This window comes from Gorilla gorilla, chromosome 20, assembly GCF_029281585.2.
Source record: "Gorilla gorilla gorilla isolate KB3781 chromosome 20, NHGRI_mGorGor1-v2.1_pri, whole genome shotgun sequence".
Lineage (NCBI taxonomy): Eukaryota > Metazoa > Chordata > Mammalia > Primates > Hominidae > Gorilla > Gorilla gorilla.
The window spans coordinates 57165783-57441430 of NC_073244.2; the positions used below are offsets into that span (position 1 = coordinate 57165783).

General features: G+C 52.9%; 14 protein-coding genes and 1 long non-coding RNA gene across 33 annotated transcripts; 5 read left to right on the forward strand and 10 right to left on the reverse strand.

The window, feature by feature from the left end:
• The first annotated feature begins 15783 nt into the window (after positions 1 to 15783).
• GIPR (gastric inhibitory polypeptide receptor) lies at positions 15784 to 28877 on the forward strand. The gene is made up of 13 exons (XM_019016233.4): positions 15784 to 15932; positions 16979 to 17078; positions 17627 to 17734; positions 19186 to 19289; positions 20410 to 20513; positions 21020 to 21164; positions 23278 to 23437; positions 23652 to 23712; positions 24038 to 24107; positions 24234 to 24322; positions 24416 to 24554; positions 27921 to 27962; positions 28046 to 28877. Exons 1-13 carry the CDS (start codon positions 15861 to 15863, stop codon positions 28250 to 28252), a joined length of 1401 nt encoding a protein of 466 aa, XP_018871778.1. The 5' UTR covers positions 15784 to 15860; the 3' UTR covers positions 28253 to 28877.
• A 4901-nt stretch (positions 28878 to 33778) lies between these two features.
• On the reverse strand, positions 33779 to 38058 carry SNRPD2 (small nuclear ribonucleoprotein D2 polypeptide). Of its 2 annotated transcripts, none has more exons than XM_004060972.5 (3): positions 37901 to 38058; positions 34706 to 34885; positions 33779 to 34046 (listed from the first exon to the last, which is right to left on the reverse strand). In XM_004060972.5, coding segments are annotated over exons 1-3 (357 nt in total). In that variant the 5' UTR covers positions 37903 to 38058; the 3' UTR covers positions 33779 to 33871. The 2 variants fall into 2 exon arrangements, with proteins under 2 accessions (XP_004061020.1, XP_018871779.1); XM_019016234.3 differs by lacking the exon at positions 37901 to 38058 and adding an exon at positions 35554 to 35665.
• Positions 38059 to 38597: 539 nt separating this feature from the next.
• QPCTL (glutaminyl-peptide cyclotransferase like) lies at positions 38598 to 49350 on the forward strand. Of its 2 annotated transcripts, XM_004060978.5 has the most exons (7): positions 38607 to 38925; positions 39427 to 39570; positions 41443 to 41724; positions 44556 to 44708; positions 44810 to 44909; positions 47822 to 47938; positions 48938 to 49350. In XM_004060978.5, the coding sequence occupies exons 1-7, from the start codon at positions 38719 to 38721 to the stop codon at positions 49081 to 49083; spliced, it is 1149 nt and encodes a 382-aa protein (XP_004061026.1). In that variant the 5' UTR covers positions 38607 to 38718; the 3' UTR covers positions 49084 to 49350. The 2 variants fall into 2 exon arrangements, with proteins under 2 accessions (XP_030860331.1, XP_004061026.1); XM_031004471.3 differs by lacking the exon at positions 41443 to 41724 and having other exon boundaries at positions 38598 to 38925.
• Positions 49351 to 56500: 7150 nt separating this feature from the next.
• On the reverse strand, positions 56501 to 79055 carry FBXO46 (F-box protein 46). 2 transcript variants are annotated; one of them, XM_019016600.4, is made up of 2 exons: positions 78813 to 79055; positions 56501 to 59448 (listed from the first exon to the last, which is right to left on the reverse strand). In XM_019016600.4, the coding sequence occupies exon 2, from the start codon at positions 59368 to 59370 to the stop codon at positions 57559 to 57561; it is 1812 nt and encodes a 603-aa protein (XP_018872145.1). In that variant the 5' UTR covers positions 59371 to 59448; positions 78813 to 79055; the 3' UTR covers positions 56501 to 57558. The 2 variants fall into 2 exon arrangements, with proteins under 2 accessions (XP_018872145.1, XP_004061028.1); XM_004060980.5 differs by lacking the exon at positions 78813 to 79055 and adding an exon at positions 76721 to 76772.
• Positions 79056 to 79299: 244 nt separating this feature from the next.
• MEIOSIN (meiosis initiator) lies at positions 79300 to 109371 on the forward strand. 2 transcript variants are annotated; one of them, XM_055369761.2, is made up of 14 exons: positions 79300 to 79548; positions 81258 to 81328; positions 85537 to 85641; positions 90107 to 90236; positions 95754 to 95865; positions 99267 to 99512; positions 100761 to 100869; positions 101981 to 102081; positions 103697 to 103852; positions 104233 to 104309; positions 106494 to 106700; positions 106772 to 107016; positions 108172 to 108261; positions 108805 to 109371. In XM_055369761.2, the coding sequence occupies exons 2-14, from the start codon at positions 81258 to 81260 to the stop codon at positions 108950 to 108952; spliced, it is 1797 nt and encodes a 598-aa protein (XP_055225736.1). In that variant the 5' UTR covers positions 79300 to 79548; the 3' UTR covers positions 108953 to 109371. The 2 variants fall into 2 exon arrangements, with proteins under 2 accessions (XP_055225736.1, XP_018871572.2); XM_019016027.4 differs by lacking the exon at positions 79300 to 79548 and adding an exon at positions 98431 to 98568 and having other exon boundaries at positions 108805 to 109304.
• Positions 109372 to 109620: 249 nt separating this feature from the next.
• SIX5 (SIX homeobox 5) lies at positions 109621 to 114472 on the reverse strand. Its single transcript, XM_004060997.5, has 3 exons — positions 112876 to 114472; positions 111185 to 111990; positions 109621 to 110946 (listed from the first exon to the last, which is right to left on the reverse strand). Exons 1-3 carry the CDS (start codon positions 113673 to 113675, stop codon positions 110336 to 110338), a joined length of 2217 nt encoding a protein of 738 aa, XP_004061045.4. The 5' UTR covers positions 113676 to 114472; the 3' UTR covers positions 109621 to 110335.
• A 72-nt stretch (positions 114473 to 114544) lies between these two features.
• On the reverse strand, positions 114545 to 127792 carry DMPK (DM1 protein kinase). Of its 9 annotated transcripts, none has more exons than XM_063701463.1 (16): positions 126977 to 127792; positions 125108 to 125166; positions 124561 to 124652; positions 124222 to 124305; positions 124047 to 124142; positions 123276 to 123424; positions 122898 to 122991; positions 122439 to 122645; positions 122099 to 122362; positions 119724 to 119809; positions 117417 to 117528; positions 116552 to 116709; positions 116355 to 116452; positions 116137 to 116183; positions 115758 to 115843; positions 114545 to 115427 (listed from the first exon to the last, which is right to left on the reverse strand). In XM_063701463.1, exons 1-16 carry the CDS (start codon positions 127153 to 127155, stop codon positions 115268 to 115270), a joined length of 1971 nt encoding a protein of 656 aa, XP_063557533.1. In that variant the 5' UTR covers positions 127156 to 127792; the 3' UTR covers positions 114545 to 115267. The 9 variants fall into 9 exon arrangements, with proteins under 9 accessions (XP_063557533.1, XP_055225748.1, XP_055225742.1 ...); XM_055369773.2 differs by having other exon boundaries at positions 115758 to 115847; XM_055369767.2 differs by lacking the exon at positions 125108 to 125166 and having other exon boundaries at positions 122114 to 122362.
• Positions 127793 to 128558: 766 nt separating this feature from the next.
• On the reverse strand, positions 128559 to 137638 carry DMWD (DM1 locus, WD repeat containing). Of its 2 annotated transcripts, XM_055369763.2 has the most exons (5): positions 137108 to 137638; positions 135693 to 135875; positions 130373 to 131650; positions 129418 to 129492; positions 128559 to 129067 (listed from the first exon to the last, which is right to left on the reverse strand). In XM_055369763.2, the coding sequence occupies exons 1-5, from the start codon at positions 137546 to 137548 to the stop codon at positions 129020 to 129022; spliced, it is 2025 nt and encodes a 674-aa protein (XP_055225738.1). In that variant the 5' UTR covers positions 137549 to 137638; the 3' UTR covers positions 128559 to 129019. The 2 variants fall into 2 exon arrangements, with proteins under 2 accessions (XP_055225738.1, XP_055225739.1); XM_055369764.2 differs by lacking the exon at positions 129418 to 129492 and having other exon boundaries at positions 137108 to 137634.
• Positions 137639 to 140513: 2875 nt separating this feature from the next.
• Positions 140514 to 160274, reverse strand: RSPH6A (radial spoke head 6 homolog A). Of its 2 annotated transcripts, XM_055369774.2 has the most exons (6): positions 159396 to 160274; positions 155494 to 155731; positions 149090 to 149854; positions 146933 to 147077; positions 145275 to 145392; positions 140514 to 140907 (listed from the first exon to the last, which is right to left on the reverse strand). In XM_055369774.2, exons 1-6 carry the CDS (start codon positions 160043 to 160045, stop codon positions 140670 to 140672), a joined length of 2154 nt encoding a protein of 717 aa, XP_055225749.1. In that variant the 5' UTR covers positions 160046 to 160274; the 3' UTR covers positions 140514 to 140669. The 2 variants fall into 2 exon arrangements, with proteins under 2 accessions (XP_055225749.1, XP_055225750.1); XM_055369775.2 differs by lacking the exon at positions 146933 to 147077 and having other exon boundaries at positions 140675 to 140907.
• Positions 160275 to 160318: 44 nt separating this feature from the next.
• SYMPK (symplekin scaffold protein) lies at positions 160319 to 208361 on the reverse strand. 2 transcript variants are annotated; one of them, XM_019016087.4, is made up of 27 exons: positions 208135 to 208361; positions 199452 to 199575; positions 199236 to 199301; positions 197561 to 197614; positions 197391 to 197464; positions 193763 to 193889; positions 192764 to 193013; positions 189042 to 189212; positions 187276 to 187515; positions 183499 to 183653; positions 180114 to 180264; positions 176241 to 176445; positions 174905 to 175055; positions 173821 to 174056; positions 172691 to 172772; positions 172364 to 172477; positions 171084 to 171231; positions 170028 to 170188; positions 168628 to 168736; positions 168233 to 168333; positions 167616 to 167706; positions 166247 to 166348; positions 162795 to 162982; positions 161647 to 161823; positions 161351 to 161446; positions 160720 to 161052; positions 160319 to 160566 (listed from the first exon to the last, which is right to left on the reverse strand). In XM_019016087.4, exons 1-27 carry the CDS (start codon positions 208338 to 208340, stop codon positions 160429 to 160431), a joined length of 4050 nt encoding a protein of 1349 aa, XP_018871632.2. In that variant the 5' UTR covers positions 208341 to 208361; the 3' UTR covers positions 160319 to 160428. The 2 variants fall into 2 exon arrangements, with proteins under 2 accessions (XP_018871632.2, XP_063557534.1); XM_063701464.1 differs by lacking the exon at positions 208135 to 208361 and adding an exon at positions 207569 to 207700.
• A 993-nt stretch (positions 208362 to 209354) lies between these two features.
• Positions 209355 to 218894, forward strand: FOXA3 (forkhead box A3). The gene is made up of 2 exons (XM_004061000.3): positions 209355 to 209601; positions 217175 to 218894. The coding sequence occupies exons 1-2, from the start codon at positions 209533 to 209535 to the stop codon at positions 218153 to 218155; spliced, it is 1050 nt and encodes a 349-aa protein (XP_004061048.1). The 5' UTR covers positions 209355 to 209532; the 3' UTR covers positions 218156 to 218894.
• A 9830-nt stretch (positions 218895 to 228724) lies between these two features.
• On the reverse strand, positions 228725 to 231657 carry IRF2BP1 (interferon regulatory factor 2 binding protein 1). Its single transcript, XM_004061001.5, has one exon. It carries the CDS (start codon positions 230890 to 230892, stop codon positions 229138 to 229140), a length of 1755 nt encoding a protein of 584 aa, XP_004061049.1. The 5' UTR covers positions 230893 to 231657; the 3' UTR covers positions 228725 to 229137.
• A 3473-nt stretch (positions 231658 to 235130) lies between these two features.
• MYPOP (Myb related transcription factor, partner of profilin) lies at positions 235131 to 247527 on the reverse strand. 3 transcript variants are annotated; one of them, XM_055369778.2, is made up of 4 exons: positions 247324 to 247492; positions 246028 to 246578; positions 237277 to 237386; positions 235929 to 236432 (listed from the first exon to the last, which is right to left on the reverse strand). In XM_055369778.2, exons 2-4 carry the CDS (start codon positions 246524 to 246526, stop codon positions 236070 to 236072), a joined length of 972 nt encoding a protein of 323 aa, XP_055225753.1. In that variant the 5' UTR covers positions 246527 to 246578; positions 247324 to 247492; the 3' UTR covers positions 235929 to 236069. The 3 variants fall into 3 exon arrangements, with proteins under 3 accessions (XP_055225752.1, XP_004061050.2, XP_055225753.1); XM_055369777.2 differs by lacking the exons at positions 237277 to 237386; positions 247324 to 247492 and adding an exon at positions 247504 to 247527 and having other exon boundaries at positions 235131 to 236432; XM_004061002.4 differs by lacking the exon at positions 237277 to 237386 and having other exon boundaries at positions 235131 to 236432; positions 247324 to 247489.
• A 159-nt stretch (positions 247528 to 247686) lies between these two features.
• On the forward strand, positions 247687 to 257110 carry LOC129528576 (uncharacterized). Of its 2 annotated transcripts, none has more exons than XR_008673843.1 (3): positions 247687 to 248179; positions 253461 to 253585; positions 256882 to 257110. It is a non-coding gene; the product is annotated as an uncharacterized lncRNA (long non-coding RNA). The 2 variants fall into 2 exon arrangements; XR_008673842.1 differs by having other exon boundaries at positions 253464 to 253585.
• Positions 257111 to 257957: 847 nt separating this feature from the next.
• Positions 257958 to 259513, reverse strand: NANOS2 (nanos C2HC-type zinc finger 2). The gene has a single exon (XM_004061003.3). The coding sequence runs from the start codon at positions 259426 to 259428 to the stop codon at positions 259012 to 259014; it is 417 nt and encodes a 138-aa protein (XP_004061051.1). The 5' UTR covers positions 259429 to 259513; the 3' UTR covers positions 257958 to 259011.
• Between the last annotated feature and the right edge of the window lie 16135 nt (positions 259514 to 275648).

The window sequence follows — 275648 nt, forward strand, 5'->3', positions numbered from 1 at the left end:
TCCTGACCTCGTGATCCGCCCGCCTCGGCCTCCCAAAGTGCTGGGATTACAGGCGTGAGCCCCAGCGCCCGGCCGTGAGACCCCCATCTCTTAAAAAATAATAAATAAATAGGCCGGGTGCGGTGGCTCACGCCTGTAATCCCAGCACTTTGGGAGGCCGAGGCGGGCGGATCACGAGGTCAGGAGATTGAGACTATCCTGGCTAACACGGCGAAACCCCGTCTTTACTGAAAAAAAAAAAAAAAAATACAAAAAATTAGCCGGGTGTGGTGGCGCCTGTAGTCCCAGCTACTCGGGAGGCTGAGGCAGGAGAACGGCGTGAACCCAGGAGGCGGAGCTTGCGGTGAGCCGAGATTGCGCCACTGCACTCCAGCCTGGGCGATACAGCGAGACTCTGTCTCAAATAAATAAATAAATAAATAAATAAATAAATAAATAAATAAATAAAATAAACAAATAAAAAATCAATGATGGGTTCAAAGTGATGACCAAAATAGCCGTGGGTCCTTATCCTCCCACGATCACCGCTAATTGTGTTACTGATAGAAACAACGCGGGAGGTTTTCTGCCGCCCAAATCACGCTTCTCCCACCCGCCAATCCTCTTGAGCTCAGATTCTAGGAGAGGGGAAGTCAGACACCCAGATGCAGAATTCTGAAGCAGGCTGCAAAGTATTAAGGGCTGTTACTGGGGTGTCCCGAGAGGACCGCGGAGGCCCAGGGGAGTTCAGATCCATGGGCTCCATATGGTGCGGGAGGAGGAGGGAGGAGAGCCAGGCACAGGGATTTAGCTTGATGAGTTATGAGGTGGGAGATGACACACAAAGATGAGTCAGACCCAGTCCTTGCCCTTGAGGGGCTCCCAGCCTCAGTGCAGGGACCACTGTCAGGGTCCATGCGAGCTAAGTGATCTTGGCTTGGTTTTTCCTCCTCTGCAAAACGGGAGTCATCCCAGCCCCCACTTCCCAGGGGAGCAGAGCAGGTTGAATGGGCTCATGCTGATAAAGTGCCCGGCACAGTGGTTTGGGGGTACAGGTAATGGAGCTGGTTTGATGACAAGTGCTTTCGCAGGGAGGTGTCAAGGATGTGGGAGATAGGCGTGGGGAGAGGGCGGCTCTGTCTGAGGAGGGGGTGGGGGCAGGCAGGGCTCACAGTCTCTGTCTTTCTGCCTCCAGGTTTCCTTCTCCCTGAGGCTTTTCGCTCTCATCCCTATCTCTGTTTTTCTTCATGTTTCTGTATAGATTTCATCCTACTACTTTGGGAGGCCGAGGCAGGCGGATCACCTGAGGTCGGGAGTTCGAGACCAGCCTGATCAACATGCAGAAACCCCGTCTCTACTAAAAATACAAAATTGCCGGGCGTGGTGGCTCAAGCCTGTAATCCCAGCTACTTGGGAGGCTGAGGCAGGAGAATTTCTTGAACCCAGGAGGCGGATGGTGAGCTGAGATCGCACCATTGCACTCCAGCCTGGGCAACAGAGTGAGACTCTGTCTTAAAAAAAAAAAGAAAAGAAAAAGAAATTGGATTTCAAAGTTAACTGGCCGAGTGTGGTGGCTCATGCATGTAATCCCAGCACTTTGGGAGGCCGAGGCAGGCAGATCACCTGAGGTCAGGAGTTCGAGACCAGCCTGGCCAACATGGTGAAACCCCGTCTCTACTAAAAATACAAAAATTAGCCTGGTGTGGTGGTGGGCACCTGTAATCCTTGCTACTGGGGAGGATGAGGCAAGAGAATTCCTTGAACCCAGGAGGTGGAGGTTGTAGTAAGCCAAGATTGCACCACTGCATTCAGTGAGCCAAGATCGTGCCGATGCACTCCAGCCAGGGCAATAGAATGAGACTCCTTCTCAAAAGACAACCTGGGTCCTGATTTCAACACCTATGAGACATGTCACCCTGAGCAAGTTACTTCCCTTCTCTGGGCCTCAGTTTCCCTATCCAGAAAATGGGGATAATATAACATCTCTGCTATAGGTCTGTTATGAGAAGGGAGATATAGATGTGTAAAATATCCAATATGGTGGCCATTATTTTTATTATTACTGATAGTAATCTCGGACTCTGTTTTTCTCTCAGCATCTCTTTTTTACATTTATTTATTTATTTATTTATTTATTTTGAGATGGAGTCTCACTCTGTCGTCCAGGCTGGAGTGCAGTGGTGTGATCTCGGCTCACTACAAACTCTGCCTCCCAGGTTCAAGCAATTCTCTGGCCTCAGGCTTCCCGCCACCACGCCCGGCTAATTTTTTGTATTTTTAGTAGAGACAGGGTTTTACCATCTTGGCCAGGCTGGTCTTAAACTCCTGACCTCGTGATCCACCAGCCTCGGCCTCCCAAAGTGCTGGGATTACAGGCGTGAGCCACCGCACCTGGCCACTTTCTTTCATTCTTTCATGTTTTGTTTGTTTGTTTGTTTGTTTGTTTTTTGAGACAGAATCTCGCTCCATTGCCTAGGTTGGAGTGCAGTGGTGCAATCATGGCCCACAGCAGCCTCAACCTCTTAGGCTCAAGTGATCCTCCTGCCTCACCCTTCTGAGTATCTGGGACTACACGAACGAGCAGCCGTGCCTTGCTAATTTTTAAAAATTTTTTTTGTAGAGACAGGGTCTCACTATGTTGCCCAGGCTGGTCTCGAACTCCGGGGCTCAAGCGATCCTCCCATCCCAGCCTCCCAAAGTGCTGGGATTACAGGTGTGAGCCACCATGCCTGGCCTCTTTCTTTGTGTTTCTCTCTCTACGTCTCATTCTGTCAGCTCGTCCCCCTACTTGGGGTTATGTTTGAGCTGGGAGCTTCACAAAGCCAGAGCAAGAGCTGTCCCAGTCACCAGGGTCCCCAGCATTGCCAAGCTCATAGTCTGGCATGTAACAAACGTCCAGTAAAATGCATTGAACTCTGACCTCTGCTGAACCAATGTTGGGCAATGCTGGAGACACAGCAGTGACTGAGACAGCCCCAGTCCTGCCCTCATAGGGCACATAGTGCTGGGCACGGTGGCTCACGCCTATAATCCCAGCACTTTGGGAAACTGAGGCGGTGGATGTCTTTTTTTGAGATGGAGTTTTGCTCTTGTTGCCCAGGCTGGAGTGCAGTGGCGTGATCTCGGCTCACCACAACCTCCGCCTCCTGGGTTCAAGCGATTCTCCTGTCTCAGCCTCCTGAGTAGCTGGGATTGTAGGCGCACGCCACCACACCCAGCTAATTTTTTGTATTTTTATTAGAGACAGGGTTTCATCATCTTGGCCAGGCTGGTCTCGAACTCCTCATCTCAGGTGATCCACCCACCTCGGCCTCCCAAAGCGCTAGGATTACAGGTGTGAGCCACTGCAGCCAGACTGGATCTCTCTCTCTCTTTTTTTTTTTTTTTTGAGATAGAGTCTGGCACTATCGTCCAGGCTGGAGTGCAGTGGTGCGATCTCGGCTCACTGCAAGCTCTGCCTCCTGGGTTCATGCCATTCTCCTGCCTCAGCCTCCCCAGCAGGTGGGACTACAGGCGCCCGCCACCATGCCTGGCTAATTTTTTCGTATTTTTAGTAGAGACAGGGTTTCACTGTGTTAGCCAGGATGGTCTCAATCTCCTGACCTCGTGATCCGCCCACCTCGGCCTCCCAAAGTGCTGGGTGGGATTACAGGCGTCAGCCACTGCGCCCAGCCAACTGGATCTCTTTTTTATGTTTTGTTTTGTTTTGTTTTGAGACAGGGTCTCACTGTCACCCAGGCTGGAGTGCAGTGGCATCATCTTGGCTCACTGTAGCCTGGACCTCCGGGGCTCAAGCAATCCTCCCATCTCAGCCTCCCAACTAGCTGGGACTACAGGCGTGCACCACCACGCCATTAATTTTTCGTATTTTTTGTAGAGATAGGGTTTCACGATGTTGCCCAGGCTGGTCTCCAACTCCTGGGCTCAAGCAATCCACCCACCTTGGCCTCCCAAAGTGCTGGGATTACAGCTGTGATCTATAACTCCTAGCCAAGAGGCTTTCTTTAGGACAGGAGTTCAAGACCAGCCTGGGCAACAGAGTGAGACCCCATCTCTAAAAAAAAATAAAAATATAGCCGAGCGTGGTGGAGGGCACCTGTAAACCCAGCCACTCAGCAGGCTGAGGCATGAGAATCGCGTGAACCCAGGAAGCAGAGGTTGCAGTAAGCCGAGATCGTGCACTCTAGCCTGGGTGACAGAGCAAAATCCCATCTCAAAAAATCATAATAATTAAACAAACAAATAAATAAATTAGCTGCACTTTGTGGCCTGTGCCTGTAGTCCTAGCTACTGGGGAGGCTGAGGTGGGAGGATCATTGAGCCCATGAGGTCAAAGCTGCAGTGAGCCATGATTGTATCACTCCACTCCAGTCTGGACGACAGACTGGCTGCTCCAAAAAAAAAAAAAGCCTAGAGGGAAAGGCCTAGGTTTGCCTGCTCTCCCTGAGGCTTGAAAAGGGGCTTAGGGGCTTGCTGAGCACACTGCCAGGGAGCAATCAGGGACCCCTACAAGTTTGAATCTTTCAACTGATCCTTCCCAGGGCTGGCGGTTTACACTGGGTTTTGGAGCCGTCTCTAGGGCCCCAGCTGAGAGCCCCTCTGCTGGCCTCTGAGGCCCTGGAGCCCCCACCCCCGCCTCCCGCATGAGATTATGTCAACACAGCCCAGACGCTTCTGGCCAGGACAATATTTGCCCTCAGGATCTGGGGAGGTCGCTATGGAGATGCGCCCTCCCAGACTAGGCTGGAAGACGCCGAGGGGAGCCATGTGTCTCTGTCTCATGGAGTCTGACTTAATCCCTGTTCTCTTCTGGGGTATAAGTCCCTCTCTCTGTTTTCGTCCCTCTCTGTTCCCCTCCTTTCCCTTTCCTTCCCCTCTCCTCCCCTTCCCTCTCCCTGTCTCTCTCTCCTTTTTTTTTTTTTTTTTTTTTTTGAGACAGGGTCTCACTCTGTCACCCAGGCTGGAGTGTAGTGGCGTAACCTCCGCCTCCTGGGCTCAAGCCATCCTCCCACCTCAGCCTCCCCAGCAGCTGGGACCACAGGTGCGTGCCACCATGCCCAGCTAATATTTTTTTGTAGAGATGAAGTTTTGCCACATTGTTCAGGCTGGTCTCTAACTCCTGAGCTCAAGCGATCTGTCTGCCTCATCCTGCGATCTCGGATCAGTGCAACCTCCGCCTCCTGGGTTCAAGTGATTCTCCTGTCTCAGCCTCCCAAGTAGCTGGGATTACAGGTGCCCGCCACCACACCTGGCTAATTTTTTAATTTTTAGTAGAGACAAGGTTTCACCATGTTGGCCAGGCTGGTCTCGAACTCCTGACCTCAGGTGATCCACCTGCCTCGGCCTCCCAAAGTGCTGGTATTACACGTGTGAGCCACCACGCCCAGCCTTGTTTCTTAGGTCTTATCTCTCTGGGTGTCCTCTCTGTCCCTCTTTCTCTGGGTCCCCATCTCTGTGTTTCTGTCTCTCCATGTCTCTGTCTCTCCCTGTCTCTGTCTCTCCCTGGGTTTCATGTCTGTGTCTCTCTTTGGGTCTCTATATTTTTTGTTTGTTTCTCCAGGCCTCTGTCTCGGGATCTCTGTCTCTTCCCATCTCTGGACTCCCCTCTCTCTGGTTCACATCCTGGACCCACATCTCTCACCAGGTCTCTGTCTCAGCTCTGCTGTCTCTCTCACTCTCTGTATCTCTTCTCTTTCTGTGTATGTGTGTGTCTCTGCGTATCTGTCATTCAGGCCTCATCTCTCTGCAGTCCTGAATCTCTGAGATGGAGAGGGGGCTGTCACAGCTTCCCATTCCTGGTCTCTGTCCCCACGGGGTGCCCCCTCTCCCCATCTCTCTCTGCCTCATTTCTCCGGCACCATCTGCCAGCACCCCAGGCCCCCGCCTGCTCCCCGCAGGGTCTGCTTAGCCAGGCAGCCCCATGTGGGGAGACACAGGCCTTCCAGCTTCCACCCCACCCTTGCATCCTGGACAGGGGCACTGCCTGGTCATTGCTGGAGGGCCGGGGGAGGCAGGAGTGCAGGAGACCAGAGCCAGGAGACCAGGGACCAGGGGCAATGGATAGAAACAGACGCAATCCCAGAGAGGAGATGGAAAAAGGGGAAGAGAAAGGAGAAACTTTAAAGACTGGCAAAAAGAGGCTAATCCAGAGGGAGAGAGAGAGAGTGAAAGAACCCAGCAGAGAGGCAGAATGAAACATGGAAAAAGAGAAGAGAAAAGACTTCCCAACAGACAGGAGAGGAAGACAGAGGCAAACTGAGTGTGGGCTCAGAGAAAAGGAGTAAAGAGGCAGGGCACAGTAGTGCACACCTGTAATCCCAGCACTTTGGGAGGCTGAGGCAGATGAATCACTTGAGCCCAGAAGTTCAAGACCAGCCTGGACAACATAGCGAGACACCACCTCTACAAAGAGTACAAAAATTGGCTGGGCACCATGGTTCACACCTGTAATCCCAGCACTTTGAGAGGCCAAGGCAGGTGAATCACCTGAGGCCGGGAGTTCGAGACCAGCCTGGCCAACATGGTGAAATCCCATCTCTACGAAAAATACAAAATTAGTTGGGCATGGTAGGCACATGCTGTAATCCCAGATACCTGGGAGGCTGAGGCACAAGAATCTCTTGAACCCGGGAAGTGGAGGTTGCAGTGAGCCGAGATGGCACCACTACACTCCAGCCTGGGTGACAGAGACAAACTCCATCTCAAAAAAACAAAAACAAACAAACAAAAAGGCTGGACACGTAATCCTAGCACTTTGGGAAGCCGAGGCGGGCTGATCATGAGGTCAGGAGTTTGAGACCAGCCTGGCCAACACAGCGAAACGCCGTCTCTACTAAAAAAAATACAAAGAATTAGCTAGGCATGGTGGCAGGCGCCTGTAATCCCAGCTACTTGGGAGGCTGAGGCAGGAGAATCGCTTGAACCTGGGAGGCGGAGGTTGCAGTGAGCTGAGATCGCACCAGGGAACTCCAGCCCGGGCGACAGTGTGAGACTCCGTCTCAAACAACAACAACAACAAAAATCAGCCAGGTATGGTGGCATGCGTCTGTGGTCCCAACTACTCAGGAGGCTGAGGTGGGAGGATTGCTTGAGCCCAGGTAGGGGGTCGAGGCTGCGGTAAGCTTTGATCACTCCACTGCGCTCCAGCCTAGGCAACAGAGGGAGACCCTGTCTCAAAAGAAAAGAAGAGGAGTGAGGAGATATTTGGATGAAAGAGAGAAACAAGGTAGGATGGACAGAGAGAGAGAGAGACATTGGGTCAGGGAAGGTGGGAGAGAGATGGGAGAGGCAGAGGGGTTGTAGGAGAGAGTTTGCTAAACATGGAGACAAGACTAGAGAAGGAAAATGGAGATCCACCGGGGTGGGTGCGGAAAGGCTGGGGAATGAGGCTCCTCTGGTTCTGAGACCCCTGTTGCGGGAGTGGGGCGTGGAACTCAGCTGTCTGGGAGGGGCTGAGTTGGGATGGTGCATGCTGTTTCTCGGCCTGAAGCTTTCAGAAGCCATGAGCAACGCAGCTGGAGGGGGCCTGGGCAGCCAGCCCCTTTGCAGACCCTGGGAGACAACAGAGGACCCCAGGAGGGCTGAGGTGGGCAGAAGACCAGGCATCTACCCACCCCTGACTCCTCATCCTGTCTTCAGAAGTCTCACTCTGATGCCCAGTGCTGTGGTGCGGTCTCAGCTCACTGCAATCTCTGCCTCCCAGGTTCAAGTGATTCTCCCACCTCAATCTCCCGAGCAGCTGGGATTACAGGCACGCACCACTACACCCAGCTAACTTTTGTATTTTAGTAGAGATGGAGTTTCACCATGTTGGTCAGGCTGGTCTCGAACTCCTGACCTCGGTCTCCCAAAGTGCTGGGATTACAGGCGTGAGCCACTGCACCTAGCCTCTCCTCTTTTCTTTTCCCTTCCCTCCCCTTCCCTCCCCTGCCCTTCTTTTCTTTTGAGACAGGGTCTCCCTCTGTTGCCCAGGCTGGAGTATAGTGGCATGATCACAGCTCACTGCAGCCTTGACCCCCTCCCCGGGCTCAAGCAATTTTCACTCAGTCTTTCCATCTCGCAGTTTCTTTTCTGGACTTTTTTTTTTTTTTTTTTTTTTTTTAGATGGAGTCCTGCTCTGTCGCCCAGGCTGGAGTGCAGTGGCGCGATCTCAGCTCACTGCAAGCTCCACCTCCCAGGTTCACGCCATTCTCCTGCCTCAGCCTCCTGAGTAGCTGGGACTACGGGCGCCCGCCACCACGCCCGGCTAATTTTTTGTATTTTTAGTAGAGATGGGGTTTCATCGTGTTAGCCAGGATTGTCTCGATCTCCTGACCTCATGATCCACCCGCCTCGGCCTCCCAAAGTACTGGGATTACAGGCGTGAGCCACCGCGCCGGCCCTGGTTATTTTTTTGAGACAGAGTCTGGCTCTGTCGCCCAGGCTGGAGTGCAGAGGCACGATCTCAGCTCACTGCTACCTCCGCCTCCCGGGTTCAAGCGATTCTCCTGCCTCAGCCTCCCGAGTAGCTAGGACTACAGGCGCCCACCACCACGCCCGGCTAATTTTTGTATTTTTAGTAGAGCCGGGGTTTCGTCACGTTGGCCAGGCTGGTCTCCAACTTGTGACCTCAGGTGATCCACCCACCTCAGCCTCCCAGGGCTCTGGAATTACAGGCGTGACCCACCGCGCCACTCTGTCTCTCTCCGGCTCTTCGTCCCTGTTTTCTCTTTCTTGGCTTCTCTCCCCCACCCCCTCTTACCTGTGTCCGTGTTGTCTGTTTGTCTCTGTGTGTGTTTCTCTCTGTCGCTGTCTCTCTCTGTCTCTCTCTCCCTCTCTCTCTCTCTGTTTCTTCTAGTCTCTCTCTCTTGGTCTTTCTCTTCTTGTTTTTTTTTTTTTTGAGACAGAGTCTTGCTCTGTCGCCCAGGCTGGAGCTTAGTGGCACAATCTCAGTTCACTGCAACCTCCGCCTCCTAGGTTCAAGCAATTATCCTGCCTCAGTCTCCCCAACAGCTGGGATTACAGGTGTGCACCACCACACCCAGTTAATTTTTGTATTTTAGTAGAAACATGGTTTCACTATGTTGTCCAGGCTGGTCTCAAACTCTTGACCTCAGGTGATCCGCCCGCCTCGGCCTCCCAAAGTGTTGGGATTACAGGCATGAGCCACTGCGTCTGGCCTCTCTTCTTGTCTTTATCTGCCTCCCACTCTGGATCTTTCTTGGTCCTTGATTTCTTTTTTTTTTTTTTTTTTTTGAGACAGGATCTCACTCTGTCACCCAGGCTGGAGTGCAGTTACGCGATCATCACAGCTCACTGCAGCCTCAATTTCCTGAGCTCAAGCAAATCCTCCTGCCTCAGCCATCCAAGTAGCTGGGACCACAGGCGCACCACCACCATGCCTGGCTAATTTAAAAAAAAAATTTTGAGAGGCCGGGCACGGTGGCTCACGCCTGTAATCCCAGCACTTTGGAAGGCCGAGATGGGCAGATCGCCTGCAGTAAGGAGTTCAAAACCAGCCATGGCTAACATGGTGAAACCCCGTTTCTACTAAGAATACAAAAAATTAGCTGGGCATGGTGGTGCGCGCCCGTAATCCCAGCTACTTGGGAGGCTGAGGCAGGAGAATCACTTGAACCCGGGAGGTGGATGTTGCCGTGAGCTGAGATCATGCCATTGCACTCCAGCTTGGGCAACAAGAGCAAAACTCCATCTCAAAAAAAAAAAAATTGGCCAGGTACGGTGGCTCATGCCTATAATCCCAGCATTGTGGGAGGCTGAGGTAGGCCGATCACCTGAGGTCAGGAGTTCAAGACCAGCCTGACCAACTTGGTGAAAACCCAACTCTGCTAAAAGTACAAAAAAAAATAGCCACGCATGGTGGCAGGTGCTTGTAATCCCAGCCGCTCGGGAGGCTGAGGCAGGAGAATCACTTGAACCTGGCTCACTGCAATCTCTGCCCTAGCCTGGGCGACAGAGTGAAACTCTGTCTCAAAAAAAAAAAAAAAAATTTTGTTTTTAATTCTAGATGACGTGTTGATAGGTGCAGCAAACCACCATGGCATATGCATACCTATGTAACAAACCTGTACGTTCAGCACATGTATCCCAGAACTTAAGGTAAATTTTTTTTTTTTAATTGGAAAACTGAAAAAAAAAATATTTTTTTTAGAGACGGGGTCTGGCTATGTTGCCCAGGCTGGTCTCCAACTCCTGGGCTTAAGTGATCCTCCCATGTTGGCCTCCCAAAGTGCTGGGATTACAGGTGTGAGCCACCACACTAGGCTCTTAGCTCCTTTTCCTGTCTCACACCACCAGCTCATTTCCTCTCCACTGCTTCCCCCTCCCTGCCAGCCTCTCCCTTCCCCCTCTACAGCCTCCCCACCCCTCACTGTCTTCCTCTGTGGAGTGACCTCAGGCCCTCAATGGGGCCAAGGAGAGACTCCCTTCCAACCCCAACTTCTCCCAAGGTGTTGGGCAATCTCAGACCCCCTTCCCTCTCCACTCCAGGACAGGAGCCTTTCCCAGGACCCAGAGGGCGCCAGGAATGTGGGGCAGAGAGCGGGGAGGCAGCCTAAGTCTGGGAAGCGAGGACCCTCGCCTCCCCCGAGACCTGTCTCCTTCCAGCCTCTGGTGCAGACCTCATGCCGCCCCTTACTCCCTGTCCCTCCTGGGGCCTCTGGGCCTTAATTTCTCCTCTACAAAATGGGCAGACTCGCCTCTGTCCCACTTAGAGTCCCAGGGGAGTGCATGCTCACAAATGTTCATTGTATGATTAATGTGCAGGAATTGGTAGTTTGTATTAGCAGGAGATGAGAGCTGGGAGCCGGGACTGGGCTCTGAGCCTGTCCCCCACCCCCAGTCACGTACAGATGTTCCCCATATTTAGGGCAAAGGAACAGACTGGAAGTAGAGACAGCAGAGAATGTGTGTGATTCACTGGCGACTGTGATGATGAGACCATGTGAGGTTATGGGTTAGTGTGCAATTGTGACATGATGGTGTGTGTGACCCTGTGTGCACCTGTGTGACTGTGCGTGACTGTGGGAGGTGGGATTGCAGGGTGTGACAAGTCACTGTGACGTGCACAGCTATGGGATAGTGAGGTTGTGTGTGTGACACGTATATGACTGTATGTGACTTGTGAATGTGGGTGAGACTAAAGGAGAGTTGTGAGTCTGTATGACCATGTCACTCAGTGTGACCGTGGGGGTGAGGGTGACGGTGTGAGAGGGTTTGCCTCATGACAGTTGGGGAATCTGTGTTGTTGGAATGTGACTGAGGACTCTGTGGGTGACTGTGAAGTGTGTGAGTGTGTGACGGTGTTAATGGGTGTGGTTGCATGACATTGTGTGTGACTTTCAGCTTGTGTCATAAAAAGATTGTATGATAAGACATTAAAAAAAAAAAAAAAAGGCCAGGCGCGGTGGCTTATGCGTGTAATCCCAGCACTTTGGGAGGCCGAGGCGGGTGGATCACGAGATCAGGAGATCGAGACCATCCTGGCTAACACGGTGAAACCCCGTCTCTACTAAAAATACAAAAAATTAGCCGGGCATGGTAGCGGACACCTGTAGTCCCAGCTACTCGGGAGGCTGAAGCAGGAGAATGGCGTGAACCTGGGAGGCGAGGCTTGCAGTGAGCTGAGATCACGCCACTGCACTCCAGCCTGAGTGACACAGCAAGACTCTGTCTCAAAAAAAAAAAAAAAAAAAAAAAGAGTTGGGTACAGTGGCTCATGCCTGTGATTCCAGCACTTTGGGAGGCCGAGGCAGGCAGATCACCTGAAGTCAGGACTTTGAGACCAGCCTGGCCAACATAGTGAAACCCCATCTCTACTAAAAAAAAAAAAAAAAAAAAAAAATAGCCAGCCACAGTGGCTCACGCCTGTAATCCCAGCACTTTGGGAGACTGAGGCAGGAGGATCACGAGGTCAGGAGTTCAAGACCAGCCTGGCCAACATGGTGAAAACTTGTCTCTACTAAAAATACAAAAATTAGCTGGGCATGGTGGCGCGTGCCTGTAATCCCAGCTACCCGGGAGGCTGAGGCAGGATAATTGCTTGAACCAGGACCCGGGAGGTGGAGATTGCAGTGAGCCAAGATCACGCCACTGTACTCCAGCCTGGGCTACAGAGGGAGACTCAGCCAAAAAAAAAAAAAAAAAATTATTAGCCGGGCATGGTTGCGGGCGCCTGTAATCCCAGCTACTTGGGAGGCTAAGACAGGAGAACTGCTTGAACCTGGGAAGCAGAGGTTCCAATGAGCTGAGATCGTGCCACTGCACTCCAGCCTGGGCGACAGAGTGAGACTCCATCCCAAGAAAGAAAGAGAGGAAGGGAGGAAGGGAGGAAGGGAGGAAGGGAGGGGAGAGGGGAGAGGAGAGAGGGGAGAGGGGAGAGGGGAGAGGGGAGAGGGGAGAGGGGAGAGGGGAGAGGGGAGAGGGGAAAGGAAAGGAAAGTCCTTTGCAGCAACATAGATGCAGCTGGAGGCCATTATCCTAAGTGAATTAACAAAGGAACAGAAATCCAAACACCAGATGCTCTTACTTACAAGTGGGAGCTAAGCACTGGGTACACATGGACACAAACATGCGAACAACGGACACTGGGGACTCCTAGAGGGGGCAGGGAAGGAGACAAGGGCTAAAAAACTACCCGTTGGGTGCCATGCTCACTACCTGGATGATGGGATCATTTATACCCCAAACCTCAGCATCGTGCAATACACCCCCGTGACAAACCTGCACATGTGCCCCCTGAATCTAAAATAAAAGTTAAGGCCAGGCGCGGTGGTTCATACCTGTAATCCCAGCACTTTGGGAGGCCAAGGCGGGAGGATCACTTGAGGCCAGGAGTTGGAGAACAATATGGCCAACATGGTGAAACCTCATCTCTACTAAAAATACAAAAATTAGCCAGGCGTGGTGGCATACACCTGTAGTCCCAGCTACTCTGGTGGTTGAGGCATGAGAATCGCTTGAACCCAAGAGGCAGAGGTTGCCAAGTTGGCGCCACTGCACTCCAGCCTGGGTGACAGAGTGAGACCTTGTCTAGAAAAAATAAATAAATAAAATGAATTAAAATAAATAAATAAAATAAAAATTGAGGCTGGGTGTGATGGCACATCCCTGTAGTCACAGCACTTTGGGAGGCCGAGGCAGGAGGATTGCTTGAGGCCAAGAGTTGGAGACCAGCATGGCCAACATGGTGAAACCCCATCTCTACTAAAAATACAAAAATTTTAGCTGGGTGTGGTGGCACACACCTGTAGTGCCAGCTACTCGGGAGGCTGAGGCAGGAGAATCTCCTGAACCCTGGAGGCGGAGGTTGAAGTGAGCCAAGATGGCGCCACTGCACTCCATCCTGGGTGACAGAGTGAGACCCTGTCTCAAAAAAAAAAAAAAAAGTTGAAATTATTTTTTAATAAAATGGTGGGGCATGGTGGCTCATGCCCGTAGTCCCGGCTAGTCGAGAGGCTGAGGTAAGAGGATCCCTTGAGCCCAGGAAGTGGAGGCTGCAGTGAGCTATAATTGTTCCAGTGCACTCCGCTCTCATAAATAAATAAATAAATAAAATGTAAAAAGGATTGTATGGGCCGGGTGTGGTGGCTGTCGCCTGTAATCCCACCACTTTGGAAGGCCAAGACATGTGGATCACTTGAGGTCAGGAGTTTGAGACCAGCCTGGGCAACATGGTGAAACACTGTCTCTACTAAAAATACAAAAATTAGTCGGTTGTGGTGGTGTGTGCCTGGAATCCCAGCTACTTGGGAGGCTGAGGTGGGAGAATTGCTTGAACCCAGGAGGCAGAGGTTGCAGTGAGCTGAGATCATGCTACTGTACTCCAGCCTCGGCAACAGAGGAAGACTCTGTCTCAAAAAAAAAAATTCTATGTCTGCGAGTAACCGCACAACTGCATACTGCATATATTTATTTCATGACAATCCTTCCTTGAACCCCTGCTCTTAACGATTTTGGGGACCCAGTGGTGACCCAGATGTCCTGGCTCTACCCTCCCGGGCCACACAGGCTAGCAGGGCAACAGTGTTTGTGATGAAACCCGGTGATTGCGTGAATGTGTGGGTGATTGACAGTGTTGTTGGAACTGTGAGACACTATGAGCGTTACTGTGTGTGTGCAGGAATCCATAGCCCTGGGTACGTGACTGTGTGTCACAGTGGATGACTGTCCACCTGTGAGTGAGAGACTGGCTGTCTGGGTGTGACCATGGGACTGTATGGGTGTGACTGAATGTGTGACTGTGTGAGTAACAGCTTGTGAGGTTCTGTGACTGTGCCTTTCCATGGCTCAGCCTATGGGATTGTGTGTGACGCTGCATGTTTGATTGAGTGACTGAGGCTCTGGGAATGAGTGGCGGTGGGGGCGGGTACCTGTGGGTGGGACAGCATGAGAGATTGTGCACACTTGGTGCAGGGGTCCTCAGGACGATAAGGACAATTCAGTAACTGCCCTCCCTCATGACCTTGATGACTGCCCCCTGCTCGGCTCTCTGCCCCAGAGCTCCCCGCTTCCGTTCCCTGTCCCGCCTTGGCCCCGCCCCCTCCCACCACCCCGGGCTGCCAGCGCCTGTCACCTCTCCCAGAGCCGAGACAAGGCAGTGGAGGCAGCGGTGACAGGGGCTGCAGGAGCAAGTGACCAGGAGCAGGACTGGGGACAGGTGAAGGCTCCCCAATCCCAGCCCATTCTCCCTGCCCCCCTTGACCCCTCAAGTCTCTGGCACTTTCCCTCTCTGCTTCTCTGCCCTGCCTTTGTCTCTCTGTCTCTGTGCCCACCACCATCTCTGCTCATCTCTGTCTCTTGATGTCTCTGTCTGTGTGTTTCCATCTCTGGTTAGCTGCTAGATAACCTCTTTCCCCTGCTCTGTCTCCCTCCACGTCTCTGCCTCTTCTTTGTCTCCTAGCTCACTTTCTCTGTGTTTTTCTCTGTGTCTCTTCCTCTGTTTGTTTTTCTCTGGTCTCTGGCTGGGGGTCTCATTCTGCCCCTCCGTCTCCGCGCCTCTCAGTCTTTACATTTCTGTCTCTTGTGTCTGTGACGCCGTTGTCTGTCCTTCTGAGGCTCGACCTGAGATCCTCTCTGCTTCCCTCTTTCTCTACGTGGAGCCGCGGGGGCGCGGGTGAGTGGGTGTCGGGCGTTAGACGGATTTCCAGGCATCTACACATCTAATCCCGGATCTGTCGCTTCTCTAGTCCCGAAGTATTTGGATGCTGGGAAAGGGTTGTTCCACTTACTCTGGGCTTTATCTACCCGCAGCGGGGAAAGTTTTGTAAGGTCAGGTGTGCTAGAAAACCCCTTGGGCTTGGAGAGTGGGAGCTCGGATGGGCGTTTGAAGTTCTCCACCAGGCTGTGGGAACTCAGATGGGCGTTTCAAGTACCCCACTAAGGGGTACTGAAAACCTTCAAGTTTTTCAGTTCCCCATAGAAAAGGGGTCTAGGCTGACGGTTTCTACTCCCTCCTCTCCAAGGCAGTCCCCGGGTTCCCAGGAATCTGTAGGTCCAGACTCGCGGTGACACTGACACTTCCGCCCAGCGTAGCTCTAGGGCAACCGCCCGCTCAGCAAACACCCCCCTTCCACCTTTGCTGCCCCAGCAACAGTCAGGGGCGGCCGGGGACTCACTTAAGGGGCCCCGCCCACCACTGGAGTTCCACCCACTCCGCGTGCCTCTCCCTCCCCCCAGATCATCACGCCTGGGAGTTGCGGGAGCGGGTGCTCTGCCTCGGAGTCCCGCGTGTATACGGCTCCCTTGCCGTCTGCCCCTGTGTGTGAATCCCTGAGGCGGGGTGACGCTGGGGTTGGAGTAGGAGGGCAGAGGTGCTGACCTTGCCCTGGGACCCTCCAGGCCTGATCGCCCCTGCACGAACCAGACCCTTCGCCGCCCTCACGATGACTACCTCTCCGATCCTGCAGCTGCTGCTGCGGCTCTCACTGTGGGGGCTGCTGCTCCGGAGAGCGGAGGTGAGGAAGCGAGGAGCCAGAGGAGCTCCAGGCTTGGAGGGAGGTATGGGGACGGTTTTAGGGCTTCCGTCGTCAGGGCGCTGTCGCTCACGCCTGTAATCCCAGCACTTTGGGAGGCCGAGGCGGGTGAATCACCTGAGGTCAGGAGTTCGAGACCAGCCTGGCCAATATGGTGAAACTCCCTCTCTACTAAAAAAATACAAAAATTAGCCGGGCGTGGTGGCGGCCGCCTGTAATCCCAGCTACTCGGAAGGCTGAGGCAGGAGAATCGCTTGAGCCCGGGAGGCAGAGGTTGCGGTGAGCCGAGATCGCGCCACCGCACTCTAACTTGGGTGACAGAGTGAGACTCTGTCTCGGGGGGGAAAAAAAAGGCTTCCCTCAGCGCAAAGAGAGTTTCAAGACTGTCCCGCTTGCCCAGATTCAAGTTGTTGGGTGGTGGTTTGTTTGTTTGTTTCGAGACGGAGTCTCACTCTGTCACCCAGGCTGGGATGCAGTGGCATGATCTCGGCTCACTACAACCTCCGTCTCCCGGGTTCAAGCGATTCTCCCGCCTCAGCCTCTCGAGTAGCTGGGACTACAGGCGCACTCCACCACGCCTGGCTAATTTTTGGATTTTTAGTAGAGACGGGGATTTCACCATGTTGGTCAGGCTGGTCTCGAACTCCTGGCCTCAAGTGATCCGCCCGCTTCGGCCTCCCAAAGTGCTGGGATTACAGGCGTGAGCCACCGCGCCCGGGCCCAGATTCGAGTTTTGATTATCGTTTCCACTCCCTTTTCTTCCCCCAACAAGTCCTCCTGATAATTTCCAGCCACCCCCTCCCCAATTTTCTTGAAGGTTTTCAGTGTCCTATAGCAACTCCAGTGGGTGGCTTCCAGGCACCCCACCCCAAGACTTGGAACTGGTTTCCAAGCTACCCAAGACTCCCGAACAACACGCAACAGACCCTCGAAGTCTCTCTGGGGCGCTTCTGGGCCACATGGACCTAGCAGCCTAGGGAGCGGGGGTCGGTCTGGGTGGGGGGGTCCTCCCTTCTTTCTTTTCCTAGACAGGCTCTAAGGGGCAGACGGCGGGGGAGCTGTACCAGCGCTGGGAACGGTACCGCAGGGAGTGCCAGGAGACCTTGGCAGCCGCGGAACCGCCTTCAGGTGTGACCAGGAGAGCTGGGGACGCGGGGAGGACCTGAGGCTGAGAGGGGTGGGCTTGGGGTGGGCCTTGGGCTGACGGGCGGGGAAGAAATCTCGGGCGCTGTGGGCTGGAGAGGCCCGGGGACTGACCTGAGCGTGGTGGGAACTGACCTGAGCGTGGTGGGAACTGGGGCGGGACCACGGTTCCTGGGGGAGGCCTGGGAAGAAACTTGAAATGGGAGGAGCCTTGGGCGGGGCCTGCACAGAAATAAACCTTGAAGGGGGCGGGGTTTGGGATGGAGACTGGGAAGGGCCCCTCCGGGTGGGACGATCTGGGGCGGGGACTTGTTTGGTGGGAGGAGCCCAGAGTGGGGCCGGGAGGAGGGGCGGAGCTTTGAGGCTGGTGGGAGGAGCTTGTGGCCGAGCCGGGACGGAACGCCCTCCGAGTGGGCGGGGCTAGAGGTGGGCTTGGTGTGGCCCGCGGAGAAGCACTTGGCCCACTGCGCAGTAGCACTTGGCCCACTGCGCAGTAGGTCCACTGGGCACCTGGTCCCCGTGCCCACCCCCAGGCCTCGCCTGTAACGGGTCCTTCGATATGTACGTCTGCTGGGACTATGCTGCACCCAACGCCACTGCCCGTGCGTCCTGCCCCTGGTACCTGCCCTGGCACCACCATGGTGAGGTGCTCCCTGGGCCCGGAGCCCTCCCCAGACACAAACAACTGCTAACCTTTGCCCCCAGACACCTACATCCGAGTCCCACAGCTCACCTGCACCCCTCTCCTGCTCCTCTTTGCCCTCTACTCCTTTCCGGCAGGCTGGATTTCTCCTGTCTGTCCAACCCTGCCTATCTCACATAACGCAGCTTCTCTGTCTCCGTATCTCTTTCTATTTATTTATTTGGAGACGGAGTCTCGCTCTATCGCCCAGGCTGGAGTGCAGTGGGATGAACTCGGCTCACTGCAACTTCCGCCTCCCGGGTTCAAGCGATTCTCCAGCCTCAGCCTCCCGAGAAGCTGGGATTACAGGCGCGCGCCACCACACCCGGCTTTTTTTTTTTTTTTTTTTTTTTTTTGTATTTTTAGTACAGACAGGGTTTCACCATGTTGGCCAGGCTGGTCTCGAACTCTTAACCTCAAGTGATCCACTGGCCTTGGCTTCCCAAAGTTCTGGGATTACAGGCATGAGCCACCGTGCCCGGCCACCACAGGATTCTTATTTTGTCTCCTTTTCCTGAGTCTGTCAGTCTCTGGGCATCTTAACCTAACTAGCTATGTCGCCTCAGACACTTTATTTATTTAACCTATTTTTTTCTTTCTGAGACAGAGTCTGGCTCTGTCACCCACGTGGTGGCAGCATCATAGTTCACTGCAGCCTGGGAACTCCTGGGTTCAAGCGATCCTCCCGCCTCAGCCTCCCAAATAGCAGGGACTACAGGCGCACGCTAACACACCCAGCTAATTTTTTTTAAAAAATTGGCAGTGACAGAGTCTTGCCATGTTACCCAGGCTGGTCTTAAACTCCTGGCCTCAAGGGATCCTCTCACCTCAGCCTCCCAAAGCGCTGGGATTACAGGCCTATTTAACTTTTGTTGTTTTTGTTGTTGTTGAGACGGAGTCTCGCTTTGTTGCAAGGCTGGAATGCAGTGGCGTGATCTCGGCTCACTGTAACCTCACCTTCCGGGTTCAAGCGATTCTCCTGCCTCAGCCTCCTGAGTAGCTGGGAGTACAGGCGCACGCCACCACACCCAGCTAATTTTTGTATTTTTAGTAGAGACAGGGTTTCACCATGTTGGCCAGGATGGTCTCGATCTCTTGACCTTGTGATCCACCTGTCTTGGCCTCCCAAAGTGCTGGGATTACAGGTGTGAGCCACCGCACCCAGCCTTAACATTTTGTACCTCAATTTTCCCATATGTAGAACTAAGTTAAGGATATTACGAATTCCATGGGCTAGTATGAATATTAAATTAATACAAATAACATGCCATATAAGGGTTTATCATTATCATCATCATCATCGTCACCACCACTTCGGCTCTCTCCCTCTCTGTTATTGTCTCACAGTTTGTCTTTCTGTATTTATCTCTTTCTCTGTGTGCCTTAATTCCCTCTCTTCTTTCCCCACAGTGGCTGCAGGTTTCGTCCTCCGCCAGTGTGGCAGTGATGGCCAATGGGGACTTTGGAGAGACCATACACAATGTGAGAACCCAGAGAAGAATGAGGCCTTTCTGGTAAGAAGAGGTGAGGGCTTCAGGTTAGGAGTCCAGGGAGAGATGGAAAGGCAGTAGATACAGGCAGGGCCTGAAACCCCTTGGACTGTTCAGATCTCTGGGTTGTAAGTGAGAGAAACTCAACTCAGACTTGCTTCAAAGAGAGAAAGATGTACTGCCTTCTGTGATGGAAAAGAATAAGATGACCGGGTGCTGTGGCTCACGCCTGTAATCCCAGCACTTTGGGAGGCTAAGGAGGGTGGATCACTTGAGGTCAGGAGTTTGAGACCAGCCTGGCCAACATGTCAAAACCCCGTCTCTACTAAAAATACAAAAATTAGCCAGGCATGGTGGTGTGCACCTGTAGTCCCAGCTACTCAGGGGGCTGAGACATGAGAATTGCTTGAACCCAGGAGGCAGAGGTTGCAGTGAGCCAAGATCGTGCCACTGCACTCCAGCCTGAGTAACAGAGCGAGACTCCATCTCAAAAAAAAAAAAAAAAAAAAAAAAAGAATGCTCTAGTTGGGCCAAGCTCAATGGCTCATGCCTATAATTCCAACACTTTGAGAAGATGATTGCTTGAACGCAGGATTTTGAGACCAGCCTGGGTAACATAGTGAAACTCCATCTCTACAAAAAATATAAAAATTTGTCCAGGAGTGGTGGCTCATGCCTGTAATCCCAGCACTTTGGGAGGCCAAGGCGGGCGGATCACGAGGTCAAGAGATTGAGACCATTCTGGCCAACATGGTGAAACCCCGTCTCTACTAAAAATACAAAAATTAGCTGGGCATGGTGGCGCGCACCTGTAGTTCCAGCTACTCTGGAGGCTGGGGTGGGAAGATCGCTTGGGCCCTGGGGGGCGAGGCTGCAGGGAACCATGATCCTGCTAGAGCACTCCAGCCCGGGCAACAAAGCAAGACCATGTCTCAAAAAAAAAAAAATCTCTGGTTGGCTGGTCACATGCCTCGTGCCCTGGAGCTGAAGGGTGGAGTCGGCCCTTCTCAAATAAGGGTAAGCAGTTCCCCAAGATAAAATAGGGTATTTGGGCAGAAACAAAGAGCAGAGGTCCTTCCAGTCTCTCTCTGGGCCTGGGGCTTCAAGCCAAGCCTTGTTCCCTTCCCCTTCTTGCCCCGACCAGGACCAAAGGCTCATCTTGGAGCGGTTGCAGGTCATGTACACTGTCGGCTACTCCCTGTCTTTCGCCACACTGCTGCTAGCCCTGCTCATCTTGAGTTTGTTCAGGTGGGACCTTAACCCTGAGTGGTGGCGCCAGAGATGTGAGCTCGGCCTCAGTTTGTCCAGTAAGATGGGGTGGTCTGTTTCCACCAGGTCCAGCTATCCACTGGTGGTTCTATGGGGAGCAGTGGGGGTGGTTAAAGGAGCTCTGTGTGGCCGGGAGTGGTGGCTGATGCCTGTAATCCCAGCTCTTTGGGATGCCAAGGCAGGAGGATCGCTTGAGCCCAGGAGTTGGAGATCAGGCTGGGCAACATAGTGAAACCTTGTCTCTACGACAAATAAAATTAGCTAGGCATACTGGTGGTGCACCTGTGGTACCAGCTATAGGGGGGCGCTGAGACAGGAGGATTGCTTGAGCTCAGGAGGTTGAGGCTGCAGTGAGCCCTGATTGTGTCACTGCATTCTAGCCTGGGTGACAGAGTGAGACCCTGTTTAAAAAAAAAAAAATAGAGCTCTGTGTGGCTGAGGACAGCTCTCCAGGGGCCCCCACACTGCCTTCCAAATTCCCCTAGGCGGCTACATTGCACTAGAAACTATATCCACATCAACCTGTTCACGTCTTTCATGCTGCGAGCCGCGGCCATTCTCAGCCGAGACCGTCTGCTACCTCGACCTGGCCCCTACCTTGGGGACCAGGCCCCTGCGCTGTGGAACCAGGTGGGCATCCTCCTTCCGTTCCTCCAAATGGGAATCTTGCTTCTCTGGTGGGACCAGGAAGTTTTCAGTCCATTTCCTATCTCCTACACTCTCCACAGTTTATATGAGTTGGGAGGGTCCCTCTCCAAATGTGTCTTGGGGTGGGGGATCAAGACACATTTGGAGAGGGAACCTCCCAACTCGGCCTCTGCCATCATTTAACTCTCCCAGCCTATCACTCCCATACTGGAATTTTCCATTCCTCTCCCTCATTATTTCACCCATCATTGAACTTTTTCGCCAATGAGAGAATCCACTTGCTGGAGGTGAGGCATGGCAGGATACAAGAAAGTAAGTGGGGGTGGGGACGTGGTAGGTGCCAGTTTGTTACTAGGAGACAGGGTGGGAGAGACTAGAGTCTGGGAGCAGACATGGTAAGAACTAACTTGTTGAAAGTTGGACCATACCAATTGTTAAGAAGCTGCACGCACCGAGGCACAGTGGCTCACATCTGTAATCCCAGCACTTTGGGAGGCCAAGACGGGCAGATCACGAGGCCAGGAGTTCAAGATCAGCCTGGCCAATATGGTGAAACCCCGTCTCTACTAAAAACACAAAAATTAGCCGGGTGTGGTGGCGGACGCCTGTAATCCCAGCTACTCAGGAGGCTGAGGCAGAAGAATTGCTTGAACCCGGGAGACAGAGGTTGCAGTGAGCTGAGATTGCGCCACTGCACTCCAGCCTGGGTGACAGAGCAAGACTCCGTTGCACAAAAAAAAAAAAAAAAAGCCATAGCGTGGCCCAGCAGTGGCTCATGCCTGTAATCCCAGCACTTTGGGAGGCTGAGGTGGGCAGATCGCTTTTTGCCCAGGAGTTCAAGACCAGCCTGGGTAACATAGCAAAACCCCATCTCTATAAAAACGTACAAAAATTAGCCAGGCATGGCGGCCCTTGCCTGTACTCCCAGCTACTTGGGAGGCTGAGATGGTAGGATCACTTGAGTCCAGCAGGTCGAGGCTGCAGTGAGCTGTGATGCTGTGATAGCGCCAGTGCAATCTGGCGAAAGATTGAGACCCTGTTTCAAAAAAATAAAATGAAATAAAATAAAATAAGAGGGGCCAGGCACGGTGGCTCATGCCTGTAATCCAAGCACTTTGGGAGGACGAGGCAGGCAGGACACAAGGTCAGGAGTTCGAGACCAGCCTGACCAACATAGTGAAACCCCGTCTCTACTAAAAATACAAAAATTAGTTGGGCATGGGGCACATGCCTGTAGTCCCAGCTACTCAGGAGGCTGAGGTAGGAGAATCACTTGAACCTGGGAGGCAGAGATTGCAGTGAGCCGAGATCGTGCCATTGCGCTCCAGCCTGGGCAACAGAGCAAGGCTCCGTCTTAAAAAAAAAAAAAAAAAAAAAAAGAGGAAGCCATAGGGCAGGAGAGTCCATAATGTGGGTACTGGCGGAGAGTTCAGTTCTTAGAAGGAGCTGGGGTGACCAGTGACAGAGGTCACATTTTGGGGATCTAGGGGGAACTGACGGCAATGATGGAAGATACCAATTATTTTTTGTTTTGTTTTTGTTTGTTTCTTTGAGACGGAGTCTCAAAAAAGAAGCTGATTCTTTTTTTTTTTTTTTTTGAGACGGAGTCTCCCTCTGTCGCCCAGGCTGGAATGCAGTGGCGCAATCTCGTCTCACCGCAACCTCCGCCTCCTGGGTTCAAGCGATTCTCCTGCCTCAGCTTCCCAAGTAGCTGGGATTACAGACGCCTGCCGCCACGCCTGGCTAATTTTTGTATTTTTAGCAGAGACAAGGTTTCACCATGTTGGCCAGGCTGGTCACCAACTCCTGACTTCAGGTGATCCGCCCACCTCGGCCTCCTAAAGTGCTGGGATTACAGGCGTGAGCCACCGCGCCCAACCAGATACCAATTATTAAGGGATTCAGAGTGGGAGAGTCCATACGGGGAAAGGGAATAGGGTGAGAGAAACCAATCACAGATACCATTCACTGGGGACACAGAGTGGAAGAACCTTTGATGGCAAGAGACGGGGCGGAAGGGCGATCAAAGTTGGGGGAGACTGGGAGACACCCGGGCAGCGCTGACTACCCCTCTACCGGTCTGGCCCCTCCCTAGGCCCTCGCTGCCTGCCGCACGGCCCAGATCGTGACCCAGTACTGCGTGGGTGCCAACTACACGTGGCTGCTGGTGGAGGGCGTGTACCTGCACAGTCTCCTGGTGCTCGTGGGAGGCTCCGAGGAGGGCCACTTCCGCTACTACCTGCTCCTCGGCTGGGGTGAGCTCCGATCCCGTCCCCCGCCCAACCCAGCGCGCCTCTCCTCGGCTCCCCCAGCTGCCCTGCTGGTTGGCCTCTGCGGGTCTCCTCCGGTCTCTAGGCTTCTGCCTCCCCCACCCCGACAGAGGAATTCCGCGGGTCTTGGGCCTGGCGGGGCCCGTGAGCGCGCTGACAGCTGCGGCGGGGTGGGGGGGCGGGATCGGGGTCTGCACAGGGGCCCCCGCGCTTTTCGTCATTCCCTGGGTGATCGTCAGGTACCTGTACGAGAACACGCAGTGAGTTGCAGGGTCTGGGGCGGGGCGTGGGAGGTGGGCGGGGCTTTGAGGGACTGTGGCGGGTTGTGATGGACACGTGGGCAGGGTCGGAAGGCTATTCGGTGCTGGGGATACGTGGGCGGGATCCGAAGTAATGGGGAGCTAGGAGAGGTTGTGTTCCAGGGTCATCGGCAAGGGGAGGGGGTGGGGCCTGGATCGTAATGGGCGGGACCGTAGAGAATGTGTGTGGTCTCAAGTGCGGTGGGCGGGGCCTAGCGACAAATGAGCTTGGTGATCGGTGAGTCTAGAGTTTTTCTATCTCTTAGCTCTACTCCGCCTTCCCCAGGTGCTGGGAGCGCAACGAAGTCAAGGCCATTTGGTGGATTATACGGACCCCCATCCTCATGACCATCTTGGTAGGATCGGTCCCGCCTCCACCAGGCCGCCCTCAGGGATTTCCCATTCTGGGAAGTGGGGTGCCACCTCCTCCTGCCCCTTCAGAATGGGATCGCGGCTGGCTCAGCCCTTATCTCTCCCCACAGATTAATTTCCTCATTTTTATCCGCATTCTTGGCATTCTCCTGTCCAAGCTGAGGACACGGCAAATGCGCTGCCGGGATTACCGGCTGAGGTGAGGGCATGCGTTGGGGACCGAGGGGAAGGGGCCGGGTGCGAGATGGGGAACAAGGGCTGCGGGATCACTGCTGCCGCCCTCTCTCCCCAGGCTGGCTCGCTCCACGCTGACGCTGGTGCCCCTGCTGGGTGTCCACGAGGTGGTGTTTGCTCCCGTGACAGAGGAACAGGCCCGGGGCGCCCTGCGCTTCGCCAAGCTCGGCTTTGAGATCTTCCTCAGCTCCTTCCAGGTGCTCAGGCAGGGTGCAGGGGCTCCATCCTTCCACCCAGGGCCTCCTCCTCAGAGGGGCACGAAAGCTACAGTCGTTCTCTGGTGCAGCCACTGAATGGGGTGGGAAGATGGGATTTAGTTCGTTCATTAATTCATTCATTCTTTTTTTTTTTCTGAGACGGATTCTCGCCCTGTCGCCCAGGCTGGGGTACAGTGGCGCGATCTCGGTTCATTGCAGCCTCTGACTCCCGGGTTCAAGCGATTCTCCTGCCTCAGCCTCTGGAGTAGCTGGGATTACAGGAATGTGCGACAACACCTGGCAAATTTGGATTTTTAGTAGAGACGGGGTTTCACCATGTTGGCCAGGCTGGTCTCCAACTCCTAACCTCGGGTAGTCCACCCGCCTCGGCCTCCCAAAGTGCTGGGAGTACAGGCGTGAGCCATGGCGCCCCGCCCGTTCATTCATTCAATACAAAATACTGAGCTAGGACTGTCCTGGGCTGTGGGGAGCAGCAGGGACCGGGACAGGAGATTGGCGGCCCCAGCAGTGCTGCCTGCTAGTGAAGAGTGAGGGCTTCGAAGCTGGACACAGCTGGGGCCAAATTCAGGTTCTGTCACTTTCTAGCTGTTTGCCAGCTGTGTGGCCTTCACCTCAGGGTTGAGGGTAGGGAGAGGTAAGTGAGGTGCCAACGTGCAGAATCTAAGGAAAGATTCATTCCAAAATTGAAGGCCCACCTTACACTTGCTTGGTTTACCTGAGTCCCCAACCTGCTTCACCTCATTCGGCCTGTTTTCTCATCTCTAAAGTGGGGAAAATACCAGTCTCAGTGGACAAGGCTGTTCATTCATTAAATTCAGCAAAAAATTACTGAGCATGTGTATATGCTAAGCACTCCTCCAGGCTTATCACAGGAATACAGCCAAGAACCAAATGGTCCCTACCCTCCAGTGGGAAAGACACACTAAACACACTATAGAAGTAAGGCATACAGCTGGGCGCAGTGGCTCACACCTGTAATCCCAGCATTTTGGGAGGCCAAGGCAGGTGGATCACCTGAGGTCAAGAGTTCAAGACCAGCCTGACCAATATGGTGAAACCCTGTCTCTATTAAAAAAATAGAAAAATTAGCTGGATGTGGTGGCGGCCGCCTGTAATCCCAGCTACTCAGGAGGCTGAGGTGGGAGAACTGATTGAACCCGGGAGGTGGAGGTTGCAGTGAGCCGAGATCACGCCACTGCACTCCAGCCTGGCCACAGAGGGAGATCATGTCTCAAAAAAAAAAAAAAAAAAAAAAAAGGAAAGCATATAGAATGTCAGATGGTGAGATGTGCCTAGAGGGAGAATAAAGCAAGAAAAGAGATGAGGAGTGTCCACTGAGGGATGGGGTTACTGTTTTATTTATTTTTATTTTTTTAGAGATGAGGTCTCCCTCTGTTGTCCAGGCTGGATCCAGTGCAGGGGTGTGATCCTAGCTCACTGCAGCCTTGGACTCCTGGTCCAAAGCAATCCTCCTGCTTCAGCCTCCTAAGTGGTTGGGAGCACAGGAGCAAGCCATCACACCTAATTTTTTTTTTTTTTGAGACAGAGTTTCACTCTTGTTGCCCAGGCTGCAGTGCAATGGTGCCATCTCAGCTCACTGAAACCTCCACTTCCCAGATTCGAGCGATTCTCTTGCCTCAGCCTCCCAAGTAGCTGGGATTACAGGTGCCCACCACCACGCCTGGCTAAGTTTTGTATTTTTAGTAGAGATGGGGTTTCACCATGTTGGCCAGACTGGTCTCGAACTCCTGACCTCAGGTGATCCACCCGCTTCAGCCTCCCAAAGTGCCGGGATTACAGGTGTGAGCCACCGTGCCTGTCAGAGATCCCCATCTCTACCAAAAATAAAAAATTAGCTGCCGGGCGCGGTGCCTCATGTCTGTAATCTCAGCACTTTGGAGGCCAAGGAGGCCAGTCCAGCGTGACCAACATGGAGAAACCCTGTCTCTACTTAAAATACAAAAATTAGCCAGGCTAGGTGGCACGTGCCTGTAATCCCAGCTATTCAGGAGGCTGAGGCAGGAACATCGCTTGAACCCGGGAGGCAGAGGTTGCACTGAGCTGAGATTTTGCCACTGCACTCCAGCCTGGGAAACGGAACAAGGCCCTGTCTCAAAAAAAAAAAAAAAATTAACTTGGTGTGGTGGTGCATGCCTGAAGTCTTAGCCACTCTGGAGGCTGAAGTGGGAGGATCCCTCTAGCTCAGGAGTTGAGGTTGAAGTGAGCCATGATCACTCCACTGCACTCCAGCCTGGGTGACAGAGCCAGACCCTGTCTCAAAAAACAAAAACAGGCTGGGTACGTTGGCTCACGTCTGTAATCCTAGCACTTTGGGAGGCTGAGGCGGGCGTATTGCCTGAGCTCAGGAGTTTGAGACAGCCTGGGCAACATGGCAGAAATTCTGTCTCTACTAAAAATACAAAAAATTAGCTAGGCGTGGTGGTGCATCCCTGTAATCCCAGGTACTTGGGAGGCTGATTCAGGAGAATCGCTTGAACCTGGGAGGCCGAGTTTGCAGTGAGCTGAGATCGCGCCACTGCACTCCAGCCTGGGCGACAGAGCAAGACTCTGTCTCCCTGTCTCCAAAAAAAAAAAAAAAAAAAAAAAAAGCAAAAAACAAAACGGCAACACAATCACCCTAAATTCTCACAACTACTACTATATTACTGCTCCATTTTCCAGATGAAGAAACTGAGGCACAGTGTGGTTAAGCAGCTTGCCCAAATGGGAAAGAAAGTGGAAAGGTGGTTTTTGAGTCCATGGAGCCCACCTCCAGGGTCTGCAGTTCTTAACCCCCAGCCAGCAGTGCTCAGCTAACCTTCTGGAGCAAGCAGTGGGGTTGGTGTGGGGGAAGCCAGGAACCAGTGAAAAGATGACCCTAATAGTTTAGGACCACGGTGGCAGTAGCTGAGGTGCTTCAGGGCCTGGCATGGGCTCGAGCTTATTAAGAGAACAAAGGCCAGGCGCGGTGGCTCATGCCTGTAATCTCAGCACTTTGAGAGGCTGAGATGGGTGGATCTCCAGAGGTCAGGAGTTCGAGACCAGTCTGGACAACAGGATGAAACCCCGTCTCTACTAAAAATACAAAAATTAGCTGGGCGTGGTGGAGGGCGCCTGTAATCCCAGCTACTCAGGAGCCTGAAGCAGGATAATCACTTGAACCCGGGAGGTAGAGGTTGCCGTTTGCCGAGATCGTGCCACTGCACTCCCGCCTGGGCAACAAGAGCAATATTCCGACTCTTAAAAAACAAACAAACAAACAAACAAAAAACGGGGAGGGAGGCGCGGAGGCGGTTACAGTCCTGCCCCCACCAGCGATGTAACCTCCGCGCCTCCTCTGGGCAGGGATTCCTGGTCAGCGTCCTCTACTGCTTCATCAACAAGGAGGTAGGCAGAGCCCCGGCCGCCGCCCCCGCCCTCTGGCGGCAGCGCGGGGTACGGCGCCGCCTCTGAGCGCCATCGTGTCACAGGTGCAGTCGGAGATCCGCCGTGGCTGGCACCACTGCCGCCTGCGCCGCAGCCTGGGCGAGGAGCAACGCCAGCTCCCGGAGCTCGCCTTCCGGGCCCTGCCCTCCGGCTCCGGCCCGGGCGAGGTCCCCACCAGCCGCGGCTTGTCCTCGGGGACCCTCCCAGGGCCTGGGAATGAGGCCAGCCGGGAGTTGGAAAATTACTGCTAGGGGGCGGGATCCCCGTGTCTGTTCAGTTAGCATGGATTTATTGAGTGCCAACTGCGTGCCAGGCCCAGTATGGAGGACGCTGGGGAAATGGTGAAGGAAACAGAAAAAAGGTCCCTGCCCTTCTGGAGATGACAACTGAGTGGGGAAAACAGACCGTGAACACAAAACATCAAGTTCCACACACGCTATGGAATGGTTATGAAGGGAATCGAGAAGGGGGCCTAGGGTGGTCTGGGAGGCGTCTCCAAGGAGGTGACACTTAAGCCATCCCCGAAAGAGGTGAAAGAGATCACTCTGGGGAGAGCTGGAGAACAGGATTCTAGGCGGAAGCGATAGCATAGGCAAAGGCCCTTGGGCAGGAAGGCGCTCAGCCTTGGCTGGAGTAGAATTAAGTCAGAGCCAACAGGTGGGGAGAGACAGAGAAGTGGGCAGGGGCACCCAAGTTGGGATTTCATTTCAGGTGCATTGGAGATTCTTAGGAGTGTCTCTTGGGGGTAATATTTTATTTTTTAAAAAATGAGATAGGATGTCACTCTTACCCAGGTTGGTCTTGAACTCCTGGGCTCAAGCAATCCTCCCACCACGGGTCTCTCAAAGTGCTGGGATTACAGGCGTGAGCCACCGCACCCGGCTTTTTTTTTTTTTTTTTTTTTTCAAACGGAGTCTCACTCTGTCACCCAGGCTGGAGTGCAGTGGTGCAATTTCAGCTCACTGCACCCTCCACCTCCCAAGTTCAAGCCTCCCGGGTAGCTGGGATTACAGGCACCGCCACCATGCCCGGCTAATTTTTGTATTTTCAGTAGAGATAGGGTTTCCCCATGTTGGCCAGGCTGGTCTCGAACTCCTGACCTCAAGTGATCCACCCACCTCAGCCTCCCAAAGTGCTGGGATTACAGGCATGAGCCACCATGCCTGGCCCAAATGGGCTAATGTTTTAAACAGATCCTTCTTGTCTGCCCTGTAGGAGGACAAATTATCAGGGGCAGGGGTGGAAGCTGGAGCCCAGAAAGGAGGGGACTGCAGGTGGGAAGTGACGGTGGCTGGACCAGGATGGAGGCCACTGAGGGGTATGAAGCAGTCGGATTTGAAGCTGTTTAAAAGGTGGAGGTGAGAGGATTTCATGAAGGAGCACATGAGGACACAGCAGCAGAGAGGATTCCTTGCTTTGGATGGTGGAGAGACGAAAGAGAGATTGGGTTCGGGCAGGGGGAGAACCACGTGTGCTCTTTGGAAAGGTTAGGCTGGCAGTGTTTGTAGGACATGACAGGACACTGAGTGTAAGGGTCTGGAGCTCTCAGGAGAGGGGCGAGCTGGAGATAGTAATGTGAGAGGCACTGGGTCCTGAGAGGGTGATTTGGTGTGGGCCGGAGCACAGGTGAGGCAAGGCAGGCCTCGCAGCTGAAACTTTATATCCAGAGCAGCCAGGGCCACTGCTGGCTGCGGAGTGAGGATGCATATCCCCACTGTCCTTACATGGGTGGCCCCTGGGACCTGGGAGAATGAGGGGGCATGCTGACAGTCTCATTGTGGCTGGACCACCTGTACGTACACCCACAAGACCCTCACCCCTAAATCCTCCCCCTACACATATGCACACTTAAGTTACCGTATGGGTGTTGTCGAGTGTTTTCCCTGGGGTCTGTGGCTCCCTGGACCGACATGCCCCAAAGCTGAACTCGGCCTTTTCAAGCTTGCGGCCCTGCTGCCCAATTCCCCTACGCCCTGCCTTGTGGGTTCTCGTGGGGTGGGGGCCTTAGGGCAGGGCTCTTGTAAATAAAGTATAAGAAACAGTTGCTTTTTTTCTTTCTTGGGTAGAAGCATCTTCTTGGCAGTGTCACAAAGGGAAATGACCGAGGCAGGCTGCCTGGTGGAGTGGGGGCCTGTGGTGGCTTTACTCAAATTTATCCACGTGTTGCTACAAGAAAACGGGACACCTGCTGCCACTGTCCCTCCTAAGAGTCCCCAAGTGGCCATGTTACATGTGATCTGTGACATATACGATCAGATGTTACCTGCATCCTAGGGTCGCCTGGCATGCCCATGAGTGACGCTTAGGACCGTGCCTGGTGCTGGTGTGTGGACAATGCTGGGCCAGTTTGCCCAGAGCTATGCCTGCCACCTCTACTTTTATTTCACCCTCTGGAGGCGGACGCATTGGAAAGCATGTGGGGCAGGAGGTGAGGAAGGAAATTCAGACAAGCTGAGCAGAGCGGCCAGGAGTGGAATCTTGGGTGCCAACCCGCAAGGTGGGGAAACTGATTTCCATTTCCCAGTAAGTACAGGTCAATACCACACCCGAGAAGGCAGGCAGGAATGGAACCCAGACTGACTCCAGGGCTGTGTTGCTTCCTGTATCGGAACCAAACCCCGGGTGACCTCCTGTTGCATGCCCCTTGTCCCAACTTTATAGATTAGGACACTGCAGCTCCATCTTGCTACCCAAGAGTTAAGACTTTTTCTGGAGGACCTGGCTCCCCGGGTTTGGAAATAGTACCATTGTTTCCTAACTGGGTGACCCCGAGCAAGTTGCTTACCCTCTCTTGGCTTCAACGATCTCATCTATAAAATGGGATCACTTAGGTCGGGCGTGGTGGCTCACGCCTGTAATCCTAGCACTTTGGGAGGCCGAGGCGGGTGGATCACAAGGTCAGGAGTTTGAGACTAGCCTGGCCAACATGGTGAAATCCTGTCTCTACTAAAAATACAAAAATTAGCTGGGCGTGGTGGCGGGCGCCTGTAATCCCAGCTACTTGGGAGGCTGAGGAAGAATTGTTTGAACCCGGGAGGTGAAGGTTGCAGTGAGCAGAGATGGTGCCACTGCACTCCAGCCTGTGGGCAACAGGGTGAGACTCCTTCTCAAAAAAAAAAAAAAAAAAAAAAAAAAAGCTCTAGTATCCACCCCACAGATGGTTGTTTCCAATTAGATGTAGTAAATGCACGCCTTTATAACCCCATAACCCATTGCCTTCTGTGTATCAGGCCTCTCTCTGCTGCAGGGTCCCAGCTCTGCCACAATGCTCACAGTGTATCTCAGGCTGTGCCTTTCTTTTTTTTGTTTTCTTTTTCTTTTTTTTTTTTGAGACGGAGTCTCACTCTGTTGCCAGGCTGGAGTGCAGTGGTGCGATCTCGGCTCACTGCAACCTTCACCTCCCAGGTTCAAGCGATTCTCCTGCCTCAGCCTTCCGAGTAGCTGTGACTACAGGCGTGCACCACCACACCCAGCTAATGTTTGTATTTTTAGTAGAGACACGGTTTCACCATGTTAGCCAGGATGGTCTTGATCTCTTGATCTCGTGATCCGCCTGTCTTGGCCTCCCAAAGTGTTGGGATTACAGGGCGTGAGGCACCGTGCCCGGCCCCAGGCTGTGCCTTTCACAGCTCAGAGCAGGGCACACATCTCACTGAGTGTGCACTGACCTCAGGCCTGCAAACTCTTGCACCTTTCAGGTGTTTGCCTATATCCAGAGGACAGAGACATAGGCAGAGACAAAGATATGGGGGGAGGGCCCAGCACAGTGGCTCACACCTGTAATTCCAGCATTTTGGGAGGCCGAGGCAGGAGGATCACTTGAGCCCAGGAGTTCAAGATCAGCCTGGGTAACACAGTGAAATCCCATCTCTACAAAAAGCCGGCAGGAGGATCACTTGAGCCTGGGCAGTCAAGGCTACAGTGAGCCATGATGGTGCTGCTGCACTCCAGCTTGGCAGACAGAATGAGACCCTGTCTCAAAAAAAAACAACAACAAAAAACAAAGATATGGGGAGCACACGATGTGTGTGTCAGAGCAACACAGGGAATTTCCTTAATCCCCCCCAATACATACCACCTCCCTTTCCCACCTCCATCTATCTCCCCACATTTGTCAGAGAATTCCTCTCAAGGGTAATGCAGTTGAATTTGAGGGGCAGCAGAGCTCAGGGGTGAAGCCACAGGCTCTGGAGGTGAGTTTAAATCACAGCACCACCACTTCCTGGCTGGTTGTCCCCGCAAAGTGACATTGCCTCTCTGTGTCTCAGTTCCTTCTTCTGGAAAAGGGGGATAATAAATTAACAGGCCCACGCCAGAGCTGTTGGGAGGATGTTTGAAAAGTGCTGAGCCTGGCCTGGCACCTAAACAGCTCAGCAAGCGTTAGCCAGGATCACTAGCAGTAATATTTAGCTACTGACTGCTTTCTTTTCTTTTCTTTCTTTCTTTTTTTTTTTTTGAGAGGTAGTCTTAGAATCTGTTGCCCAGGCTGGAGTGCAGTGGCGCGATCTCAGCTCAGTGCAACATTCGTCTCTTGGTTCAAGCTATTCTCCTGCTTCAGCCTCCCAAGTAGCTGGGACCACAGGCGTGCACCACCATGCCTGGCTAATTTTGTATTTTTAGTAGAGACAGGGTTTCACCACGTTGGCCAGGCTGGTCTCAAACTCCTGAGCTCAGGTGATCCACCCGCCTCAGCCTCCCAAAGTGCTGGGATTACAGGTGTGAGCCACTGCATCCGGCCCTTTTTTCTGTTTCTTATCTATTTAGTTTAGAGATAGTATCACACTGTCTATAAAACTCACAACCATTCTCCCAGGCTAGTCCCAAACTTCTGGGCTTAAGCAATGCTCTCACCTCAGCCGCTGTGCTGGTGGCACTGACTGCGTTCGTCACCTGTCTCATCCTCCTGTCTTTCAGGGCAGATCAGAGGCTCCTGGGTACCTGGTGCCCCTGCACTGCAACACAGGGCTGGACACACAGGGGGCATTTGGGGGATGTTTGCTGAAGGAACAAATGTAAAGAAAGGCTGAAAGATACACATATATAATTTTTGAGATGGAGTCTCACTCTGTCACCCAGGCTACAGTACAGTGGGGCCATCTCAGCTCACTGCAACCTCCATCTCCGGGGTTCAAGCAATTCTCCTGCCCCAGCCTCCTGAGTAGCTGGGATTACAGGTGCCTGCCACCATGCCCTGCTAATTTTTGTATTTTTAGTAGAGACAGGGTTTCACCATGTTGGCCAGGCTGATCTCAAACTCCTGACCTCAGGTGATCCACCCGCCTTGGCCTCCCAAAGTGTTGGGATTACAGGTGTGAGACACCACGCCCGGCCAATTTTTGTATTTTTAGTAGAGATAGCGTTTCACCATGTTGGCCAGGCTGGTCTCGAATTCCTGACCTCAGGTGATCTGCCCGCCTCCACCTCCCAAAGTACTGGGATTACAGGCATGAGCCACCATGCCTGGCCCCAAAAGATATTTTGGTCAAGCGAGGCCAATTCATTATAAGAGGTAGAGAAGAGAGCAACAGAGTGACAAGGAGAAGCTCAGGAAGATCAAAGCAGGAGAGCTAAAACGTTCTCCAGTGCCACAACTGGGCGCTCATTTCCATGCAAACTGTTTGCTTTGCAGATGGGGAAAGTGAGGCCTCGATGGGGCAGAGCCAGGGCCTCTCCACTTGCTCAGGGGTCCTGCTCCCACCATTCAGTCCGATACCAGCTGCCTCCCCCAAGCCCTCCTGAATCCACCCCACTCGCAAGGCTCTGGGAACAGATACCACTAGAAAAAAACACAGAGCTTTATTATTCTCAACACCAATGGCAGCGGTCTTCATAGGACAGAGGAGTGAGTTCTGTCAACAGACAGGCGGCCCCTACTTGCCGGCGATGAGCGGGTTCCGCAGGACCACGATGACCGAGTCCCCACGCAGGAACATCTTGGAGATGTAGCGGTCTTTGTTGACTGGCTTGGACTTCTTCTTGCCCTTGCCGCTCTTGGGTACCTCAGTCCACATCTCCTTCACGTTCTCTAGCACCATGTTGCAGTGCCTGGTGGGGAACAGGGAGGGGAGGCTCTGGGCGTGAGGGGCGTGCCTCTGACAGTGCCCCCTACTGCCTGCTGCTGGCCCCCTCCAGCAGCATGGCTTGGGGAAGGGTGCAGGTGCTAGGCCGGGATGACCAAGCTGCCAAAGCAACTCTGCCAGTCCTTAGGTTGAGGCTGAGGCAAAGGACTGCACCTCTCTGTGCCAGTTTGCTCCTTTTTAAGAGGGAAGATAATCATGTTACCTTCCTCACAGGGCCATTGAAAATTATCATTTTCTTTTTTGAGACAGAATCTCACTCTGTTGCCCAGGCTGCAATGCAGTGGTGCGATTTCAGCTCACCACAACCTCCGCCTCCTGGGTTCAGGCTATTCTTGTGCCTCGGCCACCTGAGTAGCTGTGAATACAGGCGTGCACCACCACGCCTGGCTTTTATATTTTTAGTAGAGATGGGGTTTCGCCATTTTAGCTAGGCTGGTCTTGAACTCCTGACCTCAGGTGATCTACCCACCTTGCCTTCCCAAAGTGCTGGGATTACAGGCATGAGCCACCACGCCTGGCCATACACCCCAGGCTTCTGAGACAGCTGTCTTTGAGCTCTTCAGACTGGAGCTGGAGCGGCCTCTCCAGGCCTGCAGAGAACACCTCCCAGGACCCAGCACTCACCTATCGAAGGCCTTCACGCGGCCCAGGAGTTTCTTATTGTTGCGGCAGTTGATGAGCACTTGGGTATTGTTCTTGACTGACTGTGTGAGCACAGAGAGTGGACCGGTGTTAAATTCCTCCTCCTCTCGCTTCTGCAGCTCCTCTGGGGTCATCTCGCTCTTGGGCTTGTTGAGGAGGCTCCTGCATGGACAAACATGGAACCAATAAGTGAGAGAGGCTGGAGTAGAGAGGCTGGAGCTGTGAGGGTGGGTGATCAGGGCCTTGGCCTCAGTGTCTCCCCAACCTTGTCCCACCACATCTGTCCTCCTGTTCAGCCTTCTGAGTATCATCAGCTAGATGCCTAACAGACATTTTTTTTTTTTTTTTGAGACGGAGTCTTGCTCTGTTGCCCAGGCTGGAGTGCAGTGGTGTGATCTCGGCTCACTGCAACCTCTGCCTCCTGGGTTCAAGCGATTCTCCTGCCTCAGCCTCCTGAGTAGCTGGGACTACAGGCGTGCACCACCTCCACGCCCAGCTAATTTTTGTATTTTTAGTAGATAGGGGGTTTCACCATGTTGGCCAGGACGGTCTTGATTTCTTGACCTTGTGATCCACCCGCCTCAACCTCCCAAAGTGCTAAGATTATAGGCATGAGCCACCGTGCCCAGCCAGACATTTTCAACTCTGCATGTCTCAGGTTGGGATCCAGATCACCCAACCACCCAAGCCTACCCTATCTACAGCGTTCCCCATCTGCTTTGATGGTAACTCCATCCTTCTCGTTCTCTGGGCAAAAACTCTTTGTCAACTTGATTCCTCTTTTTCCCTCACATCCTACATGAAATCTGTAGGAAATGGCCGTTTCTTACCATGGCCTAAGCCTCTGTCATCTCTGTCCTGGAATCTTTCTGGTCTCTCTGCCTCCACCCACGTTCCCTGACAGTCTGTTCTGCACAGAGTGGTCTGAGGGGGTTGTGCTAAAACCTAAATCATAACATGTCACTCTTCAAAACCCTCCCAGGGGCTGGGTACAGGGGCTCATGCCTGTAATCCTAGCACTTTAGGAGGTCAAGGTGGATTGATCACTTGACGTGAGGAGTTCGAGACCAGCCTGGCCAACATGGTGAAACCCCATCTCTACTAAAAATACAAAACAAAACAAAACAAAACAACAATAAAAAAAAACAACCAACAGAAAATTAGCCAGGCGTGGTGGTGCACACCTGTAATCTCAGCTACTCGGGAGGTTAAGGTAGAAGAATTGCTTGAACTCAGGAGTTGGAGGTTGCAGTGAAGTGAGATCATGCCACTGCACTCCAGCCTGGGTGACAGAGCGAGACTCTGCCTCAAAAAATAAATAAATACAAATTAGAAAATACAAAAATTAGGCCGGATGCGATGGCTCACGCCTGTAATCCGAGCACTTTGGGAGGCCGACGCGAGGTGGATTGCCTGAGCTCAGCAGTTCGAGACCACCCAGGGCAAGATGGTGAAACCCTGTCTCTTTTAAAAATGCAAACAAATTAACCAGGTGTGGTGGTGCATCCCTCTAGTCCCAGCTACTTGGGAGGCTGAGGCAGCAGAAATGCTTGAGCCCCAGCAGCGAAGGTTGCAGTGAGCCAAGATCGCGCCACTGCACTCCAGCTTGGGCTACAGAGTGAGACTCCATCTCAAAAAAAAAAATTAGCTGGGCATGGTGGCACATGCTTGTAATCCTAGCTACTTTGAAGGCTGAGGCAGGAAGATCGCTTGAACCCAGGAGACAGAGATCGTGCTACTACACTCCAGTCTGGGTGACAGAGTGAGACTCCATCTCAAACAAACAAAACAAAAGAAAACCCTCCCATCCTCCCCCCATCTCAGTGTAGAAAGTAAAACCCCGACCAGACACGGTGGCTCACACCTATAATCCCAGCACTTTGGAAGGTCGAGGCGGGTGGATCATTTGAGGTCAGGAGTTTGAGACCAGCTTGGCCAACATGGTGAAACCTGGTCTCTACTAAAAATACGAAAGTTAGCTGGGCATGGTGGTGGGTGCCTGTAATCCTAGCTACTCGGGAGGCTGAGGCAGGAGAATCGCTAACTCAGGCGGCGGAGGTTGCAGTGAGCTGAGATCGCACCATTGCACTACAGCCTGAGCAACAGAGCAAGGCTTCGTCTCAAAAAAAAAAAAAAAGAAAAAGAGAAAAAGATTTTTCTTTTCCCTTGGGGACTAGAGGTTTCGTTCACTGATGTATCCTATGTAGCTTAAGCAGTGTCTGATACATAAGCATTCAATGTAATATTTGCTGCACTAATAAATGCGCAAAATCATGTCAATGACTCGTTCGTTATCCGTATAAGTTGTGAATCAAGTCGAAAACGCACCCGTCTCCAGCTCAAATGATCAAGATAAGTCCCTTATTTCAAATCATTATTTCTAAAAGTCCTAACTTCCCTCCCCCATTATTCGTTTTATTTCTTTTGTTTCGTTTTGAGATGGAGTCTTACTCTGTCGCTCAGGCTGGAAGTGCAGTGGCGCAATCTCGGCTCACTGCAACCTCCGCCTCCTGGGTTCAAGCGATTCTCCGGCCTCAGCCTCCCGAGTAGCTGCAATTACAGGCGCCCGCCACTACGGCAGGCTAATTTTTGTATTTTTGGTAGAGACGGGGTTTCACCACAATGGCCAGGCTGGTCTCAAACTCCTGACCTCAGGTGATCCGCCCGCCTCGGCCTCCCAAAGTGCTGGGATTTACAAACCTGAGCCACCGCGCTCGGCCTCCCCCAGTATTCGTAAAATCGCTGCCCCTTAACATTCATTTCAATAGGGCTAATTATCTAGGACCACCCCCGTTATCGTTTAAAACATGTTTTTCATAATTAAATTTGTTTCTTTTTTTTTGTAGAGACGGGGGTCTCGCTATGTTGCCTAGGCTAGTCTCGAACTCCTGTGTTCCAGCGATGCTCCGCCTTGGCCTACTAAAGTGCTGGGATCACAGGCATGAGCCCCCGCGCCCAGCCCAGGGCGTTATCTGATAAAGCTGTCCCCTCTCCCGAAGTCACGATGCGTCAAAGGCCCCACGCCCGTTCTCGAACTCATCAGGAGAAAAGCAGGACGCTGCATCCCTAAAACATCTGCCCCTGCCCCCCCCGCTCTGCTCAACCCTTCCCACACTCAATCGGTCAAATATCCACCCTCAACCTCATTCCCGCCGCCTAAGCCTAGCCCGGCCTCACATGATGGTCACTACGCTCTCCGTTCACTCCCGTTTCCTCCGCGTTGCTGCTGCCTGAGGAGAGAGAGGCGGGACTTCCTCTTCCTGCGACCCACTTCCGTTGGCGCCTGCGCAAAGCCAACCAGTAAGTGGAGGCGTGGCCTGTTGCCATAGCATTCCCCACCAACGGTGCACAATGATGGAATAAAAGCCTCGGGTAGGGGTTCGAGGCCAGTCAGAACCACACGGGGGCAGATGTTTATGACAATGAAGACAAAAGGAAAGGCGGTCTGATTCAAACCGTTTCTTGAAGAATGGTACAGGTTGAAGGAGGGAAATGACAAGCTATTTCCAAATGCCCGCCGGCCGTGACTTCGGGGGCGCGGCCTCCGTGAAGCCAATCCGCTCCTCGCTTCGGAGACAGGCACCGCCCCTCTTCCCTCTGGGACGCGTTACTGACGTATCTACTGATCTTTCCGACCCTGCGCCACCAATCCCCTGCCTACATCCGGAAGGGGCATGGATCTGCGCCCGGGAGAGCTAATATTTTCCATGATCAAACGCTGCTCATTGGCTTTCCCTCCTCCGCTAAGGCGGAGCCTACTTCTCTTGCGCTCCCATTTGGGTCGTGCCATTCTCAGGGGAACCAACCCCAATGCCTAAGGGGAGGCTGGGAGGCGTGTCCTCAGGACCGTAGTTCTTATTGGTTTCGCTGCTCGCTGTGGGGTGGGCTGGTGCAGCCGCAGCTGTTGCTTATTGGCCCACCGATTCCATGGGGTGGAACTTGGCTGGGCCTAAACTCAATCCGTGGTCTGGTACAGGTTTCAGGGCAAAGCGGCCATGCGTTCCGGGGGCCGCGGGCGGCCCCGCCTGCGGCTGGGGGAACGTGGCCTCATGGAGCCACTCTTGCCGCCGAAGCGCCGCCTGCTACCGCGGGTTCGGCTCTTGCCTCTGTTGCTGGCGCTGGCCGTGGGCTCGGCGTTCTACACCATTTGGAGCGGCTGGCACCGCAGGACTGAGGAGCTGCCGCTGGGCCGGGAGCTGCGGGTGAGGCTGGGCGGGGACCTGGGCACTGCGGGGACCCTCATTCCCTCCCCGCTGTTACCCAGGGTTGACGTGGCTTTAGCGTACGGCCCTAACCGCAGATGCCACCGTCTTCGTCATCTGAGCGCATGACCCTTACCAAAGGAATAAGGCTTCGGGCTGGTTCTGCAACAGTAGCTTCCTTTTAAGAGGAAAGGTCTCAAATAGTAAGACGGGGGGGTTCAGGGTTCTACGCCTTTAGTCAACTATTTGGAAGAGTCCCTTCCTCCATCTCCCCTCTCTCTCACTGGGCCTCGATTTCCCCATCAAGTTTGAGGTAGGGTGGAACGGATGGTCTTGGAAGGACTTTTCCTGAGCCTTGGGTTTAGCCTAGAAGTCTCCGATGCTGGAGGCGGCAGATTAGGAAGAGGACCCGGGGCTCCTCGCGGGTGACGGCGCCCGGGGTAGGGTTGAAATGGGGGTTTGCTCTCATTCTTCCCTTCCCTATGCCACCTCCTTCCCAAGGTCCCGTTGATCGGAAGCCTCCCCGAAGCCCGGCTGCGGAGGGTGGTGGGACAACTGGATCCACAGCGTCTCTGGAGCACTTATCTGCGCCCCCTGCTGGTTGTGCGAACCCCGGGCAGCCCGGGAAATCTCCAAGTCAGAAAGGTAAAGGGACCCACCGCCAGTCCCTGACCCCCAGCCCTCCAGGGAATGGGAAATAAGAATCCTGTTCAAGATCCCGAAGAAGCTAAGAGGAGGAACTGGGGCTCTGACTGGAGTTAATCGGACTCTAGACTCCATGCTGGTAACAAACCACCAGGCTGTACTGCCTCCCTTAATGCCCCCACCAAAAGCTTACTGTGTGCTAGGCATAGGCAACAGACAGCCCTATAAGGTGGGTACCAATATGATCTTCATTATGCAGATGGGGAAACTGAGGCTCAGAGAGGTTATACACCTTGCACAAATCCTACAGATAATAAGTAGTAGACCTTAGCCGGGTGCAGTGGCTCATGCCTGTAATCCCAGCACTTTGGGAAGCCAAGGTGGAAGAATCACCTGAGAAGTTTGAGACTAGCCTAGTCAACCTAGTGAGACCGAATGTTTAGAAAATCATAGACCTAGAGTTGAACCCAAACAGGTTGGCTCCGAGCTGGTGCTGTAATGTATCTGTTGTCTTCCAGAAAGCATGAAGAGTCATTTAAAGGCCAGGCGCAGTGGCTCACACCTGTAATCCCAGCACTTTGGGAGGCTGAGACAGGCAGACCCATGAGATCAGGAGTTTGAGACCAGCCTGGCCAACATGGTGAAACCTCATCTCTACTAAAAATACAAAATTAGCCGGGCGTGGTGGTGGGTACCCGTAGTCCCAGCTACTTGGGAGGCTGAGGCACGAGAATCACTTGAACCCAGGAGGCAGAGACTGCAGTGAGCTGAGATTGCGCCACTGCACCCCAGCATGGGTGACAGAGCGAGACTCCATCTCAAAAAGTCACTTAAATACTGCCTGAGTCCCAATGCTACCTCATCCACTTAGATTGTGACCTTGGACTTGTTTCTTTTTTATTTTATTTTATTTTATTTTATTTTGAGATGGAGTCTCACACTGTCGCCTGGGTTGGAGTGCAGTGGCGCGATCTCGACTCACTGCAACCTCCACCTCCCAGGTTCAAGCAAATCTCCTGCCTCAGCCTCCTGAGTAGCTGGGATTACAGGTGTGCACCACCATGCCTGGCTAATTTTTTGTATTTTTAGTGAGACGGGGTTTCACCATATTGGCCAGGCTGGTCTCAAACTCCTGACCTTATGATCCACCCACCTCAGCCTCCCAAAGTGCTGGGATTACAGGCGTGAGCCACCGTGCCCGGTCTGGACTAGTTTCTTAACCTCTCTGAGCCCATTTCCTCATCTGTAAAATGGGGTCATGTATTGGCAGTCCCTCCCCTAAGTGGTTCCTAGAAGAGGGCTTAGCACACAGTGAGAGCTATTTAAGGGTAAGCTGTGATGAGTCTTGTTGGCTTCAAGAGGTGGGGTCTCCCCAGCATCTGGCACCCAGTAGGTACTCACCAGGACTGTCAAGGGAATGATTTTAATCAGAGTAGGGGGCTGGGCACAGTGGCTCACATCTGTAATCCCAACACTTTGGGATGCTGAAGCAGGCATCCCACTTGAGGTCAGGAGTTCGAATACCAGGCTGGCCAACATTGTGAAACCCCATCTCTACTAAAAATACAAAAAGTAGCCAGGCGTTGTGGGGGGCGCCTGTAACCCCAGCTACTCAGGAGGCTGAGTCAGGAGAATCACTTGAAGACAGGAGGCGGAGGTTGCAGTGAGCCAAGATCAAGCCACTGCACTCCAGCCCGGGTGACAGAGCAAGACTCCATCTCAAAAAAAAAAAAAAAGAAAGAAAGAAATCCATTAAATCAGAGTGGGGCTTTAGAGTCAACCCATCTGCTCTGCATGGCTCAGGTCACGTGGCCCTTCTCCCCACCTCCTCCCCAGTCCCCGTCCACCCTCCCACCTCTCTCTTGCCGCTAGTTCCTGGAGGCCACGCTGCGGTCCCTGACAGCAGGTTGGCACGTGGAGCTGGATCCCTTCACAGCCTCAACACCCCTGGGGCCAGTGGACTTTGGCAATGTGGTGGCCACACTGGACCCGAGGGCGGCCCGTCACCTCACCCTTGCCTGCCATTATGACTCGAAGCTCTTCCCACCCGGATCGACCCCCTTTGTAGGGGCCACGGATTCGGCTGTACCCTGTGCCCTGCTGCTGGAGCTGGCCCAAGCACTTGACCTGGAGCTGAGCAGGGCCAAAAAACAGGTGAGGAGCAGGAGTTGGGGAGGGTAGTGGGCTACCTCCACCTTTTCCCAAGCCCCCACCCTCCCTTGCCTGGACATTTGTCATCCCTCTCGTCTTCCCACTCTACTCCACGCACAGAGCCACAGGGATCTTTTTTTTTTTTTTTTTGAGACGGAGTTTCGCTCTTGTTCCCCAGGATGGAGTGCACATGGCAAGATCTTGGCTCCCCGCAACCTCTGCCTACTGGGTTCAAGCAATTCTCCTCCCAACCTCAGGTGATCTGCCCACCTCGGCCTCCCAAAGTGCTGGGATTACAGGCGTGAGCCACCGCGCCTGGTCATCACAGGGATCTTTTTACCTTCTAGATGTCAGATTCTCTTTCCTCTCCCCCAAACCCTCCCAGGGCTCCCGCCTCATTCCAGCCATAATCCAGAGTCCTTATATTGGCCCACGAGCTGTGCCCTGTTACCTCTCCAGCCTCATCTCCCACCCCTCACCTCTTGCTCACTCTGCTGTAGCCACCCCCACCTCCTCTGGGTTCCTCAAACCCGCAGAGCTTGCTCCCGTCTCAGGGCATCTGCACTTGCTGTTTGCTTTGGATAGAATGTGCTTTTCTGGCCAGGCTCCGTGGCTCACACTTGGAATCCCAGCACTTTGGGAGGTTGAGGTGGGTGGATCACAAGGTCAGGAGTTCAAGACCAGCCTGGCCAACATGATGAAACCCCATCTCTACCAAAAATACAAAAATTAGCCAGGCTTGGTGGTGCACACCTGTAACCCCAGCTACTCGGGAGGCTGAAGCAGAGAATTGCTTGAACCCGGGAGGCGGAGGTTGCAGTGAGCCAAAGTTGCACCACTGCACTCCAGCCTGGGCAACAGAACGAGACTCCATCTCAAAAAAAAAAAAATTATCTGGGAGTAGTGGCATGCTACTTGGGAGGCTGAGAGGGGAGGATGGCTTGAGTCTAGGAGTTTGAGACTGCAGTGAGCCATGATCGTGCCACTGTATTCTAGCCTGGGTGACAGAGACCTTGTCTCTTAAAAAAAAAAAAAAAAAAGAATATGCTTTTCATAGATATCTTCCTGGCTGGCTCCCACTCTTCACTCAGGTGTCCACTCCAATGTCACCCCTTCAAAGAGGCCTTCCCGGCCGGGCGTGGTAACTCGCACCTGTAATCCCAGCACTTTGGGAGGCTGAGGCAGGCAGATCATTTGAGGTCAGAAATTTGAGCCCAGCTTGTCCAACAGGGAAACCCCATCTCTACTAAAAATACAAAAATTAGCTGGGTATGGTGGTACATACCTGTAATCCTACTACTTGGGAGGTTGAGACAGAAGGATCACTTGAAACCGAGAGGCAGAGGTTGCAGTGAGCTGAGATCGCACCACTGCACTCCAGCCTGGACGACAGAGCGAGAGTCTGTCTCAAAACAAACAGAAAAGAAAAACACAGGCCGGGTGCGGTGGCTTACACCTGTAATCCCAGCACTTTGGGAGGCCGAGGCAGGTGGATCGTGAGGTCAGGAGATTGAGACCATCCTGGCTAACACAGTGAAACCCCGTCTCTACTAAAAATACAAAAAGTTAGCTGGGCGTGGTGGCGGGCGCCTGTAGTCCCAGCTACTCAGGAGGCTGAGGCAGGAGAATGGCGTGAACTCGGGAGGCAGAGCTTGCAGTGAGCCGAGATCGCGCCACTGTACGCCAGCCAGCCTGGGCGATACAGCGAGACTCCGTCTCAAAAAAAAAAAAAAAAAGAAAGAAAAAAAGAAAAGAAAAGAAAAACACAGATTTCATCATGCTCCTGCCCTGCTCAACCCCTCTCTGTGCCTCCCCAGTGTCCCTATAACAAAGCCCACACTCCTTGGCCCTTGCTAAACCTTCCGGACTCCTCTCAAACCTCTGTGACCCCTTCCCTGGCCACAGCCTTGCCCTGTGTTGCTCCCTTGGCTGGGAATACTCTTCCTCCTGCTCCATTTTTCCAGGCCAGTTCCTACCCACTCTCATGGCAAACATCCCTTCCCAAAAGACCCAACGCCCTCTCCAGGCCAGGTCATCCCCCAGCCTCCTTCCTATGCCCTCTCAGGACTCTATAGTTCTTAGAAGCATTTGTCTCAACTGCATTTCACTGTTTGCATAATTATTCATTTGTGGATCTATCTGTTTCACCAAACTGAGCTTGAGGAATAATAATCAGAGATAACCCTTATTTAGTTATATGCCAGGCACTGTTCTAAGACCCGGATTCAAACCTTACCCTTTGAAAAGAACTGTTATTGCCGGGCGCAGTGGCTCACGTCTGTAATCCCAGCACTTTGGGAGGCTGAGGTAGGTGGATCATTTGAGGTCAGGAGTTCGAGACCAGCCTGGCCAACATGGTGAAAGCTTGTCTCTACTAAAAATACAAAAATTAGCCAGGCATGATAGCGGGCACCTGTGGTCACAGCTGTATGGGAGGCTGAGGCAGGAGAATCTCTTGAACCTGGGAGGTAGAGGGTGGAGGTTGCAGTGAGTCAAGATTGCATCATTCCACTCCAGCCTGGGTGACAGAGCAAAACTTATTCTAAAAAAAAAAAAAACAAAACAAAACCTCTTATTAACCCCATTTATAGATGAAGAAACTGATCCTTCCAGAAGTTAGTAACTTCCCCATGCCTGCTTTGTTATGAAGCAGCCAAGTATGGATTTGATCCCAGACAACTGACTCGGAATCTGTGCTCTTGGCTACCACGTTCTATGAGTGAGGACACCTTATGTGTTCTGTTAAGCATGCAAGCGGGCAAGAAGTGTGGGTGTGTTGAGGCTGAGGGCTAGTCCTGAGCTGGCTCTGGCCACCCCCCTCGCTGCTCCCACAGGCAGCCCCGGTGACCCTGCAACTGCTCTTCTTGGACGGTGAAGAGGCGCTGAAGGAGTGGGGACCCAAGGACTCCCTTTACGGTTCCCGGCACCTGGCCCAGCTCATGGAGTCTATACCTCACAGCCCTGGCCCCACCAGGATCCAGGCTATTGTAAGACCAGGGTCCCCTGGCTTCTGGCGAGGGAGGGAGAAGGTTAAGCGGGGCTGGCGTCATCCTGCACGGGCCCCTCCAGTCCTAGCCTTTCTCCTTAGGAGCTCTTTATGCTTCTTGATCTCCTGGGAGCCCCCAATCCCACCTTCTACAGCCACTTCCCTCGCACGGTCCGCTGGTTCCATCGGCTGAGGAGCATTGGTAAGGGTGAATGCGGAGGTGGGCCCCAGCCCACCTGGGGTATGGGGTACAGGGCGGCGGGCTGGGGTAGGACAGGCACCTACACTATAAAGGCTCATCCACCAGTCTGGGCCACATAGGGAGACCCCATCTTTTTTTTTTTTTTTTTTTTTTGAGATGGAGTCTCGCTCTGTCACCGAGACTGGAGTGCAGTGGCATGATCTTGGCTCACTGCAACCTCCACCTCCCAGGTTCAAGCCATTCTCCTGCCTCAGCCTCCTGAGTAGCTGGGACTACAGGCGCATGCCACCATGCCTGGCTAATTTTTGTATTTTAGTAGAGACAGAGTTTCACTATGTTGGCCAAGCTGGCCTTGAACTCCTGACCTCGTGATCCGTCCACCTCAGCCTCCCAAAGTGCTGGGATTACAGGCGTGAGCCACCGTGCCTGGTGACCCCATCTCTTAAAAAAAAATTAGCTGGGTGCAGTGGCATGCACCTGTCATCCCAGCTACTGGGGAGTATCCTTAGAGCCTGGGAGGTCAAGGCTGTAGTGAGCCAAGATTGCGCAACTGCACTCCAGCCTGGGCAACAGAATGAGATCCTGTCTCAAAAAAAATAAAAAGAAAAATAAAATAAAGGCTGGGCTTGGTGGCTCACACCTGTAATCCCAGCACTTTGAGAGGCGGGTGGATCACTTGAGCTCAGGAGTTTCAGACCAGCCTGGGCAATATGGCGAAACCCTGTCTCTACAAAATAAAAACAAACATTAGGCCAGGCGCGATGGCTCACGCCTGTAATCCCAGCACTTTGGGAGGCCAAAGCGGGTGGATCACCTGAGGTTAGAAGTTTGAGACCATCCTGGCCAACAGGGTGAAACCCCATCTCTACTAAAAATACAAAAAGTTAGCTGGGCGTGGTGACATGTGCCTGTAATCCTAGCTATTCGGGAGGCTGAGGCAGGAGAATGGCTTGAACCTGGGAGGCAGAGGTTGCAGTGAGCCGAGATCACGCCACTGCACTCCAGCCTGGGCAACAGAGCGAGACTCCATCTAAAAAAAAAAAAAAAAAAAACATTAGCCAGGCATGGTGGCACCTGCCTGCAGTCCCAGTGACTTGGGAGGCTGAAGTGGTAGGATCATTTGAGTCTGGGAGGTCGAGGCTGCAGTAAGCTGTGATCGCACCACTGCACTCCAGCCTGGGGACAGAGTGAGACTCTGTCTCAAAAAAAAAAGTGATAATAAAAATTAAAATTAAAAAAATTAAAAATTGTTTTTAAAAATAAAGGCTTGGCTGGGCACAATGGCTCACGCCTGTAATCCCAATACTTTGGGAGGCTAAGGTAGGTGGATCACAAGGTCAGGAGTTTGAGACCAGCCTGGCGAATATGGTAAAACCCTATCTCTACTAAAAATACAAAAATTAGCCAGGTGTGGTAGCGTGTGCCTGTAGTCCTAGCTACTCCGGAGGCTCAGGCAGAAGAATCACTTGTACCTGGGAGCACAGGTTGCAGTGAGCTGAAATTGTGCCACTGCACTCCAGCCTGGGTGACAGAGCGAGACTCTGTCACTAAATAAATAAATAAATAAATAAATAAATAAGAAAATAAAATAAAGGCTCATCCAGCCTTTCCTCTACCTCCCTAGTCTTTCTAAGGAACTAGAGATTAGTAATAGTGATTACCAGACGGGGGCTCTAAGGTGAGACAGCCGTGGTTTCCAATCTTACCAGCTGGATGAACTTGGACAAGTGGCTTCATTTCTTTGAGCCTCAGTTTCCTATCTGTAAAACGGCCAGTGGGGGCCGGGCCTGGTGGCTCATGCCTGTAATCCCAGCACTTTGGGAGGCCGAGGTGGGTGAATCACAAGGTCAGCAGTTCAAGACCAGCCTGGCCAATATGGTGAAACCCCATCTCTACTAATAATACACAAATTAGCTGGGTGTGGTGGCAAGTGCCTATACTCCCAGCTACTCAGGAGGCTGAGGCAGGAGAATTGCTTGAACCCGGGAGGCGGAGGTTGCAGTGAGCCGAGATTGTGCTACTGCACTCCAGCCTGGCGACAGAGCAAGACTCTGTCTCAAAAAAAAAAAAAAAAAGGCCGGAGGGCCCAGACATAGTGGCTCATGCCTGTAGTCCCAGAAATTTGAGTGACCAAGGCAGGAAGATCACATGAACCCAGAAGTTTGAGGCCAGCCCGGGCAACATAGGAAGATCCCATTTCTACACACACGCGCGCGCACACACACACACACACACACACACACACACAATTACCCAGGCATGGGGGCATGCACCTGAAGTCCTAGCTATTTGGGAGGCTGAGACTGAAGGATCACTTAGGCCAGCAAGATTAAGGCTGCACTGAGCTGGGATTGTCCCACTGCACTCCAGTGTGGGTGAGAGAGCAAGATCTTTTTTTTTTTTTTTTGGAGACAGACTCTTATTCTGTCACCCAGGCTGGAGTGCAGTGGTGCAATCTCAGCTCACTGCAACCTCCACCTCCCAGGTTCAAGCAATTCTCGTGCCTCAGCCTCCCAAGTAGCTGGGATTACAGGCGCCCACCACCACACCCAGCTAATTTTTGTATTTTTAGTAGAGACAGGGTTTCACCATGTTGGCCAAGCTGGTTTCGAACTCCTGACCTCAGGTGATCCACCTGCCTTGGCCTCCCTAAGTGCTGGGATTACAGGCGTGAGCCACCGCACCAGGCCACAAGATCTTGTCTCAAAAAAAAGAATGTCTATGTCTTAGACTCAGAGGGATTGAATGAGACCAGGAACATAGTGAGCCCACAGGAAGGAGTAACTGGCATTCATTCTTGTTGGGATGACCAGGGTTTTGTCTCTGGGTGCTCTGCCTTCCTCTGATTTGTGGACTGGGGACCTTCGACTACTAAGGACTAACCCTTCCTCTCTAACCGCCCCCACCTCCAGAGAAGCGTCTGCACCGTTTGAACCTGCTGCAGTCTCATCCCCAGGAAGTGATGTACTTCCAACCCGGGGAGCCCTTTGGCTCTGTGGAAGACGACCACATCCCCTTCCTCCGCAGAGGTACCTGCTGCAGGGAGGGATGGAGGGTGGGTGTCCAAGGAAGCCACAAATTGGAACTGGCCAAGTCCCCTTCCCAGGGCTGGGGAATGGTGCTAAGTGGCCTTAACCTCTTTGTGCTTTGATTTATTCATCTGTAAAATGGGGATAATACTCCCTATCTTAGAGTATCGTTGAGGGGGTTGAACATGCTAACACTGGTAAAGACCTTACTTGGACCAGCACCCAGCACATAGCAAGCATTCCAGAAATGTCTGCAGCTGGGCACGGTGGTTCACACCTGTAATCCCAGCACTTTGGGAGGCTGAGCGGGGGGGCGGAGGGGGGGTCCTTGAGCCCAGGAGTTTGAAACCAGCCTGGGCAACATGGCATAAATCTTGTCTTTACTAAAAATACAAAAAAATCAGCCAGGCATGGTGGTTCGCACCTACAGTCCCAGCTACTCGAGAGGCTGAAGTGGGAGGAGCACTTGGGCCTGGGAAGTCAGGGCTGCAGTAAGCCTTGATTGAGCCACTGCACTCTAGCCTGGACAACAGAGGGTGATGATATCTCAAAAAAAAAAAAAAAAAAAAAGTGCCGGGCTGGGCTTGGTGGCTCACACCTGTAATCCTAGCACTTTGGGAGGCTGAGGCGGGCAGATCACCTGAGGTCAGGAGTTTGAGACCAGCCTGGCCAACATGATGAAACCCCATCTCTACTAAAAATACAAAAATTAGACAGGTGTCGTGGTGCCTGCCTATAATCCCAGCTACCCGGGAGGCTAAGACGGTAGAATCGCTGGAACCCGGGAGGCAGAGGCTGCAGTGAGCCGAGATCACGCCACTGCACTCCAGCCTGGGCGATAGAGTGAGGCTCTGTCTCAAAAAAAAAAAAAAAAGTGCCAGAACATAGTATCTTTCACCAGTGTGTGGTGGCAAGGCAAGGTTACCTAGAGGTTGGGCTTGGCCTCCTGGGTCGTGGTGGGCTGCAGTGGACCTGACAAAGTCTCCTCTGTCACTTCAGGGGTCCCCGTGCTCCATCTCATCTCCACGCCCTTCCCTGCTGTCTGGCACACCCCTGCGGACACCGAGGCCAATCTCCACCCACCCACGGTACACAACTTGTGCCGCATTCTCGCTGTGTTCCTGGCTGAATACCTGGGGCTCTAGCGTGCTTGGCCAATGACTGTGGAGAGGACTGTGAGAGAGAAGGTCCCAGCGGGGGCCAGTGAAGCTCAGGCAGGATCTGCCTAGGGTGTGCTGGTTTGTCCTTTTCATACCTTTGTCTCCTAATTGTGCTACAACTGGAAGACCTTCTTTCTTTTGATTGTCTCAAGCTGCCACCCTTCAAGGACAGGGAAGAGACCACTGTGGGATGACAGCCAGAGGAATAAGAACTTGCTCCCTCCCCAGAGGTAAACACTTGGTCCAAAGGTTTGCAGGGACCAAATGCTGTTCTTTTTTTTTTTTTTGAGACGGAGTCTCACTGTGTTGCCCAGGCTGGAGTGCAGTGGCGCGATCTCGGCTCACTGCAAACTCCGCCTCCTGGGTTCACGCCATTCTCCTGCCTCAGCCTCCCAAGTAGCTGGGACTACAGGTGCCCACCACCATGCTGGCTAATTTTTTGTATTTTTAGTAGAGACGGGGTTTCACCGTGTTAGCCAGGATGGTCTCGATCTCCTGACCTTGTAATCCGCCAGCTTCGGCCTCCCAAAGTGCTGGGATTACAGGCGTGAGCCACTGCACCTGGCAAAATGCTGTTCTTTAAGTCAGCGAACTGAAAAAGTAAAAGACTGCTGGGTGTGGTGGCTCACACCTGTAATCCCAACACTTTGAGAGGCTGAGGGGGAAGGATCACCCGAGGCCAGGAGTTTGAGACCAGCCTGGTCAACATGGCGAAACCCTGTCTCTACTAAAAATACAATAATTAGCTGGGCATGGTGGTGGGCGCCTGTAATCTCAGCTGCTTGGGAGGCTGAGGCAGGAGAATCACTTGTACCCAGGAGGCGGAGGTTGCAGTGAGCCAAGATCACACCACTGCACTCCAGCCTGGGCAACAGAGCGAGACTCCATCTCAATAAATAAATAAATAAATAAATAAATATTTTTTAAAAAGAGTAAAAGACTAAAAGACTATTACTGGTCTGGCCCAGTGATGCCACCCAGCTAGATGAATTCTCTGTGGTTTGTGTTGTGTCAGTTCATTCTCCAGAACAGCAGCCTTGCTACTGCACCAGTCCTAACCTAACTCCCACACGGGGCACACAGAGGATGTCCTCATAACCAGGCACAGAGGAGACAGAAGCTCATATTTTGGAAGTCCAGATTCTTCCAGACCCAGTGGGTAATAAGCCATTGTTTCTGGCTGGGCATGGTGGTTCACACCTGTAATCCCAGCTCTTTGGGAGGCAGAGGCAGAGGGATAGCTTGAGCTCAGGAGTTTGAGACCAGCCTGGGCAATAGAGCGTGACCCCATTCTCCAGAAAAAAGAAAAAAAAAAAAAAAGCGTAACCAATGTTTCTGCAAAACACCACCTGCATAAGCCAGGTGTGGTGGTGCACACCCTGTAGTCTCAGCTATTCAGGAGGCTGAGGTGAGAGAATCCCATGAACCCAAGAGTTCAAGACCAGCCTGGGCAACACAGTGACACCCTGTCTCAAAACAAACACCACCACCAACAACAACAAAAAAAAAAACGCCAAACATTCTGTAGAACTTGTGTAAATAGACATTGCATGACAAAGGGGATCTGAAATCCAAGAAGAGGGTGAGACAACATAAAATGAGTTTCCTCACTGCATCATGTGAATTTTTAAGACAGAACCCAGAGGCTCACAAAGTATTTCACTATGGAACCCTTTTTATTGGGAAGCACTTCATAGAACTAGGATACTTCGGCCGGGCATGGTGGGTCACACCTGAAATCCCAGCACTTTGGGAGGCCGAGGCCAGCAGTTCAGCTGAGCTCAGGAGTTCGAGAGCAGCCTGGACAACATGATGAAACCCCATCTCTACTAAAAATACAAAAATTAGCCAGGTGTGGTGGCATGAGCCTGTAATCCCAGCTACTTGGGAGGCTGAAACAGGAGAATCATTGGAACCTGGTGGCAGAGGCTACAGTGAGCCAAAATCACGCCACTGCACTCCAGCCTGGGTGATAGAGCGAGGCTGTCTCAACAAACAAACAAAATACAACAACAACAAAAAGAACTAGGATACCTCAGAAGGTACTTTGGAAAACATGGGGTTTTGAAAGTCTGAGAGCATCTATGAGAGGAATGGGTAAGACAGATCTAGATTTACTGCAGAGTAGTTAGGGCACACTGTCTTTCCCCTTCAGCTGTTGGTACAGCACTGTGAGATGGCAGTGTAACTGCAAACTCCAATGAGCAAGTATTTCCCAACCCTACCTAATTTTCAGGCTCAGCTGGAGTGCTCATTAAAAAATGCAGACTGGGTGCGGTGGCTCATGGCTGCAATCTCAGCACTTTGAGAGGTTGAAGTGGGAGGATCACTTGAGCCCAGGAGGTTTTTCTTTTTGAGGCGGAGTCTCGCTCTGTCACCCAGGCTGGAGCGCAGTGGTGCGATGTTGGCTCACTGCAACCTCCACCTCCTGGGTACGAGCGATTCTCCCGCCTCAGTCTCCCAAATAGCTAGGACTACAGGTGTATGCCACCACGCCTGGCTAATTTTTGTATTTTTAGTAGAGACAGGGTTTCACCGTGTTAGCCAAGATGGTCTTGATCTCCTGACCTCGTGATCCGCCTGTCTCGGCCTCCCAAAATGCTGGGATTACAGGCGTGAGCCACCGTGCCTGGCCCATGCTGTCCTTAAGGAGACACTTTGGTGCACATACAGCTGCTCAGCAAACCGACTCAAAAGAAAAACCTGAGACAGATGGCACCTGGAAGCAGTCCTACGCTGTGTAGGTGAGCATCTGCCCTCCAAATCAACTCCAGGGCTGAAACTCGGGGTATCAAATGAGAGGATAAACATAGGTCCTCAATTTAGGTTCTTCCACATTCGCTGACATTTATTGAGCATCTACTATGTGCCAGGCATCATGAGAACTTTTTTTTTTTTTTTTAAGATGGAGTTTCGCTCTTGTCACCCAGGCTGGAGTTGCAGTGGCACAATCTCGGCTCACTGCAACCTCCACCTCCTGGGTTCAAGCGATTCTTCTTCATCAGCCTCTGGAGTAGCTGATTACAGGCATGTGCCACCACGCCCAGCTAATTTTTGTATTTTCTTGGTTGGGGGGAGAGAGTCTTACTCTGTCGCCCAGGCTGGAGTACAATGGCGAGATCTCAGCTCACTACAAACTCCACCTCCTGGGTTCAAGCGATTCTCCTGCCTCACTCTCCCAAGTAGCTGGGAATACAGGCACCTGCCACCATGCCCTGCTAATTTTTGTATTTTTTAGTAGAGATAGGACCATGTTCATCAGGTTGGTCTTGAACTCCTAACCTCAGGTGATCCACCTGCCTCGGCCTCCCAAAGTGCTGAGATTACAGGCATTGAGCCACCATGCCTGGCCAATTTTTGCATATTTAGTAGAGATGAGTTTTGCCATGTTGGCCAGGCTGGTCTTGAACTCCTGACCTCAGGTGTCCACCCGCCTTGGCCTCCCAAAGTGCTGAGATTACAGGCGTGAGCCACTGTGCCCAGCCCATGAGAACTTTTTTTTACATATACCAAACTATGTAGTCTCCCTGACTACAAATCCTGAAATAGGTACAATTTCAGTTCTCATTTTGCAGGTGAGGTGGCTGAGACTGAGAATTGCAAACCAGTTGTGTATGGTGTGCAAATTTTCACTCACAGCTGTGCTCGCAACCCCCATGTCCTATCTCCCTTCCAAAAAGTACCTGTGGCTGGGTGCAGTCACTCACCCCTGTAATCCCAGTCCTTTGGAAGGTTGAGGCAGGAGGACTGTTTGAGCCCAGAAGTTCCCGACTAGCCTGGGCAACAAAGACCCTGTCTCTACAAAAAAAATTAAAATTAGCTAGTATGGTGCCTGTGGTCCCAGCTACTTGGGAGGCTGAGACAGGAGGATCTCCTGAGCCCAGGAGTTTGAGGTTACAGTCAGCTATGATTGTGTCACTGCACTCCGGCCTGGGTGACAGAATGAGAGACCCTGTCTCAAAAAAATAAAAATAAAAATACCCCAAATCCACCCCCACCACTACCAAAAAAAAAAAAAATACACTTGTGCCAGATGAAATTTGTTAAGAAAAAGTATCCAGAGAATTTTAACTTTAATCTGCTTTATGCAGATTTTTGGCTTGAATCTGGGGTAAGAACTGTTAGCCCTGTTGTACAGATGAGGCTGCTGGTGCCTGGCAAGTTCCCACAGCCAGCAAACCCTTTTATCTTTTTTTTTTTTTTTTCTAGACAGAGTCTCGCTCTGTTGCTCAGGCTGGAGTGCAGTGGCACGACCTCAGTTCAGTGCAACCTCCGGCTCCCGGGCTCAAGCAATTCTTCTGCCTCAGCCTCCCGAGTAGCTGGGACTACAGCCGCACGCCACCACGCCCGGCTGATTTTTGTATTTTTAGTAGAGACAGGGTTTCACCGTATTGGCCAGGCTGGTCTCAAATTTCTGATGTCACAATCCACCGCCTCGGCCTCCCGAAGTGCTGAGATTACAGGCGTGAGCCACTGTGCCCGGCCTTGCATTTTTCATTTGTAAAAGTTATGTCAGTGGGTTTTTTTTCCCTTTCCTACCTACTAGGCCATTTTGATTTTTTTTTTTTTTTTTTTTTTTTTTTTTTTTTTTTTAGTTTTGGCTTCCTTGCTGATAATTCCAAGCTTTTAAAATTTTTAAACATAGTTTAAAATAAATTTTGTATTATAATCTGTGATTGACAGTTTCATCATGTGAAGCCTATGTGGGTGTTTTTGTTGTTTCTGCTGGTTCTTGTTCATATTATTTCCATTTGTTTGGTTATTTGTGTACTACTCATTACCTGAAAAATTATTTGTGGTGGGCTGGGTGCGGTGGCTCACACCTGTAATCCCAACACTTTGGGAGACCAAGGCGGGCAGACTGCTTGAGGTCAAGAGTTCAAGACCAGCCTGGCCAACATGGTGAAACCCCATCTCTACAAAAAAAAAAAAAAAAAAAAAAATGCTGGGCGTGGTGGTGGGTCCCTGTAATCCCAGCTACTTGGGAAGCCTAGGCAGTAGAATCGCTTGAACCAGGGAGGCGGAGGTTGCAGTGAGCTGAGATTGTGCCACTGCACTGTAGCCTAGGCAACAGTGAGACTCCATATCCAAAAAAAAAAAAAAAAAGCCAGGCGTGGTGGCTCACACCTGTAATCCCAGCACTTTGGGAGGCCAAGGTGGGTCAGGAGTTCAAGACCAGACTGGCCAACATGGTGAAACCTTGTCTCTACTAAAAATACAAAAAATTAGCCGGGTGTGGTGGCGTGCACCTGTAGTTCCAGCTACTTGGCAGGTGAGGCAGGAGAATCACTTGAACCCAGGAAGCGGAGGTTGCAGTGTGCCGAGATCGCGCCACTGCGCTCCAGCCTGGGCAACAAGAGCGAAACTGCATCTCAAAACAAACAAACAAAAATATTTGTGGGGCTTCTAGATGACAGTTCCTTCCACAGGTGGACTTGTGTTTGTTTCTGCCAGACATGTCAGCTAGAAGTACCCTGTATCACACAGAGGACGTGAACCTGGCTGCGAACCTGTGCCGAGGGCCAGTCTGTGACCACAGATTATCAGGATCTTTCTCTTTTTTTCATTTGATTTCTGCCTCTTGAATACCTCTTCAGTCTTCCGGGTCATCCTTACCTGAGCTTGTAGCTCTCTGGAATCCCAGTTCCTGCAGTTGCTCACCATGGGCTGGGTTTGGCCTTGACTTCTGCCTGCTCCTTCCAGTAAGGCTGCCAAGTAGGAAACCCCAGTGTGTCCACATCAGCAAACACCCTGAGAGCAAATGTGGCTTCAGAGCCTCACATATCATTCATATTTTTTTTTTTTTTTTGAGGCGTCTTCTTGCTCTGTCTCCCAGGCTGGAGTGCAGTGGCGCAATCTCGGCTCACTGTAAGCTCCGCTCCCCGGGTTCACGCCATTCCCCTGCCTCAGCCTCCCGAGTAGCTGGGACTACAGGCACCCACCACAACACCCGGCTGATTTTTTGTATTTTTAGTAGAGATGGGGTTTCACTGTGTTAGCCAGGATGATCTCGAACCGCCCGCCTTGGCCTCCCAAAGTGCTGGGATTACAGGAGTGAGCCACCGCGCCCGGCTCCCACATATCATTCCCTTAACTATTTGGCGTGGTGGGTCTTTACTGTATTTTATTGGCTATTTGATCCTTTGAAGGGCATTTTTTTTTTTCAATTGTTCTCAACAGGAAGGTCCAAATAATCTAACTCACCCTCCCCACAAGATTCAAACCCAGGTCTTTTTGATTCTAAAATCTAAGCATTGAATCACTACCATAATGTATCCTAGTCCTCTGGAAATTCTGATTTCCGGAGAAGAATGTCAGAGACTTAGCTGCCTCTCAATATCCATTTTTTCCCTTCCTTTAAACTGAAAATTTAAGATATCCAGCTGGGCGTGGTGGCTCACCCCTGTAATCCCAGCGCTTTGGGAAACTGAGGTGGGTGGATTACTGGAGGCCAAGAGTTCGAGAGCAGCCTAGACAACGTGGTGAAACCCCGTCTCTACTAAAATACAAAAATTAGCCAGCTGTGGTGGCGAGTACCTGTAATCCCAGCTACTCAGGAGGCTGAGGCAGGAGAATCATTTGAGCCCGGGAGGCAGAGGTTGCAGTGAGCCGAGATCACACCACTGCACCCCAGCCTGGGCGACAGATCGAGACTGTCTCAAATAAATAAATAAAAAATTAAGTGGCTATTTAAAAACTTTAATTACAGGGATTTTTAGTAAAGAGTGTTTTGTTGGGCATATTGCACCCAGCTAAAAGACTGCATTTCCTAGACTCTCATGCAGCCCTTCTGTGGCTAAGTCTGACGGGTGAGATGTATATAGAAGCATAGTGTAGTGCTTCTGGGAGGAAGGGGGCCTCCCTTCCGGCAAAATGGTGATAGTAAAAGCAATATAATCTTGGCTGGGCACGGTGGCTCACTCCTGTAATCCCAGCACTTTGGGAGGCTGAGGAAGGAGGATTGCTTGAGCCCAGGAGTTTGAGACCAACCTGGGCAACTCAGTGACCCCATCTGTACCAAAAAAATTTAAAAATTAGCTAGGTATGTGGCGTACACCTGTAGAAAACCCAGCTGCTTGGCAGGTTGAGGTGGGAGGTTTCCTTGAGCCCAGGAGGTTGCTGCAGTGAGCTGTGATGATACCACTGCACTCCAGCCTGGGTGAGAGAGAGAGACCCTGTCTCTAGGGGGAAAAAAAAAAAAAAAATCTTGTTCAAGCTACTACTATTTTGAGATTTTTCAAATCCAAATTGACACAGATGAGAAGAGTAAAAAATAATCTCAGGCTAAGGGACTTGGCTAGGGATCCCTTCTCTCTCCACTTTTTCCATCCCCCATGCACAGGCCTACAACTCCCCTCTCTTCCCAAACCCTCCCTTCACAACACACAAACCAGTCTGCACACAGCCTTATAAATATTGATTTTATAGAAAGGACCAATTCAAAATTGGTCAGATGCCACACGCTAGAAGCTTCCAGAACCACAATGATGGAAAGAAAAAAAAGAAAACAAAAAACAGAACAAACAAAAATACCCCAGACCAAAATGCCTGAAAAATCAAGGTCCTGGTTGACCAAAGGATTCTTAAAGAAACATGTGGCTGGGGTGAGGAGACCCCAATGCCTGAACGAGAGCCCAGAGTGGAAGGAAAAACAACCCAGAAATGCAAATCCGAAGTCCCTGCCCACGGGGCCCCCCCACGCTGTCAAAAGCGAGGCAAAGGGCTTCACAGCTTTATGGGGGTGGGGTTGATGGCAGTAGCTTAAATAATAACGGGAGGAGGAGGATTTTTATACTTCAGCTTTTTTTTTTTCTGCCCCCCTCTTCCGCGTAGAGGAAGAGGAGAGACTGGTAGCTTGAGGTTAAGGAGAAAACAGTATTTCCCCCCCACTTCTTTAATAGGCAAACCATCTAGAAATGGACTGTCATAAAAAAAATGCCAGATCCCACCTGTGACCTGACAGCCCCCAATTCCTGGAGAGGTGAGAGCTGTGGTGTGGCAGGTTAGGAGAGGTGCCAACCTTGGGCGATGCGGCTTCTTGGGAAATAACAGCTCCAGCGAGAAAGAATTGGGGCGAGGGAGAGGATGGGGGCCAGAATGGGGGGACCCTTAAGTGGTACCAAAATTAGCTGCCGTCTGCTCCCTGCTGGTGGGTCCTTGGGGTGGAAAGCATGGCAGGGAGGGGGTTGGGGCTGAATGGAGAAGAAAGTGAGATGCTGATTAAAAAAAAAAACACCCTTCTCAGAGGGTCCACGGCCCTGGTTCTGAAGAGTAGAAAATCAACAGGATCAAGCAGAGTGCTTTCCTGGGTCACCCCTGCTGAACCCCAGCTCAGTTCCGGTGAGGGAATCAATGCTGCCTGGAGTAGGGGAATAGGCAGGCGGCCCAGTCCGGACCCTCGGCTCCCGGGGGAGAGGGGAGGGGTGGGCGTGGTGGGCTCTCCCCTCCCCTCCCCCGGCTTCACCTCCCCTCCTCCCGGCCGGCCCGGCCCCCGCCTGGCCCATTGCAGGGCAGCACCCAGTTGTTATCGTGGAGGCCCAGGCGGCAGCCGGGAGTCTCGCGGTCGGCTCGGCGGCAGCACATCCAGTAGGAACGTCCGTAAGGCAGGTCATGGTGGTAGGGCTTGGGGTGCCAGCGGCAGAGCGACACGTCGCCCTTCTCGTATCTCTTGCGGCACTGTTTGCACGGATCATCGCGGTAGAGCGGGTCTCGGCTCCAGCGCGAGTCTGTGGCCCGCACGCCAAACGCCTCGATGATGCCCTTGAAGTGGTGGCAGGTGCACTTGAGGGCGGCCAGCGCGCGCGTGGGCAGGAAGCTGAAGATCTTGACCAGCACGTGCTCGGGCAGCAGCAGCATGTACTGTCGCGGCTCCAGCAGCCGCTGAATCTTGAAGCGGATCTCTAGGAAGTCGTGCGACACGTGCCGGTACAAGCGGCACAGGGAGGTGTCCGCCGTGCCCTCGGCATCGTCTGGGCCGGGCGCAGTGGCCGGGGAGTCGGCCGGGGGTGGCTCCGGGGGCCCGTCCGGCCCGCGGTTCTGGAGAAAGAAGAGCTGGCCCGGAGGCGGCGGTTCCTCCGGGCTGACTGTCAGGCACACAGTCTCCTCCTTCACGTTCTTGGTGCCGTCCTTGCCAAAGAAGATGCACTCATCTACCACGCCCGTCACCACCACGTCCACGTGGAAGCCTGACGCTCCGCAGTCCCGGGCAGGGGGCGGAGGGGGCGCCGGGGGAGTGTCCTCAGGCCTGGCGGGTGCCGGGCTGTCACCCTCACTGGCCTCATCCGCCCTGGCCAGCAGGAACTCCACGTTGCTGGGGAGGGCATCCCGCGAGGGGCTGATGAGCTGGTATAAGTCACATGTGATCTTGTCCTTGGCTCGGGCCCCAGGACCTGGGCTGCCAGGGTAGGCACAACCAGGCCTGCCCCCGCCCCCACTGGGCAGGCCGCTGTCTGGTGCACGGGGCTCCCGGCCGTTGGAGATGCGGAAGGCGATGCGCACCTCCCCAGGGCCTGGCCCGGGCCGCTCTTCCTTGCGGAGGCCCTTGGTGGGAGGGCTGTCCCTCTGCGCTTCAAAGTGGGCCACGGCCTCGGCTACACGGCTGCAGTCCCCACCACCGGACCGCCGTTCAGATCCCACCCCCTTGGCCGGTCCACCTTGCTCCGCGGACACAAAGACTACAGGCGCTGGGGTGGTCGGTCGTGGGTAGCTCTGCAGGGCCAGGGCTGCCCGCTGTTCCACCAGGGCCACCATCTCGGCCACAGAGAGCAGGTCCACGTCGTCACCGGCTGAGGCGGGGCCCTCCTCAGCAGCAGGGGGGCCCTCCCGGCCCCCTGGGTCAGGAGGAGCCTTGGTGGGGTCAAGACAGCGCCTCCGCCGCTTGGCCTTGGAGCTATCGCTGCCCCAGTGCCCCTTGACCTTCATGGAGCTGGCCCGGCTGCCCCCACCACACTGGTGGGCCACAAAGAAGGCCACCTTCTCCTTTGTATTCCCGGGCTTGATGACATACCACGTGTCCAGGAGGACTCGACCCTCATCACCAGCAGCTGCTGCTGAGAGGAGCGGAGCCGGCTGGGAGGCAGGGACCTCAGCGGCCAAGGCGGGTGGTGTGTTCTCTGAGTGGGCAGGCCCATGGTCTGGCTCGGCCCCGCCACCAGGCTCAGGGCAGGCTGATGGCTTGAGGGCCGCAGAAGGCGGGCGCGGCTGGTTCTGTGAGTAGGTGCCAAAGGGCCGGGGGCACCATAGCTGGAAGGGCAGGAGGCTCCCGCGGTCCATGCTGGGGGATGATGGCAGACAGGCTGGGCTTCACCGCATCTCAGGACCTAGGTGGTGGTGGGAGGCTCCACATGCCACCTGGAGACAGGAAGAGGAGGTTGGGGAGCTAGGGGGACAGCCTTTCTTCCCAGGACCACCCCAACCTCCACCTCTCCTTAGACCAAACCAGACCATCAAGAACTCTATTCCTGGCTGGGCGCGGTGGCTCACGCCTGTAATCCCAGCACTTTGGGAGGCTGAGGCGGGCAGATCACCTGAGGTCAGGAGTTTGAGACCAGCCTGGCCAACATGGTGAAACCCCATCTCTACTAAAAATACAAAAATGTGCTGGGCGTGATGGTCCACGCCTGTAATCCAAGCTACTTGGGAGGCTGAGGCACGAGAATCGCTTGAACCTGGGAGATGGAGGTTGCAGCGAGACCAGATGGCACCATTACACTCCAACCTGGGCGACAAGAGCGAAACTCCGTCTCAAAAAAAAAAAAAAAAAAAAAGAACTCTGTTCCCACTGCCATGCTCAGGTGAGCAGAGACAGAGGTTGCAGAGGGGATGAGAGACGCCCTTTTAACTTGCAGAGTGGGACCCTAACTGGCAGCATGCTCCAACCCCATAGATCCTACCCCACTGTCCAACTGCCTTTGCCCACAATCCAGAGGCCTTTAAACTGCCATAACTTTTACACTTAAGTGAAAGGACCACTGACAGACAAGGTCCTTTTTCTATTTGCTCACTCAGTAGCTCGTTCCTGAAAAGACAGAAATTCCCAGCCCCACCCACAGCTATGGCTGCTTAAACCCACAGAGAGAGGAACGAAATGCGCTGGGATGGGGATGAAAATCTGAGGTCAGATTCAGACAAGCACTTAAGAAATCGGCTTTTGTTTTTTTTTTCAGGTCGTGGGGCTTAATGAGAATTTATTAAAGCTGTGTGTCCTCAGTCAGAAAAATGCACACCCTTGCAAAGACAGTACAGGGGATTCCCTAAAGCACAGCCGTGGACCCGCGGAGTAAGAGGGCCTGTTCTAGAGCCTAGGAGGAGTTCCAGGCTGCAGGGAGCAATGATGGCACCACTGCACTCCAACCCGGGTGACAGAGTGAGACCCTCTAAAAAACAGAGAACAAAGCCGGGTGTGGTGGCTTGTGCCTGTAATCTTAGCACTTTGGGAGGCTGAGGTGGGCAGACTGCTTGAGCCCAGGAGTTTGAGACCAGCCTGGGCAAAATCCATCTCTACGAAAAAAGATACAAAAATTAGCCGGGTGGGGTGGGGCACACCTGTAGTCCCAGCTACTTGGGAGGCTGAGGTGGGAGTATCGCTTGAGCCCAGGAGGTGGAGGCTGCAGTGAGCTGTGATGCTGTGATCATACACTGCACTCCAGCCTGGGTGACTGAGACAGAACCCATCCTGGGAAAAAAAAAAGAAAGAAAACACAAGGGGGCCTGTTCTAGCCTAGCTTTCTCCTCAAGCTGCACACAGATAAACAGAGGCTCAGAGTGGGGAAGGGTGACATAGCTAAGATTACAGCGGGTCCGGAGCAAAAAGAGGCTCTCAACTTGATTTCTGGACTCTTCAATTTAGGGTTCTGTTAATGACTATTTTATTTTGGAATGACTTGATGTGAATGACCTAATCTGGAGGCAGTCTTGCGCATGAGTCCGATATGATCACTTTCACTGCAGTTTGAACCTACTAAGTAACATATGCCTCAATCTTTCTCTGGCTGATCTCCCTCCAGACAGCTCAAAACCAAAATGACCCTTTAAACCTTGAAACTTCCACATGCCTACAGGCCAGAGAGGTGAGCAAACTATGGCCCAGAAGCCTAATCCAGCTCGCTGTCTTTGTAAATAAAGTTTTATTGAAACATGCTCATTTGTTTATGGATGCTTTCATCTTCAACAGCAGAGCTGAATAGCAGAACAAAGACCACATGGCCTGCAAAGCTTAAAATACCCATTATCTGGCTCTTTATGGAAAAAGTTTGCCAACTCCTGCAGTACAGACCATCCCTCTAAATTCAAGCAATTCCAGGCCTGGCGCAGTGACTCACACCTGTAATCCCAGCACTTTGGGAGGCCGAGGCAGGCGGATCATCTGATGTCAGGAATTCGAGATCAGCCTGGCTAACATGGCAAAACCCCGTCTCTACTAAAAATACAAAAATTAGCCAGGCGTGGTGGTGCGCGCCTGTAGTCCCATCTACTCAGGAGGCTGAGGCAGGAGAATAGCTTGAACCGGGAGGCGGAGGTTGCAGTGAACTGAGATCTTGCCATTGCACTCCAGCCTGGGCGACAAGAGCTAAACTCCATCTCAAAAAAAAAAAAAAAAAAAAAAAAAAGAAAACAAAACAAAATCCAGACAGTCTCCAAGCACTCACAGGTAACAGTAAACACAGAGAATCCCCATGTCAAGAATCTTTATCTCCACTCCATAATCCCCAATCCCACCTACCCCTCAAATACTTACAGTCCCTGCTGTAATCTCAGCTCAGTGTTAAAAATATCACTCCACAGCCTCCAAAACCTATAGAGGTTCACATATATGTTGAGTATCTCAAATCTGAAAATCCAAAATGCTCCCAAATTCAGAACTTTTTGAGTGCCAAGATGACACTGATAGGATATGCTCATTAGAGCATTTCAGATTTTTCAGACTTGGCATACTCAACTGATAAGTATAATGCAAATACTCAAAATCCAAAGAAATCCAAAATCCGAAACACTTTTGGTCCCAAGATTTTCGGGTAAGGGATACTTGACCTGTATAACCAACTGCCCAGGGAGGTAGGCTAACACAGCAAAAGCCAGTCTCTACAGATGCCATCCTGCTACAACCTGGCCACCCCCTCAAGTCCCCTAATCAGTTCCAACCTTACCCCCAGCATCTCAATGTCCTCCCCCAAATATCGAAAAGCTTTCAAATACTACTTTAAACCACCGAACCTAAAAATATCCTCTCCAGCACTGAAGGGCCGAATCTCAGTCAACCTCTCACAGATCCCAACACAGCAATTCCCCAAACTATGTCATAAACAACCACTCTCCCGGAATCCTATACTCCCCCCAACCCTCCTCCATTATCTCCCAATTCCACTAGAAGCCTCCAACAGCAGACGAACTCTTTGAAAACACAAAAGCTCCCTAACACTTTAAGATGAATCTTAAACCATAAAAATGTTTCACAAAGCCAAAAAAAAAAAAAAACCAAAGAAACCTCACAAATGTTACAATAGCAGACATGTGCTTACTGCACGCTCGCTGCGAGCTTACTAGGTACTGCGCTAACAATTCCTAATCCTCCTCGGTCCCTAGGAAGCAGGTAGTGTTATTAATGTCTAGTTCCCGATGAGACACAGGTGAAATCTCCTGTCCGGGTTAAGACAGGTAGGAAGTCAAGACGCGAGCCCAGACATTCCAGCTCCAGGACTGGTACTCTCGGGCTCTTTGCTTCTGTCTCTCCGGGAGCTCCCCAGATCCTATGCCCAACAAACACTCCAAAACACAAAGGGAACCCGATCCCGAAAACACAACCGAACCTTCCGCATTACAAACGAACCCAAACTCCAAGGTGCCCCTTAAGCGCAAGAGAACCCCAAAAGCATCCCCACGTTAAAACTTCCCCAAGCCCCAGAACATTTTGCAAATGGAAAAGGAACCCCCAGGTCTTGGAACCGCCCCCCCCAAAGAAGCCTTCCAAACCCCTCAGGTGACCCTCGAAACCTACACACGCCCCCAAAGAGCCCTCACCCGCAGCCCCCCCAGGCGGCGGGAGAAGGCTGCAGCCCACACGCATGCGCGCGAAAGGTAAAAGGGCCCGCCCCCTCGCTCCTTCCCTCCGGCCACCGCGCGGGCAGACTAGCAACTAGCTTCCCTCCGCCCCTTTGTTGACAGACGCGCGCGTGACGCTCTCAGCCAATGAGCGGCCGCCATTCGGGGCCGTGCCCATATAAGGCAGGCCTTGGCGAAGGGGCCCAACTTCGAAATAGGGAGGAGTAGGCGAGAGGTGACGGGAGTGGGTGGTGGGGTAGACACAGCCGGATGCAAGGGAGCGTGGAATAACTCCCAACGTCCAGCTAAACGGAACAAGGTCAGGGCAAAGGCCACGACACTCCAGAAGAGGCTTATTACACCACGTTCCCTCGAACAGAAGCCCTGATTGACGCTTGAGACTTAAAGGGCCAGGCAGCCCGGGGATTAAGAACACCAAGGCGGAAGGAAGCAGGCGGAGAGATCAGAGTATCCAGCTTTGGTTGGGAACTATGGGGGCGGGGGGCGGGCTGAGGATTTCCGCGGGGGGAATTGGGCATCGGGATAACCCCACCCTGAAAAACAAATGGACAGAGCCCTACGAAGGTTCCCACGGCAACTGAAAACAAGCCTCTAGGCCTGGCGTTCAAGGCTCAAGCCGTGTAGCCATTCGGAGCTGCCAGTTCAGCCTTTCCAAACAGGCGCCCCAAACCTGCCTCACTTAGTACAAAAGAGCAGCCAGAAAAGTCCTGTTAAAGCACAGTCCTGTAAACCTGAACCCGTCCCTATCCTGGTGAGAACCTGCCATGGCTCCCCAGTGCCCTCTGGAAAACACCCAGGTACCCCACCTGTCCAGTCGCATCCCTCCCCACTCCTCCGCCCCGCAGGCAATACCCCAGTGCACCCTGGTGGGCACCTGATCTGGCATACATAGAATACTCAGGACCCATCTGATCCCCGGTAGGAGTGATCGTCTCCACGGTATGGATGAAGAAACTGACGCAGGGCAGGTCTCCTGACCACAAGGTCACACAGAGCTGGAGTGTGAGCTGGAGCAGGGATATGAAACCAGGGAATCTGATTTCCTAGTCACTGTGCCCTACTGTTTCACTATATATTCCCTGGGGTTTCAGCTCGACCACCCCTCCTCTAAGAAGCTGACACCCCCAATCCCCCTAGGCCAGGTCAGGCTTCACCCAGGGCGTCCATGCGGTGGGCTCATTGCTATCTATTCCTCAAAGTTACCGGGCTCTTGCCTTCCCTGGTCTCTGCATTTGCTGTTCCCACCAACTGCAATACATTCCCCCTCTGCAAGGCTCAATTCCTTACTTCATTCAGGTCCGTGTTCAAATGCAGTTTTATTAGAGAGGCCTTCTCCAACTCCCTTCCTGGAAATCACCCACCTGCCCAGAGGGGACCTCTGGGTTCCCTCTTCCCTGCCTACTCTGGGTCATCATTGTCTGGGGTGGGTCTCTCTCCAGGCCTGAGACAGGATCTTCTAACTCCCCCACACTGAGCCCAGCATAAGGCCCTACACTAGGTCAGCCTTCAGCAACTACTCCATGAAAATCTATTCATTGTAAAACATTGTGAACCAAAAATATGGAAAATCAAAAGATGGCAAAAAACTGGCTGGGAAAACACGAACCAAGAGACAAGTAGAGGAGTAACATTACCCCTTAAAAAAAAAAAAAAAAAAAAAAAAAAACTTGGCCAGGCACGGTGGCTCACACCTGTAATCCCAGCACTTTGGGAGGCAGAGTGGGGAAGATCCCTTGAGCTCAGGAGTCTGCGACCAGCCTGGGCAACATGGTGAAACCCCATCGCTACAAAAAATACACAAATTAGCAGGGTGTGGTGGCACGTGCCTGTAGTCCCAAGTACTCAGGAGGCTGAAGTGGGAGGATTGCTTGAGCCCAGGAGGTAGAGGCTGCAGTGAGCTCAGATCGGGCCACTGCACTCCACTCTGGGTGACAGCACAAGACTGTCTTAAATTAAATTAAAAATAAATTAATTAAATAAATAAAAAATAAATAAACTGACAAAAGCAATGGATGATGACAAAACAAAATGACCAATTATTTACTTCTCTACATGAGTCCCTAGGGCTGGGGGAGGGAGGTGGAAGTGACCCATTATACACAAAAGTTCTCAACATACATGATCCAAATACTATGGCTTCCAAAAAATAAAGCAAAAAACGACCATCTCTACACATGACAGCCATAAACTTACAAATGACAAGGGAAAGTTTGTTAAATCCACAATTGATATGGGAAAACTTAACATATTTCTAAGAAAAGACTGCTTGGGAAAATTAGTAAGGACCTGAACCACGCAATCTACACCCTTGGTTGAATGCCCCCAACAATTAAATAATCCACATATTTACATCCCTAGCATACATACATGGTGCATTTGCAAAAACTTGTCTCTGACATTCACTGTGGTCCTGCATGCTGGCCATTGTTGGGCGCTGGAACACACAGGTGACACTGAGCTCCCCAGGAATGGCTCATGGGAAGGGGGTCAGACATCCAAACAAACAGTCAGAACCAACATGAATATATTAGAAAATGATAATCACAACAGCAGTCAATACTCGAGCACTCTACAAATATGAACTTGTTTGATTCTTCCATCTCCTATTTTTAATTTCGTGTTGAAGATAAGGAAACTGAGGGAGAGGATGGCTAAGTAATTGCCCTCATTTATAGCTTTGTGGCAGAACTCTGTTTTTGTGAGTGTGTGTTTTGTTTTTTGTTGTTTTCTGAGATGGTCTCACTGTCACCCAGGCTGGAGTGCAATCTCGCCTCAACACAGCCTCAATCTCCTGGGCTCAAGTGATCCTCCCATCTCAGCTGCCTTCTTTTTTTTTTTTTTTTTTTTTAAGACAGAGTCTTGCTCTGTTGCCCAGGCTGGAGTGTAATGGTGCGATCTCAGCTCACTGCGATCACTGCAACCTCTGCCTCCCGGTTCAAGCGATTTGCTTGCCTAAGCCTCCCAAGTAGCTGGGACTACAGGTGTGTGCCACCATGTCCAGATAATTTTTTCATTTTTAGTAGAGATGGAGTTTCACCATGTTGGCCAGACTGGTCTCGAACTCCTGACCTCAGGTGATCCACCCCACCTTGGCCTCCCAAAGTGTTGAGATTACAGGCGTGAGCCACTGCACCTGGCCTAATATTTGTATTTTTAGTAGAGACAGGGTTTCACCATGTTGATCAGGCTGGTCTTAAACTCCTTACCTCAAGTGATCCACACGCCTCAGCCTCCCAAAGTGCTAGGATTACAGGTGTGAGCCACTGCACCCAGCCTATCGAGGAGCTGAAACCACAGGTGTATACCACCACGCCCAGCTAATTTTTACATTTTTTTGTACTGATGAGGTCTCACTATGTTGCCTAGGCCAGTCTTGAACTCTTGAACTCAAGCAATCCTCCACCTTGGCCTCCCCAAGTGCTGGGACTACAGGCAGGAGCAACCACACCAAGTCAGAACTTAGAATCAAAGATCAGCTGACTCCAGAGCTCAAGGTCTAAACTACAATATAAACATCATCCTGGCTGGGCGCAGTGGCTCACACCTGTAATGTGGTGGCAGGCTCCTGTAATCCCAGCTACTCAGGAGCTTGAGGCAGGAGAATTGCTTGAACCCAGGAGGCGTGGCTGCAATGAGCCGAGATTGCACCACTGCACTCCAGCCTGGGTGACAGAGCAAGACTCTCAGCCAAAAAAAAAAAAAAAAAAGAAGTGAAGGGGGGAAAAAAACAACAGAATAAACCAAACAAATAAGGAAAAATAGGCCAGGTGTGGTGGCTCGTGCCTGTAATCCCAGCACTTTGGGAAGCTGAGGCAGACAGATTGCTTAAGCCAATGAATTTGAGACCAGCCTGGGCAACATGGCAAAACCCTGTCTCTACTAAAAATACAAAAATTAGCCAGCATGTGCCTGCAGTCACAGCTACTCGGGAGGCTGAAGTGGGAGGATCGCTTGAGCCCGGAAGTGGAGGGTGCAGTGAGCTGAGATTGTGCCACTGCACTCCAGCCTGGGTGACAAAGCGAGACCCTGGCTCAAAAACACCAAAACAGAAAGAAAGAATGGAAAAATAATGATAAATGGTAAAGCGTAGATGTCTGACCCCACCCCACTTCCCCATCCCCACCCCTAGTCAGATGACCCCGCTCCCCATCACAGGGCCAGGGTCACACCCAGCACAAGGTACTTGCCCAGTTACATGGGAATTGGTGGCAGGACACCAGGGTTTTGTTCCTGGTCCTGTTTCTTTTTTTTTTTTTTTTTTTTGACAGGGTCTTGTTCTGTCACCCAGGCTGGAATGCAGTGGCACGATCTCGGCTCACTCGAACCTCTGCCTTGTGGGTTCAAGCAATTCTCCTGCCTCAGCCTCCCAAGTAGCTGAGACTACAGGCGCCCGCCACCACACCCGGCTAATTTTTTATATTTTTAGTAGAGACAGAGTTTCACCATGTTAGCCAGGATGGTCTCGGTCTCCTGACCTCGTGATCCACCCAAAGTGCTGGGACTATAGGCGTGAGCCACCACGCCCAGCACCACCCCACCCTTTTTTTTTCTTTTTTTGAGATGGAGTCGTGCTGTTGCCCAAGCTGGAGTGCAGTAACACGATCTCGTCTCACTGTAACCTCCACCTCCCCTGCCTCAGCCTCCTGAGTAGCTGGGATTATAGGCACCTGCCACCATGCCCGGCTAATTTTCGTATTTTTAGTAGAGACAGGGTTTCACCATGTTGGCCAGGCTGGTCTTGAACTCCTGATCTCAGATGATCCACCCACTTCCCGTAGTGCTGGGATTACAGGCATGATGCACCGCGCCCGGTCCCTATTCCTTCTATGCCCTACCCTGCTGCTCCTTTGTCCAGAATCCTGACTCATCTATACCTCACCCATGGCTTTTTGGCCTTAGAGTCCACTGGGTCCCCTCCCTTTTAAGTTTTCCTTTCTGACTAATGCTCCCTGAAGGCAGGAATCATCCAAGCCCTGAGATCCTGGAAGCAGACAGGAACCAGACAGGGCCTGCTGGATCCCAGCTTTCCCACCTCTGGCAGTATGACCTCAGGCAGGTTTTACAGCCCCATGTGCCTCAGTTTCCCCCACTGTAAAATGGCAATAATGACAGCATCCACCCATGGGCTGGCTGACCATCCGCTGAAACAAACCCAGCAGAGCACCTGGTACCAGTTTGGCACTGAGGCGTAGCTCACACCTGTAATCCCAGCACTTTGGGAGGCCCAGGCAGGCGGATCACAAGGTCAGGAGATCGAGACCATCCTGGCTAACACGGTGAAACCCCGTTTCTACTAAAAATACAAAAAATTAGCTGGGTGTGGTGGCGGGCACCTGTAGTCCCAGCTACTCAGGAGGCTGAGGCAGGAGAATGGCGTGAACCCGGGAGGCGGAGCTTGCAGTGAGCCGAGATTGCGCCACTGCACTCCAGCCTGGGCAACAGAGCCAGACTCTGTCTCAAAAAAAAAAAAAAAGTGGGCTGGGTGTGGTGACTCATGCTTGTAATCCCAGCACCTTGGGAGGCTGAAGCGGGCACTTGAGGTCAGGATGAGACCAGCCTGGCCAACATAGTGACACCTTGTCTCTACTAAAAATACAAAAAATTAGTTGGGCATAGTGACAGGCGCCTATAATCCCTGCTACTTGGGAGGCAAAGGCAGGAGAATCGCTTGAACCTGGGAGGTGGAGGTTGCAGTGAGCTGAGATTGTGCCACTGCACTCTAGACTGGGCTACAGAGGGAGACTCCATCTCAAAAAAATAAATAATTTTACATAAAAATTGAAAGTGAAGGCTGTGGGTGGTGACTCATGCCTTAATCCCAGCACTTTGGGGGGCCAGGGCAGAAGGATCGCTTGAGCCTTGGAGATCAAGACCAGCCTGGGAAACAAAGTGAGACCACACCTCTAAAATAATTTTTTAAATTGGCTGAGCATGGTGGCATGAGCCTGTAGTTCCAGCTACTTGGGGAGGATGAGACAGGAGAATCCGCTGGGCCCAGGAGTGTGAGGCTGCAGTGAGCTATGATCATGCCACTGCACTCCAGCCTGGGCAACAGAGGTGGGCCCTGTCTCTAAGTAAATAAATGAATGAAACACTTGTGGATTACTTAGGGAATGAACGCTAATTTTCCAGAGGAGGAAACTGACGTCCAACGGGATCAAATGACTTACCCTAGATCACACAGCTGATGAGAGATGAAGCCAGGACTCAAAGCTGGGCACTCTGGCTTTTTCATTTTATTTTTGTTTTGTTTTGTTTTTTGTTTGAGATGATCTCACGCTGTCACCCAGGCTGGAGTGCAGTGGTTCTGTCACAGCTCAATGTAGCTTCAACCTCCTTGGCCGCCAAGCCCAACTAATTCTTCTTTTTTTTTCTTAGACGCAGTCTCACTCTGTCACCCAGGCTAGAGTGCAGTGGCATGATCTCAGCTCACTGCAACCTCTGCCTCCCAGGTTCAAGCAATTCTTCTGCTTCAGCCTCCCGAGTAGCTGGGACTACAGGCGTGCGCCACCACGCCCAGCTAATTTTTGTATTTTTAGTAGAGACAGGGTTTCACCATGTTGGCCAGGCTGGTCTTGAACTCCTGATCTCAGGAGTTCAAGAAAAAAAAAAAGAAAACTTGTGCTTTTAGGAGTAAGAGAGCTTTACCATAGCAGTTAGAAATACATCATTAAACGCGGTAAAAAATACAATTTTTTTCTTCGTTTCCTAGTACATGTCACAGGTTTTGAAATAAAGATGGTAAAAATACCATTTTGTATGAGTAAGCTTCAGACAAGCACAGGCTGAAAACAAATTTAAGATTTTAAGAAAAGGCAAAATAACTTGGAAAGCAGACAAATGCTCTAAGACAAATAAATGAAGGCAACGGAAAACAAAAAAGTGTCAGATCACCCCAGGGTGGCCAGATGTGACACATAGGATCGGGGACAAGTGAGAGACTGGCAACTTTTCCCCAAACCAATAGGTTTTCAGATAATTCAATGAGGGCCGGAGACAGAATGTTAAAAAATCCATGAAAGCAGTGACAAGCAGGCCAAGCTGGCATAAGGGGCTGAAAATGAATTGGGAATAGAGAAACCCAAACTTGAAAATGAGCACAAATGCTCGCATACTTGCAGAACTGCCCTACCATTATGACAACAGCAAGTTCCCCAATGGCAGGGTCGAGTCTGCACCCAATACAGGCGCTGGCACATGGTAAGTGCTCTATTAACACTTGTGGGCTGGGCTCTGTGGCTCATGCCTGTAATCCCAGCACTTTGGGAGGCCGAAGTGGGAGGATCACTTGAGTCCAGGAGTTTGAGACCAGCCTGGGCAATATAGCAAGACCCTGTCTCTACAAAAAAAAAATTCTTTTTTTTTTTCTGTTCGAGACGGAGGCTTGCTCGTTACCCAGGCTGGAGTGCAGTGGTGCAATCTCAGCTCACTGCAACCTCCGCCTCCTCGGGTTCAAGTGATTCTTGTGCCTCAGCCTCCCGAGTAGCTGGGACTACAAGCACACGCCACCACGCCTGGCTAATTTGTATTTTTAGTAGAGATGGGGTTTCACCATGTTGGCCAGGCTGGTCACAAGCTTCTGACCTCAAGAGATCCGCCCATGTAGGCCTCCCAAAGTGCTGGGATTACAGGCATGAGGCCACTGTGCCCCATCAACAACAAAAATTTTTTTTTAATTAGCTGGGCATGGTGGCAAGCACCTGCAGTCCCAGATACTCTGGAGGCTGAAGCAGGAGGATCACTTGAGGCCAGGAGGTTGAGGCTGCAGTAAGCTGTGACTGCACCACTGTACTCCAGCCTGGGCAACAGAGACAGGCCCTGTCTCTAAATAAATAAATAGGCTGGGCTCGGTGGCTCAACCCTGTAATTCTAGCACTTTGGAAGGCTGAAGTGGGTAGATTACTTGAGCTCAGGAGATCGAGACCAGCCTTGGCAGCATGTATTATTCATCTCTACAAAAATTACAAAAATTAGCCAGGTGTGGTGGCATGCCCCTGTAGTCCCAGCTATTTTGGAGGCTGAGGTGAGAGGATGGCTTAAGATCAGGAGGTGGAAGTCACAGTGAGCCAAGATAGTGCCACTGCATTCCAGCCCGGGCAACAGAGCCAGACCCTGTCTCAAAAAATAAATGAACAAATAAATAAATAACTAAAACACTTGTGGGCCAGGTGCGGTGGCTCACACCTGTAATCCCAGCAGTTTGGGCAGGTCGACAGCTTGAGTCTCATTGTTCAGGACTAGCCTAGGCAACATGGCAAAACCCTTTCTCTACAAAAATTTTTTTAAAAATTAGCCGGGCATGGTGGTGTGCACCTGCAGTCCCAGCTACTTGGAAGGCTGAGGTGGGAGGATGGCTTGAGCCTGGGAGGTAGAGGTTGCAGGGAGCCGAGACTGTACCACTGCACTCCAACCTGGGCAATAGAGCCAGACTTTGTCTCAAAAATTTAAATAAAAATGAATAAACAAACAAACACATGGACTACTTAAGGAATGAACCCCATTTTCCAGATTCAAAGTTGGGCACTCTGACTCCAGAGTGCATTTTTCTCTCTGTTTTCTTTTTGTTTTGTTGTTGCTTTGATTTTTTTGTTTGTTTGTTTGAGATGGTCTCGCTCTATCACCCAGGCTATAGTGCAATGGGGCAATCAGAGCTCACTGCAGCTTCCACCTCCTGGGCCCAAGTGATCCTCCCGCCTCAACCTCCAGAGGTGCTGGGACTATAGGCTCATGCCACCAAGCCTGACTAATTTTTTAAAAAATTTATTTGAGGCTGGGTGCAGTGGCTCATGCCTGTAATTTCAACACTTTGGAAGGCCAAGACGGGCGGATCATTTGAGCATAGGAGTTCAAGACCAGCCTGGGCAACATAGTGAGAACCCGTCTCTACAAAAAAGATACAAAAATTAGCTGTGTATAGTGGCATGCAACTGTAGTCCCAGCTATACTCAAGAGGCTGAGGTGAGAGGATCACTTGAGCCCGGGAAGTTGAGGCTGCAGGGAGCTGAGATCGCACCACCGCACTCCAGCCTAGGAGACAGAGCAAGACTCCATCTAAAAAAAATGGCTGGGCACGGTGGCTCACACCTGTAATTCTAGCACTTTGGAAGGTTGAGGCGGGTGGATCACTTGAGGCCAGGAGTTTGGCACCAGCCTGGCCAACACAACGAAATCTCGTCTCTACTAAAAATATAAAAATTAGCAGGGCATAGAGGTGTACACCTGTAATCCCAGCTACTTGGGAGGCTGAGGCAGGAGAATTGCTTGAACCCAAGAGGCGGAGGTTGCAGTGAGCCAAGATCATGCCACTGCACTCCAGCCTGGGCAACAAAACAAGACTGTCTAAAAAAAAAAAAATTGTTTGTAGAGATGAATTTTTCCTGTGTTGCCCAGGCTGATTTCAAACTCCTGAGTTCCACTGATCCTGCTACCCTGTTAATCCCAGCCTCCCACCTTGGCCTCCCAAAGTGCTAAGATTATAAGCATGAGCCACCTTGCCCAGCCTCAGTACCTTTTCTTGAAAGAATAAAAATCATAGAAAGACCTCACACTTATTGAGAGCATAATACACCCCAGGCATTTTATATATGCCACCTCATCAGTTACCACGTCAACTCCTTACCAGAAGCTCGGAGTTTAAATGTGGTCCCATTTTTACATGAGAATACTGAGGCTGGCTGGGGACTGGGGCTCATGCCTGTAACCCCAGCACTTTGGGAGGCCTAGGCGGGTGGATCACTTGAGGTCAGGAGTTCAAGATCAGCCTGGGCAACGTGGTGAAACGCTGACTCTACAAAAATTAGGCAGGTGTGGTGACACATGCTTGTAGTCCCAGCTACTCAGGAGGCTGAGGTGGGAGGATCCCTTGATCCTGGGAGGTGGAAGTTGCAGTGAGCCAAGATGAGGCCCCTGCATGTCAGCCAGGGCAACAAAGTGAGACCCTGGTTCAAAACAAAATAAAGGAAAAAAAAAGAGGTCGGAGCAGTGGCTCACGCCTGTAATCCCAACACTTAGGGAAGTCAAGGAGGGTGGATCACCTGAGGTCAGGAGTTCGAGACCAGCCTGGCCAAGATGGTGAAACCTCATCTCTACTAAAAATACAAAAATTAGCTGGGCGTGGTGACACAAGCCTGTAATCTCAGCTACGCAGGAGGCTGAGGCAGAAGACATCATTTGAACCCGGGAGGCGGAGATTGCAGTGAGCCAAGATCACACCACTGGCCTCCAGCCTGGACAAGAGTGAGACTCTGTCTCAAAAAAAAAAAAAAAAAAGGGAAAAGAAAACTGAGGCCCAGAGTGGGAATACAGCTTGGCCAAGGTCACACAGCAACAGAAGCAGGGTTTTGACCCTGGGCCTCTCTGAAGCCAGTGTTTTCAACCATAAGCTTACTACCACAGCCAATGAATTAAGCCCAGAAAGCTCACAATAAACCAAACTGTTTCAAGGTGAATTTACAAAGTTGTCAAACTGCCCAATGAGGCCTTAATGACCCAAAAGTTAAACGAACAAAAGCAAACTAACAACAACAACAACAAGAAAAACCTAGTTAGAAATATTTTCTCTTCACTGAAACACCTGGAGTAAGGCCAGACTGGGTATTTGGCGGGGACAGGAATGGGAATGGGGACACACTGAGTTTCCTTGTTCTTTTTTTTTGAGACAGTCTCACTCTGTCGCCCAGGCTGGAGGTGCAGTGGCACAATCTTGGCTCACTGCAACCTCCACCTCCTGGGTTCAAGAGATTCTCCTGCCTCAGCCTCCTGAGTAGCTGGGACTACAGGCGCCCACCACCACACCCAGCTAATAGAGATGGGGTTTTGCCATGTTGGCCAGGCTGGTCTTGATCAAACTCTTGGCCTCGGGCAATCTGCCCGCAACGGCCTCCCAAAGTGTTGGGATTACAGGCATGAGCCACCATGCCCAGCCCACAGATTGAGTTTGTAAGCACCCTCTCCAGAAGTCGTAATTGGATTTAGGAGCCCAGAGGTGGAGGGCAGGGACATGGTGACAACATGAGAGAGAAAGGAGACAGCCTGACATCTTCCCTCTCGGTTCCTCTCTACTGCCTTCTCTTTCCCACTGACATTCAAAAACAACAACTCACAGGTACTGAGCCCTTCCATAAGTATTGGAGTAAGGGCTCATAAAGTAAGTTCCACTATACTGCATTATCTTCCCAAAACTTCTCACCTTCCTAGGGTTACTGATCCCATTTTATAGGTGAGAAGAACCCAAAAGAAGAACGCTTGCCCAGGGCCAGGCATGGTGGCTCATGCCTGCAATCCCAACACTTTTGGAGGTTGAAGCAGGAAGACCCCTTAAGCCTAGGAATTTGAGACCAGCCTGAGCAACAAAGTAAGACCCGCGTCTGTACAAAAATAAAAATAAAAAATTAGCCGTGTGTAATAAAAAATTAGTCCCAGCTACTTGGGAGGCTGAGGTGGGAAGATCGCCTGAGCCCAGGAGGTTGAGGCTGCAGTGAGTCATGATTGCGCCACTGCATTCCAGCCTGTCTGGGCAACAGAGCGAGACCCTGTCTTTAAAAAAATAAAAAGGCCGCGCACGGTGGCTCACGCCTGTCATCCCAGCACTTTGGGATGCTGGGGCGGGCAGATCACCTGAGGTCGGGAGTTCAAGACCTGTCTCTACTAAAAATACAAAATTAACCAGACGTGGTGGCGCATGCCTGCAATCTCAGCTACTCGGGAGGCTGAGGCGGAGAACTGCTTGAACCCAGGAGGCGGAGATTGCGGTGAGCCGAGATTGCACCACTGCACTCCGCCTGGGCAACAAGAGCGAAACTCCGCCTCAAAAACAAAACAAAACAAAACAAAAAACCATAAAAATAAAAATAAAAATAGGGCCAGGCGCAGTGGCTCACGCCTGTTAATCCCAGCACTTTGGGAGGCCGAGGCAGGTGGATCACCTGAGGCCAGGAGTTCAAGACCAGCCTGACCAACATGCAGAAACCCTGTCTCTACTAAAACTACAAAAATTAGCCAGGGCGTGGTGGCACATGCTTGTAATCCCAACTACTCAGGAGGCTGAGGCAGGAGAATCGCTTGAACCCGGGAGGCAGAGGCTACAGTTAGCCATACCACTGCACTCCAGCCTGGGTGACAGAGGGAGACTGTCTCTAAATAAATAAATAAAAATAAATAAAAGACTTGCCTAAGGTCATATAGCAAGTAAACGGCAGAACTAATATTCTAGACTGCTTTGTTCTCTGTCTCTACTCATCACATTGTATATTTCAGTATGGAGAGGGGACTAAATTATAGTGCTGAAAGCACAGATTCTGAGCCAGGCTGCCAAGATCGGAATCCTGAGTCTAGCAATTAATGCTGGATAGCCTTGGGAAAGTTGCTTAATTTCTCTGTACTTCTGCTTCCTTTCCGTAAAATGGAGAAAATAACAGCACCTACCCCTCAGGGGTGTTATCAGAATTAAATGAGTTAATGTGTACAAACAGCTAAGGACAGGGCCAGGCATTTTGTAAAACAATAAGCGTTAGCTGTAATCCACAGTGGGGAGCCCCTACATGCTTCTGAGCTGGGGTGTGTGCCCAGATCAGTGCCAGCTTTTGAGAAAACGCCTCTGGGACTGGACTGGAAAGGAGGAAATCCATTAGCACCTGTAACCCAGTCACATTCCGGGGGCGGAGAACTTCCCACCAACAGCTCTGAGACTGAAACTTCACAGCCCAGCTCTCCCACTAATAGTAACGATTTTAATGACTCCCTTTAATCCTGTTCTCAGAGGCAAGCTTGCTGTTCCCATACTACAGATAAGGGCACTGAGGCTCACAGATTTGTCCATGGCACAAAGGGGTGGAAGAATAGGGGATGTGAATGCTGTACTTCTTCTCATAGGGATAAACCATTATACTCTTCTAAATTCCACCGGGGAAGTGAGGGTGCGAAAGGCTGTCTCGATGGCCCTTTCTGGCCATATTATCCTACAGTTCTGTGCCTGTCCAGCTTACCGGGAGTCTCTGGCGGGACTAGGGAAATTATCACTACATCCAGGCCCCTAATTTCACGCTCCTTACCCCACCCTCAGTCCTGGAGCCTAAACCCACACTCTATCCTACCACTGATTTCTCCCTCCTACCTCCTCAACTTGCCTTCCTGCCCCCAATCCGATCCAGAGGCCCCAACCCACTGCGTCCACCGTTCGCCTGTCCCTTGGAGCTTCCAGAACCCCTCACTCATCCTAACCCTGATCCTCATACCCTCGCCGCAGGTTAACCCCCCATCGAAATCGACCCCTTCAGGGCCTCTACCTGGATGTCCAGCCCCGTCTCCAACTCGGGGCCCACTTCCCCAGCTCTGAGCCCCTTTACAATCAATTCCAAAGCTCCACTCCCACCCCACCTCCAAGACCCCTCCCCAAGCCACCATTCTTCTACTACTACCTCCGGCTCCCATTCCTCCCAGTCCTCTCCCCCAGGCAATCTCCCCTCACCCAGCCCCTTCTTTCGCCCCTGCCTCTTCCCCCTCGTCACCCGGTCCCGAACCCCCGTCCTGACTCTCCAGCGCCCCCGGCCCGCGCCTGGGCTCTCACCATCGCCGCGCGCTGCATCTCCCTCGGCTACGCGGGTTTCCCCCACTCGCTCCTCTCCAGCCTCCCCTTCCGGGTTCTCGTCCCGAAGCCCGCTGGGAATTGAAGTCCGGGCAGCCACGGACTACATCCCCCAGAAGGCAGCACGGTCAAGCTTGGAGGTGGGGTAGGAAGCAAATTAGGCGGGCGGAGGAAAAGAACGACTCGAACTCCCGGGAGACAAAGCCGGGGAGGACTTGGCAGCGCAAGCGCAGGGTGCTTCCCCGCTGGGCGCGCTGGGAGATGGAGTCTAGCCAGGAGGGCTCCATTTTTGCCCGAGGCCCTTGGGAAGGGAATTGAGAATATTGCAATAGGGTGTTGGTGAGGGGTGGAGAGTTGGGGAAGAGCAAATTTATTGATTCATTTGTGCCGATCAACACAATAGCTAACAGCTCCTTGTGCTTTTCCAAACTCCTTCCCATCCATCCCCTTCCTTTTTTTTTTTTTTTTTTTGAGACGGAGTCTTGCTCTGTCACCCAGGCTGGAGTGCAGTGGCGCAATTTCGGCTCACTGCAACCTCCGCCTCCTGGGTTCAAGCGATTCTCCTGCCTGAGCCTCCTGAGTAGCTGGGATTACAGGAGCCCGCCACCACGCCCGGCTAGTTTTTGTATTTTTAGTAAAAACGGAGTTTCACCATGTTGGTCAGGCTGGTCTTGAACTCCTGACCTCATGATCCACCCGCCTCGGCCTCCCAAAGTGCTGGGATTACAGGCGTGAGCCACCGCGCCCGGCCCGTCCCCTCCTTTCTTACCTCCTGATTTACAAATGAAAAAATTAAGCCTTAGGAGGAAGGAAAGTCCCATACATTAGGAGTTAGTCCACATCATAGAATAGCAGCTCCACATCGCTCGAGCCCAGGAGTTCGAGGCAGTGAGCTAGTGTTACACCACCGCCCTCCATGCAGTTCAGCCTGGGCGACAGAATGAGACCCTGCTGCCTCTTAAAATAAAAGAAGGCCGGGCGCGGTGGCTCACACCTGTAGTCACAGCACTTTGGGAGGCCGAGGCGGGCTGATCACAAGGTCAGGAGATCAAGACCATCCTGGCTAACACACTGAAACCCCATCTCTACTAAAAATACAAAAAATTAGCCGGGCTGGGTGGCGGGTGCCTGTAGTCCCAGCTACTGGGGAGGCTAAGGCAAGAGAATGGCGTGAACCCAGGAGGCGGAGCTTGCAGTGAGCCGAGATCGCGCCACTGCACTCCAGCCTGGGGGACAGAGCGAGATTCCGTCTCAAAAAAAAAAAAAAAAAAAGAAGAAGAAGAAGAAGAAGCTCCACGAGGGCAGAGATCTTTGTGTACCTTGTTCAAGCACCTAGAACAGCGTAAACATGTGTTCAGTAAATATTTATTGCATCGGAACTATATGCCAGACACCCTACAGACAACCCTGGTAATAATTACAATCCCAAATTTATAAGGCAGAAAGAGATTAAGCCTCTTGTCGCTGGCAACACAGCCAAGAAAACGATTTGAACTGAAATGTATTGGATTTCAGGGTTTCTACTCTTGACTAGGTCGTTAGTTCATCTCCCCTTAAGACGTATTTTCCAGGCTGGGTGCGGTGGCTCATGCTTATAATCTCAGCCGGGAGACTGGCTTTAGTCCAGAAGTTTAAGACCAAACTAGGCAGCAAAGTGAGACCCTCGTCTCTACCAAAAAAAAAAAAAAAAAAAGCCCAAATCTTTTATTCTTTTTCTTTTTCTTTCTTTTCTTTTTTTTTTTTTTTTTTTTTAGACAGAGTCTTGCTCTGTCGCCCAGGCTGGAGTGCAGTGGCGATACCAGCTCATTCAACCTCCACCTCCCGGGTTCAAGTGATTCTCCTGCCTCAGCCTCTGGAGTAGTTGGGACTACAGGCGCGCCCCACCATGCCCGGCTAATTTTTGTATTTTTAGCCGAGACAGGGTTTCACCATTGTTGGCCAGGCTGGTCTGGAACTCCTGACCTCAAGTGATCCGCCCGCCTCGTCCTCCCAAGAAGGCCCAATTCAAATGGCCGTCCTCTTTGAATCCTTTCCCAACGTATTGTTCTCTGCATTAACCGAGTTCCCGTCTCACCGGATTCTCATGGTCTCGGGGGTTCTCACGGTCTTCTCGATTGCACTGGGAAGACAGTGGCTAAGTTCCCACCATCTAGCCTGGTGCTTGGCACACAGGAGGCCCTCATGAATCACGAACTGAAGGGAAAAGGTGGAAATGGGACATCATAGGGCCAGAAGGGACACAGGCGAGCTCGCTCTCTCTCTCTTCCTGAGAGTTGGCAGTTGAGGAAACCCAGCCTACTTGGGATGCAACGGCCCTGGACCACGCGGGTCGTGCAGGGGCGTGACCGCTTAAAAAGGCGGGTGGCTGAGCGGGCGCTGATTGGTCACCTAGCGGCTCACGCCGACCAAGGCTTTGTCAGAAGGCTCGAGGCCGAGCTCACGCTGTGCAAGACGACAGGGCCCTTCCCGAGGCGCGCGTGCGCACGGCCACTTGCACCCTGCCCTTTCAACCCCGTCGTCTCGTGCCCAGCACACCTTGGCTGGAACTGGTAGGGGCGTGGCCTGGCCTCAGGAACGCACTCTTGCTCTGCTCCTCACGCCTCGCGCAGGATCCTCGCGCCGGGAGGATTCGCACCCAACCCCAAGCCCGGTTGGGAACGTGGTGTCCGAGACCGTCTGGGATCCCCGCGCGCACGGCCGGCTTCCCGGGACCCGCGCGAGACGCTGTCTGATCGGGCTCCCTAAAGTGGGGCCCGGAGAAACCAGAACGGCGGGGGCAGCCTCACGCCATTTTGCACGCCCTGAGGCGGGTGCTGGAGGCCAAGGGAAATGGGGCGCGGGGCAGGGGGCCTGCCCCAGCACTAGCTGGGCTTAGGGGAACCCGGGATCCCCACAGGAGCCTCCCTCGGGGGGGCTCAGGGGAATAGAACATGCTCTGGGTGCAGGGCCACGGGCGACGGAGTTTGGGTTTGAAGCCGGGGGTCCAGGTTCAAGTTTGAGGAACGGAAGACTCTGTTTGTGTTGGGAATCCGGGCTCTCGAGTTCTGATCTGGGATCTCGCGATTTGTGTCTAGGGGTGACTAGTTCTGGAATCTGAAGAGCTTGAGTTTTGTGACTGGAAGCTTTCTCCTTGGAATCCAGAGATCCCAATTTGGGGATCTGGAAGTCTTAGTTCTGAGTTATGATGTAACATTTTGAGAGTCTGGAGCCTGATTTGGGGCAACTGAAGCCTCAGTATACATTTAGGGCCTAAATCCCAATGTAGAGTATGAAGCTTTAGGATCTGGAGTCGCAGTTTGAGTCTTTAGAAGCACGTTTTAGGGCCTGGAGTGCCCACATTGAGTATGAGAGCTCCAGTTTTAGGGTCTGGGGTTTCAGAGTAGGACCCACATTCGAGATCTCAGTTTTAGGGTTGGGGCCACAATTTGAGGGACAGTTTGGACGTCTAAGAGGTCAATCTGGAGGAGTGAGATTTGTTTCATAGGGGCCTGGATTTCTTATCTTAGGATATAGGTTCATAGTGTTACAGCTTGCAGTCTGTAATCTTAGTATTAGGATCATATTTGAAGATCAGAAGTTGACAGTTTGAGGGTCTGGGGTATCTCAGTATTAGAATTTAGGGTTTGTAGGTTTGGGAGGGCTCCTTTTTTTTTTGTTTTTGAGACAAGGTCTCACTTTGTCACCCAGGCTGGAGTGCAGTAGTGCGATTTTAGCTCACTGCAGCCTTGACCTCCTGGGCTCAAACCATCCCCCCACCTCAGCCTCCCAAGTAGCTGGGACTACAAGCATGTGCCACTATGCCCAGGTAATTTTTTTTTTTTTTTTTTTTGTAGAGGTGGAGTTTTGTCATATTGCCATGCTGGTCTCAAACTCCTGAGATCAAGCAATCCTCCTGCCTTGGCCTCCCAAAGTGCTAGGATTACAGGCGTGAGCCACTGTGCCTGGCTTTGGGAGGGCTCCAAAGTGAGGATTTAGGTCCTCATTTTGGGACTCTAAAGTGTTAGTTTGAGTGCCTTTTTAGAGGTTTAGGGGTTTGTTTTTGTTTTTGTTTTTTGAGACACAGTCTCACTCTGTTGTCCAGGCTGGAGTGCAGTGGCTTAATCCTGGCTCAGTGCAACCTCCGCCTCCCAGGTTCAAGTGATTCTCCTGCCTCAGCCTCCCAAGTAGCTGGGATTACAGTCGTGCACCACCACACCCGGCTAATTTTTGTATTTTTAGTAGAGATGGGGTTTCACCATGTTGGCCAGGCTGGTCTCAAACTCCTGACCTCGAGTGATTTGCCTGCCTCGGCCTCCCAGAATGCTGGGATTACAGGTGTGAGCTACCACTTCTGGCCAAGGTTTAGCTGTTTAATTTGGGTCTTTGGGCCCATAATTTGTTGGGGCTAGGGACTCTTATTTTGGGATCTCTGGGTGCTCAAAGGAGCATCATAGGGAAGATGAAGGGTGCCCATCAGGGTTCCTGCCCATCCTTCCTGCAATCCCAGAGGTCACTAATCATTCTTTTTCCCTCTTTGCAGATGTTTGGTTCCAGCAGATACTTGGGTTCCTCTGAACAGCCCAGAGATAATTCACTGGGTCCCAATGACAGGTAAGGGCTTGCCCCATCTCCCTTATAGCCCCAGCCACTCTCATTGAATAATAATAACAAAAACATTTGCTGAGCATTTACCGTTTGCTAGATTCTTTGCCAAACCTTTTGTTTGTATGATAACTGTTAATCCATACAACAATCTCATGAGGAAGTTGTGTACAAAGATGCCTACCATTTTCCAGATGAGAGTACTCTGAGGTGATCGGCAAAGATCATTTCTTATTTATTTATTTATTTATTTTTGAGACAGGGTTTCACTCCTGTTGCCCAGGCTGGAGTGCAGTGTTGTGATGCCAGCTCACTGCAACCTCCGCCTCCTGAACTCAAGTGATTCTCCTGCCTCAGCCTCCCCAGTAGCTGGGACTACAGGCGCATGCCTCCATGCCTGGCTAATTTTTGTATTTTTTGTAAAGATAGGGTTTTGCCATTTTCCCCAGGCTAGTCTTCAACTCCTGGCTTCAAGTGATCTGCCTGTCTCAGCCTCCCAAAGTGCTGGTATTACAGGTGTAAGCCACCATGCCCAGCCCATTTCTTTTTTTATTTTTAGGGCAAAGATAACTTCTAAGGTCCTTGCAGCCTGTGACATTCTGAGTTTGTTTGTTTTCAGAGTTAGGGTATCACTCTGTTGCCCACGCTAGAGTGCAGTGGTGGCATCATAGCTCACTATAGCCTCGGACTCCTGGGTTTGAGCCTGGGCTTGATCCTCCTGCTTCAGCCTTCCAAACAGCTAAGATTACAGGCACATGCCACCACACCCAGCCAGTTTTTCTATTTGTTGTAGTGACAGGGTCTTGCTATGTTGCATAGGCCTGTCTTGAACTTCTGGCCTCAAGTGATCCTCCTGTCTTATCTTCCCAAAGTGCTGGAATTACTAAGCCACCACGCCCAACTGACATTCTGAGTGTCTTTCTTTCTTTCCTTTTCTTTTTTTTTTTTTTTTTTTTAAGACAGAGTCTAACTCTGATGCCCAGGCTGTGGAGTGCAGTGGCGCAATGTTGGTTCACTGCAACCTCTGCCTCCCAGGCTCAAGCGATTCTCCTGCCTCAGCCTCCCAAGTAGCTGGGATTACAGGTGCCCGCCACTATGCTCAGCTAATTTTTTTGTGTGTATTTTTAGTAGAGACAGGGTTTCACTATGTTGGCCAAGCTGGTCTTGGACTCCTGACCTTGCGATCCGCCCGCTGGAGTGCAGTGGCGTCATCTGAGCTCACTGCAAGCTCAACCTCCCGGATTCACGCTATTCTCCTGCCTCAGCCTCCTGAGTAGCTGGGACTACAGGCGCCCGCCACCATGCCTGGCTAATTTTTTATATTTTTTTTAGTAGAGATGGGGTTTCACCATGTTAGCCAGGATGGTCTCGATCTCCTGACCTCGTGATCTGCCCGCCTCAGCCTCCCAAAGTGATGGGATTACAGGTGTGAGCCACTGCGCCCAGCCTTTTTTTTTTTTTTTTTTTTTTTTTTTTTGAGATGGAGTTTCACTCTTGCTGCCCAGGCTGGAGTGCAATGGCATGATCTCGGCTCTCTGCAACCTCCGCCTCCCGGGTTCAAGCGATTCTCCTGCCTCAGCCTCCCGAGTAGCTGAGACTACAGGCGCATGCCACCACGCCCAGCGAATTTTTGTATTTTTAGTAGAGATAGGGTTTCACCATGTTGTTCAGGCTGGTCTCATACTCCTGATCTCAGGTGATTCACCCGCCTCGGCCTCCCAAAGTGCTAGGATTGCAGGTGTGAGTCAGCAAGCCTGGCCTCTTTCCTTTTTTTTTTTTGAAACAAGGTCTTGCTCTGTCACCTAGGCTGGAATGTGGAATGCAGTGGTGCAATCCCAGCTGACTGCAGCCTCGACCCTCTGGGCTCAAACAATCTTCCCATCTCAGCCCCCTGAGTAGCTGGGACCATAGGCGTGCACCACCACGCCTGGCTAATTTTTGTATTTTTCGTAGAAATGGGTTTTTGCCGTGTTGCCGAGGCTGGTCTCAAACTCCTGGGATCCGGTGATCCACCCAGCCTCCCAAAGTGCTGGGGTTACAGGCATGAGCCACCATGCCTGGCTCTTTCTTTTTCGACAGGGTCTTGCTCTGTTCCCCAGGCTGGAGTGCAGTGATACGATCACAGTTTACTGCAGCTTTGACCTCCCAGACTGAAGCAGTCCTCCCACATCAGCCTCCCAAGTATGCAGGACCACAGGCACACGCCACTATGCCCAACTAATTAAAAAAAAAAAATTGGCCAGGTGTGGTGGCTCACACCTATAATCTCAGCACTTTGGGAGGCCAAGGTGGGTTGATCACTTGAGGTCAGGAGTTTGAGTCCAGCCTGGCCAACATGGTGAAACTCCATCTCTACTAAAAATACAAAAATTAGGTGGGCATGATATAATCCCAGCTACTTGGGAGGCTGAGACAGGAGAATCGCTTGAACCCAGGAGGCAGAGGTTGCAGTGAGCCGAGATCGCGCCATTGCACTCCAGCCTGGGCAACGAGTGAAACTCTGTCTCAAAAAAAAAAAAAAAAAAAAATTGTGGACAGGGTCTCACTATGCTGCCTACACTGGTCTGAAACTCCTAGGCTCAAGTGATCTTCCTGCCTCAGCCTCCAAAAGTGCTGGGATTACAGGCGTGAGCCACCATGTCTTTACTTCCTTTCTTTTATTCACACATTCATTCATCCATCAAGCACTTACCAAGTGTAATGAATCTTATAGAGGGAATTTTCACAGCAGATTGGAGGTTGGATCAGATTTCTCCCTCCCTCCAAAGTCTGGATAAAGAAAAAATAAGGCCAAAGTTCATATTAACCCCTACCATCTCCCCCAGTGACTTTCCATCCAACTATCTCTTCATTAACTCCAAAATTAAGTATCTACGGGGTTATGTCCTGATAAACCCATCATAAACTGAAAATATTGTATGTCAAAAATGCATGGTTGATGGCTCAGGCCTGTAATTCCAACACTTGGCGAAGCCAAGGTGGGCTGATCACTTGAAGTCAGGAGTTTGAGACCAGCCTGGCCAACAGGGCAAAACCCCATCTCTACTAAAGATACAAAATTTAGCCAGGCATGGTGGTGTGTGCTGGTAATCCCAGCTACTCAGGTGGCTGAAGCAGGAGAATCACTTGAACCTGGGAGGCGGAGGTTGCAGTGAGCCAAGATCGCGCCGCTGCACTCCAGCAACAGAGCAAGACTCAGTCTAAAAAAAGAAAAAAAAGCATAGCTGATTGGGAGCTGTGGCCCAGTGTTGCTGCCCAGCACAGTAAGAGAAGTATGGCTTCTACTGAATTTGTATGGCTTTCACACCATCATAAAGTCGAAAAATGTTAAGTCCGACCGTTGTAAGACAAGGACTGTGTGCTTTGTTTAGGTTCTCTACCTAGATACTATGCTCAGAAGAAGCACCATGAAGAAAATGAAGAATGCCTATCCTGCTGCCCATTCCTCCTGGAATTTTAGAGTTGCCCACAATTCATACTTTCATCCCCCTTTCTAGATGTGGGGGTCCTTGTATTGATAAAGACTGTTAGTTGTGAAGAACAGAAACCTAGCAAAAACTGGCTTAAGCATAAAAAGGGATTTATTGGATCATTTAAACAAAAAATTCAGGGATGTCGGCCTTGGCTGGTTCCAGGATGGAGGTTAAATGAGGTTGCCGGGAATCTGCGTCTCTTGGCTCTGGTATTGTCTGTGTTGGCTTCTGTCTCAAGCAGGTTCTCCCTTTGCTTTATTTATATATTTTATCTTATTGTTTGTTTGTTTGAGATGGAGTCTCGCTCTGTCGCCCAGACTGGAGTGCAGTGGCGTGATAGCTCAGCGCAACCTCCGCCTCCTGGGTTCAAGGGATTCTCCTGCCTCAGCCTCCCGAGTAGCTGAGATTACAGACATGTGCTACCAGGCCTGGCTAATTTTCTCATAGTTTTAGTGAAAACGGGGTTTCACCATGTTGGTCAGGCTGGTCTCGAACTCCTGACCTCAAATGATCTGCCTGCCTCAACCTCCCAAAGTGCTGGGATTACAGGCGTGAGTCATTGTGCCCAGCTGCAGGTTGTCCCTTTGGAAGGGCAAGATGGTTCCCAGCAGTTCCAGGTCTATGTCTTGCCAACTCCATATACCCAGAAGAGAAAACATCTTTCTAAGATTGATTGACTCTGATTGGCCAAACCTAGGATTACCACTCCAACCCTGAACCAATCACTGTGACTATTCTTGGCAGGACCTTGGTTTTGTGCTCCCTAGTGGAAGGGGAAGATAAGGTCAACCCCTCCGAACCACATGGACTGAGAATGGAGGAGAAATGGTTGCTCAAAGGAAAACTGAGGTACTGTTAACAGAAAAGGGGGGATTGCATGTTGGCCAAGCAAAAACATAGCCCATTGTTCAACACCTCTTACCCCTAAAATCATTCTGACAAATGACTGTACACACATGCTTTCTTTCTTCCTTTTTTTTTTTTTTTTTTTGAGACAGAGCTTTGCTCTTGTTGCCCAAGCTGGAGTGCAATGGCGCAACCTCGGCTCACTGTAACCTCTGCCTCTAGGGTTTAAGTGATTCTCCTGCCTCAACCTCCCGAGTAGCTGGGATTACAGGCACGTGCCACCACGGCCAGCTAATTTTTTGTATTTTTAGTAGAAACGGGGTTTCACCATGTTAGTCAGGCTGGTCTTGAACTCCTGACCTCAGGTGATCTGCCTGCCTTGGCCTCCCAAGGTGCTGGGATACAGGCGTGAGCCACTGCACCCGGCCCCACATGCTTTCTTGAACTAACATTTCATGAACACTCCCTATGTACCAGGCACTATACGAAACACCTTCCAGATAAGATCAAGGTTTTCCTAGCCACCTCCATTTTGTAAAGGAGGAAGAAACAGGCACAGAGAAGTGAAAGCAGTTGCCCAAAGTCACACAGCAAGTGGAGGAACTAGGATTTGAATCCCAGTCTTTCTGCTTCAAAAACTGGAGCTTATGTATCAACCTTTATGCCACCTCCTGGGACTGTCTCCTGCTTTGTCCCATTTTGGGGCAGCTCTTACTCTTACATCCCTACACACTATTAAAACAAATGAAGGCCAGGCACGGAGGCTCACGCCTGTAATCCCAAAACTTTGGGAGGCCAAGGTGGATAGATCACGAGGTCAGGAGATTGAGACCATCCTGGCCAACATGGTGAAACCCCGTCTCTACTAAAAATACAAAACATTAGCCAGGTGTGGTGGCACATGCCTGTAATCTCAGCTACTCAGGAGGCTGAGGCAGGAGAATCGCTTGAACCCAGGAGACGGAGGTTGCAGTGAGCCGAGATCGTGCCACTGTACTCCAGCCTGGGCAACAAGGCGAGACTCCATCTCAATAATAATAATAATAATAATAATAACAATGATAATAAAGTAACTAGGGTATGTTCAGGTTGATTAGTTCAGGGAAAAGGAAACTTGAGAATTAGGTTCATATGCCACTTTAGAAGTCTGAGCAGCTATCCCAAGACCTCTCAGTATTCACTAATTCAATAATTCTTTATTGAGCACCCACTAAGTGTTAGGCATTATTCCAGGACTTAAGGGATATAACCAGCACAGCATTATGGCTTCTGTGGGCCCTATACAATTTTACCTTCTTGATCCCCTTCTTCCATAGAAAAATATTAACGTTGGGTGCGGTGGCTCACGCCTGTAATCCCAGCACTTTAGGAGGCCAAGGCGGGCAGATCACGAGGTCAGGAGTTCGAGACCAGTCTGGCCAACATGGTGAAACACCGTCTCTACTAAAAATACAAAAATTGGGAGGCATGGTGGCGGGCACCTGCAATCCCAGCTACTTGGGTTGCTGATGCAGAAGAATCGCTTGAATCTGGGAGGCGGAGGTTTCAGTGAGCCAAGATCGCACCACTGTACTCCAGCCTGGACAAGAGCGAGACTTTGTCTCAGGGGGAAAAAAAAAGAAAAATTTTAACAATTGTGGTTTATGATAGTATTGATATGAAGACAAGTATACTACAGATGGGGTGATATTTATTTTTTGTTCTAATTTAAAAGGAATTAGAATATTTTCATGAGCCCCTAAAAGTATCATGGGTTCCAAGCACTGTGCTTTCTGCATTTTATGGATAAATCAGCCTGGGATATAGCAATAAATAAGACAAAAATTCTTGCCCTGTGGCATGTGCCTGTAATCCCAGCTACTTGGGAGGCTGAGGTAGGAAAATCACTCTAGCCCAGGAGGTGGAGGTTGCGGTGAGCCAAGAGCCTGCCACTGCACTCCAGCCTGGGCAACAGAGCAAAACTCTGCCTCAAAAACCAACCAACCAACCAACCAATTCTTGCCCTCATGGAGTTCATATTTATAATTAATAAATTAATGAAAGAAATAAGATTTCACAGCCTGTACAATATAGACAGACCCCGTCTCCAAAAAAAAATTTATTTTAAAATTTATTTTATTTTATTTATTATTTATTTATTTATTTTTTGAGACGGAGCTTTTGCTCTTGTTGCCCAGGCTGGAGTGCAATGGCACGATCTCGGTTGCTCACTGCAACCTCCACCTCCTGGGTTCAAGTGATTCTCCTGCCTCAGCCTCCCAAGTAGCTGAGATTACAGGCATCTGCCACCACACCTGGCTAATTTTTGTATTTTTAGTAGAGACAAGATTTCACCATGTTGATCAGGCTGGTCTTGAACTCCTGACCTTTAGTAGAGACAGGGTTTTTCCATGTTGGTCAGGCTGGTCTCGAACTCCCGACCCCAGGTGATCTGCCTGCCTTGGCCTCCCAAAGTGCTGAGATTGCAGACATGAGTCACCACGCCTGGCCTGCTCTCACCATCTTGAAATTCTCAATTTTTGAACAAGAGGCTCCACATTTCCATTTACAATGGCCCCTGAACCCAGTAAATTATGTAGCTTTTTCTGATCTTACTTGCAATTTTGTTTGTGTGACAATTTGATTAATTACTTTAGCCCCAACTATGCTGTAATCTCCAGAAGAAGGGGCTGTATTTGTTCTTCGTGTTTTTTGTTTTATTTTTCAAGACAAGGTCTCATTCTTTCACCCAGACTAGAGTATAATGGAGTGATCACGGCTCACTGCAACCTCGACCTCCGTGGCTCAAGTGATCCTCCTGCCTCAGCCCCCCAAGTAGCTGGGACTATAGGCACGCGCCACCGGCATGGTGGAGTGCACTTCTTTTTTTTTTTCTTTTTTTTTTTGAGACGGAGTCTCGCTCTGTTGCCCAGGCTGGGGTGCAGTGGCGTGATCTCGGCTCACTGCAGTCTCCGTCTCCTGGGTTCAAGCTAATCTCCTGCCTCAGCCTCCCGAGTAGCTGGGACTACAGGCGCCCACCACCACGCCTGGCTAATTTTTCTATTTTTAGTGGAAATGGGGTTTCACCATATTGGCCAGGCTGGTCTCGAACTCCTAACCTTGTGATCTGCCCGCCTCGGCCTCTCAAAGTGCTGGGATTACAGGCATGAGTCACCGCACCTGGCCGGTGGAGTGTACTTCTACAAAAAATAAAAAAATTAGCCAGCCAGCAATTCTCCTGTCTCAGCCTCCCAAGTCGCTGGGATTACAGGCACCCACCACCATGCCTGGGTAATTTTTTGTATTTTTAGTAGAGACAGGGTTTCACCATGTTGGCCAGGATGGTCTTGAGCTCCTGAGCTCAAGTGATCCACCCGCCTCAGCTGCCCAAAATGCTAGGATTACAGTCATGAGCCACCGCGCCCAGCCGAGACAACTTATTTCATGTCCTTATTTATTAATTCACTTAGCAAATACACAGTGAGTCATCACAATATGCCAGACCCTGTTCTAGGTGCTAGGGGTACAGTGGTACCCCCGACACAGGTGACAGCCTGGTGAAGTGATCAGAGGTGTGTGAGCACCAGGGTGAGGGGGCCTTAGCAGAGCTACTTCACACATCCTGTGGAATGACGATCAGTTGATGGGAGACAGACAAAGAAGCAAGGGAGGACACCAGAATGGTCAGCTGGGGCAGGATGCAAATGATAAGCCACATTAGGAACTTTTCTTTTTTGAGATAGGGTCTCACTCTGTCGCCCAGGCTGGAGTGCAGTGGCATGATCTCAGCTCACTGCAACCTCCACCTCCCAGGTTCAAGAGATTCTCCTTCCTCAGCCTCCCCAGTAGCTGGGATTACAGGCGCCTGCCACCACGCCTGGCTAATTTTTGTATTTTTATTATTTATTTATTTATTTATTTTGAGACGGAGTCTTACTTTGTCTCCCAGGCTGGAGTGCAGTGATGCAATCTTGGCTCACTGCAACCTCCACCTCCCGGGCTCAAGGGATTCTCCTGCCTCAGCCTCCCAAAGTGCTGGGATGACAGGCATCAGCCACTGCACCCACCCCACATTAGGACCTTAAACTTGATCCTTAACAATGGGATGGCGTGGAGAGGTTTGAAGCAAGAGAGTGACGTGGTCAGATTTGTGTTTCAAAAAGGTCACCCTGACTCTAGCAGACAGTAGGGATGGAAGAGGCCAAATGGCAGGGTTGAGTGAACTATCAGGATGTTAACACATGGACTAGGGCAGGGCTGTGGGGTTGAAGAGAAGGTCATGGAAGAGGAGTGGGTAAGATTTGGTGACTGACTGATTAAGGGCTAAGGGAAAGTAACAAGTACGGGTGATGCCTGGGATTCTGTCCTCGGTGTCCAGGGTGGGGTGCGGGCAGCCCTAAAATGAGTAACACAGACAGGAGGTTTGCGGGTTGGATGTGGAATTCAGTTTTGGATGTCCTAACCAAAACCAGCTCCTGTCCCCAAACAGGAATCAGAGAAACCAAAACAAGCTCCTGTCCCCAAACAAGAAGCAGAGGAAAAACCACACTAGCAAGCTGCAAGAGTTGGCACTGCTGCTGCCCATAGCCCTGAAGACGGGGACCAAGAAGCTCACAAAGGTACAGGGACTAGAGGAGAGGGGCCAGATTTGGGACGCAGGTCTTTAAATAGCAGCAAATGGGTCACCCTCTCCTGGGAAACCTGGACAGATCCTTTCAGTGGCAGCATTCAAATGGGAATGGTGCTACTCTGAACGGGAATTTCCGGGAGTCTGTGATACCATAACTAGGTGCCTGGAGGATCCTTTTTTGCAAAGGAGAGAGGAGAAACCGGGCTGGGGAACTAGAGATAGCACAAAGATCATTGTTCTAGGAATCAAATAGCCATGGGTTTGAGCCCTCTAGCTTCACAGCTACAGAACTCTGGGCGGTTTCTCAGGCTACCCAGACTTTCTTTTTTTCTTTGTTCTTTTTTGTTTTTGAGAGTCCTGAGTAGCTGGGACTACAGGCACAGGCCACCACACCCGGCTAATAGTTTTTTTGTATTTTTAGTAGAGACAGGGTTTCACCATATTGGTCAGGCCAGTCTCAAATTCCTGACCTCAGGCGATCCATCCGCCTTGGCCTCCGAAAGTGCTGGGATTACAGGCGTTAGCCACTGTGGCCAGCCAAATTTATTCTCTTATGGTTCTGGAGTTCAGAAGTCCAATATCAGTCTCAGTGGCTTTTTCACTTGTTTGGTTGTTTTGGGGTTTTTAGGTTTTGTTTTGTTTTGTTTTGTTTTGTTTTGTTTTTGAGACAGGATCTCGCTGTCTCACCCAGGCTACAGTGTAGTGGCTCGACCTCAGCTCACTGCAGCCTCTGCTTCCCAGGCTCAAGCAATCCTCCCACCTCAGCCTCCCGAGTAGCTGAGACTACAGGCTCATGCCACACCCGGCTAATTTTTTGTAGTTTTGGTAGAGACGAGGTTTTACCATGTTGCCCAGGCTAGTCTCAAACTCCTGACCTCAAGTGATCTGCCCACCTTGGCCTCCCAAAGTTCGGGGATTACAGGCATAAGCCACTGCACCCAGCCAGTCTCACTGGTTTAAAGTCAAGTTGTCAGCAGGGTTGGTTCCTCTTAGAAGCTCTAGAGAGTTTGTTTCCTTTCTTTTTGCCAACTTCTGGGGGCTGCCTGCATTCCTTGACCCATCATGGTCCCTCAAAGCCAGCATGGAAGCATCTTCAAATGTCTTTCCTGTCCTACCGCTTCTGTTGTCACATTGCCTTCCCTGCCTTTGACATTCCTACCTCTGTAAGATTATATGTGATCACACTGGGCCCACCCAGATAAACAGGAATAATCAGGCCATCTCAAGATCCTTAACACAGCGGGCTCAGCAGTTTGGGAGGCCGAGGTGGGTGGATCACCTGAGGTCAGGAGTTTGAGACCAGCCTGGCCAACATGGTGAAACCCCGTCTCTACTAAAAATACAACAAATTAGCCAGGAGTAGTGGTGCGTGCCTATAATCCCAGCTACTCAGGAGGCTGAGGCGGGAGATTTGCTTGAACCTGGGAGGCAGAGGTTGCAGTGATCCGAGATCGTGCCATTGCACCCCAGCCTAGGCAACAGAGCAAGACTCTGTCTCAAAAGAAAAAAAAAAAAAAATCCTTAACTCAATCATATCTGCAAAGTCCTTTCTTTCTGCCATACAAGGCAACATATTCATAGGTTCTGGGGACTAGGACATGGACATCTTTGGAACTTTGGGGGGATGCATTATACAGTCCACGATGGTGCTAAAAATATTTGAGGAATGTGAGTTTTTGGCATGCATAGGTGCTGGAATAGCCCTTGGGGAGCCAGAGATGACTATGACACAGTCCCTCCCCTCGAGGAATGGCAGTCTTGTCAGGGGACTGGCAACATTTCATAAATGACCGGATGGCCACATCTCTTGGAATTCTCCCCAGGCCTCAGCCTACTTATTTACCATGTGTCCTCTGCTGTCTTCAGAACCCCTCTTCTCCCACCTCTTCATCCTTCCCTCAGCTGCATCATGGGGTCCTGCTCCACAGACAACCCGCATCCCGGGGCCGTGGGGCATGCTCAGTCCAGTGCTCCACGCCATAGCGGGAGCTGTGAGAATTGCCTCTCCTGTGTTAGAGACTTGGGGTGCAGCTTTGATTCAGAGTGTCCTTCCTCGCCACTCTGGCTGGTGAATTGCCCCCGCCCCGTCTGATCATGTAGGTTCTCCCTCTGACCATGAACACCCCGAGTGTATCACTGCAATTACTTCCTTGTTTCCGACCTCCTTCAGGTGGAGTTCTGCGAGAGCCATAAAGGAGACATCTCTGTCCGCCTTGCCCACAGGGCCTAGCAAGAGCAGAGAGCAGACAGCAGACAGCAGTAACAACCGTTCCCAACTTACTGAGCGTTCCAGGTGTCAGACCTTGAGTGCTAAGTGTCTTAGATACATTTTTCTCATTTAACTCTCCCGCAAGGCTTGTGAGAGATGTATGGCTATGCTCATTCTTTGGTCTGAGGAAACTGAAGTGCAGAGAATGGTCACATCGCCCACAGGCACAGAGTTGAGATAGAGAGAGAGACAGAGAGAAAGAGAGAGGGAGGGATTCAGATGTGGCAAGGCACAGTGGCTCACACCTGTAATACCAGCACTTTGGGAGGCTGAAGCAGGCAGATTGCTTGAGATTAGGAGTTCGAGACCAGCCTGGGCAATATGACGAAAGTCCATCTCTACAAAAAATACAAAAATTAGCCAGCCATGGTCCCCGCTACCCAGGAGGCTGAAGCAGGAGGATAGCTTGAGCCTGGGAAGTGGAGGTTGCAATGAGTCGAGATCGCACCACTGCACTCCAGCCTCAGCAACGGAGTGAGACCCCATCTTTTTTTTTTTTGAGACGGAGTCTCGCTCTGTACCCCAGGCTGGAGTGCAGTGGCACCATCTCGGCTCACTGCAAGCTCTGCCTCCTGGGTTCACGCCATTCTCCTGCCTCAGCCTCCCGAGTGGCTGGGACTACAGGTGCCCGCCACCACGCCCGGCCAATTAGTTTTTGTATTTTTAGTAGAGACGGGGTTTCACCGTGTTAGCCAGGATGACCTCGATCTCCTGACTTCGTGATCTGCCCGCCTCGGGCTCTGAAAGTGCTGGGATTACAGGAGTGAGCCACCGTGCCCGGCCTATAGCTTCCTTCTGTGGACCACAATGAATCATTTCAGTGACTGTCTGTGTTTTATACAACACCTTCACATGAGTCCCTTCATCAGACCATGTTTCCTGATTTGGAGTTTGGAAGATTATTGCTGTTGTCTTATTTTTCTAGGGATCCAATTTGATTCAAAAAGTACTTCCTGGTGTTCTTCCCTCACCATTTCCCCAGGATAACTCCTTCTACTCTGCAGATCTCAGTTTATTTATTTATTTGAGACAGAGTCTCTCTCTGTCACCCAGGCTAGAGTGCAGTGGCATGATCTCGGCTCACTGCAACCTCCACTGCCTGGGTTCAGGTGATTCTCTTGCCTCAGCTTCCCAGGTAGCTGAGACTACAGGCGTGCACCACTACACCTGGCTAATTTTTGTATTTTTAGGAGAGACTGGGTTTTGCTATCTTGGCCGGGATGGTCTTGAACTCCTGACCTCAAGTGATCCACCCACCTCGGCCTCCCAAAGTGCTGGGATTACAGGCATTAGCCACCACACCCGGCCCAGATCTCAGTTTAAATGCTACTTATTCAGAGAGGCCTTTTCAGACACCCTAATTTTGGAACCCCTTGTTATACTCTTTTATTTATAATGCTTATCACACAGTCGATCATTTTCGATGATTTGTGAGTTTATTAAGATGTGTTGCTCTCACTAGATTGTAAGCTCCATGAAGTTGAACAAAAGCATCTCCTGTTTACCCTGACACACCTAGCCCCTAGTCAGTCGTAGTCTCTTTCAGCTTTGTGACTCCAGTACCAACTCAGGAGGTATTTGGTGGCTGCATGGATGACGCCTGCAGGGCAGGAGGCATCCTTCTTGGTACTTTGGGGAGACTCATTCCTTTGACAATCCCTGGCTTAGTGACCTCTCAATTCTGTGTGCTTGGGATGAGAAACCAATTTGCTACAGTCTCACCCTTAACTAGTTCATGGTCAGTGGCAGAGAATGAACAATGATTATAAAACAGTGTGGCAAGTGCCTTGGTGGAGGTAGGCCCAGGGTGTCACAAGACTGCAGGAAGGGGGCAGGTGAGGTGGCTCATGCCTGATCCCAGCATTTTGGGAGGCTGAGGCGGGCAGATCTTCTGAGGTCAAGAGTTCAAGACCAGCCTGACCAACATGGTGAAACCCCATCTCTACTAAAAATACAAAATTACTCGGGCATGGTAGTGCATGCCTGTAATCCTAGCTTCTTGGGAGGCTAAGGCAGGAGAATCAAATCGCTTGAACCCCGGAAGTGGAGGTTGCAGTGAGCTGAGAGTGCACATTGCCCTCCAGCCTGGGTGACAAGGGCAAACCTCTGTCTCAAAAAAAAAAAAAAAAAAGAGTGCAGGAGGGAACAGCTGACCCAGCCTGGGTGAGAGGGGCAGAGAGGCAGCACTTCTGGAAGAGGACACCACTGTGCAGAGGCTCAGAGGAGGAGAAGCCTGTGAGGGAGTTCATGGGGAGAAGAGGACGGCTTTGCAGATAGAGAATACAGCATGAGCCAGGGGCCAGGCAAGACGCCAGTGAGCGTGCGCCAAAAACTGCACCAGGAGGCAGGCGGACCTGGATTGAGATTCCAGCTCTGCTGCTCCATCTCTGCAGCCTTTATTTGAGACAGTCTTGCTCTGTTGCCCAGGCTGGAGTGCCATGGCACGATCTCAGCTCACTACAACCTCCACCTCTTGGGTTCAAGCGATTCTCCTGCTTCAGCCTCCGGAGTAGCTGGGACTACCGGCATATACCACCATGCCTGGCTTATTTTTGTATTTTTATTAGAGACGGGGTTTTGCCATGTTGGCCAGGCTGGTCTTGAACTCTTAACTTCAAGTGATCCATCCGCTTCGGCCTCCCAAAGTGCCGGGATTACAGGTGTGAACCACTATGCCCGGCCAATCTCTGTAGCCGTAGCAAGCCCCTTAGCACTTTGAGCCTCCGTTTCTGTAGCTGTAGCCCCTGTCTCACTAGGCTGCAGTGAAGGCTAGACAGCAGAACAGGAAGGTCTCTGCCAACTGAAGAATTGTTGGGGTGGGTGGGGAATGGGGTCCTGGCTGTGTCTCTGGTCCCCAGCAGCCCCACGTTGTCTTGAGCCCTGGCTGTTGTGCTCAACCCTGTCTTTCTTTCTTTTTCTTTTTCTTTTTTTTTTTTTTTTGAGACAGAGTCTCGCTATGTTGCCCAGGCTGGAGTGCAACGGCGTGATCTTGGCTCACTGCAACCTCTGCCTCACGGGTTCAAGCAATTCTCCCGCCTCAGCCTCCCAAGTAGCTGGCATTACAGGCATGTGCCACCACACCCAGCTAATTTTCTGTATTTTTAGTAGAGACGGGGTTTCACCATGCTGGCCAGGCTGGTCTCGAACTCCTGACCTCGTGATCCGCCCACCTCGGCTTCTCAAAGTGCTGTGATTACAGGCGTGAGCCTGGCCAACCCTGTCTTTCTTTTGAGGCAGAAGGAGATTCTGGTGCATGTCCTGCAGTACATTCAGTACCTCCAGAGAAACATCGATGCCGCCAAGGCCTTGTTCAAATGCCATATCACCACTGGGGAAGGTGGACTTGCGGGTGAGTAGTTCAGCCAGTGTTTCCTGGTGCCTGTGATGTTCCAAGTGTTGTTCCAGCCATCAGGGATACTGAGTGACCCTTCTGTCAAGGCCTGGTATAGGGGACAAAGAGAGATATGCAAGATGCCTCAGAGAAGAGGGGCCTTGGAGCTGGGCCTTCAGGACTGTAGGAGATGCAGGGAAGCCCAGCCAGGCAGAAGAAACAGGCCGGGCACAGTGGCTGATGCCTATACTCCCGGCACTTTGGGAGGCCGAGGTGGGCGGATCGCTTGAGGTCGGGAGTTCGAGACCAGCCTGGCCAACATGGCAAAACCCCGTCTCTACTAAAAATACAAAAATTAGCTGGTGTGGTGGCTGGCGCCTGTAATCCCAGCTACTTGGGAGGTTGAGGCAGGAGAATCACTTGAACCTGGGAGGCGGAGGTTGCTGTGAGCCGAGATCGCGCCACTGCACCCTAGCCTGGGCAACAGAGCAAGACTGTGTCTCAAATAATAATAATAACAATAATAATAATAATAATATATACATAAAATAAAATAAATCTGATCATGACCTTCCCCTGGCATAAAATCCCTCAGTAATTTTCATCTTCTTCACTTCCCTCCATAGCCAGGTGCTGGAAGCCATTTGGGATCTCATCCCTGCCTTCCTAGTCCCTGCCAAACCTCCTCAGCCTCATCTCCTACCATTCTGCCAGCGTATTTTATTTATTTATTTGTGCTTTTTGTTTTGTTTTGTTTTTTGTTTTTTGTGTTTTTTTTTGAGACGGAGTATCACTCTGTCACCCAGGCTGGAGTGCAGTGGCGTGATCTCTGCTCACTGCGACCTCTGCCTCCCGGGCCTCTGCCAGTATATTTTACACTACAGTAACAGCGACAGCACCCAGCACATCTAGCCTTAGGGGACTGCTATGTTCCAGGTGCTGTGGTATGTTTCTTTTTTTTTTTTTTTTTGAGGCAAGTTCTCACTCTGTCACCCAGGCTGGAATGCAGTGGCATGATCATGGCTCACTGTAACCTCAAAATCCCAGGACTCAAAACTCCAGGGGTCAAGCAATCCTCCTGCCGCAGACTTCTAAGCAGCTTGTACTACAGGCACATGCCACCAACATCCAGATAATTTTCTTTTTTTTGAGATGGAGTTTCTCTCTGTCGCCCAGACTAGAGTGCAGTGGTGTGATCTCAGCTCACTGCAAGCTCTGCCTCCCAGGTTCAAGCCATTCTCCTGCCTCAGCCTCCCAAGTAGCTGGGACTACAGGTGCCCGCCACCACACCCAGCTAATTTTTATATTTTTAGTAGAGACAGGATTTTGCCATGGTCGCCAAGCTGGTATCACCTCAAGTGATCCACCCATCTCAGCCTCCTAAAGTGCTGGGATGACAGATGTGAGCCATCGTGCCTGGCTCTGGCTAATATTTTTGTCTGTTTTTTTGTAGAGACAGAGTCTCACTGTGTTGCCCAAGCTGGTCTTAAACCCCTGGGCTCAAGCAATTCTCCCGCCTTGGCCTCCCAAAGTGCTGGGATTATAGGAGTGGGCCACTCCTATAATCAGTGGTCAGTGGGCCACTGACTTGTTTCTATGTGTTAACTCACATTTAATCGTCAGGACAAATACCGAAGGGAAAAGCTAATGTGGTCCTGTTTTGCAGGTGATGGAACTGAAGCCCAGAGAGGTTAAGGTCACAGAGATGAGCCTGAGTCAGGGCCTGGCTCAGAGCCCACACACATCATCTCCATGCCACGCAGACCTCCAATCACACCCAATGACTTGCCTGTCCCCAGACACCCCGTGCATGTCTTCTCATGCCTGCAAGCTCTTACTCAGATAGTTTCTTCTTTTTTTTTTTTTTTTTTTTGAGGCGGAGTCTCGCTCTTTTCGCCCAGGCTGGAGTGAAGTGGCGAAATTTCGGATCACTGCAAGCTCCACCCCCTGGGTTCAAGCGATTCTCCTGCCTCAGCCTCCCGAGTAACTGGGATTACAGGCACCCGCCACCACACCCAGCTAATTTTTGTCCCTGACATGTAGTGTTGAGGACTGGTCATGAAGTGAGAGACTGGAGTCAGGGAGATGAGGAAAGACACTGTTCGGAGTGATCTAGATGGGACAATTAGGCCCAAGCTAGCGCTGTAGCTGAGAATGTGGATAGAAGTGAGTAAACCTAGAAGATGTTAATGAGGAAGAATCGAGAGGCCAGAGGGAAAGGCCCCAGTGACCTTGAGGGGGTCGGGTAGGAGACCCTCACTGTGTTGAGGAAGGCGGGAGGAGGTACTGGTATGGGTGGGGAGAGGGTGAAGCATCCTCAAGGTGCCCAGTCTGGGGAAGTGTTGATTCCGTTCTCCCACTGAGCCAAGGCCCAAAACAGCCCTGAAGAAACCTGAGTTCTCGCCCTCTACTTTCACAGTCCTGACTGAGCGGCCTTGGATAAGCCCTCAGTTTCCACACTGTAAAGTCAGCCTGGGGGCCCACCCTGACCCGGGACTGAGGAGCATTGTCTGGAAGGCAGGAACTGCAGTTGGGTGCAGATGGGTTGGGGGATGTGAGCTGTCTCCCTCTCCATCCCTGCAGGGCTGGGTCAGAAACCAGCCTGGGGCCCAGCCAGGCGGAGGAGACACTCTACCCCCTCCAGCTCCCCAAGCTCTCAGAAGTCCCGTCTCCAGGGGGCGTGCCAGAAGCCTCGGAAGAAGAAGCTGACCCAGGCATCAGGTACAAGCTGTCACTGGAGGCAGAACTAGAAGCCCAGGTCACCCAGGAGCAGGGCTCCTTCTCCAGGGATGTCCTTACTCTGGGGGCCTTCTCAGCACCCTGTGCCTGGGTTCAACTCCCAGCTCCTCCTTGTATTAGCACTGAGGCCTCACACCCGGAAACTTGGGGTTCACTGGTCTATGGCAGAACCTGGGCATCAGTATTTTTTTTTTTTTGAGACAGACTCTCACTCTGTCCACCAGGCTGGAGTGCAGTGACACATCTCAGCTCATTGCCACCTCTGCCTCCCAGGTTGAAATGATTCTCCTGCCTCAGCCTCCTGAGTAGCTGGGATTACAGGCATGTGCCACCATGCTCAGCTAATTTTTGTATTTTTAGTAGAGACAGGATTTCGCCATGTTGGCCAGGCTGGTCTTGAACTCCTGACCTCAAGTGATCTGCCTGCCTCGGCCTCCCAAAGCGCTGGGATTACAAGCATGAGCCACTGCGCCTGGCCAGTGTTTTTTAAAGGTCGCAAGATGATTCTGACAGGTGGACAGGGGTTGAACAAAGAGGCCTGTGATTGAGGATCTGGGCATTCCCATACCAGGCCAGGCATAGCTTTGACACCGACAAGGACGTTTCCCACCTGAACCCTATTCTGGTGACAGGCAGGTGACTCCCAGGCCCCTCTGACACCTGAACCTTTGCTCCCCCAGAAAGCCAGACTCGGACCCCAAAGCCTCGCCGCTCTCTGGCCCTGAACAAGCCTGAGAAGCTGGTGACCCCATCCCCAGACCAGAAAGGAAGTGGCACAGGGGGGACCACTACCCCTCCAAGGTGCCCTGACTCCTGCGGTCACCCGAGGCCTGCATCATCCTCGCCTCCAGGTGACAGAAAAGGGGGACAGTCCCAGCTGACGCTGTTGGATCTGGCCGAGGACACCATCCACTGTGACATCTCAAGTGGGTCTCTTTCCTCACTCTGAACTTAGTCTTTCAGTAAGATGCCACTTTGGGGGCACCTGCTGTGTCCCAGACACAGTACCCGTAGTGGGGGCTGCAGCAGTGAATAGGAAACACTGCCTCTCACTTCTCAAGCTTGTGGCCTTGCTCTGGTGGTCTTCATCTCAGGCTGTGTCGTGGCTGTAATGGGGGGATGAGATCAGCGTCATTGTCTTGTGTGGGCTTCCCATCACAGAACCAGGGAGGAGGGCAGGGCCTCCGCCTCAGGCCTCACTTGGCTCTCCCATGCCCCAGTCACTGCACTGGTTTGGAAAAGGTGTGGTGATGCTTTCAAGCAGAGAGCTAGGCCAGAGGGAGGGAGGTCGGAGCTCGAGGCTTTGAGGCCTCAAGTCATCTCATTCCTCTATTTGTTCATTCAGCCTTTTCTTTTTTTTTTTTTTTTTTTTGAGATGGAGTCTTGCTCTGTTGCCCAGGCTGGAGTGCAGTGGTACAATCTCGGCTCACTGCAACCTCTGCCTCCTGGATTCAAGCGACTCTCCTGCCTCAGTCTCACGAGTAGCTGGGATTACAGGTGCGCACCACCACGCCCAGCTAATTTTTGTATTTTTAGTACAAACAGGGTTTTGCCATGTTGACCAGGCTGGTCTTGAACTCCTGATCTCAGGTGATCGCCCACCTTGGCCTCCCAAAGTGCTGGGATTACAGGTGTGAGGCACTGTGCCGGGCCCATTAGAGTTTTTTGTTTGTTTTGAGACAAAGTCTTGCTCTGTCGCCCATGCTGGAGTGCAGTGGTGCAATCTCGGCTACTGCAACCTCCACCTCCCAGGTTCAAGCAATTCTCTGCCTCAGCCTCCTGAGTAGCTGGGACAGGCGCCCGCCCCCATGCCCGGCTAATTTTTGTATTTTTAGTAGAGACGGGGTTTCACCATCTTGGCCAGGCTGGTCTTGAACTCCTGACCTCGTGATCCACCGCCTCAGCCTCCCAAAGTGCAGGGGTTACAGGTATGAGCCACTGTGCCCAGCCCCCATTACAGCTTCTGATAGGGATGTGGGATTCAAAAAACCCAGGGGTGATTTGGGGCACCCCTCAGCCTCACACCAACGTGACACCCTGCATCCTGAGGTTTGGGCTAGGATTGGGGAGTGACAGGGTGTGTGGCAGAAGCTGGCACCCCTTTGTCCCCTGCTTCTGGGCTTCCTGGAATTTGGTCCAGTCCCCAGGCATGGTCATCCTGATCTGCCCCTTAGGCTGCTGGTGCCAGGGCAGTGTCCAGGATGACGCGCCTTTCCCTGCGCTCCTGGCTCAGGAAGATGTGGCGAGGATCCATTTTCTCAACAAGACCCAGCCCCATCCCAGGTAAGGGAGTCCCCAGGGCACTGAGTGAGTGGTGCTGAGGGGTTTGGTCTGGCGTGGGTGAGGGGTAGTGGGAAGACAGGCCAAGTCACGTCCTCTGCGGGTGCCCCTTGAGCACCAATGGGGGCCCAGCTTTGTGTCTGCTGTTGTGAGCTCGCAGGAAAACCTGACTTCCCATTTCCCGGACATGGTCACAGCTTCCTCACCAGTCTCTTTGCCTCACCTGTTGCCTCTCCATCCCATCCTCATGTGACCACATGGCTTTTCCAACACAGAGACCTTGACCACGGAGGTTGTGGCTTAAAGCCCTTCCTCAGTGCCTGCAGCATAGAGTCCAATATTTTTTTGTTTTGTTTTTTTGTTTTTTTGTTTGAGACAGGGTCTCACTCTGTCGCCCAGGCCAGAGAGCAGTGGCACAATCATAGGTCACTGCAGCCTCAACCTTCAGGGCTCAAGCAGTCCTCCTGCCTCAGCTTCCTGAGTAGCTGGGACCACAGGTGCACACCACCACACCCAGCTAATTTTTTTTATGTTTATTTTTTGTAGAAATGAGGTACCCCTATGTTGCCTAGGCTGGTCTTGAACTCCTAGGCTCAAGCAATCCTCCCACCTCAGCCTCCCAAAGTGCTGGGATTACAGGTATGGGCCACTGCACCCGGCCCGGATATTTCACCTGGCCTTTGAGACCTTCAGTGGCCCCCGACTCACCTCGTCAGCCCTCTCTCCTGCCCTTCACCCATGACTCTTATACTTCACACCGCCACACATTCGCCATTCCTCAGAAGCCCTGCACCAGCCCCTCTGAGCTTCTCACATTCCAGTACTTCTTCCTGGATAGCCTGCTTCCCTGTGCCCCTGGAAAACTGCCCATCCCTCAGGCTGAGCCCACTGCTCTCCACTGGCTCATCATCCTCCAGCGCCCTCGGTCACAGCACTGCTTACGGGCTGGGCTATCCTCATGAGACTGTAAGCTCCCTGAGGATGGGAGCCTCGACTGACTGAGCTTTACACCCCCAGCACTCCCCCAGGGGCCAGTGCAGAGTGCCAAAGGGGCCCCATAGCAGTTTCTAGCCCAGAGTCTGTGCATCTGACTCTGAAACTCCACCTCTTGCAGGCAGAAGCTGGTGTTCTATGATTCCAGCGAGGATGTGGACAAAGGGTCCCTAGACGCTGACCCTTGGCTCCCTGCCTGGACCCCAGAGAACAGCCCCCAAGGTGACTGCAACTCTGTCTCTCCTCCTTGTAGGCTGGTGTGGGCCTTCCCATACTTTCAGTCTGAGGATGTCTATGGAAGAGAGGAGACGGGAAAGGGAATGGAGATCCCCTAAGCACAGGGAAGGCAAACACACAGTGCACCTGCCAGCTCTCCACCACCGCTGCCATGGAGACTTGATAATCAATCACCACTCTTCCCTTGAGCCCAGACACTGCCTCAGAATCATTCTGGGTCTTTTTGGTTTGTTTGTTTTATTTTTTGAGATAGGGTTTCACTCTGTTGTCCAAGCTGGAGTACAGTGGCGCAGTCTCAGCTCACTTCAACCTCTGTCTGCTGGGTTCAAGTGATTCTCCTGCCTCAGCCTCCCGAGTAGCTGGGATTACAGGTGCCCACCACCATGCCCAGCTAATTTCTGTATTTTTAGTAGAGATGGGGTTTCACCATGTTGGCCAGGCTGGTCTCAAACTCCTGACCTACGGTGATCTGCCCGCCTCAGCCTCCCAAAGTGTTGGGATTACAGGCGTGAGCCACCCCTCCGAACTCTTTTTGTGTTTTTGTTTTGTTTTTTCTTTTGAGACAAGTTCTTGCCCTGAGGCTGGAGTGCAGTGGCGCAATCACAGCTCACTGAGGCCTCCAATTCCTGGACTCAAGGGATCGTCCTGCCTCAGCTTCTCAAAGTGCTGGGATTACAGGCACGTGACCCTGCTCCCGACCTCAGAATCCATTTTTTTTTTTTTTTTTTGAGAGGGAGTTTCACTCTTGTCTCCCAGGCTAGAGTGCAGTGGCACTATCTCAGTTCACTGCAACCTCTGCCTCCCGGGATCAGGTGATTCTGTGTCAGCCTCTGAGTAGCTGGGATTACAGGTGTGCACCACCACGCCTAGCAAATTTTTATATTTTTAGTAGAGACAGGGTTTCACCGTGTTGGCCAGGCTGGTCTCGAACTTCTGACCTCAGGTGATCCACCTGCCTCGGCCTCCCAAAGCGCTGGGATTATAGGCGTGAGCCCCCGCATCTGACCTCAGAATCTTTCTTGTTGCAGAGCTGCAGGTAGTTATAATCAGCCTATGGGATTTTGTACATTATGATATTGATTTTTCTTTTTTTTTGGCCATCCCTGACATAATGCCAAACATCATTTTGCTTCATTTCTTCTTCTTCTTCTTTTTTTTTTTTTAAATTTTGAGACAGGGTCTCACTCTGTCACCCAGGTTGGAGTGCAGTGGCACGATCTCGGCTCACTGCAACCTCTGCTCCCGGGTTCAGGTGATTCTCCTTCCTCAGCCTCCTGAGTAACTGAGATTACAGGCACGTGCCACTACCCCCAGCTAAGTTTTGTATTTTTTAGTAGAGACAGGGTTTCACCATGTTAGCCAGGCTGGTCTTGAACTCCTGATCTCAAATGATCCGCCCACCTCGGCCTCCCAAAGTGCTGGGTTACAGGCGTGAGCCATCGCAGCCGGCTGCCTCTTCATTTCTCCGATCAAGAATTCAAAATGAGAAACTGAGATTCGCTTTCCGTAGCATCAGGCACTATCTCCTCAATGCCAGCTGCTGTGCTAGGGCAGAGGGTGATCTCTGGCCACACCCCTGAGTCTGCTGTTTCCTTTCCAGGGAGCCCACTGTTCCTGGGGCCTCCCCAGATTGATGTCTGGAGTGGAACAGGCCACCCAAGTGAGATCCTCGGGCTCAGCCCTAGCCTTTTCAGCTCCCCAGGGAAACTGCTGCCAGACGAGATCTTGGAGGATGACACGGAGTACCTGACCCAAGGTGAGGCCCAGGCCTAGCCCTGATGCTTAGTTCATTCGGGAAACATACGGTGCCCAGGCCTGCGCTGGGCCATCCTGGGTGCCCGGGGTGAATCCTGCCCTGGCCCTGCCTCAAGGAGCCCACGGCCTAGTGGGGGAGCAGCCACAGACTGGTGTGGTGCATGGGTGGCTTTAGAAGCCCATAGCAGGACTTGAGCTCACTCTGTGTGTTGGAGGTGACCCAGGGGAGTGGGCTGTGAGCGGGATTTGGACCTAGGGTGGGAGATCCTGAAGGAGAACGCCAGAGACGGGGACTCCGGCTAGCAGGGACGGTGTGGCCGAAGCTGGGCGGTGTGGGGGAAGCATTTCCACTCTGGCTGCCCCTCTGGTCTCCCTCCCTAGCGGCTTTCTTTGAAGAAGTGTGCTTAGATCTGGAGTCTTCACCTTCAGCCTACACGCAGGAGGCTCCACAGGAAAAGGTAGACATCCCCTGCCTCTCTGTCCACAGACACATCCATCCGTCTTTCCACACACGTCACTCATGGCTTCATTCACTCATCCACTCCCTCACCCTTTCAGCCACCATCTACCCATCTGTCCTTCCACTCATGCTTCCCCTCATCCTTAAAACCACCCCCCGACCCTCTCTGCGCTCACTGGTGGCCACCAGATGCCGGCTCTGTGCTGGGCACGTGGAACGAATTGGACAAAATGGATAAAAAAGGATAAAAGCTGCCAGGTGCCCATAGAAAAGAAAACTCACATCATTTTATTCATTTATTTTATTTTATTTTATTTTATTTAGACTGAGTTTCCCTGTTGTCGCCCAGGCTGGGGTGCAGTGGTGCGATCTCGGCTCACTGTAACCTCCGCCTCCCGGGTTCAAACAATTCTCCTGCCTCAGCCCCCCTAGTAGCTGGGATTACAGGTGTCTGTCACCACACCCGGCTAATTGTGTATTTTTAGTAGAGATGGGGGTTCACCATGTTGGCCAGGCTGGTCTCGAACTCCTGACCTCGAGTGATCCGCCCACTTTGGCCTCCTAGAGTGCTGGGATTACAGGTGTGAGCCACCGTGCCCAGCTTCCCACATCATTTTACAACTACTCTACGAAGCAGAGTCTCCTGTGGCCCCATTTTACAGATAAGGAAATTGAAATCAAAAGACTAAGCTGGGAGCGGTGGCTCACACCTGTAATCTCAGCACTTTGAGAGGCTGACGTAGGCGGATCACCTGAGATCAGGAGTTCGAGACCAGCCTGGCCAACATGGGGAAACCCCATTTCTACTAAAAATACAAAAAGTGTCCGGGCGTGGTGGCTCACGCCTGTAATCCCACTATTTTGGGAGGCCGAGGAGGGCAGATCACCTGAGGTCAGGAGTTGGAGACCAACCAGTCTGGCCATCATGGCGAAATACTATCTCTACTAAAAATACAAAATTAGCCGGGTGTGGTGGTACATGCCTGTAATCCCAGCTACTCAGGAGGCTGAGGCAGAAGAATCGCTTAAACCTGGGAGGCGGAGGTTGCAGTAAGCCAAGATGGCACCGTTGGACTGCAGCCTGGGCAACAAGAGCGAAACCCAGTCTCAAAAAAGAAAAAGAAAAAGAAATTATCAGGGTGTGGCCGGGCGTGGTGGCTCATGCCTATACTTCCAGCACTTTGGGAGGCTGAGGCGGGCAGATCACCTGAGGTCAGGAGTTTGAAACTAGCTTGACCAATATGATGAAACCCCCTCTCTACTAAAAATACAAAATTAGCTGGGCGTGGTGGTGGGCACTTGTAACCCCAGCTACTCAGGAGTCTGAGGCAGGAGAATCACTTGAACCCAAGAGGTGGAGATTGGAGCCGAGATGGTGCCATTGCACTCCAGCCTGAGGGAAAAGAGTAAGACTCCGTCTCAAAAAAAAAAAAAAAAGAAAAGAAAAAAAAGAAAAGAAAGGAAGAAAGAAAGAAAGACAGGGTCTTGCTTTGTTGCCCAGGCTGGAGTCAGTGTCACCATCATAAATCAGTGCCTTGAACTCCTGGGCTCAAATGACCCTCCCACACCACCATGCCCAGCTGGTTTTTTAAATTATTTTTAAATTTAACTTAATTCAATTTCTTTTTTTTTTTTTTTTTTTGAGACAGAGTCTCACTCTGTCACCCAGGCTGGAGTGCAGTGGTACGATCTCGGCTCACTGCAACCTCCGTCTCCTGGATTTAAGCGATTCTTGTGCCTCAGCCTCCAGAGTAGCTGGGACTACAGGCGCCCACCAACATACCTGGCTAATTTTTTAGTATTTTTAGACAGAGTTTCGCCATGTTGGCCAGGCTGGTTTTGAACTCCTGACCTCAGGTGATCCTCCTGCCTCAGCCTCCGAAAGTGCTGAGATTACAGGCATGAGCCACTGCGCCTGGCCTATTTTTTTTTTGTTTGTTTGTTTTTTGTTTTTTGTAGAACAAGGTCTCTCTATGTTGCCCAGGCTGGTCTGTAACTCCTGGCCTCAAGCAGTCCTCCTGCCTCAGCCTCCCAGAGTGTTGGGGTTACAGGCGTGAGCCACCACACCCTGCCAATCTGAGCTGCTGCTAATGCTCATGTTATGTCCTAGAAAAGCAGTATTGGGGGGATGAAGGGGCACCACTTGTCTCCCCTCCCATCTTTCTCCCTCATCATGCCCCAGGACACGGCCTCCAAGGCCCCCAAAGACCCTCCCGAGTCCCACAGCCTGCACCGGTCCTCAGTCTCGCTGGACCACTGCTACCTCTCGCTGAGCGGGAACAGCAAGGCGCCATCCAGCTCCAGCTCCAGCTCCAGCTCCAGCTCCAGCTCCAGCTCCAGCTCCAGCTCGGAGGACAGCGACTCGGAGCCCCTGTGGAAGCAGCGAGAGGTGAGAGACACGGCCACATGCCAGGGCCAGCAGGGCCTCCTTCCTCTCTCACCACCCTCTCCCTCCCCCAGGATATGCAGGCCAACCCTGTGGGCATGCCGGGCTCCAGCGAAGAGGACGAAGACACCACATGGACCCCCACCCGGCTGGCCTCACCCCTGCCGGCAGCTGAGAAAAAGGCCACCAAGGGCCAAGTAGCCAGGGCCCCCGTGAAGCCCAAGGAGAAGAAGAAAGGCCCCTGCCCACCCCAGATGAAGAAGAAGTGTGTCAACGGCTTCATCATGTTCTGCAGGATGAACCGGAAGCAGTACATCCGGTGGGTAGGGGGTCGTCTTTGGCCCTGGGGAAGGCCCTGGCTTCATTCTCTGCCCGCAGCCTGGCCATGCCGCTCCTCACAACTGTCTGACACTTTTTCCCCCTCCGAGACCCCACAAACCCTTCGTGGACCACAGTTCTTCCCCAGAACTGAACCCGGCCCCATTGTATTGGACAGGGTCCATCCATTGTCAGCGCTGAAACCCAATTCAGGCTTTAGACTTCAGAAAAAAAGGAGTTTTTTTTTTGTTTTTTTTTTTTTTTTGAGACAGAGTCTCACTCTATCGCCCAGGCTGTAGTGCAGTGGCACAATCACAGCTCACTGCAACGTCTGCCTCCTGGGCTCAAATCACTGCAACCTCTGCCTCTCAGATTCTCCTGCCTCAGCCTCCTGAGTAGCTGGGATAACAGGCGCGCCGCCAGCTAATTTTTGTATTTTTAGTAGAGACAGGGTTTCACCATGTTGGCCAGGCTGGTCTCGAATGCCTCACCTCAAGTGATCTGCCTGCCTCGGCCTCTCAAATTGCTGGGATTACAGGTGTGAGCCATCAGGCCCAGCAAGGAAAGAAAATGAATTGGCTTATATAACCTAGAAAACAAGGGCGGGTATAGACTGCCTTGAGACGTAGCTGGTTTTAGGGCTCACACAGGCTGTCTGGAATCTTTGTCCTTTTCGCTCAGTTCCTCTGTCTTCCGGGCTGGCTTCATTCTCTGGCAGGTGGGGTCACCCCAGGAGGCACAGGCTCGGGTCCTGTCCCCCACCCAAGCGACCCCGGGAGGAGGAGAGGTCTCTAAGGTTTTAAGCAAAGTCCTTGGGACTGACTTTGGTAGATCTGGTGCCAACCCTGAACCAGTCACTGCCAGGCCTGGAGCCAGGGGATGGGGAGGCCCCCCCAAGCCACAGTGGAAAAGAGCTAGTTCCTTTACAGGAAGATCCAGATGTGGGGGCCAGGAGCGGTGCCCACAGGTCCCCTGCACTCTCCTGGGACACCAGGTGCCCCCTTGTGAACAGCCGCTGAGTCCAGCTCCCTCTGCCTCCTCAGCTCCAGAGGGTGGTCTTGGAGGCCTTGTAGACCCACAAGGCTAGGGAGGGCCCGAGTTCTCAGTCAGGGTGTCCTGCAGACCTCTCCTTACCTCCTCCTCCTTCCTGTCCCAGATCCTGCCCTGGAACCGCTTCCACAGCTGCCACCAAGGAGCTGGCCCAGCTGTGGCGGGTGATGACCCAGCAGGAGCGGAGGCCATACTGGTGAGAGGCCCCGGCCCCGAGGTGTGGGTGGGGGGTGGAAGAGCCTCCCTACCCCGGAACCCTGCTCTGTCTCTGGAGCCTTGGGTGTCATGGCATGGGAGACTGGGCCGAGGAATTTGCGTATTGCCCCTTCTTATGAAACCCTTGGGGGTGACACAGGTGTAGGGGTACCCCACCACAGCTAAGCTGGGGAACAGCTGAGCCCAGACATGGACCCCTGCCTCAATTCTTTTGCTGTCTCTGCCACACGAGTTTCTTGGGGCGTGGTCTGATTTTCCTGTCGCTTGGCCACCTCGACTCCCCCGAATCCTGTCCCCTCCACCTTCAAGGAGCTGCCACCTGCCCTGGCTCCTGACTTTGAACACATCCCAGAGCCCTTGACCGAGTCCCATCTTACAGACTGGGACTTGGTGGACCCAAGGCTCGCCCAATAGAGGCTAAAACGGTGGCCCAGGCCCCTGCAGGGCCACAGGATTGGGGGTGGTACAGGGATGCCCGGGAGGCGAGTGAGGAAGCCAGGCCATCCTGCCACCATCTCCCCAGCACCAAGGCTCGCAGGTTCAGCCGCCAGCACAACCGCATCGTGAAGCAGGACGGCTCCAGCAGCGAGGCTGAGGACTGGGAGACGCCCAAGCCCTTCTACCAGCTGCTGGCCGAGAAGGCCTTGCCGCTGCCCCCGCACCTCCAGTGAGAGGGCGGCCCCTCGCCTGGCTCCCCTCACCCCTCATGGCAACCGCGGCTCTTGCTGGAAGCCAGGACCCATCGATGAACTTGTCCCTCCTGGGCATCCAGCCCCTGAGAATGCAGGTCCAATGGGACTGGGGAGGGGGGCACTGATTAGCCCCAACTGCTGGGCACATTTGCCTGGAGCACCAGAGTCACCCACAGCTGCCTTGATTCTCCCCCGGGCTTAGGAAGGAAACCCAAAATGAAATGCGGGGCATTGGAAGGTGAAGTTTACCCACCCCTCTCCCCTTCCCTTCCCCACCCCAGAGCCACTCGGTTGCAACCCTGTTCATGCTCACCTCACCCTACTCCTCCCCTCTCCTGTTCTACTTTTAGACTATTTATTGTTTTAAATAAAATAAAGCAAGTGGAACCTTTGTTACCAGCAAGAGAGACAAGGGCAGGCCCTCCTGCGTCCCCCTGCTGCCCCGCTGGGGTGCTCCGTCCACCCTCATCTGGAGGCCTGTGGCTTGCAAGAGGCCTCATTGCCACCCCCTCCCCAGCCACCCTGTGCATCTGAATGCAAACCCCTCTTCCCCCTCGGGAGGCAGCAATGGGAAGGCCAGGTCTCGAGGTGGGCTCTGTGTTCAGCGCTGCTTTGGACAGACACTGGAAGGCACCCCAGACCCCTGGTGGTGGTGTAATCCGATAACTTTATTTTAATTGAAAATGGAGGCATAACATGTCCTAGAAAAATAAAGATTTAGGATACAAAGGAGACACAGCGGCAGGGCTGCCCCCAGGGATGAGGGAATCTTTGGTCTGGGCCGGATATGAGGACAAGGGCTTGAGTCCAGGGGAGCTGGTGAAGGAAGACCCCCGCCTCCCCACAGCTGCCCCACCCCCTGCCCCTGGCAGGAAATGCCACACTGGGGAGGGTCTCCAGTCTCAGGGGCGCGGGGCTGCCTGTCCTCCACCTTCGGATTCCAGGCAGTTGTGACAACACCAGCTATCGGCAGAGCTATTAATAGTGTTTCAGGGAGTGACAGGGAGAGGGCTCTGGGGGCTGGAAGTCCGGCCCTGGGGCAGGGTGTTCCGCTTACAGCTAGTACCAAGTGGAGGGGGCAGGGCCCCTGAGTCAGGACCCTGAGTCCCCCACGTATATGGCAGGGCACAGCATGGGGAGGGCTGTAACAGAGAGGCCTCCCATCCAGAGGGGGATGGAGACCTGGACAGGAGGTGGCAGGGGATACAACCCCCAGCACCACCAGGGCTTGGAGAGGCCACCCAGGCAGAAGGATGTGGTGACTGGGGTCTTCAGCAACCGCATTTCTGGGGCTCCCCCCTCCCATTCCTGTCCCTGCGTCTTCAGCACCAATGTCGGGAGAGGCCACGGGGCCACACTGGGTCACAGTTCCAAGGGCTCCTCCACAGGCACCGACTGGAGCTGGGTCAGAACCTTGGCCTCAGCTTCCAACCCCTCGTCAACCTCACCCCCTGCGGTGGCCCCCAGGAGCAGCCCCTCGGGGTCGGGGTCTGGCAGCCTCAGCACGGTGTGGGGGGCCTGTGTCCCCAGCCCCTTTTCCGCTTCCAGCAGCCCCTCTGTTCCTGCGCTTAGTTCCAGCCCTGCTGACCAGACAGGCACGGCCGCGGGTGACAACATCAGCCCCTCTGGTGGGGGCGCCGGGAAGTTGGGCAGGAGGCCAGGGGAGTCAGGGGAGAAGGGCAGGCTGGTGCTGGAGGTGGTGGCAGCGGCGGGGGGTGGCTGCTGCGCAGAAAGGGTGCCTAGGGCGTGAGCCTCTGGGAGAGCAGGGCTGGGGGCCACCGGGAGGCCTCCCTCAGGCACGGAGATGGCCGTCTCTGGCTTCAGTGGCAGGGCCAGGCCGGGGGCTGGCGGCAGGACCTGGGAGACGAGCATGCTGGTGGGGAAGGTGGCGGTGAGGATGATCTTGCCCTGCTGCACGGCCACACCCGTCACGATGGGGCTGCCAGACACAGGGTTGGCCAGGAGGAAGTTTCCTGTGGGGAGAGAGGGACCGAGCGCAGGTGAGAGCCAGGAGAGCAGGCCAAGCCAGAGAGAAGTGGAGACTGCGCAGCTGGAGGGTGGGTGGAGGGAGCCTTCCGGTGGGCTTTGGGGCACTGCGACTTGCCAGGGATGAGATGCCCTCCAGGAGCCCAGGGACAGCCCCTCCCTCTCCGAGATGACAGCACCCCTCCCCGGCTCTCACCTAGGCCTGAGGGAGGGAGATGGGGGTACCTGGGGCAGTGGCCGAAGGCAGCTGCAGGGCAGTCACGCCCACCCCGGAGTTGATGAGGTGCACGTTGGCAGGGCCTGCTGCAGCTGCCACCTTCACAGGGCTGCCTGGCCCGGCTGCCAACAGCTGCAGGGGCCCCACAGCCTGGGGCAGGGTCACCACCTGTGAGGTGGGTACTACCTGGGGCAGGTTCAATAGTGGGGAGGTGGGGCTCAGGCCCGTGGGGTACCCCGGGGGTGGGGAGAGCGGTACCACTTGTGGGGCAGCCACAGCAGGCACTGGCCCCGGGGGCAGAGGAAAGGTGGCAGCCGTCGGGGGGCCAGGCACCACTTGGGCCAGGGGCCCCAGGACCTCCTCTCCAAGGGCTGGTCCCGGAGCAGCCACCTGGGCCCCTTTGGTCTCAGGGGCCTCCGACTGAGCCTCCTCCAGCCGCACCTCCCCTGTCTGAGGGTCCAGGACCAGAGAGGTCTTGGCCTCGCTGGCCCCCTGAGGGCTGGGCTGCGGTGGAGGGGCACCCCCGCCCCCAGTGAGCAGCAGCGGGCCCAGGCTGGAGGCCTCGCCCAGGGCCAGGCCGTTGATGATGACGGGGCCCCCGTTGAGGAGCACTGCTGGGGAGCTGCTGGCTGCCAGGAAGCTCCCGTTCACCAGGATGGAGGAGGAAGCCGGGCAAGGCGCGGGAGGGCCGGTCCCTGCCAGGAATATGGAGCCCTGGGCAGCGGCCTCGGCGGACACTGGGGCCGCCCCTCTCTCCAGGTCCTCAGGACTTCGGCTGGACTCGTCCTCAGTCGTGGGATTCCCATCAGACTCGCTGGCCGGAGAAATGGCTGTCAGCTGGGGTCCCTTAGCCTGTGGGGCCTCCCGCATAGCCAGCCGGCTGCTCCCCCACCTTTCCCTGGCCCAAGTTTCGGTGGATCATTCCAGGGGTTATGACGCCTCTCTGAGACCACTCCAAACTCCAGGGCCTTTTGCAAGCCCTGCGTGGACACCACTGCAGAGAAGCGCTGGGGAGGGAAGAGGCCCTTGCTCTCCCCCACCTCGGCCTCGGGTCCCCAGAGGCTGAGCTCCCAGGTTGCCCTAAAAGTTCCTTGGTTGGGCGGAAAGCGGGCGAGTGGCCTGGAGAGAGGGAGCAGCAGCCGCCAGCCCAGTTCCCGGTGCCCTCCCCGCGGGGCGTCAGAGAAGGGAGAGGCCGGCGCTCAGGGTGGGAGGAGAAGGGTTTGGGTTACAGGGAAACCGGAGCTGGGAAAGGTTCACGTTTCACAACAAAGGCAGACGACGGACCACGCCGTCCGGGCCCGGAGGGAGTGTGGGGGCGGGTGGGTAAGAGTAACGGTCAGTGAAGAAAGGGGGCTGGGAGGCAGCCCCTACGCGGAGTGGAGTGGCCACAGGCCCTGTCCTTTTTCCTCAGTCCCTCTAGTGCCCCCCGCAGTGTGGTTCCCCAACACCGATGGGATTTGGGCAGGAGCTCGGAATGAGCCGCTGGAAGAGGAGACGCGTGCGGGGAGAGGGCCCGGGCGGGTGCCTGTCCCGTCCACACTTAGTCCCCGCGCCCCGCGGGCGCCTGAGATTGTGAGCTGGTCCCGGGAGATGTCCGAGGACCTCGGCGCGCCGGCCCCAGCAGTGGGCACGGGGAAGGAGGGCTGGTGGACGGGATGTCCCCGGGAGAGCTGGACTTGCGCCGCCCGAGGCCCCTCACCTCTTGCAGGGCGCGCCGCCTCCGGCCCCGGTCCGGTCGCGCTGTCGCCGGTTCTTGAACCAGTTGCTGACCTGCGTGAGCGACAGGCCGGTGAGTGTGGCCAGGCGGCGCTTCTCGTCCGGCGTGGGGTAGCGGTTGCCGCGGTAGCAGGCCTTGAGCGCTGCGCGGGAGCGCTCCTTGAAGCAGTAGACTGTCTCCTCGCCGTCCCAGATGGTCTTGGGCAGCGGGAACTTCTTGCGCAGTCGATACTTGTCCACCGCGCCCAGCGCGCGGCCGCGGGCCCGCTCGGCCTCATGGTAGCGCGCGCGCAGGTAGAGGTCCTGCAGGAAGGCGTGGTGGGCGGCGGGGAAGGGGCGGCTCTCGAGTAGCCGGTAGAGCTCGGCGTACTCGCCCCGCTGGAAGGCCACCAGGGCCCGCGCGCGCAACACCGGGTCGCTGCCACGTAGGCGCTCGGCCGGGGGCAGTGCGCCCAGGAAGCGGCTCAAGCGGCCGGCGTGGCCCGCCTGGAGCAGCGCCTCGCAGACGCACGCCACCTGCTCGGGCGAGAAGCGAAGGCCCGTGGGCGGTTCGGAAGCGGCCTCGGGGGGCGACCCGGGGACGCCCGGGGATCCCGGGCCCTCAGCTCCCGCAGCCGCTTCGCCCGCCCCGGCCCCGGCCGCCGCCGCCGCCTCACCCTCGGCCGCCTGCAAAGTCTGCAAGAGCTGGCGCGCTTCCTCCTCCTCCTCTTCGGTCGCCGCCGCCGCCACCGCCTCCCCCCCAGCCGCCGGCCCCGCGTTCGGTTCCACAGGCAAGGTAGCCATGTTTTGCAACTTTGGGAAGTTCCTCCCTCCTTCTCTTCCTCCCTCGGGCTTTCCCCAGCCCCCTCCCCCGCCTGTCCCCCCTTTTCGCCCCCACTCCCCGCTCTTCTCGATCTTCTCTCTGGCCGACCCTGCGCCCCACGCCGGGAAGGCGAGATCCAGCTCTCCACTCGGGTCTCTGTCCCCTTGTGTGTGTCCGTCCCCCTCCCGTCTGTGATTCTCCCTTTGTTTTCCCTCCGCCTCTGGCCGCGCTTTCTGCCTCCCCCCAGCGTGTGCTTCTGGCTCAGGGCCTCAGTTTCCCCATCGGGACAACGCAGAAGGTAACGGGCCGTCCAGGAGGGCTAAGGGCGCGAAGCCTCCGCCCCGAGACTGAGCTTCTGCACGCCTCCGTCTCCAGGGTCCTCTGCAGGCCCCCACATTCCCCATCTCGGCCTGCGCTCCGCCCCTCGGAATTCCCGGCTCCGCAGGGGGGGCGGGTCTGGCCGGGAGGAGGGGCGGGGAACGGGCTAGAAAGTTTGCAGCAACTTTTCTCGAGCTTGCGTCCCAGGAGCAGATGCGCGTGGCGTGCGCAGGCGCAGTGGAAGGAGAATGGCCGCGCGCGCTGCCAGCCCAGCCCCCCTCTTCTCGACGCTCGGTGGCACAGCTGGGCCACAGCTGGGCGGGGGAGGTGCCTCCGGGTGGCCCGCTCGCCCTCCTATTGGCCGGACGCCAAAGCCCCGCCCCGTGGCTGTTCCTCCCCCAACCCTGATTCGGCCGCTTCGCACCCCGCTAGCTCCTCCCAGACCTTCGGCCGCCTCCACTCGCCTTCGGATTGGCCCGCTGCGTAGCCTCCTGCCCACAACGCAAACCGCGGACACTGTGGACTCCAGAGCTTTGGGCAGATGGAGGGCCTTTTATTCGCGAGGGTCGGGGGTGGGGGTCCTAGGTGGGGACAGACAATAAATACCGAGGAATGTCGGGGTCTCAGTGCATCCAAAACGTGGATTGGGGTGTTGGGGGTCCTGTAGCCTGTCAGCAAGTCGGAGGACGAGGTCAATAAATATCCAAACCGCCGAAGCGGGCGGAGCCGGCTGGGGCTCCGAGAGCAGCGCAAGTGAGGAGGGGGGCGCGGGATCCCCAAAAAAGCGGGTTTGGCAAAAGCAAATTTCCCGAGTAAGCAGGCAGAGATCGCGCCAGACGCTCCCCAGAGCAGGGCGTCATGCACAAGAAAGCTTTGCACTTTGCGAACCAACGATAGGTGGGGGTGCGTGGAGGATGGAACACGGACGGCCCGGCTTGCTGCCTTCTCAGGCCTGCAATTTGCCCATCCACGTCAGGGCCTCAGCCTGGCCGAAAGAAAGAAATGGTCTGTGATCCCCCCAGCAGCAGCAGCAGCAGCAGCATTCCCGGCTACAAGGACCCTTGGAGCCCCGTTCGCCGGCCGCGGACCCGGCCCCTCCCTCCCCGGCCGCTAGGGGGCGGGCCCGGATCACAGGACTGGAGCTGGGCGGAGACCCACGCTCGGAGCGGTGTGAACTGGCAGGCGGTGGGCGCGGCTTCTGTGCCGTGCCCCGGGCGCTCAGTCTTCCAACGGGGCCCCGAAGTCGAAGACAGTTCTAGGGTTCAGGGAGCGCGGGCAGCTCCTGGGCGGCGCCAGACTGCGGTGAGTTGGCCGGCGTGGGCCACCAACCCAATGCAGCCCAGGGCGGCGGCACCAGACAGAACAACGGCGAACAGGAGCAGGGAAAGCGCCTCCGATAGGCCAGGCCTAGGGACCTGCGGGGAGAGGGCGAGGTCAACACCCGGCATGGGCCTCTGATTGGCTCCTGGGACTCGCCCCGCCTACGCCCATACGTGGGCCCGCACTCTTCCCTGCGCCCCGCCCCCGCCCCAACAGCCTACAGCTGTTGTTAGTCCACTCGCACGCCTCGAATCCCGTCCGAACTCGTCATTGGCTGCTTCCTAGCGGCCTGTGTTGATTGGCTGCCCGAGGATCCGCCCTCCTGCCGTGGGCCCAGCCCCGCAAATGCGCAGCTAAGCGGGTGGCACGGGGCGGGTGGAGCGCGGGGCGCGACGGCGGAGGGGGGCGTGGGCAGCCGGACGTACCCTGGCAGGGAGCAGCAGGTGGCGGCGGTGCATGGGGCCTGACCCCACCAGCGGGCACTGGCCCAGAGCCACGGCCGGGGGGCCATCTAGCTGGAGAGAGAAGGGACAGGTGACCCGATCGGAGCCCAGCCCAGCCCTCAGCGGTGGGGCGAGAGACAGCGAGGGGAATCGAGGTCGGGGGGGTTATCTAGGGAGATCCCGGAGGGAATCTGGTGAGGCCTGAACGGAGGGAGATCTGGGGCTGAATAAAGGGCTTCTGCCCTCTAAAGTCGCAAAGACGTAGGGTGAGCCCTATATCTGGACGGGGAGACCAGGAGCCAAGGAGGGGATCTGCAGAATGGGCAGCAGGTCTGAGGCAGGGGAAAGAGAGGGGTCTTACATGGGAAGGTGGATCCGTGGCCCGGGGACTGGGGACCCCCGTGACAGCTGGAAGGAGAAGAAAGAGGCATAGGGCGCGTGGAGGGGCGAAGGAGGGCGGTGGCGCGGCGTGCCCCAGCGTGGGTCCCTTCCCTCCTCCAGGTGTCTATACACGCCCCGCGGAGCAGACGGCCCACCTCCTCCCGGTCCTCCGGGGAAGGGGACACATGAGGGACTCACCTGTGGCTCCCTCTGCCTGCAGCAACTCCATCCGCTCCTGCAACTGCCGGACGTGTGCCTCTAGGTCCCGGTTCCGAGCCTCTGCCTCGCGTAGTTGACTGTGGGGAGGTAAGGACGGTGAGTCCGTCCGGGCCGGACGAGAGGGGCTGCCAAGGGTTGCCACCGGCCCGCACCCCGGCCCCGGCCCCGATCCCGACCTGGCGAAGTTCTGGTTGTCCGTGCGGATGGCCTCCATCTCCCGGCTCAGGCTCTGCCGGGTGAGCACCTCCTCCTCCAGGGCCTCCTGGAGCTCCCGCAGCGTCACCTCGGCCTCAGCCTCTGCCGCAGGGACAGCCGCTGGAACTGCCACTTCAGCCTGTGTATGGGGACCAGGCTTAAGGCTGCCTGTGGCTCCTGGAAGACTCAGGACTTGGGCACTGGTTCCAGGCTAGGAATCCTTGCTTATCCCCTACTCCTCCGTCCCCTCAAAATCTCTGGAATCCCCATAGCTCCTGCAATGATCCAAGCCCCCTCCCTTCCCTACCTCCCTCAGCCCCATCCCTGAGTCTGGTCAATCTACACAGGGACCAGAGGGCTGGTGCTCAAACACTAACACAACCTATGTCCCTCTGCTGCTCAAAATCCCTCCAGCTCCCTAATGCCCTCACAACAAAAGGCCTTGCTGGGTTTTGTTTCCTGCTGGCCTCTCCAGCCTTCTCAGGAATGATTCAGCCAAACTACCTTTCAGGAACAAATCAGGATTCCCACCTGCCCAAGGCCTTTGCCCTTGAGGTTCTCGCCTGACCACCTGGCACCTTTCCTTCCATGGCTGGTTTCTCCTTCACGAGCACTCAGCTCAAAGATCAACTTCTCAGATCCCCAGCAACACACACACCCTTACTTAATGCCCCACTGTAACTACAGAAACCGTCCCATGTCTGAAGTAACCTCGTCTCTCTGTGGTTTCTGTCTGCTTCTGTTCAGAAGTCCCTAGAGGGCTCTACAGTGCACGCCACCCGAGAAGCCCTCACCTTTTTCTCTCCCAATTGTCCCTGACGGACCCCCTCCCCTCCACAAACTTACTGTTTCATCCTGTGGGGACACCGAGGGCTCCAGGCTGGGCGCTTGCACGTGTGGCTCAAGCAGCTGCTCGGCCTCCAGTTCCATGGGTGTGGAGCCTGGGACCTCACTGTCCCTAGGGAGAGGAGGAGGGAGTGGGGAGGGAGACAGAATGCTGATTCTCTGGTGGAGAACCAGAACTTCTGGCCTGTGGGTAGGGGCAGCTGCTTCCAAGACCTCCTGATTTGAGGAAGGGGAGCAGCAGAGCGAAGAGAACAGAGTCCCAGGTAGGCCAATAGCCCCTTCTCTGCTTAGGAAAAGCCCTGCCCCTCTCCTGGCCTTGGGCCCCTGGGAGCTGCTCTTTCTAAACCTTCTGCAGGGACTTGGGGTCCAGACCCCCATGTTCTAGGGTCAGCTCATCTCCTCCCTTGACATGTGACCTCTGCAGACCCCTCTTCTCAGGGCCTCAGGACACGGAGGCCGACCTGATGGGGAGACTGCTTGGCTCTGGCCACCTCCACAGATGTGGTCCTAAGACTGGGCATGGGACCCCAAGATGGCAACTTGAGGTCAGCACACCCCACTCAGCTGTGGGAAGGGGACAGCTCCTCCCTGGGGTATGAAGTGGCTGTCCCCTCCAACCCAGCAGTCCCTCCTGTGGGAACACGGCTCAGGACCTAGCTATATACCTGGACATGCGCCTGGGTTCTAATAGAGGATGGGTTCAATCCTGACCCACCGTGCAGGCCCCGCAGCGGTTCAGAATCAAGCTGGAGTTCATTAATGATAAGGTATAGTATGTGTAATGTTGTCCAGTAATAAAAGCTGATTAGAAAACCAACTGTTCTCTTAGACAAAGTAGCATGAGGAAGGGGAAAAAAACAAACCAAAAAAACACCAGTTCTCCACTATTTAAACATGTGTCAGTACACGTGTGAGCCAGGGACCACTGCCATCTGGTGAGCTCACGAGATATCAACTTCCTTTTCCTTATCTGTATTTTCTAATTTACTTGTGATAAGCAATGCATTATTTGTGTAATTAATACTTTTGTTGAGACCAGGTCTCACTCTGTTGCCTAGGCTGGAATCTATCATGGCTCACTGAAGCCTCAAACTCCAGGCTCAAGTGATTCTCCTACTTCAGACTCCTGAATAGCTAGGACTGCAGGCACAGACCACCATGCCTGGCACAATTTTTTCAATTTTTTGTAGAGACAGGGTCTCATTATGTTGCCCAGGCTGGTCTTGAACTCCTGGGCTGAAGCAATCCGTCCACTTCAGCCTCCCAAAGTGCTGGGATTCCAAGCGTGAGCCACCATGCCCAGCCTGTAAATTAGTACTTTTTTTTTTTTCTTTTGAGATGAAGTTTCACTCTTGTTGCCCAGGCTGGAATGCAATGGCACGATCTCAGCTCACCACAACCTCCCCCTCCTGGGTTCTGATTCTCCTGCCTCAGCCTCCTGAGTAGCTGGGATTACAGGTATATGCCACCACGCCCGGCTAATTTTGTTTTTTAGTAGAGATGAGGTTTCTCCATGTTGGTCAGGCTGGTCTCGAACTCCTGACCTCAGGTGATCCACCCACCTCATCCTCCCAAAGCACTGGGATTACAGGCGTGAGCCACCACACCCTGCCTAAATAAATACTTTTTTTTTTTTTTGAGACGGAGTCTTGCTCTGTCGCCCAGGCTGGAGTGCAGTGGCATGATCTTGGCTCACTGCAAGCTCCGCCTCCCGGGTTCATGCCATTCTCCTGCCTCGCCTCCCGAGTAGCTGGGACCGCAGGCGCCCGCCACCACGCCTGGCTAATTTTTTTGTATTTTTAGTAGAGACGGGGTTTCACCGTGTTAGCCAGGATGGTCTTGATCTCCTGACCTCGTGATCCACCTGCCTTGGCCTCCCAAAGTGCTAGGATTACAGGCGTGAGCCACCGCGGCCTGCCTAAATTAATACTTTTAAATGGCCTTATTGTTATATGGCTGATTCAAAGAATTTGCATTCTTTTACAACTGATTGTAAAAGTCTAAACTTCATATTTTCCAAGTTCTGAAGTCCTGTGGCTCTCTGTACTACAGACGTAAAAGTTAATGGTTACAAGATTCTGGGAAGCCCAGTCTGTGACTCTGAGGTTTTAAAATTCAATCTTAACATTTTGAAGTACATAGATCTGAAAATTTAAGGTCCTCCAACTCTGGCCTCTTAGGAATCTTTGGTCCCAAAACAGTAAGGTTCCAAGACTGATCCTGCAACTCCATTGGCTGCCAAGGAGGAGGAACCAGGAAGCTCAAGCAGCCTCGTGGCCCCTGGAGGCCATCCAGGGCAGTGCTTACCTGAGGGCCATGCAGGAGTAGGAGTAGCCCACAAAAGGCAGGTGGACCCCCAGCGGCGCACCTTCCCGAATGTCCGACAGTGTCTCCTGCGCAAGACACACAGATGTGAGCAGCAGTCATCAGGGCGGGCCCCTCACTGCTTTTTGATCTTGGCTTACATGTTCCCCCCAAACCAGCCCCAACTCAGGGCTTATCTAAAGTGGCCCCTCCAGCATTTTTTCTTTTTTCTTTTTCTTTGATACGGAGTCTCGCTCTGTTACCCAGGCTGGAGTGCAGTGGTGCAATCTCAGCTCACTGCAACCTCCGCCTCCCAGGTTCAGGCGATTCTCCTGCCTCAGCCTCCTGAGTAGCTGAGATTACAGGCGCCCTCTACCACGCCTGGCTAATTTTTTATATTTTTGGTAGAGACGGGGTTTCGCCACACTGGCCAGGCTGGTCTCCATCTCCCTGACCTCAAGTGATCCGCCTACCTCAGCTGTTATAGTCCCAAACTCTGGGCTCAAGCAGTCCTCCAACCTCAGCCTCCCAAAGTGCTGGGATTACAAATATAAGCCACTGTGCCCAGCCCAGTTCTGTTTTTTTTTTTAGACGGAGTCTTGCTGTCTCCCAGCCTAGAGTGCAGTGGCATGACCCCGGCCCACTGCAAACTCTGCCTCCCAGGTTCAATCAAGCGATTCTCCTGCATCCGCCTCCTGAGTAGCTGGCATTACAGGCATACGCCACCAAGCCTGGCTAAATTTTGTATTTTTAGTAGACACAGGGTTTCACCATGTTGGCCAGGCTGGTCTTGAACTCCTGACTTCCAGTGATCTGCCTGCCTCAGCCTCCCAAACTTCTGGGATTACAGGCGTGAACAGGCGTGAACCACCTTGCCCAACCCTTTTTTTTTTTTTTTTTTTTTTGAGACAGAGTCTCACTCTGTCACCCAGACTGGAGTGCAGTGGCATGATCTTGGCTCACTGCAAACTCTGCCTCCCAGGTTCAAGCAATTCTCCTGCTTCAGCTTCCCCAGTAGCTGGGATTACAGGCACCCGCGACCACACCCAGCTAATTTTCTTGTATTTTTAGTAAAGATGGGGTTTCACCGTGTTGGCCAGCCTAGTCTCAAAACTCCTGATCTCATGACCCACCGGCCTTGGACTCCCAAAGTGCATGAGCCACAGCGCCCGGCCGCGGTCCAGCCTATTTTATTTTAATTTTTTTTTTTTTTGAGACGGAGTCTCGCTCTGTCGCCCAGGCTGGAGTGCAGTGGCGTGATCTCGGCTCACTGCAAACTCCACCTCCCGGGTTCACGCCATTCTCCTGCCTCAGCCTCCTGAGTAGCTGGGACTACAGGCGCCCGCCACCATACCTGGCTAATTTTTTGTATTTTTAGGAGAGATGGGGTTTCACCGTGTTAGCCAGGATGGTCTCGATCTCCTGACCTCGTGATCCACCCGCCTCGGCCTCCCAAAGTGCTGAGATTACAGGCGTGAGCCACCACGCCCGGCCAGCCCAGCCTATTTTTTAATTTCAACTTATCTTATTTTTGAGACAGAGTCTCTCTCCGTTGCCCAGGCTGGAGTGCAGTGGCACAATCACAGCTCACTGCAGCCTTGACCTCCTGGGCTCAAGCCCACGTCGGCCTCCCTAGTAGCTGAGTATACAGGCATGCGCCACCACGCCCAACCAATTTTTAAAACATTTTTGTAGAGACGGGGGTCTCACCACATTGCTCAGGCTGGTCTCGAACTCCTGGGCTCAAGCAATCCACCCACTTCGGCCTCCCAAATTGCTGGGGTTACAGGCATGAGCCACCATGCCTGGCCCCATCATTTTTTCTTGTATCCTGTTGCTTCCCTTCAGGGCACCTGCCACACTCTCCATAATTCTCTAATTCTCTAGACTGCAAGTGGATGAGGGCAGGGACCAGAGCTCATCTGGTCAGTGCTGGATCCCCAGTATTGTTCAGCAAAAGGGCACCCAGAGCCGAGCAAGCATGCCATGACAGCTTGTTACACGGTGAAGAGAGACGGCCTAAGGGAGGAGGAGTCCTCTCCTGCTTCTCATCCCTCCAAGTCTCAGCTCAGATAGCTCCCCACTCCAGAAAGCCCTCCAGGACCTTCCTTGCTGAGTCAGGAGTCCCCCACCCCCTGCACTCCATTGTCTCAGCCCTGATCACTCTGGGGCCTTACTGTCTGAAGACTGCTCTGTGTTCCCCCACTGGACTGTAAGTCTAGGTCACTGCTGGGTCCTCAGTACTAGATGGGCACAGAGCAGGTGCTCTGGGGAATGAGTGATTCAGGACCCCAGAAGGTAGGCACTGTCCTTACTCCAACTTTATGGAGGGAGCATGGGGAGGTTCCCGCAGCCGAGCAGGGGCCACAGGTACCTACCCCGCCCCCGCTCACCATGGCAGTGAGCCCGTCCTCCACCAAGTCGAAGTTGCATGTGTCGGTGGCACCTTCGAAATCCGGTGTAAAGGGGGGCACGCTGTCCCGGAGACCATCCCAGTCGAGGCCAAAGAAGAAGGGATGTGTCTGGAAGTCGCCTGCTCCACCCCGGCCCAGCCGTGTCTCCGGGGGACACAGCAACCGCTGAATGAAGTCTCGAGCCTCCTCAGGGACCCCTTCGTCCACCAGCGGCAGAGAGAGGTGCTCCTGCTCAGAGGGAGAGGAGGCGATAGCCTGGGAGCGCCTACCGGGAGAGGCCAGGTCTCCCTGGGGCCGTGCTCACCTTGTAGTGGACGATCTTGCCATAGGTCTCCGCCGTGGAATCCGCGTAGAAGGGCGTCTGCCCATAGAACATTTCATAGGCGAATACACCCAGCGCCCACCAGTCACACTCGGGCCCGTAGCTGCCTGTCCCAGGCCCACCGCCCACAGCCTGCAGGATCTCGGGGGACAGGTAGTCTGGGGTGCCCACAGCCACCAGCGACTGCACCTGGACCAAAAGGAGCAGAGCGAGGCTTGGGCCCACCCTCTGGGCCCACCAGCTCTGGGCCCTCCTTCCAACCACTCCCCAGATGCTTAGCCCCTCCCTCTGCCTGGTCTAATACTCCACCACATAGATGCACACTTAGGCCTGGGTCACACCACCTCTTTTCCCCTCCAAATCCAGTCCCGCTCCCACACTCTGTGCCTTCCATCCCTCATCAGCAGCCCCAGTTGCTCTGTGGCCAGGGCACTGGCTCACCGTTCCATCTGCCCGCAGCTTGAGGCAAGAGCCGAAGTCGGCCAGGCGGATGTGGCCACAGCGGTCCAGCAGGATGTTGTCGGGTTTGATGTCCCTGCACCGAGGAAAGGAGAAGGGTGGGATAAGTGAACCTCCCTTCTGTGGTCCCACCAGGCTCCGCCCCTCTGGGCAGTGCCACCTGGGACCCCACTTCCTCGGGTTCCGCCCCTGTAGGGATTCTACAGTTCTGGACCCTACTCCCAGGCACCCCCCAGTGGGCCCCAACCAAGAAGGTCCCTCTCTAGGCCCTGGCTTCTCTGGGCTCTGACCTTCCAAGAACCCGGCCAGGGAACAAGCTTGCTATCCCCTCGCCCTAGCCCTCGGCCATGCTGCGCCCACCTGTGCACGTAGCCAAGCCGGTGCACCGAGTCTATGGCCATGACAATCTCCGCCAGGTAGAAGCGCGCCATCTCGGCCGGAATCCGCTCCCCAAACTTGCTCAGCAGTGTCAGCAGGTCCCCGCCCACATAATACTCCATGACCAGGTACTGAGAAGGGGTTCGTCATGGGTGGTTGGTAGTCCCCTGAGGCCCTGATCCATCACAGATGGCCGGGACAACCCCTCCCAGAGACACCCCATCCTTGGGCAGAGACCTGCAGCCCCAGCCCAGAGATAACCATAGAAATCTGCCAGGCCAAATCAGAGACCACCTGCGGCCCCCGCCCCCTGCCCCTCAAAAAAAAACACAAAACAAAAAAACTTTCCTGGGATGTCACTGGGAAGATTCACTCCCCCTGAGATGTTCTGGGAAAGAGAACCCAGAGGCCACCCAACACCCAGAGAATAGGTCCCAGACACTCCTTCCCTAGGCAGCGGCCCCGTTAGAATTCTTGAAGACCTATCCCATTCCAGGTAAGAGACCCCCCGCAACAGAGACATCTTTATAAGAGTCCCCCAAATCACCCCAGAAACGGGCAGTGAGGGACACCATCCCCGTCTAGATAGGGAAGGCCCCTCATCCACCTGACACACCCTCTTACCGCACACAGACTTTCCCACAGACGTTTCCGGGCAGCACCCCTAGTCCTAGAGCTTCCTCTCCCCACCTCCTCGTCCAGTGACAGCACGGGCTCTGTCCCTCTTCCTAGTCACCCCGGCCCGGAGCTCACCAGGTAGTTCTCATCCTGGAAGGCGAAGTGCAGCTGCGTGATCCACCGCCGGTCCCCATTCACCAACACGTCCCTCTCCTCACGGAAGCACGACACCTGCAGGGCACCCGGAGGAGCTGCAGCCGGAGACGGGGCGCGGATCCTCAAAGCCCCCCACGTCCGCCCAGCCCCTCACCTCGCCCCTCTTCAGCATGTCCCACTTGTTCATGATCTTCATGGCATACACCTGGCCCGTCTGCTTCATCTTCACTACCGCTACCTGAGGTCGAGATAGTGAGACAGAGTGGAGACGGCGGGAAAACAAAAGGGCTCGCCCAGACCCAACTCCACCCGCTTCTGCACCCAGCCGTGGCCCCGCCCCACCTGCCACACCACGCCCATTGGTCCCAAGCCCCGCCTCCAGCCCAGCCCTAGGTTCTAAGGCTGGGTCATTCATCAATTTCTAAGGCCCCGCCCCAACCCCTATGCCCCGCCCACCACAAGTCAAGTCAGGCTCCCGCCTGCTTCGGCTTACCTCGCTGAACGCCCCGCGTCCGATCACCTTCAGAATCTCGAAGTCGTCCCTCTGCAGTCGGACCTCCTTAAGCCTCACCACGATGGGCTCCGCTGGGGGTGGGGGTGGGGGAAAAGAACTGAGGGTCACCAGAAAGGGCACTGGAGACAAGGGGAAAAGCCCCACCCTCTGTCTGTCTCCCCTTCTCTCTGCCTCTCAGCTTCACCCTAGGACTGTCTGCTTCCCAGGGGCTTCCCCACATAAACACCGTGTAAGGTTCTGGGGGCCAAAACTGCCCTCCCATGGAGGTGAGATGCCTGAGAAGCCCTTTGCGGGACAGGGCATTGGCCCAGAGGGCTCCAAGGGTGTTGCAGGATGGTTAGGGTGGGGTAACGGAGTCTGCAGAAGGACAGACCCTAAAGAACAAGGGGAGAAGGAAATAAGACCCAGTTCTTCCACCTTCCACCCTGACTCCAGGTGACAGTTCAGGTGCAGCCAGGGCCCCACCCCCACGTTCTCATGTAGAATGTCCTGGGTAACGGCCCAGACGTGGGGTTGTATCCAGTACCTCTAGATTCAGATGCAGGTGGTTCTTGAACCACACTTTGGGAAACCTTGGATTTGGGGCTGGGGGAAGGAACAGGACAGGGAGACAAAGGCAGCATGGTCACATATCCCAGACTCAAGTGCTCCGGTCCAGCCCATCTCTCAGTCCTCCAGGAGTGCTTTAGTCCTACCCCTTATTTACAGATGACAATCAGGCCTCTCAGAAGTCAAGGTCCTATGACTAGGAATGTTAAACTGGGCAGCCTGGGTGGAGGACCAGCTGGGGTGGAGGCTTGTGGCTCAGGGACTGTGGGGACAGGGAGGCCTGGACTCCCGGGGGTGGAAGAAGTGGAGGCAGGATGGAGAGAGGGATGGGTATGGGAGGGGAGGGAAGGAGAGGAGACAGTGGGTTCTGGAGGAAAGAGAGGGGTTCCGGGGGGTTCCGGGAGAGTGGGCCAGCAGGGACGAACCAGCCAGGGCTGAGGACGGGGGAGGGAGGAGAGAGCCAAGACATTGAGCCCTTTTAAGGCAGCAGGAACCCTGGCCCCCTCCCCCGCCCCAGGCCTGGCAGGGGAGGGGCCGCGAGATGCAGCTCGGGCCACAAAAGGAGTGCTCCTCCCGGGAGCGCCAGACCCCTACCCCGCCCGGTCTCAGTTTACCCTGCCAACCCAACTTCATCCTCTACTAAAGGGAGGCCAGGAGAGTCATTAGGGGCTGTGGGAGGTTGGGAGAAGGTTTTTCCAGAGGCTGAATGGCCTGGCCCTTCTTGGCCTCCACCTTCCCATCTGTGAAATGGGAGGAGGAGGGAGAGGAACCAGGCCTGGGTCAGAAAGAGATGGACACAAGAGGAAGCAGGGGAAGGTAGAGAAACAGGAAACAAGTGTCACACACAGTTTGTTACACACAGGCCAAAGACCAAACACCAGTCGCTGAGGGCCAGACATATGAGGGCCAGAGGGGCAGGGTGCTGGGAATGAAAGAAACCAGTGACCAGTGAGCCCGAGTCCTGGGCTTGGGGAGGAGGTGGGCAGACAAGGCAGCTGGCAGAAGCGGAAGCATCCTCCTTCCAGCCCTGGCCCCAGGCCCTGGAAAGCCCTTGCAAGAAGGGGTTCTGTGGGACAGCTGGAAGGTTGGAGGCCCTGGGCCAGGAGAACTAAAGGACGCAGGGACCCGGGGTGGCGGGAATGGTGGCTGACCCACACGGCTCATAGGAACCGAGACTTTGGGGCTGGGGGTGGGGGTGGGTGCAGAACCTACAGAAGAAGAAGACACACCCAAAAGAACCCAAAGTTGTCCCTCCTGGATCGCAGAGGAGGGGGCACTGGTGGCGCCTGTCTGCAAAGCTGGTTCTCCCACAGGGCCCGCGTGAGTCACCGCCCTCCCAGCGCCTGGGCACCTGTTGGGGCAGCTGGAGAGGCTGGCGCCGAACACCTGCCTGTCGGCTGCGCCCCTGGCAGCTGCCCCATGCTGGCCCTCCTGGCTCGCCCCAGGCCACAGGAAACCAGGGGAGAGGGCCATAGAGCCCACTTTTGGGGGGAGGGTCCTAGGAGAGGGAGCTCCCAGCATGACCCTGACCCTGACCCTGAGGCGGGGTGCAGAGAGGCCATGGGAGGCTGTTGGCAGCCTAGCCTGCTGTGACTCCTAAGCCATGGCTCTGAGTCACAGCCACCCTAGCCTCTGCTGACCTTACTCTGCCCCTCCAGGGTGGTGGCATAGGGCAGAGAGAAATGTTGCCCCAGGGCCCAGGTCCACACTCTGAGCCCCAGGATGGGAGGATCTCCCCATGCCCATCCTGCCATCCTGCCCCCTCAACAGCCAGGCCTCTGTGCCCAGACCTGTCTCCTGCCCCACCCCCACCCCATCTGCAGGAGCCCCGAGGGTAGGCACTCACCCCACTGCAAGAAGTCGGCCACGTACTTGTCCTGGGCCAGTTCGGAGGCGCCCAGCTCCTGGTGGACGCCCAGGAGAAGGTCGAGCAGGGGCTCCAGCCCCAGGAAGCCCGGGTCCAACACCAGCTGCTGGAGCCGCCTCAGCCGCACCTCGGCTGACATGTTGGACAGGCAGCACCATGGCCCCTCCCCGGGCCAGGGGCTCGGGGTCCTCCTGTCACAGGGCCTGGCAGCCCCTGTCCAGGCCCTGGAGCCCTGGCTGCATGTCTGCCTGTCCCTGGCTGTCCCCTGGGCCTCTCTGGCCACTTCTCTCTGCGGCCGAGGCCTCCTCCCCTTCTCCCCACCCCTTGGTCCAGCCCCCCTCCCGCCTCCCAGCCTTAACCCCTCACAAGCCAGCCCCCCAAGCTCCCTCCTTCCAGGGCCCTTCAGAACCCTTCAGTGCTAGAGTAGGGGGAATGGATGAAGAATCTCAGCTGTCACACCGTCACCCCAATAAAAAGGTAGAGCACAGAGGAAGCCACAGGTGGGATGAATTCCAAGAGGAACCTGCCCATTGCTGAAACAGGGCCAATTGAGGCTGAGTGACCCAGCAGCAACCACTCCCTTGCTCCCAACAAGCTCCAGAGCTGGGGGCTAGGGGGTGAGGGCTGGGGGCTGGGGCTGGGTGGGAGAAAGGGGTTGAGGCCTGGGAAGGGGGCGGGAGGCCAGGGCAGCTTCTTGGGTGACTCAGAGATGGATTCCGACTCGGACAGTTAAATTTAGCCCTCAGGCTCTCTGCTTTATACTGGCTTTTTTTTTTTTTTTTTTTCTAGGAGGTGGGGAAGGGGTGGTGAGGAGAGGACCAGGAGGGGGCACCCTCAGAGCCTGAACAGGGGTGACCTGCTGCCCAAAGGCTGGGGGAGGAAAGTGGTGGAGCCAAGCCCTCCCCGGGCAAACGAGACCCTAAAATAGCTCCTTGGCCCCTGGCCGGGGAGCCACATTCCTGCCCAGGCTGGGATTAGAAACAGAAACATTTCGGGGGGTGGAGGGTGGCGCGGGAAGACACACTCCCTGCGGCTCCGAGAGCCAAGAGGGATCTGAGCTCTTCTTTCCAGGGTGGACGGTTCTCCAGAGTGGAAGTCAGGGCCTCCAACCGGCCTGGGGCGCCTGGGCCTTGGGAGGGCCAGGCCTGAGAAACTAGGAGGCAAGGACCGAGGAGTCCCAGCTGGGCAGGGCCTGGGAAACGTGGTCCTGGGCAGTTCTGATAATTTAAAAAACACCCACTGAGGACTTTGATGAGGGGCCCTGGCTGCAGGCAGGATGCTCTTCTCCCCAAGAGGGTCCTGCTCCAGCCGCTGGTGTGGGTCACCAGTTGTGTGACTCGCAGGTCCATTCCCTCCCTGGGCTCCAGCTTTTCCTGCTATGAAAAGGGGTGGGAGGCGCTGGGCTGGGAGCAGGCCTGCACTCCTCCTCTGGGGAAAGCGGACTGCCTAGAACCACAGAGTACACACACAGGTCCTCTACATCGCCTCCTCCGAAGGGGACAGACCCGCTGAGAAAACAGGGAACTTTAGTATAAATAAGAGGTCCTGCGGGACAGGGAGGAACCTGAGGGGCTTCCATAATTTAACACTCTTCAAAAGCACAGACAACAGCAAGGGCAGCTGGGGTGGGGGCCGGGCGAGGGCTGGACCACCCCCGGCCCTGCCCACTCAACTGAGGGGCACACTGCAGACCTGGGGCTCTTGTGGCAGGGGCGGGGAGTCTCTCCCCAGGAGTGACCAGTCACATGCTGGGGACAGGGATGAGGGTAACACTGATGTTTCAGAGGAAGAGGTCATCGTACTTGGCAGTGGGTGGGGGACAAGGCTGAGGCCACAAGGGCTATTACATCGCCCGTGTCCGGGCCAGTCTGGGGGGCCCCCAAATTTTGTGCAGGTGGGGGGACTGGAGCAGTCCATCCATCATGGTTAGTCTTGTTAATACGTTGATCTGTGAGGTCAGCGGGGAGGGTTATGGCTAGGAGGCTGGGGGCATGGGGTGGGGGGGGCCCGATATCCATGGCTTCACACCACTGTGCCGCTCGGGGAGTTGCCTGGTTGGGAGGAGATGCCCTGGGGAAGATGAGAGGGAGAGATGGGAGGGGTTAGAGACCAACTGGGCTTCAGCCAGTGTCAAGGGGAGGGAGCCAGCCCAGAGTCCCCAAAGCTGCTGCCACCCTGGCCTTGCCCTTGGGTCCGCCCCAGACCCCCCAGAGGCCACTGCTCTAGGCTGGGAACTTGCATCTTAGCTAGCTTCCTGTCCTGGCAGTCAGCACTTTCACGCAATAATCAAAGTCCTTGGTGGATCCTGAGTGAGACGATGGGGTAAGGGTAAGGGTGGGAGGGGAGGGGGAAACTGGAGCTCCCTTCTAACTTGGGAGGGACCCTGAGGTACTGGGGAAAGAACTCAGGGACAGTCCTACCTCTACCACTGACTTGCTGGGTGACCTGGGCCAACTTCCTTCCCCTGTCTGGGCCTCGGTCTCCTCGTCTGTGAACTACGGAGACAGAGGGGTCTCTTTTAGGACTCAACCAGACTCCCCAAATCCCACCGCTCTTGCCTCTGAGTCACTCAGACTGTGCTCTCAAGTTCTAGGGACTCAGGACTCTACGATTCCAAAACTGAGGATCTGAGGAACCAAGCCACGGCCTCCAGGACCCTGGGCAACTGAGTCCAAGCCCTAAGAAGCTGAGACACCCAAGACGAGCTCCGAACTTACAAGATGCCAGGCCTGCTTCGCCTACTATGACCTTCCCAACGCCACAGCCCACCCAGGAGGCAAGCACATCCACCCACTGCCCATCCTACAGGCTCTTTTCTAAGAGGTGATGAGTTGGACGTCAGAGGGGGCAGTGACTTGTCCAGGGTCACAGAGGGAGTGCGACTGGAACCCAGGCCTGGGATTCCCAGCCTGTGCCTTCAGCAGGAGGCTCAGATCCTGAGTCCCAGACCCAGGCTGGCAGCCATGCCCACAGGCTTGAGCTCGCCCCTAGGGTTTTGGCCTGAAGTACTCAAAAAAGTTTCACGATTTAAAAAACAGATGTTCAATAGAAACAGATTCTGGTTCGAGTGACAGGCAGTAAGACCTGGCCGTGTGGGGCCCATCTGCTGCCCTTCAGACGGCCAGCCTTGGATGCCCCAACTCCTAGCTGGCTCTCACACCCACCCCTCTTTCTGCTGCCTGCTGCCTAGGGCTAGACCCCCTCACTCTAAGGATCTGAGAGGTCTTGTTCTGAGACACTAAGATTTCCCTGGCTTCCCCTCACCCCACAGAGCCAGAGGCTGTGACTGCAACAGAGCCCTCTCTCTGCCAATGCCTGCCTCTTCCCACGAAGGGTCCTGCCAGGTCCCCGGCAGGCTGGTGTGGGGCCACTCACCGCCTTGCCCGGCCGGGCCCAGGTGCAGATGAGGCCCTCCTGGCAGGCAGTGATGATGCAGTCCTCCAGGAACAGAAGGACTGTGAGCCGCTCCTGGGCGATCTTCTTGCACACAAGGGGCTCCAGCAGGGGTACCTCGTGGATGCGCGGGCACAGCGCAGTGCCCAGCACCTTGGCGGGGTCCAGGCGGCTGCGGGGAACAGGGCCGCTGGGCTTCTCCCCACCGCTGCCACCGCCGCCACTGCCACCCCGGCTGATGTTGCCCAGGCTGTGGTAGCGCTTGTGCTCCTTCTCTGCCCCCCGGTCCCGCCGCTCCTGCAGCGTGAGTGTGGCGAAGCGGCCAATGCTGAATGGTGTGCCAGGCTCTGCCGCCACACCCGGGCCACCCGCCTTGCCCCCGCCAGCCGGGTGCGGGAGACTGTTGGAGCGGGACAGCGAGCGAGGCAGGGGGCCTGGGCCAGGCTCGCCACCCCTCGAGCTGCTGGCGGCCGGTGGCGTGGTGCCAGGTGTGCCAGGGAGGGTGCGGGTGCGGGCCAGGGGCGGGTGCGGGTAGAGCACGTCTTCAGTGAGGTCCCACAGGCAGAACTGCGTGTCCTGGCCCGCCGAGCCAAAGCGGTAAGTAATGGAGCCAGCCTTGGGCAGTGGAGAGAGCGGGGCGCCCCCGGCTGAGCCTGTGCCCGCAGCCTCGGGCTCCTCCTCCTCCTCCTCGCCGCTCCGCTCCCCATCAGCACCGGCTGCTGTCGCCGCCTCCTCTGCCCTTGTGGTGTAGGGGTCAAAGGCCACAGCGTTGACCCAGGACTTGTGGCCATGGCCTCGAGCCACCACGCGGCCCTCGGTGAAGGACCACACGGTGACCAGGTCATCTTCGCCACCCGTCACCACGTAGCGGCCGTCAGGGCTCCAGCACACACACAGCAGGCCCCCAAAGTAGCTCTTCATGAGCCCACGCAGGAGCATGGAGTCGAAGTGGAAGACGCGCAGGCAGCCGTCCTGGCTCACACAGGCCAGGTGCCGGCCATCGGGCGAGAAGGCAAACTCGTTGAGGGGCCCCTCACCCACCGCCCACTTGGCCAGCGGGTTGCGGGGTGCCTTGCTCTTGGCAGCATAGACAGAGAAGCCCTCACCCTGCTTCAGCAGGCTGTACTGGGGCGGGGCCGAGGCGCAGGGGTGGCTGACGTTGTACAGGTACAGGTGGCCACTGGCGTGTGATGCCAGGAACAGGCTCTCCGACTCAGGCAGCCACTTCAGATATGTCACCTTGGTCTTGTCGATCAACCGCTGCCAGGGGAGACAGTGTGGGGTTGGGAGAAGGCAGTAAAACCCAGGCAGAACTTCTCCCCGACCCAAAGTCCCCAAGAAGGCCGTTGGACATGGCCCCGCTCACACAGCAGGTGCCACACCAGGCCCAGGTCCTCCTCGGAGAGAAGCTCCCAAACTGGGGAAGACAGATGGATACCAGGTCATGGAAACATGGGGAAACAGAGGCTGCTGCAAGGTGGCCACAGGGTGCTCCAAGGAGCCTCGATGTCCCATCTTTGGCGAGGGGACAGTCCTGCTTGTCATAGAATTGTCCTGTATCTCGGGGTCCTCAACCTCCGGGCCATGGAACAGTAGTGGTCCGTGGCCTGTTAGGAACCAGGCCACGCAGCAGGAGGTGAGTGGTGGGCGAGCAGGCATTACAGCCTGAGCCCAGCCTCCTACCGGAGCAGCGCACCATTCAATCCTCATAAGAGTGCGAACCCCACCATGAACTATGCATGCGAGGGATCTAGGTGTGCGCTCCTTATTAGAATCTAACACCTGATGATCAGAGGCAGAACGGTTTCATCCCAAAACCATTCCCTCAACAGTCTGTGGAAAAACTGTCTTCCATAAGACCGGTCCCTGGTGCCAAAATGGTTGGGGACCACTGTATCTGTCTAACCCTCCCCCGATCTTTACTACGTCAGGCTTCAAGTAGGAAATTTCTTCACAGAAAGGCAGCTCCCCAAAGGAAGCGATCTTTGTTTGGTTCACTATTCTTTAAAGCAGTGCACACAGGAGGCAGCTTGAAGGTAATTCCTGGACAAATGAGTGACAACCCCCCATCCCGCTAGGTGCTTAGACAAAAAACCTCGGCATCTGCCCCTCTTTTCCTCATCCAATCCTTCCACAAATCCTGTGGGCTCGACCTTCAAAATACACCCAGAAGTGGCTGGGTGTGGTGGCTCACGCCTGTAATCCCAGCACTTTGGGAGGCTGAGGCGGGCGGATCACAAACTCAGGAGTTCCAGACCAGCCTAGCCAATATGGTGAAATACAAGTAGAGATTCAAAATCTCTACTAAAAATACAAAAATTAGCCAGGCATGGTGGCGGGCGCCTATAGTCCCAGCTACTCAGGAGGCTGAGGCAGAACTGCTTGAACCCAGGAGGCGGAGGTTGCAGTGCGGGGAGATCGTGCCACTGTACTCCAGCCTGGGCGACAGAGCGAGACTCCATCTCAAAACAAAAAAAAAAGAAAAAATACACCCAGAATCTGACCTCCTCTCACCATCCCATTCAACCACCCCAAGCCTGCAATGCTGTGTGACTGGCCTCAGGCTCCAATGCCTGGGCCTGTCTGTCCTCTGCAGCCGCCACAGCGATGCTCTGTGAAGTATCAGCCAGCACCTGGCACTGTCCTGCTCTGAACACTTCGCAGCCTCTCTCAAGCAGGGTTCCAGAGCCTGAGGCCCTAATGCTCTCAGGCAGCCAGTGTATGCAACTAAGGAGCTGCTCGCCCAGGATGAGGCGCCTCCCATCCCTGGGAGAACTGAACATATAATCACTCTAGTCACTTCTGCCTTCCAGGGCTCAGGTGAGCCCCAATAACAAAGGCTCCTCCACAGGCTTCCAACTAAGAGTAAGGCAAAATCTCTCCGTGACCTTCCAGACTCTCCATGAGCCGGCCCCTCCATTATTTCTTGGAACTTATCTACCATCTTCTCTTCCTCAGTAACTGCACTGGCCACACGGCTTCTGTGCAATCCTGCATTTGTCCTAGCTGGCCCCGATACTCAGAATGTCCTTCTTGGCTGGGTGCGGTGGCTCACGCCTATAATCCCAGTGCTGTGGGAGGCCAAAGCAGGAGAATAGCTTGAGCCCAGGAGTTCGAGACCAGCTTGGGCAACACAAAGAGACCCCGCCTCTACAAAAAATACAAAAGTTAGCCAGTTGTGGTGGTACACGCCTGTAGTCCCAGCTACTCAGGAGGCTGATGTGGGAGGACTGCTTGAGCCTGGGAGGCGGAGGTTGCAGTGAACGAAGATCGTACCACTGCACTCCAGCATGGACGACAGAGTGAGACCCTACCTCAGGAAAAAAAAAAAAAAAAAAAATGCCCTTCCCCAGGCAACTCTTCTCACCTCCCTCCTTCAGGTCTTTATTTCAATATCGCCTCTTAGTGAGGGCTTTCCTGACCACCCTACTAAACTCTCCAAGCTTCCCTCAGCCCCTTCCCCACTGCTTCTTCTAAACAGGCCTTAATCACCTGCTGACACACGAAGACTTAACTTGATTAACTGTCTGTCTCCCCAGCTAGACTGAAAGCTCCAAAAGGGCAGGGCCTCCTGTCCAGGGCCCTGAGATGTGATATCCCTAGTGCTGGGAACGGTGCCTGGCACAGAACGGATGCTCAAAAACTATTTGTGAATGGATGAGCTAATGAATTTTTAATCCACTGACTGTTCCGTTCACTCCCTTCAGCCATTCACTCATTCTGAGAATATTTATGGAACACCTCCTCTGGACCAGAGAGAATGAGACAGAAGCCAAGAGCAGTCCCTGCCCGCGGATAAGGTCGTTTACTGGTATCTCCTCGTAGGCCAAGTTGGCCCAGGACTGAGCAATCTCCATATATGATTCTACAACAGCGGTCCTGCAAGGTAGGAACTGGAATCCCATTTTGCAGAGGAGGAGAAGTGAGGCTCAGAGAATGGTCACCTTCCCAAAGTCACACGATGAGTAAATGGTGCAGCAGGGCTTTGAATCCAAAGCCTCCAGAGCCCAGAACTCAAAGAGCAAGGGCATCAACTAAGTCCCGACTTATTTACTAGCCTCAATTCTCTAATGTGCAAAATGGGCAGCACACTTCTGTATCCACTGGTTGATGAAAACTCAAAGAATGGCCGGGCGCCGTGGCTCATGCCTGTAATCCCAGCACTTCGGGAGGCCGAGGCGGGCGGATCACAAGGTCAGGTGTTTGAGACCAGCCTGGCCAACATGGTGAAACCCTATCTCTACTAAAAATACAAAAATTGGCCGGGTGTGGTGGCTCACACCTTTAATTCCAGCACTTTGGGAGGCCGAGGCAGGCAGATCACGAGGTCAGGAGATCGAGACTATCCTGACTAACACGGTGAAATCCCGTCTCTACTAAAAATACAAAAAAATTAGCTGGGCGTGGTGCCGGGCGCCTGTAGTCCCAGCTGCTGGGGAGGCTGAGACAGAAGAATGGCGTGAACCCGGGAGGCAGAGGTTGTAGTGAGCCAAGATCGCGCCACTGCACTCCAGCCTGGGCGACAGAGCGAGACTCCATCTCAAAAAAAAAAAAAAAAAAATTAGCCAGGTATGATAATGCGCACCTGTAGTCCCAGCTACTCAGGAGGCTGAGGCAGGAGAATTGCTTGAACCTGGGAGGCGGAGGTTGCAGTGAGCCGAGATTGTACCACTGCACTCCAGCCTGGGCGACAGAGTGAGACTCCGCCTTAAAAAGAAAAAAAAATTAAAAACAATAAAGATTACAATTACAATTAAAAAAAAAAAAAGAACCGGGCATGGTGTCTCACACCTGTAATCCCACCACTTTGGGAGGCCGAGGTGGGCAGATCACGAGGTCAGGAGATCGAGACCATCCTGACTAACACGGTGAAACCCCATCTCTACTAAAAATACAAAAAATTAGGTAGGCGTGGCAGCGGGCGCCTGAAGTCCCAGCTACTCAGGAAGCTGAGGCAGGAGAATGGCATGAACCTGGGAGGCGGAGCTTGCAGTGAGCAGAGATCGCGCCACTGCACTCCAGCCTGGGTGACAGGGTGAGACTCCATCTCAAAATAAATAAATAAATAAAATAAAGAAAGAAAGAAAACCCAAGGAGTAAAGTATTCAGCACAAGGGTAACACAGCACAGGGCCTGGGTACAGTAAGGGTAGCTGTCATTAGCTGCTGTCACCCCATTCTCCATCTCTCCCTGGTCCTGCCCCTCTCAGGCCTACACTGTTCCCCAGGCAGCTGCATCCTAATGGCATATAGTGGGTAGGTGAGAAGGCGGAGAGGTTGGGGGCTCTGGGGGCTGCAATCACCTCCTCATTGAACAGCTTGCTGGTGTCCTTTTTGATGAGATCCAGGTACTGCACTTGACCCGCTGAGAAGCCCACCAGCAGCGAGATGGTCTCGGTGGCAGCAGTGAACTGGTTGAAATCGTGGCAGGTGGGCTGGGTGCCCTTGTAGATCCGCTTGTCAATTGGCTTGTTGAGGTCAATGGACTTGAGGGGTGGGAGAAAAGGAGTTAATGGTGTATGCCACTGAGGAGAAGGAAGAGGATGTTGAGGTTGGGGGAAACCACTAAGAGGAAGCAGGGTTAGAACCCAGAGGGAAGTGGGGAGGTGAGTAGGTGGATTGGGAAGGAGTGGGCAACCACAGACGGGAAGGGGACCCAAATCACAGACAAGAGTAGCAAAAAAGATGGTAAGGATCCCCCTTGACCACAGTGCCTCCCCCAAGTTGGGTCACCTCTAATTCAGAGACACCCTTGTCCACATAATCAGGGTTCTGGGTCCACACAGTTCCTAAGCTCCGATTCCTTTTAGCCTCACCACTCCATCCTATAACCTCAGCAACTCCCTTGGGACCTAGTACCACACTATTCCAAGACCCCCAAACCTTGAGGTCACCCAAATTTCCAGGACTCTAAAGCCTAACATCCTAGCATTCTCTTCACTTTGTAGTCCCTAAACCGCCACAGTTCTGGGACCCGTCAAACCTCACGGTCTCCCACATTTTAGGCCCATTTATTACCTAGGGGCTCCGAAGGATCCCCATCATTTCTGGGATCACCATAAACAGCCAGGGTTCTCATCACATCGCTTTAGAGATGTCCTGAATCACACCTGCAGATTCCCCTGCCAGGGCCTCTCATCCCCTTGAGAGCTCCCATCAGCTTCCGGACGCTCATCTCCTCCAGGACCCTCATGACTTCCAGACCCCAATTTTCTCTAGAATCCCATTCAGCTTCTGGATCCCCTATCACCTTCAAGGCCCCCATCACTTCTAGACTTCTCCTCATTCCTGGGCTCAATCTCAAGACCCCTCTCCCACACCTCCAGGCTGCAATACCGGGTTCTCCATCACCTCTGGGCTTGCATCACCTCATGATTCCCCATTACCTGCAGAATGCCTGCCACCCCAGAACCCGGGGGATCCCACCTCATCTCAGATACCCCATCATGTCCAACAGTCGCCATCCCAGAACTCCTACGCATAACGGGGGTAAAGGGGATTTCCCCCATCACCTCCAAGATGCCTGCCCAGCACCCCGCGGGCCTCTCATCACATTTCAGAATCCTGTACTCCCTCCAATGCTGTCGCCCTACGACGTCCATCACATTTAGGATGCCTATCTCAGGGCCCCATGTCAATTCGGGGACCCTCCTATCTATCAGTTCTCTGGAACCTCCATCCTTTCAGCACCCAGGGCCCCACGATGCAGGCCGCTCACCCGTTGGCTCCCACGACGGCAGCAGCCTGGGTAGAAATAGAGCTCACGGCCCAAGTTGAAGCAGACGCGGTCTCCCCCCGAGCCCAGCCCCGCGGGCGTGGCGGGCGGCTCCCCGGCCCCGGCGCTGTCGGGCTCCCCGAGGCGCACGAGGCTGAGGCGCACGGCGGGCAGCGCGGGCCCGGGTCCGGGGCCTGCGGGCGGCGGGGACGACGCGGGGCCCGCAGCGCCGGGACCGGAAGCGGAGGCAGGGCCGGGCGGGGGCTGCGGTGGCTGAGGCGGCACCGGAGTCTGGGCGGAAGCCGGACCCGACCTGCGAGCGGCGCCGTCGCCCGGGAGCAGCTTGTAGAAACCCTCGCGCGTGCGGAATTGCGACTTAATCTCCGCGCAGTCCCCCATGGCGGCGCCGGGGCCCGAGCCGCCCTCCGCGCCGCCCGCCGCCATCTTGGGCGCCCCCCGGGCCCCGCCACTGCCGGACTGCCGCCCGCAGCCGGGCCCCCTGCCGGAAGCCGCGGGCCCGCGCCGGAAAAGGTGGGGTCGTCGCCCGGGCAACGCCTCTTCGATTGGCACCCAGGTCCGGAGGCGGGACGAATCCCCGCGGTCGCTCGGGTAACGGTGCTGGGACTGTGGGCGGGGCGATAAGGTGGGCGCGGCCTTTGTGCCTGTGACCGACTTGTGGTTGGCTGCGGGGGCGGAGCCGGCAATGGAAAGAGGCGTGGCCAGTTAGAAAGCTCAAGTCCTTAGCAACCGCGCCCTGGGAACCGTTTGCCTAGCAACGGAGGGATTTTTTTCCCCCCCTCCAAAGAAGCCCTCATCCATAGTCCAGCCTTCCCATGAAGTCACAGCCGACCCCAAGTGACCCTGGTCTCTCCTTAGACGCCCAATATACACTCCCCTGACCTCCAGTGTTTCCCACTGACATATTCAAATCTCTGAATGACCACAGCATCTGCTACCATTCTTCCCCACCCTTGGTGACCCACCAAATCCCTGTGTCCCCACACAACTTCCTCTGACCCACTATTGATTAATGCTAACTCCAAACATCCTTCATATTTTCCACCAACCTCCAATGTATATTTCCATGATTTTCTTATTTTCAACAACCTCACTTGTCCTCCAAAACCTACCTCTGATTCCCAAATTGTATTGATCCCCACGATGCCCCAGTGTCCCAGTGATCCACTCGTAACCCAAAGTCTCCCCCTGATCCCAACAGCTCCTACTCATAGCCAGTGCTCCCCATGTCTGCTGAAGCCACCCAGCCCCATCATAGATCTTTCTAGTCTCATGTAGTCAATGGCCTCTATGATTTCTCCCTAGAGTGTCCCAAGGGCATCTCACACTTAAAAAAAAAATCCTACAATGGTTCGGGCATGGTGGCTCATGCCTGGAATCCCAGAATCCCAGCACTTTGGGAGGCTGAGGTGGGAGGATCGCTTGAGCCCAGGAGATCAAGACTGCTATGAATTCACATCACTGCACTAAAGCCTGGGGGACAGAGTCAGACTCAGTCTCTCTAAAAAAAAAAAAAAAAAAAAAAAAGAAAAAGAAAAAAGAATCCTACAATGAAATTGACGTCTTACACCAAATCCTCCCCCTCTCTTGCATCCCCACCTTAGGGCTAGTTCTGCCGTCCACTCAGTCAACCAGGCCACAGACCTGGGTGTCTTCCTAGATGTGTACCATTTATCTTCACTCTGCCCCCGCTTACAGCCTCCAAGTCTTTTGCATTCGACCACGTGGAATTCCTCTTTCTCAGTTCCTTGTTCTCCGCAGCCCTGATCCAAGCTTCTCCTCTACCCAAGCCTTTCCCCCACCCCCACATCAACCGTGTCTCTTGGTCTCCCAGATTTCTGTCTCACCCCCACTTCCACCTTTCACTTGGCATGTAGAGAGGTTTTATTTTTGTTTGTTTTTGTTTTTGTTTTTTTTGAGACGGTCTCACCCTGTCACCTAGGCTGGAGTGCAATGGCTCCATCTCGGCTCAGAGACGGGGTTTCACCATGTTGGCCAGTCTGGTCTCGAACTCCTGACCTCAGGTGATCCACCCACCTCGGCCTCCCAAAGTGCTGGGAGTACAGGCATGAGCCACTGCACCCGGCATTTTTTTTTTTTTTTTTTTTTTTTTTGAGACAGAGTCTTGCTCTTGTCACATGGGCTGGAGTGCAATGGGACGATTTTGGCTCACTGCAACCTCTGCCTCCTGGGTTCAAGTGATTCTCTTGCCTTAGCCTCCTGAGTGGCTGGGATTACAGGCACCTGCTACCACACCCGGCTACTTTTTTGTAGTTTTAGTAGAGACAGGGTTTCACCATGTTGGGCATGCTGGTCTCAAACTCCTGACCTCAGGTGATCCGCCAACCTTGGCCTCCCTAAGTGCTGGGATTACATGTGTGACCCACTGCACTAGGCCTAGAGAGGTCTTTCTAAAGCATGAATATGATCAGGGCCCTCCCCTGCTCAAAACCCATCTGTAGCTCCCTAGTGCTCTCAGGGGAAAGTTAAGCCCCAAGTGATCTGGCCCCTGCCAACCTCTTTTCAATCTCATATCTCACCACTAACTCCTCACACTATCCACCACCTAAAATGAGGCTTGAAAAACTACCCCAACATATCACACTCTCTCTTGTCCTTGGGTCTTTGCACATTCTGTTCCCTATTCTTGGAATGCCTTTCCCCATTCTTTTCTTGACCCTTTAAGAATTGGCTCGGGAGCTCTGTCAGTCCTCTGGGCTTCCCCATTTGGGCTGTCACTGTCTGGAGATGAGTCTCTCTCCCTATAGTGTTGTGAGGCCCAGGAAGGCAGGACTGCAGCTGTCTGTGTCTCCAGCACAGGGGTGGGCTGACAGGAGGTATTTCAATAATGGTTTGATGGCTAGGTAAATGAATAAATAAAACAGGTGGGGCTGGTCGCGGTGGCTCACAGCTGTATCCTAACACTTTGAGAGGCCAAGACAGGCAGATCGCTTGATGCCGGGAGTTCAAGACCAGCTTGGGCAACATAAACCCCATCTCATAGTGAGACTCCGAAAAATTGAAAAAATTTAGCTGGGCATGGTGGGCTGTGCCTGCAGTCCTAGTTACTCAGGACCCTGTCTCTACAAAAAATACAAAAATTAGTGTATGTGGTGACGTGCACCTGTGGTCTCAGCTACTCAGGAGGCTGAGATGGGAGGACTGCTTGAGCCCAGGAGGTCAAGGCTGCAGGGAGCTGAGATTGTGCCACTGTACTCTAACCTGGGTGACAGAATGAGACCCTGTCTCAAACAACAACAACAACAAAAACCAAACAGGTGGGAGAGACTCTGCCAGGCAATGTCTGTGCCCTCTGTAGGGCCCAACAGCCCTGACTTGGAGTCCATGTCAACAGAGGTGGTGAACAAATGAATGAATGGCTCATCGATAATGCCGTGGAGGAATTTTATTTGAAGCAGTTGCCTTCCTTTTCTATCCCTGCCCTCTGGGGACAGGAAGCACATAGTGAAAATATAATCCATGCTAACTACCTCTAAGGGGAAATTTGCTATCTACCTGCTTGGGGAAAGTGGCTAGAGGGCGGGCCTCAGTCATCTGTCTCCTCGCCCTCCTCCTCCTCCTCGCCCTCCTCCTCCTCCTCTGTGGCTCCCAGGGCTTGTTCCTGGGCTGCTTTCAGAGCCTGCTCCTCTTCCACTGTGGGGTCACTCATCTCCATGATCTCTGGGCCACTGGGGTACTCTTGTTGAATGGGGGCTGGCAGGGCCGGGTTGAAGCTCTCTGAGCTGTACTTGTGACCCCAGCCGATGTAGATGTTCTCAAACTTTCTGGAGAAGCAGTGAGACACTGTGAAATTCTCCCTCAAAGGCCCCAGACTTGACTTTTTTTTTTTTTTTTTTTTTTGAGATGGAGTCTCACTCTGTTGCCTAGGCTGGAGTGCAGTGGTGTGATCTCGACTTACTGCAACCTCTGCCTCCCGGGTTCAAGCGTTTCTCCTGCCTCAGCCTCCCATGTAGCTGGGACTACAGGCACGCATCACTACGCCCAGCTAATTTTTGTATTTTTGGTAGAGAAGGGGTTTCACCATGTTGGCCAGTGTGGTCTGGAACTCCTGACCTCATGATCTGCCCGCCTCGGCCTCCCAAAGTGCTGGGATTACAGACGTGAGCCACTGCACCTGGCCAGCCTTGACTTTCTTTAAGGGTAGGACCCAGCATGTGCATAGCATGACTGCAAAGTTGTGGATGGCAGGGTGAAATGTGCTCACTGGGTTTCTCTGTATTACCCAGGCTGGATGCAAACTCCACCTCCTGGGTTCACTACAAAATCTGCCTCCTGGGTTCAAGTGATTCTCCCACCTCAGCTTCCCAAGTAGCTGGGACTACAGGCACACACCACCTTGCCCAGCTAATTTTTGTATTTTTAGTAGACACGGGGTTTCACCATGTTAGCCAGGCTGGTCTCAAACTCCTGACCTCAAGTGATCTGCCTGCCTCAGCCTCCCAAAGTGCTGGGATCACAGGCATGAGCCACCATGCCTGGCCTAATTTTTGTATTTTTAGTAGAGAGGGGGTTTCATCATGTTGGCCAGGCTGGTCTTGAACTCCTGACATCAAGTGATCTGCAGCCTCCACCTCCCAAAGTTTAAAAATTAGCCAGTTGCAGTAGCACGTACCTGTGGTTCCAGCTACTGGGGAGGCTGAGGGGGGAGGATTGCCGGAGCCCAGGAGTTTGAGGCTGCAGTAAGTTGTGATCATGCCACTGCACTCCAGCCTGAGTGACACAGTGAGAACGTATCTCAAAATAAATCAAAAAATAAGTAACTAGGCCGGGCGCGGTGGCTCACGCCTGTAATCCCAGCACTTTGGGAGGCCGAGGCGGGCGGATCACAAGGTCAGGAGATCGAGACCATCCTGGCTAACACGGTGAAACCCCGTCTCTACTAAAAATACAAAAACAAAATCAGTGGGGCGTGGTGGCGGGCGCCTGTAGTCCCAGCTGCTGGGGAGGCTGAGGCAGGAGAATGGCGTGAACCCTGGGAGGCGAAGCTTGCAGTGAGCCAAGATCGCACCACTGCACTCCAGCCTGGGTAACAGAGCGAGACTCCGTCTCAAAAAAAAAAAAGAAATAAGTAACTAAAAATAAAAAAAAAATTAAATTATATATGTGGCTCATATTTTATTTATGTGAGACATAATTTTATGTTGCACATCAATTTATTTATATTGTGACATTTTATTTATGTCCGACATATTATGTGGGACATAAATAAAATTGTCTAGGTACTGGGAACACAGCAGTAAACAAACTAGACAAAAATCCCTGCCAGGTGCGGTGGTTCAGGCCTGTAATCCCAGCACTTTAGGAGGCCAAGGTAGGAGGATCAGCTGAGGTCAGGGGCTCGAGACCACCCTGGTGAAACCACATCTCTACAAAAAATACAAAAATTAGCTGGGCGTAGTAGTGGGCACCTGTAGTCCCAGCTACTCAGGAGGCTGGGGCATAAGAATCACTTGAACCCAAGAGGTGAAGGTTGCAGTGAGCTGAGATCACACCACTGTACTCCAGCCTGGGTGACACAGCGAGACTCCATTTCAAAAAATAAAAAAAAATCCCCGGGTTGTGCCTACATTCTGCTAAGAGGAGACTGATAATGAACAAGGAGGTAAGTGCCCAGGCCTAACCCAGCCAATTCAGCCTTTCTGCAGAATTTTAACTAGAGAAGGAAGAGGAATAGATGGGAGGAAAGGGAGGGGACTAAGAGGTAGGGAGAGAGGGAGACAGAGACCGATAAAGAGGCAGAGAGAGCCAAGCACGGTGGCCCACGCCTGTAATCCCTGCACTTTGAGAGGCCGAGGTGGGTGGATCACCTGGTCAGGAGTTCGAGACCAGCCTGGCCAACATGGTGAAACCCCATCTCTACTAAAAATACAAAAATTAGCTGGGCATGTTAGTGCATGCCTGTAATCCCAGCTACTAGGGGGGCTGAGGCAGGAGGACGGCTTGAACCCGGGAGGTGGAGGTTGCAGTGAGTTGAGATCGCACCACTGAACTCCAGCCTGGGCAACAAAATAAGACTCCATCTCAGAAAAAAAGAAAAAAAGAAAAAAATTTAAAAATGAGGCCAGGCACAGTGGCTCACGTCTGTAATCCTAGTATGTTGGGAGGCTGAGGTGGGAGGATTGCTTGAGGCCACGAGGTGGAGGCTGCAGTGAGCCGTGATCACGCCACTGCACTCCAGCCTGGGTGACAGAGAGAGACCCTATCTCAAAAAAAAAAAAAAAAAAAAGAAAAAAAAAGGAAAAAAAAGGCCGGGCGCGGTGGCTCACGCCTGTAATCCCAGCACTTTGGGAGGCAGAGGCGGGCGGATCATGAGGTCAGGAGATCGAGACCATCCTGGCTAACACGGTGAAACCCCGTCTTTACTAAAAATACAAAAAAATTAGCTGGGCATGGTGGCGAGCACCTGTAGTCCCAGCTACTTGGGAGGCTGAGGCAGGAGAATGGCGTGAACCCGGGAGGCGGAGGTTGCAGTGAGCCGAGATCGCGCCACTGCACTCCAGCCTGGGCAACAGAGCGAGACTCTATCTCAAAAAAAAAAAAAAGAAAGAAAAACAAAAAACAATGGAACAATGGGTGGACACAGATTGGGTGGGGGACAGAAGAGCGTTGGGTGGGTGGGGGCAGAGGATGGATGGACAAGTGGAGCCTCAAGTTTGTATCATTTGCTTTCAGAGGAATGTTGGCATATCAGGGTATGACCTGAAGAAGGGAGTTGGCAAAAGCAAACGTGCCTCTTCCCAGCTTCCAGAGAAGGAAAAAATAAATGCCAGGAATGAGTTAAAGTATCCAGATTACATGCAATCCCACCAGGGCTGTGATTCATACAGGAGCGAATACAGTCCCAGTTCACATTGAGATTAAAAACGAAATTCTAGGAAAAATCGTCATGCCATCTGGTGGACAAAGCTGGTAGGTGCGCCCACCTCCAGCGGCAAACCCCCTGTCACGCGGCAGGGCAGAGGGCTGCCAGGTGCCTGCGGGGGAAGGCTGAAGGACTGTGGGGAGTGTGTAGCTGGGCGGGAGGATGTAGGAGTGACTTTGGCTTGCCATTCTTGTTTGTTTTTTGAGACAAGGTCTTGCTCTGTTGCCCAGACTGGAGCGCAGTGGTGCGATCACAGCTCACTGCAACCTTGATCTCCTGGGCTCAAGCAATCCTTCTGCCTCAGCCCCCTAAGTAGCTGGGACTCCGTAGTCCATGCCACCATGCCGGGCTGATTTTAAAATTTTTTTTAATTTTTTTTTTTGTACAGATAGGGTCTTACTGTGTTCCTCTCGCTGGTCTCAAGCTCCTGGGCTCAAGCAATCCTCCCACCTTGGCAACCCAGAGTGCTGGGATTACAGGCATGAGCCAGTGCACCTGGCCCAAGCTTGCCATTCTTTTTGGAACAACTGGTGGTGGGAGGGAAGGTTTCTGCCCCATAGAGAGAAAAGCCTTCCAACTGGAAGAACAGGCCGGGTGCGGTGGCTCATGCCTGTAATCCTAGCACTTTGGGAGGCCAAGGCGGGCAGATCACTCGAGGTCAGGAGTCTGAGACCAGCCTGGCCAACATGGTGAAATCTTGTCTCCACTAAAAATACAAAAATTAGCCAGGCATGGTGGCATGCATCTGTAGTCCCAGCTACTAGGGAGGCTGAGGGAGGAGAATCACTTGAACCTGGGAGGCGGAAGTTTCAGTGAGCTTAGATCGCACTACTGCACTGTTGCCCAGCCTGGGTGACAGAGAGAGACTCCATCTCAAACAAAACAAAACAAAACCACAAACAAGAAGAACTGTCCAGGGGACCCCAGGGACGGAGTTAGCTCCTCCAGAGAGGGATTCTGCCGCTGTCATCAGGGGGCTAGAGATCCAGGTTCGTATCCTGCAAGTGCTGTGTGACCATAGCCAGTCCCTCCCACTCTCTTATTCTCCTTGCTCTCATCATGACTCATCACCAAGACCCATCCTAGTGGGCTGGTATTTCCCACTTTAGCCCTGGTGAAACTCCTAGGAGTTATGAGGGCATTAGTCCTAGGGGCTTCCTGAAGGGGGCCCTCCCCATCTCTGCCCACCCTGGCGAGTTGCCCAGCCCAACCAGGCTTGAAGAAGTCCTGAGGGATTCTCCTGCTGGGAGGGGCTGGGGGAAGACCTACTTGCCACTGGCATAGGCATAGGCCCCGGGCCAGAGGTTGGAGCGCACAACGGCCACTGAGTACTGCGGGCAGAGGCTGCAGGACAGGCGGGTGGTCCAGGGTGCCAGGTGCATGATTTCTGTGGTGGAGAGGCAGCAGAGGGGGGCAGCAGGGTCAGGGAGGCCCCTAGGCCCTGCACTGCACCCTGAAGGAAGGAAGGCAGCAGTGAGGGAGGCCTGGAGGGGCATGAGGGGAACTACAGCCACCAACAGCTCGGGCTGCGGTGTTTGAACCCTGGCTGCAGACCACACACACACACACACACACACACACACACACTCTCTCTCTCTCTCAGTCTCTCGCTCTCTTTTTTTTTTGGAGACAGAGTCTCGTCGCTTTGTCACTCAGGCTGCAGTGCAGTGGTGTGAGCTCAACTCACTGCAACCTCTGCCTCCCAGGTTCAAGCGACTCTCCTTCCTCAACCTCCCGAGTAGCTGGGATTACAGGCATGCACCACCACGCCCGGCTAATTTTTGTATTTTTAGTAGAGACAGGGTTTCACCATGTTGGCCAAGCTGGTCTCGAACTCCTGACCTCAGGTGATCCACCCGCCTCAGCCCCCCAAAGTGCTGGGATTACAGGCGTGAGCCACCTCGCCTGGCCTGGACCACTCTTTCTCTATGTGGCCCCAGGAAGCCAGTTCACCTGTCTGAGCCTCAGTGGCTGCACCCAGGAAATGGGGAGACTCATCTGGCCTCTGTTGCAGGGTGGCAGTGAAGCCTGGTGACAAGGTCTGCAGCACACCTGCTGCAGTGCCTGGCACCCAGCAGGGCCCCCAGACTGGGAAGCCACTGTCATTCCACTCCCGAGTTGTTCATCGGTTTGGATCAGGGTGCAGAGGGAAGGGCACAGGCTGGCAGGATCTGGCTTCAAATCCAGGACCTGTCCCCTGGCCCACTCCTAGCCTCTCTCTCCACTTCCCTCTGGGTGCCTGAGGCCCCAACCTTAAAAAATTCCTATCCATTCATCCAAAATCCAGCTCCAGGTTGGGCACAGTGGCTCATGCCTGTAGTCCCAGCACTTTGGGAGGCCGAGTAAGGTGGATCACTTGAGGCCAGGAGTTCGAGATCAGCCTGGCCAACATGGTGAAACCCCATCTCTACTAAAAATACAGAAGTTATCTGGGCGTGGTGGCACACGCCTGCAATCCAGCTACTCAGGAGGCTGAGATGGGAGAATTGCGGGAACCCGAGAGGTTGAGGTTGCAGTGAGCCAAGATTGCACCACTACACCCTAGCCTGGGTGGCAGAGCTGGACTCCATCTCAAAACAACAACAACAACAACAACACACACACACACACACACACACACATACACACACATGCACACACACACCCAGCTCCAGTCTTTAGGCAGGGTTCCCCAACTACATCCCCCTCCCTCCAGGCCCAAACTCAGAAGGCCATATCCTAAGGTTTGGGCCATTGCCACGTGTCTATGGACATGTTCCCAGAACCTCCTGATGGGGCCACTGTGATTACACCCATTTTTTAGCTGAGAGAGCCTCTGAACCAGGGAGGGAAGGACCGGGGAGATGGACCCCAGCAGTCCAGCCACCCCTCCCTTTCTTCCCAGCCCTCCCCAGCCAGTGGTGTACAGGCTGAGAGGGCTTCCTTACCTGCATCTTCTGAAAGTGGCGTTAGCAGTGGGGGGCCAACCTCCTGCTCCACCTCCTCTGGCCCCTCATCTGCCTTCTCTTCCTCCTCCCCCAGGTCCTCCTCCTCCTCTGTCTTCTGCAAAGGGTTCACCCAAGTGCAACGGCCCTGGGGGTGTGGGGAAGCTCAGGTGATGGCCCCAGTGCACGGAACCCAGCCTGCCTCCTGTGGGGGAGGTGAAGGGCCAACAGGCATAGCCTTGTCCTCAGAGACCCAGGCACAGGCAAGAGGGCAAGATTTAGCCACACAGCTAAGGGGAGGTGGGAAACGGGCTGACAGAACTGCTGTGTTGAGGTGAGGACTCCTGACTGTGCAACCCCCATTCATGCATTCATTCACTCATTGAATTTTTTTTTTTTTTTTTTTTTTTGAGACGGAGTTTTACTCTGTGGCCCAGGCTGGAGTGCAGTGGCACAATCTTGGCTCACTGCAACCTCTGCCTCCCGGTTTAAGTGATTCTCCTGCCTCAGCCTCCTAAGCAGCTGGGATTACAGGTGCCTGACACCACGCCTGGCTAATTTTTGTATTTTTTAGTAGAGACGGGGTTTCACCATGTTGGCCAGGCTGGTCTCGAACTCCTGACCTCAAATGATCCACCCGCCTTGGCCTCCCAAAGCGCTGGGATTACAGGCACGAGCCATTGCACCTGGCCCACTCATTGATTCTTTTTTTTTTTTTTGAGATGGAGTCTGGCTCTGTCGCCCAGGCTGAAGTGCAGTGGCTCACTGAAAGCTCCGCCTCCTGGGTTCACGCCATTCTCCTGCCTCAGCCTCCCAAGCAGTGGCTTACGCCTGTAATCCCAGCACTTTGGGAGGCTGAGGCGGGCGGATCACGAGGTCAGGAGACAGAGACCATCCTGGCTAACACAGTGAAACCCCATCTCTACTAAAACTACAAAAAAAATATCCCGGCATGGTGGCGGGCACCTGTAGTCCCAGCTACTCAGGAGGCTGAGGCAGGAGAATGGCGTGAATCTAGGAGGCAGAGCTTGCAGTGAGCCGAGATCACGCCACTGCACTCCAGCCTGGGCAATAGAGCGAGACTCCATTTCAGAAAAAAAAAAAAAAAAAGCCAGGCATAGTTGTGGTGGTATGTGCCTGTAGTCCTAACTACTCGGGAGGCTAAGGTGGGAGGATTGCTTGAGCCCTGGAGGTCAGGGTAGCAGTGAGTTATGATCTCGTCACTGCACGCCAGCCTGGGTGACAAAGCAAGTTGCTATGTCTTAAAAGAAAAAAAAAGCTGGGCATGGTGGCTCATGCCTGTAATCCCAGCACTTTGAGAGGCTGAGGCAGGCAGATCACCTGAGGTCAGGAGTTTGAGACCAGCCTGACCAACATGAAGAAACCCTGTCTCTCCTAAAAGTACAAAATTAGTTGGGCGTGATGGTGCATGCCTGTAATCCCAGCTACTTGGGAGGCTGAGGTGGGAGAATTTGCTTGAACCAGGGAGGTGGAGGTTGCGGTGAGCCGAGATCACGCCACTGTACTCCAGCCTGGGCAACAAGAGCGAAATTCTGTCTCAAAAAGAAAAGAAAAGAAAAGAAAAGAAAAGAAAAGAAAAAAAAAACGGCCAGGGCGCAGTGGCTCATGTCTATAATCCTAGCACTTTGGGAGGCCAAGGTGGGCGGATTGTCTGAGCTCAGGACTTTGAGACCAGCTTGGGCAACACAGTGAAACCTCATCTCTACTAAAATACAAAAAATTAGCCAGGTGTGGCAGCGTGTGCCTGTAATCCCAGCTACTCAGGAGGCTGAAGCGGGAGAATCGCTTGAACCCAGGAGGTGGAGGTTGCAGTGAGCCGAGATCGTCCCACTGCACTCCAGCCTGGGTGACAAGAGGGAGACTCTGTCTCAAAAAAAAAAAAAAAAAAGAAAGAAAAGAAAAGAAAAAGAAAAAGAAAAAAAAGAAGAAAGAAAGAAAAGAAAAAAAAAATGCCTCTGTCCCCAAAGGTTTCTGATGGGATTATCCGCTAATATCTGTTGAACCAATGAATGGATGGATGAATGAACGAATGAATATTAGTTGCCTAGCAGAGAGTAAGAGCTTGACGTCAGTATTGCAGGGTCATGCGTGAGCCCCCTGCTCCTGCCGTTTGTGAGAGGCGGGAGTCCCGGCGCTCACCTGCGGCAGGATATGCTGTGTGTGATGCACCCAGTTGGCCATCGAGTCGACCAGCTCCAGCACGGGGATGCCCTCGAAGTCGGGGTTCTCCTCGTAGGAGTCGCGCCCAGCACCACCTTCCTCCTCCTCGTCGCCCTCCTCCTCGCTAAACTGGTAGAAGCCCAGCGGGCTGACCTGCGTGGCGGCCGAGATGCGGGCTATCTGGGCCCGCAGGTAGTTGGCCTCGTTGCCCGGGAAGGGTGGGTAGCTGACGACTGGCGTGTCCAGGTAGCCTGTGAAGAACTTCTTGATCTTTCGGGCGTTCACGATCTGGGCTGGAGTGACGTGGGGCAGCCGCGTCCATGGCAGGCCCGGCTCGTTGCACACAAAGTACAGGTACTTGTTGGCGCCTGAGCGGCTCTCCTCCTTGGGGATCACGGGCGGCGGCTTCCATACGGGCTTAGGGACGATGTCCACGACGTTCTCCTCGTCCTCCTCGCCCTCCTCCTCACCGTGCGCCTCCATGACCTCGCCACCTTCCGTCATCTCCTCCACCTCCTCCTCCTCTGCCTCCTCCTCGCCCTCCCGGAATTCCACCTCGGCCACCAGGTAGCTGCGTTTGATTCCCAGGATCTTGCCCCAGAAGCGACAGGTGTGGATGGGCTGCTGCTCCACCAGCTGTTTCATGGCCAGGAAAATGCGGAAGCTCTCGTCCGAGCTCAGGCCGACGCCGGCCTGCTCGAAGTAGAAGGCAGTCTCCATGATGTTGGGCACTGGTGTCTCCCCCTGCGCAGGGTAGAGTGGAGGGCAGAGGGGAGAATGCTGAAGCTCTGCTCCCTAGCCTACCTCTTCCAGACTCTTCTAGAGTCAAGAGAGCTAAAAGAGGCCGGGTGCAGTGGCTCACGCCTGTAATCCCAGCACTTTGAAAGGCCGAGGCCGGCTGATCACTTGAGGTCAATAATTCGAGTCCAGCCTGGCCAACATGGTGAAGCTCTGTCTCTACTAAAAATACAAAAATTAGCCAGCCAAACAAGCAGGTGCCTGTAATCCCAGCTACCCAGGAGACTGAGGCAGGAGAATCACTTGAACCGGGGAGGCAGAGGTTGCCGTGAGCTGAGATTGCTCCACCGCACTCCAGCCTGAGCAACAAAGTGAGACACGGTCTCAAAAAATAAAAAGAGGCCTGATGTGGTGGCTCACGCCTGAAATCCCAGCACTTAGGGAGGCCAAGGCAAGCAGATCACCTGAGGTCAGGAGTTTGAGACCAGCCTGGCCAACATGGTGAAACCCCGTCTCTACAAAAAATACAAAAATTAGGCAGGCGTGGTGGCAGGCACCTGTAATCCTAGCTATTTGGGAGGCTGAGGCAGGAGGATCGCTTGGACCTGAGAGGCGGAGGTTGCAGTGAGCCAAGATCACACCACTGCACTCCAGCCTGGGTGATAGAGTGAGACTCCCACTCAAAAAAAAAAAAAAAAAAAAAAAGAAAGAAAGAAAGGGGGGGGGAGAGAGAGAGAGAGAGCGAGAGAAAGAAAGAAAGAAAGAAAGAAAGAAAGAAAGAAAGAAAGCTAAAAGATTCTGTAACTCAGCTGCTCAGGCCACTTGTGCTGGCCAGTGAGATGTAGGGAAAGCCCTTGGACAGGATGTCCCTGATGGAGAAGAAAAGGGAAAACCACACTAGGAGAAAGTCTTTTTTGCCTTTTGTCATTCCCTATTCTTCCTGCCTGGAATGGGGATATAAGATCTGGAGCCACAGCAGCTATCTTGGGACCATGAGGCAACACATGGAAGACAAAGTAATACACCCTTAATGGTGGTGGAGATGAAAGGTGGAAATTGCCTGGTCCCCAGTAGCATTGCTCAGCTGCCTTACCCACCCTGACCTTCTTGCTCCTGTAACAAAGAAGCCACTTTTATTCATGATTTCTGTGACTTGAGGCCCAATGCACTCCTAACACATACTCCATGTTTCACAGAAAGTTAAGGGAGAAGACAGGTCTTGAATGGAGGAGTCAGTGATGTTAGAGGATGGTAATAAGTCCTGTCTTCACTGCCTCCATCTATACCATGTGCTTGATTCACACAGCCAGAGGATGTGTGGGGTGGAGGAGAAGAAAGAAGGAGAGGAGGAGGAGGAGGAAAAAGAGGAAGAAGGAAAGAAAGAGAAAGAGAGAAAGACAGAGGCTCAGAAAGGGACTGAAGGCAAGCAGGCTGAAACTAGAAGCCAGCAAAGTTTATGGCTGGGCGCAGTGGTTCACGCCTGTAATCCCAGCACTTTGGGAGGCCAAAGCAGGGAAATCACAAGGTCAGGAGATCGAGACCATCCTGGCCAACATGGTGAAATCTGGTCTCTACTAAAAATACAAAAATTAGCCGGGTGTGGTGGTGGGCGCCTGTAGTCCCAGCTACTCGGAAGGCTGAGGCAGGAGAATGGCATGAACCTGGGAGGTGGAGCTTGCAGTGAGTGGAGATTGCACCACTGCACTCCAGCCTGGGTGACTGACTGAGTGAGACTCTGTCTCAAAAAAAAAAAAAAAAAAAAAAAAAAAAAAGAATTCAGCCAAGTTTTGGCTCAGAAGCCAGAGAAAGAAGAAGTGTAATGTACATCTGCACAGGCCACACACCAATGCTCTTCCTTCTCCCAGGGAAATGCCTGCCAGCCCCTATCCATGTGGCCACAAGGCTGTCCCCAACACTTTATTATTCAACCAGTCCCAAAATCTTTATTATTTATTTATTTATTATCATTATTTTTGAGACAGAGTCTTGCTCTGTCACCCAGGCTGGAGTGCAGTGGTCTGATCTCAGCTCACTGCAACCTCCACTCCTGGGTTCAAGCCATTCTCCTGCCTCAGCCTCCCCAGTAGCTGGGATTATAGGCGTGCACCACCACGCCCAGCTAATTTTTGTATTTTTAGTAGAGATGGGGTTTCACCATGTTGGCCAGGCTGGTCTCGAACTCCTGACCTCGTGATTCGCCCGTCTTGGCCTCCCAAAATGCTGGGATTACAGGCCTGAGCCACTGCGCCCGGCATATTATTATTATTTCAAAAAAATTATTATTATTATTATTTTTGATACGGAGTCTTGCTCTGTCGCCCAGGCTGGAGTGCAGTGGCGCAGTCTCGACTCACTGCAAGCTCCGCCTCCCGGGTTCACGCCATTCTCCTGCCTCAGCCTCCCAAGTAGCTGGGACTACAGGCGCCCACCACCATGCCCGGCTAATTTTTTGTATTTTAAGTGGAGAGAGGGTTTCACCGTGTTAGCCAGGATGGTCTTGATCTCCTGATCTTGTGATCCACCCACCTTGGCCTCCCAAAGTGCTGGGATTACAAGCGTGAGCCACTGCGCCCGGCCCATTACTATTTTTTGAGACGGAGTCTCGCTCTGTTGCCCAGGCTGGAGTGCAGTGGCACAATCTCGGCTCACTGCAACCTCTGCCTCCAGGATTCAAGCGATTCTTCTGCCTCAGCCTCCTGAGTAGTCGGGACTACAGGTGCACACCACCACGCCAGGCTAATTTTTGTATTTTTAGTAGAGACAGGGTTTCACCATGTTGGCCATGCTGGTCTCGAACTCCTGACCTCAGGTGATCCGCCTGCCTTGGCCTCCCAAAGTGCTGACATAACAGGCGTGAGCCACCTCACCCAACCAGTGATGGGATTTATAACCAAGATACTGTGTTGCTGAAAACAGCTCTCTTTGTTTAGGGACAGGTAGGGAGCCTGGGGGTGTGGGGAATAGGCAGCTCTCAGTGCCCTTCACTGCAGAGCCACCTTGCAAGACTAGGACCTTACCAGTCCTAGACTACACCTGACGATTATGTGTGAGAAAAATGACCAACTCATCCAAGTCACTTATTTCTATTTATCTGACATCATCTATATCCTAACTTAAAGAGACCTATGTTGTCAAACAAGTAAAATAAGGTGTTAGTTTTTGGAATGTGCCAAAATAATCCTAAAGTTAGTCTAAAATTATAGATGGGGCCGGGCGCCATGGCTCACGCCTGTAATCCCAGCACTTTGGGAGGCCGAGGTGGACGGATCACCTGAGGTCAAGTGTTCGAGACTAGCCTGGTCAACATGGCAAAATCCTGTCTCTACTAAAAATACAACAAATTAGCCAGGCGTGGTGGCACAGCCTGTAGTCCCAGCTACTCGGGAGGCTGAGGCAGGAGAATAGCTTGAACCCTGGAGGCAGAGGTTGCAGTGAGCCGAGATCGTGCCACTGCACTCCGGCCTGGGCGACAGAGCAAGACTCCGTCTCAAAAACAAGAACAAAAATTAGCCAGGCATGGTGGCGGGCACCTGTAATCCCAGCTACTCGGGAGGCTAAGGCAGGAGAATCACTTGAACCTGGGAGGTGGAGGTTGCAGTGAGCTGAGTTCACACCACTGTATTCCAGCCTGCGTGACAGAATGAGACTCCATCTCAAAAAAAATGGAAAAAATAAAATAATAAAATAAAATTACAGATGTGAGAATAGTCAAAACTTATCTTTTTTTTTTTTTTTTTTTTTAGACAGACTCTCACTATGTTGCCCAGGCTGGAGTACAGAGGTGCAATCTCAGCCCACTGCAAGCTCCGTCTCCTGGGTCCATGCCATTCTCCCGCCTCAGTCTCCTGAGTAGCTGGGACTACAGGTGACCGCCACCACGCCTGGCTAATTTTGTTTTTGTATTTTTAGTAGAGACAGGGTTTCACCGTGTTAGCCAGGATTGTCTCGATCTCCTGACCTCATGATCCACCTGCCTCGGCCTCCCAAAGTGCTGGGATTACAGGCGTGAGCCACCACGCCCGGCCGAGAATAGTCAAAACTTTTCTTCTTTTTGTTTTTTGCTTTTTTTTTTTGAGACGGAGTCTCGCTCTTTTGCCCAGGCCAGAGTGCAGTGGTGCAATCTCAGCTCACTGCAAGCTCCGCCTCCCAGGGTTCACGCCATTCTCCTGCCTCAGCCTCCCCAGTAGCTGGGACTACAGGCGCCTGCCTCCACGCCTGGCTAATTTTTTGTATTTTTACAAGAGATGGGGTTTCACTGTGTTAACCAGGATGGTCTCGATCTCCTGACCTCGTGATCCACCTGCCTCGGCCTCCCAAAGTGCTAGGATTACAGGCGTGAGCCACTGCGCCTGGCCTTTTCTTTCTTTTTTTTTTTTTTTGAGACGGAGTCTCGCTCTGTTGCCCAGGCTGGAGTGCAGTGGTGCGACCTCCCCTCACTGCAATCTCCACCTCCCAGTTTCACGCCATTCTCCTGCCTCAGCCTCCCTAGTAGCTGGGACTACAGGGGCCCGCCACCATGCCCGGCTAATTTTTTGTATTCTTAGTAGAGACAGGGTTTCACTTAGCCAGGATGGTCTTGATCTCCTGACCTCGTGAACCACCCGCCTCAGCCTCCCAAAGTGCTGGGATTACAGGCGTGAGCCACCGTGCCTGGCTAGTCAAAACTTTTCAAAACAGAGGTTCAGTGATGGGGAGAATTATGCTACCAAAACAGCAACACCTGCCGTGCAGCTGCTGTCAGCAGTAAACAGGAGAGTCCTAGAGCAGGAAGCTATCCACAGAGCAAAGACCGGGAGCAGAGACTCCTGCAGGACCCTGTGTGGGGAGCAGATGGCCCAGGTGGCATTTCAAAGCAGTGGGGGGCAGGAAGGAATGGTTTATTGCATAAATGCCATTCAAGGTCCTGGCTAGCCGTCTGGAAGACAGAAAACGAGAGAAATAAGAGCTTTGCCTTGCACTAGACAGAAAAAGAAACACAAAATGCTGAATCATGCATTTTTTATGAGTCATTTCCTAGAAGCATGTACAGGCCACAAAAGCCCCCAGTTTTGCCCTTCCACAGACCCCACATTAAGAACTCCAGCTCTTGGCTGGGAGTGGTGGCTCACGCCTGTAATCCTAATACTTTGGGAGGCCGAGGCAGGAGGATGGCTTGAGGCCAAGAGTTCAAGACCAACCCGGCCAACATAGCAAGACCCCCATCTCAATTATTTTTATTTATTTATTTTTTTGAGACAGAGTCTCGCTCTGTTGCCCAGGCTGGAGTGCAGTGGTGTGATCTCGGCTCACTACAAGCTCCGCCTCCCGGGTTCATGCCATTCTCCTGCCTCAGCCTCCCGAGTAGCTGGGACTGCATGTGCCTGCTGCCACGCCTGGCTAATTTTTTATATTTTTAGTAGAGACGGGGTTTCATCATGTTAGCAAGGATGGTCTTGATCTCCTGACCTCGTGATCTGCCCGCCTCGGCCTCCCAAAGTCCTGGGATTACAGATGTAAGCCACCCCATCCTGCCAAGACTGAAGTTGTTTTGTGACTGGATTGTCCAGTGCTGTCTTTCGCCTCCAGGCCTTGGCACAGGCTGTGCCCTAAGTATGCGTGGGCCCCCACTGACCCTGATGCCCACCTCTCCTGACTGGCTCACTCACCACCTCCTCCTCCATCTCCTGTTCGCCTTCGGCGCCGCCTGCACTCCGGGTGAACAGCGCCTTCTGTTTCTCTGCCATCTTGTAGGTGGGCTGCATCTCGGGGTCGTCCCGCAGCGTGTCCAGCTTGGGGTGGAACCACTCCCACTGCGTGGTGCGGTTCAGAGACTCCAGGACAGACAAGGGGTCCTCAGGCCGCTGGTTCAGGATCTTGGTCAGCAGATTCACCAGGTGCTCGTACCTGCCTCCCGCAGGAGGAGTGGGAGGAGAGGGACCTCACTCACCCAGCTCACTGAGCTGGCTCCCATGTGCCTGGCCCTGTGCCTGGTGCTGGGGACACAGTAGGGAACTGAAAAGGTCCCTGCCCAGGTGTAGCTGACATTTATTTATTTATTTTTATTTATTTTTTTTTTGAGATGGAGTCTTGCTCTGTTGCTCAGGCTGGAATGCAGTGGTTCATCTCGGCTCACTGCAACCTCTGCCTCCCGGGTTCAAATAATTCGCCTGCCTCAGCCTCCCGAGTAGCTGGGATTATAGGCGCCCACCACCACGCCTGGTTACTTTTTGGATTTTTAGTAGAGACAGGGTTTCACCATGTGTCAGGCTGGTCTCAAACTCCTGATCTCGTGATCTGCCCGCCTCAGCCTCCCAAAGTGCTGGGATTACAGGCATGAGCCACCGCGCCTGGCCGACATTCTTATGGTGGAAACAGACACTAATCAAACGAGCAAAATATATACAGTGTGTCAGGCATGGGGTGGTAATTTTTAGGGTGACACATAAAGTACTGAATGGGCCCTGGGGGTGCCAGGGATGGGAGAAGGTTTGCAATTTTATTTTTTTAATTTATTTTTCAGAGGAGGTCTCACTGTGTTGCCCAGGCTGGAGTGCAGTGGCACGACCTTGGCTCGCTGCAGTCTCTGTCTCCTGGGTTCAAGCGATTTTCCTGCCTCAGCCTCCCAAGTAGCTGGGATTACAGGCATGCACCACCACATCCCGCTAATTTTTTTGTATTTTTTGTAGAGGGTTTCACCATGGTGGCCAGGCTGGTCTCAAACTCCTGACCTCAGGTGATCCGCGTTTGTCCGCCTCCCAAAGTGTTGGGATTACAGGCGTGAGCCACAGCACCTGGCCAACATTTGTATTATTACTATTATTATTATTTGAGACAGAGTTTTGCTTTGTTGCCCAGGCTGGAGTGCAGTGGTGTGATTTTGGCTCACCACAACCTCTGCCTCCTGGGTTCCTGGGTTCAAGTGATTCTCCTGCCTCGGCCTCCTGAGTAGCTGGGACTACAGGTGCACACCACCATCCCCGGCTAATTTTTGTATTTTTAGTAGAGACGGGGTTTCACTATGTTGGCCAGGCTGGTCTCGAACTCCTGACCTCAGGTGATCCACCCGTCTTGGCCTCCTAAAGTGCTGGGTTAACAGGTGTGAACCACCGTGCCTGGCCAACATTTGTATTTTTTTTTTTTTTTTTTTTGAGACACGGTCTCACTTTGTCACTCAGGCTGGAGTGCAGTGGCTCGGTCTTGGCTCACTGCAACCTCTGGTTCCTGGGTTCAAGTGATTCTCCCACCTCAGACTCCCCAGTAGCTGGGATTACATGTGTGCCACCATGCCTGGCTAATTTTTGTACTTTTTGTAGAGATGGGGTTTTGCCATGTTGCCCAGGCTGGTCTCAAACTCCTGGACTCAAGTGATCTGCCTGCCTCAGCCTCCCAAACTGCTGGGATTACAGGCGTGAGCCACCAGGCCCGGCCACAGTCAGCCTTTGAAACCAAGTTGGTCTGATTTCCAAGCATGTATGTGTCACCTTTTGCTTTGCGGAAGCTGTTTTGTTGGCAGTCTTGGGTGTGGTGTTGGGCCATCATGGAAGTTGGGAAGGGTAAGAAGAGGTGAGACTTTGACTAGGGCTTCTCAGGAAGAGAGCCTGAAGCTCTGAAGAGCTGGCACTTGGGGAATAGCCAGAGGTTAATTCTGACTAGATTCTAGGATCCGAGGAAGGAGCAGGTAGTGACTAGAAATCAAGTTTGGTCAGTGGCCAGGGGCTGAACCACATAAGGCCTTTTGTTTGTTCGTTTGAGACAGAGTCTCGCTCTGTTGCTCAGGCTGGAGTGCATTGGCACGATCTTGGCTCACTGCAGCCTCTGCCTCCCGGTTCAAGTGATTCTCCTGCCTCAGCCTCCCGAGTAGCTGAGATCACAGGCGTGTGCCACCACGCCTGGCTAACTTTTTGTATTTTTAGTAGAGACAGGGTTTTGCCATGTTGGCTAGGCTGGTCTTGAACTCCTGACTTCGAGTGATCTGTCTGCCTCAGCCTCCCAAAGTGCTGGGATCACAGGCATGAGCAAGGCCTTATATGTCTCAGGCCAGGAGCCTTGAAGGTTGTGGTGAGGAGTCTGAGCTTCCCCCTGTGGGCAATGGGGAGCCATAGCAGCTTCTGAGCACTGGGGGGACACGGCCAGCTTTGTGCTTTAATAAGAACCATTACTTCATCAACCTCATTTCTCCCGCTCTCCCTCCTCCTCCCTTGGTTCCAGACATACCAGCCCCTCCTTACTGCTCCTCAAAAACAGCAAGCCTCAGAGCCTTTGCATTGGCCATGTGCTCTGCCTGGCTCACTCTTCCTCCGGTTATCTGCAAGATGCTCTCCCTCGACTCCTTCAGGGCCCTAATCAAATGTCACCTCCTTGGACAGGCAGGCCTTCACTGACCCACACAATTTATTTTTTTGAGATGGAATCTCGCTCTGTTGCCCAGGCTGGAGTGCAGTGGCATGATCTCGGCTCACTGCAACCTCTGCCGCCCAGGTTCAAGTGATTCTCCTGCCTCAACCTCCTGAGGAGCTGGGATTACAGGCCCATGCTACCATGCCCTGATAATTTTTGTATTTTTTAGTAGAGACACGGTTTCGCCATGTTGGCAAGGCTGGTCTCGAACTCCTGACCTCAAGTGATCCGCCCGTCTTGGCCTCCTAAAGTGCTGGGATAACAGGCGTGAGCCACCGCACCTGGCTGGACCCCCACTATTTCATGTGTTCCCTAGCCCTCTTAGCCTCCCTTATTTTTCACCTGAGTCCTTAGATTCAGTTTATCACTTTTTCTGTTTCTTGTCCACTCCCCTAGAATGAGAGCATCCTGGGTATCTAATGGAGGCTGAGAGCAGTGTTTTGTGACTGCAGCTAAGTGGCTTTGGCAAGTATCTTCCTCAGGCAGGGAGGTTTAGTTGCAGGATAAGAGGGTCTCAGGAGGGCTGGGCACGGTGGTTCATGCCTGCAATCCTAGCACTTTGGGAGGCTGAGATGGGCGGATCACTTGAGGTCGAGTTTGAGACTAGCCTGGGCAACATGGTGAAATCTTGTCTCTACTAAAAATACAAAAATTAGCTGGGTGAAGTGGAGTGCGCCTGTAACCCCAGCTACTCGGGAGGCTGAAGCAGAAGAATCACTTGAACTTGGGAAGGAGAGGTTGCCCTAAGCCAAGACCATGCCACTGTGCTCCAGCCTGGGTGACAGGGTGAGACTATGTCTGGGGGAAGAAAAAAGCAAGAGGGCTTGGGGAGCCAAATCACGTGTTCTGGAACCCTGACTCTGCCATATCCTAGCTGTGTAGTTTTGGGTAAGCGACCCAACTTCTCTGTGTCTCGGTCTCCTCCTCTGTAAAGTAGGATGAGCTGATGTGCTCATCTCCGGCGAGAATTAGGTGTGAGTGTGTGCAGTGCCAGCACATGTCTGGGAAGTGAATGCTAGCTGTTGTTGGCATTGATTCCGACTCAGCTGAATTAGAGTCACTGGTTTTCCATGAGGGATGATCCCTTGTCTGACTGACTGAGGCAGGCACTTCGGGTGGGGCCCCTCCCTGCCTGGGTCCCCCACCCGCTCCACTCCTAGCCCCTGCTCACAGGCTGAGGTCGCAATTGATGCTGGTCTGCAGCAGGTAGGCCTTGGCGTTCTGCACGGCCAGCTCCAGAGGCTCGGGCTCAGGCACCTGGGCACTGTAGTGTGGGAAGCCCAGCTCAGAGGGCAAGAACTGAAGGGCAGGGTCATCCCTTATGTAGGGCCCGTGCTGGGCACCTTCGGAGAACTGGTCTGTCTGGTAGAGGTTGAACTGGCCCAAGGGGTTGACTGGGGGCTCCTGGAAGGTGGGGTCCAGTTGCTGGAACAGGCTGCTTTGGCCCTGCTGGAGCCGCTGCAGCATTAGGCTGGTGGTGAGCTCGGCGACCTGCATCCTGCTTTCATCAGAGTAAGGCTGGGGCTGGAACTCTGAGGGAAAGCCCGTGTTCACAGATGGGTACTCCATGCCACCCAGCCGGGCTTCCTCAGCCTGGAAGGCCTGGGGCATCAGCAAGCTCTCCTGTTGGGACAGGCTGCCCCTCTGTGACCAACCCGGGGCGTTTCGCTGGGCGTCTGGAGGTATCTGCTGCCCCTCCTCGGGGTCCGAGGCCAGGGCCTGAGCTTGGTCCCGACTGCGCCGCCTCTGGGAGGCCTGAGAAGTCCTCCGGCCCGGAGGCTGCTGGGCAGGGCGCTCAGGGTAGGGGGGTAGGTCTCCCATGGTTCGCCAGGAGGCACAGATCTCTAGGAGAAAGGCTTGCAGACAAGGAGGCCAAGCGAGAGCCACCTGTCGACACCGCCGGTTTCTGAGCACCGAGAGAGGGGGCCGTTACCCGGGGAGGGCGCGGGGAGCGGGCCAGGGTGGGTTCCGCGCAGGCTCTGGGCGCGCACTCCCGATCCCGCGCAGCCCCACGGTGGACGTCGCGCCAGACTCGAGACGGCATCCGCGCCCCAGGCCCGCCATCCCTTTTTTTTTCTCTTTTCAGTAACTTGCCCAGGTTCACATCTTTAATTTTTTTTTAAGGCAAAGCACCCGCAGGTCAAGCCCCGCCCCGTCCCCCAGCCCCGCGTCCCTGTCCCACCCCCTTTCCCCCTCGAGCCCCGTCAGCTGTTCCCCTTGGCCTCGGGTTCCCTGGCGTCCTCGGCAGCCGGGCTGGGGGTCTTCACAGCATCTTCTCCAATAGGTGCGAGGATCTGGGGGCTCCGCTCCTCCTTCAAAGTCAGCCCGCCTGCTGCCGTCTCCTGGTGACCCGGGAAGGAAAGGGGAGCCGGGTGGAGGGCGCGGTCACCTCCACGCTCCCCTTCAGGCCCTGCCCCCTGATGGCCCCCCCTCCCCCACCTTCACCCCGACCCAGATCCGGCTTCTTCCTTCGCAGCGGAGGCTGCTCTCCCTACCTTGGGTAGGGGGCCCTCGAGACTAGAGTCCAACAGCGCGGCCTCGGTCAGCCCCGAGTCGTCATCCATGCTGATGAAGATGCCCGGGGTCTCGCACTCAGGCCCCTCCTCCCGGAAATCCATGGCTTCCTCTGACGGGGGCGGGCCCGGCCGGGCCGACGGAGAGGGAGAGGGGGAGGAAGAGGAGGGGGCTCCCACTCCTCCCGGCTTCAGCTTCTGTTCCTCCTCCAGCTGCCGCTTTAAGGCCTTCTCCTGGGCCAGCCGCAGGCCGATGAGGTCCTGAGGGGGCCGGGGTGCTGGGGCCGGGGCCAAGGCCAGGGGCTCCAGGTCATCCTGGGGATAGGGAGGGCCACACAGAAGCTCAGAGGTGGGTGGCTCAGAGGACGGCCGGAAAGAGAAGGAACCACCCTGAGGTGGTCTTTGAGTTCTTCACCAAGAGCATGGGGAGGAAGGGGCAGTTGTCCCCCAGACCCCCAACTCCCAGCAGGCGCATCCCCTGGGAGACGGGTGGCCCAGAGGCAGGGGTGGCCTGAGTCTCTCGGGGTCAGGAGGAGGCCATGGTGAGCCTTGCTGGCTTGGGGTATGGGGTGGGAGTCTGGGGATCCGGATGGGTGGGCTGCAGGGCCCTCACCTCCTCCAAGGGCCCTGCAGGCGCCTCCTTGGCCTCTGGCTCCTGCTTGCCGCTGGCCTCCAAGATGGTCATGATGGAGTTAGGGATGTGAGCTTGCTGGGTGGAGAGCAGGAAGGGGGCGCTGGGGGCAGCTCTGGCACAGAGACCCCACTTGCACACCTCAGGTCCGGGGGCCCTAACCCCCCAGAGCTCCCAGCAGTGCAGGGCCTTCTTGTGTCCGCCTCCATCCAGTCCCCACCAACCAGAGGGACCCAGGGGGCCGCCCACCGCACACCCTGGGTGGGGGGAAGGGGTACCTGGTGGGGGGTGAAGGAGCGGACATGGGCCAGCAGGGGCTCCCGGAGCTCCGGGCACTTGTCAAAGACGGCTCCCAGCTGCTGGGGCGGCAGCTGCAGGATGACCTGGAAGCTCTGGGGCTTGGTGCGCTGGCAGCACTTGATGAAGCCCTCCCACACCTTGGGGTACTTCCACACCTGAACCAGGGAGGGAGGGAGCCGTCGGGAGAGGCACACAGGCATCCCCCTCAGCCTTGACACTGGGAGAAAGACCTTGCCAAGACCATGCCCAAATCCCACCATCCAAGATTCCTCTGGATGGGCCACAAGCAGCCCTGACCTCCCTCCAGAGGCCTTTGTCTTCCCGATCCAGGCGGCTGGACCATGAGGGCAACTTGGGAAGGGGGTGGAAGAAAACTCAGCCGCCTTTTACCAGAGCTCCCCCTGGGCCAGGCCCAGGCTAAGTGCTGCGGGAGCACCTCTCATGACATTCTCACGGCAGCCTCCAGGGGGCGAAATTACCCCTGCTAAACAGCGGAGGTCCGTGCCGGTGCCGGGACCTGTCCTGGGTCACATGTACATTCTCACGGCAGCCTCCAGGGGGCGACATTAGTCCTGCGGCGTTTGTTTTTTCGTTTTTTTTTTTTTTTTTTTTTGAGAGATGGTCTTACTCTGCCGCCCAGGCTAGAGTGCAGTGAGTGGCGCGTTTCTTCCTCACTGCAGCCCCAAACTCCTGGGCTCAAGCAGTCCTCCTGTCTCAGCCTCCCAAAGAGTTGGCATTACAGGTGTGGACCATCACACCTGGCCTTATCGTGGTATTTCTAAAGCCCACATTTCTAGCACCTCTTAAAAAACTGGGCCACTTTTCAGCTCTGGGATGCATCCTGGCTGGGCACACAGCGGTGGAGGGTGAGGAGCAGCCATGCCTCTCCCAGGTGCACACCCCTTGAGGGTTACCACAGCTCCTACCACCCAGCTGCCCTCCCTCATCACCTGGGAGCTGGCCCAGTCATACACCCTGGAGCACTGCTATTTTCTTGGCAGGAGGTAGAGCAGAGCCTGCTGTCCTCCACCGGGCTCCCTCCAGGGTCAGGCAGGGGAAGGGGAGGGCAAGCAGGCTAGAAGCTGCTGTCTGCAGCCTGGAGGCGGGGTGGCCGGGAATGGGTTACCTGCTTCATGATGAGGCGGGACAGGATGTTCATGACGAAGCCCCCCAGGCGGGGGTACATGGTCAGGGACTGGATGACGGTCCTCATGAGCAGCATGGGCAGGGGGCTCTGCTCCATCAGCTGCTGCATCACCACGGCCAGCACCTCTGACGTGTACACGTTCCGCTCCGCAAAGCACAGGTTGGTGGCTGCGAGGAGGCGGAGAGTGGGCCTGTCCTCTCTGCCCAGCTGCCCCTTGGGAGGTGGGAGTCCCGGCCCTGCTGTCTGCCCGTGTGAGGGGAAGACTTCTAAAGCCCTGACTTCTAAAGCCCCTGCGGGAGACAGGAGACTCCCCCCACCCAGCAGAAGGCACACTGCAGCCCCGCCCTTGGAAAACCTGCAGGCTTGGTTCAAGGGAGAAGACATCCAACTCCAGGAAGCCCCAAAATGGGTGGAACAGGGAACCCGTGGCCCCTCACTTTAAGGACGACCTTGGGAAAGATGTGTTGCCAAGCCCTGGGGGAGTGGCAGGGCCCCCCACCCCTGCTAGGGAGGGAAGGCAGCTATTGGCTTCTACCAGCCCCTCCAGAGAGAACAGCAGTCCACAGACCAGCTTGTCAGAGGGCCAAGGGACTGCCCACCCAGTCCTGACAAGGATACAGGGCTTGCGCTGGTGCTGGGAAGATGGGGGGTGCCAGGCTAAGGGCTGTGTGGGGCATATGGGCACAATCAGAGTAATAGCGAAGGGAGGGACAAGAGGAGGCTGGGGCCGGGGCATACGATGACCCCCCGACTCAACACCCAGTGCCAGTGCCAGTACCAGTACCAGTAGGACCCAGAGGGTTGGCACAGCACGAGCACCCACGAAGGCAGGCCCTGGGGTCTGTTCCCCGAGTGGGTGGCTGTGCCCCAATCCACAGTGCTAATGGGAGGCCCCAGGAGCTGCCTTTGAAGCCCTTCCCCAAACACCACTTGCCATGTGAGTGTCAACCAGGAAGTCTTTATTGAGCCAGAAGAGCACCCCAATCCCCCAAATCCTTGAGAGGCTAATGGAGAACAGGGGTGGGGTCTCTAAGGGGGGGGGGGGGCGTAGACAGGTGGGGAGGAGGCTGAATGGGCAGAGCAGACAGTGGAGGCGAGGACCTGCCAGAAACCGAGGAAGCCCCTGCTCCTCGTCAGGGCCAGGTGGTCACTGGTCCTGCCCGCTCAGCCACCCCAAGGCTCCAGAATCACCCCTCCCCTCCTCCTTCCCTGTTGGCTTTGCCCCAGCCCCCCACCTGGGCCTCCCCCGAGCCTCCGATCCATTCTCCATATAGCAGCCTGAAGGGTGCTTTGGAAAGCTCAGACCTGACTCGCCTCCCAGAGACCCTCAAGAAACAAGGTCAAATTCCCACCTCGGCCTGCGAGACTCCTGTGGGCAGGCCCCAGGGGCACCTTTCCCGATGGCGACAGCCTGACCTCCTCTCTTGACCAGGCCCCCTCCTTCGTCCCCCAGGTCCAGAACCAGCTGGCAAGCACCTCCCTCGGTCCCTGCAGTCTCCTGCTGCTGCCGCCTACTCATCCTTCCTTGGTCTCAGCCTGAGTGTCCCCTTTTTCGGGAAGTCTTCCCTGATGTCCCACACCCAGGCTGGGTTACATGGCCCCTCTGGGCTGCCCAGTCCCAGGCCACCCCTCTCAGTTGTTACTGGCCAGGGACTTCTTGTCTCTCCCTGGACTGTAAGCCCTGGAAGGACAGGGCTAGGGCTGTCTTTCCTGCGTCCCCAGCACTACCCAGGATGGATATGGGTGAGCAGAGGTGCTGACTTTTCTTAATGCTGGACTACCAGGAGTGGGTCTAGTTATAGACAAGCTCCCCAGAGGAACAGGGTGGTCTACGGGGGAGTGAACGGTGCACAACAAAAGGACTGGACTTTGTGATCTGGAGCTTAGAGTGCAACCAGGAAGACTGCTGGTGCCCGAGCAGGAGAAAAACTTGGGTTGGGTGCAGGGGACACCAGCTGGAGGGTTGTCTAGCCTGCAGCGTGCACGCCTGGGCGTGTTGAAGGGTGGGGTGGTGTAGGGTAGGCCCTGCTGACCCCTCTGGGGGCCTCACTCCTGGTGGCATGTGTGGCCTCTGGCAAGGCCCTTTCTCCTGGGCCGAGGATCTTCAGGGGCCTGGCTCCTGGTGGCCTGTGTGGCCTCCGACAAGGCCCTTTCTTCCGGACCTAGGATCCTCAGGGCTTCTAATCTGGGTCCACAAATGGCCTTGGGGTGTGTGTGCGTATGTGTGAACCCCCTCAAACTGTATGCAAATAATATGAGCATACTGTCCTGGGAATGGGCTAGAACTTTCCTCAGATCACCAAAGGGGTCGGGGAATGTGAAGACCACAGCCCTGGCCTACGAGCCTGGAGATCTTTCCTCCCTGCTGGTCTCCCATGAGAGGCCTTGGTGCCTCCTGGGTTTTAATGTGGGTTTGACATTTCCATAAGCTCCTCTCTTGATCTTAAACGTTTCTCAGAGAACTTGCAGAAGAAGGTTAGGAAGTAAGTCACTGAAAAGCTGTTTCAAGCCAGAACACGAAAGTAAGCAGCACAGAGAGGAAGCCCCTTCCCGTCTGAGGGTGAGAAGAGAAATCAAAGGACAGCAGTCTTCTGAGTATAGAGGGCGACAGTGAGGGTGTCCAGCTCCGTGGGACAGGATGGCTCCTGGCCCAGAAACCTTGCTCAGGAGGGGTGGAGGGGTGGGCGCTCTCAGGGGAGGTGGTTCTTAGACGCGGAACTGGCGGAGCTGGGATTCCCACCCTGGTCCGTTTCACTTCAGATTCTGTTTTTTCTACCACACCACTTAGCTTCTGCGTGGCCCTGAGTAAGTCACCTAACCTCTCTGGAGCCTCCATTTCCTGTCTACACAATGGAAGTGAACATACCCACCAAGTGGCGAACCAGCAGGCTCAGGCCCGTAGGCGTTCAGGGAGAGCCCAGCGCAGAGTGCTCAGTGAGTGGGGGCCATCGTGAGCCGGCCAGTTCGTCACCAACCCTGCCGCCCTGCAGGCAAGCTCTCCTGCCTCATCTACCCTGGCCCACAAGTGCCCTGGAGCCCTGGGTCTGCCCTGCTGCTGCGCCTCTGACTACCACTCACGGTGTGCCCTGCTTTCTTCTGTTCCTCGGGGCTAGGGGTGGGGCTACCCGACTGCTTTAGGCCCACTCTGTGCCAGCACACAGCAGGTACATCAGAGTGCCTTAGACAGAGGCAGAAAAAGGTGGGTTGTAAAGGGTAAAACCTGGGAGGAAGGAAGGAGGAGGAGGGAGGGAGGGAGGGAAGAGGAGGCAAGAAAAGGAGGGAGGGAGGGAGGTGGCTCTCCAGAGCTCTGAGGTGGGGCTGTGAGTGACAGTCTTTGACTTGGCAGATTCCAGTGGGGGCATGTGGGTGACTGAGGTCCTGCCCTGGCGTCGCAGGGGCCAGGCCACTGGAGTGGGGGGGAAGCGCCTCACCTTTGATGATGGATTTCATGTCGCACTTCACGGAGTCGATGTTGTGTAATGCTATCAGGAGCTCTCCAGGGTTCAGCGGGGACAAGGCTGAGTTTCCCTCACCTGCAGCGGGCGGGAGGAAGGGTGGGGGAAGACAGTGCGGACGCATAAGTGAAGAGATGGGTCTGAGTTCCCCAGATCGGGGGAGCTGCGAGCAAAGATGAGGTGCCCTCTGCTTTCAGGGCTGGAACAGGGGAAGCGACTGACAACATAAAAAGGGGACACCGAAGGCAGCAGCAGCCCTCAGGCAGCGTGAGGTTGCCACTGTGTGCTCCTCCCCATCCTGGGCTCCCACCCTGGGTAGCGTGTGTCACGGCTGGGTCTCTCTGCCCCTGGGCTGTGTACCCCCGAGGGCAGGGTAGGACCACCTCCTCGTGTGGTCCCCAACATAGACTCCAACGCGGCACAGGGGGTCATGGGCATTTGTGGCACAGGGCAAGATGGAGCCAGGCTACAGGCTTCCAAAAAGTGGCTGGAGCCTTCTGCTGTGTGGGGCCTGGGGGAGTGGAGGGGAGGAGGCTGGTGGAGTGGCTCTTTGCTGCTGCTATTTTGATGGTCCCAGAGCCATCTATATGTGTGTTTTAAACCACCAGGGTCTGCGTGGAACAGACATCCTCCATTTTTTCTCTAGCACCAACCACTGGGGTAAGGGCGAAGAATCCCTTGCTAGTTTTTCTAAGTTGAAAGTTTTGCTTCTTTTTTTTTTTTTTTGAGATGGAGTCTCACTCTGTCACCCAGGCTGGAGTGCAGTGGCGCAATCTCGGCTCACTGCAAGCTCCGCCTCCCGGGTTCACGCCATTCTCCTGTCTCAGCCTCCCGAGTAGCTGGGACTACAGGCGCCCGCCACCACGCCTGGCTCATTTCTTGTATTTTTAGTAGAGACGGGGTTTCACTGTGTTAGCCAGGATGGTCTCGATCTCCTGACCCTGTGATCCGCCCGCCTGGCCTCAAGTTTTGTTTCTTTTTGACTGTGTCAAAACGAAATGCCCCTGGCCCACAGCTTGAGGGATTCGGGCAAGATCTGAGGAGGGGCCAGACTGGAGCCGGGCCTGAGAGGGGCTGGTGTGTGGCCAGATCCTAAAAGGGAAGATGCTGCTGGAGCCTCCGCCCCCAGCTCCACGGTCTTGCCCCTGCTGTGAATGAAACCATCATAAAAACATCCCAGAGGGTGGCCTGGGAGCTCCGGGACACATGGAGATGTCCAGTACAGCTGGTGTCCCAGGGAGCAGGATGTACCCTCTCTCCCTGAGGGGGGTGCCTGCACCTTGCCTTCTGCCCCAGCACCTGGGGTGGGTGGGCCTCTTGGTGGGGAGGAGGCTGCATCACCTACCATGCTGGGTGCCCAGCAGGCGGTTGAAGACTTCCTTCACCACGATGGGGTTGAGTTTGATGAGTTTAGGCAGGGCCTGGATCACCTCTTTCTACAGGGAGAAGGTGGTGGGGGTGGGAGTTGAGTCACATACACCCTCATTTCCCTTCTAGACAAGCCACCCCTTCCTGCTCGCCCTGGGGAGCTGAGGGCAAGCTCTGGCACACTGAGCCCCTCCTACCCTCACCACACCCTCAGGGCGGAGCTTTCTCCCCAGCTCTCACCCCATCTGAGCCCCCTGCATGTCACATGTGTGTGCCCCCAAGAGGCATCCTGATCCTTGTCTGACAGAGGAGAAAAGCGAGTCTCAAAGAGGGGAAGGGACCTGCTTGAGGTAGAGGAGGAAGCAGCAGAGCCATTGACACCTGGGTGCCCATGCAAATGAGGCCAGGAGCTGCTCTGCATTTCCGGGGTACCCAGGTGTCGGCGGCTTCCATGACTTCTGACCACAGGCAAGGTGCCTTCTGCCCTCTGCTATGTGCCTTTGGCTCAACTGCTGCTTAAGCAACATGCTGCCCTGCCCCTCCCAATCCCACATGTCCCAGGTAGCAGGGACAAACGGGCCTCCAGCTCCATACCTTCTCCAGCCCATTGAGCACCGGGATGAGGAAGCGGACGTCTGGCAGTCGCTTGTGGTAGAGATCCCGGACCCGCTTCACCAGCTCTGGGGAGGGTGGGACTGCATGGAAGCAGCAGGGGGCACCAAGTTGGAGGCGGAGGGGAGTGTGGGAAAGGGTGGGCACCCAGGAAAGAGAAGCAGGCGGGTGTGCAGGAAGGGATGGCAACTTCGCCCTTGGCTGCTCACGTGCAATTAGCACCACACTGTTCCAAATGGAGAAACTGAGGCCCTAGGACAGGCACAGACCCGCAAAAGGTACGACCATCTGGGGACCCAGCAGCTCAGATCCCCAGGGCCCGGGGAAGGCTAAGGAGAGGGAGGAAAGCCATGAAAGGTGGGGGTCTCCAGGGTCACCTTTGTCTGTGAGGCTGTGCAGACATCGTGTGACCAGTGTCTCTGCTCCCTTGGGACAATTTTCCACCAGCAGGAGCAGCTCCGGGGAGTTCATGCCCATTCCTCGGATCTAGAGGCAGAGACAGGGATGACCAGACCCAGGGTGAGAGCTCAGGGGAGGCTCAGGTGTTGCCGGCAGGGTGGCTGCGGGGCATGCTGGCGCCTAGGGTGAGACTGAGGTGACAGGGTTTGGAGGGCGGGGGAAAGGTGGGGAAGGGCAGGAGAGCCAGAGGAACCTTGGCATCTCCCTGCAGCCTCTCCAGACATGGGCCTGCTCCAGCTCCCAGCCCCGGCTGGGCTGTCCTCCTGCGGGCCACTCCTCTGTGGCTCAGACTTGACCTGACCTCGAATGCCCACCCTGTGCTTCGTTCACTGGTGAAGATGTTTCCGGCTCCACCCACCCGCTTCGTGACTCGGTTTCTCGGGCGCAGCTGGCTTGGCTGCGGGCCCAGACCAGGCCCCACCTGCTGCTGCTTCCTGAGCCTGCCCCGCGGTGAATGCCAAACAGGAGCCAGGGCCAGGCTCCACCTTTGCCCAGTAACGTTTACGCTCCTGACTAAAACCGACTGTCTCTGCCCTCGAGAAGCTCACAGCCCTGCCAGATCACTTTTCTGCAAAGTGAGATCACTTTTCCACAGCTGGCCCACCTTGAGAATGGGGCTAAAAATCTGTTTCCTCCTGACTACAAGCCTGTTATCCCCATTTTCCAGGTAAGGGCCCCACTGAACCCAAATGGCAGATAGGTGGGGATTAACATACAGTTCTCTCTCCCGTTTATCAAGAAAATGTTCTGTAATCCAAAAGTCAGGGGCAGAAAGAAAAAAAGTGGTTTCAAATCCTGCTGCAAACTGGAAGAGCAGACCTTCTAATCTCAGGTGCTAGTCTGTCACTGAGCTGCTTCTCATGTGGGCAGCCCTGTGCCTCTAGAGAGAGGGGCAGGAAGGACTTATGTTTATGTAATGACAGCTAAAGAGTCCCGTTGGCAACACCGGGAAGGCCAGCTCATAAAGTGACAGTAACACAGAGGTTTATGTGCCTGAGTTCACGGACTCCTTGCATTAGCGTGGAGGGACTGGAACGTCTTCCCCATTTTTACTGACGGGCCCAAGGTCGCAGTGAGAAAGCGAGAAGTGAACGCAAACCCAGGTCTATCAGCTCCAGGCTCCTAACTGCCGGGCCACTTGATGTTTCCTCAGGAGTGACATGCGGACCGCCTGCAAGCTACACAGCCCCGGTGGGCCCGGGGTGACCACCCTTCGGGCTTGGCACACTCTGAGGTGGAGCAGGTTGGGGAAGAGCTGGAGCTGGGGACACAGCCTTGCCCGTGGGTGGGCAGGGCCTGGTGGGCTCAGGGGCCTCACCGGCTGCTCAATGACCCTCAGCACCGTCCGCTTGATGTCGGCGATGGCTTCGGTGTACACGGCCGCCAGTTCGTGGATCAGCTTGTGGTTCTGAGGCAGGAGGGCCAGGTAGAGGTAGAGACACTGCTTCACTGTCTCCTCCGTCCAGGGTGCTGCCACCTCTGACAGGGCAGGAGCGGGCATCAGATTGGCCCACACTCTTCTCCAACCCCCTCGGACCCTCAGGAACTGTCCCTTCTTGGGCAGTGGAGCCGGGGAGGGCAGAGAAGGGAGCCGGGGCTGGGGAGCTAATTGTTCTAGGGCAGGGAAATGGCGGGGACCAGGACTTCCCACCTCCAGCCTCCCCTGACTGCCAACACACAAGCCAACTAGAAGGATCTTTCTAAAGTGCGATCCTGACCCTGTCCCTCTCCGGCTCCAAGCCCAGCCACGCCTGCCCTGTAGCCTCAGAATAAACCCCCAGCTCCCTGCCTCACACTGTCTGCCAGGTGTTGTATGGGGTGGCCCCAGCCCACTGCTGCCCTGCTGCCCTCCATGTTGGTCACATACCCATTCTAACAGTCCCGAGGGCCCTGGTCTCTTTGCCTTTGCATCCACCCTCCTCTTTGCCTGGTCCACGGCACCTGCTCAGCTTCTGGGCCTCCCGAAGGCTGTGCGTCTCCTGGGAATGCTTCCTGGCACCTGGGCCAGGCCTCCCGTGCTGCCCTATCATGGCCCCAAGCCTTCCCATTTAATGGTCCATTTACTCAGGGTCTGAGTCTACCTGTCTGTAATCCAGGGCTCTGCTGAGGGAACCTGCCTGAGATGGCCCTGCCTGGTCCTTCCTCAGGCCCCACCGATGGCTGGCTCTCCTTGTCCTCCAGATCTCTCTCCCTGACCCCCCAGGCTGGGCCAGATGCCCCCTACCCTGACTCCCACAGCCCCAGGTGGCTGTCCCAGTCCTGCCCATTCCCGTCACTGGTGTCCGAGTGGCTTCCCCACTCATCCCCTCTGCTCGCAGGGCCCAGAGCGACGACACAGCAGCGCTCAGTATGCATCTGATAACCTGCGCCCAACCTGTGTCCTTGTCAGCTCCAAACAGCACAGACGGTGGGTTGGGGTGCACCAGGAGCTGCAGGTAGTTGAGGGCAAATTTCTCCACATACTCCCGCAGCTGCTCCTTCTCATACATGCGTTTGATAAACAGCAGGGCCTGGGAGCGCACCTGAGGAGGAAGATGGAGAAGGGCAGGGTCAGGGAAGAGGTAAGAGGAAGAACAGCTATTCCTGCGAGCATGGCAACACTCACGTGAAAACAAGCCCGAGGCTGAGAAGGGGCAGCCAGCTGTTACCAGGGCCCAGGGCTGGTCCCCAGTGCAGGAGGCAGATACCCTGGCCAGGGCCGGACCCGCAGCACCACCTCACTGCCTGCCTCTCCAGCCCATCTGCCCGTCACTGCTCCTTGCCTTGCTCACTAAGCTCCAAGCAGAGGGAGGGCTCCTCAGTTCCTTAAAAGTGCCACTCCCTGCCAAGTCTCCCTAGAACGCCTACTGCCAGCTAAACCCTGTTTCACTCAGATATCATCTGCCGGGAGCCGTGAGGGCAGGGTCTGGTCCTGGGCACTCTGACCCCAGCAGCAGCACATGGCCATGGCCAGGGGTGTGAGATGAAGGTCTGCTGAATGAATGAAAACGCTACCCGGCAAGGGCTGGGGCAAAAGGCTGCAGGCAATGATGGGTCAAAGGCGCTGTCAACCACAGCACGTGCACATCTGTCCCCTCTGTCTAGAGCACACCCAGCTACTGATTTTCCAGGTCTCAGCGTACATGTCCCCTCCTTGAAAGAAGCCTTCCTTGAAACACCTCCCCTGCCCACCCCACAACCACATGGTCGGCCCCTCCCTCCCCAGGGCAGCCACACACTGCTCTGCTCAGCTGCTGAGCACGCTGTGTCCTCACTGCTGGCTGAGGCCATACCGGCTCCCCTGCTGGGCTGGGCAATGCCCTCAGGCCCCGGCACAGGACTGGGCTGCACGAGGAGCCTGTGCTGGCCACCACGGGTGGACTAAGAGCGAGAGTGGGACTGCCCTTCCCAGGAGGGCAAGCGCACGTGTGTGTGTGAACACACTGCAGGCAGACTCAGGCACGGTAACCCTGGTTTCTAGGCAGCTTGATGCCACTGAAAATGAAAATAAAACAGACAGAAACCTGGCAATAGCCAAAAAACCACTGAAAGAAGGGAATGGGCCCAGAGAAACTTGCAAGGGAGCGTGGAAGACCTTGGGCTGGTTCCTCAGGATAGAGGCGGCCTCTGCAAGCTGCAGGCTGAGGGCAGCCAGGAAGTGGAGGAGGGGATCACCTTGTCCTTCTCATGGGAGCTAAGGTCGAGGAGGACATGCAGGTACTGGAACTGGCGGGACGGGCGCTTGAAGATCAGGTCTCGAAGAGTGGACATGCCCAGATAGGTGCGACTCTGCAGCAAAAGGAAAGGGACCCGAGCTCAGCCCACCTGAGTGTGCCTCTGGGCTCTGTCTCTCCTGCCTGCCTCTGATCAGGTACCTGGACAAAAGGGCCCGGTCCCTCACAAAACCCCCGGCCACAAGGTTTAGACTGTGTGCCCTTCAGACCCCTCAGGGCAGGGCCCTGTCCCCTGCCCCAGGCTGCAGTGACCAGGGCCTGTCCTCACCTCATCCTCGCAGTACTTGCGGACCACCTCCAGGGCACTCTCTGTGATGAGTGGCGCCTCCAGCACAACCTTGGTGAAGATCCTGCCAGAGATGGAGGGAGGGCCATGGCTGCAGAGGAAGAGGCCGCCTGGCTCCCGGGCCCTGCTGAATTGTAGGAGCTCAGGGCCAGCAGGCCCTCCCTCAGGGGCTGCTTGTTCAAGCCCCTGGTTATAAAGCTTTGGAGGTGAACAGAACAGGGTTCAAAAGCTGGCGGCTGGATGATCTGGGCAGAGACTGCACCTCTCTGAAACTCATTTCTTCCGTTTGTCAAACAGGGATTCCTAACTTTATTCACTGAACATAAGAATGGGAGGGAACGATGGCGGGTGGAGAAGGGTGTGGGTATTTTAGATATGGTGGCCTCAAAAGGCCACTTTGAAGTTACAGATGAGTACACTGGTGGAGGAGAAGGAGCCAACCACACATAGAGTTGAGGGAAGAGCATTCCAGGTGGACAGAACAGGAAGCACCAGCGCCCTGAATTTGACATGTTCGAGGAACAGACAGAAGGCCAATGTGGCTAATGTTCGGGGGGTAAAGCCAAAGAGATTGGGTCACATAAGGCCTCACTGGTCACAGTAAGGAGGCTGTGTTTTATCCTAAGAGCAATGGAGAACCATGGAAGGTTCCTTGTGGGGAAGTAATAAAAGGATTTATATAATAAAATGTTCCTGGAGCTGCTGTGTGGAGGATAGATGAGTAAGCTGGAGGCCACGGATAGGGAGGAAGCTACAGAACCAACTCAGGTAGTGAATGGGGTGTAGAGAAGTCTATCTCCAGGCCCATGGGTGAGCACTGTTATTTACAGATGGGAAAATGGCAGAGAGAGGGAGTGACAAAGCCACTCAGAGCAAGCTCAGAGCAAGTGGCAGAGCTGGGGAACAGCTCAGGGAGTGCGACCTGGAGCCCACACGCAAAACTACAACCTTGAACGTGCCTCCAGAGGGGGAGGAGAGGAGACTTGGGATGGGTGCGAGGAGGACTGACTCGGGGGGTGACGAAGAGGGAGGTGGTCGCAATCAGAAAGGGAGGGCAGCACCAGGAGAGGGAGCCTCTCGGGGACAGGAGGGTGCAGGGTCAGCCCCCTCACCCATCCTTCTGGTCTGGTTTCTCCTGCAGGCCAGACAGCAGGCGGATGAGGCAGTCCTCATACTTGTCCAGGGAGCCCGAGGCACCCGCGGCCAGGTAGGCGTTGTACTCCTGGTAGAGCCAGGCGAAGGCCAGGTCCAGGCGGGCCCGCACATCCTCCAGGATGAAGGACAGGACCTCCGCCTTCAGGCCCGAGTTGAACTGTGTCACCAGGCTGGCCAGGATCTTTATGCGGACCTGGTGGGAGGGTGAGCCAGCATGTCAGTGTAGGGTGGGCAATCCAGGGACTCCGCAATCGTGCCCTGCGACTGCTCCCACCCAGACGCAGGAACTCTCAGAGCAGACAAGGAGTGAAGTGAGGAAGGCCAGCCGAGGACCCTTATGCCTAGGAAGGTCCCGTTTGTGTGTCGGGGGGTGGGGGTACCAGGGTTGGGATCAATCATCACAGAATAAAAATTAGTTTCTAGGAGCAGCACCCATGTACTTAAGTGCACAGAAAAAGATCCTCAAAGATTCCCCTCATTTGTGCCTTTGTCACCTTTGAAGAGAGGGATGGGGTGCAGGTGATGGCCACGGAAGAGTACTGGATCTGGATTCCCCGGAAATATTTTTCAGCTCAGGGAGTATGTTCCTATACTACTGGCTAATCAACAATTAACTTCACAGAATGGGGAAAAAGTCACTTTTCCCCATTCTTTGAAGGTAATAGTGCCAGCAAGTGGCAGAATCAGGACAGAGAACCAGGTATATTTCTAAAGCTAAATAGTAACAGTAAGAACGTTAACAACCGTGAAGAACCAAGACCACAAGAGCAGCCCTCACTTGCAGAGGCCTCCCAGCACCCGCCCTGTGCACCTGAGTGCCTGTGCTCATTGCACATTTCCTCCTCGTCACCCGGGAGGAGCTGCTGCTACTGTCTCTGTTTGATGGAGGATGGGAGTGATCTGGAGAAGCGGCTGTGGGCAGCAGAGCTGGGGTCCGCAGCCAGGGAGGTTTGACGCCAGGGCCAGACTCTTTGCTGGATGTGAGGTAGATGTTTGGGTAGAGGGACTGGAAGGATGGGGTGGGGGGTGGCAGGCGCACACCTGGGCTGCCCCGCTGCAGGCCACAGCCTTCTCAGCCCGCAGGATCCGCTTCACAGCGCCCAGCTTCATGGCTTCCACCTGGGCATCGGTAAGGGGCTTCAGCACGTCGCTGAGACGGAAAATTTTCTTGCGCCCACCGGCACCTGCCAGCCTGTGTGGAAGAGCAGTGACAGAGATGCAGTGACCCAGACTGCAGCACAGGCCTGTCTGGTGACTCTCCCAACTTCAAGGACTAGGTAGGCAACAGAGATGGCCCCCATCCCCCTGCTGCCTCTTCAGTTCCTCTGTGTCTCTGAGGCACGGCGTGGCGGTGGGTAAGAGGAAGGAAGAGAATGTTATTTTGGTTTTGCAGAGGGCGTCTTACGGAAGGCTTCTGTGAGTGGGGATCTGAACGGAGGCAGGGACAAGATACACAAATGTCTGGGGGACCAGCTCTCCAGGCAAAGGTCCTTAGGTGGGAACAGACTTGTGGGCACGAGTGGAGGAGGGGTGAGGGTAGCAGAAGAGAGCTCGGAGGGTAGCAGATCCCACTCAGCTGTGTTAGTAAGACTTGGGGCTGGGCACGGTGGCTCACGCCTGTAATCCCAACACTTTGGGAGGCTGAGGCAGGCGGATCACGAGGTCAGGAGATCGAGACCATCCTGGCTAACACGGTGAAACCCCGTCTCTACTAAAAATACAAAAAATTAGCCAGGCGTGGTGGCGGGCGCCTGTAGTCCCAGCTAATCGGGAGGCTGAGGCAGGAGAATGGCATGAACTCGGGAGGCGGAGCTTGCAGTGAGCTGAGATCGTGCCACTGCACTCCAGCCTGGGAGACAGAGTGAGACTCCGACTCAAAAAAAATAATAAATAAATAAAAAATAAAAAGACGTGGGTGGCCGGGACTGGCTGGATTTTGTGGTGTGTAAGGGAGGTAATAATGGGGACAATGATGATGACAGCCAGTAGCATTTACTACACATCAGGAACCATGCGAAATTCTTGACAATCACAATCACTTTTCACTCGAGTATCTAGTTACCTAACCATCACCATTACCACGAACTAATTTAATTCTTCTTTGATCCTTATGAGAAAGATACTATCATTATCCCAATTTTAGACATAAAAAAGGATTTTTTTTTTTTTTTTTTTTTACAGGAAAGAGAACAGCAAAGGCTTAGTGGTTATGGCACTGACTCGGGAGTCAGAGAGAACCTATTTCAGACTTCCTTCTGTCTGCCTCTCACTTACACACACACACACACACACATGCACACGCACACACACACGAGCTGAGAACCAGACCTTCATGGTAGGGCTCCTGTCCTGCCCTAGCACCCAGAAGAGGACTCACCGGGGCTGAGTGACAGGGATAATGGGCTCTGGCCTCCTCTTGGCCTGCGGTGCCTCTTCCTCCAGGGGGGACATGGAGCTCAGGGAACCCACCACCGAGATGGCTTGGCCCTGGGCTGACAGGCGCCGCTTGATCAGGACGCTCTCTGTCTTCACCACCTTCTCCTCCTTGGGCTCCTCCTTGCACTGTTTGGTCTGCTCTACACCTGAGGGGGAGGCAGCAAACAGACACCCAGTGCATAAGACCCACCTGCTCCAACCCGAGGACCTCCTGTGTGCCTGGCTCTGTTCTGAGCCTTGTACACACAAAACCTTGTTTAAATCCACACAACACTGTCCTGGAGTGGGTACTCTTTTTATCCCCACTTTTCAATACAACTGAGGCTCAAACTAGAAATGCCATTCATTGCTGGGGGGAGCAGCAAATGCTACAGCCACTTTGGAAACATGATGAGCAGTTTTTGTTTTTTAGACTGGGTGTCACTCTGTCACCCAGGCTGGAGTACGGTGGTGCAATCAGGGCTCACTGCAGTCTCGACCTCCTGTGCTCAAGCAATCCTCCTGCCTCAGCCTCTCAGCCTCCCAACTAGCTGGGACTACAGGCGCATGCCAACATACCTAGCTAATTTTTGTATTTTTTTGTAGAGATGAGGTCTCCATATGTTGCCCAGCTTAGTCTTGAACTCCTGGGCTCAAGCGATCCTCCCGCCTCGGACTTCCAAAGTGCTGGGATCACAGGTATGAGCCACTGTGCCCAGCCCTCAGCTGTTTTTTTTGGAGACGGAGTCTCACTCCATCACCAAGGCTGGAGTGCAGTGGCTTGATCCTGACTCGCTGCAGCCTCCACCTCCTGGGTCCAAGCCATTTTCCCGCCTCAGCTTCTGGAGTAGCTGGGATTATAGACACCCACTGCCACACCCAGCTGATTTTTTTGTTTTCAGTAGAGACGGGGTTTCACCACGTTGGCCAGGCTGGTCTCGAACTGCTGACCTCAGGTGATCCACCCGCCTCAGCCTCCCAAAGTGCTGGGACTACAGGTGTGAGCCACCACACCCAGCCTGTAGCAGTTTTTAATAGCACTGATCACACCCTATGACCCAACGGTTCCACTCCTTGGTATATGCTCAAGACAGATGACAGCATGTGTACATGAAGAGAGTTGGACACAAATATTCACAGCAGCTTTATTCCCAATGGCCAAAAACTGGAAAGAAGCCACAGGTCCATCAATACCAGTGTGGATAAACAAATGACTGTATATTCATATAACAGAATACTACTGAGCAATAAAAAACCAGCTAGTACCTCACACGACAACAATGAAGAATCTCAAAAATGTACAGCAGGCTGGGCGTGGTGGCTCACGCCTGTAATCCCAGCACTTTAATAGGCCGAGGAGAGTGGATCACCTGAGGTCAGGAGTTCGAGACCAGCCTGGCCAACATGGTGAAACCCCATCTCTACTAAAAATACAAAAAAAAAAAAAAAAAATCAGCCAGGCATGGTGGCACATGCCTGTAATCCCAGCTACTTGGAAGGCAGGAGAATCACTTGAACCCAGCAGGCAGAGGTTGCAGTGAGCCAAGATCGTGCCATTGCACTCCAGCCTGGGCGACAGAGTAGGACTCCATCTCAAAAAAAAAAAAAAAAAAACAGCGAAAAACAAAAAATTAGCTGGGCATGGTGGCAGCAGGTGCCTGTAATCTCAACTACTCGGGAGGCTGATGCAGGAGAATCGCTTGAATCCAGGAGACAGAGGTTGCAGTAAGCCAAGAAAGTTCTGCTGCACTGCAGCCTGGGCCACAAGAGCAAAACTCCGTCTCAAAAAAGTAAATAAATAAAAATAAAACAAAAAAACACAAAAAACCATATGGCAAGCCAGAGAAACCAGACTTTGTGATCCTATTTAGTTTAGTTCAAGAATAGGTAAAACTAGGGCTGGGCGCGGTGGCTCACGCCCGAAATCCCAGCACTTTGGGAGGCCAAGACGGACGGATCACAAGGTCAGGAGATCAAGACCATCCTGGCTAACACGGTGAAACCCCGTCTCTACTAAAAATACAATAAAATTAGCTGGGCATGGTGCCAGGCACCTGTAATTCCAGCTACTCAGGAGGCTGAGGCAGGAGAATGGCGTGAACCCAGGAGGTGGAGCTTGCAGTGAGCTGAGATTGTGCCATTGCACTGGACTCCAGCCTGGGCAACAGAGTGAGAATCTGTCTCAAAAAATAAAAAATAAAAAAATAAAAAAGAATAGGTAAAACTAGTCTATGGAGGCAGAAATCAGAACACTGGTTATCTCTGGAGTTCAATGCCCTGAGGCATCTCTGGAAGAACAAGGAGGAAATTTCTACAGTGGCAATGAATGGTCTATAAATCCGAAACTTTTTGAGTCTCAACAAAACACAAGTGTAAAATTCTACACCTGACCTCGTGTGGATAGATGGCAGTCAAAACATCATTTCATGAACAAAATTATTAAGAAATATTACAGGTCCAGTGCGGTGGCTCACGCCTGTAATCCCAGCACTTTGGGAGGCCAAGGTGGGCGGATCACAAGGTCAGGAGATCGAGACCATCCTTGCTAACACGGTGAAACCCCGTCTCTACTAAAAATACAAAAAACTAGGGCCGGGTGCAGTGGCTCACACCTGTAATCCCAGCACTTTGGGAGGCCAAGGCGGGTGGATCACAAGATCAGGAGGTGGAGACCATCCTGGCTAAGACAGTGAAACCCCCGTCTCTACTAAAAATACAAAAAATTAGCCGGGCCTGGTGGCAGGCGCCTGTAGTCCCAGCTACTCGGGAGGCTGAGGCAGGAGAATGGCGTGAACCCGAGAAGCGGAGCTTGCAGTGAGCTGAGATTGCGCCACTGCACTCCAGCCTGGGCGACAGAGTGAGACTCCGTCTCAAAAAAATAAAAATACAAAATACAAAAATTAGCTGGGTGTGGTGGCACACGCTTGTAGTCCCAGCTACTTGGGAGGCTGAGGCAGGAGAATCGCTTGAACCCGGGAGGTGGAGGTTGCAGGGAGCCAAGATCATGCTATTGCACTCCAACCTGGGTGACACAGCAAGACTGTGTCTCAAAAAACCAAACAAAACAAAAGCCAGCCAGGCATGGTGGCAAGTGCCTGTAGTCCCAGCTACTCGGGAGGCTGAGGCAGGAGAATCGTTTGAACTTGGGAGGCAGAGGTTGCAGTAAGCCGAGATTGCGCCACTGAACTCCAGCCTAGGCAACAGAGCGAGACTCTGTCTCAAAAAAAAAAAAAAAAAAAAAAAAAAAGAAATATCATATATAATTACCTTTGAGCTATGTGTATAAGAAACATAAATGAATTTCATGTTTAGACTTGGGTCCCATCCCTAAGATACCTCATTATGTATATGCAAATACTCCAAATCCAAAGGTCTGAAATCTGAAACACTTCTGGTCCCAAGCATTTTGGATAAGGGATATTTAACCTGTATCTTGATCCGGGTGATGGTTACACTGGTGTGTTCACTTTGTGAAAATTCACTAAGGTCTATAATTAAGAGTTCTGCATTTCACTTATGTGTATTACACATTAATAGTACTGTTAAAACAGGGTAAAACTATGAAGCTCAGAGAGGTTAACTAACTTGACCAAAGTCATACAGCTATTAAGTGGATGAGATCTGATTCAACTCAAACCTCAAACCCAGGTCTGTTGGATTCCAAAGCCCAGGACTTAAAAACACTGAGCCATCTATCTGTGGTACCTGTCATTATCTACACCTTAGCTCCCACATGATTTTCAACTGCACCACGAGAAGTTGCTCTTCCAGTAAGGAGAACCCAGAAGCCACAAGTGCCAATCCCTGGCCCAGGTTAGGGCCAGGACACACTCACCTGGTCCCAGTCCGGCAGCTGTCATCTGTGTGGCCATGAGCCGAGCCAGGTGCTTGATCTGGGCTTCCGTGCCTGCTGACTCCACGGGGGTGTAGATGGCCTGGAAGGAGGCTGGCATGGCCTCGGGCAGGTACACCATGCTGATGAGGACCTGTGGGATGCCCAGGAAGAGAGCCTCTCCTTAATCATTAACTCAACAAGCATTCTTTCCATGCCCATGCCAATACTGGGGAAATGGCAGTGCCTAAGACCAACTTGGGCCTGCTCTCCTGGGGCCCTGCCTCTTGGGGAAGTCACAGAGAAAACAAATAATTATATAGTGTAGTGCTTGAGAGAGGAACATGAAGGGCACTGTGAGCCACAGCAGGAGCCAGGCAAGGTAAGGGCTCCCTGGGCAAGAAGCACCTAGGCTGAGAACTGAGGGGAGGGCAGGAGTCAGCATAATACAGGACAAGGTTTTGAGGTGGGAGGGGTGTGTATTCCCCGTAGAGAAACACCATGGGAGAAGGCTAAGAAGCAGCAGAGCTGGCACCCTGTCCAGAGAACAAAAGAGGCCAGGTGCGGTGGGTCATGCCTGCAATCCCAGCACTTTGAGAGGCTAAGGCAGGTAGATCACTTGAGGTCAGGAGTCCAAGACCAGCCTGGCCAACATGGTGAAACCCTGTCTCTACTAAAAATACAAAAATTAGCCAGGCGCAGCGGCATGTGCCTGTAATCGCAGCTACTCAGGAGGCTGAGGCAGGATAATTGCTTGAATCCAGGCGGCAGCAGTTGCAGTGAGCCGAGATCGCGCTACTGCACTCCAGCCTGGGTGACAGAGCAAGACTCCATCTCATTCATAAAGAAAGAAAGCAAGCAAGCAAAAAGAGGTTCAGTGAAGAGTGTAAGGACTGGGAATTGACTTCAAATAACAAGCAAACAAGAAACCCCCCAGAATCCTAACAGAGAACATCCATGGATGTCAGGAATTAGTAACAGAAGATAATTTCATTTTTATTTATTTATTTATTTTTTGAGACGGAATCTCACTCTGTCCCCAAGGCTGGAGTGCAGTGGCACGATCTCAGCTCACTGCAACCTCTGCCGCCCGGATTCAAGCAATTCTCCTGCCTCAGCCTCCCAAGTAGCGGGGATTACAGGTGCCTGCCACCGCACCTGGCTAATTTTTGTATGTTTAGTAGAGATGGGGTTTCACCATCTTGCCCAGGCTGGAAAAGGATAATTTCAAACTTCCTATACATTTGAAGCTTTAAAAAAAATTTATACCGGGCGCGGTGGCTCATGCCTGTAATCCCAGCACTTTGGGAGGCCAAGGCGGGCGGATCATGAGGTCAGGAGATCAAGACCATCTTGGCTAACACAGTGAAACCTCGTCTCTACTAAAAATACAAAAAACTTAGCTGGGCCCGGTGGCAGGTGCCTGTAGTCCCAGCTACTCGGGAGGCTGAGGCAGGAGAATGGCGTGAACCCGGGAGGCAGAGCTTGCAGTGAGCTGAGACTGCGCCACTACACTCCAGCCCTGGGCGACAGAGCAAGACTCTGTCTCAAAAAAAAAAATGTATTATTTTTCTTAGAGACAGGGTCTTACTCTATTGCCCAGGCTGGAGTGCAGTGGCGCCATCAGAGTTCACTACAGCCTCAAGTTCCTGGGTTTAAGCAATCCTCCTGCTTCAGCCTCTCCAGTGGCGGGGATCACAGGTACATGCCACCATGCCCGGCTAATTTTTTTATTTTTCTTTTTGTAGAGACAGGGTCTCGCTATGTTGCCAAGGCTACACAGTGAACTTTAAATGCACACACTAAGTAATAACTAATTAGAACAGAAAGACAATGAAACTGCTATAAATTAAAATTGTGGAATACAGCTAAAATAGTACCCAGATGGAAAATCAAATCCTTAAATGCTTGCTTACATTGGAAAAGATAACTAAAGATTAATGAGCCAATCACTTAAAACCGTGGGGACAAACATTCAAAGAAAGTAGCAGGAAAGAAATAAAGGCAACAGAAATAAAACAGAAAAAGTGCCAAAAGAATATGAACAAAACAAAGAGCTAGTTCTTTGAGATGACTGAAAACAAGCAAATATTTTGCAAGATTGGACATAGTAGTAGCAACAGAAAAGGGGCACATTACAAACATATGGTATTTTATACTATGAATAGCAGGCATTTTTATAAATGTTGATGAGCAACTTCATGGCAAAACTGAAAAGGTCAATTCCTAGTGTGATAAGACAAAAGGTAGAATGGCCAGGCATGGTGGCTCATGCCTGTAATCCCAGCACTTTGGGAGGCCATGGTGGGCGGATCACCAGAGGTCAGGAGTTCAGACCAGCATGACCAACATGGTGAAACCCTGTCTCTACTAAAAACACAAAAATTAGCCGGGCGCAGTGGTGGGCGCTGGTAATCCCAGCTATTCGGGAGGCTGAGGCAAGAGCATCGCTTGAACCCGGGAGGCGGAGATTACAGTGAGCTGAGATCGCGCCACTGCACTCCAGCCTGGGTGACAAAGTGAGACTCTGCCTCAAAAAAAAAAAAAAAAGACAAAAGGTAAAACAAGTTAACAGAAGCCAGATCAAAGATGGCCGACTAAGGCAAGTGGAACTTAAATTTTACTTGAAGGAAGTTGGAGCCAGGTAGCAAGTGAGGGTTGGGCTTCAGGTGAAAAGGGTGGGCCTGGCCCAGGGTAAGTGCTGCAGGGGTGGAAAAGAGGGCAAGGATTAGGGAGAGAAGGAAAAGAGGTTCACTCCCAAGTTTCTAGTTTGGGAACTGGGAGGGGCCTGGAGAGGAGCGTGGGGAGAAAGTGGAAAAGTGTAGTTCTGCCACATGAGTCTGAGGTGCTCCTGGGATGTCCAAAAGGAGGATGATCAGAAGCAGGTTGCATACCCAGGCCTGAGGCTCACTGATGTAGTCTGGATATTTGTTCCTTCCCGAATCTCATGTTGAATTACAATCCCCGATGTGGGAGGTGGGGCCTGGTGGGGGGTGCTTGGATCATGGGGGCAGATCCCTCATGGCTTGGTGCTGTCTTCAGGATAGCGAGTTGTCACAAGATCTGGTCATTTAAAAGTGTGTGGCACCTCCCTTCCCCCTAACACTCCCTTTCTCTTGCTCCTGCTCTGCCACGTGAGATGCCTGCTCCCCCTTCACCTTTCACTATGATTGGAAGCTTCCTGAGGTTTCCCCAGAAGCTAAGCAGATGCCAGCACCACGCTTCCTCCTATACAGCCTGCAGAACTGTAAGCCAATTAAACCCCTTTTCTTTATTAATTAGGAGGGTACTCTGGAAGAGGTGGACGGTGTGAAGTGGAGGCAGGTGAAAAGACCGAGGAGATCCTTCCTTCCTGCCCAGGGGGAAAACGCTCCCCACCCATCCTCACCAGATTAGCCACATTATCAGGCGTCAGCAGAGGCTGCAGGAACTCAGCTGTGATGTCCGTGTCTGACTGGCCGGAGATCTGCGCCGAGGCCTTCGAGGTCCCCGATGGGCCTGGCTCCAAGTCCTTGTCCTCATCATCCTCCCCCAGGTTGGGCTCTGGGATGAGGGAAAAGAACAAGATGCTGGCTATAGAGAGAGCAGCAGGCCCTCCATCCTTCCGGGGTGCCCAGGTGGTCCCTGCCTCTAGTCAGCCTCAGCAAACAGGAGCAAACAGCGGATGAAGATCCAGGCTGCAGCTCTGCCTCTGGTGCCAAAGCACTTTATGACCCTGGGCAACTACCTGACTCATTCTGGACCTCAGATCTCCTGATCTGGGAAATGGGAGTAAGCCACACCCCTGCAGCTTATCATAAACTCTAAGAAGAGATTATTATTATTACTATTTTTTGAGACAGTCTTGCTCTGTCACCGAGGCTGCAGTACAATGGCATGATTTCGGCTCACTGTAACCTCTGCCTCCCAGGTTCAAGTGATTCTCCTGCCTCAGCCTCCCAAGTAACTGGGATTACAGGCGTGCGCCACCAGGCCCAGCTAATTTTTTTGTATTTTTAGTAGAGATGGGGTTTCACCATGCTGGCCAGGCTGGTCTCAAATTTCTGACCTCAGGTGATCCACCTGCCTCAGCCTCCCAAAGTGCTAGGATTACAGGCACGAGCCACCACGCCCAGCCTGGTGCAGTTTTTTAGAAGGCACTTTGGTAATGGCTATCAGGAATGTACACTCGGTAGCTAAGGGCACACCTGGTGCTCAGACCTTGACTTCTGAAACTATTCCCCACTTAAAGGAAACCAGGTTTCCTTGAAAAGAAAGACTGATTCCAGGGCTGGGGCAAGGACAGTACAAGAGGAGTCTAGAACATCTTGTCATGCTAGTAAGTAAGTGAAATGCTCAAAACAACTTATTCCTGATAATAAGTGGGAAGAAGAACAGAAAGTTCTTCCTTACAGCAGAATGTCAACTAATAAATGTAGAAGGAATCTCTTTGGAGCCAGTATAGAATAATAGACTCAGGCAACAATCATCACTGGATGTTAAAACCACTGGGTGAGGCTGGGCGCAGTGGCTCACATCTGTAATCCCAGCACTTTGGGATCACGAGGTCAGGAGATCGAGACCATCCTGGCTAACACAGTGAAACCCCGTCTCTACTAAAAAAAAATACAAAAAATTAGCCAGGCGGGTGGCGGGCACCTGTAGTCCCAGCTACTCGGGAGGCTGAGGCAGGAGAATGGTGTGAACCCAGGAGGCAGAGCTTGCAGTGAGCCAAGATTGCACCACTGCACTCCAGCCTGGGCAACAGAGCGAGACTCTGTCTCAAAACAAAACAAAACAAAACAAAAAAAACACAAAAAAACCACTGGGTGAACGTTTAAAGAGAAACATGTATTTTACATAGTTTCAAATATCTCCCCCAGCTTATTACTGACAAAGATAAAAATGGCACTTGACACTAGAGAAAGTTGGTTGATACTGTGTTAACCAAGCGTTCAAAGTTAACATCTCCAACAATGGGACACCATGTGCCTCCTGATCCCATGTACTGAGGCAACCAGGGGATCACCTGAGGCGGGTGGATTACCTGAGGTCAGGAGTTTGAGACCAGCCTGGCCAACATGGTGAAACCCTGGCTCTACTAAAAATGCAAAAAAATTGGTCAGACATGATGGCGTGCACCAGTAGTCCCAGCTACTCGGGAGGCTGAGGAGGGAGAATCTCTTAAACCTGGGAGGCGGAGGTTGCAGTGAGCCAAGATCAGGCCACTGTACTCCAGCCTGGGTGACAGAGCGAGACTGTCTCAAAAAAAAAAAAAAAAAGATAAATTTGGTGGGTAAAATATAACTTTAAATATACAAACCCTGGCCAGGTGCAGTGGCTCACGCCTGTAATCTCAACACTTTAGGAGGCGAAGGCAGGCAGATCACTTGAGGTCAGGAGTTCAAGACCAGCCTGACCAACATGGTGAAACCCCGTCTCTACTAAAAAGACAAAATTAGCTGGGCATGGTGGCACATGCCTGTAATCCCAGCTACTTGGGAGGCTGAGGCAGGAGAACTGCCTGAACCTGGGAGGCAGAGCTTGTAGTGAGCCGAGATCCCACCACTGCACTCCAGCCTGGGCAACAAGAGTGAAACTCCATCTCTAAAAAAAAAAAAAAAGAAACAAATACAAAAATTAGCCTGATGTGGTGGCACACGCCTGTAGTTCCAGTTACTCAGGAAGCAGAGGTATGAGAATTGCTTGAACCCGGGAGACAGAGGCTGCAGTGAGCCCAGATTACATCACTGCACTCCAATCTGGGCAACAGAGCAAGACTATCTCAAAAAAAAAGGATGAGGTAGATTTCTATAAAGAACTCCAAGATGAAAGTAAACGAAACTAAATGAAAACAAGGTACAGAATACTCAGCTTAGTATACTTAATTATGAAAAAACATAGTAAGATCCCTACCTCACTCCTTAGATAAATTCCTTTTTTTTTTTTTTGAGACGGAGTCTTGCTCTGTCACCCAGGATGGAGTGCAATGGTGCAATCTTGGCTCACCGCAACCTCTGCCCCCAGTTCAAGCAATTCTTCTGCCTCAGCCTCCCAAGCAGCAGCAACTACAGGTGTGCACCACCACGCCCGGCTAATTTTTGTATTTTTAGTAGAGACAGGGTTTCACCATGTTAGCCAGGCTAATTTCGAACTCCTGACCTCAGGTGATCCACCCAACTCGGCCTTCCAAAATGCTGGGATTACAGGCATGAGCCACTGTGCCTGGCAATTCCCCACCCCCTTTTTTTTTTTTGAGACAGAGTTTCACTCTTGTCACCCAGACTGGAGTGCAATGGCATGATCTCGGCTTACCGCAACTTCCGCCTCCTGGGTTCACGTGATTCTCCTGCCTCAGCCTCCGGAGTAGCTGGGATTACAGGCATGCACCACTACACCCAGCTAATTTTTGTATTATTAGTAGAGATGGGGTTTTTCCATGTTGGCCAGGCTGGTGTCAAACTCCTAACCTCAGGTGATTCACATGCCTTGGCCTCCCAAAGTGCTGGGATTACAGGCGTGAGCCACTGTGCCCAGCCTAATTCCTTATTTTTTAAAATGAAAAAATAAATCTTTCATAAATGCTCTAGAAAAAAAGTGTGATTTAAAAAAAAAATCTTAAAGTTAAGAAAAGCCATAGTTGACACTATTGATAAATAATACAACCACTAGAAAATTACTTCAGAAAGAAAATTCTCTGATAACTAAAACAAAGGAATGAAAGAAGGGCTCCACACTCTACATAAAGCACTTCTGGAGGAAAACATAAAGAAGTGTTCACACCTGGGGAGTGGTTACTTCTTGGGAGAGGGATAAGAGGGAGACTATTTTCATTTTATTCCTTTCTGTAAAATTTAAATAATGCATAATTTATTAAATGTAAATTTTGATAATTCTATTGTAATTTATATATCATATTAAATAATGTAATTTATTTTTATAATTTTTTAAAATTAGAGACAGGGTTTTGCCATGTTGCCTAGGTTGGTCTTGAACCCCGGCCTCAAGTGATCTGCCCACCTCAGCTTCCCAAAGTGCTGGGAATACAGGTGTGAGCCACTGTGCCCGGCCCACATAACATAATCTATAATATAATCTTAGTAAATACAAATTCAGCATAGTTTAAGGTAAATAATGAAACATTTCAGCATGGTCTGCCTGCCCCACCCCCACCAGCCCTTCTCACCCAGCTTCATCTTCTTGAGTGTGGAGTCCGAGTCATCGCGGGGCCGCTTGCGGGCGTCCTTGCTGCTCGGCATGTTGCGGGCGATCTCGGCCTGAGGTGTGCCCAGGTCCACCAGCAGGGTGGTGATCTGGGCCTGGAATTCCAAGGAAGCTGGGTGCTTCAGCACACTCAACAGGTGCAGCTTCAGATTCTTACGCACGCTGCTCACCTGCGATTTGGCCAGCGTCGGGGGCAGGTTGGCTGTGAGGAAAGCGGCAGGAGCTGTGTCTTGTGGACAGATCTCATGGCATGTTGCCAGTCTTAATTCTCAACCCCAAACTTGGACAGTGGTCTTGCAGGCATCTACTAGAAAAGTTCCTTCACCCTCAGATCTAACGTGTGGCTTTCCGCCTTACAAGCTGATGCTTCAAACCCTGGGGGTCTCCATCAGTATCAGTCAATCTTAAAACAAAGAGAAAAACTCACCCTCTCTTTTAGTAAATACATACAATTTCGTCCTCCTCCATCTCTGGTCTGGAAATTCACATATGCTTCGCTTGGGGAGGGTTATAATCACCACTTTTGCCTCCAGAAACTCCCAACTGAACTGCTGCAACAGCTCACTGCTGGTCTCCCTGACACTAGGATGACTTTCTAATGGTCACCCTGATAAGTGAGCCTCCCCTGTTCCACAGTGAAAAAGGATGCCTGTAATTCTGCCTGCCTAGCATCCACTGCCCCTTCCTCAGCCAACAACACACCCACTCTCCGTTAAGGGAGACCCCCCTTCTCCAGTCTCCTTCCGAGTGGGCATGAGACCTGGGGCCAGTGAGAATACCACATTCCCTTGGCCACTGTAATTGGCTCAGAGACTGGCTCATAATCTCTGCTCAGCCAATCAGAAACAATGACCGTCAGCCCTTGGACTTCTGCTGGAATGGTTGGGAAGGAGACACTCTCTTTCCCATGGTGTTGCTAAGTGAACGGAATGGGAGCCATGAACTATGGGGGGCCATCTTTGCTACCCTAAGAAAAGGGCCAGAGAGTGAAACTAAAATGGAGAAACAAAGAGCTGAGAGATGGAGAAATGCAGATCCACGACCTGTATGCATTCATACCCCAACCCCAGGCTTCTCGGTTTTTGTTTCACAAAACAGAGAAAATGGTATGAGTCTCTGTATACCCATCAATATTTCGCTAATCTTGGAACATCTATCCTCCCTTTTGGTCGGGGGAGAGGACTGGAATATTTGAAAGTATTTCACAGACATCATGTCATTTCACCCCCACATACCTCAATATTAAAGCCAGTCCTGAATCAAGTTTCTGTCACATGCCAAAAGATTCCCGTCTAATGTAGAGAATCTCAGGCCTGCCAGATGGATGACTAGCGCTCGGGGTCCACCATGGAGCTACATTTCTTTAAGAACGAGCAGGCTGAGGCCGGGTGCAGTGGCTCACACCTGTAATCCCAGCATTTTAGGGGGCCGAGGCAGGCGAATCACGAGGTCAAGAGATAGAGATCATCCTGGCCAACACGGTGTAACCCCGTCTCTACTAAAAGTAAACAAATTAGCTGGGTGTGGTGGTGCGTCCTGTAATCCCAGCTACTTGGGAGGCTGAGGCAGGAGAATCACTTGAACCGGGGAGGCAGAGGTTGCAGTGAGCCAAGATTGCGCCACTGCACTCCAGCCTGGTGACAGAGCGAGACTCCGTCTCAAAAAAAAAAAAAAAGAAAGAGCAGACTGGCCAGTGAAGAGAAGGCAGGAGGGAGGACAATGACCTACCATGCAGAGTTTCATAGGCCTGGATAACCTCAGACATGAACATGGGTCTCTGGCGGGCGATATTGGCGAGGGAGCCCAGCGCTGTGGTCAGGTTGATGGAGGAGATGGCAGGGTGCACCATGAACTTAAGCAGCTGCTCCAAGGCTGCCTTGCCCTCTTCCCATAGCACGTCTAAGAGACACAGAGGAGAACCAGTCAGTGGGATCCTTTTTCCCAGGCCTCTGGAGACAGCAGCTTTTGGTACTAAAAGGAAGGACAGATCCTGGTACCTAGATGTCTATGAATGGCGGGAAAAACAGAAAATGTGGTGGTTGATTAGCTCTATGAGACTATTAATGAGTATAAAAATTTAGTTATAAGGGGCTAGGCGCAGTGGCTCATGCCTGTAATCCCAGCACTTTGGGAGGCCAAGGCAGGCAGATCACTTGAGGTCAGGAGTTCAAGACCAGCCTGGTCAACATGGTAAAACCCCGTCTCTACTAAAAATACAAAAAATTAGCCCAGGTGTGGAGGCCTGTGCCTGTAATCCCAGCTACTTGGGAGGCTGAGGCAGGAGAATCGCTTGAACCCAGGAGGCAGAGGTTGCAGTGAGCCGAGATCGTGCCACTGCACTCCAGCCTGGGCGACAGAGTTGGACTCCATATTAAAAAAAAAAAAAATTTAGTTATAAAGATGTTCAAAGCATGGGCTTGCAATAGTGAAAGACTACAATACATGTGTATATACACACAACTCAAAGTCCCTTGTGACACCACTCCCCTCAATACAGTCCCCAAAATTAATGCTTAAAACTTTGGTGGATATCTTTCCAGACCTTTCCTATACAGAAACATAATGAATGCCATATATATATTTTTAACTTAAAAAATTTTAATGGGTATATAGTAGGTGTAAATAATTATGGGGTACATGAGATTTTGATATAGGCATGCAATGCATAATTATCACATCAGGGTAAATGGGGTCTCCATCACAAGCATTTATCCGTTTTGTTACACACAATCCAATTATACTATTTCAATTATTTTAAAATGTATGTTTATTTTTTAGTATAGTTACCCTGCTGTGCTATCAAATACTGGATCTTTTTTTTTTCCCTGAGATGGGGTCTCACTCTGTCACCCAGAGTGGAAAGCAGTGGCGTGATCTCGGCTCACTGCAACCTCCACCACCCAGACTCAGGTGATCCTCTCAACTCAGCCTCCTGAGCTGCTGAGACCACAGGCACATGCCACCATGCCTGGCTATCAAATATTAGATCTTATTTGTTCTAACTATTTTTTTGTACCCATTAACCATTCCCACTTCCTCCCCAACCGCCCATTACCCTTTTCAGCCTCTGGTAACCATCATTCTACTGTCTGTCTCCATGAGTTCAATTGTTTTCATTTCTAGCTCTCACAAATAAGTGAGAACACGCAAAGTTGTCTTTCGGTGCCTGGCTTATTTCACTTAATGACTTCCACTTCCATCCATGTTGTTGCAAATGACAGGATCTCCTTCTTTTTTATGGCTGAATAGTACTCAATTGTGTATGAGTACCACATTTTCTTTATCTATTACTCTGTTGATGAACGCTTAGTTTGCTCCGAAGTCTTGGCTATTGTGACTAGTGCTGCAATAAATATGGGAGTGCGGGTTATCTTTTTGATACACTGATTTCCTTTATTTCGGTTACATATCCAGCAGTGGGATTGCTGAATCATATGGTAGCTCAATTTTTAATTTTTTGAGGAACCTCAAAACTCCAAACAATTTTTAGGCTGTAGTAAGTGACATTCTCACCAACAGTGTACAAGTGTTTCCCTTTCTCCATATCCTCGTCAGCATTTGTTGTCTTTTTGATAAAAGTCACTTTAACTGGGGTGAGACATTTCATTGTAGTTTTGATTTGAATGCCACATTATTTAAAATAGTGAATTAGGCCGGGCGCGGTGGCTCACGCCTGTAATCCCAGCACTTTGGGAGGCCGAGGCGGGCAGATCACGAGGTCAGGAGATCAAGACCATCCTGGCTAACACGGTGAAACCTGTCTCTACTAAAAATACAAAAAATTAGCCGGGCGTGGTGGCGGGCACCTGTGGTCCCAGCTACTCGGGAGGCTGAGGCAGGAGAATGGCGTGAACACGGGAAGCGGAGCATGCAGTGAGCCGAGATAGCGCTACTGCACTCCAGCCTGGGTGAAAGAGCGAGACTCCGTCTCAAAAAATAAAAGTGAATTAAAAATCTAAATGACCATCAACAGAGCATTGCTTAATAGAATGTAATGTAACTATACTATGGAATATGGTATAGCAACTATATGATTCTCACAGGGAAGGACGTCACTGATACTATTAAGTCAAAAAGGCTGTCAAACAATACACAAGAATAGTTAATATTTATGGAATGTTTACTATTCCAGCCATATTAATACACCAAATGCTCATACCTACATCCTAAATTAGATGCCATAATAACGATCCCCAATTTACCAATGAGGAATCAGGCTCAGAGACAAGGGAAAATAGGCTGTGTGTCAGACACAAGCTACTATAATGTCTCTGAGATGAAAACACAAAGCATGGCCTCATTTTTGCAAACAGAAAAGCAAACAAATGCAGACACTATGCATATACACATACAAATACCTACATGTGCACAAGGAAGATCTGAAAGGAAACATAATACTCTTAACAGTGTTTATCTCTGGAAAGCAGGACTGACGGAGGGGACATTATTCCTTTTTATTCACCCATATTGTTTGACACCAAGTGTATATATAGTACTTTTTTTTTTTGAGACAGTCTCATTCTGTCACCCAGGCTGGAGTGCAGTGGCACAGTCTCAGCTCACTGCAACCTCTGCCTCCTGGGTTCAAGCGATTCTCGTGCCTCAGCCTCCCAAGTAGCTGGGATTACAGGTGCCCGCCACCATGCCCGGCTAACTTCTGTATTTTTAGTGGATAAGGGGTTTCACCATGTTGGCCAGGGTGGTCTCGAACTCCTGACCTCAAGTGATCTGCCTGCCTTGGCCTCTCAAAATGCTGGGACTACAAGCATGAGCCACCACACCTGGCCTATGTCCTACTTTTATAATTTGCAGTTAAGAAAACTGTAGAACTGCCCAGCGCAGTGGCTCAAGCCCGTAATCCCAGCACTTTGGGAGGCCAAGGCGGGCGGATCACAAGGTCAGGAGTTCGATACCAGCTTGGCCAATATGGTTGAAACCCTGCTTCTACTAAAAATAATAATTAAAAAAATTGGCTGGGTATGGTGGCAGGAGCCTGTAGCCCCAGCTACTTTGGAGGCTGAGGCAGAAGAATTGCTTGAACCCGGAAGGCGGAGGTTGCAGTGAGCTGAGATTGCGCCACTGCACTCCAGCCTGGGCGACAGAGGAAGACTCCGTCTCAAAAAAAAAAAAAAGAAAGAAAACCATAAAACTAGCTAGCATCGACTGGCTCACACTCATGGAACTTCACTGCAAACCTGTGAGAGTGGTACTATGTTATCGTCTCCAATTTACAAAAAAGAAAATGAAGTACAGAGACAGGTAACTTGCCCAAGTTCATGATGAGTAAGCAGTGCAGCTGGGATCTGAACCTAGCACAAGGGATCTTAACTACTGCACACACTGTTCCAGAAATTTAAAACCAAAAAAGACAAGGGGGAGAGAGGGAGGGGCGTGAAGGAGAGTAAACTGGTGCAGGGCTGTCAGGGGTGGCAGCTGAAGGCAGTACTCACTGTACTGGATGTAGGGGTGGTCACGAGGGATGCGGTCCAGGCTGATATCATGCTCCTGGCGTCGGGGTATCTCTGAGTCAGCCATGCGGGGTGACAGGGTGACAATGAGGCCCTCCACAAACTTGATGGCGTGGGTGCGGATGCCGTCATTGTCAGAGTCCAATAGCAGGATGATGTCCCCCGCCATGGCAGATACCATGTCCCAGCAGGCCTCCTGTAGCTCGCTAATGACCCGTGACTTTACCATCCACTGCCAGCAGGCCAGGAAGGAATGGAAGAGACACACAAAGAGGTGAAGACAATGCATCAATCACCAACACCCTCTGCCAATACCCAGAGAACCATGAATGATGAATACATTCATTTGGTTAACAGTTACTGAGTTCCAACTCTGCCCCAGCCCAGTGCTCGGTGATGCTAGAGACAGGACTGAGTAGTGGCCAGGCCTCGTCCTGCCCTCATGGGGATGCAGACAGTGACCACTCAGTGTGATGAAGGCACACATCTTAAGGTTAAAGGACTAACAGTGCTGACTTCACAAGGTGGTGGTGATTAAATGGATTCATTTGTTTTATTAATGCTAATGTACATCACACCATAGAGTGTTCCTTTCCTATCACACTCCATAATCAATATTTATGTGATTCATTAATTAAGGTCTACCTCCCTCCTTGGGTTATGAGCACTGTGAAGGCAGTAAGCTGTTTTGGTCACTGCTGTGTCCCCAGCATCACCTAGCCCAGGGCTAAGCACAGAGGACATACTCAGGGAATGTCTGTTGAGTGAATAAACGGATGGTCAATGGAAGGAATGATGGTTAAGTGCAACTTTCTGACCTAGGAGACAACATTAGTTCTCCATGTTATCTGTTCCCACAGACCAGTGGCACATCTTGCCCATAAAGAGTATGCTCAGATGCTGGTTTTGAACCCCAACATATTAGTTTGTCAACGAGACCTATCAGGCAGGATGGCCCTGGGTCGGGGAGGGCGCTCTCACCTGCAGGGCCACCTTGTAGAGCTGGGTCATGGTGAGGATAGCCTTCTTCACCACGTTCACATTCTCGTCCCTCAAGAGCATGTTGAGGTTTGCAATGAGTTTCAGCAGCAACTCAATGTCTCGCTTGCTGGGGGATGGAGAAAAAAGGGGCGAGGTCAAGGTGTGGTCTTAGAGCAAGTGGGAGGAGCCTGAGGTTCAGGAGGGAAGGGAAGTCAGGGACCTGTCTCAGGGGACCGGAATGGCACATCCAGAAGCTGGGAAGGGTGCTTGGTGCCTCCAGACTGAGCCGCCCCTGAACCCTCTATCTAGACTGGTCCTGTAACACCAACTCCTTTGCTCTCTCAGGGCCCTGCTGTTCACATAAGGGACAGTAGGGGCAGACAACTGTGTGAATTTGGACAAGCGACTTCACCTCATTTAGAATAATAGTATCTATCTCAATTGTTTATGCAATTTTTTGGGAAAATTGCAACAATACTTGTAAAGTGCTTAGAAGAGTGCCTGACATGCAGAAAGCATTCAGTAAACACCAAAAAGCATTCGGTAAACACCAGCCATTGCTACTTTAAAGCACTTTGTTTTCTGTAATCACTAGCTTTGCTTGCCTCAGTCTAAGGGCTCAAAAAGTGGGGACCCTTTCCTAGCTTGGCAATAACCCCAGCAGGGTCATTTTCATTGAAGAAAAAAATGAAGGGCCTCCAATAAATGTTTGTTCAATGAATAAACAGGAGCTCAACACAGAATTTTCACAGCACACATTACAATCTGAAATATTAATTAAATCAGTCAAAAAATATGAAACTTAGCTGTCAGCTACATGAAGGCAGGAATAATACGTTTTTGCTCACTGCTATACTACAGCCTAACATGGATGCCTGGTACGACAGCAGTCACATGGTATGTATTTGCTGAATGGACTTTTTACAAATTCAGAAAATTTACCACAAATTCTCCCAGTAAATGGGGAGACAGGATATTTGGGTTCTGGCACTGCAGACATGAGTTAAAATCCCAGCCTTGGCCAGGCGCAGTGGCTCATGCCTGTAATCCCAGCACTTTGGGAGGCTGAGGCAGGTGGGTCACCTGAGGTCAGGAGTTTGAGACCAGCTTGACCAACGTGGTGAAACCCCATCTCTACTAAAAATACAAAATTAGCCGGGCATGGTGGCGGGCACCTGTTAACTCCAGCTACTTGGGAGGCTGAGGCAGGAGAATCACTTGAACCTGTGTGGTGGAGGTTGCAGTGAGCCGAGATCGCACCATTGCACTCCAGCCTGGGCAACAAGAGCAAAACTCCATCTCAAAACAAAAACAAAAACAAAAAAAAACAACAGAAAACAAAATTAGCTGGGTGTGGTGGCAGGCACCTGTAATCCCAGATACTTGGGGGGCTGAGGCAGGACAATCACTTGACTCAGGAGGCAGAGGTTGTAGTGAGCCGAGATTGCACCACTGCACTCCAGTCTGGCCGACAGAGTGAGATTCCATCTCAAAAAAATAATAAATAAATAAATAAATAAATAAATAAAATCCCAGCCTTGCCGCATTCTGGCTGTGTGACCTTAAGAAAATTCACTTCACCTCTCTGAGCCTGTTTTCTCTTCAGTTAAAGGGTCAAACAACTGATCCATAGTATTACGAATGAAGCTGCTCAAGCATTTAATACAGTGCCTTACAAACAAATATTTAATACACAGTAGCTAGTCTACTTCCTCCCAGTCACAAAGCATCCAGTAAAGCTTTAATAAACAAATGAGCAAGTGACCAGCTTGAACAAGTCACTTTACCATTCTGAGCCTGTTTCCCTTTCTGTAAAAAGAGGACAACCACAGTATCCATCGAGGCTGCCATAATTACGGAGATAACACGGGAAAGGACCTGACACAGCGCAGGGCACAGTACGTGTTCCACGTGGTGACTGTTATGTTCAACTCATTCACGTGTGCAACAAATACGTAGTCAGCCCCTACTAGGTGACAACACTGCTCCAGGCAGGTACTGGGGACAAAGTGGCCAGCAAGACAGAAAAAGTCAAGCCCCGTCCTCACAGAGCTGATGTTTTGCGGGAAGAATCAAGGTTATTTCAATGAGTGAGGAACACTGTAAAGAACAGTGAAGGTGGGGTGCCTGAGACATGGGGCTGCATGGGAGCGGGCAGGAAGGAATTTCTGAGGAAATAGGAAAGAGGAAGAGAGGTCTCTTCTCAGGAAGAGATCTGAGGGAAGGGAGGGGGAGAGCCAGGTGGCAACCTGGGGACGAGGGTCCCTAGCAGGAACAGCAAGCAGACAGGCTGCGAGATCCAACTGTGACTTCTGAGGAGCAGGGGAGACAGAGAGGATCAGAAGTGAGATGAAGCCGAAGTGAGGGTTTGGGTTTCCACCTAAGTAAGCTGATGAGCCAGTTGGGGTCTGAGAGCAGGGGTGTGCCAAGACTGATTTACATTTAACAGCATCACTCCGGCTGCTGAGTGCAAGAGTGGAAGCGGGAAATGAGTGCGGTGATTCCTCTTTGGGGGATGAAATGCTCTGGAACGAGATTGTGAACGTGCTAAATGCCACTCACTTGTTCACTTTAAAATAGCTGATTTTTGCTGGGCGTCGTGGCTCATGCCTGTAATCCCCGCACTTTGGGAGGCCAAGGTGGGCCAATCACTTGAGGTCAGGAGTTCAAGACTGGCCTGGCCAACATGGCAGAAACCCCATCTCTACTGAAAATACAAAAATTAGCCAGGCATGGTGGCACGCACCTGTAATCCCAGCTATTCAAGGAGGCTGAGGCACAAGAATCTCTTGAGCCTGGGAGGTGGAGGTTGTAATGAGCCGAGATTGCACCACTGTACTCCAGCCTGGACAACAGAGCAAAACTCAGTCTCAAAAAAAAAAAAAAAAAAAAAAAAAAAAAAAAAAAAGGCCAGGCGCAGTGGCTCACACCTGTAATCCCAACACTTTGGGAGGCCAAGGCGGGCAGATCACCTGAGGTCAGGAGTTTGAGACCAGCCTGGCCAACATGGCAAAACCCCTTCTCTACTAAAAATACAAAAATAAGCCGGGTGTGGTGGCGCATGCCTGTAATCCCAGCTACTTGGGAGGCTGAGGCAGGAGAATAGCTTGAACCCGGAAGTCGGAGGTTGCAGTGAGCTGAGATTGCGCCACTGCACTCAAGCCTGGACAACAGTTGAGCGAGACTCCGTCTCAAAACAAACAAACAAACAAAAGATTAAAAAAAAAAGCTAATTTTGTTATATGAATTTCAATTTAACTAAAAAGAAAAAGAAGGGAGCCAGAGAGAGACCACTGAAGTCATCAGGTAGGAGGAAAGGGTGGCTTGGGCCTGCATAGTGGCAGAGGAAGTGATTGACAAACGGTCAGATGCTACAGATATTCTCAAAGTGGAGCCCACAGTCCTTAGTGATGATGTAGATGTGAAGTGTGGAAGAAGCAGAGGAATCACAGATGACCCCAGGGTTTCAATCTTATTAAGTATTTGCTGGGTAATCAGTGTGTATGAGAGAGAGAAAGGGTCTGGGAAGCAGAGGGCAGGCCTCTCAGTGGCGGCATCCAGGCCAGGCCACGAGCTGAAGGCTGCCACCAGTGAGAATGCTCCCGGGACTCCGTGCCTCGCCCCATACCATGCCTCCTCGATGAAGCCGATGACAAATTTTCGCACTTCGATTGACTTGTCTGCTTGGAATGCAATGATCTCCTGCCAATGTTAGAGAGAAAGTGGATCAGGGCTACACAAGGATCCACATCCCCTTTCCCCTACACCACACCCCTTTCTCTTCTGTCAGTCACTCACATCCAGGAAGTTGTCCAGTAGTGTGGGGTCTTTGTTGATGATCAGCTCCTGGACCTGGAAGGAGATTGGGGGTGGGGAGGAGGAATACCCATATAAAACAAGGGGCCAATCAATGCAGACAGGAGAGTAGAGGGGAAGACAGCAGAGGGCTAGGCAGCAGATACACTCATTTCAATGCCTGGCTCTGCTTCTCCCTACCAAGGGTGCTATGCTCTGGGCATGGCCTCTGAACCTCAGTTTGCTCTTCTATAAAATGAGACTCTTAAACATCAACTCAAAAGGGATGTTAGGAGGCTACAATGAGATCCTACAAGGCACAGGTCCTGGTAGATAGTGAGGACATGACACAGGAGGGGGCTGAAAAAAAGAGGGAAGTGCCCCAAGGCTCAGGCCTTCCTGAGGTTTGGCCTCCTTTCACCTGTCCATCAGTTCTCCCCACTCTCCTTCTGCTTCTGCTCCCCACTTCACATTGCCATGATTCAGCAAACATCTTCACAGTGAGAACCCAATTCCTGAAGCCCTTGTGCCTGCCAGGCTCTTTGGAGTAAGCCCTTCCCATGGACATCCTCCAATAAGCAAAGAGCTGGCACAGGACCTGGCTGCTACAACTCAAGCTACTATTGCTAAACGGCCTCATGACCACCCATGGGGGAGGCACCAGGTGCATCCACTCCACCTCGGAGGTGGGGCTACTCCACAAGGCTACAGGCTGATGAAGGAGCTGAACGGGTTCTCACACAGGAATGCTAACCCTGCCAGTCTCTGAACTCCAGCTGCCTCCTGCTCTGAACCATGCCCAGCCCAAGTGCCCCATGTCGTCTTCTGCCTTTGCACACACTTCTGTGCCCTCAGCTTGACATGCTCTCCCTCTCTTGGCTGGGCACGGTGGCTCGTGCCTGTAATCCCAGCAGTTTGCGGGGGCCAAGAGGGTGGACCACTTGAGCTCACGAGTTTGAGACCAGCCTGGTCAACATGGTGAAACGCGTCTCTACTAAAAATACAAAAATTAGCCAGGCATGGTGGCAGGTGCCTGTAATCTCAGCTACTCAAGAGGCTGAGGCAGGAGTTGCAGAGAGAGCCAGGATTGTGCCATGGCACTCCAGCCTGGGCAACAGAGCAAGACTCTGCCTCAGAAAAAAAAAAAAAAAAAGAGATGCTCTGCCTCTCTCATTTGGTACACTTCTCTCCTTTTATCCTCCATGGCTTGGTTCAAAAGTCCTCCCTGACTCCCCATCCCTAGGCTGGGTCAGGAGCTCCCTCTGGGCTCCCTTCTCCATCCCAGCCCTGCCCACACCGGGTCACCATTGTCTGGTGACAGGAATGTCTGCCCCACCGGACTGGACACTGGCAGAGAAGAAATGTAATGATGAAGTGTGTAGGATTTGGAGCTGGAATCCAGGATTCAATTATTAGTTCAGCCAGCTCCCAGCAGAGTGACCCTGGGCTAATAATTTAAGCCCCGGGGTCTGCTTCTTTCTGTATAAAGCAGGGATGAAACTACCCTGCCTTACAGAGCTTTCATGAGAACTAGAAGAGCAGAGGCCTGCACTGAGCACCGTGGCCAGCACACACTGAGTGTGTAAATGTGGACACTGGTATTACTCAAGTGTCTTTCTCAGGTTCCCAGCCTCCTCCCTTTCATCTGCTCAGCCCAGGATGCCCCCCGGGCCCTCACCTGTTTGAGCACTGTGATCTTTGAGTCATTGGTGATCAGCGCCGCCTGGTTCAGAAGATCCACCACCTGGAAGGAGAGGGAGTGGCAGGGGATAGTGCCAGCCCAGTCCAGCCCAGTCCAGCCCCCTCGGCACTCCCAGGGCTCTGCCACCTAAACGGGGGTTGCCAAAGCCAGGGGCTATGCTTCCTCACTCCAAGCCCTACCCACCACGCTCACCCTCTCTGAGGTGGTCATGCCATCGATGCCCGGCCCCTCCTCTTGAGTGAAAAACTGTGATGCCACGCTCCGACGGGTGACGCTGTCTCCACTGCCGCTCGCCATGGCTGCTGTCAGCTTGTCCCTGGGAAAGAAGAGGATGGATCAAGCTCAGGGAACCAGCGGATGGGCTGGGCTGGATTGTCACCCAAACACCTACAAAGGGCCCAAGCCTCCTTCCCAGGCTGTTTCTCCCCAGTCAGGCCTTCTCAAGTCCCTCTCCCCTCCAGGGTCTGTCTCTGGCTTATGGATATGTGCACGGGGCCTGTAACTTGGGGGAGACTGACATCTCCCAAGGCAGAGCCAGAAGTCTCAGCCTCAAGTGGGCCAACCACAAACAGCTGCTGAACGATGGGCCACATGAATGTGCAACAGCCACCTTGCAGGTCTCCGTGTGTCCCCTCTCTCCATCTGGGATATGCTTTGGACTGGGCACCACAGCAAACTTTCTTTTTTTTTTTTTTTTTGAGATGAAGTCTTGCTCTGTCACCCAGGTTGGAGTGTGGTGGTGCAATCTCAGCTCACTGCAACCTCTGCCTCCCAGGTTCAAGTGATTCTCCTGCCTCAGCCTCCCAAGTAACTGGGATTACGGGCACATGCCACCATGCCCAGCTAATTTTTGTATTTTCAGTAGAGACAGGGTTTCACCATGTTGGCCAGGCTGGTCTCAAACTCCTGACCTCAGCTGTTCCACCTGCCTCGGCCTCCCAAAGTGCTGGGGTTACAGGCGTGAACCACAGTGCCTGGCCCAGAGTAAACTTTCAAAAACACAGCTCTGAGGAATATCAGGCACAGAGTCCGGCACATAGTAGGCACTCAATACATCACAAAAGGCCTGCTTCAATAATTATGTTTCAGCCACTCTCTGGAATATCATGAAGCTGTTTTTAAAAGGGAGGAAGGGGGCTTTCAGGCATCCATCACAGTCACACAGGCAAAATTATGGAATGATTAATGTAGCAGTATGTATCAGTTACACAACTATTCATAATAGCAAAAGACTAGAAGCAACTCAAGTGTTCTCAAACTGGGAGACTGGCTGAAAAAAAAGATTATACATATACATAATCAAAGACCATGGGACTTCAACACCTGTGAAAGTAAGTGAAAAATATATAAATATAAATAAAGGAAAAAGACTATGGAACTGTAACAAGAAAGGAAGAAAAAAACAAAAAAATGAGAACAATCTCTAGACACTGATAGAGAGTGCATACATTAAGTGAAAACAAGCAAAGCTGAAGACAGTGTTGACTATATGTTTCTGTTTTACAAAAAAAAAGAAAAATTAGGCCAGGTGCAGTGGCTCATGCCTGTACTCCCAACACTTTGGGAGGCTGAGGCAGGCAGATCGCTTGAGCCTAGGAGTCGGAGAGCAGCCTGGGCAACATGGTGTAACCCTGTCTCTACAGAAAATACAAAAATTAGCTGGGCATGGTGGCGTGTCTGGTAGTCCCAGCTACTCAGGGAGGTGAAGGCAGAGGCTGTAGTGAGCCAAGATCGGGCCACTGCACTCCAGCCTGGGCAGCAGAGTGAGAACTTGTTTCAAAAAAAAGAAAGGGGAAAAATATATATGTTAAAAAAGAAAAAAAATCTGAAAGGATAAACCAAAAACCAGCAGAGGAAACAGGGTAAAAAAATTGGTGAAGCCGGGCGCGGTGGCTCACGCCTGTAATCCCAACACTTTGGGAGGCCGAAACGGGTGGATCGTCTGAAGTTAGGAGTTTGAGACCAGCCTGGCCAACATGGTGAAACCCCATCTCTAGTAAAAATACAACAGTTAGCTGCGCCTATAATCCCAGCTACTCAGGAGGCTGAGGCAGAAGAATCGCTTGAACCCAGGAGGCGGAGGTTGCAGTGAGCCGAGATCGTGACACTGCACTCCAGTCTGGGACACAAAGACAGACTCCATCTCAAAAAAAAAAAAAAAAAGGTGAATCTCAGTATATTATCCTCAAAAGAGGTCCCTGACAGCCTGTTGCATCAGAGGACAATACATGCAGTTCAAGCCATTTTTGTCAAGTATGTGTTTATGTATACGCAGAATGACCTGAGGCAAGACATTTAACTTCTCTGGCTCTCAGTTTCCTCTTCTAGGAAACAGGGATAGTAACAGGGCTTACCTCCCAAGACTATTTTGAGGATTAAATGAGTTAGTATATACAGTAAACATTGGCTAAGTATACTATCATTTTTATGTACATGGGAAAAGATCTGAAGGTTACTGCATAAACTGTTAACAACAATTATGATAATTAATAATAATTTGGCCAGCTCACGCCTGTAATCCCAGGATTTTGGGAGGCTAAGGTGGGAGGATCAATTGAGCTCAGGAGGTGGAGGCTGCAGTGAGCTGTGATCCCTACCACTGCATTCCAGCCTGCGGACAGAGCAACACCCTGTCTCACAAACAAACAGGCCAGGTGCAGTGGCTCACATCTGTAATCCCAGCACCTTGGGAGGCCGAGGTAGGCAGAACACCTGAGGTCAGGAGTTCGAGACCAGACTGGCCAACATGGAGAAACACCGTCCCTACTAAAAACATACAAATTAGACAGGCATGGTGGCGCATACCTATAATCCCACCTACTTGGGAGGCTGAGGTGGGAGAATCACTTGAACCTGGGAGGCAGAGGCTGCAGTGAGCTGAGATCACGCCACTGCACTCCAGCCTGAACGAGAATGAGACTGTCTTAAAAACAAAACAAGGCTGGGTGCGGTGGCTCACACGTGTAATCCCAGCACTTTGGGAGGCCAAGGCGGACGGATCACGGAGGTCAGGAGATCAAGACCATCCTGGCTAACAAGGTGAAACCCCGTCTCTTCTAAAAATACAAAAAAATTTGCCGGGCGTGGTGGCGGGCGCCTGTATTCCCAGCTACTCAGGAGGCTGAGGCAGGAGAATGGCATGAACCCGGGAAGCGGAGCTTGCAGTGAGCTGAGATCACAACACTGTACTCGAGCCTGGGCGACAGAGTGAGACTCTGTCTCAAAAAAAAAAAAAAAAAAAAAAACACACACTAAACAAACATGCCAAAAAAACAATAATCTGAGGATGGTGAAAATGATACTTTTTTCTTTTTTTGAGATGGAGTCTTGCACTGTCGCCCAGGCTGGAGTGCAGTGGCGTGATCGTGGCTCACTGCAAGCTCCGCCTCCTGGGTTCACACCATTCTCCTGCCTCAGCCTCCCCAGTAGCTGGGACTACAGGCGCCTGCCACCACGCCCGGCTAATTTTTTGTATTTTTAGTAGAGACGGGGTTTCATCGTGTTAGCCAGGATGGTCTCGATCTCCTGACCTCGTGATCCGCCCGCCTTAGCCTCCCAAAGTGCTGGGATTACAGGCGTGAGCCACCGCACCCAGCCGAAAATACTTTTTTTTTTTTTTTTAGATGGAATTTCACTCTTGTTGCCCAGGCTGGAGTGTAATGGCACAATCTCAGCTCACCGCAACCTCCACCCTCCCAGGTTCAAGCAATTCTCCTGCCTCATCTCCCAAGTAGCTGGGATTACAGGTATGTGCCACCACATCCAGCTAATTTTTGTATTTTTAGTAGAGACGAAGTTTTACCATGTTGGTCAGGCTGGTCTCGAACTCCTGACCTCAGGTGATCTGCCCGCCTTGGCCTCTCAAAGTGCTGGGATTACAGGTGTGAGCCACAGCGCCCAGCCGAAAATGACACGTTTTTTAAAAGGAACTACACGATAGCTATTCACAGTAGTATCACATGATAGGGGTCTGCTCAATGAATGACGAGCCACAGCCTCCTCCCTAGTTTCCCTGCTGCCTGTCACCCCCTATCTTGCTCAGGGTCAGGGCCAATGTCCCCATCAAGGCCTACAAGACGTTATGGCATCTGGCCTGTTCTTCCTCTGACTGCCTCTCCCCCTGAGCTCTTTGCTCCACCCACTCTGGCCTCCTCGCTGTCCTGTGAACATGCCCAACATGCCCCTTCCTCAAAGACTTTGTGCCTCTCTTCCGTCTGCCTGGAATATTCCTCCTCCTAGATATCAGCACAACTCCTTCCCTCTTCATTTCCTTCAGGTCTCCACTCACATGTCTCTGCAGTAAGGTCTTCCCTGACGACTATGTTTCTTTTTTTTTTGAGACGGAGTTTCCCTCTTGTTGCCCAGGCTGGAGTGCAATGGCGTGATCTCAGCTCACAGCAACCTCTGCCTCCCAAGTTCAAGTGATTCTCCTGCCTCAGCCTCCCTAGTAGCTGGGATTACAGGCATGTGCCACCACGCCTGGCTAATTTTGTATTTTTAGTAGAGACGGGGTTTCTCCATGTTGGTCAGGCTGATCTCGAACTCCCGACCTCAGGTGATTCGCCCGCCTTGGCCTCCCAAAGTGCTGGGATTACAGGCATGAGCCACCGCGCCCGACGACCATATTTCAAATTTTAACTTCCTCTCGATCCCCATCTGTGTTGCTTTTTCTCCATAGCATTTATCATCATCACACACTACATATTTATAAGTTCCACGAGGACAGTGATTTATTTATTTATTTGAAATCATTTTTTGGTAGAAACAGAGTTTCGCCATGTTGCCCAGGCTGGTCTTGAACTCCTGCGCTCAAGCAATCCACCCTCCTTGGCCTCCCAAAGTGCTTGGGATCACAAGTCTCAGCCATCGCCCCCGGCCTAGAACAGGGATTTTGTTCCTTCACTTTTTATATTCCCAGCACGGAAGAGTGCTTGGCACCTAGCAGGAGCTCAATAAACATCTGCTGAATGAGTGAACACTACTGCCAAACGGCCTCGCCAATCACTGGGTTCAATATTCCTGCCCTTTCACTCTTGAATCCTAATAGCTATACTTGTTCTACTTTTTCCCCCTTTCTCACTACTGCACTTGACAAGTCTTTAAAAAAAAAAAAAAAAAAAAAAAAGGCATGGTGTGGTGGCTCACTCCTGTAATCCCAGCACTTTGGGAGGCCAAGGTGGACAGATCACTTGAGGCCAGGAGTTCAACACCAGCCTGGCCAACATGGCAAAACCCAGTCTCTGCTAAAAATACAAAAAAATTACTTGGGCAAGGAGATGGATGCCTGTAATCCCAGCTACTTGGGAGGCTGAGGCATGAGAATTACCTGAGCCTGGGAGGCAGAGGTTGCAGCGAGCCGAGATTGCGCCACTGCACTCCAGCCTGGATGACAGAGCAAGACTCTGTCTCAAAAATAAAACAAAACAAAAACAAAGAAAGGAAAGAAAACAAAAATAGGACGGGTATAGTGGCTCACAATTGTAAACCCAGCATTTTGGTAGGTCTAGGTGGGAGGATGGCTTGAGGCCAGGAGTTCAGGACTAGCCTAGGCCTAAAAACTAAAAAAAGAAGGCCAGGTGCAGGCGTTCATGCCTATAATCCCAACATTTTGGGAGGCTGAAGCAGGAAGAGTACTTGAGGCCAGGAGTTTGAAACCAGCCTGGGCAACACAGCGACACACCATCTCTAGACATATGCACAATTAGCTGGGCATCGATATCATGCCACTGCACTCCAGCCTGGGAGACACGGTAAGACTCCATCTCAAAAAAAAAAAAAAAAAAAAAAAATTAGCCAGGCATGGTGCCATGAACCTTTAGTCCCAGCTACTCTGGAGGCTAAGGTGGGAGGATTGTTTGAGCCTGGTTGTAGTGAAGTATGATTGGGCCACCGTAGTCCAACCTGGGCAACAGAGCATGAACCTGATGAACCTGTTTCCAAAAAAAAAAAAAAGAAAAAATAATCAGTTAATATATATTGAACACGGCCGGGCACGGTGGCTCAAGCCTATAATGCCAGCACTTTGGGAGGCCAAGGCGGGTGGATCACCCGAGGTCAGCAGTTTGAGACCAGTCTGGCCAACATGGTGAAACCTCATCTCTACTAAAAATACAAAAAAATTAGCCAGGCATGGTGGCAGGCACATGTAATCCTAGCTACTCGGGAGGCTGAGGCAGGAGAATCGCTTGAATCTGGGAGGGGGAGGTTGCAGTGAGCCGAGGTCACATCATTGCACTCCAGCCTGGGCAACAAGAGTGAAACTGCGTTTCAAATTAAAAAAAAAAAGAAAAAAAAACCACACACACACATATAGAGAGAGAGAAAGAGAGAGAGAGAACACTTAATATGTGCTAAGCACAATTCTAAGATATACACATTAACTCATTTAAACCTCAGACACCAAGGTTTAAATGAATTAATATGTATATATTAGAATTAATATACATGAGTTAGGTTTACGTTTTTTGTTTTTTTGAGACAGGGTGTCACTCTGTTGCCCAAGCTGGAGTGCAGTGCCGCAATCTCAGCTCGCCGCAATCTCTGCCTCCCGGGCTCAGGCGATCCTCCTACCTCATTTTCCCAAGTAGCTGAGACTACAGGCGAATGCCCAGATAATTTTTGTACTTTCTGTAGAGAAGGGTTTCGCCATGTTGCCCAGACTGGGAGTTACTATTTTTAATTTTCATTTTACAGATGAGGAAGCTGAAGACCAGGGAGGTAAAGTGACCTGACCAAAGGCATATAGCTTGTAAGAGGCAGAGTCAGCAGCATGGCTGCATATCTTCCTTACCACTATGCTACAGTACTGTTTATCTGAAAGGAATTGTTTTTTACCCCCAGGTCTGTTTACGTAAGCCAAGGATCCTGGCCACCAGACAACCGGCATGCCGGCATGCCGTCCCCAGTCAAAACATAAAAGAAACAGGCCGGGCGTGGTGGCTCACACCTGTAATCCCAACACCACTGCACTCCAGCCTGGGCAACAAAATGAGACTCTGCCTCAAAAAATAAAATAAAATAAAATAAAACCCCATAATAAACATTTCCACTTTTTTCATGATGATAATACATTCAGATCAACCAAAATATTTTACCCTGTTTCATTCTTCTTCTGCTTTTTGGTTTATGCTTTCAGTTTTGTTTTGTTTTTTTTTAAACACACATACACAAAATTCTCCTGCAGGAGCTAGATTTTATGCAAAAAAAGGAAAAAAAATGAAAAGGAAAAAACCCATATATACATATTTCCCTTTCTTTTACAAAAAGAGCATACACAGGGCCGGGAGCGGTGACTCACACCTGTAATCCCAGCACTTCGGGAGGCGGAGGCAGGTGATCACGAGGTCAGGAGTTGAAGACCAGCCTGACCAACATGGTGAAATCCCATCTCTACTAAAAATACAAAAATTAGCCGGGCGTGGTGGTGTGCCTGTAATCCCAGCTACCTGGGAGGCTGAGGCAGGCGAATTGCTTGAACCTGGAAGGCAGAGGTTGCAGTGAGCCGAGATCACGCCACTGCACTCCAGCCTGGGTGACAGAGTGAGACTCTGTCTCAAAAAAAAAAAAAAAAAGGAGCCTACACAGGCCGAGTTTGGTGGCTCAGGCCTGTAATCCCTGCACTTTGGAAGGCTGAGGTGGGCAGATCACTTGAGGTCAGGAGTTCAAGACCAGCCTGGCCAACACAGAGAAACCCCGTCTCTACTAAAAATATAAAAACTACCTGGGTGTGGTGGGGCACGTTTGTAATCCCAGCTACGCGGGAGGCTGAGGCGGGAGAATCACTTGAACCAGGGAGGTGGAGGTTGCAGTGAACTGGGATCGTGCCAGCCTGGGCGACAGAGTGAGACCCTGTCTCAAAATAAAAAAAAAAAAAAAAAAGCATATACAATAAACACCAACCTCCACTTCACTTGTTTTCCCTTAATATATGTTGGAGGCCACTGTATCAGTGTATAGAGATTTTCATCATTTCCTTTTATCTACCTCATTCCTTTTTAGAGTTGCATAGTATTTTTTATGTGGATGTATTATAGTTTCTCTCAGCCAATCTTCTTATTTAAGAACATTTGGGATGCGTGTAGCCTTTTGCTATGACGAACAGTATCACTGTTTCCCCTTCCCTCTCGATGTACTCGTTAAGAAGTGGTACCCTGCCCCACTGCTACCTAGGAATCTGATGACTACCCTGTTTCCCCAAACTGGCTCTAGGAGTATCTTTTATTCCTTCAACGAACATTAGCTGGGCGTCTCCGGCGTGATTGGCGCTGTGCTGAGAACACAGTGGCGACAGAGACAAACCTAGTTCCTACCTTCATGGAACACACGGTCATAGACATCATAAAACAGCACACAGATAAGAGTCGGATAACAGACCACACGTGACATGAAGGAACACGGGCCGACAAAAGCATTTAACAGGCGGATTTCTGGATGGAGGGCAGGGAAGGAGGGCTTCACAGAGGAAGTGACGTTGGTGCCGAGACCCGAAGGATGAAATGGGAGTTAGCCAAGCCGAATGGGTAAAAGGATGTTGCAGGCAGAAGGGACAGCCTGTGCAAAATCCCCGAAGCGGGAAAGCGCATGGCAAGTTTAAGGAACCGAAAGGCCAGGGCGGCTGTTAGAGGTGGGGGGAAAAGCAAAGAGGCCGAGTCGAAGCAAGCGAGGTCTGCGGGGCGGTGGCGCCCGGGGGGCCACGTTGGAACTTTGCCTCGAGGGCACTAGGGAGCCAAGGAAGGGTCCTGAGCAGGGGAAGAAACATCGGTCGCGAAAGCCACTGTTCCCTTCTCCCCACGGCGATGCCCTCCCCGCCCGCGCCCCTGCTTCTTTAGGCGCCTCCTCCTTTTGTCTCCGGGCCCAAACGCCGCCTCCCGCTCACCGCGGCTCTGGCCTCCGTTCCCCTCGCGCCCCCTCAGCAGTGCCTCTTCCTAGACTCCGCCGCCGCCGCCACCGCCATCTTCCGTTCGTCGCCGGGAACGGTGCGCACGCGCCGCACACCCAGGGCCGCCGGGAAATGGAGTCCAGAGCACAGCCCGACCCCGCCCATGCCTCGTCCCGTGCGAGCGGCATTCTGCCCGCCTCCATACTACGGCGAGCAGCCCCTTCATTTCCGGCTCTGGGTCGCTAGGCCTTCTGGGAAATGTAGTCCCTTCGGAGGCACCGGACGGAAAGGGAGCTAGAGCATTCTGGGAAATGGAGTTCTCAGTGGTGCTGAGTCCCTGGACGGCTGGCTGGTCTTGGAGAGTGCGGAGTCCGGGCAGCGAAGCTCCTGGGTCTTGGAGGGGAGGTGGTCTGTTGCCCTACTGGGGTCTGCGGAGAGGCCCTGATCCCCTCCATCTTTATTCTTGACCCTTTCAACAGTCTGAAGCATTTCTTTTTCTTTTCTTTTCTTTCTTTCTTTTTTTTTTGGAAACGGAGTCCCGCTCTCTCTCCCAGGCTGGACTGCCGTGGCGCGATCTCGGCTCACTGCAACCTCCGCTTCCTAGGTTCAAACGATTCTCCTGCCTCAGCCTCCCGAATAGCTGGGATTACAGGCACGCACCATCACGCCTAGCTAGTTGTTGTATTTTTATTAGAGATGGCGTTTCACCCTGTTGGCCAGGCTGGTCTCAAACTCCTGACCTCAAGTGATTCGCCCGCCCGCCTCGGCCTCCTGCAGTGCTGGAATTACAGGCGTGAGCCACCGCCCCCGGCCAAGTTAAGCATTTCTAGCCGTCGGAAGCCTCAGTCTTCCTGTCTGTCCAATGGGGATGTGATTTCGGGGACCTCTTACGGGTCCTTGTAGTCGCATAGTGGCCCTAGCGCTCTGGTTCCCCTTTCTTCCGCCGCGGTCATGCAGGGCTCTGGCTCTTCGTCCTCTCCTGCCGAGATGATGAAGCCCCCTGAGGTAGAAAGGCTCCAGAGTTCTGACCTCGGGGCCCTTGGTATCTGCAGCGTCTCTGCGGGCAGCTCCCTCACTCCTGAATCACCCCCAGCTGTCGCGTCCTGGGGCTGCGGCCCCCGGCGCCTGAGGTCTGTCTCCTGGCGATCCCGCAGGGGGCGCCCCAGTCCGAGCGCGCCGCCCTCGGGGAGGCGGGAGGGGAGCCCGGGGCGGGCGAGGGCGGGGGTGTCCCGGCTATAAAGCGTGGCCGCCTCCCGCGGCGCTCGGGATAGCCGTACCCCGGGCGGTCGGACGGGCGGGCGCCGGTGGGAGCTCGGACCGTGCCCGCTGAGAGATCCAGAGCGCTCCGTTCCCCCGGGGCCGGAGCGGGGGCGGGTGGGGGCGCAAGCCCGGGGGATGCTGGGCTCGGTGAAGATGGAGGCCCATGACCTGGCCGAGTGGAGCTACTACCCGGAGGCGGGCGAGGTGTGTCCTCGGGGATGGCGGAGCGGGAAGTGGAGGGCAGGTATCGGGGTGTGGGCTCACATGGAGCAGGGACTGGTTGTGGGTTCAAATGGAGGCAAAGGCGTCTACTTGGGCAGCCGAGGAACTGGGAACACGGAGACCAGGTGTGGAAGTCAGGGACCCGGGACGAGGCATGGATGGGAGCGCTGTTTGGGCAGCCTCGCCGCGGCCAGGGCTTAAAAATGGAAGTCAGGAAAATTTAGCCAAGGGTCGGGTCACACCTTAAACTTGGGAGCCGGGTGTTGGAGCCCCAAAAAGCAAGGGATTTATATGCACAAACCAAAGATAGGAATCAGAGTTCCAGGGCAGGGGACAGACTAGGGGGTTTCAGGATGTGAGGTTCAAAGTTGGAGGGAAAGAAAGACTAAAAGATGGAGGAGGAGTCACCATTAAGGGAAGACTGAGGTGGGAGCTCAGGGCCAGCACACAGTGTTAAAGAACTGGGGTTCGGGGGTAAGGATCAGCTGGTAATCTAAGGTAGGGTCAGAAATAGGGATTGGTGCTCAGGGGTAAGAGATGGGGGTGCTCAGAGATGAAGCTTCGTTTTTGGAGTCTGAAATAACAGGTGGCTTAGAGTTGGGCATCTGGGAGCAGAAGATGTAGCCATCAGCATTGGCAGGAGAGGGGCCGATCTCCACCCCCCCATCCCTACCCATGGCCCTCCGCAGGGACTCCCCAAGTCGGAAGATGGAGAGTTTTAGATTGTGCACCTTCCCCTGCTCCCCGCCCGTCCAGCAACCTCCAGCTATTGCTAAAATTCCCATCCAGTCTCACCTCAGACAAGGCTTCCCTGGAGTGGGGGGTGGCGGCATATTCTAATCCCCTCACCTGGACAGACAGAAAGTCCTTCCTCAAGTCTGATCCCCATTCGTCTTGCTGCAACGACCCCTACACCTTAGCTACCTCACTCTATAATCAACGTTGTGAGGTTGTGGGGGCTGGGGGTTGGGTTCTTGGTCTGAGAATTATAGGGGTCTGGACACTTGGACTTCTAACCTAGAAGGGGACTGTGGGCTTGAGGTGGGGTGTGGGGCAGGAATGGCTAGGTTCTCCAAGGAGTCAAGATCTGGTGGCTGCGGGGGCCCCAGTGTGCCTGAGTCTTGGGTCTGGGGCTCGAAACTGTAGGGTGGGACTCCTGGATCCCCAGGCCTTCAGGGCTGGGCAAGGTGCCTGGGAGGGGCCAGTCCTGGGTTTGGGGAGGTGTGAGGTGCACGTGGGGTGGGGCAGGGCCAACAGGGAAAGGGATTGGGAGTGTTGAGATGTGGAGGCAGGGTGGCTGGAGGTATCAGTTGTGAGATGCGGAAGGCAGAGACCCGGGTGGGAAATGGAGGGTTCTAGGTAGTGGGGGTGATCCCAGCTGGACCTCTGGAGAACTCAGTCTGGGGACCTGATTTAAGGGAACCACCTACAGACCAATTGTACAAACCAACTACAGTTGTTTTGGGGGCACATCTTAAGTAAATGATGGGGGTCTAGGCAGGAGGAGTTGATATTTGGGGCACAGTCTGAATAGATCCAAGTTTAGGGGACAATTTGTATGGAAATTGTGTCAGAAATTGAAGGAAAGCCGGTACAGTGGCTCACACTTGTAATCCCAGCACTTTGGGAGGTCGAAGTGGGAGGATCTCTTGAGCCCAGGAGTTTGAGGCCAGCCTGGGCAACATGGGGAGACCTTGTCTTTAAAAAAAAAATTTTTTTTAATTAGTCAGGCCTGCCTGTAGTCTAAGCTACTTGGTTGGGAGGCTGAGGTGGGAGGATCACTTGAGGCTGGGAGTTCGAGCTGCCGGGAGCTGTGATCGTATCACGGCACTCCAGCCTGGGTGACAGAAAGAGACCCTATCTCAAAAAATAATAATAATAATAGTAGAGGGACAGTCTGGAGGTAATCAGCATTTCAGGGCATATTTTGGGAGAGTCAGTATTTGGAGGAATGGAAATGGTTGGGTGATACTGTCTGAGGCTCTCCCCAGCCTTCCCATCAGATAAGCCCACCTCTTCCCCTTGGGTCAGAACAATGGGGAGAGAAATACCTACACTCAGCCAGCAACTGAGAGCTGAGAGGGTCCCCAAACCACTTCTTGCCCATAGCACCCTCCCGCTTGGGGTGACGTTAACACTCAGGGCAGCTTGCTGTCTGGAAAGAACTTGGAAAGTTACCATCCCGGGATATCCCTGTTGGCCTCAGGTTCTTGCAGATCAGCTGGTCCAGCTGCTCCCCCATTTTAGAGGTGGTTAACTCTGAAGCCCCGCACGTAGAACACTGGGGTCCTGGGTTGGGTCTGGGACTAGAAACTTGGCTTCTGGCTTCACACTGCCTTCCTCTGCTCCCTGTCACACCCTTCTCCAGAGACAATAAGGAAATGAAAGAGGAGAAATTCCAGTCTCCTGGTGTGGGGGTGCGGGTCCCCCAAGGGCTTCCCCCCAATCTCAGCCCCACCCTGTCAGGGGAGATCCGGCTCAGACCCGGACACCAGGGGTTCATCTCAGCCCCGGGGCGTGGGAAAGCCTAGGGTGGATTAGGGCAGCTGGAGTGCTTGAGGTCGGACCTCAAGGAGGACTTCCGGGTGGGTGGGGAGCCAGAAAGGAGGGCCCTGGGGTCCCTGTCTGTCTTACTTTGCAATACCAGAGAGCCTGACTGGGTTGCAGAAATGGGGGGTGGAGGTATAGGGGGATTTGGAAACTCTGTGGACCCCTCTAATCCATCACCTTCTCACCTCATCCCTTTTCTTTTTCTGGGGAGGGGACCCGAAGCCACCAACCAGCGGGAGAGCCTGCATGGGGGAAGGGAGTAACTGTGGCCGCAATTTCACTGTGAGACTTGGGGTGAGGGGGGATGGATTTGTTGAAGGGAGGGAGGGAGATGGATAGATAGATAGATAGATAGATAGATAAATGCATGGATGGATGGATAGATAGATTGATAGGAAGATGGTGGCTCGTCATGGTAGCTCATGACTGTAATCCCAGCACTTTGGGAGGCCGAAGAGGGTGGATCACTTGAGGTCAGGAGTTCAAGACCAGGCTGGCCAACATGGTGAAACCCCGTCTCTACTAAAAATACAAAAATTAGCTGGACATGGTGGCACATGCCTATAATCCCAGTTACTTGGGAGGCTGAGACAGGAGAATTGCTTGAACCCGGGAGGCGGAGGTTGCAGTGAGCCGAGATTGAGCCACTGCACTCCAGCCTGGGTGACAGAGTGAGACTCTATCTCAAAAAAAAAAAAAAAAAAAAAAAGACAATAAGGTGGGCTGAAGGAGGAAGAAAGGTGGGAGTTGGGGGTGGGAGGGGAGTGGGGTAGAGTCGGGTAGTGAGAGAGAGTGCCCAGGAAGGGAGAAAGAGATGGAAGGATGGAGAGAGAGACAGGGGCCGAGATGGAGGGGAAAGAAAGATGGGAGAGGACTCGGGAGGGGTCGAGGGTGGGCAGGAAGAGCAAAAGAGGTTAGGGTGGAGACAGAAGGGAAAACAATGGGGGGCGGTGGGGAGGGAGATGGGAGAGGGGAATATAGGTACTAGTACTGAGACAGGTAACACAACGGCAAAAATAGCCAACAGAGATTCAAAGAGACATGATGAAAGAGCTCCTTGGAGAGACATGAAAAGGAAAGAGCAGAGGATTTCTCGACTGGAACTCAGACTTAGGGTTGAGTTGGTTGCCTCTTCTCTCTGATTCCCTAAGCCACCCTGGCCAGACTCGTTTCTCCGGACCTTGTGACCTGCAGAAGCTTACAGTGGTAGGGCCAGACATGGTGGCTCATGGCTATAATCCCAACAATTTCGGAGGCTGAGGCGGGAGGATCGCCTGAGGTCAGGAGTTCGAGACTAGCCTGACCAACATGGTGAAACCCTGTCTTTACTAAAAATACAAAAATTAGCCGAGTGTTGTGGTGCGTGCCTGTAATCCCAGCTGCTCGGGAGGCTGAGGCAGGAGAATCGCTTGAACCTGGGAGGCAGAGGTTGCAGTGAGCTGAGATTGCACCACTGCACTCCAGCCTGGGCGACACAGTGAGACTCTTTCTTAAAAAAAAAAAAAAAAAAAAAAAAAAAGCTTACAGTGGCAGGAGACTAGGCGGTATCCAGTTAACTCACATTTGGTGGCTCTAGCCAGTGCTATATATAGCAGCATTCCCCCACCCACGCAGTGCCATGAGACCCCAGGCCTCGGAGGAGGCAGTGGGGAAAGGTCCAGGTGGAGAATGGGGCAGAGAGGATGGGAGACAGTGGTTGAGAAGGGATAAGTAGATACAAAGAAAGAAGCAACCTTCCAGCATGCCTGTGTTTTCCTGGCATGTTCTGTTCGCTGTTGTGTTCCTGCTAGACTGTTGGCACCACGAGGGCAGGCATTTCTGTCTTAGTCACTGCTTTTATTTTATTTTATGATTATTATTTTTTGAGATGGAGTCTTGCTCTGTTGCCCAGGCTGGAGTGCAGTGGCGTGATCTTGGCTCACCACAACCTCTGCCTCCTGGGTTCAAGCAATTCTCCTGCCTCAGCCTCCCTAGTAGCTGGGATTGCAGTCATGTGCCACCACGCCCGGCTAATTTTGTATTTTTAGTGGAGACGGGGTTTCTCCCTGTTGGTCAGGCTGGTCTCGAACTCCCGAACTCAAGTGATCCGCACCCCCCACCCACCTCAGCCTCCCAAAGTGCTGGGATTACAGGCGTGAGCCACCGCACCTGGCCTAGTCACTGCGTTTATAGTGTGACCCGGAACAGGTCTGGAGCCAGACTGCCTGGTTGCAGAATCCCAGTTCTGCCCCCATTCTTGCTGTGTGACCCCAGCAACCTCTCTGGGCCTCAGCTAGCTCAGCTGTAAAATGGGCATCATCATAACACCTCCTCCCATAGTATGGTTGTCAAGATTAAAGGAGACCATTCTTGTGAAGTGCTTGGAACAGTGCCTGGCATGGAGCAGCTAACTGATAAATATTGGTTGAATGAATGAAAGAATATACAGAGGGTTACTTAGGAGGCACTGCAAGATCTACCGTGTTCCATTGACCTAGGATGCACATTTTCCCCCAATTTGAACATTTCCAAAAATGGGATGCATTTTACAGTCAACAGTGTCCTATGATTTTAACTGAGTGTTTTTCCCATTTGTATTAATATATAAAGTAATGCTGCAGCTTCCAGAGAAGTCTTAGATTTGAAGATATATAGTAAATGGATAATATTATTAGGTTGAAAAGTGATTTCTGATATTCAAACACTTTTATGTATAAATACAGTAATTTATTTTTATTTATTTTTTTTTTTTTGAGACAGAGTCTTGATCTGTCACCCAGGCTGGAGGGCAGTGGTGCAATCTCGGCTCACTGCAGCCTCCACCTCCTGGGTTCAAGCAATTCTCCTGCCTCAGCCTCCTGAATAGCGGGGACTACAGGTGCCCCCCACCATACCTGGCTATATTTTGTATTTTTAGTAGAGACAGGGTTTCGCCATGTTGGCCAGGCTGGTCTCGAACTCCTGACCTCGAGTGATCCACCTGCCTCGGCCTCCCAAAGTGCTGGGATTACAGGTGTGAGCCACTGTGCCCAGCCTAAATACAGTAATGTTATAAGCTAAAAGATTGAAGAGAGCTACACATATATGTTAGACATGTTAGATTATTACAGAGTTATAATAACTTTTTTTTTTTTTTGAGACAAAATCTCACTGTCACCCAGGCTGGAGTGCAGTGGCATGATCTGAGCTCACTGCAAGCTCCGCCTCCCGGGTTCACGCCATTCTCCTGCCTCAGCCTCCCAAGTAGCTGGGGCGTTTGCCACCACACCCGGCTAATTTTGTTTTTGTATTTTTAGTAGAGACGGGGTTTCACCGTGTTAGCCAAGATGGTCTCGATCTCCTGACCTTGTGATCCACCTGCCTCAGCCTCCCAAAGTGCTGGGATTACAGGTGTGAGCCACCGTGCCCGGCCTATAATAACTCTTTATGATTACTAAAATTGAGAACTGCTGATTTACCTAATAAACCAGCAGTTATTAAATGTTTTGGTCTCAGGACCACCCCCCCTCTGTTTTTTTTTTTTTTTTTTGAGATGGAGTCTTGCTCTGTTGTCCTGGCTGGAGTGTGCAGTGGCATGATCTCAGCTCACCACAGCCTCAGACTCCTGGGCTCAAGTGATCCTCCTGCCTCAACCTCCCGAGTAGCTGGGATTACAGTCCTGTGCCACGATGCCGGCTGATTTTTGTATTTTTGGTAGATACAGGGTTTTGCCACGTTGCCAGGCTGGTCTTGAACTTCTGACCTCAAGTGATCCACCCTCCTTGGCTCCCAAAGTTCTGGGATTACTTTGGGAGGCTGAGGCAGGAGGATTACTCGAGGCCAGGAGTTTGAAAACAGCCTGGGCAACATGGTGAATCCCCGTCTCTACTAAAAATACAAAAAAATTAGCTGGGTGTGCGGTGCATGCCTATAATCCTAGCTACTTGGGAGGCTGAGGCAGGAGGATCACTTGAGCCCCAGAGTTTGAGGCTACAGTGAGCTGTGATTGCACCACTGCACTTCAGCCTGAGTGACAGAGTGAGACCCTGTAGAAAAAAAAAAAATTATTTAGGAGTCCAAACAGTTTCTGTTGATGTGGGTTATGTCTATCTACGTTTACAGTATTTACAATTAAAACAGAGAAATGTTACAAACATGTATTAATTCATTTAAAAATAGCAATCATTTGTTAGTGTAAAAGATTTTTATTAAAAAAACCAAATTTCAAAAAATTTAGTCAAAAGAGCGACACTGTTTTTTTCCATTTTTGCAAATCAAGTCTGGCCCAGTGGAAGACAGCTGGATTCTCCTGGTTGCTTCTGCATTCTCTCTGTTGGAATATCAACACCCTCTGGAAAACTCCACTGTACACTTCATGAGAAAGAGAGTGAAGAGGGCTAATAATAACTTAGGATTGCGGGCACGGTGGCTCATGCCTGTAATCTCAGCACTTTGGGAGGCCGAGGCGGGCAGATCACAAGGTCAGGAGTTCAAGACCAGCCTGGCCAACATAGAGGAAACCCCGTCTCTACTAAAAATACAAAAAAAAAAAAAAAAAAAAAAAAGCTGGCGTGGTGGCACACACCTGTAATCCCAGCTGCTCTGGAGGCTGAGGCAGGAGAATTGGTTGAGCCCAGGAGGCGGAGGTTGCATTGAGGTGAGATCACGCCACTGCACTCCAGCCTGGGCGACAGAGCAAGACTCTGCCTCGAAAAAAAAAATAGCATTATTTTGAAAATAGTTTTGACTTCGTGGACATCCTCAAAGGGTTTCAGAGACTCCCCTGGGAGTCCCGAACCCTGGAGAATCACTTACAGGATGACATTGAGTGTATGGGAGCATGGTGGGTGGGAAAGCAGGGGGCAGAAAGGGCGTGTCCAGGGAGTGAGGAGAGACCTTAAGAGACTGCTTTCTACAGATAGAGGTAATGATGGAAGGGATTTGTAGAGAAGGCAAGATGGACAGACGGACACGCAGTGGGTCCTGGGAGCCTTCGCTGACCAGCAGAGTGGAGCCCCACTGACCCCTCCTTTCATCTTTCCCCTAGGTCTACTCTCCGGTGACCCCAGTGCCCACCATGGCCCCCCTCAACTCTTACATGACCCTGAATCCTCTAAGCTCTCCCTATCCCCCTGGGGGGCTCCCTGCCTCCCCACTGCCCTCAGGACCCCTGGCACCCCCAGCACCCGCAGCCCCCCTGGGGCCCACCTTCCCAGGCCTGGGTGTCAGTGGTGGCAGCAGCAGCTCCGGGTACGGGGCCCCGGGTCCTGGGCTGGTGCACGGGAAGGAGATGCCGAAGGGGTATCGGCGGCCCCTGGCACACGCCAAGCCACCGTATTCCTACATCTCGCTCATCACCATGGCCATCCAGCAGGCGCCGGGCAAGATGCTGACCTTGAGTGAAATCTACCAATGGATCATGGACCTCTTCCCTTACTACCGGGAGAATCAGCAGCGCTGGCAGAACTCCATTCGTCACTCGCTGTCTTTCAACGACTGCTTCGTCAAGGTGGCGCGTTCCCCAGACAAGCCTGGCAAGGGCTCCTACTGGGCCCTACACCCCAGCTCAGGGAACATGTTTGAGAATGGCTGCTACCTGCGCCGCCAGAAACGCTTCAAGCTGGAGGAGAAGGTGAAAAAGGGCAGCGGGGCTGCCACCACCACCAGGAACGGGACAGGGTCTGCTGCCTCAACCACCACCCCCGCAGCCACAGTCACCTCCCCGCCCCAGCCCCCGCCTCCAGCCCCCGAGCCTGAGGCCCAGGGCGGGGAAGATGTGGGGGCTCTGGACTGTGGCTCACCCCCTTCCTCCACACCCTATTTCACTGGCCTGGAGCTCCCAGGGGAGCTGAAGCTGGATGCGCCCTACAACTTCAACCACCCTTTCTCCATCAACAACCTAATGTCAGAACAGACACCAGCACCTCCCAAACTGGACGTGGGGTTTGGGGGCTACGGGGCCGAGGGTGGGGAGCCTGGAGTCTACTACCAGGGCCTCTATTCCCGCTCTTTGCTTAATGCATCCTAGCAGGGGTTGGGAACATGGTGGTGGGTATGGCTGGAGCTCACACCACGAAGCTCTTGGGGTCTGATCCTTCTGGTGACACTTCACTTGTCCCATTGGTTAACATCTGGGTGGGTCTATTACTTACTGTGATGACTGCTGTCTCAGTGGGCATGGTGTTGATCCACGGGGTACTGTGATAACCACCATGGATCCATTTTGGTGGCCCACTGGGTACTGTGAGGACTGCTACATTGATGGATGTTATTGGCTGATCCACTGCATGGTTTGATGGCCACCATCTCGGTTGGCCCTTTGGGTGTGATGGTGATAGCATTTCAGTGACATCTTCTTTGGCCCCCCCCATTAGGTGCTGTGCCCACTTCTTTTTTGGTGTACTTGGCACAGTAGGTGCCAATTTGGCCACCATTCTGTGTAACACCTTTTTTGGCCCATTGGGTGCTTTGATGGACATCATACTGGGTAGGTGACAATGTCAGTGGGCCACCATGTGCCATGATGGCTGCTGCAGCCCCGTGTTGGCCATGTCGTCACCATTCTCTCTGGCATGGGTTGGGTAGGGGATGGAGGTGAGAATACTCCTTGGTTTTCTCTGAAGCCCACCCTTTCCCCCAACTCTGGTCCAGGAGAAACCAGAAAAGGCTGGTTAGGGTGTGGGGAGTTTCTACTGAAGTCTGATTCTTGCCCGGGAAGCGGGGTACTGGCTGTGTTTAATCATTAAAGGTACCGTGTCCGCCTCTTACTGAATGTCTCTTTTCCTTGGCCAGTGGGCCCTGTGGGGCTTGAACACCTGAATTTCTGCTCCTCTGTCCCTTCTGCTTCCTGCCCCTAAGAGCTGGCTGCCTCTGGGGGAGGAGTTGGGGGAGGCATCGACCTGACCTTTGGCTCTTTGCTGTCCCTGACCCCAAGGACAGTTTGCTCACAGATAGCAGCCCCCGCAGCAGTGGGGCCAGAGCAGCAGGGGGAGGTGGCTCTGCAGTGACCAAGGCCATCTCCCCACCCCCACTTCTCAGACATACACACAGACCTCTACCTCTGAGGCTCTGCAAGCCTAATGGCCGAATAATCTTTGGCTAAGCTGGGGAGGAGGAAAAAGGACAGATGAGGTGTCAATTCAATGACTGGAGATCGTGCACATGTTGGAGTTTATCTGCGTGTGTGTGTGTCCTCTGTGTGTCATAGGATAGCACTATGCCTATTGGGGTCCTCATGGTCTACCACAGGGTGTTGTCTGTTGTCAGTATCACTTGATTGTGTAGGTTTGTGTGTCTGTTCATACCCTGGGTATATGCTTACTTGCCCTGGGTGGCTGGGAATATCAGACTCTTGTGTATGTTTTTTTTTGTTGTTTTTTTGAGACAGGGTCTCGCTCTGTTGCCCAGGCTGGAGTGTGTGGCACAATCTTGGCTCACGGCAACCTCCACCTCCTGGGTTCAAGTAATTCTCTTGCCTCAGCCTCCTGAGTAGCTAGGATTACAGGTGCCCGCCACAACACCTGGCTAATTTTTGTATTTTTAGTAGAGACAGGGTTTCACCATGTTGACCAAGCTGGTCTCAAATTCCTGACCTCAAGTGATCCACCCACCTCGGGCTCCCAAAGTGCTGGGTTTACAGGCATGAGCCACTGTGCCCTGCCTTTTGTGTATGTCTTTATTGTGTTATGTGTGTGGTTCTCTGTGTACACTTATCCCTGGGTCCCTCTGGGTCTCACACTGTGTTACGTGTGTGTCTATATGCCATTCTCTGCCTAACTCACTGCCTCAGAGAGTGCGTGTGTGGAACGAGATGCATATGGCAGGGCTGGCTGTTCTTGTGTGTTCTATGTGTATCTCTGTGAGCCCGTGTATGTCTGCATGCTTAAAAGAAAACATGTAGTCTGGGTGTGGCGGCTTATGCCTGTAACCCCAGCACTTTGGGAGGTCGAGGTGGGCGGATCACTTGAGGTCAGGAGTTCGAGACCAGCCTGGCCAACATGGCGAAGTTGGCCTAAAAATACTCTACTGAAACACAATAATTAGGCCGGGCGTGGTGGCTCACGCCTGTAGTCCCAGCTACTCAGGAGGCTGAGGCAGGAGAATTGCTTGAACCCAGGAGGCAGAGGTTGCAATGAGTCGAAGGTTGCAGTGAGCCGAGATTGCACTGCTGCACTCCAGCCTGGGCGACAGAGCAAGACTGTCTCAAAGAAAAAAAAGAAAAAAAAGAAAGCATGTGTGTTTGTGTGTGTCTGATGGCTGCCTTTGCTGTGTACTTGTCACGGTTGCATTTGCATCTGAACGTGTGTGGAGAGTAGGCTGGCCTGCTGTCTGTCACTTTTGCAGGACAGTGTGCGGGGAAGGAACTGTGTCCTCCTTCAGCCACTGTGAGCCTCTGGGTTTGGGATCTGTGTTTCTGTCCCCCAGGTCTCTCCTGTGACTCTGAGTCTGCCTGTCTGTTGCTCAGATTGGCTGTCCCAGAAACACAACTGTGCACCTCCCACCTCTCCTTTCAGAATGGAAACTGAGGCCCAGATGGGATGGGACTGGGCTAAGGTCATTCAGCGGGGCTGGAGTGAGTGGGCAAGGTTGATCTGATTCTGTCTTTTCCTTACTTGTCATCTGCCTTTCCTGGTTGCTGGCTCTCTGGTTGCTCATTCATTTATTCAGTCAGCCAGCCAGCCATTCAGTCATTTGAAGACCAAAGACTTTGTCTAATCCACCTGTGTGTGTGTGTGTGTGTGTGTGTGTGTGTGTGTGTGTGTATGTATGAGTGCACACGTGCATGCATGCACACCAGTGTGACGTGTCTTTCAGTTTCTGTGGGTCCATCTTTTTCCTTGTCTCTTAGTGTCCTTTTTTCCTCTCTTTCCCTCCCTCCCTCCCTCCCTCCCTCCCTCCCTTCCTTCCTTCCTTCCCTCCTTTCTTTCTTTTTTTTTTTTTTTTTTGACAGGGTCTTGCTCTATCACCCATGCTGGAGTGCAGTGGCGCAATCACAGCTCACTGCAGCGTCAACCTCCTGGGCTCAAGCTATCCTCCCTCCTCAGCCTCTTGAGTAGCTAGGACTACAGGTGTGCACCACCACGCCTGGCTAATTTTTTAATGTTTATTTATAGAGAAGGGGTCTCCCTGTGTTGCCCATGCTATTCTTGAACTCCTGGCCTCAAGCAATCCTCCCGCCTCAGCCTCCCAAAGTGCTGAGATGATAGACATGAGCCACTGCGCCTGGCCAGTGTCATTTCTTTCTGTATCAATCTGTCCCTCACCCTCTTTCTGTGCCTTTATCTGTGTTTCTTGGTTGGAGTTGCTGGTGCTATCTGTGTGTGTCTGTCTCTCCTATGGCTCACCTCATGCTCTCTCTCTCTCTCTCCCCTCGCTCACCCGGCCCCCGCCTTTTCTCTCTACTGCTCTGACTTCCCTCCTCCCTCCACCTGGGTCTCTGGGTTTCTCCCTCCTTCTCTCAGAGTGACTCTTTCCTAGGGTCCATCTCGCCCCACTCCTTTCCTGGATCTCTGGTCTCTCTTTCTCTGGCCTCCATCCCTCTCCCAGCTCTCTGGGTTTCCGCCTCTACCTGCCACCTCGCAGGCCAGGCCCTCTATTCCTGTCACTGCGCCCCGCCTTGCCGGCTGCGTGTCACCCCCGCCCCCTGCCGCGCTGGCTCCCTGTCCGTCCCACCAGCCTTGCTGTCCTGGGCAGGCCGGGGAATTCCTCCTGGTTCCTGGAAAAAACAACTGGGGCTGAGAGAAAGGCCCTCAGTCTCCCCAGGCACCCGCCCCCCTCCCTCGGGCCTGGGGGTCTCTCCCGGAGTCGGCCAGCCCGAGGCAGGAAGCCCTGCGGTTTCTGGCTTCTCCCGAGCGGCCTCCGGATCTGGCCCCCGCCCCCCGGCCAACAGCCCAAATATTATTCCGCGGGAGGAGTCGGTGGTGGCGGGAGGAGGCCCAGGCTGAAAGAGGCTTTCAGGGCGGCCAGGCCTGGGGCTTCCTGTCCCCAGGCTCGGGCCTCAGGCCGCCCCAGTGGGGACCTCAGGTGGCCGGAGGGGCGGGGTGTTGTTGTAGGGTCCTCGGGGGAGGGTGGGGCCATCCGTCGGGGTGTCTGGTGGCCACCAGCTCTGCTGGCGTGGGCAGGTGTGACCCCCACCCCAGGGACAGCCGGCTGATGTCCAGCGTGGAAAAGTACCACTGTCAGACATGGGACGCATGGACAGACACGGGACGCCACGAATCAGGGATGTGGGGTGGCCATGGGGACACAGGCGGCCCTGGGCTGTGGGCCTAAGGTGACATGGTCCAGGGGAGGGGCCTGTGGGTTGGAGCAGAGGCCGGGGCAGGGTCGCAGCTGTGGGCAGAGGGCTGTCAGCATTAGGAGGTACCAGATGATGATGATGATGATGGGGATGATGGTGATTATGATAATTAAAAGATCCTAGGGCTTCCCATGAGTCAGGGATTGTATTAGCACCTTACAGAACTGATGGGCTCCATCTCTCCCGCTCCCCTCAACTTTACTGTTGAATGAAACTGAGGCACAGAGAGGTGAAGTAACTTGCACAGATAATGAGTGGGGTGCTAGGGAGTGAACCCAGGCAGTCTGGGCCCAGAGTCAGTGCCTCTAAGCACCCCGCTGTTCTGCAGGATGGGAGGGACAGGGGCAGTGCAGCACAGTCCTGGGGTCCCAAGCCCTCCCTGGCAGGCACCCCCACTCTCTGCCACAGCCTGCCATATGGGAGGAGGTGGGTTCCCAGAAGCCACATACTCACTGGTGACCAGGCGGTTCACAGCTAGGTAGGACGTGTGTCTAAGCGGTTTGTCATTGGGCTTTATTCGCGTGTCTTGCTGTCAGCGTCTCAATGTCACTGTGTCTGTGGGCTCGTGTGTTACTCCATGGTGTGTCTCTGTTGAGCGCATGAGTGTGTGTGCCTGGACACCTCTATGTTGGTGTCCATTGCTGGGTTTGTGTTGGTGTCACTGACTGTCTCACCGTGTACACATGTAGGTGACTGTTCTGTCATTGTCTTCTTTGTGGCTGTCACCATGTTCTCTATGTCTGTTCATCGCTGTGTGCTTTGTCACTGTGCCTCTGTGCCTGACAACACATTTGCCTGTCATTGTGTTTTCTGTGAGCATGCATCAGTGTGTCTGTCACCGTGTCTGTGACAGTGTGTCTCTGTGACTGTTTACGTCTCTGTCACTCTGGACCTGTCACTGTGGCTCTGTCTATATCTGTCACTGTGTGTCACCGTGTCTGTCCCTCTATGTGTCACCATCTACCCAGGTGTCACAGTGCATGTGTTACTCATTGCCCAGGCCACAGGTGGGTGTGTCGGGCCCACTGGTGCCAGGGCTGTGGCCCAGCCCCTCCCACCCTTGCTGACCGTGGGCCAGGCTGGGCGCCTATTTGCAATCCTGCCCCAGGTAAACACCAAGATCCGGAACCCAAGGGCCACCTCCCTCACCTCTGCTCCTGCCCCTCAGCCTGTTCTGGGCTGGACCAGAGCCCTGCAGACAGTGTGCCCCAGACTGGAAATGGGCCCTGACCCTCCCCCTAACCCTGGGCACCAGCCTCCCCAAGCCTTCAGCCTCAACTCTCTGTCTGTCTGTCTGCTTCTCTCTCTCTCACTGCATGTCGATTTCTCTGTTTCTTTTTGTGCCTGCTTCCTCTCACCTGGGCTTCTCTATGGCTCTGCCTGTCTCTGGAATGACCCTTGTCTTCATTCTGTCACTGTCCCTCTCCCTGTGGCTCTTTCTGTCTCTCTGCAGATAAGTTCCATTTCTCTGGATGTTCGGCTGATGTGTCTCCATTTGAGTCCGCCTGCTTCGTGACACTTGCTTTCTATCTAATGCTGGCACTGTCTCCGTAAGTCTGTTTCTGTCCCACTTTGTAAGTTTCTCCCTCTCCTTCTCTCTGTCCACCGTCTCTCTGTCTACTCTGAGCCTCTTAGTCTTGGGCACTATCTATGTGGGTCTCTGAGCCCCCAGCCCCCACAGGGGCAGACTGCCATGCCCGGACCCTTAGGGGAGTGTGTGGCCCCCAGTCTCCCCAAACCAGCGTGCTGGTGTATGTATGTATATATATATACACACACACACATATATATATATATAAATGTATATGTGCGTATTATTTATATCTGTACCCAGGCAGGAGGGGAAGACACTGGGGCCTTTGTGTAGCCGCTGCCCGCCTGCCCGCCACTCTTCTCCCTTCGTCCCTGCCGCCCGCCCACCTCCACTCCCCCTGCACAGAAAGGTTCCTGTGGGGCCTGCCAGCTTCCTCTGCCTGAGGTGTGAGTGGGCACGCCACGGGTGAGGGAGGCAGGAGGGCCTGGGGGATTTTTCCAGCCCCAGGAAGCTTTCCGGGTGGGGAGGGTTCTGGAAGGAATGGGAGTTCTCAGCAGGGCTGCTGTGGGTCTGTGTGGATCTGCTGTCCCCGAGTGTCCCCAGGCCCTGAGCTGGCCTCTCCTTGGGGGTCTCTGAGCCCGTCCGTCCATCTAGTTGCCATTCTGACGTTTTCTCTGTTGGCTTGGGGTCTCACTCACACATGCACACACAGTCATCAGGCATTTGTGTTGGGCTCCGTGTTGAGAACACACAGATAAATGTCGGTCCCAGCGGGTTCTATGCCGTTTCTGTCTCATTTGCTCCATCCCTTTACCCTCTGCTTGAAAGCTCCCACCTTTTCCTATTAAAACAAAATTCAGGCCAGGTGCAGTGGCTCACGCCTGCAATCCCAGCACTTTGGGAGGCCAAGGCGGGCGGATCACTTAAGGTCAGGAGTTCGAGACCAGCCTGGCCAACATGGTGAAATCCTGTCTCTACTAAAAATACAAAAATTAACCGGGTGTGGTGGTGGGCGCCTGTAATCCCAGCTACTCGGAAGGCTGAATCAGGAGAATGGCTTGAACCCTGGAGGTGGAGGTTGCAGTGAGCTGAGGTCGTGCCACTGCACTCCAGCCTGGGTGACAGAGAGCAAGACTCTGTCTCAAAAAATACAAAAAAACAAAATTCAAAGTCCTTATCACAGTGTACAGGTCCTCTTACTGCTCCCCCACCATCCCTCTGATTCAATTTCCTACTACTCTCCCCCAGCACTGGTCACCTGGTTGCTTCTGGGACAAACCAAGCAGGCTCCCACCTCAGGGCCTTTGCAGGTGCTATTTACACAGATTTCTGCTGGCTTACTCCCTCCCCTCCTTCAGTTCTTAGTGTCACATGCTCAGTGAGCTCTTCCCTACATCCCTTTCTAAAATAGCAACCCCAACTGGGCATGGTATCTCATGCCTGTAATCCCAGCACTTTGGGAGGCTGAAGCAGGCAAATCACATGAGGTCAGGAGTTTGAGATCAGCCTGGCCAACATGGTCAAACCCCGTCTCTACTAAAGATACAAAAATTAGCCAGGCATGGTGGTGCGTGCCTCTAGCCCCAGCTACCCGGGAGGCTGAGGCAGGAGAATTGCTTGAACCCGGGAGATGGAGGCTGCAGTGAGCTGGGATCGCACCACTGCACTCCAGCCTGGGCGACAGAGCGAGATTCTGCCTCAAAATAAATAAATAATAAAATAAAATAGCAACCCCAGCTGGGTGCGGTGGCTCACACCTGTAATCCCAGCACTTTGGGAGGCTGAGGCAGGCAGATCATTTGAGCTCAGGAGTTTGAGACCAGCCTGGCCAATATGGTGAAACCCCATCACTATTAAGATTAAAAAAAAAGAAAGTAAAATAGAAACCCCCATCACTCTTTATCCCCTTTCCCTGGTTTATTTTTTCTTCTTAGGACTGACCATTCTAAGTGTCTTTTTTTTTTTCTTTTTTTTTTTTTTGAGACAGAGTCTTGCTCTGTCACCAGGCTGGAGTGCAGTGGCATGATCTCCGCTCACTGCAACCTCTGCCTCCCGGGTTCAAGTGATTCCCCTGCCTCAGCCTCCCAAGTAGCTGGAACTACAGGCGTGTGCCACCACGCTTGGCTAATTGTTTGTATTTTGGCAGAGACGAGATTTCACCGTGTTGGCCAGGATGGTCTTGATCTCCTGACCTCGTGATCTGCCCACCTTGGCCTCCCAAAGTGCTGGGATTACAGGCGTGAGCCACTGCGCCCGGCTGGCTGTCACATTTTATGGTCCTGTTTCCATCTCTTACCTGAATGCCAGCTCCATGAGAGCAGGGGCTGGATTCTGTTTCCTGCTCCATCCACATTATCTCCCCCAGTGCTTGTCACATGGTGGATGCTGAATAAACACTTGTTGAGGAAGAGAAGCAGCCCATTAATCTATCCATCCCTTAAGCTGACCCTGTGCTGGGTGATGCTGGGGACGCAGTGGTGATCAAGACAGCCCTGGCCTTGCCCTTTTGGGGCTCACAGTCTGCTTGCCAGACAGCAACACTCCAGAATGGACAGGGCTGGGATTGGGGGAGCACAGAGGGATATGTGGGGTGCAGAAATGGCAGCTGATGCAGCCTGGGGGTCAGGCTTCTTGGAGGAGGTGCCTTGACTGGGGACTAAATGACCCAAACAGATCCAACCTTGCACTTCCTCCAGTTCCCTGCCTGTCTCACAGAACTTTCGAGTTTGATGATGTCATCACTCTAGTTCACACCTGTGCCTTTTCCTGATTTCAGTCTTTCTCATCTCTCCTTTTTTTTTCATCTCTTTATTGCCTTCTCTCTGCATCTCAGTCTCCCCTCTTTTGCATCTCTGTTGTTGGCATCTCATCTGTACATCTCAGTCTCGCTCAACCCATCAGAATATTGTCCATTTCCTTTTCTTTTCTGTCTCTCCTTCTCTGTGTCTGCCTCATCTCTGAGGCTCTCTGGAGTCTCTCCCTGTCTCACTGGGTCTCCAGCTTCTGCGTCTCCTTGTCTCTTTCAGTGAGCTGGTCTCTGCATCTCTCCCTCCCCACCTCTGTTGTCTCCCATCATTCCCTGAGTGTCTCTCTGCGTTTCCCCTATCTCCAAGTCTCTCCACCTGCTTCCTGATTCCCAAATAAATCCAGAACCCCTCCACCCTGGCCCCACCCTGGCACTGGGGGAAGGGGGGCTGATCCAGCCCCCACACCCACACAGGTCAGGCCTTCTGCTCTGTTAATGGTTAACTCAACCTCTATCTAGAATACACACCAGCCAGGCTGGGGGTGACTCCCCTGCCCCCCACCCACCTACCAGCTGTTCTTAAAGGACCAGGTGTCCTCCACAGCAATTTAGCTCCCACTGGGACATAGGAGCCAGGTGTCTGGAGGCCTCCAGCTGTAAAGATTTGGGGGTGGGGGAGATACCCAGCACTTGGGTCTGCAGAGCTGGGTCAGGGGAAGCCACAGGCTTGCCTGGGAGGGGAGCCCAGGCACAGGAGCTCCATCCAGGTCTCTCTTGCCCCAGGCTTATCACCTGGTGTATTTAATCAGGGGTGGTTTTCCCAGCCCTGCCCTGAGCCCAGGCTGGCAGTGCCAGGGGTGGCAGAACACCTGAGAGCTGACGGCTGGGGGGTGGGGAAGGATGGGACCCGTCAGTCCAAGAACAGAGGGTCCTCCAGATGCGAAGGTTGAAGCCCTAGGATCCCTAATATCTGGGAGTTAGGACATGTAGGTATGCAAGTATGGGTGGGACCCCTGGGTAACCGAGCTGATGGGTCAGGACTTTAGGGGCCTCCAGATTCAGGTGATGGGAACCCTGGGTTCCCGAGGACATCTGGGGGCAAACTTGGATCCCAGAGCTGTCTGACAGTGCTGGGTGGTGGTAGGACAATCATTCCCTATCTCTCTGTCCATCCGCGGGCCTTTGAGCCCCGCATTCCCCCTTCCCGGAATCTCCATCTCCACCTTAGCTTGGCAGGGGAGGCCGCAGGGGTGGGGGCTGGGCTCTTGGGGCCGCCCCCTCCCCTTAACCCCTGCTTTGCCGCAGCCCGCTCAGGCCCCGCCCCGTGACGCCAGCGAGCAGGAAGTCCTGGTTAATGATCAGCCACCCGGACAGGTGTGGGACAAGGCCGCGCACATCAGAAGCAGCCGCGGGGCGAGTGCCTTTCACTCTGCTCTCTAGGGTGGCCGCCAAAGGGGCTTGTCTCCCAAGACGAGGGTGAGGAGTCCAGCTGGGGCTTCCCAAACGTCTGCCTCTGGGGCACCGCCAGAGGCAAGAAGTAGCCAAGTTTTTTCTAGGCATCCTGTTAGTTTACCCCGTGGAGGTAAATTTCCTCTTTCCTCGGGCAGTCCCTCTAGCAGTCTACCCTAAATTCTCCCTTCTACCCGGCAAGAACCCACTGCCCGTGTCTTCTAGGAAGCCTCCCGCTGCCTCTTTCCCCTCCCCACGTAGGCGGTGAGTCCTCCACCTTCCAGGTAGAGATAGGGGATGGGTCAGCTACAGAAGGGTAATCTACTCCCAAGCCTGTCTGTGGCTCCCCTGCAGGAGCCATCCCCTCTCTGAGCCTCAGTTCTTTCATCTGGAAAACGGGCCGATGGCTGAAACGTGACCAGTGGGTCGCACTTGTTGAAGGTCGGCCGGCGGGACCGCCTGGGTGCAGGGCGCCACCTGGAGGCTACCGCGCAACGTCCTCGCCCTCGCAGGACCAGTTCAGTCCCAAAGGGGGCGCAGCATCTCACACAACTAAGGGACCAAGAAGGAAAAAAAAAAACCCATCTTTCGGTTTATTGAAGGAGCAGAAGGGAGCGGGGGGTGGGGGGGTGGGAATTAAATGCTTTTGCCTCGTTTATAAAGAGCGAGTTTTCAGGAGGTCCCTTCTCAAGGAGGAGGGGGGCACCTCTCCCCCAACTACAAGCAGCAGCAAAGCCAAGCCAAGGAGGACAGAGGGAAACTGGAGGGGCCAAGGGACCCCAAACACCCCCTCGGACAGGAGCCACAAGCTTTCTCCCCCCACCCACAATGCATCTACCCCAGGGGACCCATCTGGGTGGAAGAAGGGAATATGTACACAGATAGAGGTGGCACTGGGCTGGGTCGGGGAGGGAATAATTTATCCGCGGCAGCGGTGGGTGGCAAAGGGGCAGAGGGCAGTAGCCTGGAGGCAGTGGTAGCCTAGGGGTCCCGTTCTTTCTTAACTTTGATGTCTCCAGCAAGGATGGTGGCGATCTCGCCCTGCATGAAGGCCCAGGGCACGGAGGAGCCGACCAGCGGGCACTTGTCTCCGCTCGGGCAGTACACCTCCCCGGCCGGGCCCTGCGCCTTGATGAACTCCCGGGAGCAGGGAAAGCAGAACTTGTGTCCGGGAACCGAGGGGCACTGGACGAAGTGGGTGTCTTCCAGCCGCTCCCTGCACAGGGTACAGCACAGGGGGGCCCCAGGGGTCGCCCCAGTGCCGCTGCCACCCCCGCTGACGGCTTCGGCCCCCGCTGTGGGACTGACTTCTGCTTCGCCGTTGCGGGCCACAAGGCGATGCTGGGTTGGCGGCTGGGCCGTGGAGGAGGCTGCAGGGCTGGCGCCCCCTGCACGCACAGGCCCCCCGCCTCCGCCAGGGTCCTTGGGTGAGTGGCCCAGGGCTTCGGCCACATTCTTCAGGGCGGCAATGGGCGAGGGCACACCAGGGGTCTCAGCGGAGTACGGGCCGCCGGGTGCCACCCAGTGCCGTTGCTGCTGCTCTTCGGTGGTCATCTTCCCAGCCGCCTCGCCCTCCGGCTCGGGGGATGCCTTGCGACGGCGCGGCGTGGGCGCCAGGTTCCGGGATGGGGCTCGCGGGGGTGGGCCACAGAGAGCCGCAGGGGCCGGCTCTGGGTACTGCTGGGGCAGGGCCTCCGCGGGAGCTGGCTCGCGGAAGCTGCGGACGCCGTCGGTAAGCAGCTCGCCCAGCTGCCGCCATTCTCCTGATCCATGCCGGCGTTCATATTCGAGGTACTTGAAGCCCGAAGAAGCCAGTGCCTTGCCCGGCTCCCGCAGAGCATCGTGGAACATCTGGCGAGCCACTGCCAGGACGCCGGCGTACACATTGCCGGAACCACAGGGGTATTCGGTGAAGAGCTTCAGCTCGAACTCGTATCCCGGAGGACGGGCAGCAGCATCGAAGGCGAACACTCGCCCCACCAGCCCGTGATCCTTCTTGAAGCGCACATTGAACGGGGCGCAGGCGGACAGCGCCAGTAGCTGTTCCCGCACTGCTTTGGGGCGCCCGTGCCATTCCTCTGCCCGGCCTCGCATGGCCTCGTTCAGTTCTGCCAGACAGTCCGCATTCCTCTGCTGCTTCTCTTTCTCGAAATCGGAGCCGAAGAGGGGACGGGCAGGACTCAAGCCGGGTGCCAGCGTCAGGCCTCGGCTTCCCAGGCCAGACACTGCAGCTGCCAGCAGCCCAGGGGGCATCAAGCCAGGCATGGAGCCAAGCAAGGCCCTTCGCGCCCCCTCAGCCACGGCCTCCTCACGGCCCAGCCCATTGGCCAGGCGGGACCCCAGAGTGTACTCCAGGGCGGGCGAGGGCAGGGGGAGGCGGCCTGATGATGTGGCCCTGTCATAGCGGTCCTGGCCCGACACGCCGCCGCCGGTCCCTGACGGCTGGGGCTGGGCCTGCGGGGGCGGCAGCTGGGGCCCCTGTGCGGCTGCCGCCGCCAGGTCCTTGGTGGCCGGGTGCTTAAGGGCCGGGGGCCCGGGCGAGCGGCCCTCGGGGAGCACGTGGCTGCGCTTGAGCTGGCGGGCGGCATCGATGAGCAGTTCGATGCGGTCCGCGCCCTCGAAGTTCACGCAGCCGCGACACACGGCCTCGCTGAAGTCCCACACCATGGCCCACGGCATCTTGGGCAGGTCGCACAGGTAGCACCACTGGCGGCGGGACGCCTGCACAGACGCCATGGCCCCAGTCCGCGCGCCGCCCAGCTCCCGCGTTCCACCGGCCGCCGACGTGCGATCCGCGCCGCCAACGTTCGATCCGCGTCCCGGGGACAGCGCGAGCCACGGTCCGGCCTCCGGCTCGGCCTCCCCGCCGGATCCAGGCCCGGCCCCCCTTCCCCGCCCCCTGGGCCCTAAGCCTTTCTGCTCACTCCCGCCTCCCTCGCGAAGGCAGGCTGAGGCACGTCGGCGCCCCCGCCCGGTCCGGGCTCCGAGCCGAGGCGCACAGCTCGGGCCCCACGATGGGCCGCGAGCGCCGCCGCCTCGGGCTCCCGCCGCTCTCGCCGCCGCCGCTGCAACGGCCGCCGCCGCCTCCACCTCCTTCTTCTGCCCCAGAGGCCGCTTCGCAGGGAAAGTTACATAACACGCCTGCAAAGCCTTCTGGGAAACGTAGTCCCGCCGGGGCCGGCTCTTAAAGGGAACGGCGGGCAGACGCGGGCTAGGGGGTCGTCGCCTCTCCCCGCGCAAACCTTACAACCCTCTCCGTGGGGCCGGAGTTCAGCGCGCCGCAAGATGCTGGGACACAAAGGTGGGAGGCGAGGATGCAATACGAATGATCAGAGCCACTCCGGATTCAGAAATTGTGGGGGTGGGTGGACAGGCTTCCGGGCTTCCAACTTCTGCTCGGATTTGCTGTGCAGCTTTAGGCAAAATGCCCTCTCTGAACCTCAGTTTCCCCGCCCAGCAAAGGTGGGCCAATGACGGATTAGGAAAGTAGCAGCTTCTGGGGCGGGGCGGAGAAGCCCTGATTGGCTTCAGAGCAGGGACGGGAAGCTGGCAACTAGGTGGGGGTGGGGGTGGCCACTTGGCACTTCGTCCTCCCCCCGGAATCCTAGATATATGCTTCTGGGGCCCGCCACAGCCAGAGAAGGGAGAGGACTAAGGGCTTCCGACCCAGCGCCTTGTCTCAGTTGTTTCTCTGCTAAAAGAGTGGGGCGACTGGCCGCCCTCTAATCCTGTCCCAGCTCTGCCGGCGCGCTCTGGTCTCTAAAGGGTTACACCATCGGGGGCTCGGCGTCCCCCACCCGCTTCACTACAATTCCCAAAATGCACTGCGGGTCGGACATAGTGACGCACTTCCGCCCTCTGGGAGGTTGGGGGAGGCCTTCCAGATTCACGCTACTTTCCCGGCTACCCCCCCCCCCCCACTTTTCTGGGGGCTCTTTACGTGCATTCGGAGCGTGGCGTTTGGGGGACCCTTATCCTCTGTTGCTCCCCAATTTGAGGGAAGAGTAAGGGGTTAAGAAGTGACGGGCAAGAGAAGGGAGTTGCTGGGGAAGGGCAAACACCAGACCAACCTTTCCCCAACCTTGAGCGCTCACTACCTGGAAGGCCCAATCAGGCTGTGAGGACCCTTCTTCTTTCCCAGGCATTGGGAACTGGACGAGGCTGTCTTTGGGGAAGGGCGGAGGCGGGTCTCCAGGTTCTAACCCACAACAGCCCCTTTCTCTAGGCCTGGGTGCGTGTTAGGTGCTCAAAAATATTTGAATGACGTACCAGTCGGCCCTGGTTTTGTCTAGTGAGGGGCTGCTCGTCCCTTCTCCTCCCGTCCCACTGGAACCGCAGCAGCTCTGATTCTGTTAACCCAGACCTCACAATTTTAAAATGGTTTCACAATTTTGTCTACTACCTGTATTTGAACACTTTTCTCCCTTAAAAAAAAAGATTTATCAGGCTGAAGTGGGAGGACTGCTTGAGCCTGGAGATAACAGGCTAAAATGAGCCATGATTGCGTCACTGCACTCCAGCCTGGGCAACAGAGCAAGATCCTGTCTCAAAAAAATAAATAAAAAGATTTATCTATTTTTGCCTCATCCTAGGTAATACGTTCAAAATCATGGGTTTCATGTACTGTGGTTACCTTAAAAAAAAATTAGTGAAAACTATCGACTCATTCAAGAGGACATTAATATGTCACTTAAAGTTGCCTTTGGGCTATTATTTACGAAACACTAATGGGAGTTAAGGCTTCTGGCCAGATTCAGCCTTCAGGTGGACTGGATTGGCCTCTGACCAGCTGTGGCCTTGGGCCAGTTTCTAAACTTCTTGGAAAAAATGGAGACCCCCTCCAGTCTCCTTTTATTTGAGTACCTTCAGATTGAATGCAAACATGCATATAAATGCTTAGCTTGGTGCCTGGCACAGAAAATAAGTGCCACAAATGGAAGTTGTTTTTAAGCTGGACAGTTATTCAAATATTCAACCCCTCTTCCATGCTGGGCAATGCTGGGGACATAGCAGTGACTGAGACAGGCTTTAGGCCTTGCCCCTGAGAAGCCCCAGCCTGGTGATGGAGGCAGATAGTAAATTTACTCAAATGATGAACTAAAATTTGTGATGACTGCGGTGGGGAATGTGTGTCAGGAAAAGCTTTCCTGGCCATAGTGGCTCATGCCTGTAATTCCAGCACTTTGGGAGGCCGAGGAGGGCAGATCACTTGAGGTCAGAAGTTTGAGGCCAGACTGGCCAACATGGTGAAACCTCGTCTCTACTAAAAATTAAAAAATTAGGGGGCCGGGCGCGGTGGCTCACGCCTGTAATCCCAGCACTTTGGGAGGCCGAGGCAGGCAGATCACGAAGTCAGGAGATTGAGACCATCCTGGCTAACATGGTGAAACCCCGTCTCTACTAAAAATACAAAAAATTAGCCAGGTGTGGTGGTGGGCACCTGTAGTCCCAGCTACTCGGGAGGCTGAGGCAGGAGAATGGCGTGAACCCAGAAGGTGGAGCTTGCAGTGAGCCAAGATCGAGCCACTGCACTCCAGCCTGGGCGACAGAGTGAGACTCCATCTCAAAAAAAAAAAAAAAAAAAAAAAAAATTAAAAAAACATTAGGCTGGGCAGTGGCAGTGGCTCACATCTATAATCCCAGTACTTTGGGAGCCCTATCACTTGAGGTCAGGGGTTCGAGATCAGCCTGGCCAACACAGTGAAACCCCCATCTCTACTAAAAAATACAAAAATTAGCCAGGTGTGGTGGTGCACACCTGTAATCCCAGCTACTCAGGAGGCTGAGGCAGGAGAATTCCATGAACCCAGGAGACGAGTTCACACCACTGCACCTCCAGCCTGGGGGACAGATGCAAGACTCCGTCTCAAAAAAAAACAAAAAACAACAACAAAAAAACAAAAAACTAACTAAATAAGTAAAAATACAAAAATTGGCCAGGTGTAGTGGCACACGCCTGTAGTCCCGGCTACTTGGGAGGCTGAGGCAGAAGAATCACTTGAACCCGAGAGGCAGAAGTTGCAGTGAGCCAAGACCGTGCCACTGCACTCCAGCCTGGGCGACAGAGGGAGACTCTACCTCAAAAAAAGAAAAAAAGAAGAAAAGTATAATCTAATTATAGGAAGAAAGACTCTGACATCTTTATGTCCATTCTACAGATGAGGACACTGGAAGCCAATGGTTACACAGTTGGCCAGGGCAGCACCAGTACTTGAGCCACGTCTGACTCCAGAGTGGTGGTGATTATCTACTTTGTTACCTGGCCCTGCAGCAGAGTAAAAGAACCAGTTCCTGCCTTCATGACATTATGGGCAAGTGTGCCTTAAATAGATAAAGGCCTGTGTTCATTTAGAGTCACTATGAAAAAGAACCCAGCTGTGTGTGGTGGCTCATGCTTGTAATCCTAGCACTTTGGGAGGCCGAGGTGGGAGGACTGCCTGAGCCCATGAGTTCCAGATCAGCCTGGACATCATAGAAAACCCCATCTCTAGAAAAATAAAACAATTAGCTGAGCATGGTGGCACATGCCTGTGGTCCCAGCTACTTGGGAGGCTGAGGCAGAAGGATTGCTTCAGCCTGGGAGGTCGAGGCTACAGTGAGTTGTGATCATGCCACTGCACGCCAGCTGGGGCAACAGAGTGAGATCCTATCTCAAAAAAACAGAAAGAAAAGAAAAGAAAGGAAAAGAAAAAGAAAAAGAACCACAGGACACTGAAAGAGACTCTAAGAGGCAAACCCATGTTAGCCTTGGGGAAGGAATCTAGGACTTTCTCCTGGAGGTGACATTTAGACTGGTATCTAAAGGATGAGTAGGAATCAGATTTCATGTAAACACAAGACTTGATGGCTTTAAGAATTAAAAAAAAAAAAAAAAGCTGGAAAACCTCCAGCCTCCCAATTGCCTGCCTGTGGAGGGGGCGGGGCAGGTGTAGGTGCTGGTCCCCCAGGCCTGCCTCAGACAGAGCCTCAAGTAATTGTATTAAAAATAAGTTTATTGATATCTTGTCACCACTGGGAGAAAGGAGGGGGTTGAGCTCTGGAAGTCAGAGACAGCAGTGGTAGGCAGAGAACCCAACCTGTACCTCTCCCATCAGAACTCGGCGCCTCCTCTCCCTGGGGTATACACGGCTATATCCTCTTTGTCATCCATATTTTGATTTGTCTTACAACTCCCACCCGCTCCAAAGTCTGGGTTGGGGAGGTGGGGAGTCCCCCACGGGTCAATTCTCTTCAAGTCAAGAACAGGAACTGTTAGGGAAGGGGAGATGTGCAGACCCGAGAGGTTCCCTCCCCACCCCACATAGGGCAATAATAAATAACATGAAATTGATGGCTTAGAAGTCAGGGTTAAGGGAGGCAGCCAGGCAGACAGCACTGTACCAGAGAAAGGGGTTGGGGGGGCCCATTACTGAGGCCCCCCCCCAGAGAATCAGGCACTAACTAGCACAGGGAGTGGGTGCTCACATCCCTGGAGCAGGGAGCTAGGGTGCAGCTGGGATGGGCAGAGAGCATCACCCCCCTCGACTGCACCAAGCTGGGGAGAGGGGTTGCAGGCAGGATCATAGATAGTAGATTTCACGGAGATTTCCATCGGCCGCGCCTTTTCCGTGTAGGGAAACCTTTTCTCCGCTTGTGTGGGGGGGAGTCGTGCGGAGGGAGCGGGGCTGGGGGTGGCCGGGGTGCCCCCTCCTCACTCCTTGGGGCAATGATCACTCCCCTGGCTGCCACCACTGCCCCGTCCACCACAGCAGCCACCACGGACACGGGCTCTGGGGTGATCTCCACCTTGGGGGCTGGTGGGGGCAGGACAGGCCTGGGAGGTGGCGGTGGGGGTGGGGGTGGGGGCAGAGGTGGAGGCAGGGAGTCAACTGGGGTTCCTGGCAGAAGGGGCAGCAGAGCGCTGAGGGCCTCGCTCAGTTTGGCCAGTCCCTGTCGAAGGGTGCCGGCCAGCTCCCGGATGGCGTTGGCAGTCTCCTGCTGGGCCCGCAGGAAGTCCAGGGAGGGGTCTGAGGCCGAGAGCGTGGGTGGAGGCCGAGGAGGGGGTGGGGGGCTAGGGGGTGAGGGTGCCACTTGGGCCAGTGGCGGTGGGGGTGGCAGTGGAGGGGCTGGGGGTGGTGGAGACAAGGCCAGGCGAGGCAGCTGGACCGGCTGCAGGGCCGAAGGGGGTGGGGACTCACGCTCCTTGGGCCGTGGGCAGCCCCCTTCCTGGGGAGTGCAGGAGGGCCGGGCCCATGGCTCCGGGCTGCTGGAGCCCCCCTTGCTGTGGGCTGATGTATCTGTAGAGAGAAATACAGGTAAGGGGTGAGTGACCCTCGATGCTGCCTTGATTTCCCCTTTCCCCCTCCTTCCCTCACCTCCCCACTACCCGAACCCAGAACTATCCTTCTCACCCCCGGCCCCCCAGCCCCAAGACAGTCTTGGTCTGTCACCCAGGCTGTAGTGCAGTGGTGCAATCTTGGCTCACTGCACCTTCCACCTCCTGGGTTCAAGCGATTATCCTGCCTCAGCCTCCCGAGTAGCTGGGATTTCAGGTGCCCGCCACCACACCCGGCTACTTTTTGTATTTTTAATAGAGACAGGGTTTCACCATGTTGGCCAGGCTGGTCTCGGACTCCTGACCTCAGGCGATCCGCCCGCCTTGGCCTCCCAAAGTGCTGGGATTACAGGTGTGAGCCACCGCGCCTGGCCCCAGAATGATCCCTTTAAAACCTAAGTCAGATCATGCCTTGGAAGAGAAGCTCCATGGCAGGCCAGTCTTTGTACCCAGAGGAGAAAAAGTCCTGCCAGCTTTAGTGGAAACAGGTCCTGGAAGTCCCTTGCTGGGCCAGGCAGCTCCCATCTCACTCACAGTAAGAGCCAACAGTTTTTTTATTTTTTTAATTTTTTTTGAGACAAAGTCTCACTTTGTAGCCTAGGCTGGAGTGCAGTGGCACGATCTCGGCTCACTGCAACCTCTGTCTTCCGGCTTCAAACGATTATCCTGCCTCAGCCTCCTGAGTAGCTGGGATTACAGGCAGGCGCCACCCCGCCTGGCTAAATTTTTGTATTTTTAGTAGAGATGGGGTTTTGCCATGTTGGCCAGGTTGGTCTCAAACTCCTGACCTCAAGCAATCCACCCACCTCGGCCTCCCAAAGTTCTGGGATTACAGGTGTGAGCCACTGTGCCTGGACAAGGGCCAACATTTGACGAGGTTCTGAACTATATGGATACTGCACCACACTGCTGGATCCTGAGGAAGTGAGAGAGAGGTCTGGGAGAGAGCTGGGGTGGCTGGGCACTGGTGGACACTTCCCTGAGACTCTCTCCAAACAGGACAGCAGGATTTTCCAGTTCAGCCCCCAGCCTGGTAGGTTTCCTCAGTCTGTACTCACCTGGGGTCTCATTCATGCTCATGGGCTTGAACAGTTTGCATACAGGGGCTCCCAGCTTCCTGGGCTCAGCCTGAACCTCTCGCCTGGGCTCCAGACTCCTGTCTCCAGCTGTGTACTCTCAATTGTCGAAAAATGCCCCAAACTCACTTGCTCGGAGCTGGGCTTCTGATCCTCCCCCAACCTGCTCCTTCCTCAGCCACCCCCATCTCAGCTGATGCAGCTCCATCCTCCCAGCTGCTCAGGTTAAACACCTTCACTGTTTTGTTTACTAAGACACCATCCGCATACAGAAGCTATCGTCTCTGCCTTCAAATTAAATACATACAACTTCTTTCTCCCTGGTCCCCCACCCTGGTCCAACCACCAGCATCTCCCACCAGGACCACTGCAGTCATCGCCTCCCTGAGGGCTCTCTGCTTCCACCCGTCCCTGACAGTATCTTTTTCCACCAGCAGCCTGAGGGGTCCAACTAAAATACAAGTCAGTTAGGCTACGGGAAACAAGCTAGTCACAAAGAACCACAGATCACAGGGGCCATTTATATGAAATGTCCAAAATAGGCAAATTTGGCCGCGGGTGGTGGCTCATGCCTATAATCCCAGCACTTTGGGAGGCCGAGGCGGGTGGATCACCTGAGGTCAGGACTTCAAGACCAGCCTGGTCAACATGGTGAAACCCTATCTCTACTAAAAATACAAAAAATTAGCCGGGCATGGTGGCATATGCCTGTAATCCCAGCTACTGGGGAGGCTGAGGCAGGAGAATCGCTTGAACCCGGGAGGCGGAGGTTGCAGTGAGCCATGATCGCGCCATTGCACTCCAGCTTGGGCAACAGAGCGAGACTCTGTCTCAAAAATAAAAATAGGCCGGGTGTGGTGGCTCACGCCTGTAATCCCAGCACTTTGGGATCTGAGGTGGGCAAATCACCTGATGTCGGGAGTTTGAGACCAGCCTGACCAACATGGAGAAATCCTGTCTCTACGAAAAATACAAAGTTAGCTGGGCATGGTGGTGCATGCCTGTAATCCTAGCTACTCAGGAGGCTGAGGCCGGAGAATCACTTGAACCCAGGAGGCAGAAGTTGCGGTGAGCTGAGATTGCATCATTGCACTCCAGCCTGGGCAACAAGAGCGAAACTCCGTCTCAAAAAAAAAAAAAAAAAAAGGCAAATCTGTAGAAACAGAAAGTAGATGAGTGGCTGCCGGGGGCTGGGGGAAGACAGGGAAGATGGGAGATTGGGGATGGCTAAGAGGTGCAGGGTTTCTTTCTGGAGTGATGAAAATGTTCTAAAATTGATCGTGGTGATGGTTGCATAACTCTGAATATACTAAAAGTCATTGAATTGTATGCTGTATTTTATTTTACTTTTTTTTTTTTTTTTTTTTGAGATGGGAGTCTCACTCTGTCGCCCAGGCTGGAGTGCAGTGGCGTGATCTCAGCTCACTGCAAGCTCCGCCTCCTGAGTAGCTGGGACTACAGGCGCCCCCCACCACGCCCGGCTAATTTTTTGTATTTTTAGTAGAGACGGGGTTTCACTGTGTTAGCCAGGATGGTCTCAATCTCCTGACCTCGTGATCTGCCTACCTCAGCCTCCCAAAGTGCTGAGATTACAGGCATAAGCCACTGCGCCTGATCCTGTACACTTTATTTTTAATTTTTATTTATTTTTTATATTTTTGAGTCTCGCTGTGTCGCACAGGCTGGAGTGCAGTGGTGTAATCTCGGCTCACTGCAAGCTCTGTCTCCTGGATTCACGCCATTCTCCTGCCTCAGCTTCCCGGGCAGCTGGGACTACAGGTGCCCTCCACCACGCCCGGCTAATTTTTTGTATTTTTAGTAGAGACGGGGTTTCACCGTGTTAGCCAGGATGGTCTCAATCTCCTGACCTTGTGATCCACCCGCCTTGGCCTCCCAAAGTGCTGGGATTATAGGCGTGAGCCACCGTGCCTGGCCTTAATTTTCATTTTTTTTTGATACACAGTCTCGCTCTCTCATTCAGGCTGGAGTGCAAGGGTGAGATCTTGGCTCACAGCATCCTTAATCTCCCCAGCTTAAGCGATCCTCCCATCTCAGCCTCCTGAGCTGCTGGGACCACAGAGGTGCGACCCCACACCAGGCTAATTTTATTTTTTCGTAGAGATGAGGTCTCACTATGTTCCTCAGGCTGGTCTCAAACTCCTGGTCTCAAGCAAATTGTACACTTTGAGGTGATTGTATAGTGTGGAAATTATATCGCCATATATATATATATATTTTTTCTTTTTTTTTTTGAGACGGAGTCTCATTCAGCTGCCCAGGCTGGAGTGCAGTGGTGCGATCTCGGCTCACTGCAACCTCTGCCTCCAGGGTTCAAGAAATTCTCCACCCTCAGCCTCCTGAGTAGCTGGGACTATAGGTGCACACCACCATGCCCAGCTAATTTTTGTATTTTTAGTAGAGACGGGGTTTCACCATGTTGGCCAGATGGTCTCGATCTCTTGACCTCATGATCCGCCCACCTCAGCCTCCCAAAGTGCTGGGATTACAGGTGTGAGCACTGCGCCCGGCCTTATATTGCAATATAATTGTTTAAAAAAACACAAGTCAGATATTGTTTCTATGCTCAAACCGTCCTGTGGCTCCCACCTCACTCAGGGTAAAAGCAAAGTCCTTGAGGCCTCTAGGGCCCTGCACGATCTGCCCCCATTGCCTTCCTGACCTCAGCTCCCATCCCTCCCTCTTGGGTTACCTGGCTGTAGCCACGCTGGCCTCCTTGCTGATCCTCAAACACATCAGGCCTACTTCTTTTCTTTTTTTTGAGACGGACTCTCATTCTGTCGCCCAGGCTGGAGTGCAGCGGTGCAATCTCGGCTCACTACAACCTCTGCCTCCTGGGCTCAAGCGATTCTCTCACCTCAGCCTCCTGAGTAGCTATAGCTGGGACTACAGGTGTGCACCACCACGCCTGGCTAATTTTTGTTTTGTTTTTGTAGAGACAGGGTTTTGCCATGTTGCTCAGGCTGGCCCCATCCCCTTCTTTTTTTCTCCCCTAACCCTACCTGATTCCTCTCCCAGCACTTATCTCCACCTGGCACGGTATGGCTCTGTGTCTGCTGTCTGTCTCCTCCTCCTGATGTCAGCTCCATCAGGCAGGGCTTTGTATTGCTCCCTTCTGTTTACCCGGCGCCTAGAACAATGTCCAGCACAACATTTTTTCTTTAATGAGGAAAGAACTGGGGCTTCCAGAGACTCAGAACTGATTGGGTCCCAGGCCCCAGAGTGCCCAGCACCCACAGGAGAAAGTCCAGCCTCTTCCCACGGCTATGGGGCCTCAGCGCTTGCCCCCAACTCCGCCTTTCCGTCTTCCCACATGTCGTTCCCTGGGCCAGGCTCACACTGCCTCTTGCATCAGCTTGGATGTTTTTTCGGATGTTCCTTCCTCGGGGAAGCTGGCCTCCTGCTCCTTGGCCAAATCAGATCACCCTGCTCTTCTCTCAAAAACAGCCAGCCAAAGAAAGAGAGAAGATAGAGAAAAAAAAAATAACAAAAACAAAAAACCAACCATCCAGGCCGGGTGCGGTGGCTCAGCCGGAAATCCCAGCACTTTGAGAGGCCCAGGCAGGCGGATCACCTGAGGTCAGGAGTTTGAGACCAGCCTGGCTAACACGGTGAAATCCCGTCTCTACTCAAAATACAAAAATTAGCCGGTGTGGTGGTACACGCCTGTGATCCCAGCTACTTGGGAGGCTGAGGCACAAGAATCGCTTGAACCCTGGAGGCCGAGGTTGCAGTGAGCCAAGATCACACCACTGCACTCCAGCTTGGGCGACAGCAAGAACCTGTCTCAAAAACAAACAAGCAAGCAAACAAATCAGCCACCTCCTACCCTGACTGCTGGGAGTCCAGCCTCCCTGGGCCAGCCACCAGCAGGAGGTAGGGAGGCTGGGAGACAGATGAGTAGAGCGGACAGTGACAGGACACCTGCTCCTGCCAGGCCCTGGGCTAAGCTCCCCTCTTACGTGATTTCACCTAGTCTTCCCAGCCATTCTCTGGGGTAGGTGCTACCATGATCATCGCTCCATTTTATAGATGAGGTGATTTGAGGCTCAGAGAGAGGTGTCATAGAGTGATATGCAGAAAAGGGATTTGAACCCAGGTTGACCCCAGAGTCCATTCTTTTGTTTTATAGAGATTGCAGCCTCGTTATATTGCCCAGGCTGGTCTCAAACTCCTGGCCTCAAATGATCCTCCCGCCTTGGCCTTCTAAAGTGCTGGGATTACCAGTGTGAGCCACTGCTCCTGGCCAGAGTCCATGGCCTTTTTTTTTTTTGAGATAGAGTCTCACTCCATCACCCAGGCTGGAGTGCAATGGCGTAATCTCAGTTTCCTGCAATTTCTACCTCCCAGTGCAAGCAATTCTCCTGCCTCAGCCTCCCGAGGAGCTGGAATTATAGGCATATGCCACCATGCCTGGCTAATTTTTGTATTTTTAGTAGAGACAAGGTTTCACCACATTGGCCAGGCTGGTCTCAAACTCCTGGCCTCAAGGGATCCGTGTACTTCGGCCTCCCAGAGTGCTGGGATTACAGGTGTGAGCCACCACACCAGGCCAGAGTCCATGCTCCTAACCATTCCTTGGGCAAGGGCTGTGGGCCTGGGGTGTGGGTGACAAATCTTCCTTATAAGGAACGTGGGAATTGCAGAAATGTGGCTTTTCCAGTCTACTGAGTAAAAAGGAACAGAAAGTAGCCCAGCCTTCATGCCCACAAGGCTCACAGGAGCCACAGCAGTGCCCCTGCAAGAGTTTGTTTTTGGTTGTTTTGAGGAAGGGTCTCACTGTGTTGCCCAGGTTGGAGTGCGGTGGTGCGATCATGGCTCACTGCAACCTCCGCCTCCCAGGTTCAAGGGATCCTCATGCCTCAACCTCATGTGTAGCTGGGACCAAGGCGCCGGCCACCATGCCTGGCTAATTTTTGGATTATTTTGTAGAGATGGGGTCTCACTTTGTTGCCCAGGCTGGTCTTGCCCTCCTGGGATCAAGCAATCCTCCCACCTCAGCCTCCCAAAGTGCTGGGATTACAGGCATGCCTCTGTGCCTGGCTTCCACTGTTTAAAAGTTAAAATCATATTTATTTGCAAACTTTGGATCTCAGTTTCCCTACTTGTTTTCTTTTTTTTTTTTTTTTTAAGACGGAGTCTCGCTCTGTCACCCAGGCTGGAGTGCAGTGGCACAATCTCGACTCACTGCAACCTACACCTCCCAGGTTCAAGTGATTCTCCAGCCTCAGCCTCCTGAGTAGCTGGGACTACAGGCGTGTGCCACCACGTCCAGCTAATTTTTATATTTTTTAGTAGAGACGGGGTTTCGCCATGTCGGCCAGACTGGTCTTGAACTCCTAATCTCAGGTGATCCGCCCGCCTTGGCCTCCCAAAGTGCTGGGATTACAGGCATGAGCCACCGCAGCTGGCCCTCAGTTTCCCTACTTGTAAATGAGTGTGTGAGCTGGTACTACACAGAGTGCTGGGATTTCAGGCGTGAGCCACCATGCCAGGCCTGTGTATGGTTCTTTTTTTTTCTTTTTGAGACTGAGTTTCGCTCTTGTTGCCCAGGCTGAAGTGCAATGGCGCGATCATGGCTCACTGCAACCTCTGCCTCCCGGGTTCAAGTGATTCTCCTGCCTCAGCCTTCCTGAGTAGCTGGGATTACAGGCATGCGCCACCACGCCTGGCTAATTTTGTATTTTTAGTAGAGACGGGGTTTCTCCATGTTGGTCAGGCTGGTCTCGAACTCCCGACCTCAGGTGAGCCACCTGCCTCAGCCTCCCAAAGAACTAGTATTACAGGCGTGAGCCACCGTGCCTGGCCAGGCTTGTGTAAGGTTCTAATCGAGGATGCTCTACGCGTGTTCCTGCCTCAGAGCTTTTGCACGTGCTGTTTCCTCTAGTCTAGCAGGAGTGCCCTTCTCCCAGATGTCTGTCAGGCTTACTCTATTCCCATCTCTACTTGAATTTCACCTCCTCAGAGAAGCCCTCCCTGATTACCCTGTCTGTATAGTCCCCTTCCATGACTCACCATCCTCTGAATATGACTTATTTATCCTCTTAGTTCTCACCACCTCCTGGTATACAGTCTGTTTTGGGACTTCTTTGTGGTCTGTTTCCTCCAACTACATAGAATGTCAGCTCCAGGTCGGGTGTGGTGGCTCACGCCTGTAATCCCAGCACTTTGGGTGGCCAAGGCGGGCAGATCACCTGAGGTCGGGAGTTCGAGACCAGCCTGACCAACATGGAGAAACCCCGTCTCTACTAAAAATACAAAATTAGCCAGGCATGGTGGCGCATGCCTGTAATCTCGGCTACTCGGGAGGATGAGGCAGGAGAATTGCTTGAACCTGGGAGGCGGAGGTTGCGGTGAGCCGAGATTGCACCATTTCACTCTAGCCTGGGCAATAAGAGCAAAACTCAGTCTCAAACAAACAAACAAACAAACAAAGAATGTCGGTTCCATAAGGGAAGGGGATTTTGTCTTTTTCTCTACATTATTCCCTGCACCTACCACAGTGTCTGCCTTGGATGAGGTTCTCAATATATATTTGCTAAACGAGTAAATGAAGTGGTAACAAGTTTCTGAAAAAATAAGTTGGCCATCTCTGCTCTGGTCCTATGGGGCCATCTCACAGATGGAAACACTGAGGTTTGATTCAAGGTTTGAGAACAAGGGTCCCATGTGATTGTGTCACCTTCCTGCTTAAGAGATTTTCATGCCTCCTGAATGCCCTCAAGAGCAAGTCCAGGCCGGGCGTGGTGGCTCAGGCCTGTAATCCCAGCACTTTGGGAGGCCGAGGTGGGTGGATCACCTGAGGTTGGGAGTTCGAGACCAGCCTGGTCAACATGGTGAAATCCCGTCTCTACTAAAAATACAAAAATTACCTGGGCATGGTGGCAGGCACCTGTAATCCCAGCTACTCAGGAGGCTGAGGCAGGAGAATCACTTGAACCTGGGGAGGCGGAGGTTGCAGCAAGCCAAGATTTCGCCACTGCACTGAGTCAGCCTGGGCAACAGAGCAAGCCCAAGACTCCATCTCAAAACAAAAAACAAAACAAAAAAAATAGTAAGTCCAAATTCCTGACCTTGACTTCCAAGCCACGTGTAATCTAATTCTGGCACACTCATAACTCCTGGTCAATATTAACTCTTGTTATTGCTGGGCAATCTTGCTCAGTGGTTAAGTGCCATGGACTGGGGGTTGGACGCACACTTATGCTTGAGTCCTGACTCTGTCACTTACTTGCTGTGTGACCTTGGGTGGGTGAATGAACCTCTCTGAATCACATAATCTTGAACTGTCTTGTTTGATCATGCCCATGTTCCTCCCCTTCTCCAAACTCTTCAGTGGCTTCTCATAGCAGTCAGGATAAAATCCAAACTCCTCACCTTGGCCTAAAGGCCCAGTATGGTCTGGCCTTTGCTGACCTCTCTGAACTCATCTCAAAATGTTACTTTTCTTCAACCTTTCCACTCTACACCCTTTTCCCCGCAACTTCTTTTAGTTTCCCAAACTGGCCAAGCTTTCTTGCCTCCAAGCCATTGTACATGCTGTTCCCTCTACCAAAAATAGTTTCCCAGTTCTTCTTCATTCTTACTATTTGCATCTCAGCTCTGATGTCCCCTCCTCCAGGAAGCCCTCCTGGACCCCCCCCCCCCCACCGAAATCAGAAACCCTCTCTGGGCTCCCACAGTCCCTGGGATCCCCTACCCCAGCCCTGCACCCTCAAGTCATCACCATCTTCCCCACCCCCCTACTAGACTGGCTCAGTCATCCATGTGTCCCCAACCTCATCGAGCATGGGGCAGGTGCTCAGGGAACGGCTGTAGAAGAAATAATCCAGAATCAAGGCTAAGCAGGAAGTTTCTGTAGTCAGCTCTCCACACCTCTATCCAAGGCATGACCTTGGGAAAATTACCAAACATGTCTGAGTCTTTTATTTATGAAATAGTGAAATAGTATGCATCTCACCGCATTGATGATTCTATCAAGAACTAACAATGAGAGTTGAGGAGGTGCTGAACTAAGCAACTTACCCATATTAGCTCATTTAATCTTCACAGCAACTCTTTGAGGTGCAGACTATTTTTATCTCCATTTTACAGATGCAGCAACTGAAGTACAGTAACTTACTCAGATGACACAGTTCAGTGGCAAAGTTGTGATCGGAGCCCAGGCAGCCTGCCTCCAGAGTCACTACTCGACACTGCATTTAATGAAATCCTGCCTGTGCTGATGACCCCAGGTGTGGACCTGAGTCAGGCCTCCTAGGTCTGGTTCCATTCCTGGCTCTTGACAGTTACTAGCTATCGGAACTGAGGCAAGTCATTTCATTTTTCTAAGCTTCAGTTTCCCTAGCTATAAAATGGGGGCGAAGGACAGCATCCACCTCACAGGGCTGCAGCAAGGCTTTGATGAGACATGTAAAAGGCTTGCAACAGCGCAGGCACACAGCCTACTCTGAAGACACTCACCTGCACGTCGGTCCTCCCGGCGGTCTTCCGACAACACGTAGCGCTGGGGGCAGGCGCTTGGGGGCGGCGGCTGTGAAGAGGGGGCCGCAGGGGGCTCCTCCGCCCCAGCACCTGCCCCCGGCGCCGCCACACCTGGCCCCAGGATGGCAAAAATGGTCTCCTCTTCCGCGGAGAAGGCGTCCTCCGCGGCGGGCCCGGCGCCCTGCGTGGAGTGCGGCACGCGAGCGAGCTTCTCCTTGGTGCGGCGCTTGAAGTCGTTCCAGCGCTTCTGCACCTCCTGGCCCGTGCGTTTCCAGCTGGTGATACCGTTGATCTTGGCGGCGATGCCGTCCCACACGCGCCGCCGCTCTGCCACGCTCACCCGACGGCTCTGCGCGCCGTAGAGCTGCGGGTAGTGGGCGCGCACCTCGCGGATCAGGATCTGGTTCTCTTCGAATGAGAAGCGCGGCTTGCGCAACCGGGTGGTTTCCTCCGCTTCGCCCGCCGCCGCCGAGGCCATGGCGCCCCCCGACGCCGCCGTCCTGCCGTCTGGCGCATGGGGGGCGCCGGCGCTGCGGGCAAAGGGCGCACGGGGCTGGCTGGGGCTCGGGGTCCCCCCGCCGCCGCCTCGTCCGGACCGCCGGGCCGAGAGCTCCTTAGTCCCCGGGGGCAGGAGTGGGGGCGGGGGGCGGGCGGGGGCGACGGGCACCCGGGTAAGTCGGAAGCGCCTAAGAATAGCCGACACCGGCTGAGCGCTCGGCTCGGACTTCGCGCGGCGCGAAGTGCCACGCTGAAGAGTTGATAGAAATTGGGGGAGGGTCTGGAGGGATGGAAGGAAAGGAGGAAAAGTGCGAGGAGAGGAGGTGTCTGCAGGAGTTAGAGAATGGGGGCACGGGAGGATAGGAAATGGAGGGAGGATGGGGGTGCCTCGGGGGGGTCTTAGATGCATGAAGATAAGGAGATGCGGAAGGGGGGATGCAGCAAGAAGGGGGTAATCTGGAGCAGAGGAGGCGCTCTAGGGTCTCTAGGGGGCAACGGGGCGTCTGTAAGACCGATATGAGAAGGGCCCTTAGAGGGGATGTCCAGGAATAATGGTGAGGTGGGAGCTCCTGTATCACTGGAAGAGCTGGAACGATCAAATATTAGGGATCAGGGTCTGCGAGGATTGTGGGGGCTCTGGGGATTGCCAGAAATTAAGGGGAGCTCTGGAAATAACGGGGGTCCCGTATCACAAGGAGACAGCGGAGGCTACGGGGGACGGCAGGGAGAGCGAGGGTCGCGGAGGGTGGGGACCGAGTCGGGCCACGGGTCACTCACCGGCGCCGCCGCAGCCGCCGGTGGGTCAGGGCTCGGGCTTCTGCGGCCTGTTCCCACCCCCCGCCTCCCTCCCTCCCCTCTTTCGGCCCCGCCTCCGGCCGCCCCGCATGCCAAGGCGCAGGCGCGCCCAGGGCCAGCCGGCCCCAATGCCCTTACCGCCTGGGTTTCATTCCCACCTACCCCAGCACAGCGCAGGCGCAGAACTGCGCCCCGCCGAGCCCCACCAGCAGGCCACAACTGCGCAGCCGCAACGTTAGCGCCGCGCGGGTACCCCAGCCTCCTGGGGCCACAACGGCGCACGCGCAAAAAACTCTGTCGCGCGCATGCGCGTGCCTCGGGTTGTACCCGGTACCGGGTCTCAGCGCAGGCGTTGCGAGCCTGGATGGGAGAGATGCTGGGAGTGCGCCAGTACCCAGCGTTTCGGACAGTCTTCCAGCCCACCCTGCCCTCTAACCAAAGGGGAGGGAGGCAGCGCTGAAGGGAAGCGCTTTGTCTCCTTGACAACTGTGTGGGTGGGGTGGAGGCGTGAGGAAACCGCTTTGCCTCCTGGCTTGCCCGCCCCTGCGCTGGGCCGCTCCAGAGCTTCCCACCTCGCACCCCTAGAGGCTTGGCGTCCTGGGGATGTCCCGCCCCGGGCGGATGCAGTAACCATAGCGACCCACAAGCCTTCCAATCACGCCTTGGGGGTCCCTCTGTGCGCACCTTTACCTCGAGGAGCGGGGAAAATAAGAGGGAAGAGCTTCCTGGCTGGTAGGAAGGGAGATCCTGACGCCGGCACGACTTTAAGGAAGGGAGATCCTGACGCCGGCACGACTTTAAGCAAGTGCATGGAGACAGGAATGAAGCCAGAACGCAGGTGGGGTGAGCCGCATGGCAAGGTCATTCGACAATTGGTGCTTCATTCATCGACTCAATAAATATACATGAGCACTTACGCAGTTCCTGGTACAATGAACATAAAAGCTAAAATCCGTAGCCTGGGCCGGGCGCGGTGGAGCTCACGCCTGTAATCCCAGCACTTTGGGAAGCCAAGGCGGGCGGATTACCTGAGGTCAGGGGTTCGAGACAAGCCTGGCCAACACAGTGAAACCCCATCTCTACTGAAAATACAAAAACTAGCTGGGCATGGTGGTGCATGCCTGTAATCCCAGCTACTCGGGAGGCTGAGGCACGAGAATCGCTTAAACCCGGGAGGCAGAGGTTGCAGTGAGCTGAGATTGCACCACTGCACTCCACCTGGACGACAGAGTGAGACTCCGTCTCAAAAAAAAAAAAAACAAACAAACAAAATACATGCCTGTAGTCCCAGCTACTTGGGAGGCTGAGGCGGGAGGATCGCTTGAGCCCAGGAGTTGCAGGCTGCAGTGAGCTATGATCAGGCCACTGCTCTCCAGCTTGGGCAACAGAGTGAGACCCTGTCTCAAAAGAAGAGAGAGAGAGAAAAAAGGCCACTCTGCCTGCTGTGTGGAGGGTGGGTGGGAGGGAGCAAGACTACTGGGTAGAGTCAAAAAAAGTCATGAGCAGGGGTAAGAAAAGGATTAGGAAAGCGAGGGGAGACTAAACTAAGACAGGGACAGTGTCAAGGGGGGACACAGAGAGACATTTGAGAGAATATATGGAAAGCATGGTGAGTGTCGCGCTAGCGAGGGAAAGGAAGATGTCTAGGTGAAACCCAAGTCTCTGGCCCAGGTTCTCACTTGGGGGTGTGGGGTCAGGTAAGATACGGTGAATGTAAGGCTGGGTGCAGTGCCTCACGCCTGTAATCCCAACACTTTGGGAGGCTGAGACAGGTGGATCATCTGAGGTCAGGAGTTCGAGACCAGCCTGGCCAACATGGTGAAACCCTGTCTCTATTAAAAATACAAAAAAAAAAAAAAAATAGCTGGGTGTGGTGGCATGTGCCTGTAATCCTAGCTACTCGGGAGGCTGAGGCAGGAGAATCTCTTGAGCCTAGGAGGCACAGATTGCAGGGAACCGAGATCTCACCACTGCACTCCAGCCTGGGTGACAGAGTGAGACTCTGTCTCAAAAAAATTAAAAAAAAGGCCGGGTGCAGTGGCTCATTCCTGTAATCCCAGCACTTTGGGAGGCCGAGGCAGGTGGATCACGAGGTCAGGAGATTGAGACCATCCTGGCTAACATGGTGAAACCCCGTCTCTACTAAAAATACAAAAAATTAGCTGGGAGTGGTGGCAGGCACCTGAAGTCCCAGCTACTCGGGAGGCTGAGGCAGGAGAATGGCATGAACCTGGGAGGCTGAGCTTGCAGTGAGCTGAGACCGCGCCACTGCATTCCAGCCTGGGGGACAGCGTGAGACTCTGCCTCAAAAAAAAAAAAATTAAATTAAAAAAATAAGAACAACAACAAAAAAAACACAAACAAAAAAAGATACGTGAGTGTAAAGTGACCAACAGGTTGAACTGTTTCCCCCCAAAAGAGAGGCTGAAGTCCTGATCCCCCAGTGCTTCAGAATGTGACCTTATTTGGAAATAGGGTCCTTGGAGAGGGAATTCGTTAAGATGAGGCCATACCAGTGTAGGGTGGACCCGTCATTCCTCATTCCCGGTGTCTTTATAAGAAGAGGAGACACACAGGGAAGACAATTCTATGGTGACAGAAGTGGAGACGGGGGTGACGCAGCCACAAGCCCAGGAAGGCCCTGTGCTATCAGAAGCTGGAAGAAGCCAGGAAAGATCACCCGCTGGAGCCTTGTCCGGAGTGAGGCCACGCCCATGCCTTGATTTCAGATTTTCAGCCTGGTGAATCTGGGAGACAATACGTTTCTCTCTCTCTCTCTCTTTTTTTTTTTTTTTGAGATGGAGTCTTGCTCTGTTGCCCAGGCTGGAGTACAGTGGCACGATCTCAGCTCACTGCAGCCTCTGCCTCCCGGATTCCAGTGATTCTCCTGCCTCAGTCTCCCGGGTAACTGGGATTACAGGCGCATGCCACCATGCCCAGCTAATTTTTGTATTTTTAGTAGAGACGGGGTTTCACAGTGTTGGCCAGGCTGGTCTTGAACTCCTTACCTCAGGTGATCTGCCTGTCTCGGCCTCCCAAAGTGCTAGGATTACAGGTGTGAGCCACCGTGCTTAGCCACGTTTCTCTTGTTTTAAACCACCCAGTTTGCGGTACCTTGTCATGGCAGCCACAGGAAACAAATGCACTGGGGACCCCGGGGAGGCATTCGGGGAGCTGCAGTCAGGGAGCTGCTGCCTCCATGGCAGTCCAGGCAGAGAGTTGAGTCTAAACCTGGCTTGGGGTTCACGAGGCGGTGGGAGATGGAGAGCCACAGGCAGTGGGGTATGGAGCTCCACAGATGTGGGTAGCTGGAAGCTGGATGCAGGAAGTCAGAGGGCAAGACTCCTGGGGTGAGGGTGGGTCAGGGAAGGCTTTCTAGGGCCACATTTTCTTTCTTGTCTTGCCTCTTTTCTTTTCTTTTCTTGATGGAGTTTTGCTCTTGTCGCCCAGGCTGGAGAGCAATGGTGCGATCTCGGCTCACAGCAACCTCTGCCTCCCTGGTTCAAGCGATTCTCCTGTCTCAGCCTCCTGAGTACCTGGGACTACAGGGGCACGCCACCACACCTGGCTAATTTTTGTTTCTTTTTAGTAGAGATGGGATTTCACCCGTGTTGGCCAGGCTGGTCTCAAACACCTGACCTCTGATGATCCACCTGCCTTGTCCTCCCAAAGTGCTAGGATTATAGGCATGAGCCACCGCGCCTGGCGAAGGGCCACATTTTCAAAACTGTGAGTTGTGAGTCCTTTTTTTTTTTTTTTTTGAGACAGAGACTTGCTCTATGACCCAGACTGGAGTGCAGTGGTACAATCATGCAATCATGACTCAAACTTCCAGGCTCACCCTCCCACCTCAGCCTCTAGAGTAGCTGGAACTACAGGCACACACCATCATGCCCGGCTAAGTTTTAAAATTTTTTGTAGAGACAAGATCCCACTGTGTTGCCTAGGCTGGTCCCAAATTCCTGGGCTTGAGCAATCCTCTGGCAGGCCTCAGCCTCCAAGAGTGTTGGGATTATAGGCGTGAGCCACTGAGTCCAGCCAAAACTGTGAATCTTGACCCATTAGTGAGTCCAGGAAAATACTTAGGAAGTTGCAAGGAGAGATATTTAGGAGGAAGAATGGACAGGACTTGGAACCTGATGGGCTGTGAGGGGTGAGGGAAAAAGCCTAGATCTCTGGCCCTGGAGACAGGGTACATTACATGGTAGGGCCGGCCAAGATGGGGACTTGAGGGGTAGCAGATGTGGGGGTAAGATGCTGAAGTGGTTTGGGATGTGGTGGGTATGAAAGGCCTGGGGAGGTTTGGGGAATGAGGAAGAGCATCCAGGAACCCATCAGGTATGTGGAAGAGGGCTGGAGGCAGAGGTGGAGTGGAAGCTAAATTTTTGTTTTGTTTTGTATTGTTTTAATGCTAAAAGAAATGGATGCAACAAGCATATTAAGTGCTGCCCTAGGGCTGGGCCTGGTTGCTCATGCCTGTAATCCCAGCACTTTGGGAGGCTGAGGTAGGAGGATTGCTTGAGGCCAGGAGTTCAGGCTACAGCGAGCTATTATCTTGCCACTGCACTCCAGCCGGGACGACAGAGCGAGACTCTGTCTTTTCTTTTCTTTTTCTTTTTTTTTTTTTTTAATTTAAAAGATAGAGACGAGGTCCTGCTACATCACCCAGGCTGGTTTTGAACTCCTGGGCTCAAGTGATCCTACTGCCTCAGCCTCCCAAAATGCTGGGATTACAGGTGCGAGCCACTGCACTGGCTGATACCCTGTCTTAAAAAAAAAGAAGTGGCCAGGTATGGTGGCTCATGCCTGTAATCCCAGCACTTTGGGAGGCTGAGGCGGGTGGATGATGAGGTCAGGAGTTCGAGACCAGCCTGGCCAACATGGTGAACCCCCGTCTCTACGAAAAATACACAATTAGCCGGGTGTGGTGGTGCACGCCTATAATCCCAGCTACTTGGGAGGTTGAGGCAGGAGAATCGCTTGAACCAGAGCGGAGGTTGCAGTGAGCTGAGATGGCGCCACTGCACTCTAGCCGGGCAACAAGAGTGAAACTCCGTCTCAAAAAAAAGAAAAAAAAAGTGCTGGCCGTAGGCACCTCGGATACAGCAGTGAATAAAATACTGAACTCCACTCTCAGAGCTTCCTTTCTAGCTGGGGATGGTGGATGGACAGGAGGTAGCTCACTTCGTCAATCAGGGATAACACGGAGGAACAGAGCCAGTAGGGGGTATGTATGAAGTGATCTGTTGCAAGGAATTGGCTTACAGGATTGTAGGGCTGGCTAAGCAACTTCAAAATCCATACACAGGGCACCATCGGAAAGTGCAGGCTGGAGCTTTGGGCGTGAACTGAAGCCACTGTCTACAGGCGGAATTTCCTCAGGGAAGCTTCGGCTGTGCTCTGAAAACCTTTTGACTGATTGCAGCAGGCCCACTTAGATTATTATTATTATTTATAGAGACGGAGTCTTGCTCTGTCGCCCAGGTTGGAGTTCAGTGGCACGATTTCAGCTCACTGCCAACCTCCGCTGCCCCAGTTCAAGCAATTCTCCTGCCTCAGCCTCCCGAGTAGCTGGGACTACAGGTGCCCACCACCACGCCCAGCTAATTTTTTTGTATTTTTAGTAGAGACGGGGTTTCACCATGTTGGTCAGGCTGGTCTCGAACTCCTGACCTCAGGTGATCCGCCTGCCTCGGCCTCCCAAAGTGTTGGGATTACAGGCGTGAGCCACTGCACTGGCCTATTATTATTATTATTACTCGGGACAGAGTCTCACTCTGTCGCCGAGGCTAGAGTGCAGTGGTGCGATCTCGGCTCACTGCAACCTCCACCTCCTGGGTTCAGGCGACTCTTCTGCCTCAGCCTTCCGAGTAGCTGGGACTATAGGTGCATGCTACCATGCCTGGCTGATTTTTGTATTTTTAGTAGAGACAGGGTTTCACTATGTTGGCCAGTCTGGTCTTGCACTCCTGACTTCAGGGGATCCACCTGCCTTGGCCTCCGAAAGTGCTGGGATTACAGATATGAGCCACCGCCCCCTCAGATTATCTAGGATAAATTTCCTTCCATAAGGTAAACTAATTATAGTCTTTAATCACATCTATGAGATATCTTCACAGCAGCAGCTGGATTCATATTTGACTGAATGACTGGGGACAGCGGCCTAGACAAGCTGACATGTGAAACTGACCATTGCAACCAGAGACATAATAAACAACTCAGCCATGTGGCATGTTAGATGGTGGTAAGTGCTAAGGAGGTAAGAAAAGTAGAGATGGGTTGGAGGGATCAGGAATATGTGGGTGGGAAGGCCTCGGGGAGAAGGTGGTGGCCTTTGAGCAAAGGCTTGCAGGAAGTGGCAGAGTAGGCCATGTGAGTATCTGGTCCAAGAGCTGTCCAAGGAGCCGGAAGGGTGAGTGCAAAGGCCCCGAGGCCAGAATGTTCCAGAAGTGTTCGGGGAACAGCTTAGAGGCCAAAGTGGCTGGAGAAGACTGAGCAAACGGGAGAGGGTGGGAAAAGAGCCAGACTTGGGTGAGAGGCAGATTGTGTGGGGCCTTGTGGGCTGAGATGAGGATTTTGGCTTTTAGTCAGAGTGAGACAGTGACCACAGGAGGGCTCCGAGCAGAGGAGGGAGGTGAGCTGGCTTGTGTTTTAATGGGATCACTTTTGTTGGGTTTTGAAAATATACTCTTGGCTGGGCACAGTGGCTCACGCCTGTAATCCCAACACTTTGGGAGGCCGAGGCAGGTGGATCACTTGAGGTCAGGAGTTTGAGACCAGCCTGGTCAACATGGCAAAACCCCGTCTCTACTAAAAATACAAAAATTAGCCAGGCATGATAGTGGTCACCTGGAATCCCAGCTACTCGGGAGCCTGAGGCAGGAGACTTGCTTGAACCTGGGAGATGGAGGTTGCAGTGGGCCGAGGTCATGCTACTGCATTCCAGCCTGGGAGACTGAGCGAGACTCCATCTCAAAAAAAAAAAAAAAAAAGAGAAAGAAAATAAAATATACTTTTTTTTTTTTTGAGACAGTCTCCCTCTGTTGCTCAGGATGGAGTGCAGTGGCGCCTTCTTGGCTCATTGCAACCTGCGCCTCCCAGGCTCAAAGATTCTTGTGCCTCAGCCTCCCGGGTAGCTGGGATTACAGGTGTGCACCATCATGCCTGGCTAATTTTTGATTTTTAGCAGAGACAGGGTTTCGCCATGTTGACCAGGCTGGTCTTGAACTCCTGGCCTCAAGTGATCCACTTGCCTCGGCCTCCCAAAGTGCTGGGATTATAGGAATGAGACACTGTGCCCAGCCTGAAAATATACCCTTAGGGGTTGAGAGTAGAAGCAGGAAGATCATTGAGGAGGTGACTGCAGTACTCTGGGTGAGAGGTGGTGGGGCATTGGAAGGTAGTGTGCTGGAGAAGAGATGGTCAGATTTGGGATGGATGTTGAGGCTAGAGCCGAGAGGATTTCCTAATGAATGTGAGATTTCTGTTTTGGACTGGATAAGGAGGAGGGAAGGAAAGAAGGGAAGGAAGGAAGGAATGTGGGGAGGGAGAAAGGAGAAAGGAAGGAGGGCAGAGGAAGAAGGCAAAAACGACAGATGGAGAGACACGTTAAGAGAGAATCTGGATCGGGCACAGTGGCTCATCCGTGTAATCCCAGCACTTTGTGAGGCCTAGGAGGGAAGATTGTTTGAGGCCAGGAGTTCGAGGCTGCTGTGAGCTATGACCACTCCACTGCATTCCAGCCTGGTGACAGAGCAAGACTTTTTGCGGGAGGGCAGAGAGAAGGAGAAACTGAATGATAAACCTAAAAGTGATCTCTCAACATTCTTAGTACAAATTAAAAATAAAGACTTTTGTTAATAGTGCGATCTTGGCTGGGTGCAGTGGCTCACTCCTATAATCCCAGCATTTTGGGAGGCCTAGGCAGGTAGATCATTTGAGGTCAGGAGTTCGAGACCAGCCTGGGCAACATGATGAAACCCCATCTCTACTAAAAATACAAAAATTAGCCGGGCGTGGTGGTGCATGCCTGTAGTCCCAGTTACTTGGTAAGCTGGGCAGGCAGGAGAATTGCTTGAACTCGGGAGGTGGATGTTGCAGTGAGCCGAGATCGTGCCACTGCACTCCAGCCTGGGTGACAGACTGAGACTCTGTCCCAAAAAAAAAAAAGTGCAATCTTTTCCCTTCCTTTGTATAAAATTCTCTAGAATGGGCCAGATACTGGTTAGCATTGGAAATAGGCTCTAATCTATGGTCACCACTCACCAGAACCCCTGGAACCCCACGTGTGCACAAATCCAGTTTCAGAGACCAACACAGTGGTAGACACTCTTGGCCACTGTGGGAGTGTGAGGTGCAGAGACAAAGCCTTGGCCTTATATACTTCAGAACACACTGGGGACTCTGTGAGGCTCTAGGTCTATCCTTAGCGGATCTAATTTTCCTTCCCTGGTTCTTTGTGGGTGTAGAACTATTCCCCTACTCTCTCTCCTAAGCCCAAAGTGGTGCTAGAGGGAAGAGGCCGTTCTGAAGCATTTGCTTCTCTGCATGGAGTCTCGCTGCTGTCTTCTCTGATTTCCTCAGGGGTGGGCGAGATGGTGTCTGATGCACACGGGCGCCACGCATAAGTCTCCAGTGGCCCCTGCATGCCCACTCTGCCCCTTTGTATCTCCTCCGAGCCCAGGAGGCTGCTCTGTGTGCTCTCCATCTGCCTGCCTGCCTGGTCTCAGGTTCATGGGAGGTAACTGCAGGAATGGGGCAGATGCAGGAGAATGACCAGCTGTCCTGCACCTGGCCTCGACCTGTCCACAGCAGCAAAGCTCTCTGTACCCCTTCCCATAACTCTCTGCATGCAGCCTTCTCACGGGCTCCAGGCCGGACTTTGACACAGCACCTACTTCAGTCCAGACTCCCTGGATGCCTCCCCAGAGCCCCAGTGCATTCCTTTCCTGTAGCTGTCATGACAAGGTACTGCAAACTGAGTGGTTTAAAACAAGGGAAACGGGCCGGGCGCGGTGGCTCACACCTGTAATCCCAACAGGCATGGGAGGATCGCTTGAAGCCAAGTGTTCGGGACCAGCTTGGGCAACAAAGCAAGACTCCAGCATGCCTGACTATTGTTTTGTATTTTTTGTAGAAACGGGGTCTCACTATATTGACCAGGCTAGTCTCAAATTCATGGTCTCAAGTGATTCTCCCACCTCCGCCTCTCCAAGTGTTGGGATTGTTAGCCACTGCACAGGGCAGGGACCACAATTTTCAACACCTCACCAATGGGGTCTGGAAGCTCAAAGTTTAAGAATTACCAAAAAGCCGGTCCTGGAAGATCCCGGGGGTTCACAGGGCCAGAGAAACCCATAGACATGACATGAAAAGGGAATGGGGATCAAGGCGAAGGCACGGGAGGAATTTGAGAGCCAGTTCGTAGGTGGCGGATGTATCAGGGGCCGGCTGGGAGGGGAACCCAAAGCCCCTTCCTGTCCTGCCTCCGGCTTCCCCGTGTTGGGTCTGGCTAATGCAGCTACCTGCTCCTTCACACAGCCGCTGAGGACAAAGCCAGATGAGAGGATGGAAACAGAGGCCGGACGCAGTGGCTCACGTTGTAATCTCAGCACTTTGGGAAGCCGAGAAGGGCAGATCACCTGAGGTCAGGAGTTCAAGACCAGCCTGGCCAACATGGCGAAGCCCCATCTCCACTAAGAAAATATATATGTATATATATAAAATTAGCCGGGTGTGAGGCCCTCTGGAGCCTGAGGCAGGAGAATCACTTGAACCCGGGAGGCAGAGGTTACAGTGAGCCGATATCGGGCTACGGCACTCCAGCCTGGGTGACAGAGCGAGACTCCATCACAAACAAACAAACAAAAAAGTCCAGGCGCAGTGGCTCATGCCTGCAATCCCAGCACTTTGAGAGACCGAGGTGGGCGGATCACCTGAGGTCAGGAGTTCGAGTCCAGCCTGGCCAAAATGGTGAAACCCCGTCTCTACTAATAATACAAAAAAAAAAAAAAATTAGCTGGGTGTGGTGGTGGGCGCCTGTAATCCCAGCTACTTGGGAAGCTGAGGCAGAAGAATTGCTTGAACCTGGGAGGTTCAATGGTGCAGTGAGCCGAGACCGCACCATTGGCACTCCAGCCTGGGCAGCAAGAACGAAACTCCATCTCAAAAAAGAAAAAACAAAAACCAAAAATAAAAATTACCTGGGTGTGGTGGCGTGCACCTGTAGTCCCGCCTACTCAGTCACCCCGTCTCTACTAAAAATACAAAAATGGCCAGGCGTGGTGGTGCATGTCTATAATCCCAGCTACTTGGGAGGCTGAGAGGCAGGAGAATCGCTTGAACCCGAAAGGCAGAGGTTGCAGTGAGCCGAGATCTCGTCATTGCACTCCAGCCTGGGCGACAACAGCAAAACTCCGTCTCAAAAAAAAAAAAAATTAGCCAGGCGTGGTGGGGCGCACCTGTAGTCCCAGCTATTCAAGAGGCTGAGGGAGGATAATCACTTGAATCTGGGCAGTGAGCCGAGATCGCACCACTGCACTCCAGCCTGGGCGACAGAGCAAGACCTTGTCTCACAAACAAACCAAAGACGGAAACAGATACAGCCATTTCAAAGATGACTAGAAAACCTCTTTATTCACCAGAGCTCAATACTCAGGGTCCCGGCCCTGTGCCAAAAACTGAACAACTTAAAATCTGACCAGGGCCCTTCCTCTCTTTGCCCCTAAAATAAAAGCTAGGCCATTGCCATTCCCATCCGGGTACTCAAACTCCCTTCTTATCGGCGGTTCCTCGACTTGAACGTTGGAGGTTGAAAAACACAGGAGGAAAAAAAAATGTCCTTTAGTCAACTATCACGATTTGGGGGGTGGGATGGGAGGTGGTCGAGAGATATGCTTCTCGCTGGGGGAAAGGACCCATCGGTGATTTGGGGATGGGGGCAGGTACCGGGTGCAATGGGCTGAACAAGGGGAAGAACAACCAGGGGGCATTGAAAGGTGTCAGCTCACCCCACGGCTCTCCATCCGCAGGTGAGCCTGCAAAGACACGGTGCCCTCCAGTGACACGGTGCTCTCCAGAGTCCCACTCCGCTCCTGACGGATGGGTACTGAGGTCAGGGAAGGAATGAACAGGCGTGGTCCACGATGACACCGTGGTTCTGCAGGAGGCTGAAGATGGAGAAGGCTGGTCTTAAGTCGACATCCCATCTTGAAGTTCTTGAGTAGGCACTTCTCAGGCAGCCTTGTTCAGTGTCTCCTAAGGGCTGGCTTGGGACAGCACCGTGGAATCCTGGAGGTTCAAAAATCCAAGAACTCCACAAGGAACAGAGAAGTCGAAGGGGCAGGGCTCCAGTCACCAGCAGGCCCCACGAGGACAAAAGATCCATGAACCAGGGCCCAGAGGGCGCTACAGGGCCGTGCAGGAAGGGTTCCCGCGGCACCAAGGACCCTCAGGCCAACGCCCACAGGCCAGAGCTCCGAGGGCTGACAGGTGCAAGGGGGCGGGGCTGGCCTGGCTCCCAGCAGCCTCCACTGTTTCAGGATCCAGCCAGGGTGGAGTTCTGGGGGCCAGAAATTCCAAAGGGCTGGGTGACTGGAAGAGAGAGTTTAGGGACTTGGGTGGGATGGACCAGGAGGGTCAGGGGTGCGGGTGGTGAGCATCTCACGATGCTCAGCGCTTGACCCTGCGTCCGGCCGAGTTGCGCCCGCTGCGGCGGTAGAGGGACTGCTGGCCACCGTTGAGCGGACAGTACTTGAGCGTATGGGCCTGGTCACCGGTGGCCCCGCACACGGGACACACGTAGTGCCTCAGGATGGGACACACCACCACGCCATCCGGTGTCTTCAGCTGGTGTGAGGAGTAGACGTGGCGGGACTCCCCGTTGTGCTTGCAGAAGTTGCACAGGGTGCCCAGGCCCCCGTTGGCCCCTGGCCCCCCCAGCCCCTGATCCTGCCCCAGCGGGGGCCCGGTACTTGGCTCCTCAATCTCTTGGGTCTCCAGCCTTTGACCCCGACTTGCGATCAGCTCCCACACCACCTGGCTCAGGTTGAAGTAGTCCTTCCACATGTCAAAGGGTGGCAGCTGCATGGCACCAAAGCAGGGGTGGTGGGCCACTGGAGAGGGGCTGGGGCTGGGGGCCCGTGGGCAAGGGCAAGAGCAGCAGGCGTTTCCCAGAGCAGAAGGGAGCTGCACCCCCTTTTATAATGCGCAGAGACTCTTCTAAGCAAAGGTGGAGCTTAGGATTTAAAGGGCCCACTCCCTGCCCATAACCCCCATCTGACTTTAGTTCTTCACAGAGATGTGGAAGGAGGTCATTCCCCTGATCTCTGGTCCCAACTCTGCTGCCAAGGTGCTCTGTGACCTCTGGGAAGACACTTCCATTCTCTGTGCCTCAGTTTCCCTATCTGTTCAAAGAAAGTCCATGTCTGCAAATATCCCCCACCCCTAGGCTGGAGGGGCTGCACCCTTCATAGACTTCAGAGTTATTCCTAATCATCATAGCAGCCAGGCTGGGCGCAGTGCCTCACACCTGTAATCCTGGCACTTTGGGAGGCCGAGGAAAGAGGATCGCTTGAGCCCAGGACCTCTAGGCCAGCGTGGGCAAAATAGCGAGACCTTGTCTCTACAAAAAATAAAAAAACAAAAATAATAATAACAACATGACCTGATTTATTTAATTTATTTATTTATTTACTTGAGACGGAGTCTTGCTATGTCGCCCAGGCTGGAGTGCAATGGCACGATCTCAGCTCACTGCAACCTCTGCCTCCTGGGTTCAAGCGATTCTCCTGCCTCAGCCCCCTGAGTAGCTGGGATTACAGGTGCCCACCACCAGGGCCTGGCTAATTTTTTTTTTTTTTTTTTTTTGTATTTTTAGCAGAGACAGGGTTTCACCATATTGGCCAGGCTGGTCTCGAACTCCTGACCTCAGGTGATCCACCTGTCTTTGCCTCCCAAAGCGCTGGGATTACAGGCGTGAGCCACCGTGCCCGGCCTATTATTTTCATTTTACAGAGAAAGATATGAAGCTTGGAGAGGTTAAGGAATGTATCCAAGGTCACACAACAAGGAAATGGCAGAGTCGGGTTTCATAATCACTCTGGGAACTGGGAATTGATGTTAAAAGTGGCAGAGGAACTTGGCACAGAACAATCTCACTTAGAATGCCCCCTCTTGGGCTGGGCATGCTGGCTCACGCCTGTAATCCTAACATTTTGGGAGGCTGAGGCTAGACAGTCACTTGAAGCCAGGAGTTTGAGACCAGCCTGGGTAACATAGTGAGACCCTGTTTCTACATATAATACAAAATCAGCTGGGCATGGTGGCATGTGCCTGTAATCCTAGCTAGTGAGGAGGCTGAGGCAGGAAGATCACTTGAGCCCAGGAGGTTTAGGCTTCAGTGAGCCATGATTGTGCCACTGCAGTCCAGCCTGGGCTACAGAGTGGACTTTTTTTTTTATGAGATGGAGTCTTTTTTTTATGAGATGGAGTCTTGCTCTGTCACCCAAGCTGTAGTGCAGTGGCACAATCTTGGCTTACTGCAATCTCCGCCTCCCAGGTTCAAGTGATTCTCCTGCCTCAGCCTCACAAGTAGTTGGGATTACAGGTGCACACCACCACACCTGGCTAATTTTTTGTATTAGTAGAGATGGGATTTTGACATGTTGGGCAAGCTGGTCTGGAACTCCTGACCTCAGGTGTGATCCACCTGCCTCGGTCTCCCAAAGTGCTGGGATTACGGGCATAAGCCACTGCGTCTTGCCAACCCTATCTCTCTAAAAAAAAAAAAAAAAAAAATAGCCCTTTCTTGGCCCCATCCATTGTCTTAAATCCTTCCTGGCCTTTGGAACGAGCAAAAGCCTCATCTCCCGCCCACCGCACCTGCAGGGGTTCTTCTTCCACCCACAGTCTCCATGGGCCACCTTGATATTCAACACATAGTTATTGAGGCTCCATACTGGGTGCTGGAAATTCAGCAGTGACCAAGGCTACCTTATGCCTGCTTCATGAACGAGTTCAGGAGAGCGACCAGTAAATGAGAAAACGCTAGACTGTAAAGACCCGCTGGCCTGTGAACCGGGTGTTGTAAGAGTGGCTGGCTCAGGAATGGGACTTGGAAGCTGAGACCACTAAGAAGAATCTTCCAGGAAGAGGAACACACGATATGGAAACTGTGGCTGGATGTGGTGGCTCATGCCTGTAATCCCAGCACTTTGAGAGGCCGAGGTGGGTGGGTCACCTGAGGTCAGGAGTTCGAGACCAACCTGGCCAAGACGGTGAAACCCCCCCCCATCTCTACTAAAAATACAAAAAATTAGCAGGATGGGCACAGTGGCTCACGCCTGTAATCCCAGCACTTTGGGAGGCTGAGGTGGGTGGATCATGAGGTCAGGAGGTTGAGACCAGCCTTGGCAACATGGTGAAACCCCGTCTTTACTAAAAATACAAAAATTAGCTGGCGTGGTGGTGGGTGCCTGTGATCCCAGCTACTCAGGAGGCTGAGACAGGAGAATTGCTTGAACCTGGGAGGCGGAGGTTGCAGTGAGCTGAGATCGTGCCATTGCACTCCAGCCTGGGTGACAGAGCGAGGCTCCATCTCAAAAAAAAAAAAAAGTAATAAAAATAAAATAAAATAAAATAAAATTAGCTGCGCACAGTGGTGGGTGCCTGTAGTCCCAGCTACTTGGGAGGCTGAGGCAGGAGAATTGCTTGAATCCAGAAGGTGGAGGTTGCAGTGAGTCGAGTTAGGGCCACTGCACTCCAGCCAGGGTGACAGAGTGAGACTCCATCTCAAAAAAAAAAAAAAAAAAAAAAAAGACATCCTGAAATTTGGGAACAGCAAGGGGGCTGGAGTGGCTAGAATGGAGTGAAGGTCCCAGGATGAAGCCAGCATGGTTTGCAGAGGCTGGACACCCTCAGACTCTGCAAATCTCCCTTAGGGCATGTTTTGGAATTGGTGAGGGCGTTTTGAGTTTGTCACCGTGATTGGGGATGTGGCTGGATTTAGTAGGTGGGGACCAGGGATGGCAGATATCTCAGCAGTTTGCACCACCAAGACCTGTTCTGAGCCCCACTTAACTTTCCAGTGTCCCACTGAACACCCATCTAGGTAGAAAAACCCATTTATAATTATCCAAATTCAGAGCCTAGCTATGTTTTATATATAAGCACTAGGTGTTTTTTGCATTATTTTAAGATAACACTCATTTTTCCTGGAATGCAACCACTGTGTTCATTCTGGTCTTCAAGCTCTTGGTTTTTCTGAGAACTTTATTCAGTTATTCACCAATTCTAGAAGCCACAACACTCAAGGCAATGCTGCTTGTGGTATCTGTCTCCAAACAACATACCATTTGTTTGTATCTCATTCATGGTGAATCTACACAGAGAGGCTAGTGTCTGCCCCGCTCAGATGATTTTTGGAGTGTCCATGCCTGAGCATTTATACACTTACATAGACATTATTTTATTATAAATTACTGTCTTTTTATTTTCCCTTTATATTTTGGTTAGGACACGACACGATATCCATTTCTGAAAATAAAATTTGTGACTGGGCACAGTGGCTCACGCTTGTAATTCCAGCACTCTGGGAGACTGAGGCAGGCGGGTCACTTGAGGTCAGGAGTTCCAGACCAGCCTGGCCAACATGGTGAAACCCCGTTTCTACTAAACATACAAAAATTAGCCGGGCGTGGTGGCACACACCTGTAATCCCAGTTACTCCGGAGGCTGAGGCAGGAGAATTGCTTGAACTCAGGAGGTGGAGGTTGCAGTGAGCTGAGATAGCGCCACTGCACTCCAGCCTGGGCGACAGAGCAAGACTCCGTCTCAGGAAAAAAATAAAATAAAATAAAATAAAATTTGTATGTTGGTGGGCTATATTACCTATGAGTTTAATTTTCAAGGTCTTAAAGGGGCATTGCAAAATGTTATCTATAATGTTGGGGGTCCTCTCTTGGCCCCATCCATTGTCCCAAATTCCCATTCCTGTAATCCCAGCACTTTGGGAGGTTGAGGCAGGAGAATCACTTGAGTCCAGGAGGTTGAGACCAGCCTGGGCAGCATAGTAAGACCTAGTCTCTATAAAAAGTACAAAAAAGTTAACTGGTGATGCATGCCTATAGTCCCAGCTACTTGGAAGCCTGAGGCAGGAGGATTGCTTGAACCCAGGAGGCTGAGACTTCAGTGAGCTGTGTTTGTGCCACTGCACTCCAGCCTGGGTGAGAGAGTGAGACCTCATCTCAAAAAAAAAAAAAAAAAAAAAAGATCATCTATGAAATGAAGACACAATTGAGACAATAATCATAGGCACACTCATTACTGAGCATCTGTGGGCTGGCACCATGCTCAGCGCCCGACCTGTGTCATCTCTAAATCCTCCCAGATCCTGTCAAATAGAGTCTGTTAATGGTCCTGTTTTACAGATGAGCAAAGGGAGACTTAGAAGGGCTCAGGAGCTTGTCCAAAGTCATATGGACAGTAAGTGTTAGTCTGGGCTGGGCACGGTGGCTCACACCTGTAATCCCAGCACTTTGGGAGGCTCAGGCGGGCAGATCACTTGTGGTCAAGAGTTAGAGACCAGCCTGGCCAACATGGTGAAATCCGGTCTCTACTAAAAATACAAAAATTAGCCGGGTGTGGTGGCGGGTGCCTGTAATCCAAGCTACTTGGGAGGGTGAGGCAGGAGAATCGCTTGAACCTGGGAGGTGGAGGTTGCAGTGAGCCCAGATCGCACCACTGGACTCCAGCCTGGGTGACAGAGCAAGACTCTGCCTCAAACAAACAAACAAACAAACAAACAAAAAAAAACACCATTAAAAATAAAAATAATGTTAAAAAAAAAAAAGGTGTTTCTCCGGAGCTGAAACCCAAGACTGTTTGACCCCGACCTCGGACATCCTCCCACCCCCTGTAGAAGGAGCACGCAAAGCCCCCTGTGAGCGAAGAACCTGCCTAAGACCCCAAGGGAAAGCAGCAGACCCTGGGGGTCTTGCAGGGTGTAGCGACAGATTGAGGTGGGAAGCCAGAAAGGATGGGGGTATTTGAGCCAGGTAGCTTTTCAGACACAGAGCAGATGAGACCTGTCAGCCACCGATGGACATACTCAAGAGCAGAAGAGACTGTGGTCGGCAGAATGGAAGAACAATACTCCTGGGGAGGCACCATGACGGGCATGGGGGTCCCTGTGCTGAGTGCTTTCTGCAAAGTCACAGCCATGACTTTCCTCGTGGGAGGTGTGAGTTCCCTGTGTGTGCAGGGCCTGGACCCAGTAACCCAGTGACAGTGGTTACAGCTGTGGCATCTGCGGGATGTCTGAGAATGATGTAAGGAGAGGCCGTTCCCAGGCTCCATGACTCCCCTTAACAATTGTACCTATTGTTCGGAGAACCCCAGATACTGCTGGCTTGGGAGTTTTTTTTTTTTTTTCTCCTTATTATTTTCTCCCTAATTGTTTTCTTCTAGGATTCTGTTATTTGGGCCATGGCTGCTTTCCACCCCCCAACTCCAGTTTTATTGGATGAGTTGATTGAAAGATACCCCTTATCCTTCTTCAGACAAGCTCTCTTTCCCTGGTGTGGTTGCTGCTCTGAGTTAAGGGAACGGGAGATGATACTGACTAGAAATTCATCAGCCCCGGTGTTTACTACGTCCTAACCTCCGCCCCCACCCCAAGGCCACGACCACTGTCTGCTAACCTGACGCCAAGGTGCCCTGTTTATTTGTGAGTTTCCGTCTCCGCCTGATGCCTGGCAGAAAATAGCTCTTGCTGGGGGTCCAGAGACGAGTGGGGAGGGGCAAGAGTTAGAAACCCCGAGAAAGTGTGGGGAGAAACACGTAAATGGGCAGCAGTGACTCCCAGAAAGACCGAGGGACCCGCTGCGAGACCAAGAGACCTGCTCATGCGGGGACCAAGACAGGGGAGATGAAGACCAGGGGGAGAGAGACCCCAAGGGCCAGCGAGGTCACCATCATCATCATTGTCCTCATGGTCTCTGCTGCGTGCTTGCCTATGCCATCTCATTAAATCCCCAGACAGCCTTGTCAAGTATCTTGTAATATCCTCACAGAACAGGAAACAGGCTTGGAGGTGACATCTGTCATGGAGTGATTCAGTTAGGCTGGACTGAAATCCAGATCTGGGGCTGGGTGCGGTGGCTCACCCCTGTAATCCCAGTACGGGAGGACGAAGCAGGAGGGTAGCTTGAGCCCAGGAGTTTAAGGCCAGCCTGGGCAATATAGTGAGACCCCCATCTCTAAAAAAAATTAAAAATTAGCTGGACCTGGAGTCATGCCTGTAGTCTGAGCTACCCAGAAGGCTGAGGTGGGAAGATTGCTTGAGCCCAGGATGTCAAGCAGTGACTGTGCCACTACACTCCAGTCTGGGCAGACAGAGCAAGATCCTGTCTCTAAAAAAAAAATATATATATATATATATATATATTTATGTTAAAATTATATGTTGTATATATTTATATAGTTATATATAAGTAAATATATGCTATTTTTATAGAATTATATGTGATTTATATATATTTATATTTTTATATTATACATAATATATAACATTAAAATAGTAATATATATTCATAAATATATTTGCATTTACAAAATACTATATATCAACACTGATGATTAATAACATATTAATAATTATATATTTATAATATATAAATATTATCAATATAATATAAAAGGTATATGGGTACTTATATAAAATATAAGATATATTTTATATCTTATATATAAGATATATATACTTATATTTTATATATTAATATTTATATATTAATATCATATATTTATATCTTAATATATAATGTTTTATATTTATATAACATATTTATATATTCATAAATTTAAATATATATTTATAATTTATATTTATTACATATAAATATATATTTATAATTTATATTTATTACATATAAATATATATTTATAATTTATATTTATTACATATAAATATATATTTATTAATATTAAGACACTTTTATTAAAATATAATATGTATTTATTAATATTTGTATTATATATTTATATGTGTATATTTTATATATTTATGTTATATTTATACTTTTTATATATTATATTTCATATATAATGTACAACTGTATATTTATATATTATAAATTATATATATAAATCTATATATAATATATAATATATATTTATATATAAAATATATAGTTATACACATAATATAAAAATATAAAATACATTTATATTTGTTTATATTTTATTGAATATGAATATGATAATGTATATCAAAATTATATATATAATTGGCCAGGCATGGTGGCTCACGCCTGTAGTCCCAGCACTTTGGGAGGCTGAGGCGGGCAGATCACCTGAAGTCGGGAGTTTGAGACCAACCTGGGTAACATGGTGAAACCCTGTCTCTACTAAAAACACAAAAATTAGCTGGGCGTGGTGGTGGGCGCCTGTAGTCCCAGCTACTCAGGAGGCTGATGCACGAGAATCTCTTGAACCTGGGAGGTGGAGGTTACAATGAGCAGAGATCGCACCGCTGCACTCCAGCCTGGGTGACAGAGCGAGACTCCCTCTCAAAAAAAAAAGATAATTAAAAAAATTATATATGTAATTATAGATAAGTTAATAATTATATACATATAATATACAATAATAAGTGTTATGTATACTTTTCAGGTTGGGCTATGTGCTATAGAGAAGAAATAAAGGGGGCAGTGGTTAGGAGTGGCCTTTTGGAAGAGGTACCATTTGAGAAGAGTCTTCAAGGATGTAGAGGAGGGAGCCTTGTTGATACGTGGAGACGTGCGACCCAGACAGAGGGAGCAGCCAGTGCAAAGGCCCTGAGGTTGGACCACGACTGGGTGTTCAGGGAGGCGAGTGTGGCTCCGGTGGATTGAGAGGGAGAATGGGAGGGAGTGAGCGAGAATGCAGGACCCGGTGGGCCACAGTAAGGACATTGGGTTGTGCTTTGAGTGAGGTGGGAGTGATGGGCGGGTCTGAGCAGCAGCGGGGAATGCTTTGACTGAAGATCTAGCAAGATTTCTCTAACTGCCCTGTAGGGGGACAGACAATGGGAGTTGAGGGCAGAAGCTGAGAGCCCAGTGAAGTCAAGGCAAGAGGTGATGGTGGCTGGACTAGAGGGAAGGCAGAGAGAAAGTGTCGAGGAGTGGCTGGGTGTTGATTACCGCATAGCAGCAGAATGAGATTTCTAAAATATAAATCAGATCGTGTCACTCCTCTTGCTTAAAACTTACTCTGATTCTCTATTATCCTCAGAATAAAGTCCCAAAACATTACTGTGACCTACAGGCCCCTAGGTGATATGTGTACCCTCTTCTCACCTTCCCTGGGATCTCTATGATCTCATTTTCTATTGCATTTGGCTCCAGCTGCTCACTCCTCTGTAGCCACCCAGGTGTCATTTCTCTCTCTCTCTCTCTCTCTCTCTTTTTTTTTTTTTTTTTTTTTTTTGAGACAGAGTCTCTTTCTGTCTCCCAGGCTGGAGTGCAGTGGCGTGATCTCTGCTCACTGCAACCTCCACCTCCCAGGTTCAAGTGATTCTCCTGCCTCAGCCTCCGGAGTAGCTAGGATTACAGATGCCTGCCACCATGCCCAGATAATTTTTGTATTTTTAGTAGAGACGGGGTTTCACCATGTTGGCCAGGCTCGTCTTGAACTCGTGGCCTCAAGTGATCCACCTGCCTCAGCCTCCCAAAGCTGAGGCTAAAGGGTGAGCCGCCATGTTTTTAAAAATATTTGCCTAAAAATGTTTTTAAAAACATTTGCTATATCATGGACTGAATTGTGTCTCCCCAAATTCATATGTTGAAGCCCTAACACCTAGGACCTTAGAATGTGACTGCATTTGGATATAGGACCATTATTTTGTATTTATTTATTTATTAAAAAAATTTTTTTTTGTAGAGATGCGTTCTCACTGTATTGCCCAAGCTGGTCTTGAACTCCTAGACTCAAGCAGTTCACTGGCCTTGGCCTCCTAAAGTTCTGGGATTACAGGTGTCAGCCACGGCATCTGGAGACAGGGCCTTTAAGGAGGTAATTTAAAAGGTGGCTGAGTGGGGCTCGGTGGCTCACGCCTGTAATCCTAGCACTTTGGGAGGCCGAGGCGGGCAGATCACAAGGTCAGGAGTTCGACACCAGCTTAGCCAATATGGTGAAACCCGTCTCTACTAAAAACACAAAATTGGCCGGGCGTGGTGGCACACGCCTGTAGTCTCAGCTACTTGGGAGGCTGAGGTAGGAGAATCGCTTGAACCTGGGAGGCAGAGATTGCAGTGAGCTAAGATCGCCATGCTGCACTCCAGCCTGAGTGACAGAGCGAGACTCCTTCTCAAAAAAATACAAATAAAAAATAAATAAAAGGAGTCTGTTAGGGTGGACTCTAATCCAATCTGACTAGTGTCCTTATAAGAAGAGGGGATTGATGGTGGCTCATGCCTGTAATCCCAGCACTTTGGGAGGCCAAGGCGGGTGGTCAGGAGATCCAGACCATCCTGGCTAACACGGTGAAACTCTGTATCTACTAAAAATACAAAAAATTACCTCGGCGTGGTGGCGGGCACCTGTAGTCCCAGCTACTTGGGAGGCTGAGGCAGGAGAATGGCCTGAACCCGGGAGGCGGAGCTTGCAGTGAGCCGAGATCGCGCCACTGCACTCCAGCTTGGGCGACAGAGCGAGACTCTGTCTCAAAACAAACAAACAAACAAACAAAGAAAAGGGGATTGAGACATACAAAGAGACACTAGACACTCTGTGCACAGAGGAAAGGCCATGTGAGGACCCAGAGAGAAGGCAGCGATTTGCCAAGGAGAGAGGCCTCCGAAGAAACCAAATCTGTTGACACCTTGATCTTGAACTCCTAGCCTCCAACATTGTGAGAAAATAAATCTCTCTTGTTTAAGTCACCCAGTTTGTGGTATTTTATGGCAGCCTTAGCAAACGAATACAATATACATTCTTAAAGTTATTTTTGCAAGGTATAAAATTCTACATTATTCCTTCTTTCCCTGTGTACATATTTAAAAATATATAAAATTCTGCATTAGACGTTCTGTTCTTTCAGCACATTGAAGATTTCATTTTACACTCCTGTGATTTCTACTGGTGCTGTTGAGAAGTCACCATTTAGCCTAACAACCTTCCATTTCCTCCTGTGGTCGCTTTAAATTTTTTTTTTGTTTTGGGACGGAGTGTTGCTCTGTTGCCCAGGCTGGAGTGCAGTGGCCCGATCTCGGCTCACTGCAACCTCCACCTTGCAGGTTCAAGCAGTTCTCCTGCCTCAGCCTCCTGAGTAGCTGAGATTACAGGAGCCCACCACCACGCCTGGCTAAATTTTCTATTTTTAGTAGAGACGAGCTTTCACATATTGGCCAGGCTGGTCTTGAATTCCTGACCTCAGGTGATCTGCCTGCCTTGGCCTCCCAAAGTCCTGGGATTACAGGCATGTTTGGAATCTGCTGGCCTCCTCAAGTTGTGATCTGGTGTCTTTCATCAGTTCTGGAAAAATTTCAACTACTCTCTCTTCAGATCTGATCTCTGTCCCCTTCTCTCTCTCTTTTCCTTATAGGATTGCTAATTTTTGTTTATTTTCAGTGGAGATGAGGTTTTGCCATGTTGCCCAAGCTGGTCTCAAACTCCTAGACTCAAGCTTCTCAACGTGCTGTGATTACAGGTGTGAGCCACCATGACTCATGACTGTTTTAATACTGGTGTCTGATCTCCCAGCATCTAAAGTCTGAGCCACACCTTTTCTGTTCTTTTGATTCTTATTGGTGTCATATTTCCCTGTGACCTGATTATGTCGGCCTGATGATTATTGACCTTTGCATTTTTTTTTTTTTTTTTTAGCGGAGTCTCCCTCTTTTGCCCGGGCTGGAGTGCAGGGGCGTGATCTTGGCTCACCACAACCTCCACCTCCTGGGTTCAAGCGATTCTCCTGCCTCAGTCTCCGGAGTAGCTGGGATTACAGGTGCGTGCTACTATGCCTGGCTAATTTTTGTATTTTTAGTAGAGACGGAGTTTCACCATGTTGGCCAGGCTGGTCTCGAACTCCCATCCTCAAGTCATCCGCCTGTCTCGGCCTCCCAGAGTGCTGGGGTTACAGGCGTGAGCCACCGCGCCCGGCCGACCTTCGCATTTAACTGGGGAATTTCCTCTGGGCCCGAGTTGAATGCATGGACTCCAGGGTCTGTGTTTGCTTTGGTTAGGCACCCCTCAGACACTTCCAGTTACAGCCTCTCCAAACATGGTTCTGGTTTCTTGTTTCTTGACTCATCCAGTTATCTACCCTGGGGGTGTCAACTCTGTTCTTGGGCCATTCTGAAGCCACAACTTCTCAGGGACTTTTTTTTTTCCTTATCCCGTTCTGCTCAGTGTTGATGCTGCTACCTTTGGAGTTGGGACTTGGAGTTGGGACAGGGACAGGTTTAGGTCTGGCTCGCACTCACTCAGCAGAAAGCACTTTGGGGTCCCAGCTTAGTGAAAGGAGGGTCTTTCTTTGCACTTCCTATCTAAGCCAGGCCCTGGAGGCCACAGTACTGAAATCCAATCATATGCTCCCAGCAAACCCGATGAAGAAACAACCGCCTTTTGTGTGTTCTTCTAGCCACCCTGTTTACACTGCACATTTTACAGGTGTTATGTCCTGTCTTTGCATTTCATCAGTGCTTTCTTTTAACTTTTTATTTGGAGAGAATTGTAAAGTCACAAGTTGTCATAATAAATAATGGAGATCTTCGTGTCCTTTCCTCAGTTTTCCCTGATGGTAACATTTTCCACAACTGCAGTACAATACCACAACCAAGATATAGACATCGATACAATCCACTGATGTTGTTCAGATTTTACACTTATTTGTACTCATTTGTGTGTGTGTGTACTTGTTTTTTGTTTGTTTGTTTGTTTTTTGAGACAGAGTCTCGCTCTGTCTCCAGGCTGGAGTGCAGTGGCACGATCTCGGCTCACTGCAACCTCTGCCTCCCGGGTTCAAGTGATTCTCCTGCCTCAGCCTCCCGAGTAGCTGGGATTCCAGGTGCACGCCACCATGCCCGGCTAATTTTTGTATTTTTAGTAGAGATGAGGTTTCACCATGTTGTCCAGGATAGTTTTGATTTTTTGACCTTGTGATCTTCCCGCCTTGGCCTCCCAAAGTGCTATGAGCCACCGTGCCCAGCCTTAGTTCTATGCGATGTAATTTATTTCCCAACAAAAGATATTGAAACTTTTTTTTTTTTTTTTGAGGCAGAGTCTTGCTCTGTCACCCAGGCTGGAGTGCAGTGGGGTGATCCCGGCTCACTGCAATCTCCACCTCCCGGGTTCAAGCGATTCTCATGCCTCAGCCTCCTGAGTGGCTGGGATTACAGGCACACGCCACCACACCCAGCTAATTTTTGTATTTTTAGTAGAGATGGGGTTTCACCATGTTGGCCAGGCTCGTCTCAAACTCCTGACCTCAGGTGATCCACCTGTCTCGGCCTCCCAAAGAGCTGGGATTACAGGGGTGAACTACTGTGTCCTGCCGATACAGAACATCTTCATTACCCCAAATGTATTAGGCCACCGTTCTTGCATTGCTATAAAGAAATACCCGAGGCCGGGTGCAGTGGCTCACACCTGTAATCCCAGCACTTTGGGAGGCCAAGGCGGGTGGATCACGAGGTCAGGAGTTCGAGACCAGCCTGGCCAATATGGTGAAACCCCGTCTCTACTAAAAATACAAAAATTAGCCAGGTGTGGTGATGGGTGCCTGTAATCCTAGCTACTCGGGAGGCCAAGGCAGGAGAATTGTTTGAACTCCGGAGGTGGCGGTTGCAGTGAGCTGAGATCATGCCACTGCACTCCCGCCTGGGTGACAGAGTGAGACTCCATCTCAAAAAATAAATAAATAAATAAATAAATACCTGAGCCAAATGTGACTGTAATCCTAGAACTTTGGGAGGCCAAGGCGGACTGATTGCTTAAACCCAGGAGTTCAAGACCAGCCTGGGTAACAGGGAGAGACCCTGTCTCTACAAAAGGTACAAAAAATTAGCTAGATGTGGTGGCACACTCCTGTGATCCCATCTACTCAGGAAGCTGAGGCAGGAGGATCGTTTGAACCCGGGAGGTAGAGGTTGCAGTGAGCCGTGATTGTTCCACTGCACTCCAGCCTGGGTGACAGGGCAAGACACTGTCTCAAAAAAAAAAAAAAAAAAAAAAAGAAGAAAGAAAAGAAATACCTGAGACTGGGTAGTATATAAGAAAAGAACTGCTCACAGTTCTGTAGGCTTGGGGGGGAGGTGCCACTCAACCTCATCTCAGGAGAATTCACTGTCATGACAGCACCAAGCCATGAGAGAGCCACCCTCATGATTCAGGCCCCTCCCATCAGGCCCCACCTCCATTGAGGACCACATTTCAACGTGAGATTTGGCAGGGACATAGATTCAAACGATATCACCAAGGATCACCCATGTGATCCTTCTATTACCACATCCTCTTCTCTCCTGGCCCCTACTTCAACCCCAGCACTACTCTATTAACCATTTCGATAATTCTGTCATTTTCAAGAGTGTTACATGATATGGTTTGGCTGTGTCCCCACCCAAATCTCATCTTTTTTTTTTTTTGTGTGTGTGCGACAGACTCTTACCCTGTGATGCCCAGGCTGGAGTGCAGTGGTGCGATCTCGGCTCACTGCAACCTCCGCCTCCCAGGTTCAAGCGATTCTCTCACCTCAGCTTCCCAAGAAGCTGGAATTACAGGTGCATGTGCCACCATGCTTGGCTAATTTTTTTTTTTTTTTGAGACAGCGTTTCACTCTTGTTGCCCAGATTGAAGTGCAATGGTGAGATCTTGGCTCACCTCAACCTCCGCCTCCCGGGTTCAAGCGATTCTCCTGCCTCAGCCTCCCGAATAGCTGGGATTACAGGCTCACGCCACCACTCCTGGCTGATTTTGTATTTTTAGTAGAGATGGGGTTTTGCCACGTTGGCCAGGCTGGTCTTGAACTCCCGACCTCAGGTGATCCACCTGCCTCGGCCTCCCAAAGTGCTGGGATTACAGGCGTGAGCCACCGCTCCCGGCCCATGCTTGGCTAGGTTTTTTGTATCTTTTGGTAGAGATGGGCTTTCACCAAGTTGGCCACCAAGTTGAACTCCTGACCTCAAGTGATCGGCCCACCTTGGCCTCCCAAAGTACTGGGATTACAGGCATGAGCCCCAGATCTCATCTTGAATTGTAATCCCCATAATCCCCACATGTGGAGGATGGGAGGTAATTGAATCACAGGGGCAGTTTCCCCCGTGCTGTTCTCTTGATAGTGAGTTCCCAAAAGATCTGATGGTTTTGTAAGTGTCTGGCATTTCCCCTGCTCCCTCCCTCCTGAGGCCTTGTGAAGAAGGTGGTTGCTTCCCCTTCACCTTCTGCTATGATTGTAAGTTTCCTGAGGCGCTTAGCCATGTTTCCTGTTAAGCCTGAGGAACTGTGAGTTAACTAAACCTCTTTCCTTTGTAATTACCCAGTCTCAGGTAGTATTCTTTTTGGCAGTGTGAGCACAGACTAATAAACTACAGAAGTAGAATAATACAGTATGCGACCTTTTGGGATTGGCTTTTTTCAACACCATAGTTCTCTGGAAATTCATCCAAGCTGTTGTAGGTACCAACCCTTCTTTCCTTTTTATGGCTAAGTAGTATTGCGTAGCGTGAATGTACCACAGGCTCTTTGTTTGAGATGGAGTCTCCTTCTGTCACCCAGGCTGGAGTGCAGTGGTGTGATAACGGCTCACTGCAGCTTCAACCTCCCGGGCTCCAGCAATCCTCCCACCTCGGCCTCCTGAGTTGTTGGGACCACAGGTGTGTGCCACTATGCTCAGCTAATTTTTGTATTTTTCGTAGCGACGGGGTCTCTATAGGGTCTTGCTATGCTGCCCAGGCTGGTCTCGAATGCCTAGGCTTCAGCGATTCTCCTGTGTCCTCAGGCTCCCAAAGTGTTGGGATGACAGGTGTGAACCACCCACCATGATGGCCACTCATCTTTCTTTACAATTACACACATAAATTTGACACCCTGATAGCATCCTGCCCCTCAGCTTCCCGCTGGGTAGCTTCCATTCGCCCCTGCAGACTCATTTTTCTCTTCCCAGTGCTCTCTGTCCTCAGTGCTGACCTATGCAGATCGCATCAGCAGGATCCAGGCTTTCTAGGGTTTCAGCCAATGCTCACCACCCCACGAGATGGGAGGGAGAGGGGAGAGAGAGAGAAGCAGACAGGGAGGGCCTCCAGGAACTATAGGAATCTAATCAACTTGAGCAATCACTTTTTTTTTTTTTTTTCCTTCAGACGGAATCTTGCTCTGTCACCCAGACTGGAGTGCAGTGGCACAATCTCGGCTCACTGCAACCTCCGCCTCCCGGGTTCACGCCATTCTCCTGCCTCAGCCTCCTGTGTAGCTGGGACTACAGGCGCCCGCCACCATGCCCGGCTAATTTTTTGTATTTTTAGTAGAGACGGGGTTTCACCGTGTTAGTCAGGATGGTCTCGATCTCCTGACCTCATGATCTGCTCGTCTCGGCCTCCCAAAGTGTTGGGATTACAGGCGTGAGCCACCGCACCCGGCCACACCTGGCTAATTTTAAAAAAATATTTATTTATTTATTTTTGAGACGAAGTCTCACTCTTATTGCCCAGGCTGGCATGCAATGATGAGATCTCAGCTCACTGCAACCTCTGCCTCCTGGGTTCAAGCGATTCTCCTGCCTTAGCCTCCCTCAAGGGTAGCTGGGATTACAGGCGCCTGCCACCACGCCTGGCTAATTTTTTTGTATTTTTAGTAGAGATGGGTTTTCACCATGTTGGCCAGGCTGGTCTCAAACTGCTGACCTCAGGTGATCCACCCGCCTTGGCCTCCCAAAGTGCTGGGATTACAAGCGTGAGCCACTGCGCCCAGCCCTGTCTTCCTCTAGGTCTTTATTCATATGTCACATTTTCAGTGCCGCCTTTCCTGTGTACTTTATTGAAAGCTGCAGTGTCCCCTCTTCCAGTACTTTCAATTTCCCTTCTCTGCCTTATTTTTCTTCATAACATGTATTAATCATCTAGTGTACTCTATAAGTTATTCATTTATTTTGCTTCTTTTCCCCAGTACTGTATAAGCTCCCTGGGATAGGGAAATTTGTTTTCTGGTGAACCCTCAGTGTTTATAATAGTCCCCGGCACATGGTGGGTGCTTAATACATTTTTTTTTTTCTGAGACGAGTCTCGCTCTGTCACCCAGGCTGGAGTGCAGTGGAGCAATCTCGGCTCACTGCAACC

Coding starts and splice junctions, on each gene's coding strand:
- RSPH6A (XM_055369774.2), bottom strand. CDS start 160,045: ATGGGAGACCTACCCCCCTACCCTGAGCGCCCTGCCCAGCAGCCTCCG. Junction 147,078..149,089: donor CACAGCATATCCTGCCGCAG/GTGAGCGCCGGG, acceptor CCACACCCCCAG/GGCCGTTGCACTTGGGTGAA. Junction 140,908..145,274: donor TATGCCTATGCCAGTGGCAA/GTAGGTCTTCCC, acceptor CTGCTTCTCCAG/AAAGTTTGAGAACATCTACA.
- MEIOSIN (XM_019016027.4), top strand. CDS start 81,258: ATGTTTGGTTCCAGCAGATACTTGGGTTCCTCTGAACAGCCCAGAGAT. Junction 98,569..99,266: donor GAAGCTGACCCAGGCATCAG/GTACAAGCTGTC, acceptor TTGCTCCCCCAG/AAAGCCAGACTCGGACCCCA. Junction 108,262..108,804: donor CAGGAGCGGAGGCCATACTG/GTGAGAGGCCCC, acceptor CCATCTCCCCAG/CACCAAGGCTCGCAGGTTCA.
- DMWD (XM_055369763.2), bottom strand. CDS start 137,548: ATGGCGGCGGGCGGCGCGGAGGGCGGCTCGGGCCCCGGCGCCGCCATG. Junction 135,876..137,107: donor GCCGTCGTGGGAGCCAACGG/GTGAGCGGCCTG, acceptor CCACCCCTCAAG/TCCATTGACCTCAACAAGCC. Junction 131,651..135,692: donor GCAAGCTGTTCAATGAGGAG/GTGATTGCAGCC, acceptor CTCCCCTGGCAG/CGGTTGATCGACAAGACCAA.
- GIPR (XM_019016233.4), top strand. CDS start 15,861: ATGACTACCTCTCCGATCCTGCAGCTGCTGCTGCGGCTCTCACTGTGG. Junction 17,079..17,626: donor AGCCGCGGAACCGCCTTCAG/GTGTGACCAGGA, acceptor GCCCACCCCCAG/GCCTCGCCTGTAACGGGTCC. Junction 24,323..24,415: donor TGCCGGGATTACCGGCTGAG/GTGAGGGCATGC, acceptor CTCTCTCCCCAG/GCTGGCTCGCTCCACGCTGA.
- FBXO46 (XM_019016600.4), bottom strand. CDS start 59,370: ATGGACCGCGGGAGCCTCCTGCCCTTCCAGCTATGGTGCCCCCGGCCC.
- FOXA3 (XM_004061000.3), top strand. CDS start 209,533: ATGCTGGGCTCGGTGAAGATGGAGGCCCATGACCTGGCCGAGTGGAGC. Junction 209,602..217,174: donor ACTACCCGGAGGCGGGCGAG/GTGTGTCCTCGG, acceptor TCTTTCCCCTAG/GTCTACTCTCCGGTGACCCC.
- SIX5 (XM_004060997.5), bottom strand. CDS start 113,675: ATGGCTACCTTGCCTGTGGAACCGAACGCGGGGCCGGCGGCTGGGGGG. Junction 111,991..112,875: donor GGCGGCGCGCCCTGCAAGAG/GTGAGGGGCCTC, acceptor TTCTCCGGCCAG/CGAGTCTGATGGGAATCCCA. Junction 110,947..111,184: donor GCCTTCGGCCACTGCCCCAG/GTACCCCCATCT, acceptor CTCTCCCCACAG/GAAACTTCCTCCTGGCCAAC.
- IRF2BP1 (XM_004061001.5), bottom strand. CDS start 230,892: ATGGCGTCTGTGCAGGCGTCCCGCCGCCAGTGGTGCTACCTGTGCGAC.
- MYPOP (XM_055369777.2), bottom strand. CDS start 246,526: ATGGCCTCGGCGGCGGCGGGCGAAGCGGAGGAAACCACCCGGTTGCGC. Junction 236,433..246,027: donor CCGGGAGGACCGACGTGCAG/GTGAGTGTCTTC, acceptor TTCTCTCTACAG/ATACATCAGCCCACAGCAAG.
- QPCTL (XM_004060978.5), top strand. CDS start 38,719: ATGCGTTCCGGGGGCCGCGGGCGGCCCCGCCTGCGGCTGGGGGAACGT. Junction 44,709..44,809: donor CCACCAGGATCCAGGCTATT/GTAAGACCAGGG, acceptor CTTTCTCCTTAG/GAGCTCTTTATGCTTCTTGA. Junction 44,910..47,821: donor CCATCGGCTGAGGAGCATTG/GTAAGGGTGAAT, acceptor CCCCACCTCCAG/AGAAGCGTCTGCACCGTTTG.
- NANOS2 (XM_004061003.3), bottom strand. CDS start 259,428: ATGCAGCTGCCACCCTTTGACATGTGGAAGGACTACTTCAACCTGAGC.
- DMPK (XM_063701463.1), bottom strand. CDS start 127,155: ATGGTGCTGCCTGTCCAACATGTCAGCCGAGGTGCGGCTGAGGCGGCT. Junction 122,992..123,275: donor CGGCTTGGCTACGTGCACAG/GTGGGCGCAGCA, acceptor TCCTCGGTGCAG/GGACATCAAACCCGACAACA. Junction 122,646..122,897: donor AGCTGCGGGCAGATGGAACG/GTGAGCCAGTGC, acceptor CTTTTGGTCCAG/GTGCAGTCGCTGGTGGCTGT.
- SNRPD2 (XM_004060972.5), bottom strand. Junction 34,047..34,705: donor CGCGTGAAGGCCTTCGATAG/GTGAGTGCTGGG, acceptor GTTCCCCACCAG/GCACTGCAACATGGTGCTAG.
- SYMPK (XM_019016087.4), bottom strand. CDS start 208,340: ATGGAGGCGGGCAGAATGCCGCTCGCACGGGACGAGGCATGGGCGGGG. Junction 175,056..176,240: donor ATCCCTGTCACTCAGCCCCG/GTGAGTCCTCTT, acceptor TCTTCCACACAG/GCTGGCAGGTGCCGGTGGGC. Junction 161,053..161,350: donor CTGCAGGGCCCTTGGAGGAG/GTGAGGGCCCTG, acceptor CCCTATCCCCAG/GATGACCTGGAGCCCCTGGC.